Source organism: Clarias gariepinus, chromosome 5 (assembly GCF_024256425.1).
Source record: "Clarias gariepinus isolate MV-2021 ecotype Netherlands chromosome 5, CGAR_prim_01v2, whole genome shotgun sequence".
Taxonomy (NCBI): domain Eukaryota; kingdom Metazoa; phylum Chordata; class Actinopteri; order Siluriformes; family Clariidae; genus Clarias; species Clarias gariepinus.
Genome location: NC_071104.1, coordinates 27,640,681 through 27,929,038, shown reverse-complemented (window position 1 = coordinate 27,929,038; position 288,358 = coordinate 27,640,681). Strand labels below are relative to the sequence as shown.

General features: G+C 37.6%; 14 protein-coding genes across 24 annotated transcripts; 5 read left to right on the top strand and 9 right to left on the bottom strand.

Moving 5' to 3' along the window:
* The first annotated feature begins 7,632 nt into the window (after window positions 1–7,632).
* abcb6b (ATP-binding cassette, sub-family B (MDR/TAP), member 6b) lies at window positions 7,633–37,564 on the top strand. Its single transcript, XM_053496552.1, has 18 exons — window positions 7,633–7,970; window positions 8,841–9,054; window positions 12,660–12,752; window positions 13,387–13,579; window positions 14,137–14,258; window positions 14,394–14,503; window positions 14,593–14,658; window positions 15,368–15,493; window positions 15,702–15,778; window positions 15,866–15,929; window positions 17,192–17,277; window positions 17,373–17,430; window positions 17,984–18,088; window positions 31,050–31,224; window positions 32,668–32,780; window positions 32,954–33,048; window positions 34,496–34,564; window positions 35,737–37,564. Exons 1-18 carry the CDS (start codon window positions 7,917–7,919, stop codon window positions 35,861–35,863), a joined length of 1,947 nt encoding a protein of 648 aa, XP_053352527.1. The 5' UTR covers window positions 7,633–7,916; the 3' UTR covers window positions 35,864–37,564.
* A 36-nt stretch (window positions 37,565–37,600) lies between these two features.
* On the bottom strand, window positions 37,601–45,434 carry si:ch211-67e16.11 (uncharacterized). The gene is made up of 7 exons (XM_053496553.1): window positions 44,509–45,434; window positions 42,527–42,748; window positions 41,822–41,992; window positions 41,508–41,639; window positions 41,007–41,176; window positions 39,094–39,330; window positions 37,601–38,996 (listed from the first exon to the last, which is right to left on the bottom strand). The coding sequence occupies exons 1-7, from the start codon at window positions 44,966–44,968 to the stop codon at window positions 38,826–38,828; spliced, it is 1,563 nt and encodes a 520-aa protein (XP_053352528.1). The 5' UTR covers window positions 44,969–45,434; the 3' UTR covers window positions 37,601–38,825.
* Window positions 45,435–47,258: 1,824 nt separating this feature from the next.
* ttll4 (tubulin tyrosine ligase-like family, member 4) lies at window positions 47,259–63,015 on the top strand. Of its 2 annotated transcripts, none has more exons than XM_053497406.1 (19): window positions 47,259–47,349; window positions 49,422–50,848; window positions 51,336–51,421; window positions 52,582–52,633; window positions 54,948–55,066; window positions 55,301–55,411; window positions 55,503–55,579; window positions 55,903–56,097; window positions 56,197–56,279; window positions 56,409–56,537; window positions 56,655–56,777; window positions 56,936–57,034; window positions 57,288–57,422; window positions 57,611–57,769; window positions 57,987–58,083; window positions 58,199–58,409; window positions 60,294–60,364; window positions 61,261–61,334; window positions 62,218–63,015. In XM_053497406.1, the coding sequence occupies exons 2-19, from the start codon at window positions 49,491–49,493 to the stop codon at window positions 62,351–62,353; spliced, it is 3,315 nt and encodes a 1,104-aa protein (XP_053353381.1). In that variant the 5' UTR covers window positions 47,259–47,349; window positions 49,422–49,490; the 3' UTR covers window positions 62,354–63,015. The 2 variants fall into 2 exon arrangements, with proteins under 2 accessions (XP_053353381.1, XP_053353380.1); XM_053497405.1 differs by lacking the exon at window positions 47,259–47,349 and adding an exon at window positions 47,985–48,134.
* A 2,008-nt stretch (window positions 63,016–65,023) lies between these two features.
* On the top strand, window positions 65,024–72,331 carry prkag3b (protein kinase, AMP-activated, gamma 3b non-catalytic subunit). Of its 2 annotated transcripts, none has more exons than XM_053496463.1 (12): window positions 65,024–65,124; window positions 66,400–66,442; window positions 66,616–66,728; window positions 67,979–68,060; window positions 68,784–68,842; window positions 68,952–68,997; window positions 69,092–69,146; window positions 69,233–69,359; window positions 69,548–69,713; window positions 70,216–70,253; window positions 70,440–70,586; window positions 70,878–72,331. In XM_053496463.1, the coding sequence occupies exons 1-12, from the start codon at window positions 65,107–65,109 to the stop codon at window positions 70,992–70,994; spliced, it is 1,011 nt and encodes a 336-aa protein (XP_053352438.1). In that variant the 5' UTR covers window positions 65,024–65,106; the 3' UTR covers window positions 70,995–72,331. The 2 variants fall into 2 exon arrangements, with proteins under 2 accessions (XP_053352438.1, XP_053352437.1); XM_053496462.1 differs by having other exon boundaries at window positions 66,589–66,728.
* A 3,595-nt stretch (window positions 72,332–75,926) lies between these two features.
* fer1l6 (fer-1 like family member 6) lies at window positions 75,927–91,549 on the top strand. Its single transcript, XM_053497293.1, has 42 exons — window positions 75,927–76,071; window positions 76,268–76,350; window positions 76,437–76,560; window positions 76,649–76,703; window positions 76,952–77,083; window positions 77,180–77,242; window positions 77,333–77,411; window positions 77,482–77,638; window positions 77,781–77,967; window positions 78,125–78,317; window positions 78,406–78,731; window positions 78,832–78,940; window positions 79,031–79,211; window positions 79,811–79,931; window positions 80,016–80,116; window positions 80,456–80,546; window positions 80,663–80,782; window positions 80,921–81,073; window positions 81,298–81,478; window positions 81,858–81,982; window positions 82,230–82,364; window positions 83,087–83,236; window positions 83,476–83,574; window positions 83,655–83,816; window positions 84,730–84,910; window positions 85,009–85,133; window positions 85,212–85,340; window positions 85,436–85,481; window positions 85,604–85,648; window positions 85,904–85,980; window positions 86,092–86,220; window positions 86,314–86,445; window positions 87,562–87,689; window positions 87,811–87,981; window positions 88,076–88,230; window positions 88,327–88,469; window positions 89,175–89,263; window positions 89,344–89,442; window positions 89,565–89,806; window positions 90,114–90,271; window positions 90,365–90,465; window positions 90,563–91,549. The coding sequence occupies exons 1-42, from the start codon at window positions 76,037–76,039 to the stop codon at window positions 90,741–90,743; spliced, it is 5,493 nt and encodes a 1,830-aa protein (XP_053353268.1). The 5' UTR covers window positions 75,927–76,036; the 3' UTR covers window positions 90,744–91,549.
* Window positions 91,550–93,234: 1,685 nt separating this feature from the next.
* On the bottom strand, window positions 93,235–98,757 carry si:ch211-67e16.4 (uncharacterized). 2 transcript variants are annotated; one of them, XR_008360563.1, is made up of 6 exons: window positions 97,458–98,757; window positions 96,836–97,213; window positions 95,181–95,228; window positions 94,944–95,040; window positions 94,668–94,859; window positions 94,199–94,330 (listed from the first exon to the last, which is right to left on the bottom strand). XR_008360563.1 is itself a non-coding variant. In XM_053497413.1 (3 exons), the coding sequence occupies exons 1-3, from the start codon at window positions 98,449–98,451 to the stop codon at window positions 93,819–93,821; spliced, it is 1,884 nt and encodes a 627-aa protein (XP_053353388.1). In that variant the 5' UTR covers window positions 98,452–98,757; the 3' UTR covers window positions 93,235–93,818. The 2 variants fall into 2 exon arrangements, 1 of the variants encoding a protein (XP_053353388.1); XM_053497413.1 differs by lacking the exons at window positions 94,668–94,859; window positions 94,944–95,040; window positions 95,181–95,228 and having other exon boundaries at window positions 93,235–94,330.
* A 4,910-nt stretch (window positions 98,758–103,667) lies between these two features.
* si:ch211-67e16.3 (uncharacterized) lies at window positions 103,668–109,384 on the bottom strand. 2 transcript variants are annotated; one of them, XM_053496889.1, is made up of 6 exons: window positions 109,299–109,384; window positions 107,277–107,588; window positions 105,402–105,583; window positions 105,201–105,245; window positions 104,851–104,871; window positions 103,668–104,665 (listed from the first exon to the last, which is right to left on the bottom strand). In XM_053496889.1, the coding sequence occupies exons 1-6, from the start codon at window positions 109,351–109,353 to the stop codon at window positions 104,534–104,536; spliced, it is 747 nt and encodes a 248-aa protein (XP_053352864.1). In that variant the 5' UTR covers window positions 109,354–109,384; the 3' UTR covers window positions 103,668–104,533. The 2 variants fall into 2 exon arrangements, with proteins under 2 accessions (XP_053352864.1, XP_053352865.1); XM_053496890.1 differs by having other exon boundaries at window positions 103,668–104,662.
* Window positions 109,385–120,725: 11,341 nt separating this feature from the next.
* On the bottom strand, window positions 120,726–122,726 carry cd28 (CD28 molecule). The gene is made up of 4 exons (XM_053497124.1): window positions 122,653–122,726; window positions 122,219–122,563; window positions 121,156–121,295; window positions 120,726–121,021 (listed from the first exon to the last, which is right to left on the bottom strand). The coding sequence occupies exons 1-4, from the start codon at window positions 122,699–122,701 to the stop codon at window positions 120,935–120,937; spliced, it is 621 nt and encodes a 206-aa protein (XP_053353099.1). The 5' UTR covers window positions 122,702–122,726; the 3' UTR covers window positions 120,726–120,934.
* Window positions 122,727–123,957: 1,231 nt separating this feature from the next.
* On the bottom strand, window positions 123,958–125,857 carry LOC128524547 (uncharacterized). Its single transcript, XM_053497158.1, has 4 exons — window positions 125,706–125,857; window positions 124,791–125,102; window positions 124,595–124,701; window positions 123,958–124,215 (listed from the first exon to the last, which is right to left on the bottom strand). The coding sequence occupies exons 1-4, from the start codon at window positions 125,809–125,811 to the stop codon at window positions 124,138–124,140; spliced, it is 603 nt and encodes a 200-aa protein (XP_053353133.1). The 5' UTR covers window positions 125,812–125,857; the 3' UTR covers window positions 123,958–124,137.
* A 5,125-nt stretch (window positions 125,858–130,982) lies between these two features.
* On the top strand, window positions 130,983–201,987 carry raph1a (Ras association (RalGDS/AF-6) and pleckstrin homology domains 1a). Of its 4 annotated transcripts, XM_053496295.1 has the most exons (16): window positions 130,983–131,314; window positions 154,879–154,946; window positions 176,128–176,247; window positions 177,056–177,161; window positions 177,443–178,044; window positions 179,196–179,270; window positions 185,561–185,638; window positions 189,565–189,724; window positions 191,108–191,229; window positions 192,840–192,905; window positions 193,047–193,190; window positions 194,344–194,454; window positions 195,851–195,949; window positions 196,041–196,161; window positions 196,585–196,715; window positions 198,399–201,987. In XM_053496295.1, exons 3-16 carry the CDS (start codon window positions 176,128–176,130, stop codon window positions 200,550–200,552), a joined length of 4,089 nt encoding a protein of 1,362 aa, XP_053352270.1. In that variant the 5' UTR covers window positions 130,983–131,314; window positions 154,879–154,946; the 3' UTR covers window positions 200,553–201,987. The 4 variants fall into 4 exon arrangements, with proteins under 4 accessions (XP_053352270.1, XP_053352271.1, XP_053352269.1 ...); XM_053496296.1 differs by lacking the exon at window positions 154,879–154,946; XM_053496294.1 differs by lacking the exons at window positions 130,983–131,314; window positions 154,879–154,946 and adding an exon at window positions 173,141–173,266.
* A 741-nt stretch (window positions 201,988–202,728) lies between these two features.
* LOC128524404 (secreted phosphoprotein 24-like) lies at window positions 202,729–205,862 on the bottom strand. The gene is made up of 4 exons (XM_053496972.1): window positions 205,802–205,862; window positions 204,311–204,432; window positions 202,967–203,089; window positions 202,729–202,860 (listed from the first exon to the last, which is right to left on the bottom strand). Exons 1-4 carry the CDS (start codon window positions 205,860–205,862, stop codon window positions 202,729–202,731), a joined length of 438 nt encoding a protein of 145 aa, XP_053352947.1.
* Window positions 205,863–208,459: 2,597 nt separating this feature from the next.
* Window positions 208,460–238,640, bottom strand: abi2a (abl-interactor 2a). Of its 4 annotated transcripts, XM_053495974.1 has the most exons (11): window positions 238,224–238,640; window positions 220,265–220,432; window positions 219,157–219,333; window positions 217,645–217,742; window positions 217,344–217,493; window positions 215,840–215,958; window positions 214,459–214,728; window positions 212,272–212,433; window positions 211,768–211,854; window positions 211,302–211,463; window positions 208,460–210,880 (listed from the first exon to the last, which is right to left on the bottom strand). In XM_053495974.1, exons 1-11 carry the CDS (start codon window positions 238,338–238,340, stop codon window positions 210,705–210,707), a joined length of 1,686 nt encoding a protein of 561 aa, XP_053351949.1. In that variant the 5' UTR covers window positions 238,341–238,640; the 3' UTR covers window positions 208,460–210,704. The 4 variants fall into 4 exon arrangements, with proteins under 4 accessions (XP_053351949.1, XP_053351950.1, XP_053351951.1 ...); XM_053495975.1 differs by lacking the exon at window positions 211,768–211,854; XM_053495976.1 differs by lacking the exon at window positions 214,459–214,728 and having other exon boundaries at window positions 238,224–238,558.
* Window positions 238,641–239,418: 778 nt separating this feature from the next.
* Window positions 239,419–248,149, bottom strand: tmem237a (transmembrane protein 237a). Its single transcript, XM_053496971.1, has 14 exons — window positions 248,102–248,149; window positions 244,854–245,012; window positions 244,152–244,174; window positions 243,741–243,757; window positions 242,726–242,794; window positions 242,476–242,598; window positions 242,298–242,391; window positions 241,977–242,134; window positions 241,619–241,736; window positions 241,232–241,423; window positions 240,289–240,362; window positions 240,119–240,206; window positions 239,699–239,820; window positions 239,419–239,622 (listed from the first exon to the last, which is right to left on the bottom strand). Exons 1-14 carry the CDS (start codon window positions 248,147–248,149, stop codon window positions 239,555–239,557), a joined length of 1,353 nt encoding a protein of 450 aa, XP_053352946.1. The 3' UTR covers window positions 239,419–239,554.
* Window positions 248,150–253,032: 4,883 nt separating this feature from the next.
* Window positions 253,033–278,492, bottom strand: als2a (alsin Rho guanine nucleotide exchange factor ALS2 a). The gene is made up of 34 exons (XM_053495994.1): window positions 278,237–278,492; window positions 277,896–277,976; window positions 274,419–274,567; window positions 272,952–274,292; window positions 272,656–272,824; window positions 272,452–272,548; window positions 272,279–272,356; window positions 270,499–270,678; window positions 270,164–270,335; window positions 269,642–269,831; window positions 269,111–269,176; window positions 268,864–269,026; window positions 268,652–268,783; window positions 267,926–268,054; window positions 267,796–267,819; window positions 265,884–265,942; window positions 264,883–264,949; window positions 264,526–264,725; window positions 264,165–264,230; window positions 263,978–264,076; window positions 263,724–263,888; window positions 263,323–263,434; window positions 263,163–263,240; window positions 262,941–263,074; window positions 261,491–261,655; window positions 261,261–261,378; window positions 260,910–261,067; window positions 259,106–259,216; window positions 258,728–258,904; window positions 258,538–258,583; window positions 258,228–258,289; window positions 257,998–258,147; window positions 257,713–257,809; window positions 253,033–255,395 (listed from the first exon to the last, which is right to left on the bottom strand). Exons 2-34 carry the CDS (start codon window positions 277,958–277,960, stop codon window positions 255,351–255,353), a joined length of 5,064 nt encoding a protein of 1,687 aa, XP_053351969.1. The 5' UTR covers window positions 277,961–277,976; window positions 278,237–278,492; the 3' UTR covers window positions 253,033–255,350.
* Between the last annotated feature and the right edge of the window lie 9,866 nt (window positions 278,493–288,358).

Sequence of the window (288,358 nt, the reverse complement as noted above, 5' to 3'; positions counted from 1 at the left end):
TTCTAATGCACCACAGTCCATTCTTTCTGCTCCCTAGCAAACTTAAGCATCTTTTCCAATGTTTTTCGAAAGGCTACACAGCTGTTTAGTCCCAATCCCTTGAGTTCTCACTCCTTAATTGCTTTCTTTTCGCCTATAATTTGACCCCTCTGAAAAAGAGTACCATCTTAACTATTTGCTTAGGTAAATCCAGGTGGTGACATACTTGCCCAGTGCTGCATATTGTTGGTACAGATGAATGTGATACAGTATCTTCTGCCATTTGGAAATTGTTCCCAATAATGATCCAGACTTTTGAAGGTCCACATTTTCTGAGGTGTTTTAGATTTCTTTAGATTTTTCCTTGATTTTAAACAAAGAGGCACGAAGTTAAAAAAAAAAAAAAAAAAGTTTGAAAATACATTCACAGATATACAACCAACTGACTTGAATGATGTTAATTATACTATTAGAACCTTCTAAAGCCGTGACATTATTTTTGAAAGTGTCCAAGCTTTTTAAAAGCAGAGTCAGCTGAATGTATGTAAAATTCTGCCCCACTGGAACTGCGATATTGTGAATTATATGGGGAAAATCTATCCATAAACTATTGTTGGAAAAATTACTTGTGTCCTGTATAAAGTAAATGCCCTAACTATAGTTTGTTAACATGAATTCTTTAAAATGCATAATAAAAATCAGTTAAAATGTCTATAACTGTAATGTACAGTTGGCGTCAACTGTAGCAAACTCTTAAATGCCATTCTTTCTGTAATCTGCTTAAAATTTAGGGTGGGTTTAAGTGCATGTTTACACTTAGATTTATTCATTTGGCAGATGCTTTTATCCGATGACTTGATTGTGGTACAGACTAGGTTCAGGAAAATTCAATATTGTTGTACTGTAGTTGTGGAAAATAGTAAGTAGGCTTGCAAAAGGAGGGCAACAAACCCTGGTCAAAAAGCAATTAGTTTATCTACAAGTTAATATTTATTTAATAACAAACAAAAACAATTGTGTAACCAATGCAAAAAAATTTTGGTGGCCAATGCAAAAAAATATTCCTCATGCTCCCAGACCCACTTTTAGCGATTTGAGTCCTTTTTTAACAGTATAAGTGATCTGTGATCATTGTTCATTTCCAGTAATATGAAAGTTTTCTTTGCTTGATGCAGGCCAATAATTTGACTGTTCTCAAATTGTGACTATTTTACTTGAGGGTTTAACAAAAGCCATTTTTATAAGCTTAGCTATTGATCTAGATCCAGTCCAGAAGTTTAAAATTTAGAAATAAATTACAGTGGGATTTTAATACATATTAGATTCCACATAACTACTGCAAAACAAAAAATAAGTCCAGTGCTCTTCATTGACACATTACTGACCAGTCAACACAAAATGAAGGTGCTCTGGACATATATCATGATTAATAATAATGGCAATCAAAGCAAAGTCAACTGCAAACTGTGTTTAGTGAAATTGTCAAGAATTAAAACTGCAGTAACTTTGTACAATACAAATAACTTAACACATTTTTAATATAGAAGTCAGCATTATGAGATCATTTCTAGATGCATATGACACCAACCAGTGCTGCAGTGAATACTGGCTAGCACTAGATAAGAGAAAAAGACAATTCTTATCCAGGATATTGTTTTGGATGATCAGACACCTTTAACAATCAAAGATTAACATGCTTTATTACAAATGTACTGTGCAGAAACAGAGCCCATTCTTCTCTACTGCAACGCTTCACATTCCAACAAAGCCATTAATTTTATAACCATTATAGTGTTAGTGTACTACCAGCATGTGAATGAGATCCTGTCTGCTGTAAAGCATGTTTACTGCCAGACCACCTATATGGGATATGGGCCACAGGCAGTTAATTGTCTACTTGTAGGAACTAACATCCATATGGGGCTGAATATATACACACCAATCAATTTAACACCACGTGGGTTTATAGCCATATTAGTTTGTTTATTATATTAAATTTATAGCCATTTTATTAATAACTGGCTAAACAGTCTAGTGCATAAGTCACGTTGCATCACTGCTATTTAAAGAAACATTATAAGATATATTTAAAGAAACATTATAAGATATATAATGGGCTCTCTGATTGTGTAAGACTAAGTAGATTAGTATTAGTATCAGCGTTGAGTTTATTGTGAGATATGTTAGGTTACAGTGAAAAGTAATAAGAAAGTCAAATCTGAAGATGACAGACATCATTTTGATGTTTCTGAAAAATCCGCAAAGAAATTAAACAAGCCAGTTTGTTCAGTCTTGGTGGTGTGACAAGGCTTTGCTACAGTATACCACAGGTATAGAATACAGTATACCACAGGTATAGAATTTAGGGTCTGACATATTCTGTATGTACACAATCTTCAGGGATTAGAACTTGCTGCAGTAAGCTATAGATAGACCGTGGAGTGGGGAGAATATGGGCATAATGTGTAGATTATTGATGTTTTGCAGCTAGAAACAATGTTGCGTTTAAAAAATGTTTGATGTTTACATTTATGACATTATGCACTGCTGTGGGCTGCGATACATCTGCCGCAAAGCAAAATAAAACACCCCAACATTCCGACATTACACACAGGAAATCCTGGCGCTCTCAGTGTCTTATTTACACCACACACTGTATAAATACAAACGCAAATATTTCCTGCATCCCCTTCCACCCTGGGTGCTATTTGTGGGAATATTTATCATAAAGACAGTTATGAAGATTGACATAATTTCACTCCATCGTTGGCTTGTCACAGAAAACTCCTGTGTATTGACATATTGAAATGTGCTTCTCAAATGTCACTGTGGTCTTTTCAAGATCGTCAAAAGTGTCACCGGTTAAATAAACCCAAAAAAATTGAGGGTCTATACCGATGAGAAGGCCCCCTCCGTGTATTGCATTGTTATCGTTCGCGAGTGGAAATTCAATGGTGCTGTTCTTTACTGGACAGGATGACAGCAATACAGCGCAAGGGTGAGTGCTTCTGATGGCAGCAGCAGCCTTCCCACTTTATCAGCATCGCCCACGCCGCCTCTACCAATCAGCAGCCTATGGGGGGAGGCGCTGTCACTCATGCAGATGGACAGGGAGCTGGGCCGGGTTGCCGTGGCAGCAGCTGGAGGTGGCTGATGCCGTTCGGATGGTGCCACACAGCTCCTCTGAGTCCATGGCGGTGCCAGCCAAACCTGACAGACCAATGACACGAATGAATGGATGGGTTTATAAAAGCGCGTTCTCCAGAGACCTGCAGGCAGTTCTTATGAAAATGAAGCATTTAGCAGATTTCTGTCGAGACGTGTTACCTCTGCTGTAAATAATGTGCCTAGTTAATCTGTAAGCGCTGACATCTCTTTTCTCTCTCTCCACTCACTGATGCGATGGATGTCTTTTCTTTGCACCTTGTACTTTACCATAATGGCAACTGCTGAAAGAAGATACCTCAGACTTATAATCATTTCTGCTGCATTGGACCATTCAGTTATTGTGGTGTCTGTCTAAATTGTCAATCTTGTGTCTCCTCTTGTGTGAGTTTTGCTTTCTGAAATTCAACACCAACAGTCTGATAAAGAAGAGAACATGAGACAGCATTCAGTGCCATTCATCAAGCATGTTTTTTTTCCTTTTCTTTTCGACTAATTAAAACTGACAGAGAAGAGTTTACTAATTAAACTAAAATCCCAGAGCAGATAAACAAGCAGTGTCGCTTCCTCCATCTCTCTCCTCCAGACGACCAGCCATTTGTTCAACGCTTTTCTCTGCAAAAGGCTGCATCGTTTAGTTGAGTGTAAACCAAAAGGAAATCAGATGGCTCACCAGGGATGAGGTAAACATTTAAGCATTCAGAAAAAAATTATGATTATTATTACAAACAGATTTCTGTTTATGGCTCCTCATTAAAGTCTTGGATTTAATAACAGTCTACATGCTTATATGAACAGTTTCTTTCTTTCTTTTTTAATAGGCAGTTCTTGGTAATTATGTTGGATTTTACATCCTATTGTGTCCTCAGAGACAAAAAAGACACAAAATCTGGCTTTATGTCATTCCTTTGTTTAGATTCTTTTTTTTTTCTTTACAGATTATTACAGGGGTCACTCACATAGTGGAAAGCGAATGAAGGTGTCCTTATTTGTACTGATGGAATTAGACTGCCCTCTAGTGCTCCAGGGTCCATGTCTCAACTTTTATGAATCTGTCTTTTCTGGGAGATGGAATTAGTGCCAATATGGAGGGAGGCTGTGCAATCAGCCTCCTGATGTCATCAGCCAGCAGTGGTTGGTAATGCCATAAATACTTTAACAGCAGTGCTGTGCTATGTAGGACTGCAATTCAGAAAACACTTCTGATTGAGATTGTTTTTTTTCTTTTCTTTTTCACCATGCCCCTACTCCAAGCCTAAAACAAAGCTTCTTATACAATCAATTCAAGAAAATAATCATGCCAAAAACAACAGACCTCTAAACAATGCTTTCGATTTTTTGCTTATCAGCTAATGTGATCTAAAATTGGACAACTCTCCTTTCCATGATGTTTCAGTACAGCGTGGATATATTATCGCAATCACAGTTTAATGGTCACTTCACCGAAATAGGCTCCGAGTCATGGAGTGTGTTCGGATAAATAAACTCTCTCTCTGCTCTTGACCTTGTGCTGCGTGATAATAATGGTTGTTCCTGATGGTATCTACATCCACAGTCATTGCACTGAGGAGAACAGGACAGTTCATGAATTCTAAGAAAGAGGCCCATTGTGGTTTCTGTGAATGACTCGATGTGATGAGATTTTATCTTGCAACTACACTGGCAGACCCCGGACCCTGCCAGTACTTCTAGTTGCATGTCAGGGGTATGTAATGTTCCCATCAGATATCAGATAACAAGCTCTCTTCCTCTTTCTCTCCTTTTGAATGGATCAGAAGCTGCAGATAAATGTGCATGCATAGGAGTGTGTGGCTCATGCTGAAAGCACATTGTTCCTGTCAAATAGAGAAAAGATTGAATCGTGGTGGTCTCTAAGTCTTGATTCATGTAGCTGAAGCACAAAGAGTGAGGGAGAATGGGCAACAGTTTGCCCGGGCTGCCTCTATTCACACACGCTGCCTCCCTGCTGTACACTGCAAATGCTCCAGTAGGACTCCCCTCTGTGCAGTTCTGTTTGGACCTGAAAACACACACACACACACACACACACACACACAAAAGAAGGGTCATTTTATAATGGGGATTGGCTTTCCTGCAGAGAGATACTTTGCAGCCTCAGACAGGAACACACATACTGTAAGTATAAAACCGAGAGCAAAAGTTTTTATTCCTGTACAGCTAACAAATGACTTTTAACAGATGCTTGGTTATACAAAGGTTGTTTTTTTTATTATTACAAACATGGATGGCTTGTATAAAAAGTTTAAATCATTTCCTCTTTCAAGGCAATGCACAACAATAATGTTCAATTTTGCAACCCACAAAAAAATGATGGTAACAAATGGCATGAAATGCTTTTTATTTTACCCAGAAAAGCAGAACTGATTGTGATCATGAGAAACACAAGTGAAATTGAAGCTGAAGCCAATTTCATTTTATCCCAGATTGTCAGTACATAAAGGCTTTCTGTAACCAAGTGAACCACCACCAAGCTGTAGCATGAATTTGGATTTATGTAATAAAGACACAAATTCTCCAGGAAAATGACCATTGAACTAAATAAGTCTTTTTTTTTTTTTTTTTTAAACATATAACCACTTACCACCACCTTAACCACTATTTTTTTAATCCAATACTATGGTTATGGTTTCTCATTTTTAACTGGACAAACATACTCATTGTCTATACCTCTTTATTCTGTATACAGGGTAGCATGGGGGGCATGGGTGCTGGATGAGGTGCCAATCAATCGCAGAGCATTTGGTGCTGGTGTTATGGCTGGTTGGTGTAGTTAATAGTAAAGAAGCGTGCGGTGGACTGCAGTCAGATACTGACTGGCATCTTTTATTTCAGCAGCTAAAGGGAAATGCCATGATTTTAACCCCAATATATGCCTCTTCAGATAATTACACTCACCCTCACCTCCTTTATTTCTTTCCTAACTCCTTATGGCCAGGAAGATATAAAAGTACATCTAATTGATTTTACACACACACAAAATCGGAAGCAGACATGTACAGTAGGTGAACATGTACAGGAAGAAACTGATTGTGGGCCCAAAGATGATAACATCTCCTGTCTGCTGTCTTGTCTCTTTTCTCCTGTTTTTTCCTTTTTTTTTACACATACAGTATTCATTGTGTCCACATGCTTTGAGGCAATAGTGGCATTCATTTTATGGCAAAAACCTCCTCTTTTATGCTAACTTTTCCAAGATGGTAAATATAACCAGATTATTTTTTACTAGAGTGAGATATAGGAGAGTTAAACTGCAGTGGCAGTGTGTGTCCACAAGGTGGCTGTATTACAGTTTATTTAACACTTTTCATGCAGTAGGTTAGCAGGGAATCAGGCAGCTTTAATAACCAATTAATATACAGTTATAATGTGATGGGGGTTTAAACCAGACAACTCATTGTTTACTTATTTAGAAAAGGTTAAATATAATATGTTAAAGAAGTTAAGAACACTTATTTATCAACTAAGGCTGTGGAATTCAGGCACAAGGCAGGGAACAACCCGGATATAGTGCACAAGGGCAAGCTTGCCCACCCACATCCTCTCTCTCAGACACACACACAAACACACAGTATTTGAAAACGCCAGTGCCTGAAGGAAACCCACAAAGCACAGTGCCAACTCCACACACACACAAATCAGAGACAAGATTCAAACCCCCAGCTCTGGATCTCCCTTCTGTCCAGTGTTAGTGTTTTCCTTCCAATTCCTAAATTAGAAAAAAAAAAAAAATAGTTGTTCCCCAAAAACATCTGCACTAAGCCTTGAGATAGACTGGCATCCCATTCAGTACATTACCACCATGGTTCTTGGGACAGACTCCAGATTCAGGGATGCTGAACAAGATAAGTCATTACAAGAAGTGAAGGACAGTGATTTTATAAGGAGATTGCACTATAAATATAAATACAATATAAAAATATTGTATTGGGGTAAGCGTAGGGTGAAGGTTGGTTGCCCACAAGGACCAAACAACGGCAACCAACAACAACCCAAGAGCGGCAGGGCTCGAACAGGAATCCTCCAATCAACAACCTGTAGCCTGAGCCACCTCTGCCCTTCCAATGAGCTGAAACAATGAATTAATGAATGAGTAAGTAAACATAATCTCATAGTCCCACAAACCCATAAACCCAAAATGTTTCTGTACATTGGCATATAGTGGAGCAAAATGTTTGTTTTTTCTCCCCCAAAAAGTTATTTAAATGTTCAGACATCATTACATTATATTTTATTGTACTGTTGTGCCTGTTTAAGGACTAAATTAGTTCTAGCTGTAGCCTGGCCAGATTGCTAGTTTACAGTCATTAGCAAAGCCATTTCCCCGCTGATTGTGCAAAAAAGAAATGACCAACTGTCAACCGCGCGCGTGTCTGTCCACTGTCCAATAGGAAGCAGTTTCAGTCTACGCTCGTGCGCCGGTGAACGTCACATGACAAGAAGCCGACAGAGCCCGAGTCATGTGACTTCGTAGCCCCTTGACAGCTCCGGAGGACTTTTCTCACAACATGTTTTGAATTATGTTAAAATATTATAATTTCTAACTCGTTTTGTAAGGCAAAATGTTGCCGAACTTGTTCGAATATAGCAGCGGCGCTGTTCTGTTAGAAAGCAGTGAATATGGGTTTGTCCTGTACACACACAAGCACATTTACAGAAGGCTCAGTATGTGTTTGTCACTCCAGTGCAAATGTTTTTAGCAACTTGCTAAGCTAAATTATTCGATTATTATTATTGATTACACGCAGCCAAGAATGGCGAGGAAGAAGAAAGAAAATAAATCGGCAGAGTTTACATTATGTATGGAGGTAAGATACGATCTTGTACACTTCTAACTGAGGTTAAGTACAAAGCAGTACTGTACACAGGAAAAACATGTCTTAGTAACATGTACCTTTATTGTGCAACTTCTGTCTCTAAAATTCACTCTAATGTACAGTACATCTAAAAGTCCAGTTTAATTTACATAATCAGACCTATAGGGACCACTGTTCATATACACTGGTTAACTGGCAGCGTGTGAATATAAACACTTGGTGTGTTAAACCCTGGAGACTTCCAAGTACATATACTGTAACAGGGTGGCCCCAATTATTTCACCTTTAGCACAGTGTACCTCTGTTTAAATACCATCCTCTACATGACTGCCATTTCTTTGTACAAGAGGCGTTCATATCAAACCTGGACTTTGGCCAGTGTTTCAGACTTGTAGCAGACAGTTCCATACTGAGAAAACATTCTTCCCTGATAGTATCCAAGGACTAGTCCCAGTTAGACTCGAACACCCATACACTTGTACATACTTGTGATAACATCTGGTGGTATGCATCTAACTGGTTAATTATGGTTATTTCCTTTACGTGTAAAAACTTTTACAACACCCAGTAGATATGTGTTTACAGTATATTCTAAAAGTAAATACATCACTTTTCCCCAGAAATGATGCTAAAACTTTCAAAATCAGTGGATACTTAAAAGTAACCAATAATGTTTGCTTTAAAAAGCTACAAAGATTATTATTATTGTTATTATTATTATCATTAATATTGTTTGCATGAGTGAAGCCCTTTATATTTTAACTCTTTCACGTAAAATGGCCTAAGATGTACTCATAACTTTTTGCTAACATGTATGTTTTGTGTTGTTGAGATGTGTATGTTCTTTATCCTCCTTTCCAGTCTGAAAATGGCAGGCAGCAAGCACAAGTTCCTGGTGTCAGAGCCGTGTCCCAGTCTAAGTGGCAAAACTGGATAAAGAAAGTGACTCTATTAGTACCCTACATGTGGCCCAGGTCAAGCATGCCACTACAAGCCCTCGTGTTCCTGTGTATTTGCCTCCTGGGCCTGGAGCGGATCATCAATGTGTTTGTGCCCATCTTAAACAGGAACATAGGTACAGTAAGAAACCAAGGCATACAACACACTGTCAGATTTTAGAAGCTTTTTCAAATTAATGCAAAGCTGCAGGTACACTTGTGCAAATGTTCTCAATTGTTTCAGTAGAAAAAAAGGAGCTTTACAGTAACTGTTCATATTTAAAAATAAAATGTGGCTGTAAAAAGACATATAAAACATGTAAAAAATAAATTAATAAAAACCTGGAGGTTAGCCATGGCTCTCTGATTTCAAGGGAGGTGGTATGAAGGATGCTTATAAAAAATACTTAAAATATAACAATGCCAGACAAACAGTAAACAGTTAACTGTTAAAACTGTTAAAATATAACATTTTGAGATGGTGTAAACTATTTAGTTTTTTGTACTTTTACATTAAATTTTCATTCTAATGGTTTTACTATTACTATCTTTACAAGATTTTGTAATTTGTGATTATGAGGACTATAGGAGAAACTTATCTCACTGAATGAATTAGGGTGTGAATAAATATAAATTTCTTAAGAAATATAAATAAATTTTTCAGTCGTCTTTAGTTTGTCATAACTATAAATTAAGCAAAGTGTACTAAGTTCACAGATCTAAGATTTATTGTAGTGTTATCAATCCTACACAAGAGGGCAGAGCAATCTGGCAGACAAGTCAGCTCGTAGTCTAGTGTCTAGATCTAAGGGGATGTATTCAGTTCAATTAAATTAAAGAAAATTGTATTTGTATAACATTTAAACTATGGTCATTGTTGCAAAGAAGCTTTGCAGAGCTAAACATTTTTGGGAATAAATTAGAATCTGTATAAATTTTTTTTTTTTATAGCTATCGGTTTGTGCAGTGGTGGCAAGAAAAAAACTCTCTTAGATGAATATAAAAAGAAACCTTGAGAATAACCGAACTCAACTTATCCTTGTTTTTGCTATATCAGATAGCAAGTACATAAATCAGTCCCTGTTAAATCTGTAGTAATGTTTTGTTCAGGAGTATTTTTAGAATACATTGAAATGGTACTATCAAACATCTAGCCAGTTAAAATTTTATTTATGTACTATAGTACAGATATATAATATATACATATACATATACATATGTCCTTATATATATATATATATATATATATATATATATATATATATATATATATATATAAGCATCATTAACTTTTATGTCATACTGTGAGGTAATAATAACATCTGGCTGCTGGTACTCTGTAGATACTTAATAAAACATATGTATAAGGTCTCTTTCATTTATACTGATTTGTGCACACCTCACAAACAAAAAAATCATAAAAACTAAAAAAAGTTGCGCTGCAGCACCTACTTTAGTGTCCATTATCTGCTATTTGATTTCTTAAAATGATATGCAATATAATTTAAGTGTGTTGGTTTCCATTATCTTTATATCTTAATTTAATAAAAGGAAACCGTTTTAGTATAATATTGAATGCTGCTCTGTGGCAATTTAACCCTTTTCACCTAGTGGCCAAGCTGATAATGCTATGTCTATGATGCTATGTTAATTTGTTTTATAAAATTTTACTGAAGTATACCTCTCAGCACACACAATAAAGAACAACAAAAAAGAGTACATGTTGGATGATTAAAGCAATGAGTACATTGCAAAATAAATCACAGAATTGATAATAAAAGAGTAGTCTATTAAATGTAGAGATGAAATAGTGCTCTGTGATAAAGAGAGAGGGTCTGTTTGAGTATTTTGTGAGAAGAGTTCAGAAAAACTTGTAAGAAGTGTTATGAGGTTTTATCATTGAGGAATACTGCACCGACAAGTAGTGAGGGACGTATGAGTTTATTGGAAGAATGAAAAGCAGTGGTAAGGGGTATGAAGTAACAATAAGAATATCAGGAAAGCATTTTGTTAGGCATAAGAAAGCTGTGGTAAGGGCGTGTTGTGTTATGTTTTGACACTCCTTGTTCAGGGTTTCCAGCTCCTTGTTGTTTTGGGTCAACTGGACCAGCTGCACAAAACCCCATGCAAGTCAAAGCGCTTTGCTCTCACAAGCCGAAAAAGCATCTGACTCTTACAAAGGAAATGTGGGACAAAACCCAACTATGCTAAACCTTTCCATGGCTCAAGGCTTCATTTCACCCTTTCTTCCTCTTGCCTTTGAATCGCCTATTATCCTCCCCCTCCTCTCCCACTCACATTAGCCTCATTCTCTGAATTTCATTTCTTCGTCACTCCCTCAGTATCCTCCAGTATCGCAAATTATTACCGCTAATTAAGCTTTGCGTCTTTCTAGTGAGAGTTGCTTTCTGGCCTGACTCAGGTGAACAGAAGTGATGTGTCTCTGTGTTCTCTTCACAGTCGAAGTGCTTTTGTATTTTGGAGCCAGATAAAAGCAATGCCTGGAGAGAAGTGAGCTTTTGTGAGGTCTAAGGGGGTGATAGGGGAGGTCACCAACCCTGCCAGTCACGATTAGGGGGCATTAGGGGCCTTTAGCAAAGTTAACACACTGGTACAAGGGGCTTTTTGTCCACAGCCCCCTCTGCCTCATGCCAAGGCTGAAAATCACTCGCCAGCCTGACCAAAAGAGAGTAAGAGAATAAATGTTTTTTTTTAGCACCTCACTGCGGGGAAATTTCTCTTCATAGTGTTTTATTTTTTGTGTGTGTCTTTTTTTTTCCATTTTGATTTGAGTGCACATTCTAAATGGCCATGAATGTAAATGTACGGGAAGGTCTGAATTCTCTCACAACTAAGACTGAAACCCTCCTGAAGCGTGGATGCACTGTTGCTCTTCTGCACTGCTTTCTATTCTAAGCTCATGCATAAGTCAGTCAGATGAGGACAAAGAACTAAGGAGACTTTAACTGAGGTCATGGACTCCATCTCTTATATTGTATAATAAATGCTTTGTTGTATCTGTTCCTTTACACAGCAACCAGAGTTCAAGTTCAATCACAAGCATCCTAGTTCTTAGCGTACTGTGGTTTTAAAATATATTGTAATCACAAAGCCCATCTTTAAAAACCTCTTCTTTATTTATCCTCTTTAAAAGGGCTGGATATTTTTCTTTGTAAATAAGATCACAAAGGTTTAGGTTTACCCTGGTTTTGTGGGTTCAGCGACGACTTCCTTTTTTTAAAGCAGATGCTGGTGTGCATGATTACTCAGCACTTTTATAAACAACAGAAGCAGTCTAATGATAGTTGAATAGAAAAATGACTTTTATAACTTGATATAATTATATAATTCATATTGTATTGTTTTTTTTTTATTTGCGTAGACATGGAAACAGCTAGACAAAAAGAAAGAGATAAGTGATGTGTGCTCAAGGCTTCCTTAAACCTATCAAAGATGGTCTTATATACATACACGTACATTTTTAGATCCAGAGTTTTCTGATGCTCTAACACTTAATGCAATATTTTTCTTTAGAAGTGTTTAGATTTTTTTTTTTTTATGTACAAAAATTTATAAAATCTCAGTCAGCACTTGTAGCTTCACAAGCAGTAATATACTGTATCAGGTTGGATAGCCAACTCTTGCGAAGTTGAAATTGATAAATTGAGGCTGGAGCACTTCTATTTAACTCAGTCCAACTTTCGTCTTTGTTTTCTGTATGCTGTGCTTGTGTGTTTCATAGTAAACCAACTATCAGAAAAGGAGAGTTGGAGAAGCCTAGCAACCACTGTTTGTATCTACGTCCTTCTCAAGTTCCTACAGGGTGGGGGAGCAGGTGAGCTGCAAAACACATTGCATCCTACAGTACATCAAATCTTTAATTTCTCAGTACTTTCACAGACTTTCTTCATTCAAGGAGGGACTAAAGTGATAAATCATTTTTGCCTGAGTCTCACCTTTTTAAGGTTTTCTGATACCAGGTGATATACTTTAATGTACTGTAAATGTATTTTTATTTAGTTACATGTTAAGCATTAGGAATGTGTCTCAACCTGTTGAGTGGAAAAAGCCCGCAGAGCACAGCACACTAAAGCAGGTATTTGATGCAATTGCTTCCCTGCTTACTTTATCAAGAACTGGCACCAGATGTCTGTGATAGCAGATGCCTTGTTCCAGGCTCAGGGCTTTTCAGGTTTGCTCATCTGGGTCACAGGCACCATTTACTGATAACTTAATCACATTAAGTTGATTATTTGAAGTTTCAAAAAGTTTCTTATGAAAGGGACTGTCTGAAATCTCTGTGCATGGTAGATGTTTTTTTTATCAGGTTCATGTAAAAAATATGTATGGAGCAATTACAGAGTAATTGTGCATAAATTATTTATGTAAAATATGCAAGCTTTTTTTTTTTAATAAAAAAAATGACTGGAGTCCCTAGTAAGAAATGTTTTCCTCTTTGTCATTGCCAGGGACAACAGGCTTTGTCAGTAACATGCGTTCTTTCCTGTGGACACGCGTTCAGCAGAACACCAGTCGCACAGTGCAGCTGGAGTTGTTTGCCCACTTGCATGCCCTGTCTCTGCGCTGGCACCTTGGCAGAAAAACCGGTGACGTCCTGCGCAGCATTGACCGGGGCACAGCCTCCGTCAGCCACCTTTTAGAGTACACTCATGTTTTTAAGTTATTACTTACTATAAAACATATACAGAGCTAAGTCATGAGCCACCCCTCATTTACTCATATTAAAATCTAATGAATGTAGATTAAAGAAATAGGAACAAATATTTTATTAAGGCTGCAACGGTTAGTATACTGATCACTGGCCTGATAATTTGTCATCTGCACCTGTTTCTTACATATTCACGCCTTAAGTAATGCTGCACACACACACACACACACACACACACACACACACACACACACACACAAATCATCTAAAACTGGGCACAGACTGGACTGAAAATGAGAGCCAAAAACTTGCAAAAAATGAGAGCCAAAAAGTCATTCAGTACGCCTGGAGAACTATTCCTTGACACTGGCTATTTGTAAGCAAAATGTAAAGAAATGAGGGGGCTCAAGACTTTTTTTTTTTTTTTTTACAGTATTTCATGTGTTGGATGATTCTTAGCTTCTTGGTCTATAAAATAAGTCATTCATTTTCTCTGTCGATTGTGTTTTGTGAGAAAAGATTAAATGATGAATTCTCTGTGTCTCCATAGCTATATTGTATTCACAATGCTGCCAACTGTAGCTGACATTGTTATTGCCATCATTTATTTTGTCTCTTATTTTAATGCCTGGTTCGGCCTCATCATCTTTATCTGCATGTTTCTCTACCTCAGTAAGTTTATTATATTTTGGTAACTTTTGTTTTAATAACTAAAACATTGTTAGATTTTATATTATATATGCATAATTTATAATTAACAGATTAATATACATTTGTGGTATTAGATGAGCTATCTTATGTTTGCAGCACTGACAATAATAATCACAGAGTGGAGAACCAAGTATAGACGTGATATGAACATGCAGGACAACAATGCCAAGTCCAAAGCAGTAGACTCACTTCTCAATTTTGAAACTGTAAGGAGATGTTGATGGCAAATGGCAGGGATTTGCTGATTTTTACCTAAACTGCTAAGTGTAAATGAGTCCTGTTTTATTATTTTCAGGTAAAGTACTACACCTCTGAAAGTTATGAAGTCAAGCGTTTTGATGATGCTATCTTAAAATATCAGGTAATGCCATTAAAACATTTTTAAACGATTTATTGAAAATTTTGATACTAGATAACTTAAAATGTGCTTTGTCCAGTCCCAAAGGATTTAGTTCAATATATATTTTGATATCTACACAAGACTGGCACAAACGGGCCAACTGCAAAACTGTTACTAGTTAGTTACACATACTGCATCAAACAACATCAAACAATGTGATGCAGTACAGGTCCACATATTATACCAGTATAGGCACAGTAACTATAAAGAATGAGTGATATAATGTTTTTACATGAAAGCTGATGTTATAGTATATAATTTAGGACACTAGCACAAAAAAGGAATAGAATGAAATAACAGAGTTACTGCTAAATTGCTGTTATACTTCTATACCTGTCTATTTATTTTCTTGTTCAGCTCTTTCTGTACATTTTATGCACTGCTTCGCTTTTCTTTTCTTTTTTTAGTTTCTGATATTTATAAGAGAGGTGCCATGAAACATTTTATTGTATCCAGTATAATGATTTTAAGATATTGGTACTGTATTCATATTCATAAGCATGCTAGAACAATACATTTCTAAAGAATTAGTACCAATGACAATGTCTCATTAACAGAAATCCTTTGAAGCCATATTTTACATATTTGCTTGTATTGCATTGTTCCTATATGTGAAATACCTATAAGATATTTTTTATTTGTTTAATTGAGTCATTCAACATTTCCCCAGTCCTCAGAGTGGAAGACAAATGCTTCCCTGGCCCTGCTAAACCAAACTCAAAACTTGATCATCGGCTCTGGCCTGCTTGCCGGATCTCTGCTGTGCGCATACCTTGTCACAGTGGACCAGTTCCAGGTACTACATTCACTGCTTTCCCTTTTCAATTCGATCCATAGCACATAATTTAATTCTTTCATTTTCCTCACCCAGTCATAAGACTAGTCTCGTCTCACGGTATTTATTTAATCCTGAACTGAAAACTTTATTACTAGTAGATAATTTATCTCTGATAGACTGTATGTGTGTATTTCCCACTTAATTCTCTTGTCAATGGCTACTTTAGGTTGGGGACTATGTTCTGTTTGGGACCTACATTATCCAGCTTTATATGCCTCTCAACTGGTTCGGCACATACTACAGGTGGAAGAGCTGATGGATTTCTGTTAATTTACACTAGTTAAGTGTGGAGAATGATTTTAATAACATAGATCTCTGTTATGTCCGTAGAATGATCCAGGCTGCTTTTGTAGATATGGAGAACATGCTTGAGCTGCTAACTGAGGAGAAAGAGGTGAAAAATTTAATGCTGTCTTTTTACAATGTTCTAAGCATTCAAATCCTAACTTATTGGATAAAATCTGTATAATCAGTTCTACCATTATTTACAGCATGATCTTTTATCAATACACCATGAAGGAGTCTTGAATTGGATTTGAAAGTGTGACAGGAGAATGGACTAGTTTATAATATAAAGTTACTGTAAATATCATGTTTTATAAAAAATAAATAAATAAATAAAAGACAATTGAAAAAAAATCTATTATACCATATAGAGTGTGTATAGATTAGCAACTAAATATTAACAACCACAGACAGTTGACCTACAGTATACCAATGATTACCTAAAAAAAAACTGTATAAAGATTGGACTTTGGAGCAATGGAAAAGGTCATGTAATCTGATCAGTCTAGGTTTACCTTCTTCTAAAACGATGAGTATATCAGGGTAAAAGAAGAGCATGAAGCGATGCACCCATCATGCATTGTGCCCGCTGTACTGGCCTCTGGAGGCAGCGTTATGATCTTGGGTTGCTTCAGTTAAGTCAGGTCAAGACTCAGCAACATTATAGGGTAATAAAAAGAAGTCAGCTGATGACACGAATGTTCTGAATGACCAGACCAGGGTATAACATCACCTTTTTTGTCCCCCTCATGGCACGGTCATGTTCCCAGGCTCAAAATGAGAAAGAGTGGTTCTGGAAAGTCGAGGAACAAGTTTCACATAAGAACTCGTCACCAAAGCAAGGCTAAAGGCAGTCTAACACATTCATAGTGTGTAACTTTTTGTGTATTTAGATTTAATTGATGGACTGTTACAGGGCACTACCTGTTCTTTCCCTGTTTAAGGAATGATGTAATCCAACATGTCTGTGCACACTGTGAACAATGTAATGCATCCTTTTTATTCTTTAAAACTAGATTATAGCTAGTGACTTTAACAGACACTCATACAGTACAGATATACTGATACAGAGATACAGAGAACTAACTATACAGTACTGTATGCTTCTTAACTTGCATCTTGCAAAAGCATTTACTGGAATGTGGGACTGATTTAATATGCATGGCAAAAATGCAGTTTTTGAGTTATTTATTTCTGGATAGATTTTAACACAAACATTTAGAGGCTTCTGTCATGTTTATTTTTTCTTGCATTTGGAGTGTATAATGCTCATAATTTTACATTTATTCAAAGCTCTTTCAGTCTTAGTCCTGCAAGCTGTATTAGTGAGCTCTTCAGCTCACTCCTAATTCATCCTCTTTTCTTTTCCAGGTGAAAGATGATATCGATGCAGTAGATCTGCTTTGTCCTCAAGGGAGAGTTGATTTTCAAAATGTATGTTTTCGGTACACTGCAGGGTAAGTTCAAGTATATATTAATAAAATAGCAGAAATGACAATCAGTTTTTGCTTTGCATTTTGTGCCTCTCACTTAGCATTTTGACTTTTCACAGGAAGGAAATTCTAAGAAATGTATCATTCACCGTGATGCCTGGTCAAACTGTAGCACTGGTAAGTTTTATATGATCTTCTTCAATAATGTACTGAAGTAAACAATTATGCAGTAGTACAGAACTGTGGAAAAGTCTTGTTCCATTAGTCATTTTATCATATTTTTCTTCCATAGAGCCAGATTTTTTGCTCTAATTTTCAGTGCCTATTCCTAACCAATTTTAGAGTGTTTTTTTTGTTGTTGTTTTTTTTTATGCCACACAGTGACCTATGAATCATTCAAGCATAAAAAGCATTTAACGTAAGGCATGAACCAATGAGAGACAGATTTAGATATCAAATAATCAGACTGGTGATTAGTATACTGGTAATGCTAAATGCTGTTGGTAGAAGTGGTTGGAACAGATAAAAGATGAAAAGAGGTTGCTGCTGAGGTTGTTATATAAACAACAAATTTTAAATATATTTTAGGCACTTCACAGCCTGTTATAGTACAACATTTGTTCCCATTTCTTTAATTAAATCAACATAAATTAATTCCATATTAAGAAATGGGGGTGATTTAAGACATTTGCACAGTACTGTATGTCTGACTTGTAATTTTTTCCCCCAGGTCGGACAGTCAGGGTCAGGCAAAAGCACCATCATCCGACTGCTTTTCCGTTTTTATGATGTGCAAGCAGGCTGCATCCTTGTCGATGATCAGGACATCTCAAAGGTAAGCACATGTGATCAGTCTCAGTAGAACCGTCAGTTCTTATTGCTGAGACTTATTTTTATAGTATTGCTTTTTACTATTTTAATCTTCATTAGGTGTTTATTCATTTAATAGGATTTCAGGTATGCAAGACTGGTGTATGCAGGCACCCATTTAAGACAGCAACTGTAATGAGAAGTATTTTTGCCAGTTATGACAACTAGTTGCAGAAGAAGTCATGTTTTATTGATTGGGTTACCAATGACCTCTTTTAAAGGAGGATTGGGGCATCAGATAAGAAAAAAAAAAGACCTAAATGCTGTTTTCAATATTTTTAAAATGTCAGGAAATATTTATTTGTATGTATAGATGTACATACAGTATGTATTTTCAGTCTGATGGGTGTGAGCTTACCTGTGTGTTGGATGAAGTGCAGTAAGTGTTAAAAAATACAATCTAATACTGTAAGTGATTATATAAGTGGTAAAAGTCAAGGTTGTATCAAGGTTCTGTTTACTTGGGTTTAAAACAAATGACTTTTATGTGGCAAATTAATAAAGTGTATTAATTAAGTCACAAAGTCATAACATTGCAATCCAACCAGGGTAAACATTCAATAAGATTCCACTCAAGTTCAAGCATGTCCAGATGTAGAAATTTAACATGATCTTTCCTCATACATAAGTCATGAATTACTAGGGACATATCCTAAGGATACTCCAATGGGGATGAAATATTATACAGGCAAAATATGGTAACTTTGAGTGATGAGGCTTCAAATATCACACTTCCATGTTTCCCCTAAGTAACAAATGTCACCTGAAGGTAAGCACTTACTCTTCTTATTTGTAAATGCACAATCCAAATTCCACCAAGATCTTTTTAAAATGTATTTCTTTTCTTTTTTTAAAGACAACAGGCACAAAAAGTCAATCAAAGCCCAGTGTTTTATTCAATCAATACATTTATCACTTTTGCTGGCTTTAGGCAGTCATATTATATATTAAATATGAGACTGACCTTAAGAACACTGGAAAAAATATAGCTAATACAAAATTATAGCACTGGATGATAATAAAACTGTGACTTGTAGCAGTGAACTAAAATAGCAGTAAAGATGTAAATTGTCTTAGTACTCAATAGTTGTAAGTGGTATTATTTGTCATTTATCTGTGAATAAACAGAGACAGTATGTAAATGCTAAATAATCCCGAATCCACATGCTTTAAAGTCCAATGCTAGAGTCCGCTAGCCGAAGTGTGGCGGTCATTATAAAAGCAAAGTCAGGACTAAATGTTCAATAAGCCCATATAAGCATGGAGGTCAGGTGTCCACACATTTATGGCCTTATAGCGTATTATGTGAGCCATTTGTTGAAGTGTCTATTTAATGCTGTAATTTAATATACCATTATATCTATATAATACCAAGGCATGATGGGTGTTTCCTTGTGAGTCTGTGAAGTAGGACATACTTGGACATGTAAGTACATTTTATAGTTTAATGAGTTAGTGATTTATCTTAAGCATTTTGATGAGTAAAAATGCTGCATGGTAAAAGTCTTAATGCTAAAAAGAAATTGTTTACCAAATAACTTCCACATACACCATAGCCATTCTGAACAAATAAAAGAAAGCATTTCCTCTACCAGTGCTTTGCCAGACAGATCTGTTCAGTAGTTGGACTTTGAGCTGTTGTTGTTTGATGTGACTTTAGAAGAATATGAGCGAGAATTATGAGCACATTAAGTTCCGACAGCCTTTGGAGTCTTGCTGTGCTGTTGGAAGGCGTCTGTTGATTAAAGACCTGGAGTAACAATTGCAGTGATTTAAAATGGAGACCTTAATTTGCCGAATATTATTATTTACTGTGACGGATGGTGTACAGTCCAAAGTCCTGCAAATCTTTTAATTAAATAACTGCACCAACTTCCTAATCTGACGTCACTCATATTAGTTTTGTGGATATCATGAATGCCGAATATGTCTTTGGTGTTCACACAAGGTAAAGTCGGCTTTGTTTTTCATATGATCTTGTGGCTTTGTTGAATGTTTTGGCTCAGTAACAAAGCAAAAATGATTAGTTATGCCTTTTTGAAGTGTTGCTATGTAAAACTGAAAAAGCTTAATGGTAAAACCTTGTAATTACATAGATGTTAAAGAAACCTCACAGTTGAAATAGTATCCTGTCATGTACACATGTACATACATGCAGAGAACTGCACTTCAGAAACATGGTTTCAGTATTTCCATTATATCTGACTCAACCTGACTCCAGTTAATAAATCATAGCACAGGGCTAGTAAATAATGAATACAGAGATTCTTTTGCCCTGGAGAGAGAAGATTGGCCCATTTGTCTGCCGATATCCCCTCAGAGTCATCCTTATTGCTTATCCTTAGTTTATTATTAGTTTGTTATTTAGAGTTTTAATTGACTGAATTGGTTATTGATTTAACTGAGTTGGTTTTCACATGGTTCATGGTGCAAAACTTTATTTAAAAACAAGAAATATTCTTCAGGGCAGTATTGCTAATGTCTGTAATAATGTTGTTTAGCAGAAAGCCAGAAGTTAACTGCAGTCATAGAAGGTCAATACACTACTAGTCAAAAGTTTGGACACACCTAGTAATACTGTAGTACCTAGTAATCTCCTTTTGAACAGTTGATATTGAGATGTGTCTGCTACTTATGCTCTGTAAAACCTTTATTACGGCTCTAAGTGAGGTGCTGTTAATTGGTGATTTTTAAAGCAGGTAACTTTTTTAAAGCTACAAGCAGCTAAATGAATTTTCTCCTAGGGCTGTGCAATTAATTGAATTTTGATTTCGAATATCAACGATCACAAAAATGGTGTAACCAAAAAACAAAAATCATTATTCACTTTTTTTAAGTTATTTTGACCGCAATTCTGTTGTTTGGGAACAGCTTGGATTCGAAGAAGTGGACATGGATCAAAAACATATTAAGTGCAAGATTTGCTACGCGGTTGTGTCGGTTGGTAACACCACAAATCTTTTTAACCATTTAAAATTTAAACACAGACCGACATATGACCAACTAATAAAGAAACAAAAAGAACGACGAACAACCCCCACACCATCATCCGCAACACAGTCATCTATTAGGCCTTGTTCACACGGGCGTTAAATTTTTGAAAAAACGAACGTGCTCTGAACGTCCTAGACGTTTATGTTGCGTTTTGTAGTGGCGCTTGATTGACTTCTACACCGGCGTTCGTTTGTCTCTGTCTAATGCCAGCCTGCAGCCCAAATTGTAGTTTGTGTGTTAACCTGTGGAGACAGTATCGGAAACTGGATATGAAAGCCCGCCGCTACTCGGTTCACCCTCTGACTGCACAACGTCGGATTAAAGGAAGTTTTTTTGTGGGTTATGAACAAATGCGAAAATTTTCGCGTAAGTTTTGCAACAATTAATTTTGTTTTTTTATTTTGCCCTTTTCCGCATTTCCCTATGTATAGCATGTAGGATTATGGGATATATCCGGTCCTCCGAAGCGTAAAATGAACACGAAGAAAACGAACTAGAATCGGTTTCCTTGCGTTTGTTGGGTTTTGAACACCAAGAAAAAGCTGCATGCAATGTCGCTTGATCCGCGCTCACCGGACGCTACAAACGCAAGAAAAACGCTGAATTTTAACGCCCGTGTGAACAAGGCCTTAAAGACTCAGTGCAACTCTGTATCCATCTTGCTCAGAAAGGCACAAAAAAATAACAGATGCCGTTGCATACTTTTTAGCCAAAGACATGTGCCCTATTAGCACGGTTGAGAACGAAGGATTTAGGAAAATTATAAATACTTTGGACAAGCGTTATGCTTTGCCATCTCGACACCATTAATAATAATTTATTATTTATACTTTATTTATCATTTTATTTAATATTTATATTTTATTTATTACTTGTTTTCAAAATATTATGGAAGTGCACTACATTGTTGATCTTGTTTGCATTTATCTGTTTTATCTGTCTCAATCTGGTTTAAGGAGAATTCACTGTCCTGTTTAATAAATGCAACATATTTCCAAAGTCAATGAGTAATTGTGTAAAATAATCGTGACTTCAATCATGACCAAAATAATCGTGATTATGATTTTTTCCATAATCGAGCAGCCATACTTTCTCCTCTACTGAAGAGGTAAGTTTTGGTCTTGCTTTCCTGCGATAGTCTTTATGAGAGCCAGTTTCATTATGGTGCTTGATGGGTTTTGCAAATGCACTTGACAATACTGTTCTTGCAAGAACTATTCTACAGCAGCTGGTCTTCGTGTCTTAAAATAACTGACTGTTGTTGTTACTTAATTATCTAATGCCATATTTCTGTAGTTTTGAAAAAGTCCTGTATTGCTCTAAAATGTAGAAAATAACAAAATTTTTGACTGTTACTGTATTTTTCTCAGTTAATAGTGAAGTTTTTCTCAATTAACAGCGAGTACTGATTTTAGCAGCAACGTCACATAGTGGTTAGCACTGTCACCTGCTACCTCAAGGGTTGGTGTTTTACTCTTGTCCAGAGTTTTTGTGCACGGAGTTTGTGTGGTTTTCATGCACTTGGTGGGTTCCCTCCAGCTACTCCAGTTTCCTTCTGTAGTAAAAAGACAGTGCAGGTTGACTGGTGTATTGCTTTTAGTGTATGATTGTGCATTTGTGTGTGTGTGAGTGAGTGCGTTTATGTCCTGCAGTGGGTTGGTACAACATTGAGCATATACTTTACCTTCTGTTTTTTTTTTCCCTGGGATAGACTCCAGGCCTCCCGTGGCCCTATACAGGATGAGCGGAATAAATAATAGATGGATTTACAGTGAAACCACGGAACGAGTAACGCAGTTTGCTATTGTTCTGCAAGACAAGCAAAGATTTTTTTTATAAATTTTGACTTTGAAAACTAACAAGTCTTGGTTTACCAACTGAACCGAGAGGGGAGCTTACTTTAGATTCACTCATACCCAGCGCTTGTGCCAACAAACGGAAACAATAATTTGTTTTATTTTTACTTAATATTTTGTGTTAATTTTGTATTTATTTTTTTCGGGCTGTTGAACAAATTATTCTAGTTTCCATTATTTCTTATGGAAATATTTGATTTGGTTTACAAGTGTTTTAAAATACGAGCCTGCTTCCAGAATGAATTATGCTTTTAAACCAAGGTTCAACTGTAGTACTGTTTGTTAATTTTGTATTAACTATAAGCTCTTTGCAAATCAACTGCCTTTAAAAGTCTCTCTCTCTCTTTCTCTCTCTCCCGCCCACTTCTGAGGCCCAAGGTTAAAGTTGCATTCACCTCACATGTGCCCTATATAATTATCATGGCTTAATTCCAAACCCCAGGTTCCATAAAACTTATTACCAACAAATTAAAATCCTTGCAGTTAGACACACCCGATCTTAGCTTTTAAAATTGTTTAATTATGACCAAGAAGAGCAGTTTAATCAGCATCAGAGTCATGCAAAGGAATTTGCAGCATATATACTCGTCTGGTCAATTAAGTGTTTGTACAATTTATGGCCATGTACTGTAATTCATGTGTAACTCTCCTGTGAGTCATGGAGATGATGATAACTTTCCCCTAAGAAAGAATGAGACTGGAAGAAATTACACCCATAGTTTTTCCTCCTCATCCCCACTCTGTTTGTGCCCATCATCGTTGTTTTTGTTGTTGAGCACGGCTGTACATTCCTGTTGCATTAACATTCATGGACATCAGCAGGAAGCATGAGCTGGGCTTGGCGTGCCTCAGGGAGTATGCGATTTCTCACAGAGCAGGCATGAGAGCACTCTGCTTTTATAGTGCAGCTGTCATTGGTTTAGTCACTTACTCACACCAGTGGCCATATCAGCTCTGTTAAGATGTATCATTAGTTTGTATTCGCCTGGAACTTAGAGGGCTTTATTACACTGTTAATAAAAATTGTATTCAATGTCATTTTTTAAAAATATATAAAGTATGGCTCAAAGTGCAGTCGAGTATTTAAAATTACTGACAATATGTTTTTGTTATGATGACATGTAAGACATCTGCAGTGATGGATTGAACAAATGAAGCAACTGTTCAATATGTCAGGATGTATTAGTAGCCTAATAACTTATGTAATCGTATGGTTTTAACATGTCTCATGAATAAATAACTTGTAGCACAGCCTGAATTACAAATTTTATATCTGACTGCCTCATATGAGCATCCGACGAGGAATGAGTTATGTGTAGTTTCCACATCATTAATGACATTAAAAGGAAGTTGATCATGATCACCCACTGTAAATCTTTTTAATCACACAGCTACATGTTCACCCCTACACACCCTTATACACCCTTGAAGCAGGGAAACATCTGTTGGCGATTCTTTGTGCTTTCTCAGGGAAGAGCCTCACGGAAATAATGGATCAACACTTGAGTCCAGGGCCTTTGATGATATGGACGCCTTCGGGCTGTTTTTGTTCGGGCTGTGGTCATTGATTCAGCCTTTTCAGTGCATTTTTGTTGCCTGTGTGTCAGCCTGCGCTGACAGAGCCCTGTGTGTAATGCTACACCACGGAGAACAGCTTCAGAGCCGGATATGAAAATATATCACCCAGTCGCATGCCTGCCTCCTCCAAAACAAATCTACAAGCGAGCAATCCAGAAACATGGCTGTGCAGCAGGGTGAATGATGAGGCGCTTTAATAAGGCCCAGAGGTGAGAGGAGGATGAAACATTTTCACATAAATAACTTTAAAGGCTTGTTAATGCTCATTTTCAAAGGAATTACAAGGGGCTTTTGATGATAGAGAATCAAAGTTCTACAATTTATCTTATAAGTGATGGACTTGGAGAACACATGCCACACAGACACTTGATGGGCCATGTGGTCCCCCATACACACACGCACGCACACACACACACACACACACACACACACACACACGTGATTGATGGTTTTCACTTTTTGTCAGGCTGTTTTAAGGGGTTATTTGAGGAAATAATTTATAGAAACTGTAAAATCACCTTCTCCGTAAAACCCGCAATACACTTGGACATCCCTTTTTAAAGCATGTAGTCACTGGATTCTATTTTTTAATATTTTAAATTCAGCGTTCGTTCAGATTAATATGCCATGCTTCTTTGGAAATACTGAGATAATTTCATGTCAAACAAAGTTAGGATCATTGTGAAGCACACACAGACTTTTGTTTCTAATCCAGTTAGGTTTAAACCTGTGAAGCCAAATTACATCTGAACTAAATTATATGTATCATTACAAGGCTATTTGTTTCCAGACAAAATAAATTAGGAACATCCCAACTTTGAGGGACAATCCAGCATGCTTTTCCATTATGCAGTAATGTAGTGGACTGTGTACAGAAAAAATGTACTGGAAATTATAGTGATAGTGATATTTAAATTATATATATATATATAAATATATATATATATATATAAATATATATATATATATATACACTCACCTAAAGGATTATTAGTATTAGTATTATTATTACACCATACTAATACAGTGTTTGACCCCCTTTCGCCCTTTAGAACTGCCTTAATTCTACGTGGCATTGATTCAACAAGGTGCTGAAAGCATTCTTTAGAAATGGTGGCCCATGTTGATAGGATAGTATCTTGCAGTTGATGGAGATTTGTGGGATGCACATCCAGGCCACAAAGCTCCCGTTCCACCACATCCCTAAGATGCTCTATTGGGTTGAGATCTGGTGACTGTGGGGGCCATTTTAGTACAGTGAACGCATTGTCATGTCCAAGAAACCAATTTGAAATGATTCGAGCTTTGTGACATTATTCTGCTGGAAGTAGCCATCAGAGGATGGGTACATGGTGGTCATAAAGGGATGGACATGGTCAGAAACAATGCTCAGGTAGCCCGTGGCATTTAAACGATGCCCAATTGGCACTAAGGGGCCAAAAGTGTGCCAAGAAAACATCCCCCACACCATTACATCACCACCACCAGCCTGCACAGTGGTAACAAGGCATGATGGATCCATGTTCTCATTCTGTTTACGCCAAATTCTGACTCTACCATTTAAATGTCTCAACAGAAATCGAGACTCATCAGACCAGGCAACATTTTTCCAGTCTTCAACTGTCCAATTTTGGTGAGCTTGTGCAAATTGTAGCCTCTTTTTAGCCTATTTGTAGTGGGGATGAGTGGTACCCGGTAGCCCATCTCCTTCAGCTTTTGCTGCTGTAGCCCATCTCCCTCAAGGTTGTGCGTGTGCGCTTCACAAATGCTTTGCTGCATACCTCGGTTGTAACGAGTGGTTATTTCAGTCAAAGTTGCTCTTCTATCAGCTTGAATCAGTCGGCCCACTGCCGCATACTGGATGTTTTTCCCTTTTTTACACCATTCTTTGTAAAGCCTAGAAATGGTTGTGCGTGAAAATCCCAGTAACTGAGCAGATTGTGAAATACTCAGAATCACCTTTCTTTCCCATTCTGACATTCAGTTTGGAGTTCAGGAGATTGTCTTGACCAGGACCACACCCCTAAATGCATTGAAGCAACTGCCATGTGATTGGTTGATTAGATAATTGCATTAATGAGAAATTGAACAGGTGTTCCTAATAATCCTTTAGGTGAGTGTGTGTGTGTGTGTGTATATTTATATATATATATATATTTAAAAACAATAATTCCTCACCTGGAGAATGAAGGTGGATAAAGACTATAAATACATAAAAAAAACAAACTGTCCCTGCAGGCATTCAGGTATCCACTTATTTTCCACAGTCTGTATTACTCACTCATCTTCTATACCACTTTATCCTGTATTCAGGGTCGCAGGAACCTGGAGCCTATCCCAGTAGACTTAGGGCATGAGGCAGGCACAACCTGGACAGGGTGCCAATCCATCGCAGGGCACACACACATACACACACACACTACAGGCAATTTGGGAACGCCAATAAGCCTAACCTGCATATCTTTGGACTGTGGGAGGAAACCGGAGTACCCGGCGGAAACCCACCAAGCATGGGGAGAACATGCAAACTTCATGCACACAGAGATGGGACTCAAGCCTGGCCGGGAATCGAACCTACCATGCTGCCCGGTCTGTATTAATACATTTAATTAGCCTGTATAATTAGCCTGTTATAATTCTTTGTAAAATTATTTTAGTTGTCGGTTTAGTTTAGTTTTAGTCGTCACTTTTGAGTTGGTTTAATTTGACATCCTAGCTAGAATAACAATGGAACTTGGCAAGTGCACTAAAGCTTTCACTTTTCCAGTTAGTTTTTTGAAGGTTTTATAATTAGTCCTTTTACTGTAGCTGTCTCATCCCAAGATCCCATTGTTAGATTTTAATAATTGTAGTTTTGACTTTACTCAGTGTAACTTAAGTATAACTGTATGATGTTTGATTCTGGACACACCACAGACACACATACACAAGGCAAGGTCTTATGGGAAAAGGATCCTTTTATTGGAAAAATTGGGAAAGGAAGGGATTTTAAGGAGAGAGGAAGAAAAGAAGGGAAGTAAAGAAGTGAAGGTGTGCACGGGCGGGTCCAGAGGCAGTGCCCAGCTGGCAGGTCACCACTCGGTTGGTGAGTGATGGAGGCGACAGAGTGGACCCTCCCGCAGGCTGCTCAGTGCGGCTCTTACAATTGCAGCCAGCTGGCCTCGCCCAGCCCTTAATGCCGTCTGGGAACAGGGGCCCTTTGTTGTAAGCGAGGGGTAAAAAAAGATTTGGGTGCACGTCCATCATCAATACTTCTGTGACATAACTGTAACTAAATAATAAATGTTTGTGATCTGAAATACTAGGTGCACAGAACTGGGAACTGAGCAGAAATATAGACAAAAAACAACAACAATCTGAATCAAAAAGGCATAAAAATTGCAGAGCAACCTAATTTTGGATTAAATTTTACATATCTGTTAGATTATACTGTATGTAGGGCATGCATATGGTCAAAGTTGTAAATAAAATTTGGTACAGGCAATGATTGGATATAAAAATCAATATAAAACTCAAGTTCTTCTTTTAATTCACTTTCATCTGCAGAAAATCTGTTAAAAAGTAAAAATAATTAAAAAAAATTATAATAATTAGTTTTTTATTTTGTTTTACTGCACAATTTTTTGTAAATAAAATTGTGAATATGCTTGCATTTGTAATATTAAGAACATAGAGAGGTGTTTTGTCCTTTAGAAGAGCCCCCCCCCAGCCAATATCTTCTTTGAAGAAGACAGAAAAAGGGCCCAGAATCAAGAGTAATAAACCAAGTACATGCTCATGGCGACTATGATTTCTCAACTACTACAGACGGTATCAGTTATGTGAAAAATAATTGGAAAATACCCAAATGCAACCGAAATGTAATTAGAGATAGAGAAATATCTATATATTAAATGTAACAGTTAAAAAATAAAGTGAAATGCATTCCGGAGGGTGGATAAATGTAAAGGTTAAAGCCAGAAAGTAGCATGTATTCTTGCTGACCCAATTGCTCATAAAGTTTCTTGCAGGCAGGCAAAAAAAATCACACAGTAAAACTTCTGATTCATCTCCTCAGTGTAGCATTATATTCATACATTCGTTTAGCATTTGAAGAGCACATGGCAGCATTTCCCGCAAACTCTGCCTGCACGTGTATTGTTGCAATGAGAACCGGAAAGCTGCAGTGAAACTAATGTTTTTGAGGATAAAAGTGGCATTGTTGGAGGACAGATGCTTCTCTCTTGTAAAAACCTGGGAAGCCATTTGTGTTTCGCATGGCTGCAGTAAACCCCCTCTAGCCCAGCTCAGTCTGATGTTAATTAGTTCATAAATTAAAGACATTGACTTTTTTGAAAGCCAAATGAATAGGAGAGACGAATGAAAAGATTGTGAATTAGGAACTTTCAGGGAAGAAAAAAATGAAGCTAGGCAAAAATAAACAAAAGGAAAAAAGCCAAAAAAGTACTTCAAAGGAGGATCTAATTTAGCTGGCGTTTGAAGTGAAAAAGCTGAGTCTGGTTCCACACGCCACATGGATTAATGGTGGAAGGGACAGCCAATCTCTGCTCTCTCCAGCCTCCTCAGTATCTTCTGTTGACCTGGGCCAAGTTTCATATCTAATAATGTCTTCTAAAGTGCTTCATGATTTTAATAAATAAAAATAAATTTAGTAACTATATATTTCTTTATTGTTAATTGTGGTTAGAATACACCTTGTACAACACACTGGTTTGGATGACTGAATGACTTATCTGTTTGGTCTCAGACTTGTTGGACCTTACTGCTTTATATGTAATTGTATGAAAGCTGTTTTTAATGTTGATTATATAACAGTGGAAACGCACTTGCGCCTGCCAGAATTGGATATAAAAGATATTCAGAGGATTAGGTGCAGCTGTGGACTTTAAACACAAGTTTTGTTGCTGTGTAGAAATTAAACCAAGTTTCAACTAATAGTTTCTAAATGCCATAACCTTGTAGGTTGGCTGGTTAATTCACAGTTGACATCTGTCTTTATTTAGTATTGATTGTGAAAGGTATGCGTGCGTGCTGCTGGAATTAGTGTCTTTTATTGCTTAAATAATTCATTGCACTGCTATAACTATTAGTTCAGTTATTGTTTTGATGTTTGTAGTAAGAAATGTTTTCAGACACGTATTTATTTGCATAAATATTTATTTTGAGTGATACATTTATTTGTGTATATAAAATAGCTGTCTTTTTATTATTACTTTTCCGACACCACTTTTTGCCTGAGACTGCCTTACCTGTAACATAATATATTTCCACAATATATCAAACAAAATTTGTCTAATAAACATAAAACTTTTTAAATAGTTATTGCATTATTATTTAAATATGCACAATAATATGAACAACCAATGAGTCTTTTCTCTCCAGAGAGCACCTTAAGTCCAATTTTACATTATTTATAAGCCAACTTGGTTTTGAATTGTTACAGTTAGACTAAGATATGTTCAATTCATTTAACTTATAAAACAACATAACTATTAAAAAAAAAAAGCTTTACTTATTATCGCTCTTGGTTGACCTTCTGCTACAAAAGTTTTAAAAAGTTTCACAACTCCTTTGGAATTCCCTAGAAATTCACTGGTCTCTTGAAGCCTCTCAATGTCCTTAATTTCAGTGAGTTTTTACTTTACTCTAATATGTTATGTTGTTTTTTACAGTATTTGCTAAATTAACGATAAAATGAAATACCAACCTTAAATACTTGCCTTTACATAGAAGAGGAGAGCTTGTGTATTATTCAGGATTTAAATAAAAGGTCAATGGGGGCATAGTAATGAAATGGAGGATTAGACTGCTGTCAGTCCTTTCATGTCAGGAATGATGATCTGCTCAATTTCTCTTTGTCATCTGTTGTTTTTTTCTAATAATTGTTAATTTAATAAAATGGGTTCTTAATTTGATTAAAATAATCCCTACTGATCCAAATGCCATTGTGCTTGTTCTATTGTTTGCTTTTTGCCTTCTGTGAAGCTAAGAGCTGGCAGCCGAAAGAATCATTTTTATGCAGATGACAGTGGAGATTAATAAACAGTAGGGATTACATTCTATTAAATTGAATTAAGATTATTGTTTTTGAGGATTAGAGACTCATGGCCATGACAAAGTCCTGCTGTCCCTCTGTTCTCTGCTCTGACTGAAGAGCCAAAATGGTGTGTTTAAACTCCTGACCTTCAAGTGAGTAATATGTGACATTTACATTTTATTAATTTGGTTGATGCTCTTAAACCAAAAGCACACAGTTTACAAATGAGACATGATAAAACCTTAAAAACTGAGCAGTTCATGGCAGGTTGGCAGCACTGGGACCATAATAAATAAAATTTACACAAATAAAGTTTGTTGTTATAAAAGGTTTTGGTTTGATTTTTATTTTAATAGTCCGAATTATGCAGACAAAATACTTCAATTGCACAGTGTCCCATTGTCAATATTGACTGTGTACACACTTTTGCTGAAAGCTTGTTTTTGTGTTTTTGTGCATAGGTGAAACAGAGCTCACTCCGCTTTTACATCGGGGTGGTCCCTCAAGATACCGTTCTCTTTAATGACAACATCCGGGAGAACATCCGTTACGGAAGAATCAGTGCCACTGACTCGGAAGTGGAAGAGGCCGCGTTGGCTGCCGACATCCACCATAGAATCTTGTCCCTTCCAAATGGTGTGATACTTTACCTCAAGAGAATTAAAATACAGTGGAACCTTGGACTACGAGCTTAATTTGTTTATGAAGCGTGTTCTTATATCAAAACACTTGTACATCAAAAGGAAATCCCCCATAAGAAATATTTAAAAACTTAAATTATTCGTTCCAAAACCCAAAAAAATAAATCTATAAAAATAATTCATACAAAATTATGAAGTAAAAATAAAATAAATTAACCTGCACTTTACCTTTAAATTTTTTGAAAATAAATCCCAACAGATGAGTGTATCCATTAGTGTTTGTGCGCGCATGTGCTGTGTGTGTGTGTGTTAGAGAGGTTAAAGATACATTTTCTTTCTCTCTCTCAGCCTGCACTGTTTGTGTGTGCGCGTTATTAGACACACACACAAACAGTGCAGGCTGAGAGAAGGATGAAATTGTTTTTTAACCTTTCTAATGACACTTGCTTTTGCTTTACATGTGCGCACATGTGTGATAATAAACAGTACACGCACAAGTAAAAGGACGACTTTTACACATACACACAAACATAAAATAAAAGATGTTTTACGCACACATACATGCACACGTGGTCACAGTGTTATAGTAAACAGTACACGCGTGCACGGATGTTGATTATATCAGTAAGAGACCCGCACTAAGACCGAGCAGGGTAGGCGATTACCCACAAATCCGCAGCGCACACGAGAAAAAAACCATTGGCTCAGTTGTGATCTTGTGACGCTCGGCGTCAAAACAAGAAGCGCAGGCGTGCTACATGATACTCGGTAGTCGTAAACCAAGACTTGCTCGTTTTTTTCACGGCGCTTCTTGTTTTGATGCCGAGTTCCAAAGCAAAAAGTTCCGAAAGATCTTCCGGGACAATCGCAAACCACATTACTCGCAATCCGAGGTTCCACTGTAATCTTACTCTGTACAAATATTAAGAAATCTAGATATGCCAACAAATGTTGTGGCAAAGTGTTAGAATAAAAAAAAATATATTTGACTGTATTTACATGAAGCAGTTTGATCAATGGTATTTTTTGCTTCAGAGCCCTCAATGGTTTGGTTTGCTTCTAATAAAAAATAGCAATATTTTATATCATTTACATAAATACTTCTTAAATAGTTTTGACTACAGAAACTCTTTTCAGTAATCATTTATACACATTAGCCCCTTACCTGAAAATAAAGTATATTATTCTGTGGTACAAATAGAGCATTCAGTTCAACTTTTACGCAGATGTTCCTAAATATAGTATATAAAAGAAATGACAGAATATTTTGAGTTAATGTTTCATGAAATTCCCTACACCACTGTATTTTATACATAATGCACCTACTGTAGATGTTGAGTTCTTTCGATGCAAACTATAATAACATCTGTGACTTTTTAGATAAGTAGGTAGTTGTTAATGTGTGTATGAGAAACAGGTGTCTGTGATTCTGTCTCAGGATATGACACTCAGGTGGGGGAGAGAGGCCTTAAGCTAAGTGGTGGTGAAAAACAGAGAGTGGCCATCGCTCGCACCATCCTCAAAGGCCCCAGAATCATCCTGCTAGACGAGGTGAGTAATGTCATTTCAGCTTCAAGAAATGCTTCTGTGCGTATTCATACATACCATATAAAGGCACAAGCTAGTTATGGGTGGATGTGCTTAAATCTGACACCTAATTATTATCATTAAGATTTGTTAGCTCCAGGCAAGTCCTCTCACATAAATACACCTTCTGCTTCTAGGCCACATCTGCTTTGGACACACAAACAGAGCGCAACATCCAGGCTTCACTTACCAGAGTGTGTGCCAGCAGGACAACTATTGCGGTGGCACACAGGTACTCTACCTCTCATTTAGTTTATCAACTTCAAGAAGATTATTAACATCCTTGTCATGTGTAATTAGAGTACAGGGTGCTTACATTTAAGATGCATTTGAATGTGATCAAGGGTAGCTGTAACCCCACTCACCCCATGCCCTCTGTGGTCCAGGACATGAAAGAAAGAAAAAAATCCTTCCATCAACTTCTCTAAATCTACAGCTTTATCCCTTTGATAACATCATGTATTAATATGGACTTCATTGTGGCCATCTGGCAAAGATCTCAGTCACTAATTAAATTAATCTGTTGGTCCTAAAAATCCAGTGGCCTTCAAATGACACCGCTCTCTTGTGGATTTTATACTTGTACAGAACATGTAACCCTCTAAAGTATGTTCTTTTCCATCTGGAGTAAAGTAAGGAATCTTACAGATATTTAAAGGAAGATGACTTGCCGTCACTCATGTGAAGTTTTAGACGTCGACACCAGGCTTTTTATAAAATATCAGTCCAGGTCACTCACAGACACCCCTTTTATTTGCGTCTGGACGTACTTGCGGAGGAATTTGTTTATATATTAGTTTTTTTAAATGCTTGAACTCATTAACACACCACCTCTCTTATTTCTTCTCTTTTCATATCCTCTTCTACGTCTGCCACTATGTCTCTCTTTATCCATCTCTATACCTTCTCTTGTTTGTCCTGGTCTTTTTTCTTTCCCTTTTTTCTTCCCCTTCTCCCGTTTTCTTGCCGTTTTATTACTATCATTCAGCCTCTTCTTTCCTTTTTCATCTTCACAATATTCTTTCCCCTCTTTCTTACTTTCTTCTTCCCTCAGAAAATTGTAAACACGTCGTGATCAGAGTCTGCATGCTTTGATCCCGTCCAGCCTCTGAGACTGTGGTGCCACTTTGATCTGTTTTGGGGTGGTGGTTGTGGGGGGACAATCAATAAAGAAGTCTCAGCGCTTTTGTTTGAAGATGAAGGGTGACTGTGTGAGAAGATGACCCGCAGAAGGGTGGGGTGTGAATTAAAAGGCACTGCGGTGTGTGTGTGTGTGTGTGTGTGTGTGTGTGTGTGTGTGTGTGTGTGTGTGTGTGTGTGTGTGTGTTTGTGTGTGTGTGTATGTGTATGTGCACGTTTGTACGTGTGTGTGCAAGTGTTATGGACCACTGTGTTTAGCTAAGTGTTCATTCGAACAATGCATGAGATTATTTGTTTCTTTTTGTGTTCGTGCAGGGCAGAGGAGTTCATGGTATTTGCATGATAATAGACGAACTTCAATTAATGCATAAGTGATCTATGCTCTCTGTATAACGCCCCTCTTGAAGCTTATAGACGGTTCTCCAAACGAAGTGCTAGGTCGTTTGTTCTCTGAAGTTTTTTTTTTTCTTCGTCTTCATTCTATAAGCAATATTATCCTATTTTTAAAAAATTCATCATTATGACTCCTCTGTTTGCAGATTATCCACTATAATTGCAGCAGACCTGATTCTGGTTCTGCATGAAGGCCAGATTGTAGAGCGTGGAAGGTTGGTAAATTTCTTCTTCTTCATTTTTTTATTTTATTTTGTAAGTTGATTAACGATAGCATAATAGCATTATCCGTAAAAGAGAAGGCATGTGAAACTGTCTCCGTTCTGCTTGACTAAAATCCCTTTGACTTGCTCAGGAAATAAACCATGGAAGACATGTCGGGACAGCCAGACTCAGGGTTCAGTGGGCTGAACTAAGTGAAGCATTAGTTGTGAAGGTGTGTGTGAGTGTCTGTCTGCGCGTGCATGTACAGCCCTCGGGTGAGGCTGTTCTGAGGCCCAGATCATGTAGGGTGTGGGCAGTTCGGACACTTAGAGGCCATATCCTGTGTTTAAGAAGATGAGCACAACTTAGCCAGCCCTGAGGTAAAGGCTACTGATCGACGGATAACACTGAAGGGACTACACACACTCCCTTGCTAATGGCGTTTTTTTCATTGACTCTAACCCAACAACTCCCATGCAAGCTGCCGCACACAGTTTTATCCTTTTACCCTTTGATATATGATTCGTCAGCCACCCCCCAGGAACACAGACGTTCTCATATACACTCATATGTACAATCACACAGCCTATAGGGATGTAACTTCATACCTTGCACATTCAACCCTGACTGACACTGCGATGTAAACACACACAGGCTTTTAAGCCACAAGGCCTGCATATCAGAATACACTTGCACGTTCATTCATCTTCTCTCATAAATACAGGAAATGAAGAAAAGGTGAAAGGGTAATGCTTTTAGGAAGGAAGTATTAATTAAAAAAGTCCCTATGCTAGTAGTCATTTGCATGAACAGGTGACTGTTCACGAACAATAAGTTTAAACACTAATCTTCCTGTGTTTTATATCCTGATGTGCTATTTCAATACAAGCAGACACCACTGTTGCTTCTTTAGATCCCTGACCGTACAGTATAACCCAGTCTAAAACTTAACAGTACAGCCTTCCTTCAGATTAATTACAGATGGGGTGGATTTGACCTTGGACTCTCCAAAGCAAAACAGATCCAGCAGAAACAGATTTTACAGAAAAGACCAATGGGCCAAAGAGGCCCACACCCCCATTACCCCCTCACTATTAAATGGTTTCTGGAAAACAAAGCATAGAGCTTCTTCAGCTTGACATTGAGACATGTAAAGCTCAGTGTCTGTTTTTTGGTGTTGCAGGCACGAGGAGCTGCTGGCCATGCATGGACTGTACTCAGCCATGTGGCAAAAACAACAACAACTGCAGGATCTAGAACCAAGTGCTTCCTCAGATGCAGAAACAAAAGAGCAGCAAAATCAAGAATGACTGAATCCGAGGTAAAAGCGAAGGATCCAAAAAACTAAATATTTCATGTGACTTAGGAAAAAAACAAATCCAAGGATGTCTCTTGATAAGGATCCACTGTTAAGCAGCTATTGTACCAATTGTGTATTGTGCTAATTGTGACTTTAAATTTTTGACACATATAACATGCTTACTGTAAATGTGAAGATATTTGCATCACATAAAACTCAAACCTGTGCTATTGGGTGATTTAGATATCTGTGCTTTCTCAGGGAACCCTTTTGATTATCTCACCTAACTGCTACCATCAGCTAGATACCTGTGAATTGTCTATGGTTTTTTGGTCTTATACTAACAACCACATTTGACTTGTTTGAGGTCAGGTGCAATTCAGATGGACATTTGTTTGTCTACAGTGTAACTAGGAGCTTGAGAACCCTTGGCAATGTTTTTGATTTCTGCATATATTTGACCCAAAATGTGATCTTATCTTAAGTCTCAAAACTAGATGTAAATAACCCAATTAAACAAATGACACAAAAACATTACTATGTTTAATACATATTTATTTATTTTAGCAAAATTATTCAAAATTAAGTATCTTTGTTGAGAGGACGAATGGCAGAATGAGCATCAACCTAATGTTTCTGGCAACTACTGAGCAATCAATCATACAGTATGGACTGGAGAAATGGTGGCCCTTTGACAAACTCAATCCAGAAATGCTGGTGGGCTTTTTTCTCCATAAACTGCTGTTTTTAGGTCCTTCCAAAACACTTCTGTTGGATTAAGGTCTGTACATTCCAACAATGTATTCCATAAATTTCTTTAACCAATTCTTTGCGGACATACTTGTATTCAGCATTACCCGATTACAGTTAACCTTCAGTTCCTGGAAAGATATCCTGACATTTCCCTATTCTTCTTCCCTATCCTGCCACGCACATTGTTCTTGTTTAGTGTTTGCTGGATTGTGGGTTCATAAACATTGACATTACTCATTACAAGAGTGGCCTGTAGATTCTTGGATATTCCCCTGGGTTTCTTTGTAACTTTTTGTAAAACTATTTGCCATGGCTTTGAATAGGTTTTTGTTGGACAAACACTTCTTGGAAGAGTAACAAGTGGTGCTGAATTTCCTCCATGTGTACGTCTTCTGCCTCACAGTAAATTGGTGGAGTACAAATTGTTTTGAACCTGTTCCAGACTGGTGAACTAATTTCCTGAGCCTCTTAGGGATCTCTTTTGATTGAGCCATGGCACAGGTTTACAAACCTGTGTGGTAAAGACAGGACTTTAATAGTGAAGAGCAAAGTTTCTGTTCGTGAATAATGAGAGGCCCTGATAAACTTATTTTTGATGACTATCAAGGGATAAAACCCTTGTCTTTATTTACCTCTCAAAATTAAGTCATAGTCTGAAATTTTTTTTCTCAACAAAAATATTTAATGTTGGATAATTTAGAGAAACAAAAAAAAAATACAACAATTTAGAATCATTAGTTTAATCTGGTTCCCTTTATATAGTTTTAGGACTTGGATGAACATCTGACCAAATATAAGGTCAAATTTCTGAAAAAAAAAATTGTAAAGGGTTTATAAACTCTCTAGTGAGACTGTCCTTTAAGGGATTGAATGAGGAAAGGTGGATGATAAGTGAATCTCTGAATTTTGACTCAGAAAATCACTGCTGCTGATGTAATAAAGCTCAACATGTATTGTTTACATTGAAATAAATATTGAATATGTACAAAAGTTAATTTATTTTGAGTATTTACACAAGGTCACACAAGCTACAGTATAACAGTTGAGATGAGGACATTTATTATCCCCTTAAGTTACATTTAGCACAACATGACATTTACAGAACGAACACATTTCTGGTCTATACAAAAATATTTCTTCACTCGGCTAGGTTTTACACCAGCTTGTAGTCTATTAAGCTATGTTTAGCTAACATGCACCGAACATGGTTTAAGGATGTTTGTAAATAGGAAAGAGGTAAGAGGGTATATGATAACTCACTTGGATCTCACAACAGGTTTTTATTACATAATGTATACAGATAAGCTTAATCTAAACTATAATGCCAAACCTGGTCCGGGCCTTTGTGTAAAAAGGTCCAATGAATTGTTGTTGTTGTTTTTATTATTATTCCTAACTTATTTTGTCTTTGATTAATCATTGAAGGTTTTACTTTAATTACAGCAAGACCTGTGTGACAGCTATATGCCCCCCCCCCTCCTAGTTTGTGGTCTGTGACCCACAGGCCAACACTGATACAGGTCAGCCTGCTGGGGAACAGAAAAAGGTTAACACGAACTTTTTTGAAACAGAGAGTCACAGTAGCCTTGGATGGGGCGGACACTGCTAAAGGTACACTTCTCATGACTAATTGCTTCATGGTGACTGCAAGGGAGATTTGTCCTATAGTTTCAAACTGGCATAGTCACTGTGGTTTATCTCCCGGGTGTGGCGTGAGCACTGACCCATTACAGGACACTCTGAATTAGAAGAGATGCAAGAGCACAGCTGCCCGCTGGTTGAACCCTCCCAGGGGGTAGACAAAAATACTGGAGGAACCAAACACTGGGATGCTGTCTCCTCGAATGGAGGGCTGAGGTTCAGAGTGCAGACATAATGCATAACACGACTCCTGTGGCTTCCACAGCAGGCTGTTTCTGTTCAACCATCTTTTCAGGGTCCAAGCATTTTAGACAGATTGGATCGCGCTAATGACAGTTTAACCAGTATTTGAGCAACAATAATTTATACACATTGTTTTTCTTGTCTAGCAGCTTTCTAAAGTTACTGCATGAATCTAGTGTTACAACCAAAGATCGAAAGCTGGAGTAAAAAACTAGGGTGACCGAAAAGTCCTGTTTGGCATAGCTAGCCTTCTCTAGTTGAGATTAGATACTGGTAGTATAGTTGATGTGGCTGCACCAGAGGAATAATCATGGTCTCTGTTTTTCCTCGCAGTTTTAAGACTTTTGACGGCCCTTGTGCCACAGTGCTGTGGGCAAGTTCTGACAGCCCATGTACTCCCTCTTCATCTCAGCCTCTGATAGCGGTGGCGTAGAGTTACAGGGAGCTCCAGACAGAGTAACGTTTAGCAGGCTTATCCCATCACCCACATGAGGCATTACAGCATTCTGGTAATGGACAGAAATGAAGATGGTGAACAAAAAAACATTGTGTATTTCATATATTACACCAGTGATTACAGAAATGGTTTATTTTCAGTTTTACCTCACTGAGGTGGTCGATGAGGCAGTGAGATGGGTGCAAAGAGGCCCAAAACTGGGCCGTGTTCACCCATGGCAGGCCATTGAGCAAAACCACATTAAGGTGTTTGAGAGAGCCCTTTAGTCTCTTGGTAAGAACTCCAGTGTAGCTCTGCTCAACAAAGAGCAGCACTCGACTCGCCCTGCAGCCTGCAAGGTCAGCCAGCAGCTCACTTACTGCATAGCGCTCCTTTAGATCTGCCTAGACAGATGGGAAAATTTTTTTAAAAACACTTTTATCTTGCCTGGACAATCTTGAACAGGACTAGCCAAAAAACAAAAAAAACAAAAAAACAATGTGGCTGCAGACCTTTTGTTACAACAAAACAGGAAACACACAGCACAAATACTGTAATTCAGTTGTGAGAAGACAATTCTCACAAATGAGACTTCTCAGGTTCTCCGCAAAGTCTGATGCGGTTTCTTACAAAACATGGCCATGACCCAGTGACTTTCACAGTAAAGCCTATTGCCTGACATTGCATTTACTTGCCACTAACAACTGAAACAATCCTGAAGGAAAAAATGCAGAAGAATTGGTAGTAATTTTTTTTTCATTTTCACATAAAATACTAAATTGACACAGTTTAACCCTTACTCACATCTTCTATGTACTACCAGTTTGTTCCATCCATCCATCTATTTATTTATTTCTTTTTTTTTTTATGTAGGCAGACTGTCTGGTGGTCCTAAGCCTGTGTGGTCCTGGTTCTTCAAGCCTTCTCCTTTGTCATTCCCATCCTTGTCTGGGGATCAGGTTGTTGCCTTTGTCCCTAGAGAGTCTGTGCCTATTGTTACAGAAGGAAGGGCTTTACCACACAGTCTGGACCCTTCGTCTGCCCAGCTCCAAGCATATGGCAGGGATTATTGACCACCTTTAGTAGTGGAACGTGGGATTTCACAGAGGTCAAACTAATGTACTCTAAAAGGGAAATATATAACGTGTCCTTGCTTTCTTGGAAGAGTTTTAAAATAATAGATGAAAGATTTTTTTCAGTTACAAGGATTGGCATATCTATTGTTTTGTGAGATTAGAATATAACTGAATGTTTCACTGACACACTGTAGGTTTTATGAACTGTGAAGGAGTCTGAGGCCATGTGAAATGTGTCTTAAAGCAGTGAAGCACGGATGCTCCTTATATAAATTTTTAACACTGTTTGTTTGAACCAAACCTAAATATGAGAGCAAGGAGATAAGTGCTTAAACACTAAAGAGGGAAGTACATTCCAGTTCCTTCCTTTTTTTTTTGTCAACAAAGGGAGCAAGGAGATGAGAGGAGACTAGAAAGAGGTATTTATCCCACTTCTGTGACTGAGCGCCTTCCTAGTTGTCTCTTTGATTAGACAACAGGCACTTTGAAGTGGTGGGCTGTTCTGCTTTATTAAGGGGCACATTTAATTTATTAACAGGAAGATAAGAGATCACTCTTGCATTCCAGTGGTCTGTCTATTGATCTGTGGACCTGCTTGTAGCTGTAGCACCATGTCACACAAGTTATATGGCTATGAAAAATAAGACTAAGACTGTGAACTGTATAAAAACTATGGAGGATGTGAAATGGCTTGTACTGAATTATAAAAAAAACCAGCATACTACTGTTGTGTAATGTGGTGACATCTGCGTGAAGAAAAGCTTGATTTTTATGCACTGGATACAAGAGTTATGGAACCTAGTTTAAGCCATAATACTGTTGTAAAACACAATATTATAATCTAAGAAACATCCAATTGAAAACATATGCTAAACCTAGACGAAATTTAAATACAATTAGGGTTTCATGACTTATAAATCGGACTTCGCTTGAGCTTATCATATTATATAGTGATTATTGGTCATGTGAAAATGAGTAATAGTTCCAAAGCCTAACAAACTCACAATGCCGTTGTTGTTGCGGTCCCATAGTAGCATGGTTCCATCATTGCGGGTCGGGCTGTTTAGGTAAAGGACAAATGTGTCTGCACAGTGCTGCTTGCGACAGATATAGGAGATGTGGTTCCTGATGACTTCCTTTTCTGTGGCTGGATACATTCCTTCTGTCTCTTTAGCTACAATAAAACATAGTGGTAAATTAGACTACAAAACATGGGTAAATATATTTTTGCCTTTCATAAATTCCACATTAAAATAAGTTTATTCTGATTTACAGTTAGACACTGTATTAGACACTGTGTGTGTGTTTTAATGCAAACTTTGATTTTTTTTTTTGGTTTGTTTTTTAGGTTTTATGACTTTCATATTCAATCAGTACAAAAACATTTCTAATTTTCAAACTTCAGCATTCCACCACGAAATTAAAAGTTATGGAATAATGTTTGTATGCCAATATTGAAGCAACCACCAGATGCACCATGCACCATGGAAGCATCTGATTCTTACCTGCTACCTGTCCATTTCCAGCAAAGAATGTTTTAATGTGATCCTTATGAAAACCATTGTTTCTAAGCATCTGGTAGAAGAGGAGCAGATTCTGCTCATGATGTTGGTATATGATCTGTTCCTGCCAGCCACCTGATCAAAAAATATACCAGAGTTACAGGACATGTAAAGCTTGTCAGAGAGAGTGCTTTAGTTCTAGCAATTACACTTTTACTAATTAGATTCCTCTACACACACAATACCAATACTCTTGATCCCAACAAGTAATATCATACAGCTATTTAATCATAAAAAATACAAGATGTTTAATTAACCTGAGAGCAGTACTGCATGATCACAGGTCTGGTAGAGGCGACAGGAGAGATGTGTGGTGAGAGGTTGCTGGTGGCAACGACGTGTGTTTTTATTGAGCTCACAGCTAGAGATGGGCATACTTGGACTGGTGAGGGGCAAAGGCTGTGGGCATCTAGCAAACTCTAGACGATCTGTTACAGAATTGACAAAATGAGCAGTTTATTAATACAAGAGTATTTGAAATGATTTTTTTTTTTTAATTGACAGTCTAACATGGTAACTTCCAGTGTCAAACTGAAAGCTTGTTTTTATATCGTTGCACTCACATGATGTACTAAACTAGACTGAGTATGACTAGATTTAGGTGTTATAATCAATTTTTTTTTTACAAACTAAATATAATTTAATTTTTCCATTTGTTCATTTGGCATTTTGTTATTTCAAAAGCGACCAGTGATGAGTTGGAAATATGGTACTTATTGAGCTTTGTGATCAGCTTTGTGATCATTTATCTGTAACAATGCCACAAGAAAAGTAACTTAACCATTAAGGACAACAAATCTTTTGTAGCCCACTTCAAGATGAAGCAAGCTACACGCAAGCTAGTGAGCTTCAAGTGAGGTAAACTTCATTTCTAGCTTGGACTTGCTAGAAATTCTACGAGAAAAAGGATGTTAGGGAAAATTGAGGTCACTCGGGCATGTCCATCTCAGACACTTACTCACCCACACAGTGTAGGCGCTGCGTTCGGTTGCTGTCCCTCATTCCCACCACTCGGGGCAGGAAGTGGATCTCACAGAAGCCATTGCTACGCTCTGTATGACTTGCTCTGGACACTGCACTCCTCCGAATCAGTGTGCGGTCCATTGTACGGTCGCTGCGGCTCCTTCTCCGCTTCAGTTGGTTCTGACATTGAGTCTTCAGGGCTGGCGTCATGCACTCCTCTCCTGCAAACCATTAAAATTATTCTATTCAGCTCAATTTAATTTAGTTTTAATTGTACAGATCTAGATGTTGTCACAAAGCAGCATAACAGAAATTCCAAATATAGACTTGATTTAGACTTTAAGTTGTGAAAAAAATTACATCATGAACAACCCTTGAGAGGAACCAGACTCAAAAGGGAACCCAGTGGTACCTGATTATAAATTGGTACTCTTCTATTATTGTATACTGTCATTACAGTAGTAACTAATTGTTTAACTTGTTTTAATTTTAATGTATGGCATAAAAATAACACGAATGCATGTCTCTGGTGTAGTTTAGATAATTTTATTCCTTCCTGAAATTCACAACACTTACATGATATCCCTAACATGACTTTTAGGGAGTCTTCCTTTTCAAGTAATTTCTACAGTTAATTTCAAATAACTTAGTTTTTACTGTGAACATTTTACATTCACATTCTGTCTTTAGTCTACCATTTATTCTGTTTTGTACTATTTTCAAACAGTAGTTTTGGGAAATAAGCCAGAGCTACTTTCAGATAACATACACTGGATCTGAGCCAGTACACAGCACCCTAAGAATGGCTAATAATAAACCATTATAAGTCCACTTAATGTAATTTCAGATCATTTGTAAAATTGTCCTGACTACAATTATTATTATTATCATTGGCTTACTGACACATCAAAAGCTTTTCTGTTTTTTCTTTCTGTGGTGACTTACTTTCTCCACTCCTTTTTTAATCGCCCAAAGAGACCTTGGAAGATTTTTAATGTACGCAAAACAAAGCTGTCATCTCCTTTCTTTCCACTACTTTAAGATTTGACAGATTCTAACGAAATAAATGATTTTAGATCTACACCACACTTATGACACAGTGTTTGATAAGTTAGAAAGTCTGATTTTTATTTAAGACATTATCTATCTTTCTATCTATCTATAGATATTAAAAATAAATCCATCCAAACTGATCTATTTCATATACATACTGTAATGATGATATGGAGTTTGTACTGTTTTAGGACATCTACGCAAATGACACTGACAGCACAAATTAGCAGATATTACAGAGGTTAGTAAATAACTACCTGTGGAAAATGGACTAATGTTACAAACAGGACTATATACACAATAGTGTGCAAAAGTCTTGCAGAACTATGCTTCCAGAAATGGAGAAAAATGATGGGCTATACAAATACTGTTATACAAATACAAAAATGTCTGAAGGTTTTTCTAAGCATCTTGGAGAACCTGCCACAGTTATTCTTGGAGACCTGTTTTTTATATTATTAGAAATAGGTTATATATTTTTTTTCTTTTTCAAAAAGGTTACCAAATTGACTGAATTATTTTATTATTGGTAGTGATAGTATTGTAAAAGTTTACTAACTCAACAATGCACAGTCAATAAATGAACATTTAAGACAAATCTGTATTTTAAAAAGAGCCCATGGCTTTTGCACAGTAGCTGCTGTTTATGTAATTTTGTAATCATGTAGTATCATTGGTAATATAAACTTTGCAATAGTTTAGGAATAGTAATAATCTACCACAACTACACTAATCTAAGATACTACTCCTATTACTTTATTTATTTTAACAGGATATTTTAATAGGATTTAATTAGGATTTAATTAAATTTAATGAATACAGCAGAATGAAGCAAGCTGAATTTTTTTCTGGAATAGTTTTTATTTTATTATTATTATTATTATTATTTTTTTTTTAATATGCCCTGCACCACAGAGAGATCACTCACCCAGATAAATCCCCTCCATGTGTGCACACTTTTTCTTAGACACATTAAAGTCCAGGTAGAAGAGCAGCACGGGGTGGCCGAAGCTCTCTCCGGGACTCGGGTCCAGCACGAGCACGGCGTCATGCGCGCTCACGTCTTGGAAGCCGCGCTCAGCCGCCGACGGAGCCGCGCTCTGACTCGCTTTTAACGCGGGATGCGAGTCGGGCAGGATGGCGAGCACTTTCCCAGAGACAGGCTCTGAAGTATACACCGCTATTCCGCTGGGGTGGAGATGAGCGAGCCTGCGGCACTCGCTCTCCGGTAAAGACACCTTGCGGCACAGGTGCACCTTCAAGTACTGCAGTCCAGCGTTCACCCAGCGCTCCAGCCGAGCCGCTTTCCCCTGCACTCCGCGGTGATCCGCGTGCACCAGCAGCACCAACACCAGAACCAAGACGCGCGCTGCCTTCTGGAACTTCATGCTTCCCGTCGGTCAAGGCGACTAACACCAACCGCTTCTCTGCGCTCTGTTGTTTAGGTTAAAACGCGAATCAACTCTTTAAAGTTCCCCTTCGGATGGCTGGAATGGGTGACTGCGCGATCAAGTGGGAAAGATACGACCCTCCTTCATGAAGAGAGGCATCCAAGTGGATCGGAGCAGCAGCATCCAGACTGAAAGTCAATGCAGGAGTAACTCCATCCCACAGGCGAGGACATGCCGGTATATCAGGAGGAGGAGAAAAAGGAGGAGGGAGACGGGTGAAGAGGACCATGAGGATGATTATCTCACCTGTCACTTAGATGCAATCATTTCAAGTGGCCAGCAGTTTGCAGGTGCATTGACTCCGGCAGCCTGCGTTGAAAGTGCACGACTTTATGGAGATTTTATTGATAACTTTTCAGGAATATAGAGATATACAAGATATACGTTTATTTAAATGAATGCTATACAGTCTTCTATTCCTTTTATCCATTTCAGATATATTATAATCTGCTGTTTCAGAATAACAAAACTCTCACTTTACCTGTGTGAACCTTTTTTTCAAACTGAAACCGAGGGAGGAGCAATAATAATAATAATAATAGTAATAATAAAATCATACAGGTGGCTTAGTTAGCTCTGTCGCCTTGCTCCTTCAGGATCCGGGTTTGATTCCTGCCTCACTTCTGTGTGCATGGAGTTTACCTGTTCTCCCCTGCATGGTGGGTAAGTGCTTGGGTTTCCTCCACAGTCCCAAGACATGCAGATTAGGTTAATTGGTGTTTCCAAATTGCCAGTAGTGTGTGAATGTATGCGTGTGTGTGTCCTGCAATATATTGGCACCCCATCCAGGGTATACCCTGCCTCATGCCCTAAGTCTCCTGGGACTCTGTATACAGAATAAATTGGTATAGAAGATGTGTAAGTAATAATAGCATACAGCATACAGTACATGTTAAAATAGCAAATTTATAATAAAAATAATTGATTAACGTTTAAGTAAAATTGTACTGCTACTGTAAAAACAGCAGTTTAACCATTTATGCAAGCAATATAACAATTCAAAATACTTTTTCTGCTAGAAATATAAATATCTTTTGATGCCACTCCTCATGTGCATCACTAAGCCTTGGCCATCCACGATCCTGTCTCCAGTTCACTGGTTTTCATTCCTTGGATCACTTTTGGTATGTCCTGACCACTGCAGCCTGGGAACATCCTAAGAGAGCTGCAATTCTGAAGTTGCTATAACCTAGTCCTCTAGCCATTACAATTTGGCCCTTGTCAAAGTCACTCAAATCCTTATGCTTGTCCATTTCAACATAAAAAAAAAAAAGTTAAATTGACACTGTAGCTTCTGTGAGAAGGAACAAATTATAATGGTTAGACAACTGGGGCCGAACATCTCCAAAACTGCAGCTCTTATGGAATGTTCTGGTTCCTTTCTGTTGTGGTCAGCTTTGATGTTTTTCAGCAATTTGTGCAACATTGGCTTCCCTGTGGGATCGGACCAGACAGGATGGCCTTTCCTTCTTACAGTACATGCATAGATGAGCCTTGGGTGCCCATGATCCTTTCACCAGTTTACTGGTATATAATTGATAATTAATGTTAGTCAATCCCCCCGCTGCTTCGGTGGTGTTAGTATTGTGGCTGATCGGTGTATAAATACTGTGTGTTTATTTGTGCACGTTTGTAAAAAGAAACCTTCTTAGAGAAAGCAAATATGTGTTCTTCTTTCAGTTGGTAATCAGTTCAGCTTGTGCTATTTGGCATTTCGACACTCCCCATCCTTAAAATACAGTGTATCCCGATTGTCATTCACAAACTATATGGGTAAATTGGAAAAGGTAGTTAGTCTAGCCCTTTGGACTGTGGGAGGAAACCGGAATACCCTGAGGAAACACACTGGGAAGAATATGTAAATTCCACGTACACAGACCTTAGACGCAAACCCAACCCTGGACCCTGGAGGTGCATGGTGACAGTGCTTACCATTAAGCCACCATATTGCATTATTAGATAGCATAATAGATATTATACATGGCGCATAATACAAGATACAAAAATAAGAACCATTTTAGAATTCAATGCTAAAATTCTACAAACATGTTTGCTACAAAATATTAGCCCTGAGTGATTTAATTTTACACCAGGCTGCTTACAGGTGTGTGTGCGTTGCGCGCATTCTTGTTGTGCTGCACGTTTTGTGTATGGTTGCTAGGAGACGGGCAGAAGCTCGCGAAGACAAAAAAACTAGCGCGGGTTTTTTTTTTTTTTTTACGCAGGAGCAAAGCTTCATTATGGACGCCCGGTGCGCCTCACAGCTCAAGCTACTGCTCCGAAATGTAGACAGAAAAGCTCTTTGACATTCTGCTCAGGTAAGAAACGGTGTGAACATGTCTGACGGCTTGGTGGACCAAGCAACTTAATTTTAATTTCAGTAACAATATTAAACACTACAGATTGACTGCTTTTGCTAGCTTCCCGGTAACAGCACCGGGCCTGGTGTTTGCTAACCGTCTAAAGTTAGCGTGGTAGGTTAGCTGTAGACACCAGAACGCCGTACTGTTGTTACTTGTTTATTTATAGACATCTAAATTATTTATTTGTTAAAAGAGCCTCTCGTCACAATACGTATTTGCATTAACAACACCCGTACTTCTTTCCCCATATTCCCTCCCCCGAGTCTTGCGCTAGCTCGCTTGCTAACGCTGGCACAGGGGTGCGTCCCAAATAAAAAAAAAGCGCCTTAAATAGTGTCAAATGAATACACAGGCAATTGTGTCCTGCCTATTTCTGACACACTCTTTTAAGTGTGTAGCGAATGGTTTGAGACGCAGCCTCGGCGTAATAATAAAATAATCTTTCAACTACAACTGGCGAATGCCAAAAACTCATCGTGTTGTATATGTATGGTACTACACAGCGTGTATAAACTATTATTCCATGCTACTTGCGTAGGGAGTAAGTAAGCCGATCGGGATCAAGCCACTACTCGCTTTCTACAGCGCATGCGCAGTGCGAGCCTGGCGCTGGCTAACGCGGCTATTGACAGTCATAGGGCCGTGGTCCACGTGCGCTCCGGTTAGCTCGTGTGGCTAATACTGCTGGCTCAAGCCGGAGCGGCAACGCGTAAGGCTTCAACCTCTTCATTCCAGAAATGGTAAATATTCCTAGTCGTGTCCTAAAAATTACTTTCGCTTACCAGTTATGCAGTAACAGCAGCAGGAGCCGATAATTAAACACGTTTTTTCTATAAAACGTTTATGTTGGGAGCTGCATGATTTCATGTGCTGACTGCTGAACTTTAGTGTGTAAAACAATAATCAAAGTAAAACAATGAATTGTTCTGAATGTACCTGTTGGCGATACCTCGGCGTGTTCGGTTCGAAATTATTTCACGGTTTCAAAGTGATCACGGTTTCACGGTATTAAACGACTGGTTTAAAATGGTCTGAGGTGAAAGTTAAAGGGAAAAGTTTCAAGTTCTTATAAAGGCTGTACCGATGGTTTTTTTTTTCTCATCCTTTATATATATTAAAAATAAAACCTATTTCTTTCTGGATAGATGCCTTTAAGTTATTAGAAGGATGTCTGTATTTATTATGAGCCGTTTGCATATGATGAGCAGGCTCTGTATAAACCACAAAGATTAGAGCGTATTCATTATTCCATGCATATAAAAACATTGGCTGTTGTGGGGTAGGGCCTTCGTCGATCGGACATGTTTGCCCAGCACATCTAATGAGTGCTTGATTGGATTAGGATCTGGGGAGTTTGGTTCTTTTAAAAAATTGTTTGTGTTTTATTTGTTGTGCAATCTTTGTCTTCCGGCTGTTCCCTTTCAGAGGTCGTCACAGTGAATCATCTGCCTCCATCTAACCCTATCCTCTACGTCCTCTTCTCTCTCCGAAACATGTCCTCACCTCACTGCATCCATAAATATCCTCTTTGGTTTTCCTTTAGACCTCTTGCCTGGCAGCTCTAACCTCAGCAACCTTCCACCAATATTCTCACAATCTCTCTTCTGAACATGTCCTAACCTCCTCAATCTGGTCTCTCTGACTTTATCTCCAAAACATCAACCTTTTAGTGAGAATGATGATGGAGAAATAATATCTTTATCCTAAAAAGCCCAGGGTAATATAGAACTCTTTTTACCAACATGTCAGGTGATATTATATATTATCAGAGGTTCTGATTCTTTTATCTTTTATACAGTAAAAGCTTAAATATGTTCTCTTTCTGCACATGCAGTCTATTTAAAATAAAAAAAAAAACATGACACTATAAAAACCCAAGATTTTGCGGAAATTTTAAACAAAGGAACATAGGTCGTAATTGCAGTTTCCTCAGTTTTTAGCCTGAGACTTCATGCATTGTCAAAAATGGTGTCTAGACATTTAATAAGCTAAGTGCTTCGGAATGTAACTTTTTTTTTTTTTCTCAGTTTTAGGTATGCTGCTTCTTCATTTATAAATATCAAAGTCCATGCCGGGAGAGAGTACAATGGCATTTCATGGCTTCCACTGGAGCTGAGGACTTGAGAAAGGGGGCATTACAGCCAACCCTTGTTGTCCAAGCAAAATCTGCAACTGTGCATCTTTCCAACACTCGTGTGTCTTCTGCTCACGTAGAAAAGAAATGGCATCATCCTTCAGCCTTCGGTGACTCTGTAACGCAGCCTCATGTGAAAGTGGTGTGTGAGCAGCCCCATCATTTCTCAGGGATATCCTCACCGCGTGCCTCTCCGTCGTTGCCTGCGAGGGTTTTGCGTGCTCGTAGCACAGGTGCTCATCATTCTAGCAGCTGTTGTAGGGATACAAGAGCTCACAGTGTAGTCTTAAAGAACTCGGTTCATGTCAGCAGTCCCTCTACTGTATGTCAAAGCACTTGCCATCTGGACCCAATTACACACGCATATCAGTCACACAGGCACCTGAACTCACTCAGGATAAGATCGAGGCTTTTAGGAAAAAGAGCTTTTGTACCTCCGCTCTCAATTTATCCCCTTTGTCCCTCTCCACCCAAGACATCCAATCACAAAGCGTCTGCGATAGTTGACAGGACCATGCCTGCGAATCAGTCTTGCCCGTGGTCATCGGGTAAACTCGGAAGCAACAGCAATGGGGTTATGCATTCTTCCACTGCCAAGGTGCCTACAATTGCCAGGCTAGAGACAAAAGATTTGAAGAAGGCTAGCGGTCTACTTTCTGGAAAGAAAGAATGCAAAGCGGACATAATAAAGCACAGCCAAACAACAGTGCCTTTAGAGGATAAATACACAGATGTGCCTCCAAACCATGTTTCGCAGTTGTCTGAGTTTGACAAGATAGTGGCTGAGGATGCTAAAGAGAATGAGCATATAGTGGAATGTTGCATGGGGCATGGAGCCGGTGAAGCTTTTCAGAGAGTGAGGAATGTCAGCTCTGAGGTAGAGTTCACTGCAGCAGTACGAAAGCTCACTAAAAACATGGCACATGTACGCAATGGACCGCTAAATGGTCTTAGTGGACCACTGACAGCCAATTTTGATTCTCAGCATAACAGGAGAGAAGTATACGCAAGTGCCAATCCTGCAACACAAGCCTCAAGAGTTTGCCTTATTAGCGGGAGTGAAGAGTTCAAAGTGGATGAAGATCCCCTTTGCCTAGATGAAAATTCTTATAGTATTGGAATGTCTCAGGGCAGTGGATGTGCCATTCCAGAGGACATTGATCACACAGTGGTCCCTCCTCAGTCTCCCACTGTTTATTCAGTAATAAACCAGATATCTGCCATACACCTTACAAAGGACTGCTGTCAGCACACTTCAGAAGAGGACCCAAGCCAGTGCCCTATGACTCTGGATGAGGGGAGTCAACCTGATATCAGAGGGTGAGTGTGAGCAGGTCTTCTTTGTCCTGCTGGGCTTTTTTGTTGTTGTTGTTTTTTTTACCAGTGAAACTTAAACTATGCTAATAGCTAGAAAATTCTGGCCACCTGCTTGCCCACTGTGTTCAGAACCCCTTTCCTGTACTAGTGCAGCTCATTTCTTCATCAAGGTTTAGAGTTAAAATTGTGCCTGTCACAAACATTTGACCTTAGCATGTCCAATTTTGTGCATTATTTAAGTTCAAGATGAAATTACTTGTTCCAGATTTACTGTTTGGGAAAACACTTGCCATATTTTCCAGTCACTGCATTAGTCTACACATGACTACCTGTTTTACAATACTATTTATGTTTTTGTATGGTATAACTCATACTCTTGTTTAAAACATGTTTTTTAGAGCTTCATAATCTTGATCTAACATGAATTGATCTATAGGATGGCCATTAAAAAACAAAAAAAACAAAAAAAAAATGTCCTGTTATGTCTTAGTCAGGTGAATGTTGCTGTCTTGGAAGATGGTGAGGAAGAGGAGCTTCCAGATGAGATGGAGAATCTCTGCAGTGGCAATAATGATGGTAACTCTCCTTTTGATCACTCTCCCTTTTCTCTACCTCTCAACTAAAGAGCAAAAATTTCCATTCCTTAACTACTGTAGCGTCAAGGGGCTCCCACTAATGCTGAAATGCTTATCTAAAATGCGACTGTCCTATTATACTTGCGCATTATAACATGCAGCACATTTAACAAGGCTCTGTCAATGAATAACAAATTGAATCTCTGCACCGAAAGTTTTAAACATGGACATCAGTTACTTTCTATTTGGTAAGCCAAATGTGGACATTCATTAGTAAGCAGCGATGGCAGGCATTTCATTATAAATATCAGAACTTCTGCATTTTGGGAGACGGTCTGTTCATGATCCAGATTGTGTGCAGCCGTGCTGAATAGTCGCTTAATGTCGGACTGCATGGGTGGAGCGGTAAGGTAAACCTGGACAGCTTAGGGCAGAGCTGGGAACTGCTCTTTATTTCTCTTGGTTATTATTTTTGTTATTATTTTAATGGTTTTAGCCTTTTTATTGCCGGCCGAGTAAGGCTTGAGCTTTCCCAATTATATTTATTTGCATTTAACAAAAGATACAACATAGTATATACAAAAACATGCATTTCAAATTTTAACTTTTCAACCCACTCCAAACCCTCGCTCCTCCCTCCTTAACAACAAAACCAGACAAACAACCAAACAGGCTTGAGCTTTTTGAGACACTTTCTACTGTAGGTGATTGAGTAAGGGGCAACTTTTCATACTCAAATTCTTCACGCTTAATTGTTCTTCAGTGACGCATAAAGTTTGTTGTGTTAAAAAGCGATTGACAGACGCTCTCCCACATGGTTTTTCTTTAAAAAAAAAAAAAAAAAAAAACTTTGTATATTGCAAATTTGACGTCTTTTGAAAAGACGAGGTAATATTTCCAGACCGGTGACGGCATGTTGATGTGGCTGTTGACTCATGTATTTTGGGTCATCACAATATTTCAGTTTATGTAATCCGCCAATTTGAGGGACAGTCGATCAGGTAAAATGTGATCATCGGCTGATTTCGATCGGCAACCGATTAATTGAAGTGACCTTTACCTGTAGTGCAGGTCCACAGTTATTCACTCCAACAATTACTGTAGTATTTGTTTGACTCTCTTTATCAGTGGCACTTTAAACTGTTTTTCCCCTTCTTGTAGATGGATCAGAATCCGATGTCTCTTTAGCACCCTCTATGGCAGCGTCCTCAAAGTAAGTTGTCCACATTTACCATATAAAATCCTTACTATATAAAAGTGCACACACTATATTGTGTGTAATGAATCTGCACATACCTTTCTTTTCATTTCGTCTTATGATAATTTTTGCTAAATGCCATTACTGGGTTTAACTGCAGATCCAGGACATGGTATTAAGCTAGCCACTTTTTAGTTTTTTACTTCTTTTAGCAAGTCTTGATTTGTTGTTTTCAAATTTATGTTTTTAAAAGGAAAATGTTGTTTTACCTTTAAAAAAGGTTTAATGTACATACTAGTTTACATTCCTTTTTTTTTGCATGGGTGTTTCACCTGACCTCACCATGGTGATGGCAAACAGAACAATCACAAAGCAGTACCTTTTTTTTGTTTGTTTGTTTGTTTTTTGTTCTCGTGGGTGCTCTGCATGAAAAGCTGAAAACCACATGGGTCAGTAGAAAAATCCACTTGTGGCCTCGGAGGCTGCTGTCATTAGGTTACACCCCAGCTGATTGTCTTCCCTTTTTTTTTTTTTTTTTTTAAATATAAGTAGTATTTTGCTTGTTCATTATACTGAACATCAAGGCCCAAGTTTTGAAGGACTTGAAACTCAAAGCTTTTGTTTATAACCCGTTAAACACCATTTTAAAAACTGAACTAAAGATACATCCTTCTACATGACTGTCATGTAAGTTACTTTTTTCCATTGTATAGTAATCACTTGGTTGTTTTAGATGGTCTTTTTATGATGGATAATTGGAAATGTTAAGCTGGAATTTTTTAAACCATGTCTGTCTAATTTAATGTTTAATACAGTGGGGAAAATAAGTATTTGGTCCCCTACAGATTTTTTAAGTTTGCTCACTTACAAAAAAATGAAGGGTCTAAAATTTAAGTTTTTATAATTTTTTAATTAAGTTGCATTTCAATGAGGGGAAATAAGCATTTGATCCCCAAGCAAAACATTACTTAGTACTTGGTAGAGAAACCCTTGCTGGAAAGCACAGTGGGAAGACATTTCTTGTAGTTGTTTACCAGATTTGCACACATCTTGGGATGCATTTTGATCCACTATTTTTTACAAATTTTCTCAATGTTTTTCCAAATGTTTAAAATTTCTTGCCTGTTGTTTGGCAAATTTTCTATTGGATTTGATAAAGACTGGCTAGACCACTCCATGACCCTAATGTGCGTATTCTTGAGCCACTCCTTAGTTGCCTTGGCAGTATGTTTGGGTATGCATGTCATTTTCATGCTGGAAGACCCATCCACAACCGATTTGCAGGAGGTCCTCATCCAATTTGTTACAACACATGGCCTCATCTATTGGCCCATCAGTGCAGTAAAGTCAATCTGTACCTTTAGCAGAGAAAAACCCCAAAGCATAATGTTTCCACCTCCGTGATCGACTGTAGGGACTGTGGTGTTCTTAGTTTCATAGTCAGCATCTTTCTTACTCCGAAAACAGCAAGTCGAGTTGATGACAAAGAGCTCAATTTTGGTCTCATCTGACCACAGCAGGTCATCCCAATCTTTCTCTGTTCATTGGTAAACCTCAGACGGGTCTGTACATGTGTCTTCTTGAGAAGGGGATGCCTTGCTGCGCTAAAGGATTTCAATCCATGCAGGCGTATTGTACTACCAATGGTTTGTTCGGTGACTGTGCTCCCCATTGCCTTGAGATCATTCACAAGCTCCTCCCATGTCCCTCATTTTTCTCATGATTATTCTTAGTCCATGTGGTGAAATCTTGCATATAGGGCCATTAATGGTTACTTTGTATTTCTTCCATTTGTCAATAATCACTCCAGCAGTTGTCTCCTTCTCACCAAGCTTCTAGCTGATGATCTTGTAGCCCATTCCAGCCTTGTGCAGGTTTAAAATCTTGTTTATGATTTGCTTCGACAGCTCTTTGGTCTTGCCGATGGTGGTAAGGTTTGAATGGAAGATAGAGATTTTGTGGACAGGTGGCTTTTATACACATACCACATTGTTGTTAGGAGCTCCTTCTTAAATTAATATGTATCACAAGAGCACATAACCAGTCTGTGAGAGGCAGGATTATTGTTGGTTGGTAGGGTATCAAATACTTATTTGCCCCATTGAAATGCAACTTAATTCATAACATTTGTATCATGTGCTTTTTCTGAATTTCTGGTTGATATTCTGTCTCAATCCTTTACCATAAACCTATGATAAAAATTATAGACCCTTCATTTCCTTGTAAGTGGGCAAAATAAAAAAATCTGTAGGGGATCAAATACTTATTTTCCCCACTGTATATATGAAGAGAGATTAAACTGTCCTATACATTGACTTCTGTGTTGTAGTATTGAGGAGCCCATGAGCTGTGAGTTAGAGGATGATCGGGAGGTGAAGCCAGCACTGGTGCCCAGTCTGTTCCCCTTCAGGTCCCCTACATTATACTTTAGTACAGCCAATGAGCAAGGTCAGTATATACGCATAATTTACTTAGTGATTTCAAATTTTATTACCAGTTGGACCTTAATTCACTCATTTATTTTATTATTTTTTATGTAAGAATTAAAACCCTCATGTTCCTCTATAAAATAAGATGAGAAAAGAAATCTAGTTACAAATTATTATTTTTTTTTTTTGATGTTTTAAGAATATTTGTTAAAATTCTTCTGCACCTTACTGTATGTTCATGTTTGCTTTGCAGTGGAGTTGCTCCCTCTGGAGCAAAGGAGTCTTCTGAAATGGAAAATAAGTACAGTTACCCCTAACATTGTCAAGCACACAATCACTAGATCCCATTTCAAAGTCACTAAGAGTGAGTCAGCATACTGGTCTTTTCTTATTTTTAAAAGTTTTTTAGGGATTTTTTTTTTTTTTTTTTTTTACAAAATGCTTTTTTGTTTCAGAAAACCATGACTGGTTGGGCTGCTGGGGGCATCATATGAAGTCACCTGGGTTCAAGGCCATACGAGAGTACCAGAAGGTCAGCATTCAACACATGCTATTTAATGGCATCAGTCACTTACATTGTTTAAATTCTTACAGCTTTTATTTAAAAAATTGAAACATGTTGGATCTGTCATATAGAAATTACATTTTTCCATTTAAATAACTAGCTAATGAGTTTGGTTTTTATATAATTTCAGTTCAAGTTAAATATGGTAGAGTACGTTCTAGATTATGTTTTAGGTTGGGTTGAAATCGGTTGTGTTGGAGTGCATAGAAACAAGCTACATGCAAATAACTGTGTAGGCATGTTCTTTATTAACTCTAATCTTTTTCAAATATTTCATCTCTGTTTTGCAGCTCAATCATTTTCCAGGTTCCTTTCAGATCGGACGGAAAGACCGTCTGTGGCGAAATCTTTCCAAGATGCAGACACGGTTTGGCAAGCGGGAGTTTGGCTTCTTTCCACGTTCCTTCGTGCTCCCGCAGGACATGAAACTGCTGAAGAAGGTTTGGGAGGAAGGAGGGAGCCGGCAAAAATGGATCATCAAACCGGTACTGCTTGAGTTTTCGGTCATTATTAAGCTGTTGTTTATTAAACTAAATTTAAAAGTTTCACCGGTGCATTACTGCTTATGGTTAATCTTTTCACAGCCTGCTTCAGCCCGAGGAATGGGTATTCAGGTTATTCACAAGTGGAGTCAAATGCCACGCAAGAGACCTCTCCTTGTGCAGAAGTGAGCTTTTATTCCCCTCATACCCATCTGACAGCATGTTTCTTGTTGTTTCAGGTTTTTTTTTTTATTTGTTTGTATTTCCAGTGGACTTGTACTACAAGTGTATGACCTCCTTGTTTTTTTTTAAAGATATCTTCACAAGCCCTACCTCATTAGTGGAAATAAATTTGATCTCCGTATCTATGTGTACGTGACTTCTTATGACCCACTCCGTGTTTACATTTTCAACGATGGACTCGTTCGCTTCGCAAGCTGCAAGTAAGCCATTGAAAGATCATGTACATAAAGAAAATCACCATAGGTTTAATGTTTAAATTGCTTTAAAGTGTAACTAATGTTTAGTCTAATTATTATTATTACTTTTTTTAAATATAGATATTCCTCATCAATGAAAAGTCTCGGCAACAAATTCATGCACTTGACAAACTACAGTGTGAACAAGAAGAACTCTGAGTATCAGACTAACAGCGATGACAAGGCCTGCCAGGGCCATAAATGGTAAAGAAAACAAATTTTGTCAAATTGTGTGGGTTTTTATTTATTTTTTAATTTAATTATTATTATTATTATTTTAATCAGATTTCACTGTGTGTGTGTGTCCTATCCAAGGCTATATGTGGTCATAACTTTGTGTAACTGACCTTTGTCGCCTGCAGGGCACTAAAGGCACTTTGGCAATATCTGGACTCAAAAGGAATTAACACAACGCTTATCTGGGAGAAGATTAAAGACATGGTTATTAAAACCATCATTGCGTAAGTACCATTGTTTGGTATCTCACAAATCTGTGCATTTTATACATTCCTTGTATATCAATGGATTTCTCAACCTAAAACCTTCCTGTTTTTGTCCATGTTTTTTTTTTTTTATTTTTTTTTTTTATATATGTTTTTATATTACAGCTTGTCAGGAAGATGGGTTCAGAGCAGTGTTACTTCATGGGAGTTAATTTATTTATTTATTTTAATCTTCTTGAAACAAATTGTATTTCTGCTTCATACTCACCAGGTCAGATCCATATGTAAACACACTGGTGAAGATGCATGTGCGCTCCTCATATAGCTGTCACGAGCTGTTTGGTTTTGACATCATGCTGGATGAGAACCTGAAACCGTGGGTCCTGGAAGTCAACATCTCTCCTAGGTACTAAACAGCTAAAACTGTACTGACCTAAGCAATTTCTATTCAGTATTCACTTCTGATACATTGCTTTTAGTTATGTAAATTTTTATGCCTTAAGTTTTAAATACACTATTTTTCTTGGGGTCAGTTAGAAGACAGAGGGACCATGAGAAAAACAAACATTAATCCACCTGTCTCTTTGTGTACAGCTTGCACTCCAACAGCGCGTTGGATGTGAGTATTAAGGGACAAATGATCCGTGATGTGCTGAACCTAGCTGGTTTTATGCTGCCCAAGAAAGAAGACGTTCTTGTCTCCAGCAATAATGGTTGCACCTCCAGCAGCAGTGGCAGCATCTCCAAGAGCAGGTCAGAATTGATTATTACTGACTTATTTAAAGACAAAATTGCAAGCATTGATTTTTAAGACAATCCATTTTTATTCTTTGTTGATATTTAAGTTGTCATTAAATGTTTGAGTGCTGCCAGCTTCACTTTTGCGGCAGTGCTGGAATAAATTAATCAGGTAGCACTTGTGTGCTCCTGTGGAGTATTTATAAAGTGAGCTTGTTGTTTTTGTGTCCAGTTTGTATGAAGGAGCACGAGTGAGATCGAGATCAGACCTGTCCCCTGATGAGAAACTGAAAAGAGCTTTCTATCTCACCCAGAGATTTGGGGACCAGGTATGCACCCATGACACATTTTGCATAGTATAGGGGTCACTGTAACCTTTTATACTGCTTCTTATTGTCTGGTGATGAGACCTTGGCATTATTGAATGTGCTGTTTTTTTTGCAGGATTTCTCCTCCACAATTTTGGAAGTGTTAACCCCTGAAGATGTGCGTGTTCTGGCTGATAGTGAGGATGAGCACAGTCGTATGGGAGACTTTGAACGCATCTTCCCTTCCTCTGCCTCCTCCCGCTACCTCCGTTTCTTTGAACAGCCTCGCTACCTCAACTTACTTCTTAACCAGTGGGAACAAAAATACAATCAAAATCGGAGCAAAGGTGTGTGTGCTGGTTGGGATGGTTATGCTTGTGCATTAGGGCTGCACGATTTGGGAAAAATGTCATATTGCGATTATTAAGGTCAAAATTGCGATTTACGATTGCGATACGATAAACAAGTGGTATTGCTCAACTTGCTTGTTATCAAGGAAAATCCACCCACATTACTAATAATGCAGAAATTTAAATTTCTCAACTGAGATATGGTGTACAGTGCAATCTAGCAACTATGAACAAATGAACAATGTTTTCTAATTAAAACAAAATTGTACAAATTTAAATAACAGTAACCTCTTTACATTATTGAATTAAATTACATTAAATTAACTTAAAAACTTGAAAAGTAAAAAGTACAGATAAATAAAACAAATACCCATTAAATTTTTTTTTTTTTTTTTTTTTACATTTTGTCCCAAAACAGGGACATTTAAGGAGGATGTAACATATACTTTATTGGTATTTTTTATTAAATCACTCACCATTTTTAATCTAATGATGAAGAGATTAAAGGAAAGAAAAGTGTCCTTTAAACATATTAATTTTAGAGTCATACACTCTCATACACCGTATTTCCATTTATTCTTAAATAAATATGTTAATAGCTGTCCTCTCTAACATACAGTTGGGTAGCTTTAAATAAGAAAAGATTAAATTAATTTAACTTACCGATGGCCAAATAAAGCACTGTTACCTAGTCCAGTGATTAACCCCCCCGCTTTGGCGATGTGCGTGCTGTTGTCTGTTGCGACTGCGACCAAACCATCCTTACAGAGGTCCCATGCAGCCAGTGCCTCTCTCAAACCCGCGGCTACAGTATGTTCTCTCCGGTGTGATCGTCAGGGAAATACGATGTTTACAAGCAACGGCTTTTCAGTTCAAACTCATTGTGCGCAGTTAGGCTAATATATGTCTCGGTTGTCCTGCTTGACCAAAAAGGTCCGTAGGAGTTATTTTGTTCTGCTCACACTGGGTTGTGCTTTGTTTGGTCTTTTATCTACTCTTGGCTTTTACCGCGATGGATTTATCATACTTTTCTGTGTTGCTTCAGGTGCTGATATAAATTTGTCGTGTTGCCACCTGATGTAGCAACTTTAGTTTTGCCAATTTTGCGCAGTACCTCTTTCTGCTTAGTGTCCGATATCCTGAAACCAAAATATCGCCAAATAACAGAGCTTGCATTTTTTCTGGGCACAAGTTCAGCGTCGGTCTCTTCTGTATCCATTTCCTTCCGTCTCCACACTGCGCTGCGGAAAGTCACGTGACCACCAGCACGCGCGCTACACGAGTCTGACTGGTTATTTTTTATTTTTGACATAAGAAATGGCCATACAGCTCTTAGAATGAATGTCTTGTTACGTCCGCGAACGCATTTGTTTATTTAATATAATCGCAACATTTGCTGTAATATAATCGCATAGGCTAACATCGCGATTGCGATTGCGATATCATTAATCGTGCAGCACTATTGTGCATTCATGACTCATTTTTGTGAGGGTTTTGTTATTGTCAGCCGTCAATGATCATGTCTTTTCAGTAGCAGCCCTTAAACCTAATAAATGAGCTGCCCTTGTACATCAGACAGGCCCTTCCTTTTACTCAACTTACTTTTAAATCTCACCTTTTATAAAAAACTTTTTTGATGATATTCTTTTGGACCAGGTGACCTAAAATCTATTCCCTCACTGAATTGCTTGTTCAGTTTTTTTTTTTATTACTATTTTAATACACTGAGGGCTGACTTATTTTATTTTGATTTATCATCTGATTTTTGTAGTCTATTTACTGAGTCTGCAGCTTTTTTAGGATTGACGAGCACTTTGATCAAATGTGTTGTTTAAATGTGCTTTATAAATAAATATGATTTGTCTGCTGCTCTTTGTCTAGGTATCGAACTGCTGAGAAGTCTCTGTCAGAAAAGAGTACACTTGGGGAACCTTGCTGACTCTGTGCATCATGTGAGTATTTAACATGTATTATCCTAAATTACACACTGGTTATGAACTGCATGTTTTTAATACCTGTTCAATCCACACTGATTGTGAGTTACTAAGCGATATAGGCTAAGAGATGAATAGGTAAACATAAAAAAACTACATTTTGACTATGGACCTGTGCAATTAAATTAATCTTAGAATGCTGCAAATTATTACGGTTGATGTATAGAAAGTCGGGAATTTATGTAGAGTTGGTCAAATTGAAGTATTTGTTTATTCTTTCTTTTTTTTAATTTTCTAGTGCTAATTTAATAAATGTGAACGTCCATTTAGTGAAGTACTTTGATAATCCCCTTGCACTTTGCAGACAGCGTTTCTTGTAAATGTTCTCCAAGGTGGGTAGTTGAATGCAGATTATTCTCTGGGTGGTTTTTACTACACTCTGAAGGGCTTTGTAGTCTGAATCTGTGCACACTTGGATGCAGTTTGTGAGAATGCTCTTGATGGTACAGCAGTAAAAGGCCTCCAGTATCCTGGAGCACAGACGTGACGTTTAAAATCTTCTCTAAAAATACAAGCGCTGTTATGCCTTTCTGATTTGAATGTTGCAGTTTGTCTTTTTTTTTTTGAGTCATGCAGGCTTTATTTTAATCATAATCTTTTAAAAAAATTTAATCTTTATACTCAAAAGACAAAGAAAAAAGCTATAGGAATAAATCTGTTTTTATTTTAAATTCCTGTCAAATCTGTTTTGTTGCAATGTAAAATAAATATAAACTCCTTGCCAAAATGCATTTAAATGACAAAAGAAATAAAGGTGAAGTTAATCATACCTACTAATGCAATTTTATTTTATTTCATTTTTGACTGATGATACTTTCTTTTCCTCTTCCTTTTTTTTGTTTTTTAATACCCAGTGGTCATCTAAATCCAAACATGGACACCGTTCAGACCTCCAGAGCACCACCATTGCCAAGATTACCAAATCAAGGTAGGAAGCAGGGCTGTAGCTATCGAATGTTTTAGTAATCGAGTATTCTACCAAAAACGTAATCGATTAATCTGATTAAAATGTACTTTTGCTTAATTAAACAGCAATGTAAAATATATAAGAGAAACAAAGATTAATTGGTTTTCTTTTTTTAAAAAAAAAAATCTACTTTTGTTTTTTTAAATGTATACAGCATTTTATCAAAAATAGTAATTAATCACAATACAAGGAATAGCTTAAAGTTGAATAAGATGAATTAAGGACATTACAGTGCCATACATTCTTATTTTAAAGCCTTTTGCCAGATGTAAAAACTGAAAAAAGGTTTCAAATGACTTTAAGTACCAAAAAAGTAAGGCCCACATTAAAATAAATAATTATACAAAAACAATTAGTTGTGCAACTTAACTTTCAGAATTAAAAGTTTCAAAATTTACAGCTCAGGCATAAAATTTACTGACAATTTTTGTCGTTTTCTCTTACTGGTTTCTTCTTCTCTTGGCTCGCTGATGTTTTTTTTTTTACTCCCTTTCCATTTTGCAGCCCGCAACAGAACGCTCCATCAAATCAATACACCGCTAACTGTTTGCGTGTCCTTTTGCTTTGTGGATGATCTAAGCGCTTCTTCTTTGTCGGTGTTAAGTGGCGGCTTGCATCCGGAAGCGCGCGGTGTCATGCCAAACAAATAATTGCGCGAAAACATAAGCTTTTAAAATAATTTTAAAAAGCTTCGAGGCAGAAGATTTTGCCATGATCATTTTTTATCGAATTACTTGAGTTACTGCCCTAGTAGGAAGCAATGTGGAGCATATCTAAGGGTTATTGTTTTCTCTGTGATTTTCCATGATGTACTGTTGTCTAACGCTCTCCATGTCTTTCTCAGTGCAACACGGAGTCAGAATACAAGTTCCCTGATGGATGAAGATGAAGGTGACGATGAGTGGTCTGATCATGATATTCAGTCTGTGACGTCCAGTATTCCAGATATGTCTCTGATGGGATCAGTGAGCCCAAAGTGAAGTGTGGCCAACACCAGTCCACATGGCCACATCTACCTGTGAGACAAGTCATGTACTCTTAAACAATGGAACATACAGGGCTTCCAAACAACGCACAAAAACATGAAGACTTGCACATTTCTAAGAGTTTGGTAGAAAGAGTTGGGTTTTTTTGCCATATCTGAAGTTACTAGGAACAAGCTCTTTATTTTTACATACTTCTCTCCCTTCAGTTTGTTACACAAAGTTTTTGCTCCCTTAGGAAATTTTAGGGACTTGCCTAACTGATTACTTTTAATCACAAATATTTCACCATTTCCAAGACTAAAGGTACTCATTTTAAGAATGGGCTGGTAGACATGTTTGAAGCACAACAATATCTATGCGCATATGCTCTAGTTGTGTATGCGAGCTTTTCGTCTGTTGAAAGGAGCTGCTCTGGAGTCGTGCCTGAGTGCATGAGCCAATCTGATTCTTTTCTTGGTTTGTTTACATTTTGGAAAGGCCCACCACTGAGGGTCAGTACTACTTACAACTGACAAGAATTTTGGAAAATAAAATTGTTAACTGTGACAACATTAATAATACTTATTAATTTATAAAGTAACGTCTTTCATTTTATCCTTAGTAAATAAATATCTAGTGTATGATTTTCACATTAAAGTTATTTGAAATAAATAAAATAGTAAAGTCTCTGCATTATTTATGACCTACTTTAAGCTCCCTTATACTGTGCTTGGAGATGTTTTGTATGTAGAAACTGTTCAAACCCTTTCCTATAATACTCAGTGCTTAGTGTTTTGGCTTAATGCTTATTATATACTGTAGCATATACTTGTAGATTGGAGAGTGGTTTGGCTACATTGGTTAATGCACATTGTACATGGGGGAATATGGTCTCAGTCAGCTTGTATGTGTTTTTATAATTAGCTGTAAATTGAAAATGTTTTTGAACGCCAGTTTGCTGCTCTCTTGCCTCTTTTCAGTCTGAGAAATCTATTAAAGTCTAGCATTGGGCCATGCTGGAAGACAGTGAGCTGAGAAACAGATGGATAAAGCTCATCGGGGCACGCCAGAGATAAAAATAGCCCCTTCTAGAAGGGCCAATTGAAATCCTAACTCGCTTGACAGTTACCAATGCTATTGACGGAGTACAGAATAATTCTCAATTTACAGACTCTAGTGCGGTCTCTTCAGTCATGATCACTTTCAGTCTTTTTTTCAGTTATTGAAACACTTTTTAGTTAGCTGTAGTTTTACTGGGACTATAATTACTTTAGTGATTTGAAAGTATTCTAAAAGTCTTAATAAGCAGTGTTGGCTAAGGTTAATGAGATTTTAAAATTGATTCTTGATCTTAATCATACAGTCCCCTCCTTGAAACAGCAAACTCTTGTTTTTTGATATACAGTACATTTGAAGATATTTGTGTTCAAGTTCAAAAGTTGAATAAGACAATGGATCAGAATTGTCCCTTATTTACAAAATATAGATGTGTTGAACAACTGAGCCTGTGTCACCTATTGTTGAGCCCAGAGTTTTGCCTGTGAGAACTGCACTTGAGGAAATGCGTAAACCAACATGAAGACCAGAGAACAGTCTATGGAAGAAAAGCAAATTGTTTTATAGCTAAGAAAAATCTGGTAATTAATGCATATATTGGGATAAGCCAATACAATGATTGGTTGCCTTTTTAAGGACATTCTAAACCAGTCAGTAGCGAAGGAAAACAGTAACTGAGACCCAAAAACATTAAGATATATGTGAAGAACATCTCAAAACAAATAGTGAGTGACCATCATTAACAGCCTCCACAGGCCATGAGGGGTGTATCACAATCCACCTTTCAAAGAAAACTTTTAAGATGGCATATCCTAAGATCATCAACAGAATAACAAATAGTAACAAAATCTTAACCAAAATTAACTTCTCTCTGTGTGTGCAAAAAGAAATTATCTTCTCATGACGCAAAACTTACAAGATGTCTGGTCAAGCACATTGTTGGCAGTGCCATGGCTTTGGCTTGCATGGCTGCTTCTGGAATGGGCTCGCTAATTTTTTTAGCAATCTTTAGTCTTTTTTTTTTTAATTCATGACCGTAGCAACAGAAGAAACTCGGAACCGAAGATGTCTACAGAAAAGTTCTCTGCCAATGTAGGGAAAAATGCATCTTCTGATCCAAAACATGCTGTAAACAACTTGAAGGAAACGTTGTACAAGTACAACCAAATATTAGGTCTCAAATAAATTGTTGGTGGCATCATACCCAATTTTAGGTAGTTTGAAACGGGTATAATATCAGGAAATGAAATGAAGGCTGAAGTCATATCCAATGTCAGATCTGTTTTGACTATTTGATCTCAAATGTCTTTAACATCTAGCAAATGCAAACAATCAGCTTTATTGCTCTAGTACTTTACAATATAGGTGCATTTACATTTTTGCAGTGGTATACTTCTTTTAATGAGTCATGCTCATGTCTGCACCAGAGTAACTGTCAATCCTCATAGCCAAAGTTATCACAGACGCTCCGGTCGAGGAATTTAAGCCCTGCAGCCCACCCTCTCTCTTGTGTGTACACAAACTCAACAGCCAAGCATGTATGAGAGCCCTTCCCCCACTGGGTCAGTCCCTTGCATGCCTGGATAGCCTCCAGATTTAGACACTTCTGCACTGCTTTGCTTTGCTTTGCGCAGGGTGACTGAAGAGAAGTCCGAGTGGGGTTAGTACAAGGAAGTGCATGCAGTGAACCTGGAAGCCCCTAACCCACAGACATGGACTCTTTCCCTGAGGTAAGACACAGAGCCACTGTGTGTGTGATCATGAACATGTGAGGCATTTTAGCAACAGGTGGCGGCCAATCATTATAGTAAACAGTAATGAAATTACTATGACAAATAGAGGAAGGTGTGGTGCAGAGGTGTGTGTGGTTGAAAGTGTCAAACATGGGTCTTCTGAATACTGCAGTCAAAGGTTATGAAGGTGATGAGTAAATTAAGAGATTCATTGGGTTATGATATTGGTTCACTGAAAAGCCCTTTTTTAATGATTATTATCCTTAGCAGTAGTAGTAGTAATAATAATAATAAACAGCATACCTGTAAGCATTTGCTTTTGGCCAGTCAGTGCAGTGGACCATGTTGGATTTTACTTGCATATAACTTAATAAAATTGACTTACAGATAAATCGATATTCAATTGTTTCTTCAATAAAATTAGTTATAGCAGATACTCGAAGCATACTGCATGACATAAAACCAATACGAAGTAGAACTGTTACAGACAGGAAACACTAACTAGGAAATGATCGAAGAAACTAAGCGTCTCTAATCTTTTTGTATGTGACAGTTATCCAATTTTACTTCAAGTTATTTAAAACAGACTGGTAGCAGTAGAAAGGACCTAATTCCTATAACGTTTCTGTTTTGGAATAAGGCTGTACTAATGAATGCTTCGAAGGGGTGTAGATTCCATCTACGCTGGCTAATATGGGATCTGCAAGTGATCTAATGAAAAATCACTTGTCTGTTGTGCACCAGTCCAGACACTCAAGAGTATTCATATAACAGAGATATAGATGTCTAAGGTATCTGCTGCCAGTGTACCAGACGGCCTATAACTTACAGAGTGTAACTTTTAAGATGCTGAAGCTTTAAGCTGAAAATGTGTATAAATGGCCTCAGATGCTTAATGAATCATTAGCAGATTGTCATAACTGATACTAATACTACAGGATTCCAGATTTGGGCTCAGCTTGAACATTACTGGTGCACTCCATAAAACTGTTTATCTCTGGATCCTCAAATCTTCAGCTCTCTTTTAGCCAAAGAGCGATAGTGATGTTGAAAACCTCCTTTGTTTTTGAGCATCAGTTTGGCAAATGTCTGTCAATTTTAGATAAATGCTGCAGTGACAACACATGGTGTAATGATCCCACATCATTTAAAAAACAGATGTCGACACTGAAGCATGGGTTTTGCCAATTAAAATCTGCCATGTGGTAATTTTGTACTCTTGAATCTTCCCACTTAATACATAGACCAATATTTTTCTTTTCTTTTACCCAGGTTCCCTTTATGGATGATGAAGGTCTTACAATGAAAAGTAAAGGTATCTAATTGTCTGCTGTTTGTGATCACTGTCTTTGCACACCAAACACTCTTTGCCCATGTGCATGTTAAACTCTGTATGTTCTAATGTCACAAAAAAAAAAAGACCAGTTTGCTGCCTGGAGCCCCAGACTGACAGACGTACAGACTCTTTTCCACTGCCCCTTTCTACAGAGCCTGCTCAAGAACCTGATACATATATCTATACCAAGTTTTTCATGGACCACTGCTGCTATGATGCAATACCAACCAGCTCTAAACTGGTCATCTTTGATACAACGCTGCAGGTAAAGAGAAGAGAAGTCCTCAAGTTTACAAAATACACACTAAGAGGGACATTTCATCCTGAACTGTTGTGATCTTGAGATTGTAGGAGTTCAGTTAAGTCTCAATGAGGTTCAGGAGAGGTCGCAGCCATCAAAAAAATTCCAGTATGCTTAAAATTATAAAGTATATTCTATATACTCCAAAGTAGACAAAATTGAGCAGCGTACTACTATTTAGCTATAAACCTTCCATAATTATTATATCGACTCAATTAGTCAAGAATGCCATGGTTTTAGTTAGAACCGCTGCAGGCCTGCTGCAAATTGCTACAACAATAATGGCACATTTCCAACCAGTGCAGCACTAGCTATCTAAAGTCTAGGTTGCGTTTTATATATGGACATGAAGTGCACCACATAGAATCATGGGCTGCTAAGAAAAAGGGACTTAAGGGTCAGACATAGACTGTTCTTCAAGGGCTTATTTTATTGCTAGCTTTGCTGAGATTAGATTCCATGACCTTTTGCATCTCTGGATTTAAGTGTTAATAAGAAGGATGTTTTTAAAAAGGTTGCTTTTTATATTGTCCATGGTCAAAAATGCTAAACAAATGCTGTATTGACAAATGGCAAGGGGTGGAAGATAATAGTATCAGTACTTGGTTAGTCTTGAAAATAAGAATTAGTGCAATTAATCTTGAAGGTATGATTAGGTTACTTGAGAGTACTTTATTATGTTTTGTGGCTCATGTGCATCATTGTACGGGATTAGGGCGTGTGAGTCTATTAACCAGGAACCATCAAGAACTTAAATTCTGCACATTTTCACAAACAATTCAGTAATGTCGGAAAGACCCCACTGACTTGCAAACACTGAAAGGCGCATATACTGTAAATACTGAATTTGGCCCAGATGTTATAGACATTAAAATAAGATGACATGGTCACAAAAAAGGTTTGAATAATATAACATGCATTACTATGTATAAAAGTCCAAGCTACTGTACATACTAGAATTACTGCATTGGAAGTTTAAAAACAGGATATTGCATAGACACAAAATATGGAGAAAATGTTGTGTATAATTAATGTTTAAACACATGCTGTTCCAGTGTACAGTGTTTTGACTCACTGATTTAAAGCAGCCTGGGTACAAGGTGTCAGGATTTTTTATTTTATTTATTTATTAATTAATTAATTTATTTATTTTTCCACTGGCTCTGTGAGAATATGTTTTTTTATGTTTTCCACCTTGTTTTTTCCTAATACAGGTAAAGAAGGCATTTTTTGCATTAGTCGCTAATGGAGTTCGAGCTGCACCTTTATGGGACAACAAGCAGCAGCGGTTTGTAGGTACGTGGATCTGAACTCTGAGTGCTGTGCCCTTTAACCTTTAAAGGTTAGGCCATTTGTGAACCTGAGTCATATTACTGACATTGAGTAATCTCAATATAACACCTAAATCTGTGTTCAGCACTCTATAGGGAATCAAGCTGAAGTTATTATGATTATTCTATTCGAAACTATTTTATTGTTAAATTCTGTCTTAAATATTTCACTGTTATTCAGATTAGGCTAAATCCAATTATATAAAATCCTTGAAATTCTGTCAACCCTAAATATTATTCGTTCCATCAAGTGTCCTTATACTTTTACATCCAAGGAATAAAGAGCAACGAGCAAATTATTTTGATAAAGAAATGCCAAATAATACTTAATCTGATCCATCAGAAGTCCCAACTCATTTGTAATGAATCAGCTTCTCTGGTGCCAGAGGTCTAACTTTAGTCTGGCACCAGCGCGCAGTGACTTGTGGGAAATGTCAAGAAAGTGCTATAACCCCTAACACCCTTTCCGAGGTATTAATAGACACTATGTAATTACTTCTGAGAATAATTCGGGGAGCTAAAAGTCAATACTTATTCTAACATCAACATGTTTGCGTAATCATTGCTAGCATTGCTAGTATTAACATTTTCTTTTCTCTGACATCGAGCCAGCACATCACTGCTTATTATCAAGTATTCAGTTTAAAGCTCTAACATTTTTTAATTCTTGTTGCATATTTTGTTACAGGGATGCTTACTATAACAGATTTCATTAACATTCTTCACCGATATTACAAGTCACCTATGGTAAGTTAGTTGTTCCCATGATTCTAATTTTATTTTATTTATTTATTTTTAGTCTGACAGTAATAGATTGTGTAATACTTTTATTTTCTGATTTCCGTTGCTGTTCTAGGTTCAGATTTATGAATTAGAAGAGCACAAGATTGAAACCTGGCGAGGTGATTGTTTTCAGATTTATTTGTATAGCTTCTATTCAGCCACATATTTTCACTTCCTTCAGTCTTAAACTCCTGTATCTTTTAATTGTTTTAGAGATTTATCTTCAGTACTCTGTCACCTCTCTGATTAGCATCACTCCCGAATCCAGGTACAACTAGGGTCTCCACATTACTGCTTTTTTTTCTTCTTCTTTCATATTCAAGAAGTGACATAATTGTGTTTCTTCATTATCAGCCTATTTGATGCTATTTACACCTTACTGAAGAACAAGATTCACAGGCTGCCAGTTATTGATCCAGAATCAGGCAACGTTCTGCACATACTGACCCACAAACGTATCCTGAAGTTTCTGCACATCTTTGTAAGATTTATATATATATATATTTTTTTTTTTTTTTTTACTACATCTGAAATTCCAGCGAAACTAGATATTGCCGCAAAAGTTTGTTTAGTTCAATGAAAATTTTTTTGTTGTTGAATAGAATAAACTGTTGTTTAATAGGACAAGCCATCGAGATTGTTATAACAAATTTATCGGGATTTTCCCAGGGTTCCATGATGCCAAAGCCACGATTCTTACAAAAGCAAATTCAGGATGTTAAAATCGGAACCTTCAAGAAAATCGCCACGGTCAATGAGACTGCAACAGTTTATGATGCATTATCAGTGTTTGTTGAACGCAGAGTATCAGCTCTTCCTGTTGTGAATGAACAAGGTATTTTTATAAACCTTCAAAGATTTCATTTAATCTTTGCATTTGGAGGTACAGTCAGAGGTTTACATACACTCTGAACACATGAACACGAAAACCATGGCAATATTGGACTAGCAACAATTTCTTTGGACTAGGGAGCAATGATTGGACAGCACACATCTTTAATTTGTCTTTTCTTAAATCAACACAGTGACAATGTTATATATACTGCACATACAAAGTCAAAATTATAGATACAGCAAACCTCATATATAGTTTAATGTCCTTTAGTAAGTTTCACCAAATTCTGGTTATATTACTGACGGCTGTACAATTAAATTAGTTGATTCTTTGTCCCTAAATAAATTAAACCTTAAACCATGTTGCACAATCATTTAGCAGCAGAAAAAGACCACCTAAAATAAATCAAAATATTGCCAAGATGGTCATGTTCATGGTGAGTTAATGTAAACCTCTGACCGTGACTGTATGTTGTTTTGAAGTGTGTCTGTTTTGTATGTAGGAAAAGTGGTGGCCCTGTACTCCCGTTTTGATGTCATTGTAAGTGAAATAAGCTAAATTTACTGTTTATTTATAAAAAGGACAATGAATGAAAGTAAAATGCACATTCAAATCTAATACAACACCCTTAAATTTCAAATTAAATCAAATCTGTGTAGGCTATAGCACCTTAATGAAAGCGTATAAGAAAAAAAAAAACACTGATATGTATTTTGTTGGCTATAGAATCTAGCTGCTCAGAAAAATTATAATAACCTGAACATGACCATGCGTGAAGTGATTGAGAGCCGCTCATGCTGCATTGAGGGAGTGTTGAAGTGTTATCCACATGAAACCCTGGAGACCATCATTGATCGCATAGCTGAAGCAGAGGTAAGCGACACAAAGGAAATGATTACAACAATACAGTCAATAATTTCACATCTGAAACCCAGGTATAGCCAAACAAATACTACATTCAATATAGTGAACATTCTGTTTGGGATTGGATTGTTTTTAACCGGGGTGTGATACCTAGCTGGAGTCTAGAAAACCACACTGCTATTTATTCATATTCATTTTAAATAAGATAAAAAAAAAAAGGTTTGGTTGATTGATAGGTATCCAGACATCCTTTTTACTGAAGTTATCTGATCTCATGATACAATGTTTACTATCCTCTAGGTTCATCGTCTAGTTCTGGTAGACGAACAAGATATAGTGAGAGGAATCATCTCACTGTCTGATTTGCTGCAGGCATTGGTCTTAACACCCGCAGGTATTGATGCTCTTTTCACTTAGCGGCTGTAGAGGCGTAGTGTCTCCATCACAGTCTCTCTCTGCCCAGGGTAGGAGCTTACTCCATGTATTTTTTCAGCAAATTCTAAATAGCTCTTTATGTATCTGGGAGGTAGTAGGCCACTGTTGCTCCAACAGGACTGACATTCACATCTGAACTCTGGCCTGATTTATCAGAGTCCACTTTGCTGGACAAGGTTGCTCTGTGCCAATAATGTATGTCAAAGTCTGTCTCTCTTTCTCTCTTTTTTTTTAAAAAACATAGCATTTGAACATTGCTCTATGATTGTCTTCATATTACACCCAGATCCCCAGATCTTTCAAAACCATGAAATCTAGTCTATGAAACCGAACTTTAAAAAGTGCAGCGGGTCTAAAAAGAACAGCTTGTCGTGTTTAACCAGTAATTTAACCAGGTTGCGGATGGCGTTATCTTTTCCCCAACATTATAGCAAAACAGACTTTACGGAAAAATAAGGTTTTTCTTCATGCTTTCCAGTTTCCTTACATCTTCCAAAAGCATGTCAGGTAGGTGTGTTTCTTTGTAAGGGGGCATACAGCAGTGGGGTGGACTGGCTAAGATTCTGGGCCCCTTAAAAACCCAACCATGACAAAGCCAGCCCTTGAGTATTTTAAGAGGCTGTCTATTCTTACCCCCCTTCACGACATCCCGACTTACCAAGTTTTTCCAAGATCCAAATAACTGGATAAAATGTGGTGAAAACGAACTACATTTAATAGATAAAATGATATGAGATACAGCCACGTGGATCCAAGCAATACAGTGGCATGAACACATTTTTTTTTTAAAGCAAAATATTGAAATTAAGAGATGACAGTCATGCATAAGACACTTTGGACTGAACCCATGTGTATTGGCCAAGTTGTAGGTGTATGTAGAATGACAAAGTGTAAATAATTAGATTTCTACTTGTATATATGTGTACTGTATAGTTTAAAGTTAATAATCGTCTAAGAAAATAGAGTACTTTTATGAAGTGTTTGGAGAAATATTATATAATACTGTACTTCTGTGCACTTCACCTGTGGACTGACGGATGGAAAACCCCTATGTGCATAAATGAATTGCAGACTTCTGAGTGCATATTGTGTCGAAGTGAAATCAGTTTCAGCATTGTACATATCACAAACCAGAATGAAAGATTACTCTTAGTTACAGATTATACATAACTGTTGCTGCTGTTTATTGAAAGTCTGCTTGATTCCCATTTTCCTTTGTATCTGATTAAATGTAAATCACTTGAAGGCTAATGTATGACCAATCAAGTTTGTCTTCACCTTTTCTATGTGACTTCCATAAACTATTTTATAAATAATAAACCAAGCAAAGTTTCCAATAAATCTTTTTTTTTTGTATGTATTGTTTTATGTTGTATTGTATACCAAACAGCCATTACAGTAACGCTGCCTGTCTGATATCTCTGCCTGCCAAAACAGCTCTGACCGATATGAACATAAACTCCACAAGACCTCTGGAGGTGTTCTCTGTTATCTGGCACCAAAACAGCAGTGGAAGTAAATGATTTGAGTCTATAAGTTGTAAGGTGGAGTCTAGTTTGTCTAGCACATTATACAGAAGCCCAATCAGATAGAGAACTGGGGAATTCGGAGGCCAAATCAACACCTTCAACACCTTTGTCATGTTTCTCAAGCCATGGACATTTTTGCGATGTGTGGAAGGGCGCATTATTTTTCTGGAAGAGGTCACTGACATTAGGGCAAATTGTTGCCATAAAGGGGTGTACATGGTATGCAACATTGTTTAGGTAGGTGATACCTGTCAGTTAACATCCACATGATTGCCTCTACCAGCATGTCTTCTTTTTATATTGCTGACTGGTGCCATTTCTCCATCTCAGCCTTGACCCTATCACAGGTTCATCAGTGTTTCTTGGACTTTGGCAGGTACTAACCACTGCTTACAAGGAACCTTGATCAAGACCTACTAGGAATGTTTGCTTTTGATCCATGAAATAACGCCCCCCGCCCCCCGCCCCCAAAGTTCCTTTTAGGATTTCAAAGAAATTTCTCTCTACAGAGGCGGTATTCACTTTTCTCAATGTTTATCATTCGTTATTTGATCTTTCAAATAATTTGAACCTCTTTTAGGACCCTTGGGGTACTCTTCAATGTTTTGGTGAACATTCTGGTACTATTAGTGGAGTACACTATTTCAGATTCAAGCAAGCAGATAAAGGGTGTAGAGTTCATCGAGTGTGGCACTTGTATTTGGAATCTGTCTTTCAAAACATGGTCCAAAGTGCTTTAACTTGCAGTGAGGCAAGCCTCCATTATGCGAAAAAAATGTATGCTTTGGTTCACTGCACTCTTAAACAAGCAGAAGAACAGAAATGGGCCTGCTGTATATAATTTCTGTAATGTATAACTATGCTTTAGACTAATGAGATCTAAAGACATTATGATTAAGCAATATCACACGGGGGGTTACTGATCATTACATTGTTTTTGGCCTGCAACAATGTTTAGGTAGCATCCACTAGATTTTCAGGACCTACAGTTTCTGATAAAATATTGCTCACACTGCCTCTGATGGTTTGTCTTCTCACCCTCTTCTTTAAAAATTTCTTCTTCGGAACTGTCACTCATTAAACATTTTTGTTTCTTCACTATTTTCAAAACTACTAGTAGTAAACTAGATACTGTTAACCATGGCAATACCAAGAGATCAAATGTTACTACTTAAATGATTGAGATGACAAATTATCTTTGTAATGGTGGATTTCTTAAAATTGTACTTAACCTTGGATTTAAAATAGGGCTTACATTATTGGGCTTTTCAATTTTTGATCAGTTTGACACACATTGTGATTGCAGTTTAAACTGTGAACTAGTAACTATTAAATATACAATTATCTATTTAGATATATTTATCTAGGCTACCAGAAAATATTGGCAAAACTGGTCACATTAATAGGATGTTTGCCACTATTTATTTATCACCTCAAAAGTGGGTTAAAGATAATGAATACATAATATTATTGGCAAACTCGACATAAATTCCTGACAAGGTGTCTATTATCTGTATTAAAAATTAGTCTTAAATAATCAGTTTGGTGGTTAGCAATAATAATTATATATATGAATTACTTGTAGTTTAGTAGTATTTTGTGTGAGATTTAAAAAAGTGTTGCATTAAAAGAAAGGTAAGACGTATATATTATCCTATTAAGACACAAATGTCCTTATACTGTATGAGTACATGACATTTTCTTCCAACTAAATTGTCTATACTTTCTTCAGGAAAAGAGAACTAGTATAATTTATATTATATTAACATAATATTAATAATATTATCATAATATTATCATGTATCAACATATATTAAATATTAAAATATGTATACAAGTTTTTCTATTTTCTGGAGTGTGTGTACAATTTTTTTGGCTGTTTCTGTATATCTTTATATGAACCTCATATTGGGACCCTTTGGTATTGTTCTTTTGACAAACTTCCCTCTCTTTTATAACATTAAGTTATAGTTTTTAGGTACTAATAAATAGATACAGTGTAGAGAAATTACAATGTACATGGCAGTAGAGTTCAGAACTCAGGTTGTTATTTAGCGTTAATTAAAAAAATTATTAGTTGTTAAGTTGTTATCATGGTTACCTTCATATAGTTTTCGTTGAGTATATAACTCAACTGTTTCTTACTTGATGCATAATACATTTACTGAATCTAGAGTTTTTGTAAGGTATAAAATGGCTAAGAGTTTGTATGTGCCTTATACTAGTAGTTATAAACCCTGGTCCTGGAGGACCCCTGTACAAATTATTCTTAGATTACATTACTGTACATTAATTATTATTATTATTATTATTATTGTTATTATTATTCAAGTAATCTGCAAATTAACAGCCTTTTCACGAACTGAAGGCAGGTATGATGGAGCAGGGAAATCACTCGAACATGCAGGATGGGGGTCCTTCAGGATCAGGATCAGGATCGAGAACCACTGTCTTATTATAAATTTTTATGCTAACAGTACCATATTGGTCTTGTTGTGGTTTTAGTAACCCACAGTGAAACCCAAGATACAAAGTTCAGTGCATCAGGTGCTCCGATATTTACCAGAGGTGTATTTGCTCACCTACCAGTTTCTTACATCCTGGTCTTACTTAGCAAACACTATCCTCAACCTCAACAGTATAATGTACTGCAGTGTGTTCCTCAAGCTATAGTTACAAAATGTATATGATAGTGATAGTGTCATTAAACCAATCATAGAGTTAATCACTTTTGCACCCATGGTTAAACATTCTTGATTAATTGGTCATTGGTGTGCTATGGTAACGTGCATTTTTTACACAGGCGTCCAAACAGGCCTTTAATGGCATCATGCTAGTGTAAACATGGTGATAACATAAGCAGCATATGTCAAACACATTTATGGCGTCAGTCATCATGTTTTACTGTGTAACAAGGATTAGTGGAATGGGAAAAAAAAAACTCTTCATACACAGTCACTTAAATAGTTTTACACACAGGGTGGCCTGAAATTATGGATCCATAGGCAAAAATGAAGTACAAATTAAAGCAAATGCTTAAATTGACTTTGCATCACTTGTGTATACACTTTTAATACTTTTCAATTATACATACACTATAACAAATTGCAGTGTGTATGATTATGATCATGAAGTTCAGCGGGTATTTTGATAGATCTTGGCAGCATAATTTTCGCTGCCCTTGTTAACCGATCAAATAAATTGATATATTAAATACAACAAAAGTACTGTTTTTTTTTTTTGTAACAGTGTTCATTGCTGCAGAAATACAAACACACAGACGTTTGCGTGCCAATCCACTCCTGTTTATCCTTTTGCCACAGAAACTCAAATAGACTTGAAAGGGAGGGGATTTTCATTCCTCAGTATTGTGTACGCAATAACTTCATGAAGCTACTCGGAATATAATCAAGTTTACATCTGCCCTAACTTATCTGGTCTAATGGTCCATCAGAAACCATTTTTATTTAGCTGACTACATTTTTATCAGTAAGTATGGATCAAGACAAAGGTGGCTCTGGATCACAAAGGTAAGGAATTAATCAGAAACAGTTATATATATTTTTTCCGCTTATGTAAAATTTATTGCATAGATTAAATAAACATGGTTGCTTTCGCTCTGTTAATATAATTTTGTACATCTTGTGTAAGAAACAGAGAAAGGATGACATGGATATATATATATTTTTTATGATAAATGTGCCAATACAATTTCATGCTTTGTAGCAAAAATGTCTTTGGACTGAAGGTTAAAAAGAAGAAGAAGAAAGTCAGCAAAGGTCTAGTCTTTGCAAATAAAGGTGCTCAAGGTATGACCTCCAAAACAACTATAGAATCATGTAAAGATGCAGAACCTTTTAAGTGGATTTATAATATTTGACCATTTTTAACTTAGATGATTCGGATATTAAAAGTGGTGCTGAAGAACCTTCAGGTGCAGAAGCTCAAGTCCCTGAACCTGTCAGTGAGCCTTATCTCTCTGCCTACTTGTCTTTCAGAGAAGTTATCAATATTAAGAGGTAAATGATTTTTACCTATTTGTCTAATTTAATATGCGGTTTTAACGAGGAGTATAATTGATATCTGTGCTATTCTTTATCATACTAGAGCCAAAACTGTGCCCAAGATTTTGGAAAGTGAAAGCAAACCACTCACTTTTCAGGTACTGACTTCATTTACAGAGTGTCCCAAAAGTCTCCATACATACATAAAGGAAATGTGTTCTTCTTAGCAACGTTAAGTAACTTTAATTACAAAACATTCTCCACGTTAGTGCCTGTAATCTGCCAATCATCCTCTACTGTATATACGCATGTGACTTTTGGGGTGCTCTGAATACTGTATATAGTATATAGACATTAAAGAAGGCTTACTAAAAATGACAAATTTTGTGACCAATCCCTACATCAGATCTCCATCAACATCACAGAGGCTAGACAGCTGGTGGGTGAGAATATCGACCCCAGTGTGGTGATTGAAATTGGAGATGAAAAGAAACAGACATCGGTAAAAGAGGGTACCAATGCACCCTTTTACAATGAGGTGATTTCCACTTACCTTGACATTAAATGCACATCTGAATCTGACTGATTTTTGTCTCATAATAAAATTAAACATTACATTTTTCCCCTCCAACAGTATTTTGTGTTTGACTTCTTCGTACACCAAGAGATATTTTTCGACAAAGTCATTAAACTATCAGTAAGTATGTCAGTAGAATATAAAAATGATTTCATTGTTAACCAGATTTAGAAACTGTGACATGGAATTTGTTTTAAATTATTCCTAAAGGTCATGCATTCGAAGATCATGAAAAGCTTTTGTGTGGGGACGTTTAAGATTGATGTTAGAACTGTCTACAGTCAGCCTGGTAAGAGTTTTAAAGTTTTAAATATTGTCCTTAGTTCACCAGATCATAACCCCTGTCTTGTCTGTTCCAGGTCATCAGTTTACCAATAAATGGGCAGCTCTTATAGATCCCACAGACGTCAACTCAGGGGTCAAAGGTCACTTAAAGTGTGACATCTGTGTGACGGCGAAAGGAGATGCATTGCCCCGTTCTCAGAAGTTTAAAGACGCTGAAGAGCAAATCGAAAAGTAATTTCTCATTATTTTTATTTGTTTAGAGACTAACTCATTAATGTACGATCTGATGTTCGGTAATCTTACATCTCTTCTTTGTAAATCAGGACTATTTACGATTAACTACTTGCACACTATTTACTTTACTTTCATCCAGGAACCCACTGCTGCCTGAAGGCTTTCCATCTATGCGCCCATGGGCTCGCTATTATGTGAAAGTGTACCGAGCAGAAGGCCTTCCCAGAATAAATTCTAGCATCATGGCTAATGTGACCAGGGCTTTTGTTAGTGACAACACAGCTCTTATAGATCCATATGTTGTGGTGTCATTCTTCGGACAGGTGGTAAGTTTATTTGAGAAGCATTAATAAACTAAAGCATTAAAAATATATATATTTTTTTTACAGTGTCATTTATGTAGCATAGAACATATCCAGTTTACAGAACTATCAAGTTTATTTGTGGAAAAATGCTGACTTTTGCTCCAAATCGTTCCAACAGGGCCGGACCTCCACGCAGAAGAGTACAGCAGACCCTGTATGGAACGAGCAGGTGGTGTTTAAAGAGATGTTTCCTCCTTTGTGTCAGAGGCTAAAGATCCAGGTGCTGGATGAGGGTAGCATGAATGATGTAGCCATCGGAACTCACTATATTGATCTGCGCCGAATCTCCAATGACCAGGATGGAGATAATGGTACTGTATATCTTAGATTTAGGAGTAAGTGTATGTGTTGTGCTTTGCAATGGTTGTTTTGCATTGTTGTTTTCGTTCTGTTATTTAGGTTTCCTCCCCACATTTGGTCCAGCCTGGGTCAACATCTACGGATCAGCCCGTAACTCCACGATGGTGGATGACAGTCAAGACATGAATGAGGGAATAGGGGAAGGGGTGTCATTTCGAGGAAGGATTTACCTGCAGCTAACTGTGGAGATCCTGTCTGGAGGGGCTGAATCAAAATCTCTGCTCTCTATCAAGATGCCTAAAGATAAAGGTGGAAAAGCAGGAGCTAAGGACCCCAAAGCTGCAGCAGGAGGGGCAGGTGGAGGTGAAGAGGAAAAAGGCAAGGCTACAGGAGCCATGGTGCTGCCTGTGGATCCACCTGAAATGGTAAAAAACCTTACCATGCTCTATCTGTCAATCGTTCTGTCCAGTCTTCACTTTAGTCTATAGCAGTAATTTGTGTTGATCTGTTTGTTTTATTTTGTAGATCAGTGATGAGGACAAGGAGAAGTTCCTGCTCTTTGGTGTTGTGTTTGAGGCAGCTATGATTGACAGGAAGATTGGTGACAAACCTATTAGTTTTGAATTCACCCTTGGTAAGAACATTAATAATAATAATAATAATAATAATAATAATAATAATGGTGACTTAACAATTTGTTATTTATTTAACTTTGGTTATCTAGGAAACTTTGGTAACTTTATTGACGGTGCTGCTCTACCAGCTGCCAAGAAAAAAGTAGAGAGAGGTCCTGATCCTTCAAGCCAAGAAGCTGTCACGACTACTCCTCTTCTGGAAACTCAACCATCAAAAACTTGCAAATCCACCACACCTTTAGAGAAACCTGTTATAGGAGATGGAATCAGGTACAGTGCCTTGCAAAAGTATTCGTACCTTCTGAACTTTTCAACATCTTGTTGGGTTGCAACCACAAGCGTACATGTATTTTATTGGCCAGCGTAAGAGGCACATAATTATGAAAAGAAGGGAAAATCCTAAATGGTTTTCCACATTTTTTCTGATTAAAAATCTGAAAAGTGCGGTGTGAGTTTGTAGTTTTTGCAGTGGTTTGCAGTTGTGCCACCCTGATCAATTGTTCAAAGCTTGGAATATTTTTTCATAACCTTTATATATGTATAAAACTTCTCTGCAACTTTATCCCATGCTTTATGATGCTGTTTGTTCACTAATGTTCTTTAATAAACCTCTGAAGGCTTCACAGTACAGCTGTATTCATACTCATATTAAATTACACACAGATTTATGAATGAAATGACTTTTTAAAGCAATGTGTTAGGGATAAAAAGTAAAGGGAGCTAAATACAAGTTCATGCCACACTTTTCAGTTTTTTAAAAACTATTTATTACTTTTGCAAGGCACTGTAGACTTACTGTTCTTCATTTTTGTCACAATTTTTAGTTCATTTTAGTCCTCTGCTTTTTTTTTTTAATCTTGTCTGTTCAGGAACTACTTATACATACCCATTTTAAACAAGAAACCATGTATCCATGTGTGGAGCTCCTGGGAGGACTGGACATACCGCCTTTACTATTCTAACATGCTGGACAGGATCGCCATCATGTTTGTATGTCATCATACAGTTGTTAGGAATTACATAATGTGACTTGTTAATGGGATACCACTTATGCTCATGCCATATCTCAACCAGGAAGAGGGAGTCGCCAAGGTAACAGAACTGGACAAGCTGGTGGACCCATGTGCGGAGGCTTTTATACGTGCTGTTTTAAAAGAATTTTGTAAGGATGCCAGGTACTAAAAAGATTCTCTCCATATAACAAATGGCAATTATATTATGCTATTACATGGCAATTACATATTTCACAATGCTTCAAGGATAATATGATCTAAAAATTCATTTGCATTTGGACGTTATCAGTCAACCATACACTTGTCTTTGTGTATCAAACTGAAATATGTTTGGAAAATAGATTGAATGTGTGTGTGTGTGAGTATATATATATATATATATATATATATATATATATATATATATATATATATATATATATATATATATATATATATATATCATGATTTAAAAAATAATTATTATGGTTAAAAAAAATGTATGTATTAATTTTTCCCTAGGGAATTTATCAGTTTTGCTGAAAACAAAGTGAAAGGAAACAATTTGACGATGTTGGACAAAAAGAGACTTATTTTGTGCAAACAGGAACTGGTGAGGGGTAACAAGCAACTCATTTTTTTCAAACAACAGATTTTGCACATCTTTGTGAAATCAGTTTATCAGTTGTCATGACTGTATAATTTTGTCTTTCTCTCTCTGTCTTTTAGGAGAACATGATAGGAGCAGCTGGAAGCATCACTGAACCAAAGAGAAAGGCTCTAACTGTCAAAGAGATGCTGAGAGAGGCGCAGAAACTCTCTCATCGAATCAGATTCCTGGTGGAAGAGGTCTGGACACAGTTCTATCCTTATGATTCTCTCTGTGTGTTTCGGTATCTTTCTGTGTACATCATGGAATAATTGATTCAAGTATTTTAATCTTCTTTAACAATACTTATATTTTTATCTGTTTCATGTCTGTCTCAGCCGCAGCACACACTGCCAGATGTGTTTGTCTGGATGCTGAGCAACAATAAACGTGTAGCATATGCCCGCATCCCTGCACGCCATCTGCTTTACTCTGATAAACTTGTGGAAAGAGGGAGAGACTGTGGCAAAATAAAAACTTTGTTCCTTAAGGTAGAGTACTACTAAATACCATCCATATATACAGTATATATGTATATGTATATATATATATATATATATATATATATATATATAATATATATATATATATATATATATATATACATATATATTTATTTATTTATTTATTTTTTGTTTTCAGGAGAAAAGCTTAACATATTATTCCCTGCTAGGATTTCTGATCCAGCTTTAATGTCTGATAATTCCTTTCTCAGCCCCCGTCCAAACGTGGAGCAGTTGGGTGGATAGTGCAGGCTAAACTGGATGTGTACCTGTGGCTGGGCAGAAGCAGAGAGTCGTCCCATATGATGGAGAATCTCCCTGCAGGCTTCGAGCCACTGGGGGGAACATCAGTGGAGGATGGAGGCTCTCTTCCTGACAGTTTATTTTATAGAGGTTAGAGTCTTCAGGAAATTTCAGAGCAATCCTATCGTACAATACGTTGTATCACGATGCCCTTCAGCTGTTGGATCTAGTAGCTCATTTATGAGGTTATATACTGTACATTTAAAGAAACTAAGAGTATGATGAGCAAATAAAGCAAGGAAGGCTAAAGGATCAAATTGAACATATACTGTATATTTACAATGCATTTTTCCAGAAGTGCTGCATCTTTTCACTAAATTGTAAAATCAAAGATAAATGACAATATAAATAAGCATTTACAGAAATATGTAATTATATACAGAAGTGCTGATGCATGGGACTATAGTGGTAATGAGTTACAACGCATTGATGCATATTTCAAATTATACAATTATTTCCTTTTTTCCAGACCATCACAGGTTTCAGCTGAGGGCTCATATGTACCAGGCTCGTGGGCTCATCGCAGCAGACAACACAGGCCTGTCAGACCCCTTCGCCAGAGTATCCTTCCACTCAAACACCCAGTGCACAGCAGTAAGCACATACTTTGTGATACACACGTTTTGGGAGTAACTTCACTGTCAGGAAGCTACGGTGTTAAGCTTTTAATATGCTTTCATGATTCTGTAAAACATGTTAGACAAGTGTTTTTTTTGTCACAATCTATAGACAACACTGGCAAATGCATCATACAGAATGAGGACACTATGTATGATTAATTGGTACAGTATCTTTTCACTCTTACAACTTTAAATCACAATGAACCTCTTCTTTCCTTTAGGTCATTAACCAGACTCTTACTCCAACTTGGAACCAGATGTTGATGGCAAATAAGGTGTCTCTGTATGGAGAGCTCACTGACATTGTACAAGAGCCGCCTCTTGTTGTTGTTGAGGTCTATGATGAAGATGCAGTGGTAAGTTTAAATTCTTTATTATAGCTGAACATTATCATGCTTGTACATTTGAGTGGATTTTTTAATCTCCTAAAATAATTAGGAAATCATTTGAAGAAAAGAAAAAATTACTTTTTTATGACTACTGTGGATGACATTTATGTACCTTTACTTATTTATATATAAACCCTTAAAGGGAAACTCTAACCTCATACAGTACATGTAAAACATGTTTACATTGAAATATTTTTGATATGCTTTGTGATTCTGGTGTAAATTAGTGATTATTTTTGTGAAAAAGGAGGGGTTGTCTGCTACAAAAGCGTATTGCCTTCACAAAAGAAACAAAAATCACAGAAATTATCTTACAATTATGAGATATTATCTCGTAATTATGACTTACTAACTTGTAATTATGACTTAATATCTCATAATTATGTTATTATCTCTTAATTATAAGATTATAAGTTTTTGTGGTGCCTAGATTATGATAAACTCAAACCATATGAAATATGTATTAATGGTGCAATTGATGGGCTTTTCTGAAATGCCCAGTAGTTAATTCACCCTAATGTAGAATCATCAAGCTAAACGATAGGATAGGTGCTACATCCCCATGGTTGTGCAATAGGGCGCTTCCACCCAAAAGGATGCAATAATTTTAATTTCCGATGTCATGAGCAAAAATGCGCTTCTTTACCATAGATTTGTGCAATAAAATACCCTTTTTTTTTTATTCACAGGGCAAACCAGAGTACCTGGGCTCCACTATAGCTGTGCCAGTGGTCCGGCTCAACGAGGAGCCTTACACACCACCTCAGCTGCAGTACAGTGCTCTTTTTTACGGTAGCATGTCTGGTGGTGACATACTTGGAGCGTTTGAGCTTATCCAGGTACAAAACAAAATCTTAAAAGCGTCATTTCCTTAGGGGTTATGTTAGGTTCTATAATATTTTGGGACAATCTCCCCACATTTATCTTAATATTTCATGATTTGTATGCATTATGTTGTATAACTTTATATTACTGATTACTCTGCAAAATATTGTATTTTTTCAAGTTGTATTAAATAAATGAAATAATGCTGAAACATTATACTAATCAAAGCTCAATTACAAACATAAATGTTAAGACAGGAAAGCATCCACTACCTGAGATAGATCAGCCAGAGGGCCAGATCTACCCCGTGCCTTCATACATCCGACCTGTGCTCTGCAAATATCGAATTGAGGTGAGTTTAACGTAATTGTCCAGATTTAAAATAGTTACACAAAGTGTTTACAGTGTATAAAAGGTGATGTGTGATTTAAGGTCCTGTTCTGGGGGTTGAGGGAACTGAAGAAGGTGCAGCTCCTTCCTGTGGATCGGCCCCAGGTCTTTATTGAGTGTGCAGGAAAAGGCGTTAACTCCTCTGTGATACAAAGCTACAAAAGCAACCCAAACTTCTCTGTGCTCGTGGACGCCTTTGATGTGGTAACTTCGATATTGTCCTAATGCCCTAGTTGTTTTCAATTTCTTAAAAAGTATTATATCGTTTTGTGTGATGTTGAGTTGCTTAGTTGTTAGCACCGTTGCTTTGCACCTACTGATTCGAGGGTCCGAGTCTGGTCTCTGCTGTGCGTGCATGGAGTTTAAATGTTCTTCCTGTGCTCGGTCGCTCCAAAGACATGATGACACGTATTTCCAAGGATGTGTTAGTGTGTGATTGTGCCCTGTAAACGGCTTAGATAACAGATGGATGGATGATTGTTACTAAGGCATTTTGAAATTACCCCTTATAATAGTGTAGTGGTTAGCACTGTCGCCTTGCACCTCCAGGGTCCGGGTTCGATTCCCATTTCTGTGTGCATGAAGTTTGCATGTTCTTCCCGTGCTTGGTGGGTTTTCTCCGGTTCCTCCCACAGTCCAAAGACCTGCAGATTAGGCTAATTGGCATTCCCAAATTGCTCCTAGTGTGTAAATGAGAGTGTGTATGTGTGTTTGCCCTGCAATGGATAGGGCTGCTGTTCAGGGTATTCCCCACCTCCCCAGCCTCCTGGGATAGGCTTATAGGATAAAGCAGTGTGAGTGAGTGAGCATTACTATCACTGAACAGTACTTGTTTACATAAATCTATTGATATTAGTATTACAGTACTTGATTCATAAATAAATCTATATATATTCAAACTGATAAATGAGGCCCAATGTCTTGTCACAGTCTTTAATGCATTTGGAGTGGAGACGGGTACCATTTGCCATGTTGATTGCCATTTTGTCCATAAGTTAATAGTGTAAAGAGGCACAAACACACCAAATGAAAATCGAAATTGATTGGTGAAACTGTGTTGCGTTAAAAAAAAAAAAAACTGTTTGTCCGCACATAATTCCCTGTTTTCATTATGCAGGAGCTGCCTGAGAATGAGTACCTCCACCCTCCTCTCACAATCACTGTGGTGGACTGGAGAGCCTTTGGCAGAAGCACTCTGGTGGGCAGCCATGTCATAAACAACCTGACCCTGTTCAAATACACGCCTCCATCTTTACCACCTTCCAGACCACTGCCACCCGAGCCAGCCAGTATAGAGCGTAATGGGTGTTTTTTTTTCAAGTAACATTTTCCTGTCATAGACAGAAGTAATATAGCCAAACAGCTACCATAATCTGTTATATCTGTTCTTTCCTAGCTGAACCACTGCCTGGACCAGAGGGCACCGAAGCACAAACCGGTGAGGATATATACATAAACATAGAGCAGGGGGACATCAGCAAACCTTCTCCAACACCTGAGCCAGTGCCTCAGGACAAGAAGGTGGGTTAAACACTTAAACAGATATACATACTCAGCAAAATAATAGTGCTCCTGAATAGTCTTCAATTATTCCTACAGCACAGAGTCTCTACAAAAAGCAAGCGAAGATCTACAAAAAGAAAGAAGCGCACTGCTGCTGATGAGTCCGCTGACAACGTCATTGACTGGTGGTCTAAGTACTATGCTTCGGTTGAGAAGATCCAAATGGTCAGACTGAACTCTTATCACTAGTGCATTCCTAATTCAACTCTAATATGTTTTATTTGGTTGCATTAATAATCCTACAATATTTTTATCCATAGTCAAAACAAAGGGAAGTCAACCCATTTCCAAACATCTATGAAGCTGGTAAGAAACAGAACTTGTTTTTATTAGCACATTAATCTAATCAACAGTTATTTAGTAGAACTGAAGCACATCCTGCGAGCTTTAGCCCCGTTCAGACACACACATGTTGTGATGTATTGCAGTACCTCCTCTTCACAACTTGCTCACAGATGGAATATCCACTATGGGTAAGACTAGCTGGAGAACACCCAGTCTATTACATGCATCTGTTTTGTTAGTGGACAAACTGACTTAAAAGTGGTACACTGTAGCTGTAACAAAAAGGGCTTATAAAACAACAGGGAACATTGTGCATTATGCATCCACCGTGCATGAATGATTACTTTTGTTTCTTTCTTTCTTTTTCTTTTGCTCTCATGCTCCAATTCTCTAATTGAAACCCAAAAACCACATAATAAATATCGCATCATTTTATCTTGAAGCTAAGGGAATGAAAGACAGGAAAAAGGATTTCAACTTCAAGGGTGTATTGGAGCAGAACAAAGTCGCAACTTTAAAGGTCTGATTTGATTGCCACTTAATTGCTGGAATTGATGTCAACCCTGCATGCTATTGTATAGTTTTTTAGATGACCTGATGTAAAGAGTCCCACTCCTTATGCTCCCTGTAGATTTATGACAAAGAGCTGGAGGCAGAGTTTGGCCCTTTTGATGATTGGGTCAAAACATTCGAACTATTCCGTGGTAAGGCAAATGAAGAAGAGAGCTCTGGGGTTGAGAGGTTTGTTGGAAAGTTCAAGGTGAGTTACTATTGTGTAAGAATTTCTGTGTACATAATTGTTTTATTTATAAATACTGATATTAAACAAGGTCTGTTTAATGTCGAACCCCAGGCTGGGTTTTGTCTATACAAGCTGCCTGATGGTGATCAAGAAGGTTGTTTGGACTCTGAAGAGTATAAAATAAGCCACGGTATTCCACCCAACAACTCTGTAAACGTTCTGATCCGAGTGTACATTGTTGCAGTAAGTTTCCATCTAATTCTTTCCGGAACACAAGTCTGTTATAAAGTCTCCTCTCCTGTAATCTGTAATGCAAGCTTATATATTTTAATGTACCCTACAGGGTTTTTCAATAACATGCTCTGCATTAAGTAATGTATTATATACTTCATAATAAATGCATGTAAGGTATAAGCACTGCTCTTGCTAGCTCTCAGTATGACTGCAAATCAATCCCTGCTACCTGATGTCACGCAGGTACGAATGGGTTCCCTATTGAGTCTGGTTCCTCTCAAGGTTTCTTCCTATTTACTTTTGCACTCAGTTTGCTCATCAGGGAAAATCTAATTATTTTCACTTAAAGATATTTTCTCACATATTTCTTACTAATTTAACAAATTTTATTATTATTTTATTATTTAATGATAATGACCATTATTTAAATGATTTTTTTTTTTATTGAATTGAGGCTTGTAGATGGTCTATAGAGATTCATTCAGCTCTGATGTTCTCTTTAAATGCCTAAAACAGGACAAACATTATATGGACAAAAGTATTTGGCCAAACCTGCAATGGCATTAAAGCCAAACACACACAGACTTCAATATGGAGTTGGAACCGCCTTTTGCAGCTATAACAGCTTCCACTCTTCTTGAAAGGCTGTCCACAAGATTTTGGAGTGTTTCTGTGCGAATTTGTCATTCTGTAGAGCACTGATGAGATCAGGCACTGATGTTGGATAAGAAGGCCTGGTTTGTAATCTCCATTTCCAGTTTATCCCAAAGGTGCTTGATGGGGTTGAGGTCAGGGCTCGTTGTGGGCTATTCAAGTTCTTCCTTAACGAACCCTTGAAACATGTCTTTATGCACTTCCTTGCTTTGTACACTGAGGCACAGTCATGTTGGAATAGAAAAGAGTCTTTCCCAAACTGTTGCCACAAAGCTGAAAGCATAGCATTGTCCAAGATGTCTTGTTTTTTTTTTTTTTTGAAGCATTAAGTCCCTCACCGGGGATAAAAGGCCTGATTAAAACACCAAAATTCAGTTTGGCCAAATACTTTTGTCCATATATTATACCTTACATAATCACAATTTAGATGTCAGGTTTTGGTTTAAAATGCTGCCCTAAATCCCTTATTAGGCCACCAACCTCCATCCAGCCGACCCTGATGGAAAGGCAGATCCTTATATCGTGCTGAAACTTGGAAAAACAGAAATCAAGGACAGAGACAATTACATCCCAAAACAACTCAACCCAGTGTTTGGCAGGTAATAATTTTAGGCAATTAGTCAAAAAAAAAAGTGAGCATATTGTATATTTGATGGTAGTATATGATTTTATTTTATTTTATTTTTTTCTCTAAATTTGTAAATCAAATTTCTCCCTTAGATCTTTTGAAATACAAGCCTCTTTCCCTAAGGAATCCTTACTGAGAATTCTCATCTATGATTATGATGTCATTGGCGGAGATGATTTGATGGGAGAGACAGCGATAGATTTGGAGAACCGATTTTACAGCAGATACAGAGCAACCTGCGGCCTCCCAACTGAATATGCCATGTGAGCATAAGCATTACACCTAAAAGATCCTTTGGTGGATGGTTGAGGCTAATATGTAATTAAATAATAATGTTTTATATATTGTTATTGCTAGTGAGGGCTACAATGCCTGGAGAGATGCCATAAAACCAACTGATTTGCTGATTAAGCTGTGCAAAGAAAACAGACTTGACAGCCCTCGCTTTACTCCTGGTAGAATCACCATTGGAGAAAAGGTTTACACTGGAAAAACGGTCTTTGTTGATGAGGGTGATTATAATTACATAAATACAACTAAATACATTTTTAAAGATAAGTGTTCTCATTGGTTGAGTGTCATGCTGAGAGAGTGCTTTTATATTTCAGATCAGGTAGTTGAGTCCTATGAACATTTGGCACTAAAGGTACTCCATAGGTGGGAAGATATGCCAGGTGTGGGCTGCAAACTAGTGCCAGAGCACATCGAGACACGCACCCTCTACATAAAGGACAAGCCAGGCATGGACCAGGTAATTCGTGATTATATTGAACCTTTCACAGATTTGCTCGTTTTGAATATTCAACTTTGAATAATAATAAGAAATAAAAACACACAGCCAAGGGGAAAAATGCATGCAATAATGTAATCCCTGGTCCGGCTCTTATATGGGTAATAAACCAAACACAAAGAATGTAAGTAATTCAGACCTAGCTTGCAAAGTATGAAGAAATATCATTGAAGATTTATCTCTACTGTGCAAGAACTAGATTTTATATTTTGACTGAGCTTTATCTGGTGGTCAGTTTAAGGCTGTCTAAGAATGGTTAAAGGTTATTAGAACTGCGTGCTGTAACATATACATAAATGTATACATTGCTTTTCTCTTAGACTTCAGTTCTTAAACTGAGGACAGTAGAATAGTGCTAGGAAGGCTAAATACAGTAAGTCCCTGACTTATGAACATTTGAGTTACAAACATTCCTGCAGATACGAACTGCAGGTCAACAAACATTCATACTGTAGATGCAAACAAATGGCAGAAGCTTATGTGTTTTGTACAAAAAATAGACACTAATATATTGGAATTACCTGAGCTACAAAACCATATAACCCCTGAGCTAAATGGTGAAAAATATTTAGTTTAGTATTAAAGTATTGTTGCCCAGAACCTGGTAAAGAAAATTGAGAGATGAGAATTCAGACTGCTTCTCCTAAACCCACATGTATTGTTTAGGGCCATCTGCAGATGTGGGTAGATATCTTTCCTATGGACATGCCTCATCCTGGACCCCCTGTGGACATTTCCCCCCGAAAACCCAAAGGGTAACACTACATAGCTAATTAGACATAAACCATCTTTGTGCCGTGTAATTACTAATATACCGTATTTCTGCTTTACAAAGATATGAATTGAGGATCATAATCTGGAACACAGAAGATGTCATTTTGGAGGACACCAATTTCATAACGGGCCAACAGTCCAGTGACATCTATGTTAAAGGGTAAATATGTGCTGTGTGTTTAACCAGTGAAAAGACTAGTACACAGTGACAATAAACATCTGCATGAATATGTTCTTGTTCCATTTATGAGATATTTTACTTTTGCCTCTGTAAATGCTCAGATGGATGAAGGGCCTTGAAGATGATGGCCAGGAAACTGATGTGCATTATAACTCTCTCACTGGCGAGGGTAACTTCAACTGGCGCTTCGTATTCCCTTTCAACTACCTTCCAGCTGAGAAACTGGTAGTTGTAAGCAAGCGTGATAACATCTTTTCTCTGGACAAGACAGAACAGAAGCTGCCTGCAGTCTTAGTGCTACAAGTGTGGGATTTTGAGAGATTGTCCTCTGATGATTTCCTTGGTAAGTGCAAATGTGCCATTTTAAGTTTTGGACTCAAACATCACAACTGAGGGGATCCAAAAGCTGTGTAGAGAATACCAACCGGCTTGTAGTCACCTGTATGGTGAAAATACACATTATTGGAGAATATTTGTTCAGGATGGGTGATGCAAACTTAAAGTTTCTTGTATCCTTATTTATTATTAGACATATGCAAACTTTGCACTTAACTGTACATGCCACTGGAAATGTTGACCAGACTTTAGACTTGCGTTTTTCTATAAACAATATAATACAATTTTTCTATGACGTGCCTTTTGATTTACAGGTTCAGTGGAGTTGGACCTGCATGGGTTTCCTCGTGGTGCCAAAACAGCAAAAGAGTGTAAGATGGACATGCTAACTAACCCCGGTGAGAATATATCCATCTTCCAGCAGAAACGTGCCAAAGGCTGGTGGCCTTTTGTAAAGACTGAAGAACTTACGGTAATTAATTTCAAATGAATTAAGTAATTAAAAAACTGAATTATTACTGTTACTGCAACTTAGATTTAACTTGCTTTAAAAAAATTGCTGTAGGGAAAAGTGGAGGCTGAATTCCATTTGGTAACAGCTGAAGAAGCTGAGAAGAATCCTGTAGGTCGAGCACGCAAGGAGCCAGAACCACTAGAAAAACCCAAGTAAGCTGAATGTAAAACTTTCCTATGTCCAGAATTTGTATAAGGCTTAAATTTTTTCAGACCGGTATTATATTAATACTTTCTTCTGTCTTTTCAGTCGACCAGATACAACCTTCTCTTGGTTCGTGAACCCTTTTAAGTGTTTTTTCCATCTAATCTGGAAGAACTATAAGAAGTACATCATAGCTGCTCTGGTGCTGCTTATCCTGGCTCTGTTTCTTGCCTTGCTCTTCTACACTCTCCCGGGCGCCATCAGCAACAGGATTGTCAGTGGATGATGGATCACACTTGGTAATAAGCTGTCGGCCAAATAAAAACACACTTGCTGATAGCACCTTATTGCACTGTATGAGACTTTGTGTTTATACTGGTTTAAACTCTTGATTTTACCAAATAAGGAAACAAACGGAGGCGACCACAATGAGATGATGACAAATAAGTCAAAACCTTAAGATAGAAGATTTCTATTACATTTATTCTCGTATTATTGTGCAATACTTTTCTCCACTGTTATTTAGTTTTTTTAACATATATATGGCTCTGTAATTGTTTTACTATAAATGTTAAGTTGGAAATTGGGTGTTTTATTTGTCAATTATTCCTATGTATCAACAAAGCAACTGATCTGTGTAAAATGATAATAGTACCAGTAGCTTCGTTGTTTGTTTATTTTTGTTGTGGGTGTCATTTTAGAATACATGTGCTATGCATGCCCTCGGTAGATTTGTTAATCTCTAGCTCATCCCTCCTGGAAATCCTGGAAAAAAGGTGTGGTTAATGGGATTTTTCAACATTCCCTATATGAAAAAAAACTCTGTTCATGCTCACCTCACCATCCACAATGAAAAATAAGATTGATCAGATATTAGACAATCTTCTCTACTCATATGCCCAGTAGACATGTAGACATTTACTTGTCCACAACCGAAGATGCTCTTTTCCAGAGCCATTTACAAAAGTGCTTTGAAGTTTCCATCAGTAGATAGATCCTTACACTGGGTTACTAGGTTGATAATTAGAAGAACTGTCCATTAAAAACTATTGGGAGGGGTTTTTTTGTTTGTTTTTTTGTACAAGGGTCAACCTGGACAGTCTGAGCAGTCCGCAGCATGCTGCAATGCGCCATATCTTCTGTGATAATCAACACTTTTCCAGCAGTTTCTGCTATAGTACTTCTGTGGGATCACTTCCAACAGACATCAACAAGCCTTGGGCTCCCATTACCATGTTGCAGGTTCACTGGTTGTCCTTTCTTTTTTCCTGCTTCCAAACACATCAACTTGAAGAACTGACTGTTGACTTGCTGCTTAATATATATCTCAATCAAGTGACTGTAACTATGTGCTATTCAGTTCACCTTTTAATTTTTCCAGTTTTTGGATTTGTACATCAGCACAATGGATTTGAAATTGAGTAACTGTGATGTGATTGACATGTAGGCTTTCAGCTTTAATTCTGTATGTCCAACACAAATAATTAGGAAACTGACTGATGAACAATTTGTTGTCAAGTCTTGGAATATTTCTCTGTTATTTCATGGCCACAATTCAGGTGATAAATGATCTGGAGTCCATTTCAAGTGTTGAATTTGCCTTCTGTAGCTGTACCTGTGTGTGTGAGAGAGAGGAAAAACCTTAGGAGCAGTCAGATTAACTGATACAAGACCAACATGCCTTGAAGGCCAGAAAAAACAACACAGAATTCTTTCCTTGGTGAATAAAGACCGAGGAGGTATGAAGTATCATTGTGAAAGTCTGCCACCAAGAGACACCTTCATGAATGTAAATAAAGACAGTCTAGCTCAAGATGCAAACCAATGTAACACTTAAAAACAGAAAGAGCAGATAAGACTTAAAAAAAAAAAAAACTTTAAAAAGCTTGCCCAGTTCTGGTACACTAATCTGGACTGAAAAAGGGAGGGACCACTCATGTTATGATGCTCCATGATGGAGGCTCACTGGTGTTTATTGAGGATGTGACTGCTAATAGAATTAGCTAAATTAATTCTAAAGTGTACAGAACTATACTTTAAGTTAAGCCTTTATTTGTCACATATACATTACAGCATAGTGAAATTGCTTCTTCGCAAATCCCAGTGTAACTGGGGTCACAGCGGAGGGTCAGCCATGATACAGCACCCCTGGAGTAGATAGGGTTAAGGGCCTTGCTCAAGGCCCAACAGTGGCAAACTGGTGGAACTGGGGATCGAACCGCCGATCTTCTGATGAGTAACAGTGCCTTAAACCTCAGAGCCACCACTGCCCCTTTACTAAGATTCATCCAATCCTGCAAAATAGATAAGAAGGCACTTCATAGTACAGATTGATAAAGCCCCTTAAATTAAAGCTGAATGTATATACTTAAATCACATATTGATTGCTTTATTTCAAATACATTGTGGTGGTAGTGTATACAGAGGCAACAAAACAAAAATCGCATCCCTGCCCTGTCAATACTTATGAACCCCAACGCAGTTATCATACTCATTTTATTGTTTTCTCCTTAAAGAAATGTCAAAACCACTATATTGGGGATTTAATCCCCAGTCCATATCCACTTGACTGCTACCCTTTTGAATTGTCCCATCTCATCCTATAATCTGGAAAAATCTGAGAGAGCCAACTGTAAAAGCTTATGTTCTCTATTGCAAGGTAGAGAAACGTTAATTTAGCCATTATTTATCACAGTGTATTAGATGTCTTAGAAGGAGATGTGGTCAGCTAATCATAAAGGTCATCATTTATAAATATTACTTAGTTAAAGACACACTGACAAAAAAAAAATTAATTAAAAAGAAATTAGGGTTGGTGAAAATATTGACATGGATAACAAATATCCTGCTACATAAAACCACACAAATGGACTTAAGGGCAGGGTTAGCAGAAACAATCAATTAATGTATTTTTTTAACAGCCACAACTTACTTTATACTTTTTTTCTTTTTTTGTCCTTTCTGCTATACCTAATGTATTAGTCAGAATCAAGCAATTACCTCATGCAATACACATGTTTCATGTGACACATGATGATTTTATCGTGTAGCATGTTTACTCACAGTAAACTCTGGATAAGAAGAACAGGAAATCCTCCTTCCAGCTACACCAACAAATGACATAGCAGCACTCTGGGTTCCTTAGAAACAATTATTTCCTGTTTCCCATTTTTATGCAATAAAATGTCCGTCAGGCATCAAAAGCCAGCATTAGCTTCATGTAATTACTTTAGCTTGTTACACGTTTGTGCTGACAATCCTTACATGGTTTAAAATTAATCATGTTTAAAGAAAATGTGCAGATCAGAAATTACTGTATCATTTTGCCAAAGCAATGTTTTTTTGTTTTTTTTTTACACTTTCACTGGAAGGTCTCAGATCCAGATGTTGAAGTCCTCACAAACACAGACGCTCCAGGCTGCATTTGACTTTCAGCCATGCCAAGTCTTTGTGCTGCCAGCAGAGGACTGGTGCCCATCTGCAGCGGCATGGTGTACACGCCAGTCTCAGACTGAGCTGTGCCCAGACTGATGCCCCCCTGCTGTGGGGCGGCCCCTCCTCTCCTCCTGCCGTTGCGTTGAGCGTAGAGAGCCTGCGTGTTATTAAATTGTGCCGCCTGTGCCATTAGGCAGGCCTGCAGCTTGCGTTTGGCTCTCCAGCGGGCCACTCGGAGCCGGGTCTTTTCTCTGCGTTCCTTCACGAGGTCAGCCAGGAGAGCCTGAGGCAGCGTTCGCTCCAGCTCACGCCGTCGGGTCTCACTTCGTTTACGCACTTCTATGCGTTTGCGCTTGTAATCCTCGTACAGCATCAGGTCTTTACAGAATGGATGCATCTGCCTTTGCGTATCTGCCACAGTCATCTGAGACTCAGCATCTGGAAACAGATAAAGAAAAAAGCAGGAGGGTTTTGTTAAACGAATTACTCACTCTCACTCCATAATATTATTTGCATGCTGTAAACCTGGAGTTAATGTTGGTTATAATATGTTTATATACGTCTAATATAATCAGCAAAAAAAGATAGATAAACTAAATGTATAGACATAATGGATTTATTTTGACAGAAACCAAAGGATATTATTTATAAATGTCACATTCTCATAATACAATAGACTTTTTAAATGAGATATACTTTAAGTTCAATAAACAGTTTATATGATGAAACAAAAATTATATACTGACAAATAATGTGGTACATACATGATACGTACATTATAACAACACTTTGTTAACATTAACTTTAAGAAATGTGTTAAGAGCTAAACATTGATCAGTTTGGGATTTTTGCTTTTCTTCTTTGTCGTTGCTTTGATTCTGCCCATTGCTGCTGCAGTTTTATTCTCTTTTCCATGGGAAGTAGTTTACTGGACTTTATCTCTCCTCTGGCTTTTCTTTCCTGGTACCTAAAGAAGTAGTTATAATTTTATATTTTTAAAATGCCAAAAAATTGTAAAATGAGAAATCTACAAACAACAAAAAAGATGAACCTTTGCCGCCTCGCCTCCAGCAAGGCCTCCTTCTTAGCAGGATTGGCATTTACTTTTTCTCTGTATCTCCTGGACATCTCCTTTCTGCTTTGACTTTCTACAAGTAACCAGGTAAAGAAATTGTTATTATTTGCAACTTTTCTGTACAAATATTTCTTGTTTTTAAAGTAACTGTTTTTAATTTGTAATTGAGATAATGTAAAAGTAAAAATTGATTGCAAAGATAGAAACACTCACCCCTTCTTCTGATCCTGAGTGCCATGGACGTCTTGTTTACATGGAGACCTCAAACCAGCAAGAGTCTTCATGTCAGTACAAATTCATGGATGAAGGATTTACAACACATTTATAGTTAATGAGAAAATAGACTCACAAGCCAAACTTTTAACTTTCACCAGAGATTGCTTTTTTTAAACATGAACACAAAGACTGTTGTGACTTCAGATGGCCAATAGATTTCTCCTGCAGCCTGTCGGCAAACACCTTATTAGAAATAACTGTACATCTACGCATTCGTACAATTATCTAATTAGGAAGTCGACATTTAACACCAGGATGGAGAAAGAAGTATTCTCTGGCTTTTAGTGCAAAAAAAAACAACTTATGTAGATATACGCCTTGTTCAATTGTGGTGAACAAAAAGACACTCGGAAAGCACAACACATTGAAGCTTGAGGCAGATAGACTACAACATATGTTTTTGCTTCTGTCAGACAAGAACAGAAGGCTGAGGCCACACTGGATGCAGGATCACTGAAACTGTATTGAAAAACATTGGAAGACACTGTAGCCTAGTCGGATGAATCTTGATTTCTGCTTGAAAACACAGATGACAGTGTCAGAATTAGACTCAAACGCATGCATTCATGGACCCAACCTGCCTGGTGTCAACAGTCCGGGCTGGTAGAGTTGGTGTAATGCGGTAGGATGGTTTTTTTGGCACACTTTGGACACAATAATTCCAGCCAATCATGCTTAAATACACTATAGTGCATGTGCATCATTTTACTGCCACAATTTACCCATCTTTTAATGGCTACTTTCAGCACAATAATGCGCCATGTTATTACCATGCCAACCTGTATTATAAGGTTGGCATGGTAATAACATGTTCCAAATAAAGTGCTCAATGAATGCATTTTATTTCCTTGCAATTACATTTCCAAATAAACAGTTTACTGTTAAAATCATGAAAAAAACACACAAAAAAACTAAACCAAGATGTTGTCATTTTTAGTCCAGTAAATATATCACGCTCTAAAGTCTAAAGCACTGGTGCCTAATAAAAAGTGACCTGATGGAATTTTTACCTTTTAGGGTAAATATATTTTCGGGTTTTCTGTTCTGGCATGTAATTATTTGAAATGTAAATGATTCTGATTTAATCCCACATTTAACCAGACTTCTATTTCACTAGGTAATCTTATCTTAGGTGTTCTTTTCAATGAAAAAGAGAAAATGGTAAGAGATGTGAAAAGCTTGTAATTTGTCTGTCTGAATGTGAGAGATCAAAGGAAAACAGTGCACTGATGTTCAGGAATATATCCTTTCCCTTGGTTTCATATGAACAGCTGACACACTATAATTTATTTATTTTTTTTTTTGGTTAGAAAAAAAATTCAACAAAACTGACATGTTTTTGTTTAGTCATACAGTACATCTCTGATATACTAACATAATTGCATTTATTTAGTTAGTTACTTGTGTTGGGGGGCTGAGTGGCAAAATAAGACAATTATTAGCAGCTAATACTCACTTTCTCAACCACATAAAAAGTCAGACCAAAGTAAAATCTTATTATACTGCGATATTATAGGATTTTTTTCTATTATGTTTTTTGCGTACTACTATTGATTAGATAAGAACCGAGAGAACGATCTGCTCCAACTTACATGTGTTTGGGTCCACACCCATGAAGGCCGGTTCAGACACTGAAGGCATCTGGATGCACTGTTGTGTCACTGGAAGCTCTATGGCCATGCCTGCTCCAGACAGATGCTGATTAAGCTCAATCCGAGGAAGCTCCGAAGTGGACGGCTCGGCTTGCTCCTCCTTCACCTCGACGATTTCAACCTCGGCTTCCTCCTGTTTGATCTTTAAAACGGGCTCTCTGCAGTCTGCCATAGCTGGGTTCAGCAGCTCGTTTGCATGAGTCACGGAAAGAAGGTTCGTATCCACCATCTCTGTATGTTCAGCTTCTGTGCTCGTCTGAGCTGTTTGACCCCACAGAGGATCGAGGCTCTCTGGTACAATGCTGCTTGAGTTCTCCACTGTTAAAAAAACATTTCAGTTACAACAGTCATTACAATTGTTTACACAGGACTATACCGCAGATGCAATTCAGCTAATTACATATGACTTATATGGCAGAAGATTTATAAAAAACGATTTTTAACTTTTTTCAGTAGACTCCTAAAACATCATGTTATAGGATTTTTTGTAATACTTCATAGCTGTTATCAAGTTGATTGAACACCCAGATTTCATATATCCTAGCACTGTCTGCATACATACCTTTCAATCCCAGATGTGATTTTAATCCTGGCACCTCCTCATTACACATGTCAGCGTTGTGGCAGCTCTCAGTGGGGACAGTTTCTTGGATGACTTTGTGCGTTTTAGGGACAGGCAATGCTGTATGAGCCGCGTCAGTATTCCGGGGTTTGAGAACAAGTGTGAGAGATTCGGTACAGGGTGATCCCGTGTTTGACGAGCGTCTCTTCGGTGGCATTCCATGATCAGCTGTGACCTGATGGGCTCTGGTTGCGTCCAGTTGACCGGCTGCGTGTCTGCTTGCATCTACCTGACTGACTGTGTGTCTGGTCGTGTCCATTTGACCAGCTGCATGTCTGGTTATGTCCACTTGACCGACTGCTTGTCTGGTTGTGTCCATTTGACCAGCTGTGTGTCTGGTTGCATCCACCTGACTGACTGTGTGTCTGGTTGTGTCCACTGCGTGTCTGGTTGTGTCCATTTGACAAGCTGCATGTCTGGTTATGTCCACTTGACCGACTCCTTGTCTGCTTGTGTCCAACTGACCGGCTGTGTGTCTGCTTGTGTCCATTTGACCAGCTGTGTGTCTGCTTGTGTCCAGCTGACTGACTGACTGTCTGATTGTGTCCCCTTGACCAACAGTGTGTCTGGTTGTGTCAAAGTGACCAGCAGTGTGTCTGATTGCGTCCCCTTGACCAGCAGTGTGTCTGGTTGTGTTTATCTGCCCCACTGTATGTCTGTGTGGACCAAAGGTAAGCCTGTTGTCTTTAGTGTTCAGTGCATCAACATATTTCTGCCGCAGCATCTTCAGCTGACACCGAGTCGACTCTAGCATCTTCCTGATGTCCTCGTTCTCCTTCTCCTTGGCCGACATTTCCCTCCGGAGCTGCTCGAACTTGAGGCTCATTACCCGGATCATCTCCCCCAACACCGTCTCCACCGCCGCGTTCACGGCCTTCTCAATCACCACCCCCATCTGCCCTCTCATCAGAGAAATGGTGAGATTCACGTCCATTCTGCATAGGATTTGTTTAACGCGCGAATGAGCCGCTGGTTTATCCTGAGTGACTAGCCGCACCTGGGTGAGCTCACCTCGCTAGGTAACGAACGCTAGCTATTGTTAGCTCGACCTAACAGCTAGTTAGCAACATTAGCTAACCGCTGTTTATCCGCAGTGCTAAAGTCAGTCTGTGCCTCTCTTTTCGTGTTATATGGTTTGTTCACACACAATACACAACACTCAAGGATAATTTAATTCGTGAATTCTTAACCAAAACCCCAAACCCCTGCTATCTAACATCCTTAAAAAACAAAACAGTAGTTTGTAACCATCTGGGGGCGAATCCCAAAACGGAACATGGTAAATATAAAGTGCACTTCCCCATAAGTAAAAGTCGTTATTTCATACCCTAGTGAGTGCACCTCGATAGGGTGTATAGAGGCAAATGAGAATGGGCGTGTGACTTCCGCTTTCTTCTTACTCTGGTAAAAAAAATATGCCTTGCAAAAAGGAGTTACACTGCCACCTACAGGACACCACAGTTAATAGACGTTTTCCTGGGTTATGTATTTATTTAGTTGTTTGCTTGTTTGTTTGTTTTCACAACGACGGATAATCCAAAACATCATAGATAGGGAGGATAAAAAGAGCAGTAATTAACAAGTAACTAACAAAATATATAATTAAAATAAATAAATAAATAAATAAATGAATAACACTGAAAAAATACACTCTAAAGGAACACTAGAAGTTATATATCCCATATGACTCACATAAAATTCTTACAGCTTTGTATTTTTTTAAACTGAAAAATCTAAAGATCTTACACTCATCATCTATACCACTTTATCCTCTATACAGGGTTGTGGGGAGGCCTGGAGCCTGAGAGACTTAGGGCACAAGGCGTGGTACACCCTGAATAGGGTGCCAATCCATTGCAGGGCACACACATACACACATTCACACACTTATTTACACACTACAGGAAATTTTGGGGTCACTAATTAGCCTAATCTAAATGTCTTTTTATTGTGGGAGGAAACCGGAGTACCCAGGGGGAAAAAACAACCAAGTACGGAGAGAACATGCAAACTCCACATACACAGACCCTGAGGCAGGAATCAAATCCGGACCCTGGAGGTGCAAGTCAACAGTGCTAACCACTACACCACCATGGTGACTTTCTAAGGGATATTATTGCCAAACCACCGAAGTATGACATCATATGAGGTACAGTGACAGCGAGTTGTTGAAAAAGTGTTCTGATTCTGTTATTGTTGTAATGGTCAACCAAAAAATATATCTTGCCTACATTTGTTTTGCTGGAATGAATACCTGAAACTACAGGAGCTGAAACAGAAAATCCTGTTTTCCTGGGTTATTCTTTAACTGATACTGGGGGTGTGTTGTTGAGTTGGATGAACTTTATAAATAAATACAGTATAGTATAAATATATAGGTGTACAAATTGGAAACACCACTGTGTATTTGTGGGTGTGGGTGTGTGCATGCTACCACACTGTACATTATGTGTGTTTTAGTGACAGAGAAGTCTGCTGGTTTGGGGAAGAAACTTACACAATCTGACCATAACCCCCCAACTGCTTCGGTACCTTGTCCGGACAACAGCATGGTCAAGAGTGTAAGTATGTGGGGTGACATCATTAACAATACTGATGGCTTTATGGATGCAATGCGAGATGATGCTCTAAGATGTCCTCACTATACACTGCAGGGTCATGCGATTCAAAACAGTTTAACTTTCCAAATCAGGCTGTGATGCAGCTGCTCAGGATGCTTTTGATCCTCTCACTGTAGAACATATTGAGGATGGGCGTGGCTGATGGACTTTTCACAGACAGTAAAGAGCTTTCTCAGAAAGCTGAGCTTCCTAATCAGGTGCTGAGAAAAGACAGTGTTGAATGCCCATTAAACAGCATGGAAACCTGCATGTTGTTTATGTTCAGGTGGGTGTGTGACACAGTGAGGGTGGTAGTGGCTTCATTTGCTTTATTGTCTGATTCCAATTTATCAGACATATACAGTATACATTAAATCTGATACCATGTCAAACTTCTCCTTTAACCATGCTGAAATTTTTTTTTAAATTATGCTTTGTGCATGTTTGTTTCCCTGGACAGGCTCCAGGCCCAATAGGGCCCAACAGGGCCCACCTCCCCCATGACCCTGTATACAGAGAATGAGTGAGTGAGTGACCACATACAGGTGTGAGGGTCAGGTGTCCACATACTTTTGTCCAGATAGTGTATGTAAGTGAATATGGTACCTTTATAAATCACCAAGCAACCATTAAGACAGATACATTCATTTATTGCTACTATTATTGCATATCATACATTACATCATGCTACATTTAACTACATTATAATGAATATACCAAACTGCAGGGGCGATTAACTACCATTTGTGGTAAATATCAACTTCTGTTGTAATCAGAGACTTTCCGTTCTTATCCTGAGTCAATATACATTTACTGAGCATCCCTTCCATACCACTGAGTGCTAATTACCTTCATATTAGCTAGTAGTACAGTATGATACCCAGAAGATGATGCGTTCCCTTTTCAATCTGGTTCTTCTCAAGGCTTTCCTACTTGTGTTGTCTCAGGGAGCCGTGTGGCAGACACCCATATTCAGAGTGACTTACATTTTTATCTCATTATACACCTAAGTGTTTGAGCTGCTTCTGCATGTTGTTTGAAAAGTGAAGTCATGCATCTAAAAGCCAGTAGGTGGCAGTAAGACATCAACAATAATGCAGTCCCTCAGTGAACTCATACTGTACTCTAGCAATGGCAGAGACTTTTTTGCTTTTTGAGAGAGCAGTGTATTTTATTTTATTACATTTTCATTAGTAAAGTTTAAATGAAAAAGAATTTTGATATAGGTATTATTCTAATGCTAATTAATTATTATTATTATTATTATTATTATTATTATTATTATTATTATCCTGTGTTTATAATGATTATAGTCAAACTCTGTATTAACTTAAGTGAAAGTAACATCAATCAAGACTCAACAGAGTCATTGATAAATTTATATAAATCCTCCTAGATGTCTCGCTCTATTACATGATGAAATCTTATTCTTCTTAAGTAGGTTGTAGGCAGATATTCCTTTTAACATACAGTAATATTTGCAGTTGCGGGCAGCATTTGCTGTAAAGTTGTCATTCTTTTCTCAGTATTTTTTCAGGATGTGAAATGTCTGCCTAGCATATCTGATACATATATGCATCTGCAAGAAAGTTTCAGAAGCCTACTATATTTTCATCTCATATACCAACATGAATATTGACATAGTTACGTCCTAACATGCTCATGTCTAGATGCATCCTAATTCCTGGTATGCGATGTCCTTTGAAACAGTTGTTTTAGGCCATATTTTAAATACTTGTCCAGTAATCAAAAAGGCTGCTTTTTAACATGTTTACTCGATCATTATATCCATGTCTTGCCTTAAAAAGGTAACATATTCCTCAGCCCAAACAGAACCATCAGCTTTACTGTAAATCCGAAAAGAATAAATTATAATAAATTAGCTCCTCAGTTTCCATCTGTTTTTTTTTCCTCTTAAACCCCTGTAAATGTGTTTCTTGCTTTCTCTTGCATGCATCAAAATGTTTAACAAGACAGTGTAGGTGGATTAGGACTGGAAATAAATTGTGTAAGACAGGTGAGACAGACCTCATTTCCCCCACACTTCATCTCAGGTAGCCTTAAAGCATTAAGTAGCACAGAAGCCCTAAAGTTTCTACCTGAATGGGTTCCTTTGTTTTAAGTGGAGCCTAAAAGAAAGAAGCATTAAATAGGTATATTTATTAGCTATAATAAATATAATATAAAATTTATTGGATATAAATATATAAAACCCATTTCTAGTTGATTCTGCTTGTTTCTGTGTCTTTTAACATTTTTGTAACACTCATACTGTATGTCTGTTTTCTGGCTGAAATAATTGACAATGATAAGATTTCATGCCTTATATAAGGTGCTGAGGTATAGAGATTTGTGTGCAGAGCGGATGTGGTTGAGCGCTCATGCTTACTCAATTAGTCACAATTTTCTGTTTGCAACAGTAACTACCAAGAAGACATTTGGCAGAACAATTTCTGTATTGGAGTAATTTATAGCATACTCAGGCTGACTTTATTTGACCACCGAATACTAGTGTTTATATTTAGCTAAGAGGTCCGTCATTGAAGACAACCTATTTCAGTGGATTTGTCTGTATATAGTGAGTCATATGTTTCACACCGAAGTGGTAAAAGACAGCTACTTTCAGACAATATCAAAATAGAGATGTAAAGGAATCTCTAAACATTGTAAAGAAACAAAATGTTGTAAAGAAGAAATGCACAAATACATTACAATAATTACAGAAATGGGAACTACTCCCAAAATGCATTTCATCCCATTTCTAAAAGTTAAATTTTTACTTCCCAAATGTGTTCTGTAAGGTCAATGGCAGGTCACTTGAGTTCCTTCACACCAGACTTGGCAAACCATGTCTTTATGGAGAACACTTTGTGTACAGGGGCATCATCATGCTGGAACAGGTTTGGGCCCCTAAGTTACATCCTGGACAACTGTGTGCTTCAAACAATTACGGGAAAGGACCACATTTATGCATGTTTTTTTATCCAGAGCAACATACATTTTTATCTCATTATTCACCCGAGCATTTAAGGGTTAAGGGTCTTGCTTAAGGTCCCAACAGTGGCAAATTGGTAGACCACATACGGGGGTCGCACGGTGGTTTACTGTCGCATTGCACCACCAGGGTCCAGGTTCGATTCCCGTCTCTGTGTGCATAGAGTTTGCATGTTCTCCCTGTGCTTGGTGGGTTTCCTTCAGGTACTCTGGTTTCCTCCCACAGTCCAAAGACATGCAGAATAGGCTAATTGGCGTTCCCAAATTGGCCGTAGTGTGTGAATGAGTGTGTGAGTGTGTGTATGTGTGTGCATGCTCTGAGATGAATTGGCACCCTGTCCACCTAGGGTCCTAAGTTTCCTGGGACAGGCTCCAGGCCCATCAGGGCCCCCCTCCCCCATGACCCTGTATACAGACAATGAGTGAGTGAGTGACCACATACAGGTGTAAGGGTCAGGTGTCCACATACTTTTGTCCAGATAGTGTATGTAAGTGAATATGGTACCTTTATAAATCACCAAGCAACCATTAAGACAGATACATTCATTTATTGCTACTATTATTGCAAATCATACATTACATCATGCTACATTTAACTACATTATAATGAATATACCAAACTGCAGGGGCGATTAACTACCATTTGTGGTAAATATCAACTTCTGTTGTAATCAGACACTTTCCGTTCTTATCCTGAGTCAATATACATTTACTGAGCATCCCTTCCATACCACTGAGTGCTAATTACCTTCATATTAGCTAGTAGTACAGTATGATACCCAGAAGATGATGCGTTTCCTTTTCAATCTGGTTCTTCTCAAGGCTTTCCTACTTGTGTTGTCTCAGGGAGCCGTGTGGCAGACACCCATATCCAGAGTGACTTACATTTTTATCTCATTATACACCTAAGCAGTTAAGGGTTAAGGGCCTTGCTCAATGTGGCAACTCGGTTGTGGCGGGGTTTGAACATGGGACTTCCGCACTGTAATCCAATGCCTTAACCACTGAGCTACCTTTGTCCTGGAGGACATTACAATCAGTACAGCGTGCACATTCATTGTATTTTTATGTATATAAAACATAAAAATATAACATATTGCATTGCTATTTAAACAGAATCAACTTCAGAGCCACATAGCGAAGATACAATCATAAAGTATAGCAACAATATTTTTATAAAATGTGCTTTTTATAAAAAAAAAATGACATAACAAAAGACAACACAATAATAAATTGAGCTGTTTGCTGTTTGATAGAAAGATTTAACCCACAGTATGCTCACACTGCCATGCCAATACTGTAGTCAGTGAATGAATTACTTTGGGTAGTTTTGACCATTTTTGACCAAATGGAAGCGCGTAGGCTACAGTCGTCTTTACTGTATTATTAAAATCTACAGGCATTTGCATAAACACAATAGGATCAGACACTAGAGCCTACAGGATTCAGGCGAGAGTTGTGGTTCATGTCTCTGAGGGGTTGAGTGTGGTGATGCACCTCTCGCATATCCATGTATTCTGCATTCTTGTCTGCACCGTGACCTTTCGCTTTCTTCTGAAATGGGTTAGTAGGTTAGAAACAGTACATTTCTGCTAATGTTAAGGAAAAAAATTTTTTTTTTACGGATTTTTGCTTTGTGTGCACTTTGGGCCCTCCAGTAAGAGGCCGGCTTACAAGCCTTAGCTCTCACAGAAAACTCACAAAGAAAGATGATGAATATACAAAAGTCAGGCTCTTACCTTCGGCCTGATCCCGTTTTGCTGCAGATGAAATCAGAAAATAGAAATGAATACAAAAGAACATTTGTATTAAAATGAGTGCGTTAGTGTAGATCATTGATTTGACATAGTATTGAAACTATTTTCTGCTACTGTCATGTAAAATTACTGAGCACATTCTGAGCAATCACATTCAACAATTCATCAGCCCCCTGGTATAAATCCTAATTACTGCATACATCATCAAGAAAAAAAAATCATCAAACTGACAACAAAGCCTTATGACAGGATGCAAGCATGCTTTAATGTAACAAACAAAAGCATTCTGGAGAGCACAGACATTTCCTCTGAAGAATGAAGAACTTTCCTACCTGCATTGGAACGTAGGTTATCGTCAGATCGTCTGAAATTTTGATCTGCAGGAAAGGACAAAAGTAATGTAGTTTATCTTGTAAAACATGAAAGCTTGGGAGTAATTATTACTGGTTAATAATGATTTAAGTACAGACAATGTAAAAACTCACAGGTGCCTATAAAATGAACCAGTGGAGTTAACCAGAGTGGTGTCTTACCCTTAGTTTGATATAAGCAACAGTCATAATCAAACTGTACAGACACAGCAGAAACACAAATCCAAGCAGAGCCAAGGTGAGTAAATTGAGTAAATCGGGTTGATGGCATTCGGGGACCTCTTCCGTGCAGTTGCTGGTGGTTGTAGGTGGGGTCTCAGGTATCAGACGTGGAACAGAGCATTCTTTAAAACACAATACAAAGCATATTTTTAGCTCTTAGCTTCTATGTACATAATCATATAGTATTTGCTTCAAAAATGCTTTTTAAACTTCCATAAATCTGATGGTTGAATGTAATCGTTTAAACTTCAGTTGGGCATCCGAGTCAAAACAATATTTTTTTGATTGCACAGAATAACAGAGCACACTTCATATATATATATATAGTTTTCTCAGTACACTGGAGCCATGATCAGACTGCATGTCGGATTATGTTTTAGACTGCATTCATGTCTGAAACTCTGGCCTCCCAGGAACTCATTTAATGGCTCAATCATGTGGAAATGGCTTGGAGCAACATCAGGACTGTACGGGAGACATGGCGAAAACTCCCAGTCGAGTTCATGCTACGTGCAAGTGGTGTTCGTGAATGATTGTGTGTACAGGTCCCACAGACAGATGTGTCTCTTCCACAAATTGATAACAAGTTATTTATTTGTTGATTTTTAAGAACCAGGCATTTTACAGTACTCACTGAATGCTCATAGAAACAACTGGATTGGGACATTTACGGACATACAGCCTTTTTTTAAAACAACTGCAGCATTCAAATGGTATACTGTGGCTAAGAGTCTCATCACCGTACTTTACAGTAATCTAGGTAATCTCTTCCACTTGTACCACATTAATTTGACAACATATCACAACAATACAAAATATTACAATTGCAAACTATTCTATTCATATTTTAAAACACCCATAATCTTGTCCATCGTCACCTCATCGTCTATACCGCTTTATCCTGTGTACAGGGTCATGGGGGGCCCGGAGACTTAGGGCATAAGGCGGGGTACACCCTGGATAGAGTGCCAATCCATGCCAAAGCACACACATCCACATACACTCACTGCTCATTCACACACTGAAGGCAATTTGGGAACGACAATTAGGCTAAACTGCTTCTTTTTGGGCTGTGGGAGGAAACCGTAGCACCAGGAGGAAACCACCAAGCAGGGGAAGAACATGCAAACTCCATGCACACGGACACCAAGGCTGGAATCGAAGCTGGACCCAAGTGGTGCAAGGCAATTGTGCTAACCACTACACCACCGTACCACCTGATTTTGTCCATAACGAAATATGTTACATATGTTAAATGAACATCTCTTGTTAAATAAACATCTCTTTACAGAAAAAAATATTTATTTTTATTTTCTCCCCAATTTATTCACTTGCCCCAGCCATACAACGACTACCAACCAAATGGTTAGGGTCTAAGACTAACCATTGCTTCCTCCAAAGCATTTACTATAAATCCAGGCAACCACAAACTGTATCTTTAAAGTGGTACTCGTGCTATGCCACAGCACTGCATAACACACTTGGAGAAACTTGCTAGTTTCCTTTTTCTACATGATTTCACAGATGCCCAGGACTGCCTGGTGTCTCCTGCTTTAGATAGCACAGGAAGATGCAGTCTGGTGGTCTCTGTACCATGTATGGCAGTGGTATTGTCGCTGTTCTGTTGCACCAATCTGGAACCCAAATTTACCTGGTTATTGATTATGTGTTAACATCATACATTAAAATGTGGAATTTTAAAATTGTAAGATTTTGTAGGTTGTGCTGCCAGACAAGTGAATAAATAATTAGAATAGAAAGTACATTTTTTTGTGTGGTAAAGTTCATTCAAGAAACATGACTTATATTTCTCACCTGTGAGCAACTCAGCTTTTTCTCCCCGTCTCTTTACGATAGGGAGTGGAGTTCTCTTGTAAATTTCACACTGATACACAAGTCTTGTGTTCTTTGCTGTGATTTTCAGTGTAAAAATGAACTGGTTTCCTTGTTTTCTCTCCTCACATATTGTATTGTTTTTATCTGAGTGACACACGTCCTCGTCATTGATGAACAGACGGGCACCCATTTTCCAGTCCGTCTGTACATCAGGTTGGCATATGATATTGACCGAGCTATTATCTTTGAAGTTGTACTGCAATAATGTCCACACCTGAAATTCAGCGCATACTGAAAAAAAAAATCAACACACCAGCTTTAGAAATGAAAATTTGTGAAAAGTTAGAAGGCATGTCTAGATCTTATCTATCATTTCCTCTGGTTTCCTACAGTAGACATATTATAAAAACAATGTCTATCCTGATTGTCAATCGTGATAGACAACTTACATTACATTACATTACTGTAAGGAATCGCCACTAAAGGGTACTGTTTTGTAGTTTTTGTTTTGCAGACTCAGTTTCCCAGAAGGCACCTCGGTCAGTTGATGCGGGAGCTCACCTGAACCGAAGTAGGTCATTAAATCTTCTATAAATACAGTAGCTGGTTAGTCGAGCATTGTTTGTATGTAATTACTGTCATTTATGTGGGCATCTTGTTTTGTATTTTGGTTTGCATTATATTGTAGTTGGTTTTGCAAAGTAACCAACGAAACATGCCCCAAGCCTCAAGGTTGTGGTCATATGTAGGTCCTCTGTGTTTCAGTGTGTGTGGAGCCGATTCGGTATTGTGAAGTCTTAAGGTCATGTGAGTACTGTTTGCGTCTCTAGTGGTGGTGTAGTTTCTTGCATGTTTAGCTCTGGTATGTTTAGATTCCTATATGTTCAGGACATAGAATGTTTAGCTATTTGTACGTGTAGCTAAGGGTATGTTAGGTTAAAGGCATGTTTAGCTAAATGTATGTTTAGCTAATTGCCATGGTTAGCTAATTGCCAAGTCTTTAGCCCTAGTCTTGTCTCGAGTCCCCATGTCGCTAGTCTTGTCCTGTTTTTTGTCTAGTCTCTTCGTGTCTCTAGTCCAGTCTCTAGTCTCGTCGTGTCTCTAGTCCAGTCTTTAGTCTCGTCGTGTCTCTAGTCCAGTCTTATCCTCGTTTCAGCTCTATGCTTAGCTTGTAGAGTCTGTGTTTCGTCCTTAAGCCTTTGTTTCAACATGGTGCTTATATCATGTGTAACGGGTATTAGAGCCTGTGTATTGTCAGTTAAGCATGTATTTCAGCATAATGCTTATGTCTTGTGTGTCTTGTCATAGAGCCTGGGTATTCAGTTATGGGTAGTAATAATTTGAGTGTGTTTGTTTTTTTGTTTGTTTTGTTTCTTTGTGATTCCTGTTTTATGTCCTGATTAAAGACTTTTGTTTAAAGACACCCCTCTGCGCCCATGCCTGCCCTTTTCTGCCCACGGCAATAACAGCCAAAACCACCCGAATTTTACAAATACATTACAACTTGATTTTTATTTTCATGTAGGAATTAGAAATGGAAATACGGATGGTATAAATGTTGCTAGGCTTAGTGATGTGAGAATACACTGATTTTATCTTGCAGATAAACATTTCAAACAGCTTTTAAGCTGCTGCTGTATGCACACATGAAGAAAGTAGCACAATAAAATATTGTAAAATGAAGACAGTTATAAATAGACTGCATAAAGGTATAATGTCATATAACTGTCCATTGATACAAATACTAAAAAATGAATATACCAACAATAAATCGTACTATTCTGTATTTTAAGCCTAGTAGGAATCCACTCACAAAATGAATAAAGAGTTTAATAAATGTTCCGGTTTTGATTTGCCACTGTTCACAGTGAATAGTTAAATCTATTGTTAAAGCCAGGTAAAGTTTTTAAAGGTCTTTTCTAATGAACATACACAGGTAGAGCTGATAGAGAACAAAATTACTAAACGTATACATTTAAATATTGCTTCGTACGCACTTACCATCTTGAAGTGCCAGAGTAAGGCTAAGAAGAAGAGTAAACACTCTGTCAGACATGTTCCCCTAGAGTGTGATGAGTGTGCTGTACAGATTTCAACCTTCACTGTGTATTTTTATCAAGTGGAAAAAAAACACACAGGAAATGACTAGCATGACATCAAAAGGTGCCCGAGGTAGTGCCTTACAGGCGGTTAATAAACTCTGAAAGAAATGTAAAAGATGCAAGTTTAGTCCACGTTATTAGTTTTTTTTTTTTTTTTTAACAGTATAGTTATAGTATTCTAAGGTGTTTAAATAAATATTCCATTTCCTCTTCCTGATTCTGACCAGAAGCTGATCAGGTGTGTGGGTGTTTTCCTGAAACAGGCCTAAATTTAACGTAAACACACGAATTGTTTTTCCTCTCGTACGCCCACACGTTTATATCCCACAGACTGAAGTGTTTCTCAGCTTCAGTTTTTGGGACGCACTGCATAGTTTCAAGATTTTCTAACTTTTAGCACAAATCATCCAGCTCAACAGTTTGTTGTTGAACCTGTCATGAGTTAGGAAAGGATTTAAACTGAGAAACGTTGTAATAAACTAGTGATTGAATTCTGTATGTCATCTTCAGATTTTTAGGCTTTTTTCAATTTATTATTGATTCATGGATTTATTATGAATTTTTTATTTATTTTGACTTAATAGTTCAAATTTATTATGGCAGGAAATTTTATTGCATTGCCTTTTACAGTTGTACAAGTACAAACTTTTGATTAATAAAAACTACATTTATTTCTTTATACTGTATAATCCCCTGCTACAATAATGCACTTATATCACTTTTTATTTACATTCACATTTCATACAAACTTATGAAATGTGAAATACTTATACAAATAATTCTCTTGATTGTGTAAAGCTGCTTCACGACAATGTCAATTGTTAAAAGCGCTACACAAATTAAATTGAATTGAATTGAACATCAGTATTTCCCTGCTTGGATTTGCTTTTCCTCAGTACACCAGAGACACGATCAGACTCCCTGCTTCATGTCTGAAACCATGACCTCTTGGGGACCTCTTTTATGTCCTTAACATGTGGAACATGTGGACAGGACTGTACAAGGAATGTAGCAAAAACAACTGAGTTCCTATCATGGCAAATGCCAACCATTTCCAGAATAATCATTTACTGGATGTACAGCCTTCTTTAAAATGGTTGCAAATGTTTTCAACTGTGGCTTACAAGAGTTTCATCACCATTCATGTGTTTAAAGTCTTCTGTAAATGTCTTTCTTTTTTCCCCCTTCATTTATCATTTATTATTTAAGATTTAGAGCAACCCTTGTATATTTATAAATTGTTCGAACGGATTTAGGGTCAGAACAACAGAATAGTTTAGCAAATTATTATAGTTAGAATATTAAATATCTGTTTTGGGTCAAAATAGTTTGAATCCATATCTTGTGTGCATGCATAAGAATGATGAGTATGGTTGTCAGAGTTCAGCTCAATAAGTGTTATGCCAAAACCGTCTTCCAACAATTTAAAATAATGTTATGCTCTTTTTAAATAGATATCAATATGTGTATCAGGACATGAAAAGGTTGTGTCCCAATTCACAAATGGTATGCTGAAAAAAGCAGTGGATCTTTCGGCAGGGTACTAATTTAACCTGGTATTTAGTTTAGCCTAAATCTGGTTTGACACACAGCCACAGAACACCCACAGACATAATTGAAAACCCATGCCCTTATACAGTCATGTGTAAAAGTTAGTGTCCTCTCTTTTAATTTGATGTATTTTAGAGTAAAGGAAAATTATAAAAAATCATCTGATTATAGCGTGTATTAGTATTACAGCAATAGAATCTCAGACAAACAACAACATATTTCACCATGCAATTATTTATTTAAGTAACTAAAGCCAGCAAGAAACAAGTGGCCAACGCTTCCAAACAAACCATATTTGTGCAGTCTTCTACTGATTGTGCTGACGTGGACAATTGATTGTGCTGAGGTATTGCTCTGGGGGTTTTTTTCTGAGCATTGCACAATCTGTCTTTGTGATGAATGTGCTGAAACATCCACTCCTGGGAAGATTGTCAATTGTCTTGTATGCTTTTCACTTATGAATAATCTTTCTCATTCTACACTGAGATGAACTCCAAATTGTTTTGAAATGATTTTATAACACTTTCCAGATTGATGTGCAGCAACAATCACTTCTCTAAGACCATTGATTATGTCTTTCTCTCTTGGCATTGTGTTAACACACACTTGAATGCTCCAGACTAGCAAACCGCTAAAAGTTCTGCTTTTATAGAGGTCTTAGGAATCCTTGCATGTTTTTTTTTTTTTTTGGCTTCATTTTTTGTTAAATAAATAGAATTTAAAAACAGAATTAAAAGAGGGGGCAGGAAATTTTACACATAACAAAAAAAAAAGTGTACAGTACTTATGAGTATCCATCAAAGTAACATCCATGAAAAAGAGACACAACTAGAGTGTCTCGAGGAGCATGTCATGATAGGGACCGAGTGTCCAACCAGGATATTGGCCCCGTTGATAAAGTCCATCACCAATTCAACCAGACTGAGTTTCCTCTCTGACAGATGAACAGTTACATGTATACTGATCTTATGATGTTATGTGAACCAGTAGTACGGTGGAATGTGCACTGGGAAAAGCACAGCTGAAGTGAATGTCTCCAAAATCTACATTTAATGCATGACATGCTGTAAGGTCGGTACTAGATTTTTTGACAGTACCCCAACATATTACATATTATTGTATTATGTTTTATGTATGTGTGTTTGTGTGTGCCTATGTTTTATTTATCAGTTTTCTGTTGACAAAAACATATAACTTTGTTTCTTAAAAAAATATGTGAAAGTTTCATAAACGCTTACAGAAAATCTTTAAGTTATTATTGGTAAAGAACTTATTTTTCCCTACACAGTTTCTGAATTTTATTTATTGCTCGGGAATAAACGATTACAAATTGACATGTCTTTTGCTTTGTTGTTGTCACCCTGGGGTTATTGGTTTATTAATAGATGTTGATGATGACCATGTACTTGTATTGTATAGTATTGTAGTACAAATACACATTTATTATTACCGTGTTAAGCAGAAAAGCATCTTAGAACTTATAACATACTGTATCAAACCCTGAGGTGTACAGGCTACAACAGCAGAAGCCCACATAAGGTCTCGTTCCTGTCAGTCAAGAACAGGAATCTAAAGTTATCATGGACACATAACATAACATTTGTAGGTAAGAGAAATAAAAATCAACAGTTACTGTATTCTTATATCAAGTTTGAATTAGTCAGTGATAGCCTTTAATTCTTGTTCTGGCCTGACAGAGTTGAAGCTGCTGTTGTAGCCTCGGTCTCTGTTTGATGTGTGCATTTTCAGATGTTCTTCTGCATCATTTTTTCTATTGTTAATTATTATTATTATTATTATTATTATTATTATTGCCACGGCATGCAGTCACCTGTCTTTTCCTCATTCTGAACTTGCGTTTTATTTATTTGTTGTTGGCATCTTGAATATGCCACCCTAACCCTGTATGGAGTGACTTTAGGGGAGACAGTGAATTTGCAACAGGTTCTTAAGCAGCTGTTGCAGAAGCCAGAATCACAAAGGTTTTTAGTAAAGGCGTAAAGACATAATATGTTTAAGAGCTCTAATTAACTCACTTACTAGCCCATTCTCACTATAATAAAAAATAAACTGTAACAAATTACCAACATCAAATAAAATTAATGGTGTGATGTGATGCAAGACCAACTGCTGTGATTTGGAGAAATGAAAATTCTGAAGAATGCGAGGCAGGTGAAATGTTGACCTCAGAAATAAAATAAAGCTTCTGATATGGAGGCACAACTGAGCTGATCTTCAAAATACTGATGTGGAAAATTTGGAACAAATATTAAATTTCATTTATTTTAATTTCATTAAATTAAATAACGCATATTAGAAAAAATCTGTGCAAGCATTTGCCAGGTTATTTTTTTCCCTAAAATGTTAATTTCTTTAACTTTTGTTCATTTAGCAGGTCACCTATAATTAATCCATGAATTGCAGAGATTGCATTTTTATTTTTACTGTACAGTTACAGTGTTTATTTAGTTATTTATTTTTAATGGAGTGAAATTTTCTTTACTATAGTGTAATGATAGCAGTATGGATTTATACTGTTTAATTTATACGTAAATTACATTTTGATTTAAAAAAATATTTGTGTTTGCTTTTAAATAGAGACCCAAAATGCTATGCTTGGTTGCTCATGGCTGAGGTGCCTGTGTTATGTCCCAGTTGTGGTCAGGAAGTTTATCATTCAAGTCACACTTGTGTAAATACAACTGAAATGTCCACCACATCTCTTGTTCAAAGTGGTTAAAAGAGGCTTACTCTGTGCTGGTACATCCTGTTTTTCCGAAGAACAGTTGAAAAATGATGAGGCACACAGAAAAGTTCAAATGTAATGATTTCTATCAAGATGATATCTGCATTGAACTATGAGAATATGTGCAGTGCTGCCATGCTCACTTCTTTGTATATGCTTAAAATGGAGGAACTGAAACAAAATACATTTGCATGTTTATTATTATTATTATTTTCTTCTTCTTCTTCTTATTATTATTATTATTATTAATAGTAATAATAATAATAATAATAAGAATAGTAATAGTAATAAAAATAATATGTCGAATTTGTTGAATTGACGTGAAATATGGTTATATCATTATAAGAAGTTTGCTGTTATAGTCAATAAGGACTAAAATCTCCTTTTGCCACATATATTATTCATAGAAATGAACAACAAAATGGAACACATTTTAACTAGCTAATTACACAGTCGGTATACGATCACCATCTATTTTATAGGTACATGTATGTCTGCTCATTTATGCATCAGCCGCTCATGTAACAGCAGTGGATAAAATTATACAGAAACATGTCAAGAGCATAAGTAATCAAACATCAGAATAAAGTCAATGTGTAATTTCTGTGCGATTTTCAACATGGCCTGGTTGCAGTTGGTCTGGTTTAAGTATTTCAGAAACTGCTGATCTAGGATTTTCACGCACGTTTTGTGTCTCTAGTGTTCATACGGAATAGTACAAAAAAACATCCTGTGCGTAGTCTCTGAGTCTTTAGAAAAAAACATCTTGGTGAGCCATTTTAATGATGACAGAAATCAGCGGAGAATGATAAAACTGATAAAAAGATGTTTACAAGCTGGTGAGCAGAAAAGATCTCGCATCAAGTCTTGAGGTAGATACACCAGCTACATCAGAGTAAGAGCCTGTTAGGGTTGGCTCCTGTCAGCCAAGAGGAATCATCTGAGGCGATCAGGAGCACAGTCTAAACCAAAGTGGACATCTGGAGATTAAGTGATATTGTTTCTAGCATTCAGTTGTCTAATTTCTGTAGCCCCGTTCCCATAGTAGCCTCAAAATCATGTTTTTTGCTTTTGTATGCCATGCCTCTTAAGGTTTGAGGTTTTGTGTTTGCTGAGTTGCTTTCCTGCTCACCACAGCTGAAGAGAGTGCTTATTTGAGTTACTATATCATTCCTGGCAGCTTGAACTAAAGTATTTCCACCAACGGAACCATCACTCACTCCGTGTTTTTCTTTTCTTTTCTTTTCTGTTGTTTTTGTTTTTGTTTTTCATACCATTCTATCGAAACATTAGAGACTTTTTTAGTGGGATCAGCAGTTTCTGAAATACTCAAACCAGGCCTTCTGGTACTCACATTCATGCCACAGAGATAAAGTCACCTTTTTTCTCCATCCCGATGTTTGATGTAAACATTACCTGAAGTGTGTGATGTCTATCTGCATGATTTTATGCATTGTCCCACATAATGTGTTGACTGCACAGTGATTGTAAATACAGGTGCAAGATGAGATAGTGGTGTAAAATGGAAGCATGTCTTGGTAGACCACAAGTCTTGGTAAAGATCATTGTTTCTTTAAGACACATTTTTTTGAACATTGATAATTTAGACTTTGTTATATTTACATTTTTTGATTGTGTGAAGCTGCTTTGCGACAATGTCAATTGTTAAAAGCGCTTTACAAATAAAATGGAATTAAATTGTTGCCATGTTTATAACATAATGTTAATACAATATTTTGTTTAAACTGAAATAATGAGAATAACATATAAAGAGAAAACAAAATTTGATCTAGGGTTATCTGTCCTACTTTTCATTTCCTCCCCCTGCAGTAAACCTCTCGGCTGTCAGAATGTGCTTGGATTACTGAGATTCAGCTCAGATGCTCAGATTCTTATCCCAGAGCAGAGCAGAGTTTGTATTAAAAAAAATCAGGGCATTGCAACTGATCAAACACCTGTGGTACATTCAGGACTTACTGTACTATCACCTCAAACCTCTACAACGCTTAGTAGTAAGTGCTGTGGACAAGTGTACTCACTCATTCTTGACTGACTTCCTGATGACCAGAGGTGACTATGCAGTATGCGGTGTCCATGCTCAAGTAGAAGTATAAATAATGTCAAAGCAAACTCTCTGCTAGAAGTTAAAATATCCCTTTAAACTCTAGCCATCTATTACACTATGTAATGCAAATTTGTCCCAGGATAGTATGTATTATGTCTTAATTGTGTATGTTGAAATAGTATAGAAAATGCCAATTATTCCTTTCAAACTTTGATTTTATTGCCTGGATAATAAAATTCAGAAGTTAACTTACAGTATTTGCACATTTTCATTTACAATATACACTCACCTAAAGGATTATTATTATTATACATGTTCAATTTCTTTTTAATGCAATTATCTAATCAACCAATCACATGGCAGTTGCTTCAATGCACTTAGGGGTGTGGTCCTGGTCAGGACAATCTCCTGAACTCTCCTGAACTGAATGTCAGAATGGGAAAGAAAGGTGATTTAAGCAATTTTGATCGTGGCATGGTTGTTGGTGCCAGACGGACTGGTCTGAGTATTTCACAATCTGCTCAGTTACTGGGATTTTCACGCACATCTGTTTCTAAGGTTTACAAAGAATGCTGTGAAAAGGGAAAAACATCCAGTATGCAGCAGTCCTGAGGAGAATGGGCCGACTGATTCAAGCTGATAGAAGAGCAACTTTGACTGAAATAACCACTCGCTACAACCGAGGTATGCAGCAAAGCATTTGTGAAGCCACAACACGCACAACCTTGAGGCGGATGGGCAGAAGACCCCACCGGGTACCACTCATCTCCACTACAAATAGGAAAAAGAGGCTACAATTTGCATGAGCAGTTGGACAGTTGAAGACTGGAAAAATGTTGCGTGGTCTGATGAGTCTCTGGTCAGAAAGATTTCTGTTGAGACATTCAAATGGTGGAATCAGAATTTGGCGTAAACAGAATGAGAACATGGATCCATCATGCCTTGTTACCACTGTGCAGGCTGGTGGTGGTGATGTAATGGTGTGGGGGATGTTTTCTTGGCACACTTTTGGCCCCTTAGTGCCAATTGGGCATCGTTTAAATGCCACGGGCTACCTGAGCATTGTATCTGACCATGTCCATCCCTTTATGACCACCATGTACCCATCCTCTGATGGCTACTTCCAGCAGGGGAATGCACCATGTCACAAAGCTCAAATCATTTCAAATTGGTTTTTTGGACATGACAATGAGTTCACTGTACTAAAATGGCCCTATCAGTCACCAGATCTCAACCCAATAGAGCATCTTTGGGATGTGGTGGAAAAGGAGCTTCGTACCCTGGGTGTGCATCCCACAAATCTCCATTAACTTATCCCATAAATATGGGCCAACATTTCGAAAGAATGCTTTTAGCACCTTGTTGAATCAATTCCACGTAGAATTAAGGCAGTTCTGAAGGCGAAAGGGGGTCAAACACTGTATTAGTATGGTGTTCCAAATAAAAAAACATTAATCAAGATTTACATGTATTTATATTTATATTTATATAAAGTAATACAAAAATTGACATCAGCCATCAAGTACTGTATAATCTCCCATTATGTTTTGATAGGTGTGTTCAAAGTGCAGTATGCAGAAATTCACCTTAGTAGATTTCACAGTGTTCTCTCTGTTTTTTCTCTTTTCTAGATTAGAATGCATCTGGTGAATTCTTATAGCTTCTTGTTGCCATCTCTGATAAATTCAGACAGGTCTCTGTGTTTACTTAGGCAACTGGAACTAAAATGCAGCTACCAACATCCTGGTGCCAGACACCACAGCGCACACACCAGAGCCTCCGCAGCGGCCCAAAGCCTAGGTGGTTTTAATGGTAATGTTTTTAATATTACTATGGAAAGTTCTAGAAAATTCTAAAAGGTTTTTTTTTTTTTTTTTACTGATGTACATAGGTCATACAGCATTCTAGAAAATTATTGTTAATTCCACTGCATTCTCTGTCAGCTACTTAGCAGTGAGTCTGGAATGTTCTATAAAATAGGCATGTTTGTCATTTACCTAGTTCACAAAAGCTTGAAGAGAAAAATAAGGTACAGTACCATACCTACTTACACATATTTGGGCATACGTATTTGGGGAAATGACACTTTCTGACCAGAACAAGAAAAAAAAAGTAAGTAAGAAAAAAGTAAGTTATTTTATAGCTTTAGGTAAAAGTTGCATAGTGTTATTTGTACACCTATCCTTTGTAGTGTTGCATGGGGCCTGGAGCCTATCCCTACCTTGTACTGGCACAAGGCAACAAGGCATACACACACACACACACACACACACACACACACACACACACACACACACAAAAAGCTACTGTATATTATACAGCAATTTTGAAACTTCAATGAAACCACACAAAATGCATCTGTGCTCTGGAAGGAAACTAGAGTATTGAAAGTGAACCCACTAAGACCACCACACAGGTGTACGAGGTATATGTGTGGCATTACAAGCAGAAGGTGTAGTTCATGTTTCCCACGGTAAAGTGCGATGATTCTAAAGATATATAAATGCTGACACTGTGTGAATACTATATTTCATTTATGACATTGTGAATCTACAGATGTACCACAAAATCTGGAAAGAACTGATAAATTCTTTCCATATTGCACAGCACTCCTTATTCAACATTAAGGTACTCAAGTAGCTCATCCGTAAGGAGTGGAGCAGTGGAGGAGTGGTCTACATACGAAGCACTAAAATATTATATGTACATAATATATAAAATAAACTGAGGTTTGTGTGTGATTTTTTTTTAAGAATCCAGGAATGAGAATTTGGATATAAACCTTCTCCACTGGATATCTATTAGCACTTGTTGCAGTTTTCAGTTTCGATCATAGGTGTAATAATAACTCAGTTGATGGAAGGTTGTTGGATGCTGTGAATATACTGCCCAATGTTGTCAACATCATTACATAATTTATACCTTAAAAGAACTAATTAGCAGTTGACCAAAATTTAAAATGCATAAAGTGCTTAATGAAGATTAAAGTTGCAGGATGAAATGTCTGAATTTTCTATTAGTGTAAATATCCACCAAAACTTCAAATACTGTTTATAATCTCCTGCTATACTAATGCACTTATCCCAGCATTTCGTTAATGCTTGGATACTACCTAGGTATAAGGTTTTGTCAGTGCTAGACAACTCTGGCCTCCCAGGAACTCCTTTAACTCCTTTAATTACTTAAAGTGAGGTCATGGCCCACAGACGTTCCTTTAATGAACAAGTGGTGTCTGTTAATGATTGTGTGTACTGTTCCTACAGACAGATGCATCTTTTCTACAAGTTGGTGACGGGTTATTTATTGATTTTCAAGGATCAGGTGTTCCACTCGCTGAATGTTCACAGAAACGACATTCACAGACATGCAGCCTTCTTTAAAAAGCATAAACCATTTAAATGTTTCACTGTGAGTAAGAGTCTTATCACCCTACTGTGCTCTTCTGTAAACATCAATCAGTTTTATGCCTTCATTCCATAGAGATTTCATCACAAGTCCTGGTTTGACTTGAGCTCCCCTTGTTGATGGGTTGCTTTGACATTACCCATGAAGCAGGTCAACTAAGCTAATGACATTTTTTTAAAGGTCACCAGTTGAATGTTTTTATTGGCCATTAACTTAACGTTACCTAACCCCAGGCTCTGACTTATGGTGACCAGTTTATTGACTACAGGTCAACTACAGGTGCTAAACTTATTTAGCTGCATGTCACTTGCTTCAGTTAATGCAATGATGCAGAATTATTAAAATACTTAACAGTGTCATTTATTCAATGTCAGTGCTGTTTGCCACAATATCTGCCCTATATATGGCAGAAAATTGTGTATGACTGTGCAAAGATGCTTCCAAAACATTTCAGTGGAAGTGCAGGGCCCATTCATTATTTCTCTGGTTATGTAAACAAACTGTGCTGACTGTATAACTAGTTTCATGTCTTCCTGTCCTGTAGTCATATAATTGTGCTGTGTTATAAACTAGACATGAAGCAGGACAGTTTTCTATGGCTCTAAGTACTTTCAATGAAAGTGAGCTAGATAAAGGGCTGGGTGGAGCATTGTTTAGATTGTTTGGTCAAATTTAAATTTAGTCAGTTGATTAAGCCTATTTAATCTATATGGTTATTGAATATTGTGCACTATGTATAGTGTCCTGTCTGTAAACATGTACGGTGTTACTATGTAGGGCTGTACTTTGATAGTCACCAAAAGTTGCAATCAAATTTCTTGTGTATGTTCAAATACTTGGCCAATATACCTGATAAACCTTAGTAAGTTCTGATTCTGGTTCTTGTGATAGTGCTTGCTTGATTCTTAAAAGTTGCATAATGGAATTTTAATACCGCGTAGTAATAAAAGAGATGTAAAATAATTAAAAATTGTTGGTAATAAAATATTAATTACTATCAAATAATATGACTTTTAATATCTTGTTGTAATATTCTATTAATATTTTGTTGTAATATTTTGTTTAATAACATGTTTTCACATTAATATCCTGCTATATTTTATTTGACCTTATTTGCTTTTTCTTGTTTAATTAACCACATCTATTTTATACTAAAACATTTTAATGGTTAAAACCCATCCTTGAACACTGATATAGACTGACAGGATATGTCATTTATCTTCTATGCAAAAACGCTGAAAATAACCAGTGATTTGTCACATAAACCTTGTATGTAAATCTTATTTTCCTATGATGACATGCTTCGACATGCTGCATTGTTGAACGGAAATCATCCGTACCGTCTCACAGGCACGGTGTTGAACTAAGCCTAATAACCACAGAGAAAAACAGCCTGGAGTCATCTAGTCTGAGTCAATACTTCTTTGAATACACGTTACTCAGTTTGAGAAGTCATTTCTGATATAAGAAATACATCTGGTGGTTAATTCTTACAGGAAACAGAGACAACAGAGTTTTTTTTTTAACAGCGTTTAATTGACTGAGAGGCAGTTATTCGACATTGGGAACACTTCCATAGGAAACATGCAATGTTTCTTTTCCACTGAAAATTACAAAGAAACAGCACAGGAAGCTGTGCAAAAAGCTGACTTATTTATCTACCTTCAGGTAAAACATAAAATTCTGGTAATGTATTACTATTATAGTATAATGGTATTTCTTCCATAATGCAGATTCCGATGAATATCATTGATTATTATTGTACAAATCACCAAAAGATCCTGTAATCGCCTTTCTGTGGAACAGTTTGTATCCTGTGATTGGATTTCTGTTGAGGCAGGACCATTTTAATCACCTGGGCAGAAACATGAACACAAAATATAATCAGCATTTTTTTTTTTAAGTTACAACACATACCCAGATACCCTAATGTTTATCCCAGACCTTTAGTTTTAGTACTATTAGTAGTGTACAGAAGGGTTAATTTACCTGGAGAATGAGCGTGATGGTGGTGGTTATGAGAATAGCAGAAAGCAGAATGTTAGGCAATGTAAGAGTTTGTTCGTATGTGATCTCGGGGGTTTCCTGAATCCTAGCTTGTGCGTGTACAGGGGGGCAGTCTGGGCTGTCTGGAGATGAAAAATATAGCACATTATTCACTACATCAAATACACTTGAATTCAGTCTGTTTTGAAGATGAAAAGGTTTTTTTTTTTTAATAATTAACCGAAACGTTTTACCAAATGGAAAAAAGGTTTCAGAGTAAAATTCTTCAATTTACAGATCAAAGTTTCTAGCAAAGCATCCTCAGAGCTACTGACGTCAACCTCGAGCTTTATTTTTGTAGCGTTTTGAATCCAGTATGTGGGTTGGGGAGGCCCCGTTTCCACTGAATGAATCACAACATTAAGAATGCACGTTGTGTTTGGTCTAAGATCTCTGGCTCCCTCTAGGGTCCTGACATCGGGTCAGTCTGTCTGTACTGTATGTCTGTTTGTCTGTCATAACAGACTTTACAATACAATTATTCTTTGTAAGTATTTTGTTAAGTACACCTACACTAACCTACATATGTCAGTTGTGACTGCTTTTAATGAGCAAACATACAGGCCAATGTTGAACACATAATTGAATGTTGTCAGTTGTCTGTGTCATTCTAAAGTGTTTAGTAGTAAGTTCAGAAAACTTGTGCATTAGTACTGTTAATCAGTGTAGATAATAGCAAAGTATAAAAATTTAAGGAGACCAATGTGACAATAATTTAAGGAGACACAAAATTAAAGTGTAAAATAAACCAAATTCCACCATTCTGTCTCTAAGCTTGTCTATGATTTCTTCATTTCAATGATTTAAACTTTAGTTATCTGTTATCACTTTAAAAAACAGAAGTATAGATTTAAGCCTATAATTGCAAGCATTTTGTTTATAATATATACCAAGGTTTCAGGTTAGATAAAGAATTTTTTGCAGTTGCTTAAATGGGTAGATGAATAATAATAAATAATGAAATACATGAAAAGAAAAAGAAGCCAGGTTTAGCAGCATATCTTACCTTGTATGTACACCAGCGTACCATTCCCAATCCTGCGGATGTATGGTGGTGGGAAGATGACATCTATTTGGCATCGATAGATATCAGTGTCTTCCCCCTTCAAGCCAAAGACAGTCAGGTCCACTCTGCCTGGCCTTCTATTATATCTGCAGTAAATGCTACCATTTGTTACTATGGAAGGCTTTGAGGAGTTGACATAGGCATTGCAGATCCTTTCTTCTCCATGCATTCCCTTAAGTAAGGACACTTGCATTTCTTCTGGTTTTGATCTCGTGTTAAATGTGCAATGCAAAGAAACCTGCCCCTGTACTCCCACTGCATAGTATGGCTGAGACACATTAAAAGCTAGAGGGACAGAGAAAGAGTGAAATATTAGTAAACTTTAAAATATTTCTAATAAAGTACCGTAGGAAGCTCTGTTACAGAGTACTCACCATGCCCCAGAGGGAAGCCCACGATCAGTGTGATAACTAAGGCAATCATTGTGTAATGCTGGTGGTATTTCCCATTGTCTTTTTATGCTTGAAAATCTTCAAACTATTGTGGAAACCTCTGTGACATCATGACTGTGGCAGGAAACCTCAAGTTGACGGTAACTGCCCGTATGGAGTGCTAATTTTTACATTCGCAGACATATGTGATGTAAGTTTGCAGCTAACTGATGGAAAATCATCGAACGTGCAATTGCAAAAAAGCAACATATCAGCAAAAAGAACAAACCTGACAAGAGTTTAACTGAACCATTCTGAGCTTAACTCAAAATGAAACTCTGATAGCAAAGAATGGAAACAGTAATGTGGTATTTCTGTGAAATAGTTGTGCAAAATCATGAAATTTAGGATTCACATGTGTGACAGGCAATCTAAAAAATTCTCAATTCCTAATTTATGATAACGTATGAGTGGCACAAAGTATGTGCATGATACTTTGATGCAATAAGTGTGACCAGTTGATTAATCTCATGGGTAAAGTAGTAGGTGTATATTATTGCACGTATACTCGTCTTGGCAAGTAAAATTATCTATGATATAAATGAGATTTTGTTAATACTATACTATAGCTTTTGCTTTTGTTACAATACTAAAATTATTTCTGTACATTTCTGCTAATGTAAAGTAGTTGCAGTACTGTTCAAAAACTCAACAAACATGATGGGAAGATGATGTGAAAGAAAATGTGCTGAACATTAATTCCACTTTCTATTAAATGGCCACGGAATCCTTACTATGCAGGTCAGCATTTCAATATTATGTTATTGAATAAATAATATGTTATAAAATATTTACAGATTTCATGCTGTTTTACTGGTGAATACCTTCATTTTATTTATGAACAATAACACTAATGAAGTTACTGTATTTAACAGAAAATGGAACATGTCTTAATGTGCTATAAATTGTCTTATTCATTATTATTTGTCACAAAATAGTTAACAATTAATATTGAATAGGTTTTCATTTAGTTGAAAGTATTGACTTTTGCAAAGTATTGCAATGTATTTCATGAATATATCTCACTGCAAAGAAATGAATGCTTAAAAAAAATTGTACCTTACAAAAATGAAATATGATATATGATCAAAATATAAATATGGATATGGATAAAAATCATCCAGAAAAACATTTAAATAAAGTAAATAAGCACAATCAGGCAAACATCTCATATTTTGCTTAATATCATCCAAAAAAACATTTAAACCATTTAAATAATGTAAATAAACACAATCAGGCAAACATCTCATATTTTGCTTTATTTAACAGTCCTCCATGTTCAAGTTCAAGTCCATGTTTACAAAGTGTTTTAATAAATTACACACATATTTAAAATTATACTTAGAGCAACAGGGAATTGTTTTTATTAAGGTGACTGGAAATAGGTCGCTTGGGATGGATGGGTGGCACCTCGAGCTGATACTGAACCTATTTGTTTCTTGAGAGCTCTCCTGGCCTTGTGTTGATATAATCGTTCTCGTATGTATCCTGATGTCCAAGCTTCCACTGGTTCAGAAACAAAAATACTGTTATTTATAACATAGCAATATGGTGTTCACAGTTTCCAAAATTACTGCAATTGAAAATATGTACTGTATATATGTATGTAATTTAAACCTTTTTAAAAAAACATAAAAAAAAAAACTATTATTACAGGACTACAATAACCCAATTAAACTATATAATATTCCAATTCTAACATTTATTGTTTTAATTGTAAGCACTATTTCTAGAAATAAAGCAAAATTATCTTTCAATAAAATGTGAAAATCCAAAAATTGAATTTGCTGTTTACTCATTAAGATTTTTTCTATATAATTTGAAATGCATGGTTTGTCATTTGTGTTTTATATATTATAAGTGGATCATATACATGGCCACTTACAGCAAAGAAGCAGCTGATAATTGTGACAATAAGGTTATACAAAGCCAGTAACCCACAGCCTGCAGCCGGCAGTACCCAAGACAGGGATTCGTCAGTGATACAGGGTTCTGGATTTAGGGAACAATGAGCATATAAAGGGTTTACAAAAGGGCTTTATGCATTGAGACATATACTGCTTGGACCTGAAATACAGTACCTTTAACAAGAAGAAAAATCCAGGTTGTTTTGTGAGCATGTCTGTATGAAACTGTGCACTTGTACAAGCCTGTGTCATTGACTTGAGGTCTGTCTATTACATATTTTGCAGTGTCATTTTCAACATGGACACTAAACCGTTGCTTTTTCCTTGAAGTGTTTGTTACTTGAGTTGCTTGGAAATGTGTAGAATGCAGCTCTGTCTCCTTGTGTAGGATGATAGAAACGTTCTCCTTACTAAGTTCCAGACCAGGGCAGGGGATCGAAGCACTGTCAGCAACTGACATCACTCTCTGTATTACCAGGTTTTGGTCTGAAAACACAATAACACATGTTATTGTGTATGCTTATAAGGCTCTGCTGCAAAAGAAGAGAGGCGTCAGGATGTGGTCTGTCACTACCCTCCTCCTCTCTGCTTATCACTTTCCTCTCTGTTTTTCTGAACACGGTTTTTACTTTCACTACAGGTGGCATGTTTTATGTTGGAAACATAAATGAAAATGAAAATATTTATCTACATACTGTAAGTGTATTTAAAAGGTTTTTAGTAGTGATCTTGAGTCAAATGTCAAATATGTATTTTGTTACATTTACTGGGTAATATGTTTACATATTACGTTTTCATTCTTTCTTTCTTTGTTTGTTTGTTTGTTTCTTTTTTCTTTCTTTCTTTAATTTTTTCTTTTATCCTTTCTTTCAGTTTTTCTTTCTTTCATTCTTTCATTCAATCGCAACTCTTTTTCAACCTATTATTTCTGGAGCCCATATCTGGCATAAATAAAATAACGTTTACTCTGCAAATCCCATAACAATATGCTGTATTGTCTCTCTTCACAATGATTGCTAATGACATTGTTAATTTTGTTCATTCATTCACACTAAGCAGTTGTTCCTATACTGAATAAAATACACAAACCTTTGATGCATAAGCAGTTATTTTCTCCGTCTTTGTGGCAAAAGCAGGTAAATGTTGGAAGAATGGACAGGAGCACAACAATGCAAGCGATCCAGTTGTTGTGCATCTCTGCACTGCTGCCTCACAAGTGAGAAAAAAAATACAGCACCCTTTTCCTGTTTTGACTATGGGAAGACACTCAAGTCAGAGGCACCTTTTAAAACAACTGACTTAAATGTCAATTGCATTGTATTCTAATGTATTACTGAAATGTTCCATATATTGTGAAATTGAGAAATTTCTCCTTAATTAAAATTCATGAGCCCTTCCAGCCACTCATTTAGTTTAGATTATTGTTTTGTTATAGATGTTAAAAGATAAATTAGGGCAGGGAGAATTTTCCATATTACTCAGTCTAATTTGGATTACTACTTCTTACGTATTGAAATGTCAATTTTTGTCTTTTCTGATGAAATGAGGAGGTCGCGTGGGGGCTGAAGACCTTTTTTAGAAATGAGTCAAAACTTTCCTTTTATTGGTCACATCACAGGATGGCACATTTGGTATTGGGGTATTTCTCATTTTAAGTAGATTTCTTTTTACTTTGCTGTCTGATAGGTGTGGTTTAGTCTCTTTTTTTTTTCATTGTACTTTGCCCTCACAGTTACCAAAGTTACATCAGAACAATGCAAATTTTTCCTATTATGGAACAAGTAGTCAGTTTTTTTTACTAGTTGTGTCTGAATATTTTGGAGTATATACTAGTGCTGGGCAATATGACCTCAAATCAATATTTTGATTAATAATGCTTTTTTTTGGTTTACTGAAAAAATTTTTTAGTAAATATGCTCAACTATTAAAGATATATATATATATTGACAGGCATGGTGTACTTTATTGTCTTTTTCATAATACATTGCCCTTACAGTTTCTACAGTTACATCAGCAAACTGCATTTTTCCTATTATGGTATCAGTTGTCAGTTTAGTAGTTTTTGTATTAGTTGCGACATTATAGAGTATATAATAGTGCTGAGTGATATGACTTTTTTATGATAAAAAACTATAATTTTTTTATTTCATTTTACTTTGCCGTTTGACAGGCGTGGTTTAGTTTCTTTTCCTTTTTATTGTACATAGCCCTCGCAGTATCTACAATTACATCAGAAAATGCATTTTGCTATTATGGAACCAGTAGTCAATTTGATTACTTGTGACTAAACATTTTACATATTTTAGAGTATGTATATAATATTTATATAATGAATCAATATCACAGGTAATTTACATGGTTTTTATTGCAATTATAATTAATTAATGAGTTTGTAGTTTGTGTCTTTAATTTGCTTGTTTTTTTAAATTTTATTAAAATGAGGTGTGTGTACTGTATACACACCATTTTAATATTGAGTAGACCCCCACTTTTGCAATTATAACAGTAATGCACTGTGTGTTTTGGAGTTGCTCTGATCCAAACATCTATGGATCACAATTTGAGCCATATCAAAGTCACTTAAATCCTTATGCGTTCCCATTTTTTCTGCTACCAATACATGAACTTCAGGAAAAAAGTTTTACTTGCTGCCTAATATATCCCACTTTCAGCCACTCTTGTAACAAGATATTAAAACTAGCTACTGTGAGAAGGGCCAATTTGTAATGGTTAGACAACTTCAAAACTTTTGTTCTCATGATTCTATGTGAGAGTTACTTAATTTACAGATGGGGTCTTTAGAAACTCACAGACTTCCTTTCTTTTATTCATTTACTTAAGAATTTACAGTATATGGGGAGGTTTGTTCAGGGAATCACATTCAATTAAGATACATTTAAATGTATACTGTATGGGTGCTCATGTGCAACACTACAGTAGTGGAGAGTTCAGCAGTAAAATGTATAAATTTCTCTGGGTTGTCATCATAACGCAGCAGTAGGATAGCCTACATTGGGGCCCAGATCAGAAATTTACCTATTTATCCATTGTATCTAACCCCTTTACAAGATCAAATGACTGACTTAGTGGGATAACAGAAGTAAAGAATGCAAATTTTGTGAACAGGGATTTACACGTTTTACATTTCTAAAAAAATATACAGTAGTATGGAAAATGTAGAAATGTATGATGTCTATTTAGATATTGTAATTGTAATGTCTATTTGGGAGAGGGTTATAATGTCCATTTGGGTAAAAATTGTAATATCCATTAAGGGAATTTTGTAATGTACATTTAGGGAAAATGTATATTGACTGTTTAAGAAAAAAATGTATGAACATTTGGGGGGAGTTTCATAATTTGCATTTAGGAACAATTAAAAAAACTGCAGGACATAAAAAAATTATCCAAGGAAGAAAAACTTTGGCCAAGTGGCCAAGGCTCACTGATGTACTGTACATGGAGAGTGAAGGGTGGACTGTGTAGTCTGATCTAATAAAATAAAAATTGAGAAGAAGGTTAATGCTGGTTCCAATAGAAACCAATGACACCTTCTTAATATTAGACCGGGTGGTCATAATGGTAAAGATATATACAGTATATACACACAGAACACATTTAATGAAAATGTACGTAAATGTAATAAAATTAATATATTTGTATAATAGTATTTTGGTATAATAGTATTTTTTATATATTTTCTGTAGATATTTGTAAATATCTAATATTATACTGTATTTCAAGTAGTTAAACGTGCAAGAATTAAACTTACTTGTTTTATTTTAGTTTGCAGTAATTGATATGAGCCACATGGTGGCACACAAAACAAGTCTATGAACCAGGTAATTTCATTTAACCTCTGGCCTTCATTTGATGTTATTTCCCTGCGACCTCACATCTTCAGCAAAATTCTGAGTATCTGTGATCGTTCATAAAAAAAAATTATGTTCCAAAACAGCAGTACAGTATGGCTCCATTATCAGAACAATGTCTTGTTTTGGGGTGCAGGTACAGTATAAATTGACTATAGTGGTCTGGCTTTGGTTTGAGTGGTGATGACTCATCAACTGTGATTTCCCTGATGTGGTTAGTCGTGTATCCTGAGAGCACAGTCAATATTGGTCTCACAGTGTCTTCCCCGATGTACGTATAGCCTGCTCATGTTTCTGACTTTGAGTCCCCCTCTCCCACTAATACCAAATTTCTTGCAGCAACATGATCAAACTGAAACTGGTGCTTACATTTCACACAGAGTTTGTGCATTTTCCTTTTTTCTTCCTTTACTAAAAATGCCACAAACTTGTTGTATATTGATAGAATATTGTGTAGATATAATTAAGTTACAAAAATAATTCGACATATAAGTGAATGGATTAAATAATAATTAGTAAAAACAAATATTATTTATTTATTTATTTAGTTAGTTAGTTAGTTATTTACAATTCCTGTGCTTTAAACACTGAGATTAATTTATTCTGGAACATGATGATGATATTTCATCTTCAATAACTACTTTATTCTGACCAGGATCATGATGGGTCTTTTGATTAGTAGGTTTTGAGGCTGGTACACTGCTGGTACACTGGTCTTTCATAGAACACTTACTGGCATGTTTTGTGGACTGGGAGATGTACAGTAACACACACAAACATAGAATCGAACATAGAACACCTCGCATTAACTTAAAGTACCATGAGGTAACAGGGGCACTCCCTTGGCACCAGGCTGCCCATGCCAACAACCTACAAAAATCCAAAATTAATAATGATAATAACTAAAAAAAACAATGTCAACACATTCTCAGTCCCCAGTAAAGACAGCAGTGTATGACATCTGACAGCTTCAACTTATATGACAAGACTAGCGGGTTAGAATTTGCAAAGCATTTGGCAGTTAGAACAGATATGTGAGGCTTAGGGCGTGGGTTTACCTATTACAATTTAAAATATTCCAAAACCTCTTCAGAGGAATGGAAAGAAGCTGAAAGCAGATATACATGCAAACACCATTATTAAATCATTTATTTTTATATTTTATAACTTAATATGTAAAGTAACTGAATATGTAAAGTAATTCAATATGTAAAGGTATTTTTGTTAGATTTTTTATTAATATTTTAGCATGAATAATTTAATAAGAATTACTTGATAAGAATCCATGATCACAAAACACAACATTAAGTAAAAAAAATTTTTTTGCATTGTTAAGTGCTGTTGCACTAGGGTATGTTTTATACCTTCGGTAATCTGTGTAGCTTTTGTGTGGGAGCAATGTTTGTATAATGTAGCATGGAATTATTAGACCTTTATTGATTTATTATTAATCCATAATCAATAAGTAATGATAATTAGTGGTGGGCGGTTGGAGGAAAGGAAATCTGTAAAGCAGGGGTTTCAGGGGTTGATTCCATGTGAGGGTCACTTAATTTACAGATGAAGTCATGAGAGAAACTCACAGTGACTTCTTTTGTTTTATTCATTTACTTAAGAAATTTTAAAGCAAAGCTTGCTTTAACTGTTAAATTGGAGTTTCTGGGAATCACATTTACAACATTTGGCAGACACCCTTATCCAGGGCAACTTACATTTTTATCTCTCTAGCACAGTTGCTGCTTTCTTGCCTTGTGATACATAAAGTCACATCTAGGGTCTTTCATAATGTTTATAATGTCCATTTTGGGAATTTCATAATGTGGATTTAAGAAAATGTTTATTGTCCATTTGTGGAAAACGAATAATGCCCATTTGGGGGAAATTCGTAATATTTTGGAGAATTTCACAATTTTAATTTAGGGAAATTTATATTGTCAATTTAAGTAACTTTATAATGACATTAGTCTCCATTTGGGGGAATTATATCAATTATACCAACTATAGCATCCGTTGGGAGGAAATTAATAAAGTCCATAATTCACATTTGTATAATCTCATAATTTGCATTTAGGGAAAAGTCATACTGTCCACAGTGAGAAAGCAAATGTGGGGGAAACATTATAATGTCCATTTGGGGAAATTCGCAACGTCCTTTAGGAGGACACTTCTGATGTCCATAACGTAAATTTGGGGGACATTCATACTGTACATTTGTGAAAAATGTATAATATGGGTAGTTAAGGGTAGCAAAATGTTGGGTAGTTTGCTCATTATGGTTGGAAATCCCTGCTATACGGGAACACTGAACGCGCAGTTAGGACATATCCATGAGCTTCCTTTTAGAGGTGAGTAATCGGTGAGTAAACACCATGGTCAGGGTGGGAATAATAATGGGATGAGGAGGATCCACGCGGCGGAGCGGCACACCCTCTGAAGGGGATTGCGTGAATGCGGTGACGTAAGACGGGCAGGGCATGCGCGTGCTCGCAGAGCCGCTGGCCCGGATCTCAGGGCTGGACAGGAAGCGGAGGCTCGGGAACGCGCATCGGTCCAGCAGCAGCAGCAGCAGCAGCCGTAACAGCAGCAGCAGCAGCTCCCATCGGTGCGGGAACGGAAACGGGAGCGTAAATGCACCCCCGACATTAAGGAGTCGTCTCTCGAGTCTATCCGTTGTGACCGCGGTGACGGCGTTTAACCGCAGACTGATTGTTCAGTCCTGCTGAATCTGAGCAACACGTCGTTTTTTTTTTTTTCCTCCTTCAAATCCATTGTGGATCTGCTCATTTCCCATTTACGAGCCTTAACCGTCACCCTGGAGACGTAACGGTCAGTCGCTCTTTATGCCTTTCTCTTGTTGTTGTTGGTAGAAATGATGAATGTCCACGGCGGGGAAAGTAAACGCGTGGAATATGGCTGGCGATTTATTCTATTTAGCAGCGCATTAGCTGAGAAGCTAGCAGGGGAAAAGCACAGCTCAGTGAACGGATTCATTTCTCCGGTTAAATGGAAAAACTAGCAGGAGCGAGGTGTGAAATCGGTGTTGTTCACATTAAAACCGGGTGTATTTTTGCGTGTCAAAACGCTGACAGCATTGTGGTGTGTATGTGTGCGTGTGTATATAAATGTGTGTGTGTGTGTGACATTTTGTGCTGTGTACATCTTCAGGATGGACGCATTTGGCAGCAGAGAGTGTACTGTATTCAGGCCCGTGATCAGACTCATATGATTAAAACGTAGAAAACCTGCAATTTCATAGTGTGTGTGTGTGCGCGCATCAGCTTCACCAGATAAAACCCCACATCTGTACAGGGTGTGTTTGCACTGCCTCCACCATCGCATCGCGTTGTAACCATGCAGCAGCAGCAGCAGCAGCTCAGTTTTTAGTTTTCACATCAATGCGCTTTATGAAGTCGAATCGCGCGTGTGTAAACGAGTAACTGGACGTGTAGGGCTCGGGGTGTGTCATGCTCGATTATTTTAAGCTCATGTTGAGTGCAGCACACACATGAGGGCTCTGACAGCAGTTGCTTGCTATTGCAGTAAACATCAGGAGGCCCGAGTCTCCATTTCCACCAGCAGTGTGTCAAGTGGTCTGAGGTTTGCACTGCAGTTGTCTAGTGCCCGTGTTATTGCCCATAAGTTTAGCACTGATCCTTAGACAAAATACACTACGTGGACAAAAGTATTTGGTCAAACCTGCAATGACATCGTATCCAAACACATACACTTCAATATGGAGTTGGTCTCCCCTTTGCACCTACAGTATAACATCTTCCACTCTTTTTCGGAAGGTTTTTGTGGGAATTCGTGTCCATTCATTCTGTAGAGCATTTACTGTATGAGGCCAGTCACTGATGTTGGACAAGAAGGCCTGGTTCGCGATCTCTGTTCCAGTTTATCCCGAAGGTACTTGATGGGGTTGAGGTCAGGGCTCTGTCTTCGGGCCAGTCAAGTTCTTCCACACTGAACTCATCAAAATATGTCTTTATAGTTCTTGCTTTGTGCACTGAGGCACGATCATGTTGAAATAGAAAAGGGTCTTCCCCAAACTATTGTTAATGTATGGTGTCAGTTTAGTTTCCCTTAGCCAATCAGTGAATTAGGTGTCTGAATTAGCTAGTTAGTCCTGTTAATTTATGTTGTATGTATGTAACATCCTGGTCCTGCAGGAACGATGATTCGTTTCAATGTGTATTGAACTGGTATATGGTTGAAATGACAATAAGAGCCTACTTAACCTGACTTGAAAATGTTGAAAGTATAGCATTGTTCAAGATGTCATGGTATGCTGAAGCATTAAGATTTCCCTAATTTAGATTTGTTCTGTACAGCATGTCAGTAATAGATCATTTGCTAGTTTATTAACTAAACACATCTTTGATTTCATATTCATTTAAAAAAAATATGTTTTGCTTAAAATAAACTAAAGTATTTATGAAATATCCACGTATCCTGCCAAAAAGCCTGCCAAAAGTGTGATACAGATGTGTTAGGCTTTTACTAAGGCAACAGGATTAAAGGAGGGTTTTTTTTGCAGAAACACATTTAGAGCAACATGTTGGAAGGTTGTTGCAAAATGTTAATTTAGAAGAACCATATCATTATTATGTAAACATAGACCTTTTGGTTAGTTGTGTATTTTTTATTCTTATTGTTTGTGGTATATGTGTATACTGTAATTTATGTGTCTTTTCCCATAGTACTGGATTAATGGGACACCTGAGCTGAATAAAGCTTTATTCATGTACTGAAAAGATGTTTTCAGTGAGAGGATATTATTTAAATGTTGTTTCATCTTCCTGTTGTTATACATATCAGTTAACTTTTGAATCCAAGTCAGAGTCTAAAACAGCAGAGAATAACAGGCTTATGATCATCCCTGAGGCTGTTTAAAGCTACCTGCAGAGAGGTCATCCAGCTGTCGTGGGGTTGAAAGATAATACACACTGTTGCTTTTATTGAACTCTCCTATTTCTTGTCTCGAGCAATTGTTTAAGACTACGTTTTTTTTTGTTGAAGGTTGGTTTTGAGTATATAATTATTCCCATGTTTGGCTCAGACATTGGCACATAGAGGTAGTCTGGGATGAATGAAGAAACTTTGTTCTCTTTGTTTGCTGCTTATGGAGGTGTGTAGATCCAGGTCTGTACAGAGCCAGAAGTGAACAGATGCTTTCAGTGTAAAATGGGTGGGATGATTAGTCTGTTTGTTGACGAATACTGGTCAGTCTGGAGGAGAAGCATGACACCATGGACAGAGGGCAAATGGAAGTAAGGCGGAGGGGGATTAGAAATACCATTTACTTGCCAACTCAGTGGATTGCATAGTTCAGTGGCATCTAACAACACTCCCAAAACAAGCATGATGAATAAATTTCATTGTGGAACAGGCCAAAGCTAGGGCATGTGCTATTTGTATGGCTCTCTGAAACTCTCTGTTTTAGTTCTACTTCTGTTTGGTATTTGAGACGCTTTAATAGGTGGTTTATTTCATCTTCAGATACCCTTTGCTTAATTTCTTGTCCACAAAAATAAATGATCAATGATGTTAAAAAGAATGGTATGTTTAGGTTAAACTAGTTAAAATGAATTAACTATTTTACATTACAGTAAAATAGATGTAATATCAATATGATAAAGTTGCAGAATCCTTTAAAAGTTTTTTTTTTTTTTTTTTTTTGCAGATTTTTGATGTAAGAAATGCATTCCCCGCCATAGTTAAATAAGCACTGTATTGCCAGCTACACAATCTGTTGCTCTTTCACTTTGTTTCTGTGCCCTGGTGCTACTGTTATCTGCATCTGTTTTTCCACTAAACTACAATCTGCCTTCTCATAAAAACTAAAATAATAATAATAATAATAAAAAAAAGTCATTTTGTTTAAATTTTCAAAATTATATTCTCTGTCATGCCCGTTACTAAGCATTTTTTCCCCTGACTTTTAAAGTGAAATTGTAATGTGACTATAAATTTGGGTTAGCTGAATTCAAGACTTTTTTAAGCAATTTCCCTCTGGGATTAATAAAGTTCTTTGAATCTTGAATCTTTTTTACTTGCAACAGTGGTTGGAACTGAGTCATTCCTAATTTCTGCCAAGTAAGAAGCTATATCAGAGAAAACAGTCACGTAGAGTTGCAGTGGAAGATCTAATAATTTCACCTTGATGCATTTTAGTTTTATTGGTATATTAATTTTACCAGTGTATTTTGGCATGGAGCAGTTTGTCAGAAATCCAGCTGTAGATTTTGAATCCCTTATGTGCAAGACAGTGGAGAAAATGGTAAGAAAAAAAAATCCCTGAGATGACATAAGCATGAAACCTTGAGAGGAACCAGACTCAGAAGGAACCCATGCTCTCCTGTGTGACACCGGATAGTGTGATTATAAATCATTACAGTATACAGCTGTAGAGGAGAACACTTCCATATCTCTCAACCTGTTCTCTATCTAATGGCAGATCCAGAGTTTTTTTTTCCAAACTCCTTACATATCTGACGTTTGATTCGGAGGAGGATGCAGTAGGATGTTTGTGCTGACGAAGTGTTTTAGATATTTTTAAATGATGAATTAAATTACAAGTTTAGATTCCGTAAATACATTTCACAGAGTAGAAGGGAGCTAAACTGCCTGAAGCTTTAACAGGTCGCTCCACATAGTGTTTTGCATGGATGACAGGCCATCCACATGACACTTTGTCTTAAAGAGACAGTGTAGTATTTTTTGACATGATTGCTATCTGCAGCATTTACTGTATAGTGAAGGTGTGATTTTTTTCCATGAAGAATCATTTAAAATGCTTTATCTTGTATTCAGGGTATTTCTGGAGCCTATCCTAGGAGTCTTAGGCGGGTTACACCCTGGACAGGGTGCCAATTCATCGCAGGGCACACACACATTCATTCACACAATTCGCAATTTGGGATTATCTGCAGGTCTGTGGACTGTAGGAGGAAACCGGAGTACCCAGAGGAAACCCACCAACCACAGGGAGAATATGCAAACTGCATGCATCCGGACCCAGTGCAAGGCAACAGTGCTAACCACTAGACCAGTGTACCACCGTCATGGCTTATCAGTAGATGTTTAAAATGTTGGTGCTATATTTGTTTTGGTCGTAGCCACGACTAAACGTCTTAACAAATCTGCTTCTATGTGGTTTGTATGACTTACTGGGCCAGTATAGTTAAAACTTATTCTGGTCCTATTTTCAATAGATTTTGTAATAACCATAAAACTCAGGTAGAATGGAGGATGAAATTAACATATACAGTGTGTATATATATATATATATATATATAGTTTTTGGTCTTTCGGCTGCTCCCAGCAAGGGGTCGCCTCAGCGGAATACCCAGTCTGCACTACAACTTGGCACAGGTTTTTACGCCGGATGCCCTTCCTGACGTAACCTTTCCATTTTATTTGGGCTTGGGACCGGCACTGATTCCAGTGGCTGGGGTTTGGGCACTGGCTGGGAATCGAACCCTGGCCTTCCGCATGGCAGGCGAAGCACTTACCACTGAGCCACCAGTGCCCGTATGTGTGTGTATACAGTATATATATATTATAGTCTGCAGTAATCACACGCACGTGTATAGTCGAGTTGAAGTAAAATTCTTGGTAGTTTCCATTAAAATGTGTGCTTTTAAGTGTTCCATGGTTAAGCTATCTACATGTAGCAGATGTGCAGCAGTAAACCGGACTCCACCAGAGTTCCCACTCCAGGACTGGCCCTGTTTGCCGAGATTACATCATGTAATTGTGAAAGAAGGGTGGATTCAGCTGTCGAGAGCCCCAGGGCATGGATCTAGAAAAAAATATAGGGATGCATCTTCAGAAATCTTTCAAAATACTACAGAAGAGACAGAGTGTAAAATGCTCCTTTTGTTGCAGTGGAGTTTGTATGCGTTTGTTACTGAGAATTTGTGTCAGCCACGGTAGCCATCTTTGATCCTAGCTGGCATTCCTAGGAGTGAAACTGGCCGCTGATATCACCTCTCACAAACATTGCATATGAGGGAGGGAAGGAAACAGCAATGGGGAAGAGACTGTAAAAACATTTCACAGTAATGGTTCATGTACAGGTGGTCATTGTAGGCTAAACTTCGATTAAAGTGTTTACACTGTGTGGAGTGTGTTATGCATTATTGTGATGCATTGTTTGCAGATAACATACGTCATATAGGATTTAGATCATCAGTGTTTTTCATGTACAGTAGCCCGAGACCTTAGACACATGTTCCAGCTGTTAGCTGCCTCAATGACTGACACTCTTCTCTCAACATAGGCAGATGCTTGTTCAATTTTTATAGATCAGCGACATCAATAATGATTCACTAAAATTTGAGTTAGGGAATGTTCTTTGGCTATACAGTGCATAAAAAAAATAAATGTGCAAAAAAAAAAATTATCCACATACAGTAGCATGACCTAATATAATATTTTATATTATACTACAGGCATTCAAGTCAAACCAGGACATTTGATTGTGCAGAATAACAAAACCAAACAAAAAAACTACCTTTATTTCTCTATTTAATCCCCTGCTACACAAATGCACCTATCCCGGAGTTTTGCTAGTGCTTTGATCCCAAGCCTGCTTTACGTCTGAAACCCTGGCCTCCCAGGAACTCATTTAATGGTCCAAACATGTGGATATAGCTTGGAGCGAGATCAGGACCATACGGGGGAGATGGCAATAATTTCCAGTCGAGTTCCCATAATGTGTTTGTGAATAATTTGTGTAATTTGTATAAGGTTGAATGAGATGTGTCTGTTCCTCAAGTTATACATCGATTTTTAAGGATCAGTAGTTCAACTGTCAGTATGTTCATGGGAACACCTCCAGTGGGCTCTGAGCCGCCCGGCCAGGACCCCAGATGTACAGTGCGGCTTTCTTTAAAACGTTGACACTCTTGAAATGAAACAATGAAACATTTTAATAGTGTCATCGCTGTGCTTGAAGTTTCTGTAAATGTCTTCATTCATGAGAAATTTCATCACAAGTTGAACACCCCTTGTAGAATATTTATAACATCATTCAGCACTTTTAAACATTAAACATGACATGTTAGTGTTAGTCACTGCTAAAATATTTAAAAAGAATTAGCAACTTGTGGCTATTTCAATCACATTGTGCCAAAAAGTCCTTATTCCCGTGGCTGTAGGTCATTACATTTCAGAGCTGGTTATAGTGAATTCTGCTGAATTATTTGGATTGGAAGTGGTTCATTCACTCAGGCAGCCATGACCTTGTAGACAAGACGTTATCTCTGTGTCTCTTTGCCATGTGTGTGTATATCGTACCACATCATACACTCTCTGTGTACATGTACGCTGTACAATTGATAACAAAAATATTTGTATCCACTAAAGAAGACCAATTTTGCCGCAAGTTAAACAATTAATGGTACAATTGGATTGTTCTTGATGGCCGTGTATGCAATGAATAAAATATGATATGTAATATGTACATAGGTAATGGCATATTTGACTTGTGGCAGCATTATTGTCATATAATTGTCTCTGATCTCAATGGAACGCTTGATTTATCAATAATAATTTATAAGGTAGGTCACCTGAGAAGATCCACACTGTTTCGGCATTATCTTATAAAAAGGAATAATAAAGTGAAAGATATGATATTTATTTTTTGTGACTATTAGCAGATTAGCTCGTTATTATTTTAAATACTTAACTATAAAGTATATGTCAAAACAAACCTATGCTTTAAATAATGAAACTTGCTGTAACCCTTATGTTTCTGCTTATTGCCTAGGTGCTTTCTAGTCAGGTCTCTGCGGTTCCTTTAATGAACTTTGGATTGAGTCAGCCTGCCTAGAATCCACTTCCTCTTTTATCATTTTTATTAAAAAATGACTGTTCAACAGCCTGAACTGTTGTATGTTTGTTGTAAGATTTTACTTTTTTGAAAAAAAAAAAAAAGTCTATAGTATTTTTTTTTATAAATAAATAAATAATTGGCATAAGTAACGACTATCAATACTGTGGTAGGCTGCTCGAAATAAATCAGTCTATGGGAAACATTGGATTGAGTCTCCAGAACTGTTTAAAGGGGAAATTAGCATCTAAGTATTATAAATTGTTAATGATTAATCAATTACTGATTGCTAACCTGTTTGATTTTTATTTGAGAAAAAAGTGCATGACTTACAACCCTAGTATCTATAGTTTCTGACCTACAGGGGTGTAATGTTGAGCACTGTGGCCTCGACCCTACAGGGTTGATGTTTGAGTCCTGCCTTTAAGTGTGTGTATGTGTGTGTGTGTGTGTGTGTGTGTGTGTGTGTGTGTGTGTGTGTGTGTGTGTGTGTGTGCTTGTGTCCCCTGCGATAGATTGACACCTCGTCCAACATGTCCCCCGCCTAAAGCCGTAGGCTTCAGGCCTCCCATGACCCTGTACAGGATAAGCAGTATAAAGAATGAACTGTATGTTTTGCTTGTAGATTAAACATTTTCTTTTTTTAAACTATTAAGTCATACAGTTATTTAATTAGTAATTACCTTTTTCCTTCTGGCTTTAAAACTATTATTATTATTATTGTTGTTGTTTTTTTCATTAATTAAAAAAAAAAACAGTTGGTGTTTTATATAGTGTTCTTCACCTCTGTTGTTTTGGATCAGCATGGCCAGGAATTCACTAATGATTTTAGCTCAACTTAAGTTGACACTGGAATTTAAATGATATTATTGCTCCCTGTTCTCCACAGCGAAGCTGACTGTCAGCGATGCCCCCAGGACACAGAGGACGATTTACGTGCTCTGGCTGTTGCTTCATGGAGAATGGTTTTAGCACAGCGTTTCGACTGTGTCGAGGTGAAGTCATGGGCGTGCTCTGCTATCTGTTTAGGTGAACCAGGTGTTCTGTTACTCATGGTGGTTAATTTCACCGTGAAGCAGCAGTTTGTTTATGAAGCGCCCTGCCTCGCGGGTATTTGTACTGTGACTTGTCTGTGTTGGGTAAGCAATGAAAAGTGCTTATGTCCTCTCACCCAGTGATTTGGAGGAACAGTCATGACTGCCAGGTAGTGCATTTGTTGAGTCAGCAAACTGCGTGTATGTGCTGTAGCTTCCTCGTGACAGTTGATAATTATGACACATGGAGCAATTGCCTGCATTACAGAGGCTTTATTATAATTGAAGTCATAATCCTTACCCCCCAGCCCCCAAAACAAACACTGAAATGACTTCACACACACACACACACACACACATACTTGATTGCGTGTCTGTTTTGGGACTAACATGCGTTCTAAATTTAGTCTCTTCTCCTAAAGACTATAGTACCGTGTAAGAATCTCATTTATTCATATTCTGTTTACAAAGTTCCAGACTTTCCTGTAGCCTAGAGGGAATAGTTCTCCAGGTTTTAGTATACTGGTGATGCGGAAGGCTGACAAGAGGGGAAATGAGGTTGCTGCTGAGGTTCTTACATTTTTAAAAATCGGTTGTTTATGTACCTTTAAGCACTTTGCAGCCTGTCGCAGTAAAGCATGTGTTTACTTAAATCTATATAATTAAATACAATTTAATATGAAGAAATGAGGGGCGTGGCTGAAACCTTTTGCACAGTACCGTATATGTGAATGTCACTTAAACACCATGATGTTTTCTTTTTGTGCTGAGTAAATGAAATGATCAGAATTTTAAAAGGAGAAACCCGCAAGCAGCGTGTGTCAGAGGTCAGGCTCCCGGCGGCCATGAAGAAATGTCTCACGTCCACTCTAACTCCAGAGGCAGCTGTGTCCATCTCATAAACACTCAATCCTAAGAACAGATCCAGAGCAGTGCAGCCCAAACCCAACCTCAGGAATGGAGAAATCATTAAGGCTCTGTCCAGATGCTTCGTCCTTTGGTGTCACGAATAGCACAGATGCTGTCCAGCAGGAATTAAACTTTGCCAGTGTGTTATGGTGATTATGTGTTATGTGCTTTATTATAGAGCTGAACTGTAGAAGCTAAAAAAAAACAAAAACATTTTGTTCAAAAGTGAAAACAGTTCGGAAACAAAAAAGGTTTTATTCATTCATTCATTCATCCCTAGTAATACACTCACATGTTCACACAATCAACTCCTATGTGCAGTTTATCTTAGAGTGTCCACCTACTGGCATGTATGCACATACAGGAAACCAGTGGACCCGGAAGAAAACTCACGCTGATTCAAAGAGAAACGCAAAGCAACTCAACACAAACAATTATCCATTTACAGGATTCAGTCGATTAAATATTAAATTTTTGTTGTTCCTATATATTTCTTAATTTTGCTTTTTCTTTAAATTTGCTCAATATTGATGCCTGTGCTCACAAGCCTGGCTGATACTATTTATTTAATAATAATAATAATAATAATAATAATAATTATTATTATTATTATTATTATTATTATTAATAGGAATTCTTTTTCTTCTTCATTTTCTTCTTAATTTTCTTCTTCCAATTATTATTCTTTTAAATCAAATATTTTATTCTAATCAAAACACACTCAAACCTAAAACCAAGCTTCCATTATCGACATACTGTACAGTAACATGTATTACTGCTGCTTAATATCTTTGGAGTTCAGTTATGGCACTTTCACACTGGGGTCCGTGAACCATTTCCCAGAACACTTGGCCGGTTGATTTTGGTCAGTGAGAATGCAATCATTCCGAACTCGGGAACACTGTTCTCTGGACCCCTTGCAGAGGTGGTCTCGGGAACGGTTCATGCATTCCCGAGCACGGTGGGCGGGGCGTGTGTGCGCAGTCGTGCTCAAAAGAGTGACGTAATCACTGTCCGACTCCTTCACCACACACAAAAAAACAGTTTCTGCGAAAGGTGAGGCAATAAAGAAGTACAGTGACACATAAAAACTCAAAGACAGGAAGCTGGGCTTCAACGTCTCCTTTTATTTAACCTGTTTGTAAAGGATGTTTTGTAAACTTTCTTCTAAAAAAATGTTGGCTTTTATTTACCGCTTTCTTGACTGTTTCAAAGACTTCCAAGAAGAAAAATATAAGGAAAAAATATATTTAGCTGGATCCTTTTGACTTATTCCTATTTGACTCAGTAGAGTAACTGTGCTTGTGCTGCTTGTTACCTTTGAGATATTGATAAAGAGGTTGTTAAGAAAGGGGGACATTTAAGGAGGGGAAAAAAGCATTCTGCACCATTTTATCTGGTGTTTAGCTGCTGTTCTTACGTAATCTGTTGCCCCTTTATCGCTGTAAAGCAGGAAGCACACAGGAATGCTGGCTGGTTAGTGAGCGCTGTGCCAACCACCGAGTTCTCACACGTTTTGGCCGTCCAGTCTCAGCACAGCATGGAAGTGAACAGGGGAAGGACAATCTGCTTCACATCTCTGTTGTGCTGCTGTGAATGCCTGGCAGGCAGCGTATCTGTTATGAGTGCGTCTCTGCTTGCTTACTAAATGAATAAAGTCTGTGATAGAATGGATAAGATTCTAACACTTGCAGCACAGCGTCATCACACGGAGTATTCCAACCTGCAGCCATCTCTAGCCAACCCTAAATCTCAGTGCTGATATCATTTCACTGGAAATGTTACACCCCTTGTTTCAGGCCAGACAGGAAATAACTATGTATGTGTGTCTACATACAGTATGAGCTATGTTTGGATCACACAGATTTTAATTAATGTTTAACACGAGCAGAGCACCAAGGCCCGACCTGCTATAAAAAGCTGTGTTTGTATACAGTGGACACGAGGGACAAGGAGATGTCTGAGGGAGAAACATTGTGAAACAACAGCAAAGAAGATGCTGTTTCCTAGAGTGTAAACCGTTATCGCTGTGCTCCCATCTCACCTTCGTGCACAAGTGCCTTAATGGCATCGCCTGTGCGTTCAGCATGTCTGGGGTTGTTCTGTTCTGACCTGTTCGTCGTGAGCAAATCTACTCTGAGATTAACAGACAAGCTTTCCAGTGTGGTTACACACTTTATAACCTGTCAGTTTTTTCCCTTTGGGAATTTGACTTGAACCTCTTAAGGTTTTATTTTAAACAATAAAAAAAAAAAGAAAAAAATATATATACAGTATATTGTCTTTTTTTTCACTTTAGTCTGATAATGTTGTTTTTAATGCTCACAACATCACTAAGCACTGAGTAGAACCATATCTACACTTTTCAACTCATTCAAAAAGCTAGGAAAGATACATATGGTATGTGGAAACAACTTTATTTTCATCACAAGTGAACTGATACCAGCAACATAAAGTTAACCAGCTGGTTAGTTAACTAACACTATCAACAGTATTTTGTTGATAAGTCAAATTTGCTTATAATTATTTGGCATAGAGTCATCCTTGGTAGTCAGAAGAATTGCTGGTCCATGAGTGGTTCTGGGTGATTTAGCAAACAGTATACAGACCTGTTAAAATATGCCACAAACGTAAAATAAATTTCACCGGTATGCCAGCAAACTGCAGGTACTGGTTACACTGAAACATACCCACTCACTCACTCACTTATCTTCTATACTGCTTCTTCTTGTATTCAGTGTTGCAGGGACCTGGAGCCTATCCCTGGACAGGGTGCCAAACCATCGCAGGGCACACACACATACACACACACACACACACCCATTTAAACACTACGGGCAATTTGGGAACGCCAACTAGCCTAACCTGCATATCTTTGGACTGTTGGAGGAAACAGACATGCGAGGCCACAGTCCTAACCACTACACCAGTGTCCCACCTTGACTTATTTCACAACAGCCAAAATATACAAGTTGTCAAAATATACCCTGACTCATCTTTTATTATTTTTTTATTTATAAATAGTCATGTGGGATATAAGTCTAAATGTTTCCAGGTTTCACTTCCTCTTCTTGACTTAGATTATTTTGACATCTGTTTTAATGTGGCATGTTTCATGTTTAAGCCAAACAGCAGACAAACATCAAAATAATCACAGGCACAAAAAGTTTTTAAGTTTGTTGAAGTTTATTATATATATATACAGTATAAAAAAACTAGCTTTTCAAAATTCAGTTAACGTAATGTTGAAGTTAAGGTTTGGAAAATCTAGGCTCATTCCGCTCCTCCGTTTTTTCTTCTTCTTCTCTCTCTCTCTCTCTCTCTCTTTATTATTATTATTATTATTTTTTGCCTGGCTGCTTCGCCTCGTCCTGCTTCGCCAGGTTTTCCAATGTGTCTGTTCCTCAAGTGACGAAATGAGCCTCAGCCTCAGGGAGGAATGAGTAGCTGGGAATCAGGATCGCTTAGAGTTTACGGCTTTCTCGTCCTCATTTCACCTGTCTGCGTTTAAAACCGAGTGCTGACTTTACCAGCACAATATCAAAGGCTTAGAGTGCTTTACAGCATGCTGACGCTGCTGTTCCATTAAAGACAGCAAGGAGTGCCAGAGAAGTCCAGCGGTTTGCATTTGTTTTTCATACTTTTGTGTCTTATGTCCCTGTATACTGACCAAATAGGCATTACTGCGTATCAAAGTGTGATATAACCTGTAGGATTATCTTTTTCTTTTTTAAAGTGAGAGAGGAGAGTGACTGAGGTTATGTATGGAGCACATACAGCTTTTGATCATTACAGGCTTTCGTGCCTCTTCTCTGTTTTGACATGTCTGAAGATTCTGTCATAACGCCCTGTTGTCCCAGCTGTTTTCTTTCCTAGCAGTGCTTTAAAAAGAAAAGGAGCACCACAGAGACCTGGGTCTCCATGTGCTTTATTACCCATGATTTAGCGCTCTTCTACCTCCTTGGCTCTTCATGAAGATTTGATTAAGTATGCTGTTTTTCAGCCTGCCAACATTTCCTCAAATGACAGCAACTGCTTAGCTGAGTCATCCGAGTTCTCCCTTATTTGAGTAATGTAAATCAAGGCTGGCTTATTGAGTAGTGTTAAAAATGTCTTTGCTGAGGTATTTAACTATCGTTTTTAACTCAGGTACACATGACTGCTTAACAGTACCTTTAAATTTCTTTGAAATGCCATAAAAGGGCACATTTTATACTTTAAAGAGAGTAATTTTTCTTATCACTGAGACGTTTACAAGCCGCCTCTCTAGCCTGAATTTAGTTCTTATGATCGCCTTGGTGTAATTATAAACTGGAAGGAAAAAAACCAACAAATGAAGCAGACTATTAACATTCAGCCAATCAGGACCTCCTGCACCAACATTTATTTATTTATACATTCCGAGGTGTGTTTTGGGGAGGAGTTAAATTATTAAAAAAAGGTTTGCATAACAGTAGCTGTTTGAGCAGACAAAGAAATACACATTTTCTTTTGATGCCTTTGGAAATGCTGTTCATGTTTATATAGTGTGACTGATCTCCTGGCCTGTAGGATCTCAATGTTGATGCCTTGCCTGGGGTCCAGGTGGTGGATGGCCTAGACTAAGATCAGTTGTCAAGCTTTGTATTCCGGATTGTTGCACAGTAAATTGCACAAAAACCAAGCAAACTGCAATCTGTGTGTAACATACTACAAACTATGCTGCAGTATACCGTATCATACTATACTATGCTCTCCCATACTATACTGTATCACATTATACTATTCAGTATACTATACTGTATCATACTATACTATACTGTATCACATTATACTATTCAGTATACTATACTGTATTATACTATACTATACTGTATCATACTATAATATACTGTATCACATTATACTATTCAGTATACTATACTGTATTATACTATACTATACTGTATCACATTATACTATTCAGTATACTATACTGTATCATACTATACTATACTGTATCATTCTATAATATAAAGTATACTATACTGTATCATGCTATAATATAAAGTATACTATACTGTATCATACTATAATATAAAGTATACTATACTCTATCATACTATACAGTATAGTATAACACAGTATAGTATAGTATGATACAGTACAGTATACTCTATTATGGTATGATATAGTATAGCATACTGTATAGTAGAGAATGGTACAGTATAATATACTGTATAGTATAATACTATACTGTGTTATACTATATCATACTATAATATAGAGTATACTGTACTGTTTCATCCTATACTATACTGTGTTGTACTATACTACATATTATAATATAGAGTATACTGTACTGTATCATACTATACTATACTGTGTTATACTATGCTGTATAGTATGATACAGTATGGTATAATACAGTATAGTATAGTGTGATACAGTATAGCATACTGTATAGTAGAGAATGGTACAGTATAATATACTGTATAGTATAATACTATACTGTGTTATACTATATCATACTATACTGTACTATACTGTATTATACTATACCTGTATCATACAATACAGTATAATATAACACAGTGCAGTATATATGATACAGTACAGTATACTCTATATTATGATATGTAGTATGGTATAACACAGTATAGTATCATACTATACTATACAGTATATTATACTGCATCATACTATACTATACTGTATTATACTATACAGTTTAGTATAACACAGTGTAGTATCGTATGAAACAGTACAGTATACTCTATATTATAGTATGATATAGTATAGTATAACACAGTATAGTATCATACTATTCTATACAGTATACTATACTGTATCATACTATACTATACCGAAGTATACCTTACTGTATCATACTATACTGTATTATACTATACTGTATCATACTACACTGTATCATACAGTACTATACAGTATAGTATAACACTGTAGTATAGTATGATACAGTACAGTATGTATAATATTATAGTATACAGTAGTAGTGTACTATACTGTATAGTACTGTATGATACAGTGTCATATTTTACTATTCAGTATACTGTATACTAGTTCCTCTCAACGTTTCCTTCTCATGTCAGGACATGGAGTTTTCCCTCGCCCTCTTGCATGTGGTTCACTCTTTAAGCACCTAAACCAAAATGTATGAAGATTTCTGTAAAGCTGTTTATTGAAATTTGAGTGCATTGAATTAAAACATTGTTTAATTGTCCCACATCAGTTAGTCCTGTGCAGTAAGGAGGCAAGGTGATCATTAGAAAAGAGATTGTCCTTGGACTTTTTGTGGTTTATCAGACCAGATGTTGGTCAGAACTGTTATAAATCCTGACATGGTGGTACAGTACAGTGGGTAGCATTTTTTTTTTTTTCAGATCACCGGGGCCTGGGCTGAATCCTGCATTCTGGTTACTGTCTGTGGCTTTTCTGTCCTTATGTCTTAATCCATCTTGGTTTTCCCCTGATTCCCCTGTGTCCTCTCAGCTGTTAAATTAAATTAAAGTGTGTTATTGGGTGAAGGTTCTTTGCCCCAAACATGTGTGTGTCATGGACTGTGCTGGGCTGACGTCCCATCTAGGGTATATTCTGAGGATTGGAATCACCAGGGACCACCCAATACAATATTATCACGATACATATCACAATATTTTACCTATTGTGATTCTATTACTATCATGATTTTGCAAATATACCAATTCTATTATTGTTATTATTATTATTATTAGTAGTAGTTTTTTTTTTATTTTGCTGCAATTTTAGTCCAGCTGCTTCAACCCATATCCAAGACACCCATTCATGGGATTTGCAGGACAAACCTGACACCCCAGAGCACCCAAAGGAACCCCAAAAAATAGGTCATTTTAACGTCTTGACTAACCGGTATATCTGTCTGATGAAAGCGTGTTGCTCTCTCATTCACAGCTTCCATGATTTTTGGCCTTTGGGGTTGTTTTGTGACTTTGTGATCTAAACAAAGTTTGTGGAACATGGGGATATAAAAGAGAATTTCTGAGCAGATGATCTTTCTTTTTTTGGAACTGGCTTTACGGATTCAACTTGAAAACAACGCAAAAGTAAAAACTAACCCACAAAGGAGAAACCGGCAAAGGAGAAAAACTTTGTGCTGGAAGTAAATCTCACTTACTGAGCTGAACCATTCCTGAGTCCACATGATCCATGTCTTTACCTCATCTCCTTGTATACAGCTCACATCTGGTCCCAGACACAGCATCTACACATCCGTACAACTCTCTGGAGCTCCGAGGCCCCCAGCTCTGACACGACTACATCATTGGCTAGTAAATGCTCACATGAGACCATGTCTCAAACAGATGTTGGGTTGTGCTCTTCGGTCCATTTTATGAGACTAATGCAGAGACGAATTCCCATTGGAGAAATCTGCTACCAGAGTTCTCATCAGCTTTTATTATGTAACGGTGGCCAAGCAGTGACACTACAGCAGTGGTTCTCAAACATTTTCTGTCATTCCCCACTTAAGAGGGTGGGCGAATTTTCAAGCCCTACTTGTCAACAAAATGATAACGAAATAGGCCAAGTGTACTATTTATTGAAATATCAATTTCTAAGCCAATAAGATCAAATAACATCAAGTTCAAAACAGATAAAATACACGTGCTATTGTTATAACAGGCTTACTTTGTCACTTATCTAGAGTTTTCTTTCAAAGAAGTCGAGTGGCTTATTAACGTGACTGGGGTGTGTTGTCTCTAAGTGTCTTCCTTCTTTGTTCGGTATCATGCTGTTTGCTGCCAGCAGTTTAAGACACAAAACACACACTGGTCTCTCCTCTACCCCACCATCCCCACCATGAATCCAAGCGCAACATAGGCTTCATCATGTTTTCCTTTTGACTGGCTTTTTGGTTGGTTAGGCAGTTGGTGTTGAATCACCTGCTTTTTTGTGGTCCGTGTAATAAATGTATCCATTGATGTTATTATGCTCACTACATACAATACGCTACTGACCCGGTGTTATGCTCTAAAATGCCCCCCCTGCCACGGATTGCCCCCCCCTACATAATCTTTATAGGTTTATGGTTTACAAATTACAAATTATAACAAACAAATTTAATTATATAATAAGCAATATAAAAAAATGTTGTATAGGGGAAAAAGATATAAATTATATATTTTTTTCATATACCACATGTATATTTTTATATTGCTTATTTTATAATAAAAATCGTTTGATGTAATTTTTCACTACAAACAATATTTATTAAGTGTAATTTGTGAAAAATAATTTGTTATTTGTACATTGACAAACCCCTGCAAAATAAATGTGCCATAAAATAATCATTTTTGGGGATTTGTCTCGACGGCTGTAACGTGCCTAGGGTTTATTATAATAGTAATAATATATTTGATAATAATAAACCTTTGAGTGTATGTCCTAATATAATAATTGATAGAGATTATGTAGGGGGGCAATCCGTGGCAGGGGGCATTTTAGCGCATAACACCGGTTTGTGTCCGCGGTAAAGTTAGTTTGATATTCGCATCTCCGAATTCAATAGCTGCGTAAATAAACCCGCAAATAAGACCCACATATATTTCCTCTCTAAATTGTCTTTAAGCTACATCCGCCTTAAATTATAAAGCATAAACAGCATTATTCTCTACAGCGCAACAAATGATTTAGGGATCATCGCAAAATGCCGCACAGCAACAAAAAGCAGACTAGTACTGCCTGATAAAATAGTAATTTTTAACAAAAATACAGAAACATCAGCATACACATTGGAATAAGTTGAATTACATACATAATACCGAATGTTTCTTATATATTGTTCTCTGCAATTAACATGCCGACGTTAAACCGTTATTGTTGCACTATAGTTCCACTTTTTCTCTGATGTTATTTTAATTTATTTGTATTAATGATCCATTTCTTTGCGTGTGATTGTTTAGATTCGAGTGAGAAAAGCATGAATTAGAATAGGTACTTTCCTATTATTTTCCACTAATTCCCTCGCGTTCATTGCGCCCCACCTGTCATATCTGTATTCCCCACACTTTGAGAACCACTGCACTACAGTATATTGATTAACGGTTTAAGAAGTTGTTTCCAGAAGTTGATGCACACCTCCATTTGCCTGTCCCTGTTTTGTCTGTTCCAGTTTCCCCTCTAATCTGCTCTCCTGTGAGTTTATGACATCCTAAATATAAAGCAAAAAAAAAAACGCATTTCTTGTAGATGAGAGAATCCGCATGAGATTCTAATCCTGTATCATAGTGCCGCTACAGTGTGCGAGAGCCTGTAGTCCTGCTGACCCAGTAACTGCTTCCAGGCTCCAGTGTCTCCCTACAGTACATCAGGGTTTATAAAAGTGACCCAAATGATAAAATGACGTCGGAATTATGTGGGACACTTAAAATCACTTTTCCAATGAAAGGCAACAGCATCTAAGTTTTCCCTGTATGCGTAATTACTTCGATTTTAGGTTTTAGGTTAGTGAGTGCAGTGGCTGGTGACATGGTTAGTCCTGCGGCAGTGCACAGAGACAGTGATCACCACAGCTCCGGTCCTCCATCCCCCTCACGAAGACACTCGCTGTCCTCGGGCAGGGCACAACAAACTCGACACAAAGGAGCTCCAGCTTTGAAATTAGAGCTTCACGGTTTTTCGCTGGCATAAATCCACACACACACACACACACACACACACACACACACACACACACACACACACACAGCTGCCTGCTTCATCTGTGAGAGTGAAGATGCTGAATGAATGTGCGTGTGTGTGTTTGTGTGTGGATCCCTTTGCTTTCATCAGCCCCAAACAGTGCCTATTGTGTGAATGAATGTGTGCCTGTTCATGAATTAATCCGCTCCGTCTAGCCGGGACGCCGAGTAAACCCGGACACCGTGAAGCAGTGCATGAGCTGAGGCGCACTGATTATTTTGGGTCAGCGGTCGTTTATGATCAGCATTGTTTCGTGTGATTCTGTGTGACGGCTCTGCTGCGGCGTGCAGGTTTGTCCTGGAGCTGCGGTACAGTGTACTAGACAGTTACTGATCTGCACCTAATACGGATATCACATAAACATGTGATATATATGTATATATATATATATATATAATGATTTTATTTAATCTTCAATATAACTGTGGAATAACACTCCGGTTATAATAAAACTTCTTTTGGTCACATTGTCTTATTAGCACTTTCCGTTCAAGGCTACTGTCTCCCCAGTCACTGCTGTGCAAGCGTGATCATGTTACATCAGTTTATTTGTAACTGCGGTGCAAGCAGAAATGAATGCCCACTTTGCACGAAAGAAGAGCAGCGTCATACAGAAGCGTTTGGATATCTGCTAACAAACTTTGGACCCATTAGGAGACCAAAAGTTTCTCGTAGAGAATCATTACTGGTGAAGAGACATGGATTCATCACTACGAGCCTGAGAGTGAACGTTCTCAATCGGCGACCAAGAAAAAGTCAACCATCAGATGGAAAATTGACGCTTCAAGGGCCAGTATTGAAACATTATCAGGAAAAAGGTTCAAGAGTCAACAGTGCTTATTAGGGTGAGACGCTTATTGAAGAGCTTTGATTAAACACAGAGGACTGCTATCTAAGGACGTTATAATCTTGCATGACCATGCACGTCCGCGCTTTTCTAAAACTTAGTTTTAAGGTGTTAAAACCTCTTCCCTATGGGCATTGGTGGCTCAGTGTTCGGTTTCTCACCTGGGATGTGGCGGTGACTCCCAGCCAAGTTCTTGTAATGCACAAGTGGTATTCGTGAATGATTGTGTGTACAGTTCTATATTCTCGGCATGACAGCAGCGGGTGCCGAGCCATCTCGCCTGAGATGGTCATTCATGGATGTATTGATGTTTGCACCATTCAGATGTCTTACTGCGGTTAAGAGCCTCATCACTGTACTTCTGTAAATATCAATCGGCTTTACACTTTCATTTATGAGATAAAAATGTAAGTCGCTCTGGATAAGAGCGTCTGCCAAATGACTAAATGTAAATGTAAATGTAAATGTATGAGAGATTTCGTCACACGTCCCGGTTTGACTTGAACACCCCCAGTACTTTTATTGCATGTCTCTTTTGGTTCTCCAACCTGTTACTACAGAAATTTTGAACCTGTCATGCACTTCTGTAAACAATGAGCATTAATTAGAGCGCATTATTTAATACTTTAGTGATTAATCAGTTGAGCTCGATTTAGCTGTTTTATCCATGGATTTAAGCAGTGCTTTAGGTCTACCCTACTACACCAAACTCTGTAGCACTCGGTGAACTCCCATGCTTCAGCTGTGCTTTACATCACAAGCTCTCACTGAGGCAGTATAAGAGTGTTGTATGGCAAACACACGTATCACACACACACACACACACACACGTACAGACAGTTAGACAGCTGCTCCTAAAATATCTTTCTTTCTGGCTCTGCTTATTTTTTCTTTCTTGCAAGCAAAGTCTCTCACTTCCTGTCCCTTCCTTCTTACCCTTCTTCTAATTCATTTACATCTGGAATCAGGATGTGTGTATCAGATTTCCTGTGTGGTTAGGGGACAGAGGCCTGTGGGAGAGCAGGTTTCTTTCCAGTGTTAATCGCTCAGTTTTATCCGATGTCACTGCTGTGTACAAGGCATGACGATGGGTTCAGGGACATTGGCCTTCGCTGGTAAAGCCAAGCTCTGTTTTTTTTTTTTGTTGTTTTTTTTAGTTGAATTTTAAATCGTAGCACGTAACCTTGTCGTGCAGAGGTCATGATGGTGTGGTGGGGTAAGAGCTGAGATTAGAATGTTAGGATACTACTGCGGTACTACAAGCTGTGTGAGAATAAGGTCTGATAAGACCGGAGTAAACCACTGCAGTGCTCAGTGCTGACTGTCGGAAGGTTTTGATTAATGTTTAGTAACAGGAGCTCTGATACGAGTGCAGGATCACAGGTTTATACTGATGCACTCCTCTTTCTAATAAGTTATCCCTTCTATAGAGACTTATATTTTGGAAATTTATCATGCATAGTTGGAATGATTATTTATAGTTATAATGATGTAATGCAAAATGGTTTTAGTGCATGATTCACAACATTAATAATAAAAGAGTATGTCATTCTTTTTTAAACCAAAAACTGTTTATGACTAATTGCTGTCTTGGAGTAAAACTATTTAGGAAATGCTGATACTGATCTTATCCTGGCCTAAATGCACCATCACAAAGGTCTTTGCAAGGCAGGGATTCTAGTGCTAATTTAAAATACCAAAAAAAAGAAAAGAAAAGTAAAATACACACAAATATACACAGCACCCCCTCTTTCAGGATCAGGAGTTTTTCGCAGGAATGACTGCAGTAGCGTCCGAGCCACCTCGGTGGAAATCATTCTTGGACGTACAGCTTTCTTCAAAAAGTTCGCGCCATTTAAATGCATTACTGCAGCCAAGAGTCTCGTCATCACCGTAGTGTGTCTGAAGTCTTCTGTAAATGTCTGTCGGTTTTGTGCCTGGTTTGACCTGAACGCCCCTGGTACACATACTGTAACATAATGCAGCACTTTAACACTTTAACATGTCATGTTTCATTTCAGTCTTTGCCAAAGTATTCAAACAGAGTTAGCAACTTGTGGCTGTTTAAATCACATTGTGCCAAAAAGCTTTCATTCCCGTGGCTGTAGGTCATTACATTTCTGGGCTGGTTATAGTGAATTCAGCTGAATTATTCTGGATTGGAAGTGGTTCATTCAATCAGGCAGCTATGACCTTGTAGACAAGACGTCATCTCGGTGTCTCTTCACCATGCGTGTGTATATCGTACCACATCATACATTGAGAACTGATCTTTACTCCGTGTACAACACTTCACTGTCCTGTGTTTCATCACAAGTCCTGGTTTGACTTGAACACCCCTCATAAAACACCTAAATCTTAGTACAAGAGGAAGCTACCAGAGATAATGCTGATGTCACCTGCTTTGTCCTCTGAGCAAGGAAAGGTCATGGCTGCCTGATTGAGTAAACCACTTCCAACCCAAATAAATCAGCTGAATTATTTTGGCTTTTTGGCACAATGTGATTCAGCCACAAGTTGGCTATAAAACCTGCCAAATCACATGTTGTCCTCTGAGCAAAAAAAGGTTATCGACAGCTGATAACAGGTGCAGAAGGACACACTTAAACATATTTTAATTTCTACTTATAAAGGTTTTGGTATATGGTTATATATTAAAAAAAAAAAAACAATTAATGCCAGTATCATTTTCTTATAATAAATAGAACAAGCCTGTTTTGTTATACAACCTTTAAGTGCTGTTTTCTTCACATTAGTTGAACTAATTGAACTAATGTTGCCTTATATGTTTCAGCTGTTGCTAAAACCTGGGTCGGTCAGATTAAACTGTAAAATGTGTCCTTGGTAGTTAATCTTCTCAGTGAGGAATTTAAATTAGGTTGAGTTTATATACAGTGGCGCATACAGGTGTCTGCATATACTGTATGTATAGTCAAAGTCAGGGAACAGTCTGTTTTAAGGCCTTCAGATGTGTTCATATCCAACTGTTTTATTATGATAACACTGAGAAAATGTTCAAATTATTGCTCAATGTGGTGTACTAGTCTTAGGGAAGAAAATCGATTTGGTTACAAACCGCATTCCTTTTCAGATACCGACTTTAAATACATTTTTTATTTATATATGTTTGCATTTGAGGTGGTAAAATGTCGCCATTCCTCTATGAGCCTGTAGGTGGTGTGCTTTAAACCACTCTTTATGTATTGGCAGGCAGCACAGCATCCTTCGTGGTAATTTTTTTTTTTGGGGGGGAATTGTACCAAAAGCTAAAACAAAAATAATTTAAAATCTGGATATTTACGAAAATTGTGATACTTTTATAATCGCAATAGAAATCGATTCATCACCTCCAGTAGGTATCGTGATATCATATCGAGTGATCCGTGTGATTTTCATTGTTTTTTTTTTTTTTTTTTGCCTTTTTTTTGTGGGTAAAAAACATGAGAGCATATTGTGGCTACTGGCTTGTCAAGATGACACGTAAAGGCAATACATTTTAATATGTACACGCTACATGTACAGATCTTATCCTTTACTTCTGGATCTACATTTTGACATTTTAGCCTGGATGCCAGCCTGGTTATGAATTATGAAATGTGAACATACTTCTTAGGCAAAGCATTTGTGACATTTGCCCCGTCTGAATAACAACGCTGTTGTTATATGACAGCTGCTTGGCCGATGCGCAGCGGAAGTGCATGTGATAAAGAATATGTACACAGACACATGCGCACACACACAATTTTTCAGCAAGCCATATTTTAAATAAAGGCATGCCCATCTTCCATTCCTGGAGAAACAGAATCCAGGTTTTTATGTTATGTGGCTTAACTTCAGGTTAAATTCTTCTGCCTTGACTTATTTGGTCTATATGGAGCTTTCAGTGCTAGCAGCTTCCAGTTTTCTGCTTCACACAGTTCAGCCAGCGTACTGTAGACGAGAGGATTTACAGCTGCTGGATTTATGCATACTCGGCAGAAAATGAGCACTGAGTGGATTCCTAAACACATAAATGAATTATTGTTCGTGGCTTGAAAATAATGGGCCTTTAATTATTTTTTGGCAGGGTGATTGAAGGCTTATTTCCATTTCTGAAGACTCTGCGAACTTGGATCAGGCGCAACTCAACCAAAGGTAAGCACCTCTTAGCAGTGGCATTAACAGGTAAAGGTTTTAACAGCTTTTTTTAATGGAATTGTTACTTTTTATTAGCGTTGTGTTGCCTCAGAAATATGTTGAAGGAAGGATATCAGGCATGTCTGGTATACCATGCCAAATTATGGCTCTTTAATGTGCTGGTGGTTATTCTGTGACATAAACAACACATTATATATATTTTTTGAACAAGTTGTGAATTTTCCATTTCGTGTAATAACAGCTTTGAAAAGGAGATGATGTTTGGGCGGAGTAGATCATTTAAAATCAGCCTCGAGTGGGCGAGTTTAACGAAATCTTACATAACGTTGGCTGAAGTCAGATGGTTTGTCAGCATGCTTTGCCAGGGAGTCTTGCTTAGGTGGATGATTCCATGTAAAAGTGAAACCATGTGGGGGTCGTACTGGGCTTTGTGAGTCTTCTCCTCTGGGAGTCTCTGATGTTGCTGAATTACAGCCCTGTGCGTCTGCTGGCCTGTTATCACCGCGCTGCGGCAGCGGCCCACCGCACATTTCCACGGCACATGCTATTAACCCCCTCCTGCCCTGGTAAAGGGGCAAAACCTCAGCGCCTTTACTTTACTACTCGCCTTGTACAACCCCTCTTTTACCGAAGCTGTCTGCTTTATGTCTGGACTAATGAGTTAGGACGTCTGGGTGCTTCACCGGCACAGGCGAAGCACCCTGCAGCTCCGTGTTCTTGGAACAGTAAATTTTAAAAAGTTTTCTAGCTTTGACCCGAGCAGCGGAGGCAGATGATGTTTTTTGCTGCGTTAGCAGTGTTACACATCGCCGGGTCATCTGGGACGGATGGAACTTGTGGAAATCTTTTGTAGCTGTAATATGTAGCAGCATTCAGTTAATTAATCTGGGGAATTTCTTTAAACTTTAAACTTTTTTAGTTTAACGTTTTTTCTGGCAGTGTATCAGAATGGAGGAATAACAATGATAACACAGTAATACCACTAACCATATCGTATAATATGCAAATTGCTGGTTTATTGTAAAAAGGCAAACATTTCATGACTGTAATTTCGTGACTAAGTCAGTCAAGGGTTGTGATGATCACACCTTTCAGCAGCAGCCAATAGGGACGTCCGTAGCCTCAAAGCAAAACAAGAGCATTTGTTTTTCTACCACCTGCACAAAAGACTCTCCAGTGTCTCTGGAACGGCATTACATTTCTAATTGCACTCATTCTGATTGAAACAGAAGCTGTAAAATGCGCAGCTCCGGGGCAGCAGGGGGGTTGTTATTCTATGACTGTGTGCTGTTCCTGGCCCCTGAGGCAACTCCTGACTTCTCACATGGCTCAGATGAGTTCAGCTGCTCGTCTGACTCCGACATAAACTTCGTCACCAGGGCCTGTGTGGTGGCCAGGTCTGGGGTTATGTCAGTGTTTGACTGCGTTCAGATCTGAGCAGTGAGTAGTATTAACCCAGCCCAAGGTTCCCACATTACGTGTTCATGGACGCCGTCAAAACCAACTCCCTCAGACGCATCTTTAGAGGGTAGTTGGCATGTCGACAGTGTGGCTTGATCCATTGGTCTGCATTGCCTCCATTCATTCACGTCATACATCTCTGTTTGGGCTCCAGTTGTTTTTGTGGTGAGACTTTTGGGCTACTAATGTGTAGTCCCTTAAATAGTAGGGACATGCATTGTGTTCATTTAATTCGCTTGTAAGAAGCAAATAAAGTTGTTTTTTTGCGAATTAGAATTTAATGACATGAGTCAGTAAAAAAAGTTATGATGAAAATGTTAGTATCTGCCCTGGGTGAATGAGGGCAGCTGAGTGCACATCTGGATGTCTCCTTGTCCTGCTTACTTTTACTGTCGGTCTCTTTTTGTTTTCCCTCTATTTTATTTGTCCAAGTTTGTATATCACCTTAATTATACTGTAGCAGCTGTAAACAAGCTGCTCTGTCACCAAATTGTCTTTATTTTTCTTTCTTAAAACTAACAGGATGCAGCTTATCATGGAAAGCACAGAGCTTAAACTTATAAAGCAATCCTTTTATAATTTTTTTTAAAATAAAAATCAGTGACTTTTATTTGTTAAGTAACAGCATGCCTTTTATAGCAATATCAGGTTCTCATAAATGAGCTGTTACTGTAGAAACCTACTGTACAGTGACCGCATTGATTTATACCCGCGAGAAATTTAGTCATCATCCGTCCAATCAGATTTGATAATTAAGCAGCCGTGTGGTGCCAGAAAGGTGCTTGGACTTTTAACCCCATTGCACATGCACCACAGTCACGTGCACAATTCTGTGGTGTTTGTTCCTCAAATGCTGTGGTTGTGTCACTTATGTTAAAGGGGGCAGGGGTACTGTAGCTCAGTGGTTAAAGCTTTGGTCTCCGGTCCGGAAGGTCCCAAGTTCAAACCTCGACACCACCAAGTTGCCACATCAACTGCTCAGAAAAAAAAAATGCAAGTTGCTCTGGATAAGTGCCTCTGCCAAATTAATGTCAAGTTCACTATTTTATTTCTGTCTTGCTATGCTAATGCTTATGCTAAGCTGGTGTTGGCTCCGTGTTTTTGAAAGTGTACTTTCATCTTAATTTGTATTTGTTCTTCTACTTTAATATGCACATTTAAAAACAAGCCTGCACCCACAATCGTCTCCTCTTTCATCCTTGTGGGGTAAAAAGACTATTACACTGCTTATGTACCTGTTTGTACCATTGTTAATGTTCACTTCTCATTAGCTGGAGCACTACTGAGACAATTTGCATGAATTTCATGCCATCCATGAGCAGTCTAAATTGTCATGACTTTCTTTGTGTATGCACAACATATCGCGTGTACTCTCTCTTGGCTGCTATTCGAAGCTTCTGCTTTGTCTGAAAGGCGATATGAGAGAATGGCTAATGCAATTGATTTATAGTGCTGCATTTTATGTGTCAGCGCAGATTTACAAACCCTGCTATGTGAGAATAAAGAGCATCAGCTGTACTGGTCCATTTAAAATCATCAAACTATAATGAGAGGTGTGGCTCGCTTCGGGCACTGCTGTCGATGGTGGGACTGGGTAATTTCTGTAATGGTAGCATGTGCACTGCTCAACTCAGCTGTTCCTCTAATTGAGGGTATGGGGATAATGCAGAATCTGGGGCTCCCAAATATCCTCGATGTTTACATCAGCGTCATCTGTGTGCTTTCTAATTTAATTTGACATCTTAGAACCACCGGTTTTAACATCTCAAGAATATTATATGCTATTATGGAGGGAAGAGAGAAAGGGAGGTGGCTGTTTAGAGGTTATTCCTTGCAAAAAGACAGAATTGAGACCAGACCTAGTGGATGCCTATGAATATACACATTGGGGTTCTACATAGTGTGCATTAAAATTGCACCTTATGCAAGTATTTCTTGCATAATGTATTTTATACAAAATTGCATAAGTTTATTGAAAAAATATTAAGAATCAGATTTAAAGGACAGGCAATACACCAGAAATATGAGGTTGCTCAGACTATTTATCCTGTTCAGACACAGTTTCAGGCACAACCTTGGTTTGGTTTGTGTTTAAGTTGGATCGTTATAGTGAAACCAATCTTAAGGTGTGTTTGGGAAAAACCTGCTTTACTCTGTGGTGTTTTTTGTTAGGTGTGAACCCGCCACTGTGTAACAGTAATCATCATCTTCTATAGATTTGTACAGGAAAAAAAGGCTTTGGACTGTGAAAGGAAAGCTGAGTACCTGGAGGAAACCCACCAAGCAGAGACAGAGCTGAGGCAGGACCCTGAAAATTCAAAGTCTTAGTGCCAACAAACACTACACCACCGAATAAAGCTAAAGCCTAGTTGGTTTTTATTTGCAAATAAAATAATGAAAAGAAAATGTAAAAGATGTTTTACTGTCAACATTCAGTTGAATTTATTCCATTAGGGAAAAGTTGCAAAAACATTCTTGTATTCTGTCAATTATAGTGTTTAGAAGGAAAGAAAATCTGAATCGGCAGGTCGGAGTTTAAAAGAAATCGGAAATTTGTACCGGCCAAGAATATTATAATCTCTGCAACTCTAGTATTGTGTGGTCTCCTCTCACACCACTGGTTTCCAGCCCTGGTCCTGGAGGACCCCTGTTTTTGCACATTTTAGTGTTTTCTCTGCTCCCAGCACACGTAATTTAACAAATCAGCTAATTAATGGCATTTAATGAATAGAAGGAAGAGTGGTAGAGCAACATGGGGAAACGGGTAAATGTGCAGTAAAAGTGTGTAGTTCAGGAACAGGTGGCAAAAAACGTCTTACAAGCAACCTTTCATTTTATTGTAATTAAGATAACAAAAAGTCTTATGGATGTGAAAAATGTCATATTTTTGTGACATTTGTTCTAATAGTATATACATACAGCTAATGTATACTCACTCATATATACATATACATCTTTATCCTGTATTCAGGGTTGCGGGGGGCCTGGAGCCTATCCCAAGAGACTTAGGCCACGAGCGTACAACTTGGACAGGGTGCCAGTCCATCGCAGGACACACACACACACATGCTCATTTACACACTACAGTCAATTAGGGACCGCCAATTAGCCTACTCTGCATGTCTCAGGATTGGGAGGTGCATATGGACAATGCAGGGTTTAAAATGCATCTAAAGAAACAGATAATTTATTTAATTTCATGTATTATGAGATTATATGTTTTTTTAAATGGTATTTGCACTGAGCTGCACATATGGTTGTATATTTATTTATATATTTAGTCAAACCAGTGCCGGGAAATAAAGAAAGGAGAATAAAGCACAGGTAATCTGCAATCATATATTAATGTCACTAAAGTTTAGATTGTACAGTATGGTATCATAAACAATATATCATGTATCAAATCGTATTTTAACAAAAAAACAAAACATGCATGGTTACCCCTAGTGTTTAGTGCCTTGATTCCTCCATTCCTCCCTCACACACTTTAATTGGCAGAGCTGTGTGTAAAGCCTCTCTCCCATTGTGTGTCTTTTGCCAAGGCTGGGAGGGGAATCCACTTGCATGCTGCTTATTTCCGAAGCTTAGTTGTGCGTGAACAATGACATTAGTGTTGCCATTTTCCATCTGTCAAGGTATAACTGATGTCCTTGAATCCCCTTTTCTCATTTCCTGTTGTTATCCGTCTGACTTTCTGTCTTCCTCTTATTTCTAAGTTTGCTGATCTTGTATGTGATAACTGGGATTTCACTGGCTTCGCCTATGACGGAAGTTAGAAGTCTAATTTTCCAATTTAGGGATGAAAAGGCTTTAATTCTGTCCTCCTCCTAAAATCCTTGGGCTCCATTGCTACCCTGAGCCGGCCGCATGATTGACAGGACGCATGTGGTTGAAATACTTGGACGAGCTTCTGTTCCAGTGTTAAATTTGGTTCCTGGGAAGCAGCTGAAATTTGGGCCAAAGCACATCAACCATCCTCAAAACCATGACTTCAAGAAAATATTTAGCTTATGCATGATTAATTTTCCATGATTGTTTTGTCTCATAAATGGGGAGGACACAGTGGAAAAGAATCCTGTTGTGTTTCACATTAATAATCAGTGCTGATGATTGCAGCTGGAACGTTTTCTCTGGACCAGTTTATGACTTTTTAATAAGTTTTTTTTTTTTTTTCTTTTCCTCACACAACCAATGCACTGATCGTATAAGGGTGCGTTCAAGTCAAACCGGGACTCGTGATGAATGAGGACATAAAACTGAACAGAAGACTTTGAGTGGAGTACAGTGATGAGACTCTTATCTGCAGAAAAATATTTGAATAGACTAAAAAGCCTGTACGTCCACAAGGTGGATCAGAGCCCTCTGCAGGGGTTCCTGTGAACATTCTGCGAGTGGAACGTCTGATCCTTGAAAATTGATTGATGGATTGTTATCATCTTGAGAAAGAGACGCCATTTTCACATGTTTGGGCCATTAAAAGAGTTCCTGGGAGGCCAGCGTTTCGGATGTGAAGCAGGCAGTCCAGTCACTGAGAGAACTTTCTGCCTTGATGGCATTCAAGCACCAGTGCATAAGTGTAGCAGGGGATTATAAAGAGAAATTAGGGGAGTGTCAAGTGAAATCAAGTGTCCTGGTGTGACCTGAACACCCTCATGTATATTTAGATCCAGAAATAATTAAACCGCTTCTCTTTTTTACAGTTACATTTGCCTGATCATACAAAAATAATTTCATAAGCACCTATTTTTTTTTTAAATCATAGTATTTTATTTTTTTTTTAGAATATTTACAGCCAAATTTTTAACCTCTCCTAAAACATTTGCTAAATTGTTGCCAACTCAGTTGCTCTCAGTATTCAGGAATTTAACAATCCATTGTTGTCTCTTACCAAATCTGTAATGTCCACACATGAAATTAGTTTAATTTGTACTTTTACAGCTAAAAAAAAAGAAAATCTTGAATGTTGTTCTGCGATAGGTAGAATTTTTATGGTTGGAGAAATATTGAGATAAGATAAAAGTATTTAGTATCTTATGGGTCACCTGGCTTGTATATTATTATTATTATTATTATTATTATTATGTTAATTATTATAATCTTAAGAACGAATGCTAAAATGTCTCAAATTGACTGTATATTCAAGAGTGTACAATGATATAGATGTAAGATCGTATAAATGTAAAATCAAGCTAAATATTGCCCCTATTACTTTTGGAAATAAATACATATTAATATTGACTGGAAATATTGTAACAAATGGTATATTTACTTTCGCCATTTATTAAGCATTCACATGGTACAAACACTGCTAATGTTTGTTCTGTGTAAAGTTTCTAAAGAAATTTGTCAGCTTGTGGTCTAATTTTAATTTCAGCCTTATCAATAGCAGTGTTTGTAATCTCTGGAGTTTGATGATGATTTGCATTATTTATGCCCAGCTGTCTGGAAGATGAAGTTAGCATTCTGTTTACCAGCTTGCATCAGTTGTGCGTGAGAGGCTTTGCCCTGGAGATGTCAAATTTCTGCTGAAAGAGGCCTTTCATCTCCACCATGGGAGAGTCTAGACTGTGTGTGTGTTTCTGTTGGTGGTGCAGTGAGATGTACAGACATGTATGAGAATGTGGCCAGTCCGTCACCAAGATGCATTTGTCCAGGGAGTAGGCTGGTTAGAGCTTTGTTTATCCAGGGAGGTAACATGGAAATAGAGAGTAATGGCATGATGGCAAATCCTCTGTATAAATACACACATTACCAGCTAGGATTTATTTCAGTCACAGACTGGAGACTGGAGGGTTGTGACTTCACGATGCGTCTGGAAAACTACGATGGCATCAGCTGTGGACAGAGTGACGACAAATGGTGCTGTTCCTCAGCACTGGAATTTAGCGCTGGTCTGAGGATTTCGTCACATCCTGCCAGGTGACCGGCATCCCTGGGATGATATATGGGACAGTTGGGTTTAATTTGATTAGCCAGTTGCCTTTTTTTTTACTTTATTACTTCATCTGGTTTAGCATTTTTAGGAAAAATTATTTACTGTAACTAAACGAATAAGCGTTCTTTGATTCTTCCCGTGTCAAATCGTAATACTGTGTGATCCGCAATAAAGAAGAATTTCAAATTATAACTCCTTCAAGAAGCTTACCTACACAAAGACCTCTTATGCAACCCTTTTCATTTAAGTAAACAATTAAACAAAAGTCATAATTCACCTACTGTATTAATAGCTAGCTATGTCATGCAGAATAGCTTCTCTTAGTGAGGTGATATTGAAATTACCTGGGTAATGCTGGTGTAGAGCTGAATACAGGTCGATGGCTAGCTTACTTACTGTAATGTTGCTTCACCTTATACAAATGTCAAATTTTTGCAACTGCTTCATTTACTTGAGCGAATGCATATAATAATAGCTATAAGCCCAGCCAGAGACAGCAGTCACACAACCATATTGTTAAATATTTCTGGGGGTATCGTGTCAATAATGCCTTTATTCCAGTGTTTCACTAGTGCTTAGATACCACCAAGGTCTCTCAGTATGCCGGAGCCACGATCGGACCAACATGAAGATGTTGCATATGCTGCTTGGAGTGAGGTCAGGACTGTACAGGGGATGCGGCGAAAACTCTCAGCTCAGTTCCTGTAATGTGCAAGTGGTGTCTGAGAATGATTGTGTGTACAGTTCCCACAGCCCGATGTGTCTCCATGGAGTTATCCGTCAGTTTACAAGGATCAGGCGTTCCACTTACAAATGCTCTATTGAGGCTAAGGATCTCATCACCATACTGTGCTTGAAGTATTTTTTTAGTCGATTTTACGCCTTTATTCATGAGAAATTTCATCACACGTGCCAGTTTTATATGAATGGCCTTTGTAGAAATTAACTAAGATAAATAGTAATGTCTTCTGATTAAATTCTCTATCAAATTGTCTGATCAAACGTTGAGTACGGGACACTAGAATGAAGACTTGTGAGGATTTCCAATCCTAAAGCTCAGGAACACAAAATCTGTATTTTGTTAAATTTGCTTTTGTTTGCATATGGTTTTCTTTATTCAAGAAAGCTCGACAGCCCTGAAGGATTCAGCTGCCTTAAAGGGAGCGTTTTTTGCACACGACTAAGGTGTAAATGTCAGCAAATGTCCTGTTTGAGTTCATTCAGATGTCCGATTAGGTCTCAGTGTTTTGTAGTTTATCCATGTTGTTTTATTCTCTCTTATCAAAGTCAGACTGAACGTGCCGTTGTTTTGGGTCACATATGTGTTCCATTCTCGATTTTTCTTTTTTTTTTCTGGCTGCTCTCTGGAGGTAATAAAGTCTGGGGACATTCTTTCACCCTGACACGGTTGAATTATTGTCCAAGTCAATGCTTTATAAACTTTCAGGCATTTTTTTTTGGTTTCCCCAAAAAAGCTGTCTTAAGCAATAAAGAGAACTTGCATTCTTTCTTTCCTTTAGAAGTTTTGAATGTGTGCGTGTGTGTGCGCGCACATGAGTGCGGGGTAGGTTTGACTTGTACAAACAAACTAAATAAAAAATAAATAAAATAAATAAATACTTGTTTGTTTTTCCTTGCTCATCCCAAAAATGATCACTGCCGCTGCCTTATGGACCGCTCTTTTGCAGAGGTGACATTTAGGCAACAGTTTGCGTGAACAATATAGATTGTTACAGCTAACAAATTGTAATCAACAAATTTAACTTGTATTTCAACATAAATACAGCTGTAAATGATTTACCAGATCATACAAGAGACTGTCTCCATAACAACTCAGGCCTGCTCTCTCGCTAGTCTCTTAATCATGAATAAATTACATGGATTGTATCCAGGAACTATGAAATTCTCCATATTTAGTCAGTTAATTGGCTGTATTTTTGGAACGAACACTTGCAGCTTGCCGGCTGTCTAATGCTGTTGTGGGCTGAGCTAATGATTCAAGCGAACGGACTTCTTCGAATGATTTTGCTGTTGTTCTGCATGTCCTTACTAACGTCATGAGTCACAGGCGTCAATTTTCTGGTCCAAAAATGGAATTGGCAGTATCGTGTAGCAAGGCCTGTCTATGCCTGTATTTCTGATTTATTTTTTTTTTAATAACCTTTGTGCATATTAAGTATACACTGGTCAGGCACATTCAACCACTGCCAGGTTAAGTGAGTATCATTAATTATCTCCTAACAATGGCTCCTGTCAAGGGTTGGAATGTTTATTAGGCAGCACATGAACAGTCCGTTCTCAAAGCTGATGTGTTGAAAGAAGGAAAAATGGGGGAAGCATCGTGACTGTGATAAAGGTCAAATAAAGAGTGTGAGATGCCTGGGTTAGAGCATCTCATCATGGAGTGTTTCTGGTATGTGCCGGTTAGGACCTATGAAAAGTTGTCCAAGGAAGGATAACCAGTGAACCTGCAATAGGGCTCACTGCTGCACATGGGGAGCGAAGGCTAGACAGTCTGGTCAGATCATACAGAAGAGCTATTGTAGGGAACATTGAGGGAAAAGTTTAATGCGGTTACAGAAATGTGTCAGAACACACAGTGCTTTGGAGCTTTGCTGGAAATGGTGTACTGTAGTCACAAACCAATGATGACCTTCGTCCACTGCTGAAATGGACGTGTGAGCATCAGGACTGGACCATGAAGCAATGGAAGAAGCTGGCCTAGTCTGATAAATTTATGATATATGATATTGTTAATTAGTTGATTATTTAAATAAGTTGTGGCAGGAGCAGAGAACGACTAAAATGTGCACCGCAGGGAATCCTCCTGGACCAGGGTTAAAAACTATGGAGCTGTGATCCACAGCACATCTTCAGAGGTCTTGTGGAGTCGGCTGTTTTGGACTCTATTGATGGGACGATTATAAATTATAGATGACGATTGATTGATTTCCTGTGCCTTTTAAGCAGCTGATTATGAAAGATTCTGAGAAACGTGCACGTGTTCAGGGCTGGGAGCTGTACATGATCACAATGTGTTTCAATATGGTTGTGTACAATAGTAAATACTAGTTGGCCTACAATTGCAGTGTACTTCTGCTTTGACAGCTGTGTCGTTTTTGTACCATTAATATATTCAGTAATAGATGCTTATGTGTAAGTAATAGTGAATGGTGCTGAGATTAAGAAACATTGTACTGAGCAGTTAAACAGACTGTTTATCCAGAATCGATTGGTTTACTCTGATCGATCATGGAACGCTCACCAACTTCCACTACTAAAGTAATCTCTACCCATTGGAACAAAGCATACATGGTTTCCAAAGTACTGGGTTCTTTAGGTTTTATTCTTTAAGAACTGGGAAATGATCAATTTATGATAAATAAGGATGTTTTACCCATCTAATAAAGTATATCCATCTAGTAAAATAAATGATAGATTTTCATTTATTTTGAAATGTATAATACCAGAATATATTTTCAATAATAGAAAGGAATTTATTTTTAGTATATTATGCTTATCTGTAGGTGATCTATTTAAAAACCTTCCCTCCCTCAAAAAAAACGGTCCCATGCCGGTTATTCGATGGGTGTAGACCATGCCGGCGAAGCTCAGACATTTTGTACCCAGTGTACTGTGACCTCATACAGAAATGGTGCTGTTTTTAGTCTGGGTCTGGACAACACATGAGCAATCAGTGGTTTAGATTAACGAACTGCAATTACATCACCTCCTCACATCATTTCTCTACTGGTGTGTTGTAGCATTGGAGCATTTTAGAGAATAGATTACCACTTTACTTTCTGCCTGTTTAACTAAAAATAGACATTAACACTTCATGTCAGGTCTGTTTGTGTCATACTTGATGAAATTAAAAAAAAAATGGAAAAATTGTCTTTATTTGTCATATTCAAAAAAAGGGGGGAAACTAACTGTGAAGTTGTATGTAAAAGTAATTATCAAATCATTAAAAAGGCTAGCAGTAAGATGTCTCTTATATTTAAAATAATTCTTCTCTACGTTATCATCATCATACACAATATAACAGAAAACCTACTCCAGGTTCTAAACTGCCCAACTGTCTGATCATATCGTAATAGATTCAGAGGTGTCAAGTACTGTATGTACTGTATTATGTCACAAGACCCAGTACTATTGGTTTGTAATATTAGAGACAAATTGATGTGCATGGTGTACAGATGGTTAATAAGAACACCTAATTGTTATTTTGAAGCACAGAATAAGCGAGAGGTCTCTGTCTCGTCTCTCCCTACTAGTCCCAAACCTGTTTACAGAAACAGTGGCAATGAGTAATGAGGCATTTGCATGCGATGACTTTTCCTGAAGCGGATGGGTCACGTGTTCAAAAGTCCCACAGAAGAAGGCATTAAATGTAGATAAAGATACAAATGGAAAATAGATTTAAGGAAGGAGAAGATGGCAATCTATATCATGGCTGGAAAGCCAGTTCAAGCCATCTGCCTGGCCAAGCTGTTTTTAGCCAATGAATAACACCGCCAGATGTGATGTTCGCCTTTTACTCTTCAGATGGCTTTAGCATTTTCAGTTTAGTAAGATCAGCTGTCCGAGTGTACACATCACTGCCTGTTTTTTATTATTTGGCCTCTCATTTTGCATTTCAAACAGCTTTGTTTTTTAAAGTGTCTACTCAGCATGAATCCCATGTTCTACGCTAAAAAAAAAAGTTGCGATAAATGTCTATTTTAAGCGAGGCTAAAGAGTTGTGTATAATGCTGGTGGGTGGTCACAGTGAGAACAGCGCTTGTGATTATTCCCATATGTCCGGGTGAGATGAGTGCCAGTTACAGTGGCATTGGTCGAACTCCAGCTCCCAGCACCTCAAACGCTCTCCACTGTCTTTGGCAAGGCTCGGAAATCAGCGTGCTGCTTCTGACTTCACATGATTCCGTGTCGAGTCTATTCTCTCTCCCTGTCATTAACACTACTACATGGACATGAAGGAATTCAGCATAACTGTCTTGCAGACCAAACCGAGAAGATTTGTCATCCTACTGTACACAACTGATTTTGAGGCTTTCTGGTGGATCGCATCGGTTGTGTAACTGGTTTTTGTTTTGCCCCTTTTCTCTCACGTGCTTAGTGAAATGGTGCAGAGATCTCTTTTTTTGTTTGGCATATGCTGTTAGTCTCCATTTCATTTCTGGAAGGGTCATTTGGCGATATGTGCGATAAAACATTCGAGTAGTGTCAAAACACAATTCCATTTTAACCAACTCATTGCGGTTTACTGATTAGGAAAGCCGTTTTTAATTTAGAGTTCTTGTATTCTGGTGTCTCAGACTATTTATCTTTGTTCATAAATATCTGTGGTCTGTATAAGACACACTATGCTTTGTTGTTTAAGTAGACCTAAGTAATAAGGCCGAATGTTAATGTGCCTCTGAGCTTCTGAATTATACGAAAATACTATAAGTAGGGAAATTGTCATTTTTAGCATCTTTTCCACTTCAGGTCATCGTCAGTTTGGACAAAGCCAGATGTGTAGGGACACACGTGAATGGAATCATGAAGAGAAGAAAAGTTCATCTAATGCTTATTAACTCGTTTAATACACACATTCCTAACACCAATGCTTCTCTCCTACTGTTCTTGCTGCTCTGCTGTAAAAGTCATAAAGTTTGTGTTTGTGTTTCTCTAGCTTCACATCTGGAATACTGGAGAGAGAGAGTCTCTTGCTGATTCATTTTCATTTTTTCCTACAGCAGCTGAGGCCAGCTATTCCTCTGTGAGCATCACTGCATTTGTTTTTCTCTTTGAAATTATGGCAAGGGAAAAAGAATGAAAAAAAAAAAAAAACCCAAAGATCTGGGTCTAATTTGAACCTCCCTCTCTCTCTCTCTCTCTCTCTCTCTCATTCTCTGTCCAATTTCTCAATCATCACTTTGTGTACCAGAGGTTAGGGCTCGGCCTGATGTGAGCAGCTTATTGTGGTTAAACAGAAGTACAGCTTATTAAAGTCAAATATGAAATCGAATACCTAAGGTCGTCCACCAACATGTCCACAGTGCTGTTGGAACGGTTAGAGCGCTCTTCAACACCGCTGTCTTTTCGAACTAATTTGAATGAATGTTGTTATTCCTGGACGGCAAACTTCGTGCTTTACTGTAACACGAATTTCAAAATTGCAGAATTCTATCAGACAGTCCGTGAAAATCCAAACCCAATCAGTTTGATTTGTCCTGATCATGCTGTCGATGTTCCAGTTGAAACAGCCTGGAGTGTTTAATGGAGCTGTGTTGGAATGCAGCACTGATGTAATGTGATATTTCATTAATCACTACAACAAACATCTGACCATAGTAACCATCTCCACAACTAGCTCAGTCATTTATTTATTTATTCTTTACACCACTGAAATCTTTCCATCAGCTAAGTAAAAGATGTCTCGAGATCCTCTTTCTGAGATGTGTTGCAACAGAACGACAATCATTTTTTCCTCATTTTATTTTTGGTTCAGTACACAGTCATGCAGCTGTTGTGCCAGTGCCTGCACACCAGCCTGATAGAAAATGTCTCCGACATATTGCTTGTGTTGTTTTAAGTGGGTCAATACACCACCCAGTGTTTCCCATACGTAGAGTATACTTGGGCCCGTTGCCAATTTGCCCATCCTTTTTTGAAAATCTGTCCGGGAGGAGGATCGGGCATCCTCGATCGATTAAATAGTAGCTCCGTCTCGTGTACTGAGAGGCAGTAAATGCAGCGGATTCCAGCTGCCTTAAAAGGAATAAGAAGAGTGTACTTACGATGGCACATGTTCTGCAGAGAAAGACACTATCGTGTGGTGAATGCAAAAAAAACAAAAAAAAAAAGCAGGAGGATTGCCCTTAACACAGCATTGGTCAACAGTTTAAAAAAAGTAAGGATTGCTTAAACGGAAATCCTGCTGGTGTGTGTCGATGGGGGACGATCATCAAACTGTGCATTCGAGTTTTTTGATTTGTCATATGGAACCAAAGTGAACACTACTTTTAAAATGTATACACTTTACTGCTACTGGAATATGGGAATGCCACCCATAAACTGTGCTTATTATTATTATTATTATCTGATCACAGAAAACCTAAAACAACCATAAAACATGTGATCTTATGAATCTGTCTTTGTTCTTTGTCTTTGTCATCCTTTCTTTTCTTTTCACTTCGTCAGGTTTGTGTAGAATGAAATAAAATTCCGTTATTTATATTGTGTAGGTTGTGCTAAAATATACTTTGTATTGCCCTATGCTACTCTGTAACCCTCTGTGTTTGTGTATATATATATATATATATGTTTGTGTATACAGTATATATACCTTATATATACTGTATGCATTTATTAAAAGACTAATTCTTAAGACTGGTTTTTAAAGTTCTTACTTAGGTTTATAGATGGAGGGGTAGGTTTGTAGGTTGGATCTCTGAAATGTAAAACTAATATAAATATCAAATAAGTTTCCTTGAAATGACCTTTAGCACAAAGTTTTAAATATTGTGCTAAAGGTCATATTTATTTGTTATTTGTTATATGTAGTAGAGCACTTTTGTGCCGGTATGTAATGCCAGCCTGCTCCACTGGCACCAATGATGGAGTAGACCAAGTGTGTGTCACATCTAGAGCTGGGAGCTATAACTGTGGAAGAATATAAATATTGGGATGTTTCATGATACAATACACTTTTATGAATGGGTTTGTAATTGTAAAATATTAACCTACTGCACAGATTTTTAAAGATCCCTCCTTTACGTTTTTGTAATTTGTTTTTTACAAATATTAAACCTTTTTTTTCCTAAAGGAACACTAGTTTGTCTGTTTGTTATCACACCTATTGTGTGTCCTATGATTTCTGCTCAATTTGTCATCCCTAAAAGCACCATGACTATAAAACTCTATTCATAATGTCTGCTTCTTGGGAAAGACATCATTACTGTATGTATTAAACGTTGCTGGTTGGTATTTCTATTATTTCTAAGTTATAAGAGAAGACTTTAGGTTTAGTTAACCCTAACCCAAGTTACGGAGTGGATTTCAGACTGAGAGGTGAAGAAACCTGCTCTTAGAGCCTCAGTCGAGTCATTTCTGTTCTTTATTTGTCAGAGACTAAGGGTTCTGAGATTAATACACCAGTTTAGTCCCGGTTCAACTCAAGAGCTCTGTGCTACAAGTTACTGTCTTGCTGACAGCTGCTTTCTTATATATAAACACTCTTTTTGTATATAGGCCGTCATATATGGTTGTACCGTGGCTGGAGTTATTCCTAGAGCTCTGGGGTCAAGTGGCGGAATGTAGGAACCCAGGAACGAGGCATCGAATGTAAACATACAGTCATGTGGAAAATAGGTTAAAGGGAAATGGAAAACTGGCCTTCTGTAGCATGGCTGGAAAGTCAATTGGGGCCATGAATTTGGCTGAGCTGTCCTGTTTTATGAGGTTAAAATCTTGCGCTGCACATGTGTTGACTTTCAGCAGAAACCTGGACAGGTTCAACGCGAGAGCTTTCAGAGCTCCGTGCTACATGTGTATGTTACTGATCAGAGCTCACATCCCAGCTGCTTTCTTCTTTCAGATCTACGGTTTTGCATGAGAAATAGGCTGTCGCATGTGCTGCCTGAGGAATGTCCCCAGGTCGTAACCCCACTTCAAAGCTGCCACGTTTCCATTTTTAACAACATGCAGGAGAAAATGTGACGTTCGTCTTTCTCCGATCTGTTTTTGTTTTATTTAAGAAACTGTGTGAGAAGATATAGAGGTTTTAACCTAGTTTAATTGTGATTACCTCAAAGAATCCTGGTGTGACCAAATAACCTACTGATTTATTGTAGATCACTTAAAGTAACCCCATCAAATAATCAGTATATGTCCTGAAACCCTTAGATGGAAAAATGGCTAATAATATTGACAGTGGTGTCTAGCAGTAGAGCTTGTAGTCCTGAGATTCGTTACCTACCCATTAATGCATTTAGTGGAATGTTTTTGTAAATTCATAATACGACTGTAACCTGTAAATAGATGTGGAGGTTTATAAGATTATTGCTTTGTTTTACTTACTCACTTTGGGGTTGACTGTCCCAGACGCATCATGGCCGCACATGGACAGTAGTGTGATTGGGACTCCGTCTTATTCCCTAAACACACTGACCACTGACACAAAGGTCATAAAGGTCATAGTGTCAGTCATACTAGAGCTGTTCTCCATTTACAGACAGCATGGAACAGACTGTGGGAACCTCTGTCTCAGATTTGAGCTCACGGAATAGGAATGGCAGCTATTCAAATACTACTGAAGACTTGAAGAAAAACACATTCCATATGGATAGATGTTAGCTAAATGTCATGAATAATATATTTTTACCAAAACTAAACCTCCACTACATAGTGTTGTGGGTGTAAAAAAAAACATTTACGCATAACTCCAACATTAAGGACTGAGATTGTGCAGCTAAAAATTAGAGTATGCTAGTGCAGTGGTTTAATTAGATTTTTTGCATTCATCCTTAGTCAGATGAAGTAATCCCGGTCACCTAATACAATCCTGATCCCTTTAAGTAATCTCAGTCAGATCAAGTAATCCTGATTAGGTCAAGTAATTTCAATCAGATCAAATAATCCTGATCACTTCAAGTAATCTCAATCTGATCAGGTAATCCTGATCACTTCAAGTAATCCCAGTCAGATCAAGTAATCCTGATCACTTCAAGTAATCCCAGTCAGATCAAGTAATCCTGATCACTTCAAGTAATCTCAGTCAGATCAAGTAATACTGATCACTTCAAGTAATCTCAGTCAGATCAAGTAATCCTGATCACTTCAAGTAATCTCAGTCAGATCAAGTAATACTGATCACTTCAAGTAATCTCAGTCAGATCAAGTAATCCTGATCAGGTCAAGTAATCCTGATCAGGTCAAGTAATCCTGATCACTTTAAGTAATCTCAATCTGATCAGGTAATCCTGATCACTTCAAGTAATCTCAGTCAGATCAAGTAATCCTGATCACTTCAAGTAATCTCAGTCAGATCAAGTAATACTGATCAGGTCAAGTAATCTAAATCAGATTGAGTAATCCTGATCACTTCAAGTAATCTCAATCTGATCAGGTAATCCTGGTCACCTCAGATAGTCTCAATTAAATTAAATAATCTCAATCATATCAAGTAATTCTGGTCACCTCAGATAATCCCAATCAGATCAAGTAATCTTGACCACCTCAGGTAATTTTAATCAGATCGAATAACCCTGATCACTTCAAATAATATCAGATTGAGTAAATATTGATCACTTTAAATATCATATTAAGTAATTCTGATCACTTCAAATAATATCAGATTAAGTAATCCTGATCACTTCAGGTAATCTCAGGTCTCATCAATTTAACTACTCCTGAATCACCTCAAACATCTAAAACGTTTGGATGGAAACATTGCTAGTAATATTGCAAGTTGTATTTAAAAGTAGTGTTTAGTCTTTGATTGATTCACTTCAATTGACTATTTAAATTTCTAGTGGCATGTTATGTAACTTCACAGATGTTTTCCATCAAAAAAAAAAAAAATCCTTAAGGAGCAACCATGTCCGGCTTTTTCGCTCGTGCCCTGTAATAAAGCGTGTGTCATGAAGCTTTGGCCTTTTCTCTGGTGCTCCCATCAGGAGGGATGTCTTATGCAACGCTGCAGCCCAAGAGGGAGAATGAGGAATCCATTACATCCTGCCCATTTCCTGTTCACATTAGACTGTCCTCCTCCACACACAGATCAGTGTCTCCTGTGCTCCGAGAGAGGCACTAGCCGTATGTATGTGTGTAAGACGATAGGAAGCAGTGATACAGCTGTGTGTGGCTGCTGTAGTGTCAGAGTGCCAGCAGAGCAGCGTGAGGCAGAGACGGGATGAAGATCAGGAGCAAGGTTAGCAGTTTAGACCATGTATGTTTAAGCTTTCAAATAAATACAGGTGCATAAACTTAAGGCTCCGAATGATGAACAGTGGATCATACTGTAATAAAGTCCACTTGCTGAATATAGAGAAACTTCTTACCAGGGTACTGTATGTACTCAAAAGAGACATGTACTGTAAGTGAATCTAAGAAGAGAAATAGTCCAAACCATAAATCTGTTGGACAGAGTAATGATTTTGTAATTTGAGAAAAACAAAAGCAAACAAATAATAAAAGACACATTTTTAAATGTCATATGTAATGATGTGCTGGAATATGGTTTTGTGACAGAGCCAAGCTAGCTATAAGCACTTTTTTTTCTACCTGACTTTATTTTTTTTTTTTTATCTTTCCAAATGTTCTTTTGGCAGCTTTTAGCCTTTTCTCCAACACATTTTTGTCACATAACCTCAGACCGTGAGCTTTCTTTAGTGTTTATTTTTGGCACTTGTGGGATGTCTTCACAACCTCCTGAAAAATTGTGATGGGATAACAAAGCAGGGTATGTTTTTTTGAATAAGTAACTGCACCGTGTACGGCACTGCCTGCTGCTACTGTACATACGGTTATTGGGTTATTACCTCCCTCCATTATCGCTCTGCTCTCACGCCGACAGACAGCAGCCACTTCTCTAGTGCTACTGTAATGGCCGTCTGGCGAATTAGGCAAACTTTGATCCAAGATTAGCACCCCTGCTGATTTTAGATCTGTGCCGCTGTCTCACACACAAACGCGCGCACACCCATTCCTGCTGGTTTAGGCTGCGTCAACAGGGTGTGTGTGCGTATGTCTCAGATAGCGAACGTCCTACGCCCCGTGCTTGCCAATCCCTGCCCAAATCACAGGGCAGATAACCACAGGGAGCTAACTGTAGCACGGTTGCTTAAAAAAGTTCCTTTTTAATTCCACTCCGTTCTTGTGTTCACTTTTGTGCCATCTATTTTTAGTTTGGGGGGAAGAAAAAAAAGCTATCTGAAATGGCCTGGGAAGACTTGAGCCCAGTGAGGGGAGAAAGAAATGGTGAGAGTTGCATAATGTGGACTCCAGTGTCCAGCCACGAGTGCGTTATGACAGCAGTGTCCATGTTGTCCTGCCTGTGATGGAAGTATTTAAAGAGTTTACACACATCTGCTGACGAGCACGACATTGGGTAAAATGGAAGACATAATATTTATACAGTACCCAATACAGTATTATTCCTATTGTACCAGCTCCTACCTAAGGGCTTATATATTAGATGCTCCACATAATATACGGCTATAGGCTATATTTTATAAGTATAGCTTATGATGTGTAATTGTTTAACAGTGTATAATACTTTATGCGGCATTATGTAAGACAATAATCCACACTCTGGTGGTATGATAGAGCTGACATTTAACATAAGCAGACAATAAAATAAGGATTTTTATTTTGATATTTAGATTTTTAAATATTAGCCTAATCTACTTGTCTTTGGACTGTTGGAGGAAACCAGAGGAAAATCCATCCACCAAGCAAAGGCAAACTCCATGCACACAGACCCTGAGGCGGGACTCGAACCTGGACCCTGGAGGTGCAAGGCGGCAGTTCTAGCCACTACCCCGCTGGGCCGCCAGTGGTTAGATCTACATCTAGTAGAATCATGACTGCAGTACACACAAAAACATACAGTATGGATTACTAAACATTTATTTTGTGGTTTACTTATAAATAACATGGCGATTTTCGTACAAATTTGTTAGTTGTGGTTTTACCCTGATTTAGTTTTTAGTGTCCAAGATAGAAAAGGCTGCATTTTAGCCAAAGCATTGAAAAAAGTTGGATAATTTTGTGATTTTTGGCCAGAATATTGCATATTCTACTTGATCTTTTTGTTAACACGTGCTGCTGAAGATCTAAAGCGTTAAGACAGTTCAGACTTAAAAGGCTTTAATTGCTGTGACAAGGATTGCTCGCTCTGTTTATGGACAAAATCCCAGAACCATTTATGACAGGAGATGATGTCCAAATGCACTTCTTGCCCTCTCTTTGGGTCTCTCTCTCTCTCTCTCTCTCTCTCTCTCTCTCTCTTTGGGTCTCTCTCTCTCTCTCTCTCTCTCTCTCTCTCTCTTTCGGTCTCTCTCTCTCTCTCTCTTTCGGTCTCTCTCCCTCTCTCTCTCTCTCTCTCTCTCTCCCTGTTTCTCACACAATCACACTCGTACGCACAAGGTCTACATCTGTTTATTCCATGTGTTTATGTACACTGCAGACATCGCTTTCTGCATCATTAATAAATCAGTCATGCTGTTCATGGGAACTTCTAAGATGTTTTTATTTGTTAGAAGTAATAACTAATCGGTGCTGGTGCTGTCACTTGTGGAAACATGGTGTAAAAACAAGGGTTTGATCTGCCTTTATAGGGTCGGCCAGGGGATTTTAATATTGACATATTAACACTAGAGGGCAGTGTATGATCATTGTTGCATACTTTCAGAAAGAAATGTAAATAAAGCAATATGATATTGTCCATAGCTGACATTGTTTAGGGATAATTTTAAACAAAAAAAAAAATGCTTCAAGGGTTTCTGATGCCTTAAGGTTATTTCATTATCCACATCAGTGCTTCCCAATTCTGTTCCTTGAGCACCCCCTGCCCTGGACATTTTAGTGTTTCCCCTGCTCTACCAAACACACTTCAATTCAAAAAAGACTGTTAATTAGATGATTAGTTAATTTGCTCTGCTCTCTGGGAGGAAGGAGGCCATTAAAATTTGCAAGACAGCAGCTCCAATAGGGCCAGGCTTTAAAAACTATCTAGATACAGAATATAATGGATTGTGGAGTAACGTCTACTGTATGTTTGTTTCTCAGATGGAGCAGTTCTCAGATGACGAGCTGGACCATGCTGCTGAGGAAGACAGTGATAAGGAAGACCAGGACCTGGACCAGATGTTTGGAGCATGGCTTGGGGAACTGGACAAGCTAACCAAGGTTTGTGTGTGTGTGTATAGTATGTGTGTATGTGAATATAGTGACTTAATTGAAAGAAATTAAGAATTTATTCTATTAAATCACTTATTAATAGATTGTGGCTTGGTAAATGGTTACTCGATGGTGAAACTGATCAGTGTATTAGAAGTGCGGGTGAAACCATAAACTCTCATGAAGATGCTCGTTGGTCTTAAACTGTCTTAAAACCTTGGTTTACAGATAGACCTTATTGTATATACAGAGAGACCGTATAGTGTATACAGAGAGACCGTATAGTGTATACAGAGAGACCGTATAGTGTGTACAGAGAGACCGTATTGTGTGTACAGAGAGATCGTATAGTGTATACAGAGAGACCGTATTGTATATACAGAGAGACCGTATAGTGTGTACAGAGAGACCGTATAGTGTTTACAGATGGACCCTATAGTGTTTACAGAGAGACCGTGTAATATTTACAGAGAGACCGTACAGTGTTTACAGATGGACCGTATAGTGTATACAGAGAGACCGTACAGTGTTTACAGAGAGACCGTATGGTATTGACAAAAGAGACCGTATAGTATATACAGAGAAGCTGTAAAGCGTTTACAGAGAGACCGTATAGTATTTACAGAGAGACAATATAGTGTTTACAAATAGACCATATAGTATTGTTACCCTGCTTATTATTTTCTAAACATCTCTTTCTAAAGTCATCCTTGTTGTGAAGATCATAACACACTGATTGTAATTGTTATAATCTAGCTATTTGTGTTTATTAAAATTGTGTAGCTTTGTCTTATTGTGTGTTTTTGTATCTTTTTAGAGTCTGGATGATGGAAAGTCAGAGAAAGGGGTGCAGAAAGCTCCTCTCAGACAGGAGACAAACATGGCGAACTTCTCGTACCGCTTCTCCATATACAACATCAACGGTCAGTCTGCTTGTTTGTTTTGTTTTTTGTGTTGAGCAAGTGGGTGGGAATCAACTGAGTAAGTGATAAGCAAGGCAATGAATAGATAATCCCCAGACATGAGCTTGATCTAGAACAGTTGCAAAGCTCTGCATAAAAGGCAAAAATAAAAGGCAACAATGTTGCAAAAGGCAGCCGATCAGAATTACAATGGCTTAAAAATTACAAACTCCTACCTTAAGTCCACCCTTTTTGATCACAAGTAACCAGATAGATGTACGATTCTTTGCTTTGTCTCACAGAGGCTCTTAACCAGGGGGACTCTGTCGATCTGGATGCTCTTATGGCCGACCTCTGCTCTATTGAGCAGGAGCTAAGCACCATCGGCAAACCGGGCACCAGCTCCGCGCGCCTCGGCCTGACCGGGGACGGCAAAGTGCGTCAGAAACCTCCAGCTGGCCGCAGCCACAGCGTGAAGCACACGGGGGGAAGTGGAGGCAGCAGTGGAGGAAGTGGAGGCAGCAGCAGTAGCAGCAGCACTCGTGTGTCACCTGCATCCACCATCAGGCCTGCACTCGCTTCCAACTTCTCTCTGGATGACATCACAGCCCAGCTAGAGCGTGCCTCACAGAGCATGGACGAAGCAGCACGCCTGAGCACAGCATCCCTCGCCTCCACTTCCTCAGCACCGTATACGTCCTCCACCATGAGGAGACCTGCCCATCATCACCACCGGCGCACAGGCTCAGTAGGGACCGTCATCGAGCACGAGGTGAGATCAATTGTGCACTCGTCCCGCTCCAGCATCAACTCTGCCTCAGCGTCCAGCGTGGACTCGCTGGAAATGGACAAGTCGAGGCAGCCGGAGCAAGACAGTCTACAGGAAAGCCATCAGAGCTCAGAGGTAACTCTATCATGTATAATATAAACGCTAATCTCATTAGCTATCATGCTATTGATACATATACAGAATCCATGCAGTATAAAATAAAATATCTAAAGTCATTTCCTTTAATTAAGCTGTTACAATTTTGAGTATAATACAGGATTAGTTATTTAATTAGTAAACGTACGAGCCTATGGTAAACAGCCTCGACATTTTTCCCAGAGTCGTCGTCTCATTTTTCATCTCTGCAGCATCTAATCTCCAGCTTCACCACCTCCCACTCTCACTGCACTATCTGTTCCAATCACAAACAGATCCAGCCCCATTAAGACCACATCAGTCCGAAACGACAGACATGCAGTCTAGAGACACGTGGACTTTAAAATAGCTGCACAGTGATGGATTGACTTGTTTTCCCGGCAGCTCTTACTACTCCCAGATAGACTTGGACACCACATTGAAATTTAGCAAAGGGAGGCCGCGATTTAAAATACACACCAATCATTTTCTTTCAGTGAGTCAAGCCATCCTAGGGATGTAACAAAGAAAAATCAGCTGCTGTCTTCATTGTAATAGAAAAGGCCTGACAGAAATGAGGGAGATACAGGCAGAAGATGTGGAGATTAAGTGGAAGCTTCAGGTTTCCACATGTCTTTATATTTTTTTAAGTCAAGAAACCTCCAGCAAAAGCTGTTTTTATCTTCCTACTGTATGCAGGCCTGATTTTTCTTTAGATACGCGTCAGGTTGCAGCTCAGAACCGAATAATAATAATAATCTCATTCATCATGTAACCCAGTGCTTCTTCTGTAAATTCAAGGCAGACAGAAGGTGTCCATGTGTAAAGTTAACTGCAAAGAAAACAATATATTTAATACAGAAACAATATCATCAGTTACAACCACTGTGATGTCCCAGAGGCGGCTATATCACGGCTGTCACTGGTACAGTACATACAGTAGACTACACTATTATCTGCATCAGCTATAGCAAGCAAACATCATGCAATTTCATGTACTGTATAGTTTTTAAAATATTTGATTAATTCCTCCACAGGTCATGTGACCACCACCTGCTTTAATCTGCTGTGCTTTCACAGATTTGCAGTTCACTGATAATCACAGCACTTTGTGCTCTCTCTCTCTCTCTCTCTCTCTCTCTCGCTCAAAGCACTCATATCTGGACAGGGAGACATCTCTGATTCTGAAAAACATTGCAGGAAAGCCCTCTCACTTGCTGACCAAGGTGACACACTGATTTCTATCTGTTTGCATGTGATCACTCTGTGCTGGTGGCTTTTTAACATCTCTCTGCATCACCCTGACGCATCCCTGCCTTTCCTCTTGCACGTGTTAGGATTCCCGAGTGGTCTTTGATGAGAATCCTACAGACCGAAGATTTTTCCCTTTTCTTTCCCCTTGCATGTTGGCCTTACAGTTCTACTTGTTTGTTTCATATCTGGTCTGAACCTGAACCCCGGGCCAGCCCTTATTATTACCCAAAACTAAGCAGTAAATATTTGACATAAATATGTAACATGCATCTTTTATAATTGTGTATTACATCATAATCAGCGGCTTGGCTTTCAATAAAAGCCCACGCCGGGAATGTCGTGAGCGGTACTGGTTTGAACTCTGCACTGCTTGTCCATGTCACATGTTGGTGATGTTCGTAGTCGTAGTGCTAGACCCAGCAGATATGATCATCATGATTACTGCAGCATTAATGACAGCATGCTCACACGAAGCATCCCTCGATCAAAAATAATTAAGCATCCTGATGTTTAAACTAAACAGAATGATATCGGAGTAGGAGTAGGAGTGTGGTCTAGCACTACGACAATTTGCTCGGTGTTGATGTTGATGTGAAAAGCATGTGTTTGCATGTGTCAGCACTCTGAGTGATGATTCAGCCTCTCTGCTGCAAAAATGCGGCTCATTACAACAATGCCTGAATATTAACGCGTGTGAGTGTCATATAAGTAGTATTTTGTATACAAATCAAAGACAAAAAGGGATTCAGAACAATTAAAGAATTATATTTAATTTTAATTTTAATTTTACATACTGTATACAAACAATATTCTTTGTTGCCGAGTCCAAAATTATTGCTATCCTCAGTAAAAGCATAAACATATCTTTTTGTCTTTGAAACAAACATGTTGAAGATGGATTTTTATACAGTAAGCTAAATTTTAAAAACTATTTCAGGACAGTTTTCCCTGAAGGGCAAAGTCAAGACCTGCCAATCTTTTTTCATGCATTTTGTGCAGCAATTGTACAGTTCAACATGCTGATAAGGGTTATCATTTAAAACCATGCGGGGAAAAAACTGTATTTTGTTCCCAAAATTACAAAATAAAAATAAAAAATTAAAATCATGAATGTGAAAATGAGTTTTTGAAAAGTTTTTCAAAAAGATATTTTTATGGTTGGCAGGTCTGGAGGTCCTTTTGTGCTGGAGGTGGGGCTTTAGTGCAAATTATATATGCTTATGTAGATATTTTTGGGATGGAAAACACCTTCTATTACTAAAATGATGTGCAGCTCCAGCAGGCAGTGTCTCAGTGTAGGTGGACAACAGATGGACGTCTGGATTCTTTCAGAGAAAAAGGATAATCCGTGCCATTACTTCTGTGTATTTGTGCCCTGATGTAGAAATAAAGTTTTTTTTAGGTTTTTAAGCTGTTTTTTCAGATGGCTAGGAAATACACAGGGAATGTATTTACCATTTATAGATCAACATTAAATTTAACGCACAAACAGGTGAAGCAAAACTGGTAAGCATCTTGATATCTCCACGCACGGCTCTGGTCTGCTTAATAATGCGTTCTCCATACTTCCTTGTACTCTACATGTACTTTTAGGGATTATAAAAACTCTATTGTAAATGTTTCTGGATCGACATATTGTAGCTTCATCAGAAGTAGGAGGATTGAAGAATCATGAGACTAAGAGCAATGATTTAATGAGAGATATGGGATATGGCATGCATGCATAAGGACAAGTTTTGTATTTCGTGGTGAAATATTAGACAGCAGGCTTTTCTACTCAAGGTTGGATGCAAGAAGATCATACAGTACACACTAGATGAACCTTATGGACAGGAGAAAAAGATAAGCACTGAAAGAACATCATGTAACAAAAAGAAAAGACAAGCGCTAATTATGAGTGAACAAAGACAGTTACAGAAATCACATTAAATCAAATGGCTCTTAAAAATAAAAAAAAAAGAATAGAAAATTATCCCATAAAAAGGTTTGGAGAGGTCTGGGTCAGAGGGTGCATTCTGTCCTGACTGACGGAGGCTGTTCAGCAACTTTTCACACAGGAATGAGGTAAAGTAGTGACAGAGGGGTCATGACGAAGCAGCACTCAGGGTAATTACTCCAACGAGTATGAGAGCAAGCCAGTTCATGCTTAACGACCAAGACGCTGCAGATCGCTGACTCCACACACCAGGGTTTGTTTAAATCTGTCTTCATGGAACAAGACTGCTGATGTAGGACAGCTTTTACTGTTTATATCCTAATTAATCTCCCTGACGCAGAGGTGCACAGGCTAGAGTTTAACACTCCTAAACAGCCAAGGCAGCATGACAGCTGTCAATCATCCAGGAGTTGTTATGGTTTTAGAGGTGAAGCAGAAGCTGTGACTTGTGGCTGCTGAATTTGTTGGGTTCCTCCAGTGTAGACCTGCTTGTGTAGTATGTCATGAGCTAAGCACTGACTTGTTGTGTTTGTTTAACCCAGGCTTAGTCTCTGTGAATGCATGCGGTCCAGCTGAAAGAACGTGCAGCCTTGGCTCTGTTTATCCCCTTCAGTCCTGTAGAGCTCTCAGTATCTCTCTCTCCTTTGCACTTTGACCTCTGCAGTCACCAGCTTCACATATCCATCAGTGAAGACTTGAATGAGGGACTTCTTCAGGTCTTTCATGGTTGATTACTTACATGTACAGTAATATTAATGTATTAACCTTTCAATAAGCAAATTCTGGTTATGGCAGATCTTTAAGTGTTATATCATATTGGTTTGAGAATGCCGAATGTTCTCTGTAGCAGAACCCTACACATTAGGCTGTAATGACAGGTTAAAGCACATTTGGATTATTCAATCATTATTTAGATTTATGATGTTACAAAAAACAAAACAAAAAAGCTTACAGTTACTGAGGGTGGGAATCTCAAGGCATCACATGATTAACTTTGATCCAGACTGAACGTGTAATGAGGTGATTGATATTAATACATCCATCTTATGGTATCTTAAATTTTGTATAGCTTGCATTATAATATTTGGACTTTTAATTTTTTTTATTTATTTACATTGGGGATTTACTAATAAATTTTATTTAGAAACTTTACTTTAAAAATTAAATGTTCACTGCCTGGCCAATAATTAAAAAATTACTTGAACTGGGTTAGAACCCTTCAACAAGTTATCTTTGTGGACGAAATGTGTCCAAAAAAAAATCATGAATGAAGATCATTTACACACTTGAATATTTGGACTTTTATTAAAAAAAACAATAATGAGAACTTTCCTTTCACTCCAAAATATTTTAGTCCATTTACGTTGTTAGATTTACTAGCAAATAAGAAAGGCCTATACTGTAGTTACCAGTTTAACTAAAACATTAGCTTCCTTGCTTAAAGTAGTTCACTTTTTTTTTACCCAATATAAAGTTGTCTTTATATTTTTATATCCCGTCAGCTCTAATTTTTTTTATAATACAGTTAAGTACTGTATTTAATTTTTGTTTTCTTTTTTTTTTTTATTATTAAATGAGCTTCATATAAAAATGTACACTGCTTGGCCAATAAAAATAATTTCATTCAATCAGCTTTAGCTTTGATTACAGCACACAGTATGGTGGCCAGAACCATTTATTAACAATTTATCACAGAGTCCTGGAATATGCAAGTGCAATCAGGTAAGAACAATGCATGATGGGCCTCTTTTCTCACCCTGATGCACCTACTGTATTGCTCTGCTATAGGGGCAATCTGAACGCATGAATTCATTCTTTACTCCCTAGCAAATTCAAGCCTTTTTTCTGAATAGTCTCCCTAAGAAGTGGTTTTCTTCTAGTCCACTCAGATGTTTAGTCCCAGTCCTGTGTGTTCTCATCACATTGTTTGTAGATGGCGATGCTCTTACTTTCACAGAGCTAAGGGTTTTACTGTTGTTGTTGTTGTTTTTGTACCATGCAACTTCAAGTGTGTAAATGATCTTCATTCGTGATTTTTTTTTTTTTTTTCGGACACATTTCGTCCACAAAGATAACTTGTTGAAGGGTTCTAACCCAGTTCCAGTAATTTTTTAATCTTTGGCCAGGCAGTGAACATTTAATTTTGAAAGTAAAGTTTCTAAATAAAATTTTATAGTAAATCCCCAATGTAAATAAATTAACAACTTTTTTTTTTAAATAAAAGTCCAAATATTATAATGCAAGCTATACAAAAATCAAGATACCTTAAGATGCAGATATTAATGACAGTCACCTCATTACACGTTTAGTCTGGATCAAAGTTAATCATGTGATGCCTTGAGATTCCCACCCTTGTTTTTTGTAACATCATAAATCTAAATCATGATTGAATAATCCAAATGTGCTTTAACCTGTCATTACAGCCTAATGTGTAGGGTTCTGCTACAGAGAACATTAGGCATTCTCAAACCAATATGATCTGCTTTGTAATCTGTGAAATTATATATATATATATATATATATATATATATATATATATATATATTTATGTGCTTTAGTTCTTTAAATTTTTCAAATTTCAAATTTTATTCGACCTAAAATCTCCAAAAGAAAGTTTCAGTATAAAATAAGAGAAATAAGAGACTTTTACAAATCGTGTAGCTTTTCTCCCATCTCCTCTTGTCCTCTTTATCAGCATGTGTGATACTGTAACTCTGGCCTTTCCTGCGGATACCTCCAGGCACAACACCTGCTCAAGCACTCTGCTCGCATACACCAACACACACACACACACACACACACACTTGTTTAAGCCAGTGTGAATGCATGTTGTCCCAGCAAGGCAAATAGAAGTGTTTGATCCTTATTTTAATCAGCTAATTGGTCAGGACTTCCTGTACTGTGCTGTTCTGGTGGTTTATGATGGGCAGGAAAACATCTGCTGGGTTGTCGACCCTTTCAGTTAACGATCAGGTTGTTGCGGTTTGCTGTGCCATTGGGATTGATTTTTATTTGCAGAGGATATCATCAGGATGCACTACAGGAAGCTACTGCCACATTATTTTGTATTGTATTGTTTTTATACAGTTTATAAGAGTAATTTAAACACATTTTTAAAATTGTATTATATACCATATAATGAACAATGCACTTTTTAACTCTATTATTATATTTAACAACTGAAACAGATGAAGCAAGATGCCTTCTCTCCTACTACTGTATATCCCATCCGTTAACAACCGCAGCTTGTCCTGTGACCCAGATTTACTACCGTCAAAGCTGATGTTACAGAAAATTAATCAATGCTTTCTGACCAATCACATTCTAGAATTTAACAGCTCTCTGGTAATCGTTGTATTTGGTATATTTATATTTATATTTTGGTTATATAAGCTGATTGAAGGCAGTAGAGGTTAGTCTTCATCTGAGTGTGTGTGTCCTGATGAAATATACTGCAACACAGAGAGGATAATATACCCTTTGACTCGGGCATTACCCCAAGCTTGCTGTCCAGCTGTCACAGAAAAGCGTACACACACACACACACACACACACACACACACACACACACACACACACACACACACACTTGTGCACGTGCAAAGAGGAAAGGCTTTAGATTGTGAAAATGAAATGGGCTCAGTTAGTGATAAAGAAGAGTGTGTGTGTGTGTGTGTGTGTGTGTGTGTGTGTGTGTGTGTGTGTGTGTGTGTGTGTGTGTGTGAATGATTGTGGAACACCTCCTCTTCTTCCCCCCCTTCCGTCTCTCTTATGTCCATCATGGATACGTTCTCGTGCTGCGAAGGTTCCCGGCTTTGGATATTGAGGATTTCTCAGCATTTGTGCTTCTAAATCAGGAATCCACAAATTCAGGATTACCTTCAGCTTGATCTTGGGAATAGCTTTTCTCATTGTCCTGTCTTCTGCACTTGAACTAGGATAATTGTGTACTGTAAGGATGATTTCTGTTCCTGTGTGCATCTCTCTTTCCTCAATGGGAATTCCTAGTTTCCTGGTTTATATCAAACTCGTGAAACAAAGACACATGGATTATGGAACAGCTTTCACTATTATGCCTTTTTAAAGGATGCTTTAATATTCAATTTGAGCGGTTGAATTTAGTGGCTCTTTGGATTTATACATCAGAGACACTGCCTGCCTGGTGGAACCTGTAATCAAAATGTCTTCATGTTGGAGAAATCAGGTAGAATAAGACTGTAGCAAGAGAGTAATCAAGGGTTAATGTATTGGTATGGAATGCGATTATCTCTATAGTGTTATTTAGTTATATAGTAAAATATTATATCTGTGTATATATATATGCAGGAAGAACAAGCTGCCAAACTTAAAGCAGAGAAGATCCGAGTCGCCCTGGAGAAGATTAAGGAGGCGCAGGTCAAGAAGGTAAGACTTTTCAGTAATTTACAAAAATTGAGCATTCACTAATTTAGCAGGACTGATTAGTGATTTTTCACCTAAAATGCGTTTATTACAGTTAACATTATTTAAGTAGCATATCGTCTTGAATTAAAATAGATATGATTTTAGATTGTAGACTTTTGTCCTTTATATAATAAGGTCTCAGTTTATTTTCTTACATTATTTAATAGGATTTGAATGCATTTAATGTTACATGACACACTGGATAATACAGCAGTTACTCTCTATAGGCTAACATTAACTAACTGAGTCAGCAAACACTGAGGCGCATTAACCCACCAGGAGAGCAGCGAGTCCTGTGAGATGTTGTTGAGATCTGATTCATAGTGGTTTGTAGTTATTTCAACTTAGTACCGTCGAAAAATCTTGAGCCACGCCTCGTTTCTTTATATTTTGCTTATAAAGAGCCAGATGTTTTTGAATGTTTTGTTGTAGTGTTGAGGAATACCTAATTCTCCAGGTTTTCTGAAGGGCTTTTTTTTGGCGTTCATTTTTGGAAAGCCTTGTTTTCAGTCCAGTCCCTGTACCTGAGCAGTTTCACGCAGTGACCTATGAATCAGACGAGAGGGGAAATGAGCTTGCTGTGAGGTTGTTAAATAAACAGTCTGTCACAGTCGAAAATGTGTTCCTGTTTCTTTGATTTAACCTACATAATTTTATTTAATATAAAGAAATGCAGGGAGCTCAAAGGAAGCTAGAAAGTTTACCAAAAGGTTTGCGCTGCCATAATAATTGCTGCACTGCTGCCAGTCTGTTTTAGATTTATCAGCATGAGGATCCTTGTTGTAGTACCAACAGGGATCACTTATGTAGCGTGTGTACAACAGAAGTAAATCACTGCAGTGTGCCGCACAATTACATTGCTGGATCAGTGCAATACAGAACTGTTAATGATTTTTCAATACATTTCTATTTAATATTTAATATGATTAAATTGGCATGTAATGCCCTGGTGCATTTCTGTGCATTTCTATAGCTTTGTTTTATATATAGTTTGTTAGTATTTTTAGGTCACTCTAAAAGGTAGGAGCGCAAATGAATGATACAGTATGTGACCAGAAGCTTCACTGACAACACCAATACATAAATGAGATTTGATGTGTTTTTGTATGTGCGCATGCGTTAGCTGCATTATTCGCTTAGTGTTGTGTGGCTCAGCTGACCAGATGCTCTCTTGGTTTCTGGGTCAGCTCAGTGCACACTGAACACACTCTGTTTGCAGCTCTTTCAGCATGCACAGGCACTCAAAACTGTCTGAGTTGAATCTCTTAAATGCTTTGTAAAAACCAGTGAAGATTGACATCCGTGCAAGCATGTAAAGAATGTTAGGATTACCGCCGTCCAGACTGGCCATGAAGCCAACGAATTCTGCTTTAAACCATTAGTTTGGATTTTTTTTTTTATTAAACCTTGAAAACTAATTGAATGATTTAGTGTATAATGAAACGGCTGCCAGGTGAATATTTTTAATAATAACATTACAGAGGTAGTTTGGTCAGAAAGTAAATTTATACAAATTTGACTTTTGTAACTATAGTAATAAAAGTAATAAAACTGTACAGCCTTATTTTCAGTTACAGCTTTATTCTGATCAGGATTTTGGTGCATCATAAGAACGGGAATCTACTTTAACTGTACAACACATCAGTCCATAGCAGGGGAACATGTACAGATACACTCAGTCAAACCTAGGGGCAGGTTTGTTTAACCACCTGAATAGTTTGGGGAGGGAGAAGGAAACTGGAGAACAACAGACATGAGAGGATCCACAACTCTACACCTGGTGACTCTCACATAGGCAGTGATTGAGTTACGACACGATAGTATTCGATATTTATTTCAATCAAAGCATACATATATACAGTGTGGTTAGATCGACAGACTTAGCACTTGATTTCTCGTGTGTGTTATTGAAATAGTTCTGTCTCTACTAGATTAGATTGAAAAGCTTTTGACCAACAGTGGGCTGACAGAAGTAGGTCAGTGTGAGCGTGCTGATTGTAAGGGACAGATGGAAAGAGGGGTGATTTGTATAATTGTGTGCTAGTAGACATTTTAAATTGTTTTTTACATTGCGTTCTTTAATGCAGATAAGCTGGATTCATTACATTTTTAAATAAAGCCCTGGGCTCTCACTCTGGCCTTCAGGATGTTCAGGGTGTGTTCTATACAGTCATGGCCAGAAGTTTTAATAAAAGGCCAAAGGCAAATGCTGTTAATCAACTTCTGGGTTTGTCTGAATTTGTGTTTGTCCACCCGTCTCTTGAGGAGTGACCACAAGTTCCCGATGGGATTAAGTTCTGGGCAGTTTCCTGGTCATGGACCCAAAAGTTGGATGTTTCTGTTTCCTGAGCAACTTAGTTATCACTTTTGCCTTATGACAAGGCGCTCCCCCATTCTGTTCATCAAACTGTTCTTGGGTGTTTGGGAAAAGTTGGTCTTGGAGAATGTTTATGTACTTTTCATTTATGAAAAGTTCTTATTCTTATGAAAAAATTAATAAAAAATAGTTTTTGTTTGTTTATTGCCTGCCTATTGGACATATTGCTGGATCTCATGAGTCACTATCATATATCCGCATCAACGAAGCAACAAAATTGATAAACTAGTATCTACCAGTATTTTTTGACCCAATAGAGCTGTATTTATATGTTTAATACCTGCTCTGTCAAGTCACCATCCTACTTTCAGTGTGTGTTCACAGTGATGGTGCAGGGAGTCGACTCGCTGATTTCAGGCACTGAAAACTAAGCAGAGGCGTTGGTGTTGGTTCCTCATGCTGAAATAATGATTAACTTTAGACATGCACAGCAAGCAAATATGTAAATAAATAAGGCATCCGAGCTTTTAGGGGGGGCACATATAATATGGCACATATTGACCAAATTGAACAATTATAACAATTATAACAATTAAGACTATTGGTCCAGTGGTCAGATGATGTGGTAGATTTAAAAAAGTGTTAGGTCAACATGAGCACTATCACACTTACTGCATATTATGTCATACCAGGATAAAAAAAAAAATGCAATAAACATTTTTGTAATGAACATTTTTTTTTTTGTATTTACTGTAGTATAACAATTGACTACAAAAAGAAGTATTGCAAACTGGAGGAATGTTTTGTGCATGGTTTCTTCAAGTGACACAGGTGTGAGAAAAGCCAACATATGTTACATTTGTTTTGGTTATATCAGTTGGAATTTTGTATGATTTTTCCCCAAATGCTATAAATCCACCGTATCACAATGTGTTATTAATATGTTGGTTGAGTTATAATTAAAAATAGAGCTTCTTTTTTAAGCAAATTTGAACTGAAAACTAGAACAAGGAAACCTTTTTAAATACAAAGAGTGTTGAAAATTAGAAATGTCACAGTGCAAAAACTAAAGTGCATCATCAGCATCCTCCTCTAACAGTTTAAGTTTAATTTTGGTACAGTACTTGACAACATCACTTTATCAGAGTACAGGTATGCACCAAATTATGTTTATTTGGGCATTGTCTGATCACACAATACTGGACTCTGTCTGCGGTCCCATAGGACACAACACGTGTATTTCATGTACACTGTACAGTACATAAAGTGATCAAATGTCTTGAATAATGCATGAAAAGTGTTATCTCTCAGTACATTAGTGATGGTAAATGTACATGTTTCTCGTTTTTTTAAGATATATTTGGATTGTATTAGTGTCTATATATAGTGTTATCTGTAGGTTATAACTGGTGTTGTTTTGTGTAATAATCTAATCTAATAATAAAAGCACTTTTCTGACAGTAGTTTCTATGAAGGCCAAATTACAGTTTTAGATATTTTATGACACAAATCCCTCAGTTAGTCAATTATTCAGCCTGACAACTAAGCTCATTTTGTTTGTTTCCTTTAGCTGGTGATCCGAGTGCATCTTTCTGATGAGAGCTCCAAAACCATGATGGTGGATGAGAGGCAGACGGTGCGTCAGGTACTGGACAGCCTGCTAGACAAATCGCACTGTGGTTACAGCCTGGACTGGTCTCTGGTGGAGATGATCAGCGAACTACAAATGGGTGAGTGGAGGAGCAGAACGACACATCAACATTTAAACTGACTTTTCATTTTCGTAAAGTAACAACTTGTTAACATAACAACAACATAACCTGTTAATGAGCACTAAGGAATACCAACAGACTCACCCAGGGTAATCACGTCTCATCACATAACCTTGGGAGGTGCAGCACACAAGCAGAGAGATACAGTTGCAGTACGCTGTTCCATTTCACTGAACAGTACTGTACGTCATCACCAGGAAGCCCTTGATTTCACTGAAGGCCAAAGCCGCTGCAAAACATCGTATCTCGTTCATAAGTCGGGAACTACCTGTAGGTTTTAGCTGCTCCCACGTTGTAGTGCCCGTCACTGTGAAGCTGCCTCTAGTTCTGTCCTCGTGGCACAGATGTCATTTTTGCTAGGCTGTTATGAGATTGAGTATTATTAGAGGGGTGTTCTGTATCTGTAAACAGAGTACAAATGAGTAGTGATTAATGAATTATTTAAAGGACTTTTTTTTTTTGTTCTTTTGTTATATTTATGGTTTAAATGCTGTGAGATTATCAAAACTCTTACATTTTTTTCCACTTGTTATAGTCATATTTAGAAAGGATTTTGTCCTGACCTTCTAGTTTCTCCAGCTAATATTGTGTGTTATATGTAGCTGTGTCAGTTTCACTTGCACAGGACTTGCATCATTATTAATGCTAGGATCAGGAGCAAAACCAGCAAGTAGGTCTTTAATGGAGTTCCAGGAGCTATAAGCCTCAAATATGGGATTTTATCATTTTAAATTTTTAAATGATATGTAGCTCTACAACACCAATCAATTATTAATTATATAAATAACATTTTTGCATTATTATTATTATTATTATTATTATTTTGTCTCAGGGTGTACAAAGATATTTTATCATTTTTTGGGTAGCTGAAATCAACTTGAGAGCTCAAGTTATGGATAAAAATAGTGTGTGCATGCACTGTACAGTATATCTGATGTGGGTGTATAAGGCAGAATAGTGATGTGGAGAGTGTAAGTGGCATTGGAGTGATATGGGTGTGTGTCTGTGTCTGTGATTAGATAGATGTAAGTGATTGGTGAGTGAGTTTAGTGCTGTAGTCTCGAGAGAAGTGAGTGCCTGCAGTGTTACTGCAGTTCAGATTAACGCCACTGTCAGGTCCTGCGATATTGTGTGTAAGGCAGTATCTCATTAACAGGTTCTACCCAAGGGAGAAGATCACTACAAACAAATTAGCACCAAATTCTCTTAAAAAAAAAAATGTTGTTTAGTAATTAGCATTTTAATGATGAGAATTAGTTTGGCTTGTTTAAACTGATCGCTCTGCTGATTCTGATCTTCCTCTTTCTCTCCTCCTCATTATATTTTTCCACTGTTCTCCAGAGCGAATCTTTGAGGACCATGAGAACCTGGTGGAGAATCTGCTGAACTGGACCCGAGACAGCACCAACAGGCTTATGTTCATCGAACGCATCGAGAAGTACGCTCTCTTCAAGAACCCGCAGGTGAGAGGGGCATCAGCACCGGAGCTGTTCACCTTTTGCAGAGCACTACAGTGTCTATCTAGTCTGTAGTCTGTCTACACAGCCTGTATTAATCTAGATGAAATCAGACTGTATTTAGATTTGGGGATGATGGGACCAAAACTGTGACAAATAGTTGACATTTTATAATCCTATTGCAACAGAAAATGCATGTTTGTTATTGACTGGCAGAGGAACATTGATTTATTCTATCAGAAGAATTACAACATGGGATCGAAGTTATAAATATATTTCTGATAGCTTTCTATATAAGCGTTTGGCTTTGCTTACACATCATTAAACAAAAATGAGGAATGAAATGACGTGGATGTTATGTTATGCTGTAGCTGTACGGACAAAGAAAGGTATGACTGGGTTGATTGTTATGACTGAGCAGGATCAGGAAATGTAATTTGCTTATGGAAGGAAACTATTTCACTTAACATCTAATATTTTAATATTATATATAAGTTTAGCATTAAGCATTAGATCAAACTTACACTTATTGGTAATGCATTAATCTTCCCTCATAGGATTATATAGAGTCACCCAAAAGTCTGGAACCATAGGCAAAGATTTAAAACACATAAAATCCAGCAAATGGTTCAACTGACACTGGCTTCTTGTATACGAGTGTATACACGGAATACTACAATGTTAAGTGTTTTATAAGTGACAAAAGCTGCTGTTATTACATACAGAGAAGATGTTTTAGTGCTTTTAGTGCGAAGATTGTTCTGAACCGATTCCGATTGTTCCAGACTTTTGACTTCAGGTGACCAGAAAGTAAAAAGTCAAGTAATGTTAGGTTTGGTTTTATTTAATTTTCTATTGTTAGTTTTGAAACCATTTTGGGTCCTAAATCTAAAAAGAAAATGTCAAATTTCATATTAGAAAAATTCTGATTTTTGGACCAAGCAAAAAATTTTGTATTAAATAAAATAGTGTTGCATAAACCTCAACAGACGTAAGCGAGATGCAACAGAATTAAATACAGAGTAGCCTTTCTTTAAGATTTCTTACCTTTTTATATAAAAAAAAGTCTTTGGGGTAAATATAAGATGTTTTAGACCTGAACATGGCTGTGTTCTCGTATGTATTTTTAATGTCCTCCCACAGATGTCTGACCAGATGTTGTATTATGCATCAAGTCAGTCCTACCTTTGAATGAATACACATTTGTGTATAAATAAAAAAAAAAAAAAACTTGGCCAGGACAATTCTTGCCCCCGAGTATAATTACTATTTAGTATATTATTGTAGTGGATAGAAGTCACCTAGGGTCGGTCTGGTATAAAAGCAGGGTTAGAATGAGTTTAAATCTGGCCGAGTGCCCATAGGACCCACCCGTTCTCAGAGGCTGTACAAGGTCAGACAGTCTTATCTGGCTTGTTGTCAGGTTCTGTGTTGCTCCGTTAGACTTGCAGTCTTTTGTCCTGTTTTCACATATTTCCAGCATTTAACTTCTGGCTTCCTGAGCTGAATAAAAATCTGAAAGTGTTTTTTCTTTTGTATATATATTCAAGGAACAATGCAAGTGCTGTGTTGTTGATCATTTTATATGTTGACCAAATTTAACCTCTTCTACTCAGAACTATTTGCTGGGCCGTAAGGAGACGTGTGAGATGACTGACAGGAATAAAGAAGCACTGCTGGAGGTGAGGGACGCTTTAAAGGTTTTTATGTCTGAGCCCCAAAACACCCCTCTTGTCTCTCATGAAGATGCATTGCATTATAGAAGTCATACTGTGTGTCAGTGTTGTAGATGAAATTATGTCTGGTTTTTTTTCCCCCTGCAGGAGTGTTTTTGTGGAAGTTCAATCAGCGTGCCTGAGATGGAGGGAGTGCTTTGGCTTAAAGAGGATGGTAAGAAGTCCTGGAAAAAGCGATATTTCCTTTTACGGGCCTCTGGACTATACTACGTGCCAAAGGGCAAAGCCAAGGTTAGTTCTTGCCCAGCCCTTTTTCTTTACTCTTTATTTCTCCATCTGTCATTCTCTTTGTGCCATTTACCAGACAGCCCTTACAACACACACATACACAAACACATTGATGAACTGGAAACACATATCTGTCAGTCGCAGTTATTCAGTGTCAATTCCACTGTGCTTGGAGTGCTTTGTGACAATACAGTACTGAAGAAGTGTTACTAGAATGACAAATATTTAATATTTAATAAGGGGAAAGGACTTCGTGACCGAGGTCTTTTGTCAAATTGTTATAACTTTTGTATACTACAAAAAAGAACATATGCTCATATGAAATATAGTTTTGTTTTATCACTATTTTTTCGAATATTTTCTTAAGTAACATTTGGTCCTGCAAGACACTGATTGCAAAGTATCCAGATCACTAATTGATAGTAAGTGAATTCTACGCCTGGAGGGAGTACCAGTGAGCTTTAGCTTGAGCTTTTTGTGTGTGTGTGTGTGTGTGTCTTTTCAATACTCTCCAGCATCCTCAAGGTAAAAATACAGTGCTATGAAAAATACATTTGTTTCTACTAACGTTGCTTATAATTCACACTGTATGGTTTCAGATCTTAACTGGCATTTTAGAAAACATATCCAATATTACCATCACAAATGTACTTGATCAGCAAATCAGAAGTGGACAGAATTTCTTTTCTTCATTACAAAGTTCATTTGAGCTCATTATGGCACAAGTGCATTGTTGTTTTTTTATGAAGCATGCCAGTAATTCCTGAGGAGATCCGAGTATAGATAGATATGCTATGGATAGATATACAGTACATTGTCTATGCAAGCAAATAGAAATTGGGTAATCGAGTTTTCCTTGAGGCTAAACAGCTGCTGAACATTTACAGTAACTCAATGTTAACCCAGACACTAATAATATTAAATTGTCCCAATTCTGGTTTGAAGCAAAGCCTGTGCACACTACTCTTCAATAATCTCATCTATACTGTGTCCTGAAGTCTAAATGGATGTAGAAATCTGGATGAACAAGTATTTTTGCAAAAAAAATAAAAAATATATATATATATCTCTATTTACCATTTATAGCTTAGTTACATGGTCTTGCAACTTGTAACTTGAAATTCTTTGTATTTTCCCTCCATGTCATCCACTACAGACTTCTAGAGACCTGGCATGCTTCCTACAGCTGGATCACGTGAACGTTTATCTGGGGCGTGATTACCGTAGCAAGTACAAAGCTCCCACTGACTACTGCATGGCCCTCAAGGTACAAAATCAGTCTTACAGTACAAGTGTGAGTGCTCTCTGTAATACTCAGGTGCACCGTGTGTCTTTCCAGCTGCATATTTTATGGCTTGACCTAAACACTGAGCAGGCTGTTGAGACTGTTTATTGTCATATGTATATAATTTTATCATTTTAACTGTGCCTAATTAACATACAGTAAAAGTCAAAAATGTCATGTCTCATATGTCAGTTTTATTCTTTTCATAAAACAACACGTAATGTCTGTCTATATCAATATCAAAGCTTTATAAAGTGGAGCACGAAAACAAATAAGCCTTTAATAAAATGCCTATAAGACAATTTAAGTACATATTACATCTAACATGTCCTTTTTTGCCTGCTAGTGTAAATCAATCAAATAATAAAGAATAAAAATTGTTTGACTTTGGCCACACAATATTAGCTAGAGCAGCAAGGATCTACGGCATTCATCAAAAAAGTAAATAAAGCAATGATCTCATTATGTTGATAGTACACTCAACCCTTAGGCATAAGTCTAACGACTTCTCTTTAGCACATTACAAAATAAACAGTATAAGAGGAGGCTTAATAATAAATAGACTCTGCTTGTGCGTAAGCTGCATTTATAAAATGATTTTTTGCCTTTGGTGAAGTATGAACACCAAATCACTCATGAAATGGAGTGCAGAAAAAAACTGATTCCACACAGTCACCGTAAATTACAGAGGGCTTACTAAAGATTAAGCCTGCAAAGTCAGTTTAATCTAATTGAAACCAGGCCATACAAAGATTAAAAAGTTGTCAGGATACAAAAATGAAGGTGTCTATGCTGTAAATACTAAGATGTCAGTCAAGTGGGATCAGAGTACTGTAGTAAACAATATGTAGTACTGAGTAAGATGTGCTTTAAAGTTTGGGCTTAAGAGTTTTATTTTGTGATCCATATTTTGTGAACAAATTTCCCAACTAATAAAGGTTTATCTTATCTTATAACAGAAAATAAATGAATATTTTTCAATTTCTTTTTTATGCTGAGGCTTTCCTAGAAAACAGTAATACAAACACATGAAAGAACATTTTAAAACTACTTGATTTAATTCAACAACTCTGTTTGATGCTTTGATTAGCTATGGTTTCTTTGTTTCTTATTTTCAATGTCATGGTATGTCTTTTTATAGGTTTGTGTTGTAAAGAAATATAAATTCAATTCAATTTTATTTATATAGCGCTTTTAACAATGGTCATTGTCTCAAAGCAGCTTCACAAAATGTTTGCTTAAAAACTGGTTAGACATGCAGTTACTGTACTGTATTTGACAATGTGGATTTGTACTGCCCCCTAGAGTGATGTGGAAGAATTCAAAGCTGCTAGATGTTTCCAACCTGTTCCATTATATTCCGGCTTTCATTTTTCAGCACCCTCAGATTCAGAAGAAGTCTCAGTATATCAAGTACCTGTGCTGTGAAGATGTCAGAACTCTACAACAGTGGGTCAATGGAATACGGATCGCCAAGGTATCAGCTTGTTGATTGATGGTGGCATGAGGCAGTCTGGCCTTGTACTTTTGGGTCAAGTATCTTACATGGTTCGTGTTGTTTTCTGCAGTATGGGAAGCAGCTGTATTTTAACTACCAGGAGGCTATGAAGCGCACTGAAGCCGCCCATGACTGGTCATCTCTCTCCAGTTCCAGCATGAAGTCTGGTTCCAGCTCATCCAGTCTGCCAGGTGAGCTCAGATTATGGCAGGTGATTTGACATTATGATGGAATTCAGTCCTTAAAAACAGAACTTATTTTTTGGGGGAGTATTTTTATTTCCACATGTCAACGTCACAGAAAATCAAGTGATAAATAGTGAAAGGATAAAGTACAAAAAAAGTCTCTATTGTACTAGATGTGTGTGCTTGACCAATCCCTCCTACAGATTTTTGTACTTTGCTACCATATTCCCAATGAACTGCAGCTACCCTGACCAGAATATACTGAAACAGATACATTTAATAAATAAAGTTCTAAACAATGTAATCTATTAGCCAGTGCACCACATAGCATCCAGGACACTTGCATGTTAATCAGTATGTTCTTTGATTGTTTGGACCCACATTAGTCAAAACCTCGAATTTACAATGAACTCACTTTTTTTTTTGCAGAATCTCAGTCCAATTATTCAGACAGTGGTGTGTCAGAGACAACTTCCTCTGGACATGTTCGCTCTCAGAGTGTGGTCAGCTCCATCTTCTCTGAGGCCTGGAAGAGAGGCAACCAGGCTGAGGAATCCAAGGTGCTCTAAAACATGTCAACATTAGCTGTTTGCTTCCATCATCTGCTCCTCTCTTCCATCACATTGTCTCATTCTGTCTCAGAAAAAAAAGATTTGATTGTAGCCTTATTGTCTAAAGCTGTCACTTTTTTTTTTTGTTCTAGTGTTAATGGTATAGTAAACCTGCATGAACAGTGTTGGCCTTATCTGCATATCCAAATGATCAATTGATTATCATTCTTCAGTTTAGCCCTTGCAACTCAGATTAATATACTTTACAATTTTATATAACACATATTAGCTTAACCGTGTTTATTACATTATGCTAGCAAGAAAGTCCAGTACAAGCGCAGGGGCAAAACCCTATCAGATTAATATCTGTATGAGTATGATAAGCTGCATTAATTAGCACTCCTGCTCATGACCATGTATACAGCCTGGCCAAAAATAAATTAAAAAAAAAAACATTTCATAAGGGTCCAGCAAAGAAAACAACTAAGGAAATTTAAAGTTATTGAAACTGAGTTAAGAACCCTGCAAAATATTATCAAAATCTGGAAGGATAGTGCTCAAGCATCCACTTTGTGGAAGAAATGTGGTAGGAAAAACTTATAATAACATAAATATATATATCATTTAACACTCAAAGTTGGAAAAAATCACCATTAAAAACTATATCTATGTTTAAAAGCGAATGTAGGCAATAAAATGAAGTCAGCTGATGAATGTACTGAACGACCAGATCATATCAATGGCACAGGCATATTCCAGAATTCAAATACTGTAGTTAAAAGAGCTTGTGGATAGTTAAAAGAGCTAAAGGTGAATGAATGAAATCTTAGTGTGTGCGATTTATTTATTTATTTTTGGTCAGGCACTGTATATATTTGCTTTATGTTCGATAAAATCAGCTTTCAGGGAACAGGGAGCAGCATGCTTAGTCTTTGGAGCTGCCATACCATACTGGCACCTCAGATGCAGATAGGCCAGTGCACTGTAGGTGACTGCTGATTTTCTGTGCTCTTCTGCTCTCCTCTCCTCTCCTAGGCTGCAAAATCCAAGTCTTGCAAGGCCCTTATGCACTGGTGGGGATTGAGGTTAGGGTGTGAAAACCCTTATAACACTAGTGTTTTCCTTTATCCTTACATAACTTAGAGGCCACTAACCACTCTGCTAGTTCTCTATAGTCGTTTACTCCTTGTGTGTTGTGATGAATGCAGCCTAATTGGGATGTGGTGTGAGAGACTGGTTTTAGAGGCTTGTGTTAACTTTTAATGGATTTCCACAAAGCAGTATTGTAGGATTAATGCAGTTAATTGAAGGTTGAGTGCACTGTGGTACATTAACAAAGAATTATGTGTGTTTGCAAAAATGGGATTGTGCTTTAGAGAGGTATGCTCAGAGGTAATAATAAACTGTTGTACTCTAAGTGCTTAATATTTGTCACATGCAGAAGTAAAATTTTTTTTTAAACATACAGTACAGGTCCAGCCATGCTGATCTCAGCCTAGCAAATGTGATTTTCAGGATGACTATCATCCCCTCATTCATGTCAATAATTGTTGTCTTTTACTACTTTTACATTTGTTACTTCATTCTATAACCATTTCTTCTAAACAATTCTCTTAACTTCTGTATGCATATTGAGCACGGCTGACATTGTAAGTATTTTTTTAATCCATTGATTTATTCTTTTTTTAACAGATAAGAATGGATCTACCTCCACCTGCACAGCCTAGTAGGGCTTCCTACCCTCTCCAACTTTCCCATCTGCCCCAGATGCCGCAATCTGTCCTACCACATGGAAGCTATCCAAGCATGTCACCTCAGTCTTCTCCTTCTCCACCTTCACCCCCTCCTCCTCCACCTCCCCCTCCACCCCTGCCTACCTCTACCCACTCCACACCCACCAAGTTTACCAAGTACAGCACCATTGCAAGGCTTCACAACATCTCCCAGGCCCCTAATCACTTCAAACAGACCCCTCTAGTGGCAGCACTGCAACAACAACAGCAGCAGCAACAGTCAGTGCCTCCAACCCCTCCCCCCCAGTCTGTGAAACCAGTAATGAATAATATAGCAGCAGGATCCAGTATCCCACCTCCAGCACCACCACCTCCTCCTCTGTCGATGCCCGTGCCAGGATCAGCGATGGCAGTGCTAAAGTTAGGCCCCCCAAGCCCTCAGCCAGAGTTTATCCCTCCTCCACCTCCTGAAGAAGAGCACTTACCTCCTCCTCCTTTGGATCACATGCAGAGCAATGGCATCTTGCCTCCCCCACCACCCCCAGAGCAATTTACGTGCCCGCCACCTCTCAGCACTAATGGCCTTCAAGAGTTCCTGGCCCAGAAATTTCCTCATATGAATTATGACTTTTCTCCTCTTGGCCAAGATGAGGAGCCTCCCCCACCTCCACCTCCAGTGTGTTTCTCTCCCCCACCTACCCAACAGGTGACAATGGCTCCTCTTGCCCCACCGAAAACATTCACTGGAGGATTTCCTCCACAGACAGCTCCCAAACCATCTGGACATGGCATGTCTCCAGTCTCCCCTGTAGGTCCACCTTTGTCTCCGACACCACCCACCTCCATGAAGAAGCAGCAGAGCTTCTCTGGTAGCCAGAGCCCAAACCAGCCTCCACCCACCTTGCCGAAACAGCATAGTTTCCCTTCAAAAGCACCACCTTTATCTACAGCGATCTCTCCAACATCATCTTTGGTAAAACAGCTTACAAACCAGTTTCCTGGAACTCTAGATGGTTCCAAAAGCCCACTGTCTCCTCCAGTGGTAAAAACCAAGCCCAAATGGCAACTGGGAGGGCAGGCGCAGTCTCCTGAGTTCCCTCCACCACCACCAGAAAGTAGCCTAGACTTTCCTCCACCCCCACCCTTACCTGCTGATCCAAGTCCCCCTTCTTCCAAGATTGGGTCACCCCTGAAGAAATCGCCTTCCACCTCCTCCAACCTTTCAACCAGTTCGTCAATTAAGAGGCCTCCTCCAACCCCACAGAGAAACTCTAGCATAAAGTCCAACTCTTCTGTGGAGGCCCAGGAGCCAAAAAAAGTCGAAGACCTGGTGAGCATGTTTGCTCAGCCCAGCCAACCATCACCCAGCTCACTTTCCACTCCGTCTTCTACAACTGGGTCACCATCTAAAGATTCTTCTATTAGTTTTCGAGCATCAATGAAACCAGGCAAGATCAATTTGGCAAGCCTACCACTGGCTCTACAAGGGATACCCAATCAGTCCCGCCAGCCAAACTCAGACTTCCCCTCTCCCCCCCTTGATTGTGACTTCCCTCCTCCACCTCCAGACTCTGAGCTCCTCCCTCCTCCACCACCTGTGGAGTTGCATAGTGGAGCTCCCAGAGTGGCTGTAGTAAACCCACAACCACAGCTTTTCTCCAGCACTTCAGCAAGGAAACAAAGCTCCTTGAGAAAAACACCTCCTCCAACTATGCAGCGCCGCAGCAGCGGAACCCCTGAACCCATGGCCCTTTCGCCCCCACCACAACAGATCCCTCTTACACCATTTACCTCTCAAATACCCCCCACATCCCCCAAAGGCAACCTATCTGTCCAACCCAACTTTCTCGAGGACCTTAACAGGACTTTAAAGAGAAAGTCAATGTCTAGACACAGCTCTTTGACTTCATCCCGCATCTCGGCTAAGATGGACCCTGTGGCCACTATGGACGACATGGCACTCCCACCGCCTCCCCCAGAGCTGCTGCTGGGCCAGCAGAAAAAGGGAGGGTACGCAGGTGCCAATATCTCAGGCTATGCAACGTTACGGCGGGGTCCACCGCCAGCACCACCCAAACGGGACCAAAACACCAAACTGACCAGTGACTGGTAGAGGAGCCATGCACTAGAATCTGTGTGCTGGTTGTCTGCTTTTCTCTAATACAAACTATAGACATTCACAGGCCATAACATGAAAATGACTAACAATGTTAAAAATACTATTCTTCATTTTAACCCAAGTTATTACCACACTATGAAAAAGCAAGCCAAATCACCTACAGTATAAGCTTCTCTGCGTGTTTGTGCCGCTTTGCAATTACGTGTAAGCAGTTACAAAAAATTGTAAAAAAAAAAAAAAAAATAGTGAGAAAAAGTAACTCTGCCATTACTATAAATAGGTACTGCATGGACTCCTGTGTGAGGAAAGGGGAATAATATGTGTATATTAAAAGATGTATTTGGAATTTTGGGGTGGGGAGGGAGCTTTTACCTTTTTATATGAAATTATTTAATACCTGAAATATATTCTTATTTTAAAGTTTAGTTTTTAAACCCTTGACTGTATGCGTTAAACGTGAATAGAAATCAGGATTAATGAAGAGTTATGTATATGTGTGTTTTGTCTGAGTGGTTTGGTTGATCCACTCTCAGAAAAAAAGCAAAAGGCATGGTAGTGTTGCCTCAGTTATCTTCTGTTTAAGGTGCAAATCTGAAGTCTGAAATTTCTCCTTAAGCCCATAAAGGTTGCAAACCTTCGACCATACAACTGGATAGAAACCATTTCTGATTTTAAACTTGTTCTATTACAAAATAGGACCTTTATTTTGCAGAGACTTTCAGACGTTTAGATGAAAATGAACCCACTACTTTTGTGAAGCGCTCTTTAGCCTGGCTGTGTTTGGAATTGGATGTGTTCTGTCTCTGTTTATGTTGGTTACATTGATGCCTACCTGTACATACTGCAGCTCTACTTGACTTTAACATCCGCTGTTAGCTTTGTGGAAAGAAATCGGGAAGAAATTGTCTGTATTGCTACACTTACCTTTAGTACTGAACCAAAGTTCTTGTATCATATTTCTAACATCTATCACAGTGACCTAAAAGTGCTTGCATTTTAATTTAAGTAAAAGTAAATAACAAATAACAAAGTCTTTAACAACAAAGATTTAATATCACTTTTACGGACTTCATTTATTATTTGAGTTGAGTGGTCACCTTAGCAGGTGCAAATTTGAAGAAAAGACTTATTTTGTGCCTAAATCTGATCTCATAATTTTATAATGTTACAACAGCAATTCATTGGCTGCGACCCTGAAGATAAAGCGGCATATAGAAGATGAGTGAGAGTGAGTGAGCAATTTGTTAAAAAAAAAACCTTGTATTCATTTCTGGTGTTTGGCTTTCTAAATGAGAAAAAATATCTAAACTATTAAAGCCATGAGTGAACATTGCTAATAACGGTTGTTAAAGTCAGGAATGCTCAAGATAAGATACATGGGAAAGTAAATGTTACATTTAAACTGAACAATATAAATATGTAAATCATGCAGTAAGCTGTGCCCGTGCTGTTTTCTTTACGTGTCTGTATTTTTGGTACTTCTATACTGTTGTCCACATATTATGTGGTCAACAAGAACATAAATGTGGACATTTTTATTTTTAGTCTGACACCACACTCCTGACCATACATGATTTATATAAATCACATACAGATTTAGGTAATGTTTCCCTGGTGAAAAAGGAAAACAAAAGCACTAAAAAAGTAAATGGAAGGTTTAAACGTTACTGTGGAATGTTTCTATTATCCTCGCAGAGGGAGATCAACCTGATTGCCATTATTTTACTTTAACATTTTAAACTACAAAGTTTTATCATATTGTTAGTTGTAATAAATGAAGCAACATATTTACTAACTTACTCAAATTGTTACCATTAAAAAAAAACTAAATTGAATTGGTTACATAAGTATACTTAATATAGCACTTTTAAACAATGTAACAAAGCAGCCTTACAGAATAAAAAAGGAAATAATTTTATACTTCTGTTTTATAAGAATTTGCAAACAATTGGAAATAATTCCCATTAAAAGTCCGAAAGAATACTGAAGCAAGTTTTAAGCCAACATGTTATGCATTTAAATAAAAGTATGTTGCATAACACAGAATCCATCAAGAACTAAAGGAAACATTTACAGTAGGATGTTGAATTTTGCAGGTGCTTGTTGTATTTCTTACTAAAATTTCATCTGACAGTGGCAGCAGCAAGCTCCAGGGCAAATGTCACTCTGTTTAGTCTGTGTCTCTTACTACGAGAATATCTTCCTCACTGCTGGAGCTTACTGGATGCACACTGCAGCTCACCCCCCTCAGGGAAATAAAACCACCAGAAACACGGACGTAACTCCTACACTTGTGTTCAGGCTGGACAGAGAGAAAAGGAGAGATATTAGGTATGCTCCACTGCAAATACTACTTATTATATTACATATAACAGTGCTTATAAATGAAATACAAGTAGAGTACGCACCATGTACAGGCTCCACTTGAACTGACATCTGTCTGGGGCTACCGCCAGAGGTTTAAGACACATGGTCTCCCTTACACCAAAGTTGAGGGTAAGGTCGTAAGTATTAAAGTCCACTAGCTTAATCTGGGTGGGAAATAAATAAATAAATAAATAAATGATGTTACTATGGAGAACAAGCACATTGTGACTTCCATACAATGTGACATTAAACTTTATCTTTAATTTAGAGCACAGATTCTGGTATACGCCCATGTCCTGCACATTTTAGTCTTCTTCCTGCTTGAACACAATTTTTTATTCAAGAGCTGAACTGGGTGTGTAAGCACAAAATGTGCAGAACATGGGGTAGTCCACTCCAGAACCAGGGTTGGGAACCTATTGGCTGAATAACTGTGAATCTGTAGTACTGCAGAACACCACAAGAGGGAGGCATTCTCCTATAGAACAGCCAGCTCATCAGAAGTTTATGTTTAATGTCAAGTAAAATGAAGCTTCAATAAATGTGGCCTTGATGGAACACATCCTGGGAACCAGGAGTGACACACGTGGAGGACAGTGCTATCCGATCCCTTGTGCTTCTTTCACCTGTGATTACTGCTGGAAAGGTAGAAACGGTTGACGAACAATCGCTTAAATTCAGGAGCTGCATGTGAGCTGTGAACTGATGTGTATATATTAGTACTATGCTACACATGATATCCCTTTTGGGGCCCTTTAGTTGTAAAGTTTTTGTTTTATTAAAAGGGTACAAACCTTTGTTATAGCATTTATGAAGCAAGCCCCTTGTTTATCGTTAGTTTGTGCTCCCTAATAATTTAAATAATCCAATAATAATAATAATAATTATAGATATTTAAGTACTTAAAATGATTAATTACTGATACTCTGCTAATCCCATCAATGTAGTTCTGCAAACTTGACAATTTTGCTTCAAAATATGTTGGACTACATTATACACCTTCTATTCTAACACAACTTGTACAGTATTCTGCATCTCATCCAAAATAATATGATGAATCTTAGGCTGCTCTCTGAAGTTGTAGTTATGTTTTGGGAATTTTGTTAAATTTGCTGCAGTGTTTATTTTATTTACTTGTTTGTTCATTAATTTTTACACACACACACACACAGTACAAATACACAGTATATACACTCATACAGTACATACATACACACATGCAGTAGACACGCACATATACAGTACATACACACATACAGTACTATACATACACACGCACATGCGATTAATCCTTCTGCTGTTCACCTTACAAGGTTCATCTCATGACACCATACTCGGTATATTTCAGATTTATAATTATATTTAAGCCAATACAATAACATTACCTGACTAACAGCCTTGTACGTTGCCCTGTACAAGTTGTAGGTAAGAGATCTTTCATTCATTTTCGCAACAGAAGCTAATAATGCTGAGTCTGCAGCAAGATTGATATTCCACAGAACCCATCCTGTGAAATGAGGAGAATTTGCATTATGTTTGAAGAGAAACAAGGAAATTAATTGTACAGAAGAAACTTTGCAAGTTTTAGGGTTGTTTATGATTTACTTTTTCATTTCGTAATCAGGTATTGAGCTATACTTAAAGGCTGGAGGTAAAATAACATCACAGAATAGTTGAATTGAAAAAAAAAAAGTAATTGCTGGACAATTTCTAAAATGAATCACTCACTCAACGTCTATATCCGCTTTATCCTGTACACAGGGTCGCGAGGGCCTGAAGCCTATCCCAGAAGTCTTAAGGCATGAGGCGGGGTGCACCGTGTGGTGTACACACAGGGTGCCAATCAATCGCAAGGCACACAAACAACGAGCAATTTGGGAGCACCAGTTAACCTAATCTGCCCTGCAGTGGATTGGCACCCTGTCCAGGGTGTACCCTGCCTTGTGCCTTAAGCCTCCTGGGTAAGGCTCCAGGTCCCCATGACCCTAAATACAGGATAAAGCGGTATAGAAAATGAGTGAGTGAGAATTAACCTAATCTGCATTTCTTTAGACTGTGGGAGGAAACCCACCAAGCACAGAGAGATGAAAACAGACCCGGGGCAGAACTCGAACCCTGAACCTGAAGGTCTGAGGCAACAGTGCTAACCACTAAGCCACTGTGCTTTGCCCGCTTAATTTCTAAAATCACTATTTTTTTGTGAATTGGTCTGTTTTTTAAAGTGCTTTTTGTGTATGCCTTTTTAAACCAAATTTATTGATGATTGTCAGTTAGCACACTTACATTTGCTTAAGTTTCTCATACTTCCTTTTCCTCCCCTAACAAATCCCTCTCCTCAGTTGTTAATTATTAATGTTAGTTAATTATTAAACCTCAGTGATGTTCTAAATCTAATTTTCTCATTTAAGGTTATTGTTAAATAAGACTTTGATTTGCTACAGTAACTGAATGCCTTCAAATCAATAAAAAAAAAGGATTTTTTTAATTCTCAAAAGCAAATTTTTAAATATATATTTTCTTTTCTTTTTTTTCTCCCCTATTTTTCAGGTTAACAATTTAAAAAAATATAATAAAATAAATAAAGTCATTTTTATATCACCAAACATTGAATTTTTTAAATGCATCACCAATGTTTTGCTGGCAAAATGTGTTACCAAATACATATTGAGTATAAGTGGTGATAATAATAATAATAATAATAATAATAATAATAATAATGTTAAGAAACTTCGGCTCTGCAGTTATGCATACTTTTCGGTTTTACTCTGCCCAAAGCTGCTATACATACAATATATTGTAATTGAAAATTACAGTTTTAAAACATAAAATATAATTCACTGCACAAGACTATAAAATCCTCAATGCACTGAACCTACCTGAGACGCAGTGACATTGCAAGAAAATAAGCATAATCAAAGTTGATCTAGTTTTTCCCATCTTGCTGAATCTTATCTCTTCATTCAGTTCCACATCTGTGTATGAGATTGAAAGGCAGCCTGCAGTCAGACCATCAAAGAGCTGCCCAAGCTGCAATTTACAGTACCACACAATGCACATCCTACAGTGTTAATAAAAACCCTTGCCTGAGGATTTTATGGTTTAGACTAATGGTTGTTCCTATTTCAGCAGCTCAGTGCCCTTCAGAACTATTGGTGTCTTTTATAAAATAAAATAAAATAATAGCTGAAAAATATTTAATAAAAGAGTAACAGTGCAATGAGTTTGAGATTTTTTTTTTCCCAGTGGTGAAGTTTATATCATAATCATTAGTTTTTGTTTTTTAAATAAAAAGACTGCGCTGAAGAAAGTAATGGTATAAAACCTCTCACTGTGAGGTCTAACAAGTTTATGTAAAAAAATAAAATGGTCCACTCCAACATTCAAAACATTTTAAACAGCTTTATATTAGGTTTGTGCAAGTGAACATCCTTCTCAATTCACCCCACAGCTTTTCAATAGAAAGCCTTATTTTTCTTGTTGAAATATTTTTGTCCAGCTCTAAACATCCAGACAAAGGCGATCAGAATTTGGGCTTAAAGAGCCAATAACATCTGCCAAAAATCACAGCTGACCTCCATATTTTATACCAGCTACCAGAGAACTGGGTCAAAGCATCTCCAAAACAGTGAGTTGTGTGGCGAATTCCCAGTATGGAGTCATTACCTACAAAAAGTTATGGCAAGCAAGGCCAAACAGTGAACCAGATACAGGATCATGGGTACCCAAGGCCCAATGATGTGTGTGGGGAAGCCAAGATTAGCCAGTCTGTTCCTGTAGAACTCCTAATCCTGCTGAAAAAGCAAATCATAGAAGATGAAAGAAGTGTCAGAACTCTCAGTGCATCACAGCCTGTTGAGAATGTGGCTAAATGGATAGAGACTGGTCAGAGGGCCCATGCTGACCCATGTCCACTGCCAATGCACAGGAGCATCAGAACAGGACCACGGAGCTGTGGAAGCTCACACAGACCTGGTTAGATAAATCATAATTTCTTTTAAATTACATGGATGGCCAGGTGCATGTGTGTAGCTTACCTGGGGAATAGATGGTATATATCAGGGGTACTATGAGAAAAAGGCATGCTGGCTGAGGCAGTGTGATGCTTTGAGTAATGTTCTATAGGAAGCCTTGGATCCTGGAATTCATGCAGATGATACTTTGACACACACAAGCTAAAAAAAAGTTTGGGGGGTAAAAAGTACACCCCTTCATGGCAACAGTTCTCTTTCACCAGGATAATGTGCGCTAACATGCTGAATAAACTGCTCTGGAATGGATAAAGTGATATGCCATCAGAGGTATTGTGGAGTCCATGCCTGGTTGGGTCGAAGCTGTTTTGGCTTCAGGGATAGGGGGGGAGGGAGGCTACACATTTCTAAGGCAGGTGAGAAATGTGCAGTACGAGAATGACAAATATTCCACATACCCACCAAAGCGTAGAATACATGCAATACTTTTAGGAACTTCCCAGATAATACTGCACAGTGCTACTACACCATTTATTGCATATTCCTTGTTTGATACATCAACACAATACTATTTTTACAGACAGATACAAAAATGTCCACATTCATTAAGTACTAAGCCATCAAAAGAATTCTTATAGCTTATATTCTTTCAAATAATAATGATGTTTAGAAAGCATGAAGATAAAGTTAATTGATGGTTTGTGACTGTAAAATTGCAGTGTATAACATTGAAATTATAACTGTGAGCAGTTCAGAGATAAAACTGTTCCCTATGGGCTTTATTAGTGCATCTGATCATCAGTTGGGAATGTAAAAATTATACTGATTAAAGTGTTGTCTGTGGAAACAAAGTTTTTGTAGTTTAAGTATTTAACTTGAAAGTTTTCATATTCTCATATAAACCATGTTTGACATACCAATCAGATACAAAGTGCAGCTTTTACTGAGTCAGTATCTGACTTAAATTTACACTGTCCTTTTAAAACAGTATCACATTTCAGCTAACACACCAGAAGCATTCTGACTTGCAGTTTCTCACAATCTGGAGCCTAATCTAAAAATATGTATGGGTTCGCTAAGAAACACATTTTAAAAGGATCTACATTTAACAGTATAAATGGATTCCATAAAAAAGGTTAATTTATAGTATGATAAATTTAAATACTATGAAGATGCTGTCAAAAAAAAAAATCTATGCAAAAATAATAAAATCCCATAAAAAGCAGTTTTACTAAGCATGTTGGACAATCTGCCACAGGTTCTTCTGGAGCTTCTGCAGGAAATTCTTAATTCACTCCTGTTTAGTCTTTCCTAAACATACTTTTTTTTGTTTGTTTAGAATGTAACATGGAGATCCAAAATGTTTTATTTTACTGACTCGGTAATGCACATGTCAGAAGCCCCCAGCAAAACACCATTGTGCTGTAAACTAATAGGCCATTTTTGTTTCTGTAATCATCATTCTCTCTCATTATGGAGGATTGGTTCTTTTTTACAGAAATTTTAAGGAAATCGTCTTTTATCACAATATTTAATGGGTAAATAAAATACAGCCAAACATTTGATCATATCAAATCGTTTTATTATCATACAATTTATTCTCATGCCTTTGTTCTTGTTTCCTATTTGGTCAGGATGATGCCACCAAGGGTGAGCTATAACCTTAAGTGGTCCCATTTTATAATCTTGTGTACAGTGATGTTTCTGAAATTTTTCACACTTGTGTGTTCATGTTTTTTCACTTCAGAGCAAATTGACTGCTGGCCAAGTAAAGAGTGACAAAGGTCCTAGAACAGCACAATTAATCAAATTTGAACAAATGCACAGAACAGCAGCATGCACATTAATGCAAATTAGTTTACTTCAAAGCACACTGTAGAGGGAAAACTGCAGCACTACATTACAGTTGTATTCTCACACATATGGAAATAGAACTATATATTTTTCTATATACACTGTTGTTCATATACCTGCATTCGATGCAAAACTATTTATTTATTAATCAATCTTTGGAAACTGCAGAACTAAAGTGAGTCTTGGTCTTAATTTCACTTGGTCTTCGGTTTAGAGACAGTAACTCTCCCATCTCAAATATAAATATGCCTGCTTGCATAAACACAGCAGCTTTTATCCCATCCACAAAACTATGTGCTTTTAATACCAATCAAATAAAAACTTAACCTTTTTAAACACAACCTTTCTACAGGTATTATTGCAGGTCCTTACAAGGAATAGAACTGTGCTGCCATTTTATTGCTCCTAAACCTTAAGCTTACACATTCTTTCCTATTAATACACAATCTGAACATCATGATGTGTGAAACATTACTCATCCCTGCTGTAATCCAGAGCTGAACATCAGCTAAATTTTGAATCAGCTAAGTCTTGGATGAAGTTCGATGGTGAGCAGAATTGTCAGGCATTATATAAGCATTTCAATGTTACAATATGGCACAAAAAAAATTATGAAAATTTATATACACAACTGTGTATACATAAGCACTCTTCACTGGCACCAGACTGCAAAAATCACACTTTGGAAATTTTTAGCAAGAGCATAAACTATTGCTGAGAAATTAACTTTTATAATTAAATGAAAAGGTAAAGGAAAAAAAAGAATATTAAGTTAAAAATATTATCTGTTTTATTGAACATGCAATTTATGTAGCACTACACATCATATCAAAACTCAACTTAGCTAGTTTGTTAGTGTCACTAAATAATACACATATATATAATAAAAAGAAAAAAAAAAGGAAAATGTGTTGAACTCTACCATACTAAATACTTTAGGGTTTCCCAATTTCTTACCACGGTGCTGGTAATGATTTGCTCCCGAGATGTTTAAGTGTAATCTGTCTGAATCTGTAATTGTAACACTGTCCAGAGGGGGGGAATATTTAAGCCTGCAAGTGTTTAATAATTTCACTCCCCTTAGGCTAGGAGAGCACCTTACTGTAAATTAGGAATATTTGTTTCCATTGTTACTCCTCTAAACATTATTACTACTTTGTTATTACAAGAACATTAAGTAAAATGTTAACTTTTTTTATAGAAAATGCTGTTCAAATTAAACCTTCGTCCCCTATACCCTGGGTTGAAATATTACCTAAAAGTCTAGTTACTCCAAATGGCAGATCAGGGAGTTAATTATGTGAGGACAAACTCCTATCAGCTTACGAGTCCCAGTTAAACAATTAAATCCATTAGAACACACATTTCAAGCAATTTACAAATGCATAAAGGGATCTTCTGACTTTCCCCTGCATTATTTATGCTTGAACATTCTGTCGCTCCTTCAACATTTTTTAACTGCTCCCCTAGTGATTATGGATGCTGCATTTTCCCCTTATAAACACTTTTTAATAAGGCCTATGTAATCCCTATGGTTCTACTTTCAAGACATTTGTTGAGAATGAAATATGCAATTTCTGCAAAAATAGAGAGAGGTTTCTTTTGCACTGGCATTTTTAGAATATAAATCTCTTCCTTAAACACAAAACTACTTCATATCTTTTCTTCTTAGTCAAACACATAAAAATAGTGGTTGTGCTGCAAATCCTTCATCCACCATAAGAGTAACAGGATTTTACTGTTAGTATGATTTATTATAATATTGCATATCTTCCCCCTCGGTCTGTGGTGAAAAGCTAACACAGAGTGCTTTAATTTTGACCACTGGAGTTTGATCTCGTCGCAAATGACCATCACTCCCGTGTGAACATTTGATCTAATCCATCGGCTGTAACAGCTGTCTGTGTGAAGCTAGCTCCATGTGTGCTAGCTTTAATGCAGACCACAGTTTTAAGCTTCACTCTGTGTAGTGCATGATGGACTCCACGTAGTTACCAGGGAAGAGTCCAGTACTGCCATTCATCACACCCTCATACCAACCATCATCATTCTTTTTGATAACGTAGATGATTGCACCTTCCTGGAATGACAGTTCATCTTCTTTGTCTTGTGTGTAGTCATAGATTGCCACCACTGACATAATTGGGAGGGTGGGGGGAAAAATAAATCAGATATTAGCACGGGTAATTTATTTACCGTACATAATTTGAACTGGATTATAAAATTATTTAATTTATGGACTGGTAAGTAACTGTCAGCTTCTCAGATCCTAAAGAAAATCAATGAGTCTGGATATTACTTTTAATGCAATTATAAAGAACATGTGACTATATTATAGATATAACTGACCAAGGGCCAGTGAGTGAGGGTGAGAAGTGAGTTGCCTAATAATGAATTTACATACACCTACTTTTCATATGTATTTTCTTTCAGGTATGTAAAATTAGCCATGCAGGTTCTCGTTAAAAAAAAATTATATAGCTGATGCCATTTACATTTAGGGTAATTTTAGTGTTATTTTAAGTATAAAATGTAAAGAAACAAAGCTGAATACCTTTCTCTAAGTAAGCACACGGAGCCCAAGGTGGATCTTCCTCAGCATACGGGTCACTGTACTCAACCACCGAGGACTCCTCTTCTTCATAATCAGGAGGAGGCTGCGCATCTTGAAATATACTCTCCTCTGTAGGAGGAGGTGGAGGAGGAGCATCTGAAACTGAGAAGGAGAAGAACATGCCATGCAAGCTTATCCATCCATCCAAGGTACAGGAGTCGTTCTTACATGAAAACAACAAAGCTGCATTTGTTTTTGGTACACTTGCATGCTTTACGATTGTACACAGATACACGTGGTGACAGCAATAACGTAACCGAGTTTTAAAATTTTACATTTTTATTTCATTCATTTTATTGACCATCAGTAGAACAACTCTGACCTCGGGGAAGCAAATTTTTAAAATGTCTAACAGTTGGGAGAATTTAAGAGGATCTGCACAACAGTAAAGCTCAAAGTCACTTACTGGTCTCCTGAACTCGAGCCACAAAGCCTGTGAGAGGGAGCTGAGGAGTAATCTGCAGGATGGAGGGGGGAGGGGGTGCCACTGAGGCTTCAGCACACACCACACAAGAAGTAAAAAAAAAAAAAAAAAGAAAAAAAGAAACGAAAGGCAGGTATATAAAACGGAGTAAGAGTCAGAGTGTGGTGGGTGATGAACCAAATGAGATAAATGACAGGTGAAGAAAGCAAAGAAAGACATAAAAAAAAAAGTGGTTATTTCACTGTGCAGACAAACGCATACAAAATAAGTAGAACTCAACCATACACACAGTTTCAGTTCACACCAACTACAGTGAGATTTTATGTTATGTGATACACATAGCTTGGCTGAGAATAAGTGAAGAGGTTAAGAGGTAATGTTTTTGAATCTAAACATGACCAAGTGCCAATAGGAGTGACAAGCAGAGAACGACAAAGCCATGGATGGGCTCAGTGGATGGTTCGCCTTGGTTGGAAAGCCCTTTACCTTGGTTCTGGTTGTAGCAGGGCCCTCCGTTCTGCTGGCTGGCAGGCATATTGGACTGACTGCTGACAGAGGGTGGGCGTCGGTATGGCAACGAGCCACCAACAGGGGGCGTGATCTGTCGAGGCACAGGTCTGTTCATACTGTAGAACTGAGGGGCTGTGCCTGTATTGACAGAAAGCAAAGAGCAAAATAATAAATAAACAGCACATATAAAATAACACACATAATAAAAACACATCACAATATAATTGCTGAGAATTTTAACATGACAAATGTAAAATATATACATCATAAACTTCCACTGTGTCCAAGAACCACAATTGTGAATACCTCAATGTATTCAGTGTCCTTTAAGCTGTGATTGCCTGGACTAGGAATGTCCTGCATATTTACTGTTGCTCCTACTCTACGTAATCAATAGACCCTTTCTGAGTTTTTGTGGAGGTGTTAGAGCTGAAATAACATGGAATATGCAGGGCAAAGGGTCTTCAGGACCAGTGATGTGCATATCTACATAGGAATGACATAAACGAACTCAATTAGTCAGGATTTAGGCCTCATAACAGCACAGAGGCAGCACTTGTTAAAAAAAGGTAAATTACATTCTATTGGCCTCTGATCAGAGTTGCATCAGTATACTAGTGTTACTCAACCTTAGTGCAGCTTTTGACACTATTGATCATAGTATTCTGCTTCACAGATTAGAAAATGTAGTAGAAATTAAGGAAACGGCCCTCTCGTGGCTCAGATCCTATTTGACTGATGATTATAAGTTTGTAAATTTAAATGGTGACAATTCTGCATGTTCTAAATGGAGTTTGCAGTTCCACAGGGTTCAGTTTTAGGCCCACTGCTTTTTTCTTTACATGCTTCCTCTAGGCAACATAATTCGTAAGCATGGTATTAGTTTTCCTTGCCATGCTAATGACACAGTTATACGTCTTAGCAAAATCAGCTTACTAAAGTTGAGCAATGAGTACAGGACATAAGTGATTGGATGTTAATTAACGTCCTTCTGCTTAATCCTGATAAGACAAAAGTTCTAGTCATAGGACCACAAATAGCTAGAAGCAAGGTTTCTGATCACACTGTAGCTTTAAACTGGTTGGAGATCTCGTCGCATGGATGCTCCGTGTGATCTGCCTGGGATGCATGTGGTAATTGGGGATGGTTCCACTTTTCCACGAAGACGGTCCTGTGACTTCAGTCGCTCGATAGTTCAGGACTGGAGTTTCCCACAGTCTATCTGAGCCTCCAATAATAAACTAGACTCCATTTTAACATTTAAACACATCTCCTGTGATTGTAAACTTTCAGTCTCACACAGCATGATGCAGATCAATCCTTGCTATCTGTTTCATTCAAATGAGGATGGGTTCCCTGTTGAGTCTGGCTCCTCTCAAGGTTTCTTCCTCTTACCATCTCAGGAAGTTTTTCCTTGCCACTGTCGCCGTTGTCTTCGTTAAGATTGCTCGAGACAATCTTATTTTGATTCATACAGGTTCACATCTCATACAAACTTCAATAATTCTTTTGATTGTGTAAAGCTGCTTTGAGACAATGTCAATTGTTAAAAGTGCTATATAAATAAAATTTTATTAATAATTCTTTTTTAGATAAAAAAAGTAGAATGAAACACTGTAACTGCCTACAAATGGAAGTCAATACATCAACCAGCAGATAACTTAGCATTTAAGAAAGTCTTTGAATCTAGGAGCCTTTACTTTATAACCTAAAAATAACAATTTAATGCTATGGTGATTCAAAAACAAACCACTGTGTAAACACTGAAAGAGAGCTAGTTAGAACACAGGAAACATGTGAGGGCAGTGTTTAATAGATTGCTTTCACACTGAGATGAGTGGGCAGACATTTCATTTGGTGGATAGTTTTCTCAGCAGGGGGACTCTGTACCTTGTTAACAACACTGCAGTACATTCCAGTTTATTGCGATGTACCATGATATTGTTAGGTGTATTTAACTGACTGCTAATGAAAATCACAATAGATACAGGTAAATGGATACAGCAACAAGATGAAAAGGAGCTAAAAAGAAAAGTGAAAAAATTTAAAGTTGATTTCTATCAGAACATGAAATCAGAACACAGACTCAGAAATGTTAGTTGTGATGACAAACACACAGGGGTGGCAAATGATAGAAAATCAGTTTTGGTGGGGCATATTCACCTGGTGCAGGGGTAGTGGAGGTAGAGGAGGAAGATGAGGAAGAGGCAGAGGGAGAGGCAGAAGATGAGGCAGTAGTTGCAGTAGGTGTAATGGGTAGAGTAGAAGAAGGGGGTTCAGCTAGAGCCTCAGCAGTAGGGCGAAACATGGGGAAAAGCTCAGCAGGAGCAGGGAGGTTGGTTAAGGACTGAGTGTGGGCAGACTTAGAGCAGGCAGCAGAAGGCTGGGAGGAGGTAAGTGAAGTAGAACAGCTGCTGGCACCAGCTAAAGAAGCTTTGGAGTTAAAGAAAGACAAAAGACAGAAAGTAAAGACAAGAATAAAAGAGGACACCTTTTAGAAGGAAGCACTGTCTTTGGGTTTTGGTTAAAGGAATATTATGAGGGTGTTAGATTGCCACAGATCAGGCAGAACACTGCTACGGAAAACATTACGACCTGGTTTGGAAACAGCACCATGCAGGACAGACGAGCTCTACAAAGGGTGGTGCGATCAGCTGAGCGCATCATCCGTTACGAGCTCCCTGACCTGCACTTGATCTACAGCAAGCGATGCTGGACCAAGGCCAGGAAGATCGTAAAGGACCTCAGCCATCCCAACAATAGACTGTTTTCTCTGTTGCGGTCTGGGAAGCGATTCCGCTCCCTGAAGGCCAACACAGAGACTGAGGAGGAGCTTCTTCCCGCAGGCGATAAGGTCTCTTAATCACATCACACCACACAGGAGTAATATCTTTTAAACATTGACACTGACTGGACAATTATGGACACATTCATGCAATACATATTTACATATCTGAAGCCATTGCACATGTCACTTTTCATAAGTCACTTTATACAATACATGTTTATCTGCCATTGCACATGACACTTTGACACTCTGCCACTTTGACACTTTAAACCATTTTAATGCCACTTTAAAACATTTTAAATTTATATATATATATATATATATTCCCCCCCCATATTCCTATATTTTGTGATATTTTTACATGCCCTTATTTGTACAGTTTGTTTATTTTACTAGTTACATTTATTTTCCTTTGTATTTCATTTATTTTTATTAATATTTATTCCTTATATATAGTTTTTATTTCCTTTTTAAGGTCACCGGCGGTCGTACAAGCATTTTACTGCATATCGTACTGTGTATGACTGTGTATGTGACAAATAAAATTTAAATTTGAAATTTGAATTTACGAAACTGCCAGGGTTCATTCTGCGTGCACCAAATGCTGTTATTCATGACACAAGGAACACAATAAAAAGCACGCTAGACAAACTTGCATGTACAAATCTCCAAGTTATTAAACTTAGCAAATAGTCTGTTCTTATACAGACTATTACTTTTAAACAGCAGAAAAGTAGGAATGAATTTTTTTTTTACCTGGGAATGCATTAGGGGGAGATGGAGTGGGCACAGCGATCGGCACTCCGACACTACCACTTCCACTGTTTTCTCGACTGCTGCTTCGACTGCTGGGATGGCTGCCTCCACTGCTCCCACTGCAAACAACCCAAGAGCATGTACACAAACAGACTGGCACATATACTATTCTTCTATAATAATAATAATAATAATAATAATAATAATATAATACAATTATTATTATTATTACTACTATTACAAAATTGCTACAATTACAATAACATTGGAGGAGAGTACAAGAAAAAAGCAGAGGGTCCATAATACTCAAAAAAAAAAAAATATATATATATATATATATATATATATATATATATAGAACTTGCCGAAGAAGCAAACTAAAGATAAACCCTATGCCTACATGGACCAGAAGCATTGCACAGCAGATGAAATAGATATAACTTGCATTTTATCCAGTATTTAAGACAAAATCTAAGACTATTCACTGGTATTAATATTTTGACCGACAATAAAATGATGTTCAAAGCCAAGCTTTAACATCTAACCAAAAAACATTTTCCCCCGCAGAATATTAATCAATTTATATATAATTTATACTCATATTATTTATACTCATAATGTACTGCGCATCATACTGTGCAATTCATGTAGTTTGTTAACAATGTGATGCATAATTGTGATCCTTTCTTTGCTTGCTTGTATTTTGTGACATTTAAAAAAACCATAACATTCAAAAAGAAGCAAGTGGAAAACAACTTGCATCTATTACCCTTTTTCTGATGCAGCAACCTAAGAAGCAGTCATTCAAGCTAATCATTAGGACTGATGAGTGTGTGCCACAGGTGTTAAAGAGGATACATATCTTCTACAGAGAAAAAAAAAAGTGTGGATGACACTGCATGACTATGAGTCTATGAATGTGCTTAACGATGCAAATGCATTTATCTGCATCCGCTGCTGTATTTTTCTGGAGTGTGTTGAGGATGGACACGGCAGATGGCACATGAACAGACCAAGCTGGCAAAGAACTGTTACATAAAACTCAGACAGTGGAAATTTCTCAGGCTTTTAAAGGAGGAAGCAAACTAGTGGAGAAGGCAGAAGTCTTAAGTTTCACAATATCCATTAGGGGAGAAAGACGGTCACCGATGAGTCATTTTACTAAATGCAAGCACCCTAAAAACTCTTAAGCAGTCTCTCTGACAATGTCCCCAGGCAGGCAGTAAGGACCTCCTCTTTACCACTCATCGTCTGTTTATATTGTGGTGTGTGGCTTCAAGCAAGTGGTATGGTTCTGGGAAGATTCTGAGTTTACATAGTTGAATGCTACAGGTAAATTTGTTTGCAAACAACATAATTGTTAAAGTGTGCCTTATCCACCACTGTGGAAACCACAATGCAATTGTACAAAAAAAAAAAGAGGTTTTTTATAGTAACAGAGAGAAAAAAAAGAATTGAGTGAGGGTTTATTGGCACATAGCCACAAGGCAGACGACATTTGTACCTATACGTGCGGTTTCTCTGGTTCAGTGACGCAGTGCGCACCGGACTTTGCTGCTGCCCAGGTGCCATGTTGCGTGTCGGGCTGGGGACATAGTCATTAGGAACCACAGGAGGACGCACTGGCTCCAGTGTCCTATAGGGGGAGTGTCTCCTGTCAGGAGCAAGGTAACAATTCATTAATGTGCTGCAAGAAATAAATGGGTTTCGAAAGCATTTTCCAAAGGTTACAAGAAATACAAAAACAGAATACACTGGATTAGGTGCTATATCTGGGGTGTTTGGCTTTAAAGTACAGGACATACCCCAGGGTTCCTTTTCCAGGCATTGGAGGGCTAGGAGGTTTTTGTGTAGGAGGAGTGGTCCGAGGAAGTCCTCCCATCTTCAGGCTCTGACTTCCAACCTAAAATGCAAAGATGTGAAATTTTTTTTGAAGGAGTACGAATAAAATAAATAAATAAAAAGCAAATGAACCAACACAGGTGAAAATAATATTCATCATACAGCACAACTTTCTCTGATACACACACCTCTTAAGGACGGTTTTAAAGGAGGGGCTTTAAGAACACTCATTATTCAGTTGTTTCTCAGTAAGAATGGACATCCCCATTTTTTTTGTCTGATTGATTAACTTTTTGAAATAACTCATTCACACAAACACATTGCAACCCTAACACTACAATTTTATTTTCATGTGTGTCTAAAAATTTTACAATCACAAGAGTCAGAATGGCCTCAATTCAGTCCAGTTACACATCTTGCATTAATAAACATGCAGCAAACTCAAGGAAGAGTAGAAGTTTAATTTTTTCAGCTATCTAAAGAAAAATGCAAAAGTAACAAATACATTATTATACCATGTAAATAGTTGAATACACATCAATGTAGAAATATTAGAAATATTACTACATATTGCTTGCTATTGCACTGATACTACATGACATGTCGGAAACGAGGAGGTAAATATTTACTGGCTTCTTAAACTTGTTTTTTTATATCTTTTTTTAAAACTGGTCCACCACATTAATACCTCAACACGGCCACCTTGTATCCATTTGCTCCCAACCCACCCCATGAAAAGAGACAAAAACAATCTTAGAACTACCCCTGACATACCCACACATTCTTGTCACACCATTTTCCTGACATCAATCCAAAACCAGTGTGAAAGTTCCCTTTGGCACAGTGTTGGCATGAAAATACTAATCTAGGCGCACCATGACAGGAAGCAGCTTATGCCACTTTGGTAGCTTAACATATGGGCAACAGGCACACATGGACCACAGCGGATGAAACATGAAGTATAAAACATGCAAACCTACATTTACTTTAAGCATTGTGGGCAAAAAAAAAAAGAAGTAACTTATGGTAAAGACTGATTTCTTGGAGTCAGATTCATTGTGATTTCCCTTATTGCATAGATAGAAACAAAAAAGTCACTTTGGTTTCAGATATGTAATCTTCAAAGATAAAAGCCAATGAAGAAAAAAAAAAAAAAAAGGCTCTTCCATGACACAATTTTAAGAAATCATTCTTCCCTCAAATCAGCTGATCTGCTCACAACACTCCACATCAAGCCCTTACCTTGAACCTAAGCAACCACTTAAATAAAGCAGAAGCAGAAAAAAGAAGCCAGGAAGAAGCACAGAAGCACAGATTAGTGACAGTTTAAAAACAGTTCAGATGCTTGGTTATGCAACAGAATTGGTTAGTATAAGCAAAACATCGAACACAGTTAGCTAGAAAATAGCATTATCATGCTTTAACTGATCTGCCACCAATACTAATCAAGGAAGAAATGAATCATGTGAACATACCTTTACTCCATGGCCAATATCATCCAGTACATTGTAGTCGATAGGTTTCCGTATATAACGCACTGGTCGCTCAGGATTGGCTGGCGCAATAATTTTGTGGGTTCGAGCCGTGTTTTTATTGGTCGTCAGGATGCCAATCTCTCTTCTTGCTACCTTCTCCTTGTGTATATCCACTGTCTGTAGGATAGCAAATAAATGAATGAATAAATGAATGAATCTTTCATAGAAACCACAGGTCAGATACAAAGCAGAGACCAAAAGACAGAGACAGTCAATTTGCCCAACACAAGCCTTCAAACATTCCTTGTAATCCGATAAATGTATGGATACATGCACAGTCATTAGTACGTACAGCCAAACTCTGTATAAGGCCTAGGCCCCCCCAAAAAAACAAAGATTATTAATGTATTAGAGATGTACAGCATGAAATTATGTACTCCTGACAGCTGTTGAAAAAAAAGGCAGCTTAAAAAAGGGAATCGGTCACGGCTGCCAGTCTTGTACATTCCTCACACAAAAGTCAATCACTTTAAGCATTAAGGCCAGTGATGCATCTAAAAGAATGTGAACATGTGCAAACAATGTAATGCTCTAGATCAGCAGGTACAGCCACCTAGAATTCTCTCTCTCTCTCTCTCTATATATATATATATATATATATATATATTATTAAATTTACAACCATGTGTATGTATGCTAAAAAAAATTCAATAAAGAAATTCTGTTTTGTTTCATATTGATACTTTACACTGCTTTTTTTAATTAGTGACCCAAGACACATGAAATTGTCCTGTCTTACAAATAAATTTTTTTTTTTAAGAAATTTGCCAAGCCTGTCCATGTTCAGAGCTGCTAAACTATGGCTGATATGCTGATCTGTAATATTGTTAGGCCCAGAGTTTAGACTGATAATTTCAGCTGGGTCCATATCTGAACCATGTCCAGCTAGATGATGTCCCCTGCTATAGAACCCTGTTTAAGGACTACTTATCTCCTGACACGGCATAAATAATTTGTGGATACTGCTGCAGAGACACTACCTTATATAATGACATTATGTTTTCAGATAATCTATCATTTTAATAACTGATGTGAGTTCAGTGCTTACCTGTGAGATGTGGTTGATGGAGGACTCCATGCGGCGTAGCTGTGACGCCTGGATATCCAGCATCTGCAGCACATTATTAGCAAGTGTGTTGATCAGGTAAGCGACACTTGCCAGAGACTGAGTTGTGTAGTTTTTTGTTTCCTCTAGTGCTCTGTGTTTATCTGGGGACTGTAGTAAAGGCAATGAGGAAAAAAAGAACGGGCAGTTAGAAAAGCAGTACAATCGCAAACTGTCTTTTTTTTTTGTCAATAAGACATTTATTTAGAGATAAATCTTAGTAAAATCTTTGTGTCCTTTCCTGGACTTTTTAAGAGCCTTATTCCTCCCGTAATGAGACATTCTTTATTATGTTGAGTTTAGAAGACACTTCTGTTAATTTTGGCGAAAAAACAAAGTATTATATGGTCCTAAATTGTTAGAAAATAATGCAACATCAGGTGCCATAATGCTTGAACACACTGGAGGAGCTGGGCATTAGAGCCTTTTCTTAAAGGTATCTTCTAGTCCTGATCTAGTGGAACATGAAATGAAAGAAAAACACAGTAAACATTTACATAGATGCTTCAAAAATGCTTTTAAGAGCGTCTTGGATCAAATTAAAAACTGCATTTGGTCCTCAGCAATCTGACACAGAATACAGGGTTTAGTATAACAAAACAAAAAAAAAAGGATTTTTTTCAGGATTTTAGCAGTTGTTTTGGGCCCAGAATCACATGAGTGGATGCTTTGAGTCCTGAACTGAGCTTGCAAAATTACTTGTGCATGTGGTTGTTCGTGTGTGTGTGGTTGTGTGTGTGTGTGTGTGTGTGTGTGTGTGTGTGTGTGTGTGTGTGTGTGTGTGTGTGTGTGTGAGTGTGTGTGAGAGAGAGAGAGAGAGAGAGAGAGAGAGAGAGAGAGAGAGATACAATCCCCATCTTTGTGACAGGGCTGTAACAGGAGGGGACATTGGACTCTCACTTCACCTCAGGCTCTGTATACTGAAATCTTGTGTAGACTTAATCATTACACAGAAACATTTAAGTCTCAAACATTGCATCAATTATCTTAAAATTTTGATGTATTTTAAAATCGGGAAAACAAGGTTGAATTTTAAACTTGTGTAAAACCCTTGCAAAAGTCTGTTTCTAACATTCTGCCCATTGATGCAAAATTTTACAAGAGAATTATGATGCATCAAAGGACGGATTGTATCTACCACTCCAGTTGCATGGGCAGGCAGGTTCCCTACCACTGCAGTGTTTAGCAGGCATGTAGGTCAGTGTGTTGGTTCCTCCTCTGGGCAACATGCTGACACTAACATTCACATCCTCTACACTATGACTAACAATAGGAAGCATTCTGGATATTCAATTCAATTCAATTTTATTTGTATAGCGCTTTTAAAAATTGGCATTGTCCCAAAGCATCACATGTGATATGTGTACAAACTGAAAGAAATAGACCCAATATGTACAAGAAACAAAGCGTTTGTTACATACACGTTTGATTAAAGCAAAATTAATTTTCTTAGGATGTCTCAGCCTTGTATGAAATGGTGGCTTAGTCATATGTGAGAATGATTCCTCATGTTCCCAGAACCAAGAATTCTTTTACAAGTTTAATTAGGGAATGTGTAGATGCCATCAAGTAAGGAAAAAAAAAAAAAGAAAAAAAAAGGCCATCATGGTCATTCAGTGAATTCAGGTGGTCAGCTAACCTTATTTTATTGCTACATCATATTGTTGACCCTGACCTGACCAACTGAAGCAACCCCATACCTCCACTGCCTAGAAATTCTATCTTTTTTTTTTTTTTTTTTTTATAATCGAAGCTGTTTTTGTCCCCTAGTCTCAAAAACAAGTGTTTTTCTTATGGCCACACATCTTACAATTAACGTTACCACAATCTTGTTAACATATGACACTTACCACTGAGAAACGTCCTGCTCCAGTCGTGCTTGCAAAACAGTTTCTTGTTGATATGTCACTTCAACTGTTTCATTGTCAGACTCCAGCTCGAATTGATAGGGTAAAATCGAGGCCATCTTTTTTTATGTATTGACAGGTCTCCAGAGCTGTCATTCAGTTATGGTAATGGGCGTATCGTTCTCGGACACTCGCTGTAGCAGTAGATCAATCATAAAGGACTGAGCCATCTGACCAATCACAGCAGTGAGGGCTCACGGAAAGGAGGGGTTTAGCCAGACTGATTTTTAGAACTGCTTCACACGAGTCGTTTACGAATCATTTAGAAATGGGGTAAAATTAAATCTATTTTTGGAGAAAACTAAAGTGTTGACCTTGCATACATGTAAACCTGTTTTAAGGGTCTCATAAAGCAATATTAGCAACCTTTAAAATGGCATAATAGGGGCACTTTAAACTAATATTAGTATATTTAAATATTAATATTAGTATTTATTAATATTAATAAACGCAAGTTTTTACACACGATATATTTTTTAAATATATATTGGTTAGCCTTAATGTGTCAAAGTGCTGTCACTTAACTTCAGTTTGTACTTAGTTACTGTGCACTGTACTACAGTGGTGTGAAAAACTATTTGCCCCCTTCCTGATTTCTTATTCTTTTGCATGTTTGTCACACAAAATGTTTCTGATCATCAAACACATTTAACTCTTAGTCAAAGATAACATAATTGAACACAAAATGCAGTTTTTAAATGATGGTTTTTATTATTTAGGGAGGAAAAAAATCCAAACCTACATGGCCCTGTGTGAAAAAGTGATTGCCCGCCATGTTAAAAAATAACTTAACTATCACACCTGAGTTCAATTTCTGTAGTCACCCCAGGCCTGATTACTGCCACACCTGTTTCAATCAAGAAATCACTTAAATAGGAGCTATCTGACACAGAGAAGTAGACCAAAAGCACCTCAAAAGCTAGACATCATGCCAAGATCCAAAGAAATTCAGGAACAAATGAGAACAAAAGTAATTGAGATCTATCAGTCTGGTAAAGGTTATAAAGCCATTTCTAAGCTTTAGGACTCCAGCGAACCACAGTGAGAGCCATTATCCACCAATGGCAAAAACATGGAACAGTGGTGAACCTTCCCAGGAGTGGCCGACCAAAATTACCCCAAGAGCGCAGAGACAACTCATCCAAGAGGCCACAAAAGACCCCAGGACAACATCTAAAGAACTGCAGGCCTCACTTGCCTCAATTAGGTCAGTGTTCACGACTCCACCACAAGAAAAAGACTGGGCAAAAACGGCCTGCATGGCAGATTTCCAAGGCGCAAACCACTTTTAAGCAAAAAGAACATTAAGGCTCATCTCAATTTTGCTTAAAAACATCTCAATGATTGCCAAGACTTTTGGGAAAATACCTTGTGGACCGACGAGACAAAAGTTGAACTTTTTGGAAGGTGCGTGTCCCGTTACATCTGGCATAAAAGTAACACAGCATTTCAGAATATGAACATCATACCAACAGTAAAATATGGTGGTGGTAGTGTGATGGTCTGGGGTTGTTTTGCTGCTTCAGGACTTGCTGTGACAGATGGAACCATGAATTCTACTGTCTACCAAAAAATCCTGAAGGACAATGTCCGGCCATCTGTTCGTCAACTCAAGCTGAAGCGATCTTGGGTGTTGCAGCAGGACAATGACCCAAAATCCACCAGCAAATCCACCTCTGAATGGCTGAAGAAAAACAAAATGAAGACTTTGGAGTGGCCTAGTCAAAGTCCTGACCTGAATCCTATTGAGATGTTGTGGCATGACCTTAAAAAGGCGGTTCCTGCTAGAAAACCCTCAAATAAAGCTGAATTACAACAATGAGTGGGCCAATTCCTCCAGAGTGCTGTAAAAGACTCGTTGCAAGTTATCACAAACGTTTGATTGCAGTTATTGCTGCTAAGGGTGGCCTAACCAGTTATTAGGTTCAGGGGGCAAATACTTTTTCACACAGGGCCATGTAGGTTTGGATTTTTTTTCTCCCTAAAAAAATTAAAACCATCATTTAAAAACTGCATTTTGTGTTTACTTGTGTTATCTTTGGCTAATAGTTAAATGTGTTTGATGATCAGAAACATTTTGTGTGACAAACATGCAAAAGAATAGGAAATCAGGAAGGGGGCAAATAGTTTTTCACACCACTGTATATGTTTTCTATGCAATATTTATATAAATATTCAATGAATGTTCTAAAACAGAATGTTTCTAATGTTTTATAAATACAAAAAGTGCTTGAACAAAGAACAATTTGCTAAATATATTCAGTAATTCAAGTCCTTGCTCAAAGCTGTAGAGGCAATGACAGAAAGGAATGATCAAAATGTGCATGAAGCGTGGCCCCTTTGTGGCCCAGATTAAAAAGAATTAATAAATAAATAAATACAATCCTAGCTTCATCCCCATTCCAAATGTTATAATAGAGCATTGAGACACGAACCAAGTCATTACATGTTATTGACAGGTCACCATATGGAGTGCACAGCCAGTAAAATAAATATAACTCCTGCGGCAACACTCTTGAGCAGTGGGAGTCTGGACGCCAGACAGCAAAAACAAAGAAATGAAAGAAAGAAAAACTCTTGATGGTGGTCTTGACGGACAGTCACTAAGGACTGCCCTTACTGTTTCTGCTTGATAATCTTAAAACGGCAAGTCAAAACACAGCTTTTACTATGTTTTACAGACTTTATCTTTTCATAAACTCTTTGAAAGAAAATCCAATCTGAACTGAATAGAGCATAAGTCTATCTTGACCCTAAGCATAGTCATATAGCACATTCAGCTAACAGCTAGCAGTAGTGCATGGCCAGTTAACAATGCTGCACACACACACACACACACACACCCACGCACAGATCTGTGTTAGAAGAGATAGTAAACATTTTTTGTTAAATATATATTTAAAAAAATCCTGTAGAGAAATCTTCTTTAAGCCTGTAGACTCCTGGTGGAGCATAGGGCCGTAACAACACCACGCCAGCGGACTCTGTTCTGAGCCATTTTCTTCAGCTGGGTCCACATTATTCCGGCGGCCTTCACTTCACTCTCGACAGATCTTCTCCACGCCCGTTTAGGTCTCCCCACTTTCCTTTTTCCTTGTGGGTTCCATTCCAATGCATGCCTTGTGACATTGTCGAAAGGTTTTCGAAGTGTATGGCCTATCCAGCCCCATTTTCTCTTCTTGATGTCTTGACCGACCGGGTTCTGGCTGGTTTTCTTCCACAGATCTGTGTTCGAGATCTTCTTCAGGCCGATTTTTTCTGCCTCTTCAGCGAGCCGGGTAAGCTTAGACTGTGCGCATGTTGCTGTTTGTGGGACAGAAGGCTGACATCGTCTGCAAAATCCAGGTCCTCTAGCTGCTTAGTGAGGGTCCACTGGATACGGGTGTTGTTGCCCTCTATGGTTCTTCTCATGATCCAGTCCATGACGATCAGGAAGATTGTCGATGACAGCATGCAGCCTTGCCTCACTCCGTTTTTTACTGCGAAGGAGTTGGTCAGTTTTCCGTTGTGGATGATCTGGCAGGACGAGTCTTCGTATAGCTGTTGGATGATGATGAGCTTCTGTGGGATTCCATAGTGCTGCATCAATTTCCAAATGGTCTCCCCGTTGACACTGTTGAAAACACTTTATCAAAGTTGACGAAGATTGTATACAAGGGGGACTGCCATTCAGTGGACTGCTCGATGATGATTCGCATAGCGGCGATCTGGTCTATACATAATCCATCTGGTCTAAAACCTGCCTGCTCTTATCTTGGTCTCTTGTCCAGTGCCTTCTTCATTCTTTCCAAGATGATTTTTGTCAGCACCTTGCTGGGGATGGACAGCAGCATAATTCCTCGCCATTTGCCGCACTGAGATGTGAATTGTGTAAAATGTTTATTTTACACAAATGTTTATTCTGTATGCATTTAAAAAATAAAAGTTGATTTTTCTAAAAAGAAAACCAATTAATCTTTGTTTCTCTTATATATTCTACATTGCTGTTTAATTAAGCAAAAGTAAATTTTATCCGATTAATCGATTAAATTTGTCGTAGAATACTTGATTACTAAAATATTCGATAGCTACAGCCCTAAATTACACACACACATACAAACACACACATCCATCAGGATTAGAACAAAATTTTATACATAGTATTGTAATACTGACAGAATCTAGGCATCTATATATTGTGATGATAAATTATCAGCTGGTCTTTGGTGATTCCCATCCCTACAGAACATACAAGGAATTTGTTGCTGGTTTATAAAAATCTTACAACACAGACATACAGGCACTTACAAAAACAAGACAAAACCTTGTGTCATCCATCACATGACAGGTTTGCATTACAGTGCAAACATAACAATGACAATGACTTATGTTTGCTATCAAAAGAAACACACAAAACCGTTAAAAAAATTATAGTGTGACTTATTAGCATCACATATAGAGATTTATTGATTTAATCGGCTAATTCGATATCTGTGGCATGGATTCCAAAATATTTGAAATACACAATTTGCACCTGGACAAAGTGAAGAATTTAACCAAAAACTTAAGGTATCTTCCTAACAAATACACAGACTTCTTTAAAGGAAAGGAGGGAAATCAAATAACAGTGCACAAAAGTGCAGCTGTGCTTTGACATCAGTCAATGCTCCAAAATCTAGTGGAGACTCCAACAAGCACATGTGAGCATGACTGTGAGGCACCCACATCCTTTCATTATAGCAAATCACATGCAAGTTTTTTCCTGACAAAATTGTTTAGCTTCACTGTAGACATTTGTTTGCCCTACTGCAACACTTTTGGCTAATTAACAGTGTACAAGGGAGACAGATTCTAAGACCAGGAAATAACTAAAGTCATAATTTTATTTTCCCAATGGAAAAAGAACAAAAATTTAAAAAAAGAACAGCAATTACTGCTGTTCTAACAGGAACCTAAACCAGTAGAAGTGAAGTTGCATAATTCCATCTTATGACTTGTGGGTACCAAAACTCTCCCCCCCCCCAAAAAAAAGTGTTATTACAGGGAACATATTTTTATGAATGCAGATCAATTCCTGCTTTCTGTTTCACCCAAATGAGGATGGGTTCCCTGTTGAGTCCGGTTCCTCCCAAAATTTCTTCCTATTGCCAGCTCAGGGAGCTTTTCCTTGCCACTGTCGCCCTCGGCCTGCTCATCAGGGACAATCTGACCATTTTGATTCATACACATTCCATAAAATCATTTAGCGACAATTACAAATGTTAAAAGCGCTATACAAATAAGATTGAATTGACATTATATGGTATTGTTTTTAACTGGTTTGATGGCTCAATATTCAGAAATTGTAAAACATTTGCCTAGTTCACGACAAGATTTGGGATATAGAAGAGTTTATGTTCACACCAAGTTGTGCTTCATTCGTCAGCAGCCAAATATACTAAGTAATTGAAGAGTGAATAACAGCTGAGAAATCAAAAAAGCATATCAAATAAGGCACAAGTTTTGTGTTAAAATGACTTAAAATTAATTATACCACTTCAGTGCTGTTATTTCAGCAGTCAAATATTACCTAATCTAAGCAAATATAGGCGGTTTTGTTTTTTTAATTAATATCTATTTGGTACAACATAACTGGTTATAAAAATGCTTTTACTCAACATTTTGATTTCACTTATGGAGCAGGTTAAACTTTAGGCAGAAATCTAAACACAAGCTGAATATGTTTTCGATTTTAACTACATATTTTTCTCTATTCTTGATACCTTGTTTCCACCTTCAACACAACTGAACATTGAAATGAGACTGGTGGGTAAAATCAACAGTAATTATAATTAGACTTGCATTTAGCATAGCAGTAGGTTCATAACATGAACTGCACTGAAAAAAAAAAACTTTTTTTTTTATAGAAATTTTTACCATAATATTACAAATCCAAATATTCCAAAATCCACTATCATTAGCCACAACACCTAGTTTACAGGCACTTTTCAAACATCTGCATTCCATATTCATGGCCTGGCTAATCTATGACTGCATTGCTGTTGCTGGACTTCATTGTTTATAAGAGAACACTCAAATGCACAGGCTGTGAAGTCTGCTTTTTAAGGATTATAAATCATTTCACATCACTATTAAAAATGCGTTATACTCTAGTGCGCTTCTTGTGCTTGCTCATGACCCAAAGTTTTCTGAGAAGTCTAGATGGTTATAAACACTGACAGCTGAGCATAACTCTACAACATGCCCACATCCACTTAACCCTTTTCTTTCCTTTATATCTTTCTCTCACTTCTGTCTTATTCGTATAGTGGTTTATTTCTGTCCTTCAGTCTCCTTTACTTGTCTAGTCTCTCAGTCCTGTGCTCTATTTCAGTTCTATTGTTTCCGAGGTAGCTGGGGGTTCGTTTTCACTTGCATGAGGAGGAGAATCGAGCAGAAGAAAACTGGCAGACATGAAGTAAATTCGACAGCCTGGTTTTGATGTATTCCTCTCTTGGAATATATATTGTACATTATGGCCACACTAACTCCAAAATTGTTTAAGTATATTAAGTGTTTAAATATTTTTAAAAAATACAAATTGGTAATTATACATAAATTGAATGATTTCATTTTGATTCATACAAATTTACATTTCATACAAACCTAAATAATTCTTTTGACTGTGTAAAGCTGCTTTGCGGCAATGAAAATTGCTAAAAGCGCTATACAAATAAAATTTAATTTAATTTAATTTAATTAAAGGAATCCATTTTTTCACCAACTGACATCTCAGTATTCTCACCTTAAGACAACTCAGAATGGGGAGGAATTTAGAAGTGCTTTAGAGCTGTTTCACATTATTAAAGGTAAACAATGGTAAGGACACTGAGGTGACAATCAATTGCAGCAACTGATTGAATATTTAGGCCTCATAAAGTCATTCCACATTACAGATTTAATGAATAATCAAACACAACAAGCATCACAATACTGTCTGATTGAATCACACATTAATGCATCAATGATGTGGATAAAGACTACGAATGTACAGATACTTCAGTTATAAAATGCTGTAGGCTTTAGCTAATTGCCCATCATGTGGTCATATCAAACCCTACATCATACCTGACGATTGTTTACAGCACTGTCGGAGTGACTTGTCACAAACTAAATTATTTCTACCAATGAATGCCCCCCCACTGCTGGCAGTACATTTACTGACAAAAAAAAAAAATGTGTACAGATTTTAATACACAGCATACACTTTCGTTTTGTTCTTCTTGATTGTTGAATCTTTCTTTCACAAAAATTGGCCGTAGGATTTGTATTTGTATGCTGTGAGATTTTGTATTACCGGATGCGCTTTTTCAATTGTGAAGTGCAACAATAGAATCTCGACTGTGAAATTGTGTAAAGCACACACAACACAATTTTCTACAAATGTAGCCACTCAATACATTTGCTGCCCCAGTAGCCCTGACACTTTTTCACCTTGCTCACAAACAAGTCCAATATAGCCTCCTACTTCGTCCCTGTTATGGGTTTCATAATCACTTTGTAAGAATAAGTATAAACAGACAGTTGGTGAACAGCTTTGAGAAAGTAACATCTGTGAATTAAATAAGATTTGCATATTATACTACAATCTGTTTCAAACAAAAAGTATTGTATATATTTTACAACATAAATGTATAAACCACTTAAATAACGCTGTTGCCAGTTTTCTACCCAACTTGCTCTATTGCAGTAAAAAAAAAAAAAGAAGAGCTTTATACACTCTTACAAAATCTTGAATGAATGAATCCTAACTAACAGTGTGTTTGGTGTCACTCTTGAAAGAATGGCCAGATGTTCTAACATCTTTCTATCATGGACAGGATTCATCTTTTTTTCCTAACAATGCTAAAGACAAAATATGCAAAATTTGCAAAATATGCAATAATCTCATTTGAACAGTTGATATTAAGATGTGTCTGCTATTCATGCTCTGTAAAGCCTTTATAATCCCTCTAATTTGCAGTGCTAGTAATTGGCGATTTCTGAGGCTGGTAACCCTACTGAACTTCTCTGCAGCAGTAGTAAGTTTTGGTCTTGCTTTTCTGTGATGGTCTTAAGGAGAGCCTGTTGCTTCACGGTGTTAGATGGGTTTTGCAAATGCAGTCGACAATACTGTTTTTGCAACTATTCCAGAAGAGCTGACCTTAATGCCGTAAAATGTCAATTTACTGTCAAGTTACTGCCGTTACTTAATTATCCAATGCCATGTGTGTTATTTCATAGTTCTGGAAACTTGTGTCCAAAATTTTGACTGGTACTGTATAGAAACTGTATTAAAATTATGCTGTATCCACTAATTCAATCAAGTCAAACCAATTAAAAGACTTTTTCACATGAAAGACACTGCAAGGTTATCTCACTGCCAACCACTTAAGATTGAATGCCACTAAAGTCTGACGTTTCTGCACACCCTGCTTTATTGTTCCATGTGCACAATGAAAAAGTCAATTTCACTTATGGTTTTATAGGGTTATTACAAATCAATATCTGTGCAGCTGTGAAATAATGACAACAGCTCAGCAAACTACTGGTAGAAAGCAGTAAAAAAATAAAATAAAAAAAAAAAAAAATAAAAAAAAAATCAAGGACAGCTATTCCAGCACAAATGATTTTGGAATGTTCTTTCATTTTGAAAGTGGTTTTAATACACAACGACTTTGTATGTCCCACAAAGGCTTAGTTTGAAGGTTTTGCATGTGGTGCTTCTGAGCATTCCATGCAATTGAGGCACTTAGAAATCACCTTTCAATAACCCAACCATAAGCTCAGAATGGTAGAAATGCAGAATAATAAATCATATCTTTATATCTCACTGAGTTGTCCCCAAATATACCCACACAAAATTCAAAAAAGTGCCCACAACTGAAAGCAACTGGTAACCATGCCTTATAAGGTCAGACATTTTTTCAGTAAACCGTCTCATCTGTTTACATTACCAGCCCTGAGCTTCCAACCCTGCTAAAGCCAACAGCCAGTATCACCAATATTAGAAATGACTTTAACTCAATTAAAATAAAAACAACCCATGTCTAGCAGTCTGTAAACACACTGAAATAGATTAATCTTCAGTGTAGATATCGCCAAACATTTACAGATTCGATTATATTGCACAAGACTGAACATGTACTAGGTGTAGCCATTATTACAACATATATAACCAGGATAGCAAGGAATGCTTTGTAACATTTCTCCCTGAACACAAAAAAAAAAAATTAAACTATTTTTCCTCATGCTGATTTAAGCGAGTTTTGCTTTTGTTAAATAAACAATAATACTGTGCATCATAAAAGTATTGTCATTTATACACTCACAATTTCATGAACAGTAACAATGGCTACAAAAAAAAGAAAAAGTTAAAAGATGGCTGATTCTGTAATAGTCTTTAGAGCATCTTTCATCATGAGCATGATTCATTTTACAGAGCACTACGAGACGTTTAACGTAAATGAGTCTAGCTTTATGAAAAGCAACGCTCAAACAAAAAAGGTGAATAAATGGGGAATAAATACTGGAATCATTTTTCAATGTAAAAAATTTAAATAACACTTTAATGCTTCACACTGTATAATTTCTGTCAAGACCGCCTCCTGGCTGTGAGCTCTACATGTTCTAAAAACACAGTTGCTCAGGAGACGGGCGATTAGATGCAAGACCTTCATAATGTCTGCACTACCTTTTGAATGGCATTTCAACATACACAACACACCATGTCCAGCTAATTCATGGCTTACGCAACAACTGGTTTTAATGTAACACTAGAGTATCAGCTGCTGCTAGGGGGGGGGTGCATGTGACTGCTACAATACACAAGCCACATAGCTGTACTGCTTTAAAATCCATACAGATAATATTGTATATATAAATGTTGTAAATAAGAAAGTGCTTATTATTATTATTATTATTATTATTAAATTATCATTTTATGTAAAATTTGTTTATGATGAAGAGGATTTCTTCTTTATTATTTATTATTGCAAAAATTAAAAATTATTTAAAAAAGAAAATCCTTGCATCTCTGAAAAGTTTACTATAAAGAAATTTATCACAACAACAATATTATACTGTCATACAGCTGAGAACTATTTACCAGGAATGGTCCTAATATTTGAGGATCATAAAAGCAACATTTAATTTATAATGTAAAAATATTAACAATAAATAATAAACATGGGAGACCAAATCACATTTTGCATGAGAAACCTAAGTTTCTCAGTGTCTCATGTTTTGCTAATCGTCCTGATATTGTTCTATGTTTTCAGTTAGATGTTGTTTTCACTTTTTAACTGTGAATCTAAAATTTGTATGTTGTCTGGCGATAGGAAAAGTTTGAAGAGGTTAGATCTTGTAAAAGATTTGTGACTTATGGAATGAATTACATTACATTAATTATTACATTAAATGATTGAACATGAAGTCTCTCAGCGGTCAGTGTAAGGGCAAACTGTGGTCAACAGGCATGAAAACCCTCTCATGTAACACAGACTATAACTTCAAGTGACACTTTGTCTTGATGTGGTCTGTCTGAAATAGTATCTTACTCATTAATGCCTATTAGTCATTACATTAGCAATTCAGTACACTACTAAGTACTAAGCAAAAACTCTTAAAACTATGAACTACTTAGTTAATAGGGTACAGGACTGCTTGTCAAAAAGAATTAGCCAGTCTATCTCTAGATAGGAAGGCTATGCTTCTGAATGATAAACAATGTTAAATTCATTTGAGGGAATTTTGACATTCTTACAACATGCCAAACATTAACCTTTCAACAGTCCTTCTTATCTGTGTCCCCCTCTTCACATGTGAAAATGTGGCTTGTCCTAAGTTTACGTAATTCAAAATTAAATACATCATCTGTACAATGTTGAGAAAATATGTACAGTATGTGTCATCCTATCTCCATGGTGGTGATCCAAACAAACATGCCAGAAACACCACGCCTTCCTGAAATCCCTGATGTTCTCAAGCCCCTTCAGAATTCTCCAAACCACACACTACTCTGAGCAGTCAAACACAGTTTCAATTACCTGTGGCCCTATACTCAGCACTGCCTAACCAAAACCACCTGTGTGAGGCTAAAGCCAGAGGACATCACTCTATAACACACAGCACTGCATGACTCACATTTACACAGATACAAGTCACTGTGAAGTGGCAAGATCCACCGTGATGCTTAAAAGGGAGGCAAGAGTCATAGACAATCAGAAAATAGTCAAAACAACGCACACACAAAATTCCGTGTCAGATGGAAAACATTACTCTACAGCATTCTTTAATCTCTCCTATAACTTTTGATTTAGAGCAATTACAGACACATGATAATGTGGACATCTGACATTCACACCCATATGTGCTTCTTAAAACTCCAATTACAAATATAGACTTTCCACTAGATTTTCGAACAGCGCTGAGGAGATTTGTGATCACTCACCCAGGTGCAGTCATCACTGTGACAATTTGGAGAAGGACCATATGTTGGTGTGATGATCAGATGTTCATGTTTATTTTTGGACATAAGGTATCTTTCTAGTAATTTCTCATAACAGGCTAACACATTTCTCCTCGGTTTTTAATCAACTGCTATTATTGAAGGTCTGACTAGCCTTAAATTAACTCACATTAACACCTTAAAATCTCCCCAAAAATTGTTTCTGATGTACATGACAACAATAAATTATCTAGTCGATATACAGTATCTTTGCCCCTAAAACAACAACATGGCAGCATAGAGCCACTAAAGATCTGATGACTGAACCATTACAAAATAAAACTTCATCATCTCAGGGGACACAGCAAAATCCAGCTTTTATTACCTCATCGCTGAGAAATCAGAAAAACATGGAAAAGGCTTAAAAACATCACAGCATCAGAAAGGAATGACAAAAACAAAACAAAGCCAACATAATAATGCAAACATAAAAATAGTGAGCAACAGTATGTCTTTCCACTGGACAACTAACTGATGAAACTGGTGATGAGGTACAGGGTTAGATAATGGGGTAGGGCTGCAATAACTTTCCAAGTTTTTTATTCAAATTTTTATTTTCTTCCAATGATCGAAATGGTCAAAAATAGAGACTCACAAAACATTATTAAATGTTTTGAGTGCTCACTTCCAACCTTTTATGATATCAGTAATGTACTGACTGAAAAACAATAAAATACATAATGCCGTCCTTGCTGTAAAAACTCTTCTGGTGATTAATCTTTTCTACACACCGATGCCTTCTGTTCTGTGTAAGCCAGGGCAAACCCATCCTTGCTCAAAAATATATTCAGTATGCTGCCTGGCAGGTTTTTGCATTACTTATCCAAACGTATACAACGCAACAAATCATCCGGAGATCGCTGGTTCGATTCCCGGTCGATGTTTTGATGCTGTAACCTCTTGCAGCCGGTGGTCCAGAGAGAACTGATTGGCCGAGCTCTCTCAAAGGGGAGGGATGAGAGGTACTTAGTGCTCCCACATTAATCACAGCTCTACAGCCAATCAGGAGCTTGCGCATGCGGAAGGAGCAGACAGCGCTCCTATGTGTTACACCCCCCCCCCAACGGTGCAGTTCGAAAAGATGCGGTCGGCTGAGTGGTAGTAATAGTAGCCTTAATGTGGGAGACCCCTAGTGACGGGGAGGAATTGGACACGATTAAATTAGGGAGAAAATTGCCACATGCCATAACTGCATCGTTGTCAATGTAAGAATAACAGCTATCATGACTTTGTCTAAACCCAACAACAGAACAAATCTTTTTTTCTAAAAGATTAAGCAGCCATATGGCAAAAGGGCTTATTGTGTCACGGCAGAGCTTCAAGATCTGGGTTCAGGACTAGGTAAATGTAAGCTGTAGCACAAGCCCGTGTGACTTGACGGATGTAAGGATGTGATTATCAAAGAAGGAGAGTAGTGTGAAAATATGTGCTTTCAGCTCTTAATGGGAATTGGCTCTTATAGGATTAAGACTCGATTGTAAAAGGTCTTTTAAGCTGCATAATATGAACAAAATAAACAAGGGCACAACCCCTCTCTGCTCACTAGCTGGCTTTAAGGATGCAATACAGTAAATAAATAACTATGAAAAACATAAATTAATAGAAGTGTGCAATGTTATTTATATTTAAATATAAAAAAAAAACAATGTCTAACCATTCATTTTCTATAGTACTTAACCTGTGTAGGTTCACAGGTGCCCTGTATCCTATATCCCAGTGAAATCAGAGAAGAAGGTGGCTGCAGGAAGGTGGAAGGTATAGGCCTGAATGGCGCGATAACACATCACACGGCCACAAAGACAACCAATCATACTCTACAGATAATTTAGAAATGTCAATCAGCCTACTTTGCAAGTCTTTGAACTGTGTCACAGAAAACCAGAAAAAAACATCACGCACACGAAGAACATGAAAACGTCACACAAACAGACCAGAGCTGAGATTCAAATTCCTAACCCCAGATTTAAAGGGCAAGTCCTAACAACCAAGCCAATTGGTGACCCATAATCTCAATGTATTAATTTAAATTGGATATGTAATACTGGCCAGATATATAGCCTTTAAAAAAATATATATAAATATATACCATTATTGCAGTGCACAGGACAATTTCACTACAGATTGTAACCCAACACATCATCTGGATTCCTTCCTGACTGCTATATCATAAATACATTGCGACATACCATGACTGTGACATGACAGTCACAACATAAAAACACAGTACTAAATGTTGATGTGACTTTAATGTTAAAGATGTTTCCGAAAAATCTTACAAAATGCCAATGTATGTGATAACAAAAGCAAGACAATGTTTGCTATGCACCACAGGCATTTTTTAAAACAGTACTGAAACTATGCATGTCTGTGTACAGATTTCTGACATAAGCTGGGTCTGACAATAACTTTTTACTCACTGGGCAAGCTGGGGAGAAGAGAAAAAACATTCAGGCAAGCCCTTTTTTTTCACAGCGAAAATAATAAATTGTGTTTTGACGTCACATACACATTCCTTTCGAACCATTTTATTTATATAATAAGGTATTACGTTAAATGCAAACTGAAAGAGGAAGTCAGAGTAAAATTAGTTTAATTGTTCAATTGGTGATGACAATTCTCAGGATGCGTAATCAAGTTCATCCTCCTGAATTCAGACTCCTCACTATCACATCTAGCTAGTTACTTAGTTAGTCTGAGTTTAATTCTGGCTAGCAGCAGACAAGTTGCAGCCAGGTGACTCCCGTAGAACAAACAAAAGTGGCGTGGTGGCTGATGCCAGCGGACGTTTGTGCGTGTCGGCCCACCCCCACAGCGCTCCAATATGTGGACAGCAGAGGGCCAAAAAGAAAAAGTTGCATCTTCACCAAAACAAAGACTTAAAAACGTAGTTATGTAACAATTTTGTCAGTAAAATATTTATCTGCCAAACGGTTTACAGATTTCTTGTATTTTTACTTTTCCTTGTCACAAGTCTTTAAAAAAAATTTTATTAATCAATGCAACTGTATGACCAACACAAAGCAATTTCCCTCTGGGATTAATAAAGTTCTTTGAATCTTGAATTGAATCTTGATTTACTCACCAAACAGAAAATCTACCCGTATTTGGTGTAGGGTTAATTTTAGACCCTGAATGTAACTGAAGACTTTAGGAAGGTTTACACAAAGGGTGGAAGTCCCTAAAAACAGTGTTTTGTCCCAGTTATGCACTATTAAACCTTTTTTTGAAAATGTACTTGGATATATCAGTCATGGATTGAAGTTGTGGATTGTTCAAGACCAAGAGCAAGGAATCTTGCAATGCCCCTTTTTACCACTGACAGAACAATAGCCCAATTTAAAGAAAAGAGTAGAACAACAACAGAGTCACAACCTGGGGGTTATGAAAGACATCCTTGTTAGTTAAAGTAATTAGGTCAAGTTCCCCCATAGTGACAACAATGTGATAAGGACAAGAATAATTTTTATCTTAATAATTATGTAATGGAAAACCAGGCATCCTTAAACTTTTTGAGTTTAGGAAATATGTAGGAAAAATTTCACTACCCTGGGTAGTACTGACACTTTGCACCTCCAGGGTCTGAGTTCAGCTGTGTGCATGAAGCTTGCATGTTCTGCCCATGCTTGATGAGTTTCCTCTTACAGTCCAAAGACATGTACTTTTGGCTAATTGGTGTTCCCAAATTGCCTGCATTGTGTGAGTGTTGAAAGGTGGTCCCACCTTTGGGAACAAATACAATGGTAATCACTATTTGCCTCAAAAGTTCATAATTGGATGAGCGGATGGAGCATCTTATTACTGAACCTTACACAGAACACATCAGGGAAAAACAAACGGACATTATTTCAGATTACTCTTAACGCTTGCACTTTTTTAAGTTATAAAGATTTGGATAAAAACCATTCAATTCCAGTGACAAGTGAAACAGTGAAATATATACAGTATATTTTAACAGTTGGTGGGTTGTGTTTTTCCATCCGTGTAACTAAACCAATCAGAGATTGACTGTGGTTTAAGCTTCTGATTATATTAATCTTATTTAAAACAGCAAACACTTAGACACAGGTCACACCAAGCTGGCGAATGTAAACACTGTGTTGTAAGATAAAGTCACAGTTAACTAACTTTCTAACTTTTCTCATGACAACAGTTTGCTGTCCTGCGTCGTGTGGGACAGAGGGATACACTCCAGTCCCATTCACGGGATATTTTACAACACTGTTGGGTTTTCTTTTTTTGATTTAACACCCTTAGGTTAACTCAGTACAAGTAAAAATGTACATTCTGATGAAGTAAACATTAACCCGTGCAGGCAGAAAGACTCCGTGAGCAGATATGGGAAGCGCGACTTTCCTCCACTGAAGCAGCGCAGCCGTTAAATATCAGTCGGTTAGCTCGATGCTAATCGGCTAGCTCGTTATTCCCAGACTACTAGCGCGACTTCGCCAAGTTTTAAAAAACCCTACAGTAACGCGTTCTTTCGGATTACCTGAACGTAATTACTTTCGCAGTATTCGGCGACTCTTTCGAGGTTGGTGAAACTGTCCAGCAAAGCTCTCCGTCCGGCAGGAATTTCTTCCTCCAGGAGCATCTGTAGCTCCGCCATCTTTTACATCTTTTTTAACGGCTCTTTTTTCACGTACACACATACACACAAACGCTCCCTCGCGCGCACACACGCGCGCGTTAATGCTCGAGCGCTCTGCTCCCGCGCACAGGAAGCCCCAGGAAGCGCAGATTTTACCTCCCATTATTCACACAGATTCATTCTAAACCTCTACCGCGATGGACATGTAGTGCACTATACTTATATATAGTGTACAGACCATGATTCCACACGGGTCACAGCTCATAACTCTAATAAGGCAGGAGGGATGCGTTTGGGATTTAACCCAACGGGAGAGCTTCGGTTGATTATATATATATATATAGTCAGATGTTACTATGGTATATTAAAGTATAATCAGAACCATTTCATAAGTGTCAAAGAATTTCATTGACAATTACATTAAGTTTATGCAAGGAGTCAATATTTGTAGTGCCTTTTTTTTTTTTTTTTACCTCTGGTACAACCTCCTTTTTTTGTAAATGCTGTCAATCAACTTCTGAGCTGATGGCAGCACATTCTTGTACAATCATTGCTTGTGTTGTAGTTTGTCGGTTCTCAGTCGGATCATGGACTAGGAAGTTTCCTGGCCATGGACCCAAAATTTGAATTTTTTGTTCACCAAGCCACAGCTGAATACATTGAGATATGACTTCTATTTATTCTCTGGAAAGCCTTAATGGCTCTAATCCGAAGTGCTGTTAAGTGGATATTTCTGAGGCTGGTAACTGCAGCTGATGTATGTTTTGGTCTTGCTTTGTTGTCATGGTCTACATGAAAGCCAGTTTTATCATGGTGCCTGATGAGGTCTGCAAATGCACTTAAAAAAACTGTTCTTGCAAGAACTATTCCAGAACAGCTGACCTTTGTGTCTTAAAATAACAACTGTTGTAGTTTTTGATTAATTACCTAATTCCATGTCTTTTTTTCATAATTAAAATCTCCAGTATTGTTCTGAAATGTAGAAATCAAATCACTAAAAAAAAAAAAAAAAAAAAAAACATAGAATTAGAAAGGGAGTCCAAACTTTTGAAAAATCCTATATTACTAGCTTCAATGTTTTCTGTGTTTGTCTTTCTTCTAAAAAAAAAAAAAGACTAAGAGCTTTGTCATTACGGTGCCTAACTGTTAAGCTTCTTCCTTGCCAACACCACAAAATGTATGCTTCAGAAAAAAAAAAAAAAGATTTCAGTCCTCATAAGTGTTTGGGATTTTCAAAAGGGGATTTCTGATTTCTCATTGTATTGTAGATGGTCATCAATCTCCATTGATATTAAGAACTCTGTGGAACATGAGAATACAACGTTAGTGGAAAATTATTTCTATCAATTAACTTTCTCAATACTGGCACACCATACCTTCTGTGTAGTCCATGTCAGGTCTCATGGAGATGAAAAACCAGGCCAGTCCAACCAGTAAAGCTACAACCAGATTCACCACAATCCAGGGTTGCAGAATTTGGTGTTCAGAGCCTAGAGGCCTGAATAAAAAACAGTAAAAACACCACTGCTAGTGTACTGCTAGTACACATGCTGTCTTGTCATATGGGGAAGTGTAGTCATTTACAATTTGCTATTGTTCCTATTTTTAATGCAGCTAATTATAATGGTTAAAATTTAAGATTCAAGATTCAAAGAACTGTATTAATCCCAGAGGGAAATTGCTCAAATGTTATTTGCAAATTTTAGATAATTATGTGGGCTAAATATAATAAAATTAAATAAAGTAATGATATAAACATGCTGTTTCATACTAAGAAGTAACTAGTATACACTTACCATAGTGAGTCATTGGCTGTTGGGTACTGGTTGATTCGGTCACTAGTCATCTGCTGACTCAGGGACAGTATAAGAGCTGTAGTGTACACTAAAAATATAAAATACACATTTTAACAAAGAAGAGGTTTTCTAGTTTTATTGCTATAAGCAGTGTTGTGAGGCATGCTTACAGAATGATGCTAGGGCTCCTGGGTCAAGTGTGAAAAACCCTCTAAGGGCCATAGAGGCCTTGGCCAGATTCACCCTGCAGAGGAGAGTGTGCTGTTCAGAAAACCTCAACACTTCATGTCCAAACATGCCAGTAAGTAATCTGGCTAATCTAAATTTCCTATGAGTTGTAAATGTGTGCATTGCTATGGACTGGTGATCCATTTCAAGAATATTCCAACCGCATGTCAAGTGTCCCTGGCTCTGACCCCAGACACTCAACAACCCAGTTAAGCATAAAGCAGCTAAAGATGATGAATAAATCTTATAAATGATGTAGGTATTGAGGCCTGACTGCCTGACTAGGCAGAATGTACCAACGCCCACATGTAACACTGACAGTCTTTGAATGTAAACCTGAACCATTTCAGGTGGAAAACTGCCCTTATTTTTTAATATAGTAATGGTAGCTCAGCACTTAACGATGCATTAATAACTCACTTGTTATGGTTTGGTTACTGGATCAAATCACAGGACTCCCATAGTAACTGTTGAAACTGATGCCATAGAAGTTGTGTATGTTTTAATACTTAGTGCAACATTTTGCAATTTAGTACAGACAGACCATAATGTTTTACCAATCTAACTATCTATTTAACAGTCATTATAAATAACGGTTGTCTGCAATGACCAATGTCTTCACATAAGAGTTGCTGTAAGGATATGTTATGGTGCTGAGCCACACAATTTGGAAACACCAATCAGCCAACAATGCATTTTTGGACAGCAGGGGAAATCAGAGTTCCAGAAGAAAACCCACCAAGCATGATGAGAACATGCTTCCTCCATGCACACTGATCAAGATTCAAACTCACAACTCTGGAAGTTTGAGTGTGCTAACACTTATGCCATCCCTAATGTTCTAGGTTCTAATATAATATTGTCTGACATTAAGTGCACACATACCTGTCAAAGGCAGACACAGAGCTAATGGCCAGCAAAAAGTACAGTAGACACTGGGTAGGATATGCTAAACTGTGGTATTGCTGTAACAGGTTTGACAGTGTTTTCAGTTGTTCTTCAGCCAGCACATAAATGACAATAATATTCCAAATAGCATAGCCTGCGAGAAACCCATGACAGAAGAGTCCAATGATCCTATAGAAAGCAAATACAAAAACCCTACTTGATGCATGTTCAGTAGATGTGTTGAAATGTATCATGAATTTTTAAAAAGCTTTCAGATTTAATTCCCATGACACTGATTCCTTATTTAAATAACTTATTTACCTAAATGTTGCTGAGCTCAGAGATTCATTGTATAATAATGTGACTTCCTGCTTCTTCTCTTACCTGAAGCCACTGTGAACCCTTAAGGCAACATCTCGTGTGTTCCACATGGATTTGACCTCCATGAATTCTTCCACCTGCTCATTACCCAAGGCCAGCTGATCTGTTGCCTGAAACCGACCTGAAAGATATACGTTCCCTGAAACACACTAGACATGCTTCACTGGACCTTGGAAAAAAATTATTTCTTTTTCCAGGTAAGATAGCAGAACAAAACATCATGACTAATGAAATGAAGACAATGTATTCTACATCATAATAATGTGATGGTTTATGTAATTCACACATTCTTACATTCTAACAAACAAAGCAATGAGCCGTAAATTGTCGTGATTTATTTTTTAATGAACGAAGGACTCACAGTGTCTTTCCACAAACACTTTGCCGAAAGAGTGGCTGTGACACAGAGGGGCAGAAAACTGAGAACGATGAGAGATAGGAGTATGTGCATCAGTGACAATATTGTGGTCTTCCACTTCCTCATTGTTATTATGCTGATTCTCTGTTATCTTAGACTTCCTATAGAGAGAATATGACTCCATAAGAAATGGAACACAGTAAAACCAAAGTAAAAACTGTGCACTTGCATTCATTTGGTCTTTTATTATGAAACCTGGTTCAGTTCATCACAAAAACATTCCATATATTTTTAGAAATGAGATTTTCTTTTTTTCATTCTAACCTCTTTCGTTTAGACTTCCTAGTAACCTCCTCTCTATCTGTGGGTGATGTTTGTGTGTCTCCATTCACAAGGTCTTGCGGCTCACTTTCCATATCTATAAAAGCAAGTGCATTATATTTACCCATGAAATAAAAAATAGATCATAGATCATTATTAATTCATTTATTTAATTAATTACCAAAGGTATTTTCCATCTTTCGCCTCTTCTTCTTCTTCTGTGGCTCAGCAGAACGAGTATTATTGCTTTCAGATGCTTTACAGCTCGGTACCTTTTCTATTTCAACAGCAGACTCTGTCTCCTCTAGACAGACCAATCATATTAGCTGAGCATACAAATACAAGGTTCTAGTGAACTAATCAGCAACAAATTTGGCTTGGCTGCTCACTAGCAAAAGTAATAAAAATGAACAGATGTGAAGTGGTCCTACCATCTGGCTCTTTCAATCCATTGATTTCCTTTTTAGCCTTTTTCTTCTTGGCTCTGGGAATTGACATGCCTTCCAGAAAAAAGCCAGAAAATATAGTAAATATATAAAATGATGTTAAGAGTTGCTCTCTTTATCTAGCTCCGTCTGGGTAATAAGGTAAATTAATTATTTCCTTCTTTCATTATCTCCCTCATGTATCCTGTGTAGACTTCCTAGTAGTGTAGGGTTGCTGTTGACCTGGAGACCTTCCCAGGAAACTTTCAAAGGGATAAAAGTAGTGATATAAGCATAAAGATGTTTCAAATTTTTATGAGCGAAGCATGATTTCTACCCAGTGACTTCTGGGAAAGTGGACTAAATCTTATTCATTGCAGTAAATAAACAGATACTGGCTTTCAAAATATCTATGATGCTCCAGCATCATATAATTCGAATCCCATTTTTAAATGTAAGGACATAAACAGATTAGATTATAGTGTTATTTATTTGAGGGGAAAAAAGAGATTTAAGAAAGGTTGTAGTTTGCAGAGCTAGGTATAGGTAGAAGGTTTTTCCAGAATGCCACACTTTTTAAAAGATCCAGGTACAATTATGAGTATTCACTCATTCACTCACTCACTCATCTTCTGTACCACTTTATCCAATGTACATGGTTGTCAGGAGCCTGTTTATACAAGCTTTAGGGCACAAGGTGGGGTACACCCTGGATTACACCCTGGACGGGGTGCAAATCCATCACAGGACACACACTCACACACTCATTCACACACTACGGGCAATTTAGGGATGCCAGTTAGCCTAATCGGCATCTTACAAGGACAGGAAGAACATGCAAACTCCATGCACTAAGCCACCGTGCCGCCTATGATTAATCAAATAAAATATGAATATGAATATATGAATAGAAATGTAAAGTATTTCAAATTAATCTGGTCATCTGTACAAATTATTTATGTAAATAATTAAATAAACCAGGTGCACCTGGTCCCCTACTGTTACACATCAGTTTACTCACCCCCTGAACGTTCCTGACTTCAGCATCATGTTGGCAAAAAAAAAGAATGACATTTCATGAATCACATACTTACTGTATAAGAAAGGCATTTGTGAAGCGGTGCAACACAACAACAAGGCACATTGAAAAACACAGCAAGATGTTAGATTAAATCAATTCTCCCAAAACTTTACGATAACAAAAGTTTGACTTAAAAATTGACTCATCTTTGTTTTTAAGATGATGTTGTTTTTCTCCTAGAAACATATTCTGCAAAGAAACCTTAGGTTGCACTGCTTCATATAAAATGCAAACGTGACTCCAGAAGACAACAAAACAATTAATTCTTAAGAGTACATCATGTTAAAAGTTCGTTATTCTTATTGCAGCAAAACAACAAAAGACTTTGCACTCCTTCCTAAAGAAACTGACCTTGGCATGTGAGACACATCACGCTGAAAATGAAAAGAAAAACAAGCATGCTAGATTATGCATTGTAAAAAATACCTAGTACATTAAAAATAGAGATATAAATATAGCAATGTTGGTCGTACAAACACAGAATTTACATGGTTACAGTTATACATTGCACATGCAAACATTCGTCATGTCCTCTAGACACACTGGGGAGTTCACAATCCACTCACCTAACCTGATTAAACCTCCAAGAATACAAAATGATATGCCTGATGATGATGTGGAAGACTACATGATAATATCTCTTAAACTATTTTGCTATTTAATGTTGAATGTAAATAATATGGCATTCATTTAAACCAAAGAAACACAACCTGGTTAAGGTAAAGGTGTATGTTAAGAGACAACTGGATAAAAGCTTGTATAGAGCCTGTTCCAATAACTACCCCTAATGAAAGACTCCAACAAAAAGCGCCTAATAGATAGTAGTTAGCAAAAACATCTGTGCATAATTGAACATAAAATCAACTGGAAGCCTACTGTTGCACATCGACACATAATTATTTTCCAAAACGGATCATATACAGTACCACCAGCAGCAGAAACTAATACAGTTAACAGCAAGCATTAACCTAACCATCACAAGTGTCACCATGTAGGCTACAGCAATACTTGTTGCTCTGTAATCTCTTTTTGAATGTAGAGTGTGTAACTTACTGCCTGTTTTCTCTTCATTGTGCTTAGGCCGGACTCATTACACTCATGGCGCTGGATAGTGCGAAGAAATAAGGTTAGCCTTATAATCCTGCTTAATCCAAACAGACCTGCATCTGCCAGTGAGAGAATTACCGAGACACAGATCAATGTGTGTGTGTCCTATAGACATGCAGAAATGACCATACACTCAAGCCTATAGGTACAACACATTAGGATAGATAGAGTACTTTATTAATCCCAAAGAGAATTTGTATACACATGTTTTTACAAAAGTGTTAAACACACAAGCATATCAAACAAGTACTGCTGACTGTGTTTTTCCTAGCAACTGTAATGTATGAAACCAGTAGTGCATACTTTAATTCTATTTAAAAAATCACACAAATGACACTTCATTACAGTACTGACAATGAAAACAATCACATCAATCAACAAATCAACACAATTTTCTTTTTAATGAACCAACGTCTTAAACAATAGCAAATGTTGTCGAACACATAGGTCTTAAACCAAGGTTTTCTTTACATAAAGAATTTTTTTAAATATGCTAATATGTGAAGCATGATATAAAATATGACTGCATTTTTTAAACTCAACATAAAAAAAGCCAGAAGACTGATGTGGGGGGGATCATTGCTCATTCATTCATCTTCCATAAGAAATGTTTTCTGGTCAGGGTCATGAGCAGGTTTTTATGGGTGGGAGGAAACCTTTAGAAAACCCACACACAGGGAGAACATGTCAGACAGTAACCCACGCTCAGGATGAGGTGGCAGTTCTACCTCCTACACCACAATCTCAGCTAAGCTGTGTATTTAGAAGAAAAAAAAGAAAAGGCAGGTAAGTAATTTACCTTGATTTGCCAGATGCATGTTTGGCTACTTTAAACAAGTGAATGCCTTTTTCAATATTAGGAAAAAAAAACAGTTGCAGTTATACTAAAAAGGCAGCATCATGTACAGATAATGGATGGCAATTATGGCAGCATCATATGAAAACCCTGTTTGAATGTATTTTGTGGGATATTATATAAGTACAAACACATGTCCCTTTGTCATATAGGGGTGCATGCCAGGTTTTATGTGTCTTCATGGATCATCCATAGCTTTCATCAATAATTCACCCATTCATCACTCCTATGGTGAATCAAAGTAAAGGCATTTTTACAAATCTATGTGCCCTGATTAAATGCAGTCCTTATGCATCATCTCCTCAACTCTTTCATCCAAGGCGGATAAAATCCAATTTCAATATTCCCTGCCAGGGCATCCCAAACCATAAATGTGAGTGACACTATTAATTATTTCTCATGTAATAACAAAATTTAAATTTTCTACTAGTTATGTATTTTAGAACAGGTGATAACCGAAGGAAATTAATTGAAAGTTATAAAGGTATAATTCATATTAACTTCCTTTTCTCTCACCAACGAGGGAATCTCTGTATGTGTGAATGCGCTTATGTGTCAGGGTTCACCAAGGACAATCCAGCCGGCTGGTATCCAGCGTTGTTACTCTTAAACATGCTGAACAGCTGCAATGAGAGCCACGCAAGCATCCTGCAGCCTGTTGTTCACAATGATACAGTCCGAGCACTGACTGTACTGAGCTCTCATGATCCTACTGATCCTACCTGATGCTTAGAAATCCTTATCCTTGTTCAGATAATGTAGTGTAAAAGAGTGTTAAATCTCACAAAAAACAAAGCATACAAAAAAGTGAGGATTTAAACACAATAGGATATACTTACTTACTCACTCAATCATCGTCCATACCGCTTTATCCTGTATACAGAGTCACGGGGCGCCTGGATCCTATCCCAGGAGACTTAGGGCATGAGGTGGGGTACTCCCTGGACAGGGTGCCAATCTATCACAGGGCGCACACACATACTAACACACTAATTCACACATAATGGGCACATTTTGGTGAACGGCAATTAGCCTAATTTGCATGTCTTTGGACTGTGGGAGGAAAACCAGGGTACCCGGGGGAAACCCACCAAACACGTAGATGTAACCAATAGGATGTACTGTTAGAAGAAAATAATTATCAATGTAGTAATGGGATGCAGTGTGACACAAAGCAGAGTAACTTTTGCTCCACGAAAAAAAAAGTCCATCAGTGTTCTATTTCTTTTAAACCACAGTAAATTGCATGTTCTTTGGACAGTTTTATTAAGAAATAAAAAACATTTTACTTTTTTTTTTTTTAAATCAATTTCTATTTATAGTTATAAGTAATGTCATGGAAAATCCACAGTCCAAGTTAGTTCCTTTTATAATTTCCCAGCCTCTCTTTATCTCTTTTAAATCAAGTCATAATTATTTATTTAATAAGAGGAACAATATTGCTTGTCATGTTACCAAAGTTCATGGCCACTATCCTGGAGACTGTTGTGTGTTGGAAAACATCATGTTACAGCTCTACCTCAAGAATTGACACTGGAGAATCCTTCCATTAATGTTAAACAAACATTTACTCTACTCACTTACATCTACTCAACATAACAGTAATCACACATGCTTTCAATTTATTTATCTATATTTCAACATAAAATGATGTAAACTACTTACATTGAAGGTTATTTTAAAGCAGTTGCACTATGCAACAAGTACAAGTATAAGCAAATGCATGTTTAATGGGCTGGACAATGAATTTCTCTATGAAACCCTGTCCTTATGTCTGTCCTTTAAAAGATTGCTACTGTATGTTATGGGAGAATTACCTTGTACATTAGAGCCTATTCCTAAAATAAACTCAGTGGAGACATTTTTTTTTTACATTGGGTTGCATTCTGCTTACTGCATTGATAATTCTCATCCTATTATTAAACTGTACAACGGCGGCTCTGTTGATCGCAGCAGCTTTGCAGCACATTTGTGGATCCATACTAGCTGTTTTGCCCCATTTGCTCTATGCATTTTACTAATCAATTCTCTTCCCTGGGGGCGATACTCCAGTATTGCACTGGAACTTTCACATCATTTAGAGGATATGTATAAAGCAATATTTGTTTTTACTTTATACTGTTAAATTTTCAATGTTAAATTTCCAATTAAATTGATCTATTTTTCTGTCTTTCTGTCTGTCTGTAAATTTTTACCCTTTCTAGACAACATTATTGATACTGCTGACTGTTATGTAAATAAGTTAATTCTTTAAATACAATTATTTTTTTAATACATTTGAAGTTATTTCTATGCCAGGCAACTTGGTGATGTAATGGTTAGCACAGTAGCCTCTCACCTCCAGGGTCGAGGATTCCTCCTCATGCTTGGTGAGTTTCTTCTGCATGCTTTGGTTTCCTCCCCCAATTCATAGACATGTAAAGTATAAGATATGTATAAGGTAGTGTGTGTGCACAGCTGGTGTACATTAAAATGCTAATTAAAATAAGCACTGTTGGTATGAACTAGCATTCAGTAGCACAGCTGAGCTGTTCATTTTTATTTGTTACAAATAGTGGCTTGGTGGGTTTCTTTTGCATTGCTCTTGCATCGCCCAAAACAATAGGTGCATTTGCAGTTGCCCCTAGGGTGTGTGCGTGTGTGTGCTGTTGTGGTACAGACTGATGCCCCAAAAAACAGACATAACTTAAATATGAAATATTTGTTAAACACCATGTTTATAAGCCAACTTAAAACATGAACTAAAGTTAGGTCACCACCTGCTTCCATGTCCGTATGTCCAACATTAAAAATATATTTTTTATTTTTTGTCAGAAATCCATACATTCTTTAATTATGATCATGTAACAGTCATGTATTTATAATAAAAGATTAAAGGCAAATGTATTTGACTCGTGATAAGTAAACGCAACAATGCACACTAGTATCAGCTGCATTTACTTTATTAGATGACTGCAGGGTCAGGCATTACAGCACCCCTGGAGCAGACAGGGTTAAGGGCCTTGCTCAAAGGCTCAACCGCAGAAACCTGGCAGAGCTGGGACTCGAACCACCGACCTTCCGATCAGTAATTTAGAGCCTTAACAGACCGAGGCTACTAACAAAAAGAATAAAGAATTTTATTGTGCAGTAACATGTATGTCATGAATAAAGGCTAAACTGAACTAAACTGAACTGACAATACAAAAGAAAACTTCTGTCAATACATCACTATGCAGATACTCTACCGGTCGACCAGTGAAATCATTGATTGATTGATTGATTGATTGATTGATTGATTGATTGATTTATGTATGTCACATTTTTTATATGTGATTAACAAGATGAGAGAACTCAGCAATCTACCCAATGACAGTTATAGAGAAAGAGAAGTCAGCAGTTTGATTTCCCTGTTTAAACCAACAACAGGAAATCAAAAAGTTCTGTGGCAATGACAAGTGATGGGTATTTTCTTTACTGTTTTAAAAAGAAAATTTAAATGACTAGGACAAAAAGAACTGACAAAAGGTGACTCCATGAACAAAACACTGAAGTTTTATTCATGGAAAGAAAGAAAAAAACAGGTTGGGAAATAAAAAAATAAAAATATTTCCTTTTAAATCTAAGGTGCAGAAAGGTCAATGAGAAAGTCATTAGATCTCAGGAAAAAAGAGGAAGCCCGGTGCCAATTATTGCTTTATCCTCAACTTTCTCTTCCTGCTGGGGAGGCACGCTATTGTTCCACAGTCATTGTTTAACCTTGAGACTGGTGAGCGTTAAAGAAGGAAGACAGTCTGCTCACATCCCAGAGGGCAATTGCTTTTATGCTGGTTTCTCTTTGGCTGAATTGAGACTTCTTAAGACGCCTGCGATGCAAATATGAAAATCTGTGATCTGACATGGAGGACACTAAAGCACTAAATAATTTATTTACATTTGGCAATCTGAACATGTCATGTGTGATGTGATTGTTCTTGCACATTTGGAACAATTCCACCTCCACAAGGAGACTCGGAGGTTGGGCATACTTCCCCCACACTTTCTGTCATTCTGTCTGTTATAGGCACTATATTATAGTCTAGATTACACTGGAAATTGATGCTGTGCTACATACTACTAGATGATCATGGTCTGAAACAGTGGAAACAGACACCTGGAAAGATGCATTGTGAAGATGGGAGATAATGCCAAAGAGATGAATAGACAATAAATTAAGACGAGTGAAAATTATGAATTATGGTTGGTGGTCAAATGTATGTCCACATTATGCAATCAGTTTATCATTTAAGTGCAGAAAATATCACTGACTAAACATTCCACAATTCAATATACAGTATGTGCAAAAGCAGCCATCCCAGGCAAAAACCTATCAACACAGCCCCAGCACAAATGCCCTTGAGAATCTTAGGTCTCCTGAGAGATAGTAGCCAGTGGATTTATACATAAACAGGATGTGCAGCAAGCCAGAGAAAGCTAATATAGTCCTACCAGAGGACACTTTTGTCCTAAGTTCAGATGTAGTATGCCATGCTTCTGTTGTCTTCTGTTGGCTTTCCAACATTTTTGTAGATGAAAAAGCTAAGGCCAAATATTCTGTGCAAAATGTAGCTATGTTTTTTCACAGGTTAAAATTGTTGGACCAGACTTAAAGACTTCAACCAATTTTCCAAAGTCCAACTCACGCACTCTCACTTATCATCTATACCTCTTATTCTGTATTCAGGGTTGCGGGAGGCCTGGAGCCTATCCCAGTAGACTTAGGGCACGAGGCTGGGTATACCCTGGACAGGGTGCCAATCCATCCCAGGGCACACACACATACACACTTACACACACATTCACACGCACATTTACACACTACAGGAAATTTGGGAATGCCAATTAGCCTAATCTGTATGCCTTTGGACTGTGGGAGGAAACCGTAGCACTGGAAGGAAACCCACCAAGCTTGGGGAGAACATGCAAACTACTTTACATGCACACAGTCCCGAGGCGGGAATCGAACATGGTGGTTCAGGGTGACAGTGCTAACCACTGAGCCACCATGCCTCCGCAAAATCCTAAAATTAAATATAAAAATATATAAAAATATATATCATGGTGGGACTTGAGCCAATTCTGTAACACTGGACAAGAGTTACCCTTGATGAGTACATTGCAAGGCATGCTAAGTTATAAAAGAACACATGCAGACACAATAATAATTTGTTGGACCGCCTTTAGCTTTGATTATGGCACACATTTACCATGGCATTGTTTCAATAACCATGAAATTTATTTCCTTCAGTATATTCAGGTAGTCAGCTTACTTACTATTACTTACTAAAGTCGTTGAGCCAACACCTGACCAACTAAAGCAACCTCAGACCATACCACTCCCCGCACGCTTGTACAGTGTACAGTTGTACAGTGTGCACTAGGCGTGATGGGTGCAACACTTAATACACTTCCCTTCTTTCCTTGATGCACACATCACTGTAGAATAGAGTAAATCTGAAGTCAAACAGTAACAAACTGCAGAAGAGGCCTGGTTTCGGTCACCCCATGAAGTTTTTCCATTGCTTTAGTTGCTTTTGGCTTGCTCGTTCTGTAAAGCTCCTTTGTGATAATGGATAGGGAAATTGTTATACAAATAAAAAACAAGCATACATTTTCGTTAGTTTTAGCAGTTTTTAATTTTAACTCTACAGTTTCATGTACCATATTTATAGACACATCTCAGCATTTTGTATATACTACATATTATTGTTAAATCGTGAATAAATGTTTTTTTTTCTTTTTTTAAATACATACATCATTATGTTCCATAGGAGATGTCTCAAGGGAAAACAGTGACCTTTCTGTTAAGCTGTTTCCCTATTCATTTTAACCAGTAATATGTTTGCAGACTAAATTTCTTTTTTTTAAATAAAATTCGAGGTGAGTCATTGGTTTTGCTGCCAAAGACTGTACCAGAAAAGCACTCCAGTTCTTCAAATAGCAGAAAAATAAAAACACAGTGAAACCCAATAAAACTCAAGATTCCTACATAATAGCTTGAAGTGGTGCTGGGTCTCAGTGAACTTCTGGACAGACGTTACAATAAAATACAATTTCAAAATGTGCTGCCAAATTTCTTTCTACTTCTAAGAGGCTGAGTAAAGTTTAGAATAAGGTTTTTTCTTAGTCCAAATGAATCCAACATGTTGTAAATGAGAGAGAAAGAGAAATATGTGTGAGGGCTCTGTATAATGCCAGAATGTTTTATGAAAACATCCTCAAATAAATGAGTCCAGTCTATAGTCAGTTACTTTCTCTTAGTTAAATTAATGCAGGCTGTCTGGAGACCATAATCAAAGCCTAGTCTTATCTAACCGTTGTAATATGTATTTAATCTTCCAGGGGGAGATCAAGTCTACTGGGAGAGAAGGGGTCTGTGTGGTCAATGTACTGTAGGCCTATTGAAGTCACCACAGAGGTCTGCTTTTTAAATAAAGACCTTTCTAAATGAAAACAACAAGCAAAATTGTAAGAAGAGACCTGCTAAAGACCTTATCCATGGTAACAACTGTGGGATTAATGTTCATCATCATCATCATCATCATCCTCATTATAATTTTTTTATTTCTAAAACATGTGCATGCATTCCAAGTGAGCCCCCTAGTGGCTGATACACTAAGTTAGGTAGAAGCAGCCATTGTGTGTATTACAATGCATTACATCATTAATTACAACTAATTACATTGTTGCCAAATCACTTTAAGATGTTTTGATAGTACAAAACACTGCATGCGTACTCATATTCATGTAAATACTAACAAAACATTTAAAAGTGGTTTGGCAACAATGTAATTAGTAACATCTACTGGTACCGTTTTCACTAAAGCACTGCTGATGTCAAATTATATGTAGTCTAAACGTTTCCTGAGATGTACCTGAAAAAAACTTGATCAAAATTGTATTATAACTTGACAAATGTTAAGGATGTTCAGGCAATGGCACACTTCCCTCACACACTCAGTCCATCTTTCTTAACTCTGAAGCTAATTCTTTAAGTCAATACTCAGGAGAGCAGGTGGTTCTTTAAGAAGGTCTAAGTAATGACTGGAAAGTCATTAAACAACAGCATGAAAATAATAAACATAGATGAAGTCCAGGAAGATTATTATTCAATACTAAGAGTATAAAACAATGAAAGACACTATGAATGAACTGAGGTGTTGAGAGACCGTTCCAAATTTATAAAGGAAGTTAAAAATACTGTAGCAGGCAAGTATAAAAACAGTTATCACTGAAACTTTTGTTAAGAAGATTTATTTATTTAATAATATATTAATTCAGTGAATAAAACAAATCCATGTAATAAAAACAAACTAGAAAAAATACAATAATTGTAATTTGTTTATAATAATAATAATAATAACTTTCTTAAGTCCTGATTATTAACCCTCATGATCATCATGTGACATTCCCAATGAAAAAATGTGGAATTTCTTCTGTATGAGTATTTCTCATGTGTTTCTTGAGTGAGTTGAGTGAGTGTTATTGTATGCACTGCAAGTTTTTAAACACCCTACAGCTTAGAAAGGGTCTTATATGAAATGTAATTTAAAATTAGCACAGGTTTTCCCTTTAAGCACCCCTGTGTTTAATAAAGCATTTATTTAGCATCTAAATGAACAGTTTTACTTTATTTGTTTAAGTGCTTTACTATTTTGTTTTGTTTGTGATAATGATAATGGTGACACCTGCTAAACACCAGGTATTCTGAAAACTTTTGACCAGTAGTTTATCTATCTCAGTATCAATATCAACACTTTAACATAGTGAATAATTCCTTAGTAGATGCAACTAAGAAAGCTTAGACAGTTCCAGCACAAGAACATGAAAACATATTCAATTGGCCACTTTAATAGGCGTATTTGTACATAAACCGGAAAGCTAAAAATTTAATAAAACTGGGCATTTTTTCTGGTCCTGAAGCGTACAGTTTAGTGAGTTTACACCGTCTGTAGCATCAGTTTCCAGATTATTGGCTGACAGGCTTGAAACCTGCCATGATCTTCCACTGCTGTAACATGTTGAGCGTTCTGAGATACTCTTCTGCGTAACATTGCTATAAAGAGTGCTTTTTTTTGAGTTCATGCAGACTTTATGTCAGTTTGAATCAGTCTAGTTTAAGACTTTTCTTATCAAAAAGGCATTTCATTTTTCCGGCTTACTGAATTTTTTTGTTTGTTTTGCTCCTCACTCTCCATCATTCTCCACCATCTCCATGGACAAAATTACTGATGTCAAATCCCCCATTCTGATGTTTGGTGTTATCAAATCTTTTTTGATTTGAAATTTTACACATTGTGCAGCTTCTGGATGATGGAGGGATTAGAATGATGGATGATATAGGATTAAAGAAAGAGCTAGGGTACTGGTGTTTCTATTAAAGTGGACAGTGAATATATTAGCATGTTTAAAGTTAAGCTTTTCCAGTAGTCACTCATTACAAATAAAAGACATAACATGTCCAAATACAAACACACACACACACATTTATACATTTATATGAAGACTACTTGCTGCTAAACTAAAATTGAATTGTGTACATTTTATGAAAACATCAAAATAAAGACAAAAAAAAACCCAATATAAATTTTTACAGAGGTATAGAGCATGGAGTTTGCTACTTCCTGTGATATCACTGATTTAGGCACTGAATTTACCAGCACTTTTGGCCTCAGTATACAACACTTTTAAAATAATCTTTTATGTTGATTAGGCTGTACTGGTCCTTATGTTCTTCAAGATGTTGGATAATCAGCTGTCAGTTGTATCTTACGACATTAAGAAATGTACATAACATGTGACACTTTTTGTTTGAATTGACCTGTTTTGAATTAATATCTTCCTAAAAGTCATCTAAGGCTTTGTTCCTCTTTGGACTCTATGAAAACATTATACCTGTAACTAGATTCCTGAGTCTAGAATGACACATTTCTTCTCTTTTAAACCAGTGTAAATAAATTACATAATTTGTTACTCTTTGTAATACAGTAATATTATAAACTTTACTTTGGTTATGTTTTTTAATTTTTTGGCACAAGCTATTCTTTTCATAAATCTCTTCCAAAAGTAGGAATAAATGCAGATTTTTTTTCTTCAACCCAGTTAGACACACATACTGTACTGTACATGCAAGGTAGTCACAGTTGCATGCACAGACCTATTTGTGTTACAAGTGTGATAGTTCCCCGTCAATTTAGTAACAACTGTGCGATCTAGATAAAGTAAGTAGTGCTAGTTAGTATAATACAGTGCAAAAAACTAAAATAATCATACAGCACTACAACATTAATCATGAATTACAGGCATAAAATCTGACTCAGTAGTAAAAGCACTCCCTTTTCAGACAGGTAACTAATAACCTCCACATTCATCAAAATAGTTATTGTATTATAAAACCTGGCTTTATTTAACAGTAGCAACTAAAATCGATTAGGGAGTGCAGTAAAGGTGCTGCAATCGTGTCAATGTCGAACTCTTCTTCAGTTCTATTAAACACTTTTAAATCTGTTTCTATGATCATAATGTAGAAACTCATTGGTTGTAGGGTGTGACCTGCAGAAATTCTGCCTCTACATGCCAGTAGGTTTCTCTCTCTGAATCTGGTAGTAGCAAGCCTGCAGTGGAAGAATAAATGTTTATAGAAAAATTCATTAAAAACGGAACAAATTGAAACAATTTCACAATTTTCCAGTCTATGCTAAACACACACACACACACACACACACACACACACACACACACACACACACACACACACACACACAAATTCCATAGACATTTTTTGCAGTTCCTTTTTTTAAAAAGCCCACCTACAGGATTGTATTTGATTGATAAAAATGAATAAAAGCACAAATACAGTAGACACATTAGTTGTTTGTCATCCACCGTTTAGCCATGTTATACCCATGCAAATTCCTCTCTGTTAGATCTGATAACCAAAACTTCTCTTAGAGGATGAGTGCATGCACTGTCAAAGTGAGTTGATAAATTTTCATGGTTAGCGAGATTAAAAACAGGATTTGAATAACAGTCTTTTTTTACAGTTCGCTGGACGTTGGTGTCTGATAAAGTAATGAGCTCATTTGCCTATCAATGTGCAGCTTCTGTTGTTGGACTTGTGCAAGTCTGACCAGACATGCATGTGAATAACGGTAAGTATACATGGTTGAAATCTTATCAGGATACGATGCATTAAAAGTGTAAATGAGATCAAATGCTGTTTAAGACTAAATGTGTAAAGTAGAAACATCTAGTAGCCAAAGGCAAGCTCTAGTTTCTCTGGTTTTTTTCAGACTGTACATGTCATTTTAATAATAATGATAAAAAACGTTAAGTTTAAGAGATTTGTTGGAGTAATAAGCTCCTCTGTGCTGTTGCAGACCACCATCTCGTCTCTGTTTTTCAGTGAGCATTTAGCAGTGTGTGAAACAGCGCACCCCTACAGGTTATGTGGTGAATATGTGCTGAGGGGAGGCCAATAGTGCAACACCGCGGTTCAGCACACATTCACCCCATAACATTTAGGGGGCACTGTTTTCACACACTGATTAGCCAATCAGAAAATGCAATCTTCATAAAATTGTGATTTTTCTAAACAATTCCAAGGGAAGCCAGGATGAAGTTGACTTCCCTTGGTTAAAAAAAAAAAAAGGATTAAGCAATAAGTTGAGGCTGCTGTTATACCGCTGTACACACTGTGAAGCCAGACACCCTTCTACATCATCATTAGCAAACACTAGAAAGTGCAAGTATGGAGGGTAGAGATTTAAAGTTTTTAAAACTAAACTACCACTGGAGCAGCACCTAAAAAATAAAAAACCTGAGCAGGGTTATCGTAGTGGTTAAGGCGTTGAATTCTATTGCATACTGCATATGTACATTTACTGTAGCTATCATTTTATTGTGACAGAAATCTGGAAAGAATTTCAAAAGTCCATATAAGTTGTGTTTAATACACGCAGCCTACTCAATAGTTTAATACGAATGTAAATCAAATGTTTACTGATTCAAAATCCAAAATCCAAACCAATTGGATTTATTCAGTTTGTAATAAAGCCTTTTTTAAATTATTATAGATTTTGCCACACATTAAGCATTTGGGAGAGGAATTGCATAAACCAAATGTTGAGAATAACTAAGTGTTTGTGTTTCAGTAAACGCACACAGTGATAAAATAAAAAAGACATAGAGTTCATCTCAGTTGGCTTGCTCAAAAACTTTCCCTACGCCACACCACTGGAAATACCACCTATACAAACAGTTTTTAAAAGTTTGAATACAAAGTTAATCCCATAAAATTCAGACTAAGAACGGGTGTAAAATACCAAAACAACAAGCTTCTGCGTTTTGTTAAAACATGTATGTTACCATTTAGGCATCTGGCAGACACTCTTATCCACAGCAACTTACAAAGGTGCTTTGAAGTTTCCATCATTGGATATATCCTTACACTGGGTTACTATGTTACTAACTAACAGGGGCCAGGGGTAGCTCAGGCCAGTTACTAACTAACTGGGCCAGGGGTAGCTCAGTGGTTAAGGCATTGGACTATGGTTCGGAAGATCCCAGGTTCAAACCCCACAACCACCAAGTTGCCACTGTTGGGCCCTTGAGCAAGGCCCTTAACCCTCAACTGCTCAGATGTGTAATGAGATAAAAATGTAAGTCGCTCTGGATAAGAGCGTCTGCCAAATGCCCAAATGTAAATGTAAACTAAGTACTATCAGAGAAACACTGTTGGTAGGGGTTTTTCCCTTTTTTTTTCTGGTGGGACTTTAATTGTTGATAGGTCTTTAATCATTGCTTAAAGATTGCCAGTGACTCAGCTGTACGGACACAAAAATGAATTGTGTATCACTTCTTGTCTCTGTCTGTAGTAAAACATTTAAAATGCAAATACTATTTGACACCATGTCTGAATAAAATTCATACTTTGAGAGTGGTGAACATTAGGCCAAGTTCTCCATGCTGAAGAGCAGGATCCATCAAGTCCTCTATGAGGCTCACTTCAGATCCAAGGTTTCTGATTCTGAATTCACACACAGAAAAAATATCACAGAAAGGAAAATGCACAAAAGACTATTTTATTACGTACACTAATTTTGTTTTTAAAACTAGTAGACATTTTATAAAATTTAATCAATGGGCAATGACAAAATGGAAACTGAAACTCCAGATAAACACAGAAAACAGTACATGCCAGAACGTGAAGCATACCGTGCACGGACAACTACGTAGAGGAAGACTGGGAAGAGATCATCCATGCACCACAGGAAGCCCTGGCCCAACATGGTTTGCACTTCCTGTGTGATGTCCTCAAAGGTCAGCTGAATGACCTGAAGTTTATCTGCAGGAGTGAAAGTCATGCTGAGGAAAAGAGAACATCAATTATATATATATATATATATATATATATATATATATATAAAAAAACATCAATTATATACCTGATCTGTTGCAGAGTCTCCACAGCAGTAGCAAAGCAAGCATTCATACTGCTAGGCAGCACCTGTCACCACATATTTATAAAGAATATTTAGACATGCACAATCGTAAACTTGAATGTCTGTTATTTTGCCAATATTTATTTTGCCAGCGTTTAAACATGTGCTGTAAACAATTTAAAGTTTTTTTTTTTGTAGAATCAGAATCAAGGAATTTGGTTCCATCTGTTTGTAGCTTAGAGTACAGACAAAAATAAAACAATGTACAAAAAAAAAACATTTATACAAAGTAATTACATAACGTTATACTTACATTCTTTATCTCTCCTAAAACAGAAATAGAGGCTGGCCAGAATTTTCTAAATAAAAAAGGAACAACATGTATTTCATTATTTCTTTTTTTTTTTATAGTGGACTGTCCCTTTAAGAGAACATCAAGTGCTGAAATGAAAGCATAACTACAGTACCGGTGTGTGTGTGTGTATGTTTGTTTAATCACTCACTGAGGCACTCCCAGAAAGGTGAGCAGAGACAAGTCAGGCTGTTTGTTGAGGCGTAACACACACTCCCAGTACACCTCCTCCTCCCTCTCTCTCTCATGTGTGTACAGAGTGAAGAGAGGAGGATAGAGACGAGGCAACAACACAGGAAGCACCAAAGAAGTGCTACTCACAATCCAGCTGCAACACACAAACACGAAACAGTATATACATACAGTATATACATACTTGCATACGTTATAGAACTATAGAATCAGTTACTCAGGCATAGACAGACACAGTCAAGTCTTTAACAGCGAAGATCAACTCTACCTTGCGTATCATTTAAATGCAGTAATGAATAAGTAATAATATTTTTATGCAATACTGTTATGGCCTTACCCTTGCTGGGAGGTGTCTGAACTTGTGCTGCTGCTGCTCAAAAAGTCACTGGCTCTCCTCTCTGAATCAGGAATAAAGCCACCCTCTTCTGGAAGACCAGGAAACAAAAACCTGGCAGGAATGACAAGAATTAAGTCAACACTACCTGCTCTCACTGAAACTATAAGCGATATGGTTGATATTGTGAAATCTGAGAAACTTCAAACATTTGTCTTGCACCAATGCCTCCTTTCTGGAATGAAAAACATGTCCAAGATACAAGATAGGACAGAACTGAATTCCAAAAGGTTTTTAGTCTAGGACTGACCTTAATCTGTGAGCAATCATGAAAATACTGGTTTAAAAGCACTGGTGTCCAAAACATTAAAATCATAAACAACAGAAAAGAGGTCATTGTATGATTTTTATGTACGGAATAAAAAATCACCACGGTCTATTGTTATATGAAAAATGTCTTCCGCCCAAAAGTTGATTTCATTCCAATAACAGCAATTTATTCCTATCGCAGGGAAGTTCGGACACAAGGCAGGGAACACCCAAACCATCACAGGGGACAATCACACACACTCACACACCCATTCATCCTGCAAACTACTTTAATTAGGTGAGTTGGAAACCTTGTTGGTGAGTGTGGACTGGAACAGACCAAGCACAGATAGAACTCACAGAGGAGAGGCGTGATTTTCCCCCATGAACAGGCCACGGTACACTCTGGACAGGGTGCCAATCCATTGTAGGGCTACAATCACTCACACGCTTATTCACACACCAAGGTCAATTAGCCTATTCTGCATGTCTTTGGAGACGCAGAGGAAACCCACCAGGCACAGGGAGAACATGCAAACTCCCTGCACACAGAGGCAGGAACCAAACTCAGACCCTGGAGGTGCAAGGCGACAGTGCTAGCCACTAAGCCACAGAGTCTCTAATGCTCTCCATCCTAAAGACTTTTAACATGCTGTTAACATACATAACATATTGCTAAACGATACTGAGAAAACTTCTACATGTCAACAATTACATACAAATTTTAATTCCTTCATGTGTAGTGTCTGCCATATATGTCCCTTTAAATTGACTATTACTATAGCCATACTAACATATTACTAAAAGTGCATCTGTCAGAAGGACACACAGGGCAGGTTGACAGAGCTTTATTACCCTTAAGTGATCAAAACATATATGTGAGGCAAAAATCGAAGATGTTAAACAGGGAATGGTCAGGCGATTAACAGACTAGGACGGAAGAACAAGAACAGGATACAAACTACCATGAGCGCTTAATCACACAGATAATCAAGGAGGCAAATGGCAGACAGATAAAAGTAATCATGACACATAAGTAAGAATAACGACTAACAAAATATACACAAAGACATGGTGTGAAAAAAAAAAAATTAAACCCACAGGGCAACCTAAACAAATAACAGAGAAACAGGAAGTGAGCGCCCACATGCTTCGAGTGACGGGGTGGGAGTGGGCGGCGTGGCAGTATTGATATAGCTAAACCCTGTTATATCTGAAATGAATCTACACCTGCTGATGAAACAGAAAAGAGCACTTTACAGCGATGTTCTTTCAAAGTAATTAAATTATACAAAGACACATTTTTGTGTACAGTATCAATGAGAGATCGCAGTTCAATTTAAAGAAACAGTTACATTACATTACTGTAAAAATAGAAACATGTTCCGGCATTTCTATTGTCATCTTCCTCCAAAAACACTTATTGACAGCGATTGGCAATTTGATCTGTTGATCCTAATAACTGTGGTGTCCTTTGAATCACACAGCAGGTAACTACCTGACTATCTGAAAGATGCGTGTGAGGTAGGACTGGATCTCCTCCACAGCCTGCTTTAAAAGCCTCCTGTAAGAGCCCACGCCCACATATGTCATCCGGTACACGGTGACCAGTGTCTCCAGCAGCCAGCCCAGGGGATGAAGAGGAGTATCACATGCCTGGACAGAATTAACGCCACGTGGAAGTCAGGTTAAATAAAGGTAAAAGTGAAAAAACATAAAAACAAACAACCAAAATAAACAATGCCTAGGAAGCCCCAGTTATTGTTGTTTATTAAGTGCATTACATGCAGGACTATTGAAATCTTTACAGCAACCAGTGTGGCAATCGGATACAGATAAAAAGTCTCACCTTGATTAGGTAGCGGCGAATGATGTCATAGTTTTCGGCAGTAACAGGACCGACATGTTGAGGGATTACCTCCAGGCTTTCCAGCATCTTACACTGGGAGCGACTCAGAGTCTCTGGACTGCATGTAAAACACAGGTACATAGTCTTTATGAATACTTCACTATAAATAAAAGACAACCAAAATCTTTTTTATGTAATCTAGCCGTGTGTTTGTGTGTGTCTGTATTTACCCATCCTTCTGCTGTCTGCGGCTAGTTGTCAGTATGACTGCGATGTTCTCCCAGGCTCTGCTGTTTTCTCCCACTCCTGGGGTTTCACAACCCAGCTGGCTCCAGCATTCGTCAAACACAGCCACCCATTTCTGATCAGCAGGTACTGCATAATGACTGACCTTACTACGCCACACACACACACACACACGCACACGGTACTAAGAAAAAAATTTTACCCACCATTTCTTTCTTTCTTCAAGTCGCTTATTTTAAGCAATGGGATTTGTTTTACTGCAATGGGCTAAAAAGTGCAAAAAGATACAATTTTAAAGTTTCTGCATATTGTGAAGAATTCAGCATCACATCACAGTAATCTAATCACTAGTCTGATCATCTGTCATCATCTGCACCTGTTTCTTACTGGTTCATGTCTTAAATTAGATGTTTTTTTATGCTTGAATGATTCATAGGCCACTGTGTGCCTAAACAAACAAATGCATTCTTCTGAAACTGGTCAGGGACTGAACTGAAAATAAGAGCCAAATAACTTGCCAAAAATTAGAGCAAAAAAGTCCTTCTGGAAACATCTAGAACTATTCCCCAAGACAAGAAATACAAGAAGGCCTGTTTTTTTATATGTAACTCAAATAGGGTCATCTGTTTGAAAAAGGAGCTAACTTTTAAGCTGCCTCTAATCAGATGTGCTGTTAACTGGTGATTTTTGAGGTTGGTAACTATAAATGAGCTCCTCGGCAGCAGGCTTGGTTTTCATTTCCCGAAATGGTCTTCATGAGAGCCAGTTTTATCATGGTACTTAATGGGTTTTGCAAATGTACAGTTGACAATACTGTTCTTGCAAAAATGCATTCCAGAGCTGACCTTCGTGTCTTAAAATAACAACTGACTGTTGTTGTCGTTACTTAATTACCAAATGTGTTATTTCATAAAAATTCCGCATTGTTCAGGATTGTAGATAATAAATTCATACTTCTGTCCAAACTTTTGACTGGAACTGTATGTGGAAAAAAGTTCCTTGCTTTAAGTCTTCTTGAAAATAAAATGAAAGCTAAATATTATTTAATAGATCATTAGATTTGATTTTATATCTTATTTTATTCTGTGTTATACTTCTTTTTTTACTATGGGTTTTACTGTTTTATCAATTTATATGTTTATACCCTGTCACCAAAATTTCTGCCTTTAAAAATCCTTGTGCTTGAGGTTTTAAAATGAATGAATGAATAAATAAATAAATAAATAAATAAAATGACAATAAAATAGAATCAAAGTCATCATCCACACACGGTTAATTTCTGGTTAAACGCTAACAGCTAGTTTAGTTTATACATAATTTATTAATGGATCTTTTGAACTAGTCATTCAAATTCTTTGCATTATGCTTTTAAATAATAAAATATTAGTTGTTTAAAAGCTTTTCATAACATGAACGGAAAGACTTCATAATTACAAGGTTTTAGTTTCCGTCTTCTCCGTCTCATATAGGCACAGCTTTGTAAAGGTGCCAGCCACTTTCAGTTCAGAGCCCCACTCGCCCACAAAGATACCATCGAAAGAGTCTCCGTTAGGTATGGACAAGACACCCTGCAGGAAATCACATTTCAAGAGATAAATCACACATATTAGAAATGGGAGTACTTCACAACATCATGATATTCTGCTAATGCAGTACCTTTCCATTCAATGTCCAGTCTTCTGAGAAATCTCCCTCAAATGAAGTGTCATCATCACACAGCAGAAGCCCAGTCCCCTGGTGACAATTAATAATTATGTTTCATTCAACAGTCTAAGCAGATGTACTGTAAATATATTGGCCAAGACTTTGTACTCACCATCATTTTGTTATGGTTAAATTCCCCTTCATAATATAACCCAAACTGGGTGACCACAACCCCAGAGCCCTGCCTTTGGTCATCCACCCACATCCCCATGTATTTTTCTCCTCTGGAATAGAAAAAAGGAAATTTTGTAACATGTAACAGTCATGTTCATACAATTAAAGTTATAGTCAGTTTCAACTAAAGCTGATTGTTTAACTTAGAATGTATGTTCCTGTGAACTGTTTGATCCTAAATCAACATATGCTTGTGATAAAATGCTTTGACAAACAACATGACTGACATTTAACTAAAGAAGCCTTGGCTGGTGTTATGCAGGTGCTCTGTATCACAGCCATTTAATCAAAATCAGAAATGTCAAAAAGAAAAAAAAACCTTATGTAAAAATCACAAACTTTGTGATGTTGTCGAATATTCCATATCCAGATTTCTTGTCATGGACCCACTGGCCAACAAACACACTGCTAGAAGACGATGCCAGTCTGCCACTGCTCAGCATGCCATGGCCATGGCGCAGGTTCTCCTGAAATGAGCCTTCATATACCTCGCCTGTAGCATACCTGAGCAAGGAATCACAAAGACTCAGCAACACAGGCCAGAAACAGGCTAGCAACACAGAGCCCATAACGCATAATAACCACCATATTACCGGTATGTCCCGAACCCATGCATTTTGCCCTCTTTCCAGTGGCCCTTGTAACGATCATACTTGTTGAAAGACATGTTAGGCATCACACAGTCGCCAAACCTAGAGACAGAAAATATGTGACACTGTAGCATGATGGAACATAAATTTTTTTATTTTATTTTGTGTATTACTGTATGTATCTACACACCCATCTTCTAGGCCGTTTTTAAATGTCCCACAGTAAACTCTGCCGTCAGGCCACTTCAGGGTGCCACTGTTGGAAGTGAAATGAAACAATGCTTACTAATAGCAGAAAATGTATTTTTGTAAAATGTATTGTATTTTTTTTTATTGTTCAAGTTAGTATTTTTTTCTTATGCCATATAATTGATTGCTAAACTGCTAATGGTAATTGTCTTGCTTTAAAAGAAAAAACATTATTAATTTAAGACTTATGTTTGCAATTCAACTCCACATATACTGTATGCACTAATCTGAAGACACTTTTAAACAAATAATACCAGTAAGTCACTGTTTTAATATTTCTGTTGCAGAAATCTGGCGCTTACCTGCCATGCGGCTTGCCTGAAAGCCAGCGTCCAGTGTATGTGACATCTTTTAGTCTGCCCTCTTTAGTAAATGTATAAGTGGCAGTGCGGGAAATAGGAGGCTCTGCCCCCTGACTGCCAATCAAACTAAATGACTGTCTGTCTTCACCCACTTTGAGCCCAACTTCCACAGCCTGGTTAATGGCCTTTAACCATTTTGCCTGATCAGAGGGAAATTAACTTAGAAAAGTATAATATTTTTTTTTATGTTACTTTTTTTTGTACTAAAATGGTAATAACTATTACTTAATACTCTGCATGCATTTGTGGGTCATAATCAAAACCTTAGAAATTATCATAATGCTGAGAGACTTTTACCTTCTCCAGAGCTGAAGATGCCAACAAAGTGAAGTTTTCTTCAGGGGTAGTTAGCTTCAGTCCCAACCTGACAAGGTTATTGTAGGAAAACTCATCATACACATTACCATAGACTGATTAAACTGCTGTCTGGGAGGACAACTAACTAAAAATAAGAACTTTATAAAACTTATATGGTGGATGGTATGACACAAAAAAAAAAAACTCATTTAAAGTCCATGTTTATGGACATTTTTAATAACCAGTTATATCGACAGTCCAATTCCTTGAACTCTTAGCTTCTTAACCTTTAAAACTCCCATGGCACAGATATGTGCTGGCAACATAGCATACAGTAGGTCAATGACGACTGAAAAAAGGGCTTATATGGAAGCTTTTAGACTTCACTTGCAGTGTATTTGGGTTTTCCGATATGTCAGGTGAAACTACAGCTATCATTACTCTTATAAAGTGTCAATTTTACCATTACCAAAATATAGGAATGACACTGCAAAAATTTCAAACTCTCAGGATGAACATATTATTATTATTACTTGGTCATAGAAACAACCAAAAACAACAATAAAAACATGTCATCATGTGTAGCCGAACTGTTATTTTGCCTATGTGATTTTTTCTAATATTTTTTGCTCAGTCATGTTTAGATAGTTGGTTAAAATAAAATAAAATTCAGTTAATCGTATTGCTTATTTTGTGCTGAAAAAAAAAAAGAATATGTCACTCTACACTGCACAATCCTGGGCCCTATATAAATTGATGCTGGATAAAAAGCTCTGAGCTTTTACTACACTTGTATTCATCCTATTGCCTTATATTCAAACACTACAGTAAAAACAATAGGAATGGTATGTTTTTATGAGAATGAGAACTGTAAGTGTAGAATTTAACTGCTTAATTACACATAGGACCTGGTCCCAGTATAAAACACAACAAACATTTGGAAGAACCTTGAAGGGAAGCTGCTACTGTAGTGGGTAAAGCTGAGTGAATAAGTAACTTACAATCCAGTATTGTCGTCTGAGATGGGTTCCACCCAGAGCGTGGCCAGCAGATAGATCGACTGAGAAGGGAAAAAACATCCCAGATACCAATGATATACACACAGTCCACAACCCATTCAGTGAATATCAGTCATGTTTAATCCCAAAATATCTCACGGAGAACCATGAGTTTTCAAGTCTCCCACATAAAAAAAAACATAGAAAGGTGGGTTTAGTCAATAAAAAAAATGCAATGCAAAAAAAAAAAAAAAAAAAACATCCAACTGTATGGACATCCAAGCTCAAAAACACTCACCAGTAAAACTGACAAAGTGAAAAACCTGGGTAACCTCTCAATAGGAACAGAGATTTACGCATGATAATGACAGACTGTATAAACCTGAGTTACAGGGAGCAACTAGAAGAGGAAGTGATGAACAGAAGACAATTTCGGGAAGAGAAAAAAGTAATCTGCGTATTGCAGTAGCGGGATTATGTTTACACAACAGACCAATGAAAGAAAAATGCAGACTAGCTTGCAAACTCAAAATGAAAGTAAGCAGAAAGTGTCAGCAGAATGAGTCACTCATCAGTCAGGATTAAGGTCTGAGAAAAACAAATCAGTTGGGAAGATTACATGCTTCCTGCATGCATATAGTAATTATTCAGCATGATTATAGATGAGAGCAGACCTTGATATTTGACAGATATACAATTATATTAAATTCTAGACTGTACATTTCAATACAGTTTAGTGCAAAGTCACTAAAAAAAAAGCTTAGGCTTTTTATATACATTTTTAAATTTTTTAGTTCTTTCTTGTATAGCAGATATACCGATCAGCCATAACAATAATGCCACAAAACATTAACATATTATCATTGCTTATCAATTATATACCATTAAACTGGTAACAGGATCATGGGCACCCAAGGCTCATCTATGTCTGTGGGGAGCATGTTACTGGTCCAAGCACCCATAGGACGTGCCGGACAAGCAATTCTGATCCACAGAGGCCCTACCATGGGACCCACAGCCCCCAAAGGACCTCCTGCTAATGACCCAGTGCTAGTCACCACAGCACACACCGAGAAGTCTTCCTGAGTCATGCCCGAGAGGCTAGAACTGCCCCCGGTGGCGCAAGGGAAATTTACACAATACAGGGCATTATGTTTAGCATTCTAATGTTCTGGGTGATCAGTGTATATACATAATTTATATACAGTCTTCTCGAAAAATGTTAGAAAAGCAAGACCAGTTATTTTGTGGTTTTTCATGAATATACAATACAACAGCGTCTTTCAGTTGTTGTTTGTTTGATGGGTTTCTCCATTCTGTCTCCTCTCCAGGAGGTAAAATACAGGCACAATTGTGTTAAGGTCTGTTGTTTGACTTGGTCTAAAACCTTCCTTTTTCTCCTCCTTTTTCTTCCCCTTTTTGTTGTGTTCTGTTCTGTTTTTGGTCATTGTTTATGTGCATTATAAAGCTTCTACCAATAAGATTGGATACATTTCCCTGTCAATTGGCGGATAGTTTCTTTAGACATCTGAACAGATTCTTCTGCTTCTAACATGTGGTACATCATCATGATTTATGGTCTCATATTCATTTTGTCATGGCAAACATAAACATATTTCTTCAAGCATAGAGAGAACAAAAGAATTAACCTTGCTGTTCTAATACTTTCAAAGGACACTGTATGTATAGTTGTTTTTTTTAATTACCATTGGATCAATGCATAACAAATCAGATGTCAAAATGTCTCAATATTTATAGGCAAGCTATGTTTTAGCTACAAAATTTGCATTATTTACTTAATAATATAGCAAGGACGTTTAAATAAAAAGGTACATTTAAAAACATCTGAAAAAATCCTAAGCCAGGTCGAGTCATACAAATGATTCTGCTGATGGCCAAATTAAAATATACTTACAAACTTCTTAGATGGAATGGTACCCTGAATGAAAAAGACAACCGTGATGTGAACTTAACATGAATTCAAACATATGGAGGACCACAGACAAAAAAAAAACCTTGAGCAAAGCAACAGCTTACATACTGACCTGTGCATGAACAAGGGCATCATTGAAGAGGATGAACCAGTTGACCGAGAACCTCCCTGCATTCTGGAGGGTCAAGCCCTTATTGCTACTCTCACATACCAGTCGCCGAGAAGGCTTCCGTAGAGACTCCTTTAAAGATGAGAGAGACACACACACACACAAGGTGAGCGACAGATGACCTTTAGTATGGGTATTTGGGTGCACTACAAATGTCATACAAGCAGCTCAAGTCACACAAACTAAAACAGTAACTTTAAAAAGATCAATCTTTTATAGCAAAAAGTACTTACAGTTGAGTGCAAACTATATCAAATTCATAAAAAATAAAATAAAACTAGAGTATTTATTTATATATTTAATTTATATCAATAGTGCATTTTATGTTAGTTGGCTTTTACAGATGTTCAGATAGGTGTCCAAATATTTTCACTATTTACATTTCTAATTGTGGCATTAATCGTATTTACGCATGCTTTGCCTTAATAACTGCTTCCAAACCTCTGTGTTTGCTTTCTTATTTTCTTTGGATTACTGTTTACACTGTCTAGATTATAACTACATCTATATTTTGATCTTTTGGAAAAGTATTTTTTATTTAAAAAAACAACGAAACAAGGGTATATTTGTTATTTAATCCTTAAACCTCTGAAGGTTTTTGCACTCAACTGTACGTTTGAATCTATTGGAGTATAAATATATTAAATTCAGAATAGTTTTAAAACTGACTGAGCTCTTTCCTGAAAAGCTCTTCCAGAATGTGTACGTGCTCTCTGCCTCTTTCCTCTGTTTGCTTAGAAGTTGGGCCAAGACCTCATATTGCAAGCAGCCATCTTGAATCATTTGGTATTCATCAGAGTTCTGAAATGAAAACGATGATTTAGTACACCAGTCACTATAACAGCATAAGGAGCATTTAGGAAAATGACTTTTGCACTCACCACATCAAAACAAGTGGCCAGCTTCAGGAGAAGACTGCTGTAGTCATGCAGGTGCTGCAGCGGCATGTAAAACAAGTTTACTAGCAAGTCACTCGGTGGGACGCTTTTCTGTTTGAGGTCCAACAGTTTCTGTACCAGTTCCAGCTTCTTCCCCAAGCATTCTCTGAAAGGTGAAACAAAGCAGCTAATTCAGGTTCTGAATTTCTAGAGGAATGAATGATGAGTTTGAAGAGAACATGAAACGTACTGTGAGGGTTTCACCAGTGATTGGAATCCTCCCATGACAAGGAAGTTTCCTACAGAGCTAATGTACCTGTAAATTGTGGTGAAGACAACATTCATAAAAGATTCATGACTATTCAAAATAAATTAACTGACTGGGCAAAAGAAGTGTATTAATTCTGTTTAACAGTACAATCGGAAATATTTCCAGCTGTAACATGAAAGTTAGGTGAATATACTTATGGACAAAAGAAAAGGTTGCAAATACAGTAAAGTAATGTAGCAATTTTATACAAAATTTATTTCGGTCAAATAAATAAGAAAGTTGGATTACATCTAAAAATATATGTGTTGCTGAGAACCAGAAATTACTTGACAATGACATAGACTGATGATTGTGGTGCCAGTTTTTCAGGATCTACCTAATGAATTGTGGTTGCAAGCACTTTGTAACAGACATTGTGATTGTACCTGGTTGGCAAAGCTAACATATAAATATCCTGTATTGTACTCATTCAGTATCATACAGCATTGTAGGCTAAATGACAGGGCTTACTTCTTATAGGTGTTGTGGAAAAGAGCTGCATTTTTTAAAATGGCCAGAGTTTTCACATCTTTTCTGTGCTGCAGGAAGTTTGTGAGAGCAGTAGCGTGCTGTCCTATTAAATTGCACAAACGATTGTATTTTCCTGCCATGGTCTGAAACAGCTGCATGGAGGTCCTGCCCAAGCAAATGGTCATGCTGTCTAAAAAAATGTAAAAATAAATCAACAAAAAAAGAAATATGTAATATTAAAAAATACTGTTAAATTATACAAAAGTACTCTCAAAAACAAAAGTATTTTTGGAACAGTTAATGCAAATATGGTATGTAACTTAAATTACAAATGAGGAAATGTATACTTAGAGATAATAAAGAGGAAACATTGTCTTATAGCAATTCTTGGCACTCAGACATGACTTATATTAAATAGTGACATGACTTGTTGCCAAATGGCTGCTACATTCCTGTCGTGCACAAAAGGCTTAAGTTTACCACACCCAAAACCAAACCCTCTTTCCAAGATTTGCTACACACCCCGGCCCAGTAGGGGATGCAGTATCTGGTTCTTCATCATGCTCAGCATGCAGTAGAACTTTCTTTCTGCTGATGCCATCTCGTGCAGCGTGGCGATAAAACCCATCACATTCCGATCAGCCAGAGCCAAACAGTTCGGTCCCCCTGCGAAAACGCTGCTCACATAGCCGATCTGGAGTTTACATGAGTTCACAGAAACGCACATGTTCACAAAATCAGACACACGTGCCATATTATATTTTAATACAGGTCAAATTATTATGCCAGCATATCACAGCACCATAATTATATGACTGTGTGTAGTAAAGAACAATGAAATCTCAGTGCACACTAACATTCATGAAGAAGGGGAGAAGAGTTGGTGTCTGTGTATAGGTTGCAGGAGAAGAGTCCACGCGTGCTTGCACTTGCTCACCACTATAATACAATATGGGCTGCAAGCAGTCTCCATCAGCCAGCAGCACAGTGTGTGTCTGACCTGCTGCAATGTCCCACACGCGGATACCATCAGCCATCTACACCAATTTAGGAGACATCACAGAACTGAGTACATTAACCATTTTACTGTTACACATACTGTACATACATTGCCCGAGCAAAAACAAATCTGCAATATAATAATAAATAATAAATGATTTAAGAACCATTTTTTTAAATTTCTCAAAATTACTTTTGCTGGCAACAATTCTTAATTGCTTGGGGAAGTTGTATCATAAACAGTAAAAATCGAAATATTTTATAGCATTTAAAAAAAAAACGAGCATTTCCACATGCACAATGTGACAAGAACTCATAGGATTAGGACTAAACAGCTGTGTGGTCAAAAGAAAACAACTTGTTAGTAAGACTTATTTAGTTGGTCGGGTTTAGTCTCAGCAATGTTATGTGGGAATAAAATAGCTGACTACTTGAATGTAGGGAATTACCAGGTTATCACATCACTGCAAAGTCTTGAAAGTCTTTAAGGTGTGCTACAGATTGTGGAGAATGGCATCACTAAGGCTTTACAAAATGGTTCTCTTCCATCATAAATACAAGATCTCATCCCTCCCGCAGTGGTAAAGTGCTCGCCCTATCATCCGGAGATCGCTGGTTCGGTTCCCGGGAGAGCACAATGGAGACAGTGGACAGCTTCTGATACCTTGGTGTTCACATCATGCAGGACCTGTCATGGTCCTGTCACATCAACACTGTGATGGAGAAGGCCCAGCACCATCTCTACCACCTCAAATGCTTGTGAGATTTAAGACTGCCCTACAAGGTGCTAAGGAACTTTAACTCCTACACCATATTGAGCATCCTGTCAGGAAAAATCACAACCCGGTTTGGGAACAACACCATCCAGGGTAGACGAGCTCTACAGAGGGTGGTGTGATCAGCTAAGCACATCATCAAGGCTGATCTGCACTCAATCAAGACCAGGAAGATGATAAAGGACCACAGCGATGGACTGTTCTCTCTGTTGCAATCAGGAAAGAAGCTTTTGCTCACTGAAGGCCAACAATCAAAGACAATCAGAGACCTCCCACCTGCCCTCAACCAGATCACCACAAAATCAGATCTGTTTTATGTTCATTCACCCAGTAAACACTGTCCCCAGAACACACTGAAGTCAGGATGTAGCACACTACTCATCACGTTGCACATTTGCACATTGCTTGCATGTTGCACACTTCCTGATACGTTGCACATTTTTTTTCTAGTTTACGCACTGCACATTATTCACATAAAATGAGGATTACTGCTCTCAGTTTCTAATTACTTTGTAAACAGTCTGTAATTTATCCTGCATAATTTATAATCTTTATACACTTCATACACTTCTATTTAAATTTTATTTAGCAAACTTATAGATACTGTAAATTTGTATTGTAAATCATTCTTTTTAGGTCACAGGCAATCATTTAAGCATTTCACAGCATATCATACTGTGTATTGCTGTATATATGACAAATAAAATTTAAATTTGAAATTTTTACTTGAAACAACGGCATGGAGAATGTGTGCCACGATAAAAGCTAAGACGAGTCCAAGTAAAGTTTAGAGTGTGCAACGTTTTTGGTCAGGCAGCGCATGATGTCAGTGTCAAAGATAAAGATGACGAATTTCACATACCTTCACATGCTGTGGTACAGTGCTAAGAGAGTTCATGTGACCCAACTGACCTAATTTATTGCAACCCCAAGAATATGCCTGAAAAAGAAGAGCAAAAAAAATGTTGTTCATTACGTTATAATAAGTATCAGAAAGACAAAGTATAACAGTAGAACATTTCACTATGCAGTTACCTCACACTGAGCTGTTAAGGCCAAAGAATGAGAAGATCCAGCAACGATCTTGATAACTTTCTTGTTGCTTAAGCTCTTAATGCATAGTGGCTGTAACCTAAGGATCACGTAGGAACATTATTGTTTCCCTGCCGATATTATAATGACATTAACAAGTATACAAGTAATATTTTGATATAATAATATAATAATGTCTGCCTATACCTGGGCAAGGTGTCTCCATGACCTAATTGACCTTCATGACCTCTGCCCCAAGTCCACACCTCTGTATTTAGAGATGGAAGGAGACTATCTTTGCTTGAGATGCCTACAGTTGTTGAGTTGATGGCCCCGGCTTTGGCAAGGTTGCACCTAAGCAATACTGATGGAGAAACTGCAAGACAGAAAGTACAAAGATATACTTTATCTCTAAGACTACTTCCGTAATTAAAGGGTAGTTACAAATCTAATCAAACCATGTATTTTTTAGTTTACAAAATAAAAAAAGAGTCATAAAATACCTGGTGACAGTAAGCCAGGTAACGATCTTCTCCGACTATAGCCATCCATATCTTCAACCCTAACGTCTGTCAGGCTGGCACTCTTCTTGGCCTCCAGTGGCTCATGTGGACAGTGGTTTTTATCAGTCAAGGAGTTTTCCTCAAAGACCTCCTCACAGTTATTACAGTTTAAAGGGTCACTAGGAATGAGGATGTCTTCAGACGAGTCATCATCGACACAACCTGTGACCGAGCCTTGTAACTTTATCAGTGGAATATCATCTAAAAATGTGGATTTAATATCATCAGTCATGGTTTGTGGTGACAATAAAGGAAATGTAGGTTTGTTATTTTCTTCCACATTATGAGAATCCTTGAGTGATATCTGACGGCTTGGAGGGCGTGAACCTTTCTTCCCTTCAAACTGCTCTGACTGGGACTGCTCAGAGATTCTCTTGAGATAGTCTTTTAGAGCCTGTTCATCAGGGTAAAGAGAGCTCGTCGTTCTTGGACGACACTCCTGTGGACTTTCTGAACTGTTAGGAAAAATCTCGGTGGCTGGATCATTGTGATCCACGTCCTTTTCACCTGCTGTTCCGTTACTGTGAGATTTATCCAGAGCGCTCTCACTGAGGCAGAAATCTGTAGACATAGCAACACAACTCTGGGGGTCATTTTCTGTGGTTACCATGTTTGGTGTCGAGCCTGGAGTTTCCTGCTTTGATGTTTTACCTTGCTTTGAATATGATAGTTCCACCCCTAGCGGGCAGTAATGGGTGTCAGAAATAATAACATGGTCATCCTTGTCAATCATAGTGTAAAGGGGCTGCTTGCAGTGACCACATTTTTCCAGGGATTGTTGAGAAGACTCTGAACGAGGTACTGAGTGAACCAAAGCCAAGCTGTGGAACTCGCCGCAAGCAATCTGGACCACATACCTCCCTGATAGATGCTCAACTTTTTGCGCCTTCCACACCGGAAACACAGTGGTCACCAGGCCCAACTGGCAGCCAAAACCCCAGGCCCACACCTCATGCTTAGATGACAGAGCTAACGTGTGCTGCGCCCCACAGGCCACATCATGGATCTGGACCTGTTCAGTAGGAACAGTTTCATTATCCACGATGTTGATAGGGGTAGGATTGGCGACAACATCAAGACCTAAGATACCACACTGACCATGCGAGTTCTCCCCCCACATGTGCACTATTCCTTTATCTGTTACAGCACCACAGTGAAAACTACCTGCAGACACACGGACCACACGGTGGCCATTTAATGAGCTTTCCAGCACAGGTTCGACTGTCTGGGATTTTACGTCACACTTCCATGGAAGCTCGCCAAAGCTGTAGACAAGGCCATCTGGACAAGACAACATTTAACATATTAAACTCCAAATTAATTTAAAAATAAGATGAATACATAATCTCACTCAATACCTCTTAAAATTGAGCAAACATAAATGTAAATAAATATGAATGGAAATACCTTTTGTCAGAAGAACTCCATGGCTGATGCCCAGTGCAGCCTGAAGAACAGGCTGTGGAAGGAAAATGCTCACTGGTTTAACAGTACATGAGTAACCCTGCCACTTGTGTGGCTCACCCCTGTTGTGTAAGCCCTCCTCTTCTTCAGAACTATAAAAAAAAAAGGTAAACGAATAAAGATAGTTTTTAGACGATGTATAAAAAGTGCAGAATATCAAAACTTTCATGGGGTACATCTACATTTGCCACAATGGGTCTGGTTTAGGTTTAGAAAAACACTGGAAGGTGTGCTCTATGCACACAAATTGTCTGTTTTATTGGGTAAAGGAGCACTGCCAGAAACAATCAGAACCTTGACGAAGTCAACCCTTTTTAATTGTTATAAAACCTTTAAAGACTCCACTGGGGGGCCCTTGGAGTTGTCCTCTCCCACCTCATGGCTCTTATCCAGAGCTAGAACTTTTGCCAAATGCCTAAACGTAACAATGAAACAACAACAGCAACAGCAGTTAGTTGTTATTTTAAGACATGAAGGTCACTGTTCTGAAACAGTTCTTGCAAAAACACTATTGTCAAGTGCATTTGCAAAAATCTTCAAACACCATAGCGTAACTGGCTCTCATGAAGACCATCCAAGGAAAGAAATACCAACACTTACCTCTGCAGCAGAGGAGAAGTTCATTTAGAGTTACCAGCCAAAAATTAACTGCACCTCAGATTTGAGACGTTATGAAGGCTTTACAGAGCATAAAAAGCAGACACATCTAAAATTCTCGATGGTTTTATACCTCAGCTTTAGTCTAAAGCTTCAAAAATGAATTGAACATAATTCATAAACATAAAATCTAGCCCATTCCTTATAACATTAGTTTTCCCACCTAAAAACCAAGGGCAGCATTTAAACAATACAAAATAACTTCTAATACAAGAGTTTTACATTTAACTTTAATGAAACAAATAGCAAAGTTTTTACTGAGCAGCACATATCTCTGTCATCAGCCATAATATTTCCAAACAAATGTAGCCAATAATTAAATTTTACTACACGGGATGTGGAAATAGTTAAGAGTGCACTACCTGTATAATTTTTAAGAAACTGCAATGTTTTACCGCCTCAAATGCCTACATAATCTTGAGACCGTGTTAAGCAACTGCAACCATTGGACAGACAGTTTTTTTGAGTGTGTGCAGCTTCTAATGTGGGCACACAAGGTTTCTAATGTGTTTCGAGACTAAATAGCACTCGCCGTGTTTTGAGACTGGTGCAAGGCAGCAAGACACATTCACTTGCAGAGTTTGGATTAAAAGGCAGATAGAAGGTTTTTAATACATGCATTGTTTGATAATGTAACAGCATAAAAATGCAATCCTGTTGCACCACCCTTTGGAAGCTTGTCCACGCCAAATCAGTTCAGAATCCAATTACCAATCCTTCTTCACTAATCACATTGCCTTTAGTAATCACAACTAATGCAGAGCCCAGAACACTGGGTATATGCCAGAATTACATCCTGATAGGGGTTGCCAATCCATTACTGGGATCCATGCACATTACACAACACAATCAATTTCCTCTAGGAGCAGTCTAGAGATACTAAGAAGGAAACTGGAGAATCCAGAGGAAACCACACAAACAAGGCAAGAACAAACAATACTCCAACAAAACATCAACCTCAGAACAAACTAAAAACCAGTGACTATAAAGCTGTAAGGCTTCCATGATTTTCTCACATAATATCTGACTTAACATTTTGGCTTTATGGCTGTGTTGTGAAAGTGGTCAACGCCCCAATTATACCCAGTCTGAGGGGGTGCTGGATTAGTCCGACAAATTGTGCATGGAAACAAAACAGATAGAGTACAGTAAAATAGAAACTCACTCTATATATAAAAATTCCATATTGTTCTATAATGTAGAAAATTAATCCAAACTCGTGTCCAAACTTTTGACTGTGTTGATGGTTGCTGTTTCTTTTTTTCTGGCAGAATCTGGTATACAAGATCTGAGGATTTCTTCTATCAAGTACTGCTGATTATTGCTGGGTGAGCTTTGGGCTTGTGACTTGGTTGGTAGGTCTGTACCTGGTAGAGCTTTGGCTGGGTTTCTGATACCCTGTGGGCTGTAATGTTTATTCTGCTCTGGGCTTCACCTGACTGATTTGCCCTACCTCAGAGGAAGTAGTGGTTAATGCAGTGCCCCTTCTTCATGTTCTGAGGGATCTTGAGACCCCTCTCTTTTATCTTATTCCAGCTGCAGGTACAGATTTGTAGACTTATGTTGCTCCATCACCTATCATTCTCATAATTTTATTGTTTAATGTTTTGCTATTTTATTGTATATTCTATAGTCAGTATTAACTCAAATATTATACAATATTAAAATTACATACAAATAAAAAAATTCTCAGGGTTGATTTAACAACTTACAGTGCTTATATATCCAGCACAACGGTGTTTTGGTTAGCACGACGCCAGTGCACCTCCAGGTCCCGGGTTCGATTCCCGTGTCAGGCCTGTGCACATTGAGCTTGCATGTTCTCCCCATGCTTGGTAGGTTTCCTCCCACAGTCCAAAGACATGCAGATTATGCTAATTGGTGTTTTCAAATTGCCTTTAGTGTGTAATGCGTGTGTGAGTGTTGACCGGAGCTTCTACCACAGTTGTACAAATTGAAATAAATACATAAATGAAAAAATAAACGGTCATTAATGGCCTCCACAGTCTCTAGTTGGACTACTGAGGTTCCTAAATGGATGAATGAAGTATTTATAAAGGTCCAGTAGGAATTGACGCTAAAAGTGTTAATTCAACATATATATATATATATATATATATATATATATATATATACACACAGGATGTTGATGATATATATGGACAAAAGTTTTTGTTTTGTTGTTAATTACTGAATGCTTGTTAATTATCTTAATGCTCCTGCATACCAAGACATCTTGGACAATGCATTGCTTCCAATGTTGTGGCAAAAGTTTAGGGAAGGCCCTTTTCTATTCCAACATTACAACATTACTGCCTATAAAGACACAGTTTGATAAGTTTGCTGTGGAAGGACTTGACTGACCATGACCGCAACCCCATCGAGCACCTTTGGATGGGATGCACTGGAACGAAGATTGCAAGCTAGGACTTCTTGTTCAACATCAGTTCCTGTCCTCATAAATGCTCTACAAAATGAATAATCACGAATTCCCACAGAAACACTCCAAAATCTTTTGGACAGCCTTCCAAGAAGAGTGGAAGCTGTTATAGGTGCAAAAGGAGGACCAACTCCATATTGTGAAGTGTATGTGTTTGGATACGACGTCATTGCAGGTTTGACCAAATACTTTTGTGCATATAGTGTATTAATAACAGCATAATACCCATGTCCTGGTCCATTTTTTCATATAAAATGTTTTTGGTGAAATGTAATACATACACTCACACACAACATCAGCACTAGCAGTGAGTGTTAACTTACCCCTTCTGGCCTTCCATCAGTGTTTCCTCTCCAGCGGCATCCTCACACACACTTGTGACCTTCATCTCTTCATGAACACGGCTGATGTGATGTGTGAAAAAACAAGTCAGCAAACTAATTCTAATCTTAATCACTAAATGTTCGTTTACTTTCGATAAACTAAATGAGTATTCGGTGTACACAGTAATCATACGAGTCTGTGATAAATAAAGGTAAGAACACTAATGTAACATATCCTTAGAGTTTCTCACAGTCTAACATTGTAACATTGCAGCAGTTCAACTTGTCCTCAGAGAACAGAAAGTAATGCGCTTCAGGGTCAGTCTTCTTCCGATACTTACACAACTCCGCCGTGACACCATCGCTATTCCGCCCGGTCTGCAGGGAAGAGTTTTTAACCCGAGGCATTTCTGAGTACACTCCGCATTCTCTCAACACCTACAAATCAAAGCTAACGCCAACTTTTAGTACAACACGGGTTTGACAGCTCAGTATTTGTTTAAAGACCAAACCAATAATGAACATTACTACATGGCACCACACTAAACAGTACGTACAATGTCCCACCCCTTACTATATACGGACTGCAGCACACTATTTGTAGCATACTTTGTAGTATGGTATCCGTAGTAAACACAGTGACGGAGAGCGCCGAGGGACAAAAAGGTGCGAGCTCTACTAATGCACTTGATCACAGTTTTTCTCAGTGAGTGTGGAGTATATATTTTTTTTTACATGTGCAAAACAATAAGTGCATTTCTCAAAACAAATGAAAATTGCTCACAAATCTTAGTTTCTCTTTAACTCTCTAATGTTAAATAAACGCCTAACAGAGTAGATGCATTTAGTTGGTAGGTAAAGTGACTCTCGTTAACATTAAAAAGGCAAGCATACATTATAACAATAATAATAGAAATAATAATAATAATAATAATAATAACTGATCAGTGATCTATCTATCTCTCTCTTTCTCTGTATATTCATTTAAAGATATACATATACATGCATATATTCTTCTGTAAATCCAGTTCATACATAGCCTTTATTTTTTAAAATTTATGTACTATATATATATATATATATATATGTGTGTGTGTGTGTGTGTGTGTGTGTGTGTGTGTCTATTATATGTCAATAAAAAACTCTGTTATTATATGTCAATAAACAAGCCAGTGCCACGTGTACAATGTGTTTATCAACATCGTCTATACCGCTTTATCCTGTATACAGGGTCGTGGGGGGACTGGAGTCTATCCTAGGAGACTTAAAGCTACGTTTACACTGTCAGATAAATGTGACCCAATATCGGATATGTTCTATGTCTTGTAAACAGGAAAAAAACGCATGCATTCCGATATTTCGAGATCAGTTTTAGGCCTCCTTCACGTGTGGAAATAAATCAGATATAAATAAATAAATCCGATATGTGCTAATGTGATTGTCATGTAAACAGACAGATTGGATTTCCTGAGTCATTGTGTTCTGTACGTCATTAAAACTGCGACTTCTTCGTGGTTTAATGACGTAATGTTATTCTTCGGTGGAAGCGCGTGTGGAATGATAACATCGCAGGTGACATGGAAGAATAACAGCCCCCCGCCTTGTGTTAATGCTTATTTAAGTTAAATACCATTGATAAATCAGTATTAAGTGAATGTAGCATATGCACAGGCTGCAATTATGGTGATTTTTCACTCCTCCTCCGTTTCATCATTGTGACGTTTTACAAACTTTGCATATATCGCAGAGCTAACATTAAGCATATTTCGCCTTCGTCCATCTTGGCTAGTGTGTAGCGCAAGAACCTCCCTTTAAGTATGGCCGATGTTTTAGATGGTATGTCAAGTGTAAACATTTGAATCGGATATGGGTCATAGTTGAAAGAACGTGTAAACAAACGGTCAAAAAAAAAATCATATATAGGCAAAAAATCAGAATTGGGCATCGAGACCTGCAGTGTAAACGGGGCTAGAGCACAAGGCATGGTACACCCTGGACAGAGTGCCACTCCATCACAGGGCACACACACTGTGGACAATTTGGGAACGACAATTAGCCTAATCTGCATGTCTTTGTACTGTGGGAGGAAACTGGAGTACCCAGAGGAAACCCACCAAGCACATGGAGAACATGCAAACTCCATGCACAAAGACCCCAGGCAGGAATCAAAGCTGAACCCTTAAGGTGCAAGGCAACATTGCTAACCACTAAGCCACAGTGCCAACGAGGGCATTATTATTTATAATAAATAAATTATATATATTTATTTATTTATTTTTTTGGAAATAAACTAAGAATTGTGAACAGTTTTTAGTTTATCCCTCAAAAAATATATTTATGTCAATAAACATGTCAGTGCCATCTGTACAACACGTCCTTTCATAATGTTTACAAACAAATATTTCCGAACCCAAACTTGGGCTAAAGTTTGATGACAGGGAAATTGTTTGCAAAAGTTTGGACAGGATTCACATTTTATGCTTTTTACTGTTTGAACTGTAATTGAATTTTTTGGCAGACTATGAAAAGTCAAGACTGTTTTCCAGCCCTGCATAGCACAAAAAAATATACAAAATTACAAATGTAAACATAGAAACACCCCTTACACAGATCTGCAAGATCTACACCAGATATCCGTTCAATGCACCACTGAAAAAACTTAAATGTCTTATCCACCCGCTGCAGGCTGTGATGACCTGCTGTCCCAATGACTGGTTTTCTCTGGTTTAAACATTCCTCTTTGTTGGTGAAAATCATTTAACCTGGGAGCTCATCAGTTCAAGAAAAATTTACCGGAAAAACAAATGTAGTATAAATATATAGAAAATATCTGAAAAGTAGTTAAATCATTATGCATGTAAAGATTTATGTAATTAAGTGTTTAGTGGGTTGGACTAATTAACAGAGAACCAGTATAATGTTTTTGGCATAAGCATAACCGATTGGTCATTTGCATTAACATGTCAAACCATTTTGAGTTTGCTCAAAAATGAGATATTGCTTTCCTTATGTGCACTACTGACTAGAAGAATGTGCAGACTGGACAAGTGATTTTGAGAATTTCATTTCAAATATAAGAAATGTACCAAAATGATTAAGAAATAACATAATCAATGGCATTAGTGTTAACTAGGTGTTACGATTGCTAAAAATTCCACCCAGCACTTGCCTTTAGTGGGGTTGGAGTTGTCTTTATTTGTGGGGTGACTTTGATGAGGACCACTAGTTGATGTTTCCACCAGTACAACACAATTACACTTTTGTACAGTGGCCTCACTGGGTGTTTCAGCCTTTTAGAGCAGGACACACTAAGTGATCCTTGGGGAGTCTCCTCTTGCTTCGGCCACGGCCATTGCCTTCTGATGTCCAGTTTTTTAATGTGTATGACTTCAAAGCCCCTGCAGCCCACATCTAGTGGATGCACCTTCATCATCCCTCATCTGCTAAGTTGGCATACTGCACTTTTTTCCTTTTATGTGCTTCATCAATGACATCGTCCCAAAAGACGGCCAGCTCAACGATGAGTAAAGAGTTGGAGCAGAAGATCAAATCTGGGTGTAGGTTGGTGACTGCAATTTCAGATGGGTAGGTGAGTCAATGACCTACGACAACATGAATTTGCCAATCCCTTGCTGTATTCTGCAGGCATAAACCATGAGGTGAGGTTTTGGTCTGCTGTTTCTCCCCTTCCTGGATAAAAGATGTTAGTTGCTGGAGGTAACTATTGGAGGTGTGCATTTAAGGGGATGGTATTTGTAGACACCATCAAGCTGTTCTTATAACCCATCAGGATGTGTTTGGCATCACAGCTCTGCACACTGGAGACAGGCTGGATCCTGTTCACCCCAGAGATGTAGGTTAGTTGTAGAGGGCAACACACTGTATGTGGCTTTAATGATGAGACTTATAGTGCTCAGTTCCATGTTCCACACCTCACTCCATGTGATTTTGCATCACTCTATGCAAATCAATCTCATCAAGAAGGGGCTTGAAAGACTGCTCTGGCATATCTGGTTGCTTCCCCCAGGCAGCAGCACCTCGGGTTATTAACAGTATAATATACAGTGGGTATGGAAAGTATTCAGACAATTTTTTACTTTTTGTTATTTTGCAGCCATTTGCTAAAATCATTTAAGTTCATTTTTTCCTTATTAATGTATACACAGCACCCCATATTTACAGAAAAAGAAGGAATTGTTGACATTTTTGCAGATTTATTTAAAAAGAAAAACTGAAATATCACATGGTCCTAAGTATTCAGAACCTTTGCTCAGTATTTAGTAGAAGCTAATACAGCCATAAGTATTTTTGGGAAATATGCACCAAGTTTTTCACACCTGGATTTGGAGATCTTCTGCCATTCCTCCTTGCAGATCCTCTCCAGTTCTATCAGGTTGGATGGTAAACGTTGGTGGACAGCCATTTTTAGGTCTCTCCAGAGATGCTCAATTGGGTTTAAGTCAGGGCTTTGGCTGGACTATTCAAGAACAGTCACAAAGTTGTTGTAAAGCCACTCCTTTGTTATTTGTCCAGCTGAAAAACACACCCACAGCATTTTGGACAGGTGATGAGCAGTGCCTGGTTTCCTTCCCACATACCGCTTAGAATTAATGCCAAAAATTTCTATCTTTGTCTCATCACACCAGTAATGCTTATTTCTCACCATCACTGAGGTGAGGCTTCCATGATGGTTGACTTTCTACAACTTTTTTCTATCTCCCGACTGCATCTCTGGAGCTCAGCCACACTGATCTTTGGGTCCTTCTTTACCTCTCTCACCAAGGCTCTTCTCTCCCGAAAGCTCAGTTTGGCCAAATGGCCAGCTCTAGAAAAGGTTCTGGTCATCCCAAACATCTTTAGGTTAGGTTATTAGGAACCTTAAGGCAGCAGAGATTTTTTTGTAACCTCTTACAAAAGGGGTAAGGTCTTTTATAGACAGGTGTTGCTTTCCTAATTAAGTCCAATCAGTATAATCAAACACAGCTGGACTCAAATGAAGGTGTAGAACCATCTCAAGGATGATCAAAAGAAATGGACAGCACCTGAGTTAAATACATGAGTGTCACAGCAAAGGGTCTGAATACCTAGGACTATGTTATATTTCAGTTTTTCTTTTTTGATAAATCTGCAAAAATGTCAACATTTTTGTGTTTTTCTGTCAATATAGGGTGCTATGTGTAAATTAATGAGGAAAAAAATAATAATTTAAATGATTGTATCAAATGGCTGCAATATAACAAAGAGTAAAAAAAATTATGGGGGTCTGAATACTTTCCATACTGTTTATAACAGTATTAATAATATATACTGCAAAATACAACACTGTAACTGTATTGCAACATATGAGGGTTTATGAACTGACCACTAGAAGCGCTTGAGTCGCTGGCTGCGGTTGCTAAATCTCATCACTACGCCTTTCCATTCATTTCGAAAGTGAGACCATATTGAAAAGCTAGCTGCACATGCTGACATTTGTGACTGTTGTTGTTGTTGTTGGATCATGCTAATGTTTTAAGCTGTCATATATCTCAGCTCACTTTAGGCAAAGTAATGCCCCGAGCTGAACATATTGCTGAGATACATGCTAGCAGGATCGCAGCGCTAAAGGAGAAGACAAGTCTCAAGAAGCTCTGTAAGGGTCTTGCATAAGGCCACCTTAACTTGAAGCTGCAATGACCCCTGTGGAAAGAAAAGCTGTCTGTCATCAAGTTCATGCAACAACTCAGACAGGGACAGTTAATGACGTCATAAGCATCTTGCATGTTCTGTAAGTTGTCTGGTACGTGGTTACCCACATCTCTAAAGAACATGTGAGATGCATGGGTCAGGGATATTAGTTGCTGAGGTCAGACTAAAGATAGTTGCCGTTTTGTGGATGTAATCTGAGAAACAACAGGAAGTTAAAACTTGACTTAAATGAATGTTAATTTTCTGCATAGGAAAGCACATTTTCATCTGCAAAGTTCTTATGACCTCAAATGGAGCTTGGCATGGGAATACATTTTGAGGAAGCCATCTAAAACAACATTTATGTCTTCTTTTTATTGTATCACTGTGTGTGTGTGTGTGTGTGTGTATGCAGTGCAGCAATTGAATGTATCCAGACAAACTTCTAGAATGACCAATGTGATTTTACATAAAACGGTACTATGCAGATGTCTTGCTACACATCTGCACATGCATGCACTCAAGCCAGTGCTTGCGTTTCCCCCTTACAGCCACCATACACAAACACAGTTCTCAACATTTGATTTATGCAACTCCGCTCCCAAATGCATAACCAGATGCTTAATCTGCAGCAAAGACTCAATAATAAATAAAAGAACCATCAATTACAAACCTAATTAAACTCAATTATGATATGATGTGAAAATTTTTACATTTATATCAAAATAAACAGTAGGCTACATGTAATAAACATAGGACTTATAAACCCTTATATAAACTTGACAAAAAAATCTTCATGTTCCTTACTAAAAATCTAAACCCCTCCTTTTTACTGTCCGGATGGAGCTCTCGTTTTTAATTTGAATTGCTCCTCCAGGGGTTGTTTAGTTTTGCACACATACCACAGCAGTTGACAAAAGTGTCCGTTAAAAATGACCTCTTCTCCCTTCACAGAAACTTGTTAGCAAGGTCCAGCAGCATAAGCACCTACAACAATTATTCATTCATTCATCTTCTTTACCGCTTACCACTGTGTTGCAGGGGTCTTGGGCCTATCCCAGGAAAGTTTGGGCATGAGGCGGGGAAAGAGTGCCAATCCATCAAGTGCACACACACACACACACACACACACACACACACATACATACATACATTACAAGGTTGATTTTATAACTAGAGGTGTCAAGTGGTTGTGTGGAGAATTTCTTGTCAGTAAACAAAGCTAGCTTTGATGCTAAAAGCAATAGCAAAGCCAAATGGACTTGCAAGAGCTATTGGACACCGGCATGCCTTCCTGGCATTACAGAAGCCCCATCATACACTTGACTTAAAATCGTGGACTCAGACGGTACAAGTAGTTGTTCTGTTATTAATGAATGACTATGTAGAGATTTTCTTTTTGTGTAGCATCCCTTGTTCCATCTACTGTGCTGGTAAGCCACAAATCTCTCAATTTTTTTTTTTAGAATTGCTTCAGTCACAGCATTGCTCATTATGCAGATTAGCTCATTCTGCATCTCATGACTTGTGTAAGTAGCATTTCATGGAACTGACTTCTTAATTTGAGCAAAATGCAGGTCGTTGAAGCTAAAAAGGGTAGAAAAAGTGCTTCTTCCTCCTGACATATCACCGAACAGCAAATTATCTTGGCAAATGCTTAACCTCATATCATCTGGGATGCTAATGTTACCTCCATTCATAGCCCTCGTTAAAGGCTTTGCTATTGCTTTTAGCACCAGCGCTAGCTTTGTTTACTGACAAGAAAATCTCCACATTAGTACCACCCACTTGACACCTCTACCTATAAAATCAACCTTGTAATGTAATTGATTGGTGGATTGATGGATACGCAGATACGTTAGTTGTTTTTATTTGGCTAGACAGGAAGTTTTTTGAAGTGTATATTAACACTATTTTGTTTTATTTTGCATTAGACAAAGATTAGTATTACTACTCCGTAACATTTATACACTTTAAATGAATTTTAGATTTATGTTGTTAGAAGGGGGCACACTAACTTACTAGAATGAGCATGGGCCCCCATAATGCCAAAGATGCCCAAACCCCTTTTGCAATGTTGGACTTGCCCCACTATGTCCCAGTGTTTGAGGGTGGCCCTTGCCTCTACTACTGCTGAAGCCACATAGATGCCATTTCTGCCTTGATACCAAGATACCTCTACTACCGCGGGGTATGAGGTATCTTGAGGTATATCCCATGCCATGTTCTCACTTTGCTCACCAGTCTCTCCACCCGATTGGCATGGGGTAGTATGGTAAAAGATGGGAGACAAGAGAGAGAGACGGGAGACAAGAGGGAGAGACAAGAGAGAGAGAGACGGGAGACAAGAGGGAGAGAGACGGGAGACAAGTTAATAGATAACTAAAACATTCTTTAAAGTTCTCATCTAACCACCCTGTTTGATGTTGGATAATGAGCTCCATTGTCATGGTCAAGGCCAGGGGAGAGATGGTGCAGTCTGTCATTGTACTGTGTTGCGACATTGAAATAGAGGTCCTGGAAATAAGTTTTGACCAGCTTTGTTAAATGCTGATCATACGACATGACTTGAAGAGATTGGCAAGGAACACAGCAAGCAGGTCTTTCCATTCCTTTTTGAATGCACCAGGTGCCACATGATGTTACTGTGTTCTAAACATCCTGAAAAACCACTTATCCCTGTCTTCCACATGCAGGTGCTGATGAAGTTGTTATTCTTAGAGAACGATGAGGAATTTTGGGCCACAAAACTAAAGAAATTCTTTCCTTCCACAATCAGGAGACTAATCTGTCAGAACTGATTGCTAGTTAAATAGTTATCCTTGGGAATCCTGATCCTCTATACCCTTCGTCATGCCATGACGTCTGTAATGGTGGTTGACACATAATTCTGACTGTTAAAGTAGGGGTTCCTCAGGTGCTGCTCAAGTTCCCCTACATGTACTTATAGGGCCCTGTTTCCACCTTGACAAAGACATATTTGACAAGCCTAAAAGGATCTCTGTAGAAGGCAGTTCTTGTTCACTCTTTGCTATGTTTCTTCTTCAAGCTCTCTGCTCTTTGCAGTGTTGTAAGGTGCTACTTGATATAACCCTGTACTGTTCAACTTACAGGGCCTTTCTCCACTGTTGTCTTAAGTACCTTCTTTCTTTTCCAAGTCTTTCAATCTCTTACTGTCTTCTGCACTTGAGCTATGCTGGTGGTTCCCTCTGTGCACTTGGATTGTTGCTTTTGTCTCCAAATCTCTCCACCCCATACAGTAGTTGTAAATGTTCTCTCCCATTTTCTTCAATTTTCTTTTAAAATCTCCTTTTTGACAATCTAGCAGCTGGACATGGTCTGTGTTGAGGTTTTCCCTCCATCATTCGTCCTCTCTGTTGCTAGTTGTGGCTGGGTGGGCTCATGATTATTGGTAGGTCTGCACATGGTTGAGCTTTGTCTGGGTTTCCCCACTAGACTGATTTCCCATTCCTCAGAGGAAGTATTTGTCAATGCAAGGATTTTTTTTTCTGCCTTCGTGAATCTTGAGACACTTCTCTTTTGTTATCTTTTTCCAGCCACAGATGCAGTTTCATAGCCTTATTCTGCCAGAGGTTTTGCTCCATCACCTCTAGTTCTGATCATTTGATTCGTTTTCATTTTGTTTCATTTTATCATTATTTCATTGTTTTTATTGTATACTGGGTATTAAACTTCAATATTACACAATATTAGAATTTCACACATGGCAAAATTCTATGTATAGAATAACACATAACACACAGAGTGTAAAATTATCACTGTACAGTGCATATGTAGATTCAGTTGGACTCTGAAAGTGTTAAATCTGGATGCAATAAAATACTGAATGCTTTACTCTGCACACACACACACACACACACACACACACACACAAACACACACACACACACACACACACAAATATATGCAGAACACTGGATATGGCCTCCTGTTGCTTTGAAAACCGCCTTAATTCTTCTGACAACAAGTTCAAAAGATGTTTGAAACATTCCTTTTAGATTCTGATCAGTGTTCAAATTATTACATCGTGCAGTTCTTGCTTTTTTTCAGGTTTACTTTTATGTTTTAAACTTATTGTCATGTTCAGTAATAAAGTAGCAATACATATGAGTTAGACAGACAGAGACAGACACGCAGACAGACAGATAGATCTCAACAGTGCTTTTACATAATACATATGCAATGCATATTGCTCAAAGTCTATGTTTATAATAAAAGTATAAAAAAATAACATAGGTCTTAATAATAATAATAATAATAATAATAATAATAATAATTATTATTATTATTATTATTATTATTATCTTGTTCAATAGACAGTATGTTTCAATTTCAGTTCCACTTTCTGCCTTGTGTTAAATTCTGTACACTTCCTCTTGGGTTATGCATTAGCATATATTCCAACATTTCATTAGCACTTTTATGCACCATCTGACCCCTCTGTGTTTGACATTTCCAGCACAGTACATTTCACATTCCATGTACGTCTAACCCTTTCTTGGAGAAGCATAAAGATACAGTTCACAAAAAGGTTTGCAGACACACAAGCCAAACAAAAAGTAAAATAAAAATTGATATGAAATCAAACTGATTGTCACGAATGGGGTGTAATGGCGGATGTTGATCGCCATGGGCGGAGAGAGCAGGCATAAAGGCAGAGGGGTTGTGTAACCAAAAAAGTCCTTTAATAATGGTTGTCACAGAAATAATAAAGACACAAAACAAACAAAGGAACAAACAAACTCAAACAATACTTAACAACATGGGGTTAAACA

Excerpts from the sequence above, each read along its gene's own strand:
- abcb6b (XM_053496552.1), top strand. The coding sequence starts at position 7,917 with ATGGCGAGGAAGAAGAAAGAAAATAAATCGGCAGAGTTTACATTATGT. Across the intron at positions 13,580-14,136 it reads TCCGTCAGCCACCTTTTAGA|CTATATTGTATTCACAATGC; the intron begins GTACACTCATGT and ends GTGTCTCCATAG. Across the intron at positions 33,049-34,495 it reads ACTATTGCGGTGGCACACAG|ATTATCCACTATAATTGCAG; the intron begins GTACTCTACCTC and ends CTCTGTTTGCAG.
- si:ch211-67e16.11 (XM_053496553.1), bottom strand. The coding sequence starts at position 44,968 with ATGAAGTTCCAGAAGGCAGCGCGCGTCTTGGTTCTGGTGTTGGTGCTG. Across the intron at positions 41,640-41,821 it reads TCATGCAGTACTGCTCTCAG|GTGGCTGGCAGGAACAGATC; the intron begins GTTAATTAAACA and ends TTTTTTGATCAG. Across the intron at positions 38,997-39,093 it reads TCATCGACCACCTCAGTGAG|AATGCTGTAATGCCTCATGT; the intron begins GTAAAACTGAAA and ends GTCCATTACCAG.
- ttll4 (XM_053497406.1), top strand. The coding sequence starts at position 49,491 with ATGGCTTCCACTGGAGCTGAGGACTTGAGAAAGGGGGCATTACAGCCA. Across the intron at positions 56,098-56,196 it reads AAAAATGGATCATCAAACCG|CCTGCTTCAGCCCGAGGAAT; the intron begins GTACTGCTTGAG and ends ATCTTTTCACAG. Across the intron at positions 61,335-62,217 it reads GCCAAGATTACCAAATCAAG|TGCAACACGGAGTCAGAATA; the intron begins GTAGGAAGCAGG and ends TGTCTTTCTCAG.
- prkag3b (XM_053496462.1), top strand. Across the intron at positions 68,061-68,783 it reads CAAGCAGCAGCGGTTTGTAG|GGATGCTTACTATAACAGAT; the intron begins GTACGTGGATCT and ends ATTTTGTTACAG. Across the intron at positions 69,360-69,547 it reads TGAAGTTTCTGCACATCTTT|GGTTCCATGATGCCAAAGCC; the intron begins GTAAGATTTATA and ends GGATTTTCCCAG.
- fer1l6 (XM_053497293.1), top strand. The coding sequence starts at position 76,037 with ATGGATCAAGACAAAGGTGGCTCTGGATCACAAAG. Across the intron at positions 83,817-84,729 it reads TCGTGGACGCCTTTGATGTG|GAGCTGCCTGAGAATGAGTA; the intron begins GTAACTTCGATA and ends TTCATTATGCAG. Across the intron at positions 86,446-87,561 it reads TCCGAGTGTACATTGTTGCA|GCCACCAACCTCCATCCAGC; the intron begins GTAAGTTTCCAT and ends ATCCCTTATTAG.
- si:ch211-67e16.4 (XM_053497413.1), bottom strand. The coding sequence starts at position 98,451 with ATGGACGTGAATCTCACCATTTCTCTGATGAGAGGGCAGATGGGGGTG. Across the intron at positions 97,214-97,457 it reads ATCACATCTGGGATTGAAAG|TGGAGAACTCAAGCAGCATT; the intron begins GTATGTATGCAG and ends TTTTTTTAACAG. Across the intron at positions 94,331-96,835 it reads GGGTGTGGACCCAAACACAT|ATGCTGAGTCTCAGATGACT; the intron begins GTAAGTTGGAGC and ends ATCTGTTTCCAG.
- si:ch211-67e16.3 (XM_053496889.1), bottom strand. The coding sequence starts at position 109,353 with ATGTCTGACAGAGTGTTTACTCTTCTTCTTAGCCTTACTCTGGCACTT. Across the intron at positions 105,584-107,276 it reads AAAAGCTGAGTTGCTCACAG|AATGCTCTGTTCCACGTCTG; the intron begins GTGAGAAATATA and ends TGTGTTTTAAAG. Across the intron at positions 105,246-105,401 it reads TTGCTTATATCAAACTAAGG|ATCAAAATTTCAGACGATCT; the intron begins GTAAGACACCAC and ends CCTTTCCTGCAG.
- cd28 (XM_053497124.1), bottom strand. The coding sequence starts at position 122,701 with ATGATTGCCTTAGTTATCACACTGATCGTGGGCTTCCCTCTGGGGCAT. Across the intron at positions 122,564-122,652 it reads GGGCTTCCCTCTGGGGCATG|CTTTTAATGTGTCTCAGCCA; the intron begins GTGAGTACTCTG and ends CTGTCCCTCTAG. Across the intron at positions 121,296-122,218 it reads TACGCTGGTGTACATACAAG|ACAGCCCAGACTGCCCCCCT; the intron begins GTAAGATATGCT and ends TTTCATCTCCAG.
- LOC128524547 (XM_053497158.1), bottom strand. The coding sequence starts at position 125,811 with ATGCACAACAACTGGATCGCTTGCATTGTTGTGCTCCTGTCCATTCTT. Across the intron at positions 125,103-125,705 it reads TAACTGCTTATGCATCAAAG|ACCAAAACCTGGTAATACAG; the intron begins GTTTGTGTATTT and ends TTGTGTTTTCAG. Across the intron at positions 124,702-124,790 it reads GATTTTTCTTCTTGTTAAAG|AACCCTGTATCACTGACGAA; the intron begins GTACTGTATTTC and ends CCCTAAATCCAG.
- raph1a (XM_053496294.1), top strand. Across the intron at positions 176,248-177,055 it reads AACTGGACAAGCTAACCAAG|AGTCTGGATGATGGAAAGTC; the intron begins GTTTGTGTGTGT and ends GTATCTTTTTAG. Across the intron at positions 193,191-194,343 it reads TGCCAAAGGGCAAAGCCAAG|ACTTCTAGAGACCTGGCATG; the intron begins GTTAGTTCTTGC and ends CATCCACTACAG.
- LOC128524404 (XM_053496972.1), bottom strand. The coding sequence starts at position 205,862 with ATGGGAAAAACTAGATCAACTTTGATTATGCTTATTTTCTTGCAATGT. Across the intron at positions 204,433-205,801 it reads GCAATGTCACTGCGTCTCAG|GATGGGTTCTGTGGAATATC; the intron begins GTAGGTTCAGTG and ends CTCATTTCACAG. Across the intron at positions 202,861-202,966 it reads TCAAGTGGAGCCTGTACATG|CCTGAACACAAGTGTAGGAG; the intron begins GTGCGTACTCTA and ends CTCTCTGTCCAG.
- abi2a (XM_053495974.1), bottom strand. The coding sequence starts at position 238,340 with ATGGCGGAGCTACAGATGCTCCTGGAGGAAGAAATTCCTGCCGGACGG. Across the intron at positions 220,433-238,223 it reads GCGAAAGTAATTACGTTCAG|TCCCCAGATAAACACAGAGC; the intron begins GTAATCCGAAAG and ends CCTTTACTACAG. Across the intron at positions 214,729-215,839 it reads TCCCCCTAATGCATTCCCAG|CTTCTTTAGCTGGTGCCAGC; the intron begins GTAAAAAAAAAA and ends TTAACTCCAAAG.
- tmem237a (XM_053496971.1), bottom strand. The coding sequence starts at position 248,149 with ATGCAGAAGAAACTCACCAAGCATGAGGAGGAATCCTCGACCCTGGAG. Across the intron at positions 240,363-241,231 it reads TCTGTGTCTGCCTTTGACAG|GGTGAATCTGGCCAAGGCCT; the intron begins GTATGTGTGCAC and ends TCTCCTCTGCAG. Across the intron at positions 239,623-239,698 it reads TGACATGGACTACACAGAAG|AGTTCTTAATATCAATGGAG; the intron begins GTATGGTGTGCC and ends CATGTTCCACAG.
- als2a (XM_053495994.1), bottom strand. The coding sequence starts at position 277,960 with ATGAAGGTCACAAGTGTGTGTGAGGATGCCGCTGGAGAGGAAACACTG. Across the intron at positions 270,679-272,278 it reads CTGTACCACAGCATGTGAAG|ATGGCTGATGGTATCCGCGT; the intron begins GTATGTGAAATT and ends AAATTGGTGTAG. Across the intron at positions 261,068-261,260 it reads TTCGCCGCTACCTAATCAAG|GCATGTGATACTCCTCTTCA; the intron begins GTGAGACTTTTT and ends AATTCTGTCCAG.